This window comes from Taudactylus pleione, unplaced genomic scaffold (assembly GCF_031769625.1).
Source record: "Taudactylus pleione unplaced genomic scaffold, aTauple2 ptg000638l, whole genome shotgun sequence".
Taxonomy (NCBI): domain Eukaryota; kingdom Metazoa; phylum Chordata; class Amphibia; order Anura; family Myobatrachidae; genus Taudactylus; species Taudactylus pleione.
Window position 1 is genome coordinate 2,400,382 of NW_028285040.1, and position 288,358 is coordinate 2,688,739.

Below are 288,358 nucleotides of genomic sequence, written 5' to 3' on the forward strand. Positions count from 1 at the left end.
CATGGATGCCTATGTGGACCGAAGGGGACATGATCAACACATAGGAGAGATGAGAATCGATTTTTTTTTCAGGTACCCGTTCGTGATTGGCTACAGAGATACTAGGGGAGTAAGTGAGTGTGTGTGTGTGCCTGTATGTTTAAATAAATTGTACTGACACGGTGTCTTTTTAAAAAAAAAATATTTATTTTGCAGAACTACAGGTACCAGCGGGCCCGTAATGCCCCGCATGCTTGTACTTGTGGCTCTCCATGTACCAGCATGCGGAGGAGGCTTGCTGGGACCTGTAGTTCTATTGCAAGAGACAATATTTACACTTCTATCTTTTACACCACATTTACACTATCAACCCGGCACCCACCAGCCAGGGGTGCCGGGGATAGCCGCGGACTATCAGCCTAGGCCTGGGGTGCCCTGGAGAGGGGGACCCCAGAGATCCCTGGCCTGGGCTGACTAGAGGTCAGGTGTAATGCTTTGGCCGTGGGACCCGGTGAAAGGGTCACCGTGGCTGTGGCCCGCCTTCCCCGCTAGAAAGAATCCTGTGCTGGTTAAGGTAACTACAGGGGAACCCTACTCGTTTTGTCCCCTGTATTTCCACAACCAGGACCAGATCTGAAAAGCCCTGTGCTAGTACTTAAAATATAGGGGCTCCCTACGCATTTTGTCCCCTGTATTTTTAGAACCAGGACAGGCTGTACAGAGTCCTGGGCTGGTTATGCTTCTGGGGAGAGGGTGCACGTCTTTTTTTTTTTCATATGTACACACTGAAAGATGCGCATATCTCATGGATATGTGCATGTTTCTGTGTTACTCTGACCTGCTCAGGATAAACTCGCTATCCTGAAGCTGGTCTATTGTTTTTGCGATTTCTCAGGCAGTGATATGTGCGAGTGAAGCACTCGCACTTGCCCGAGTTCTATCTAGAGAATAGGAACACATCTGGATGTGAGATGCTTTTTTGCGAGTAATAGTAAAGCCCGAAATATGCGAGTTTTACTATAGTCGCACCTTATTACATTTGCGGGTGAGTAAAAAATGCGAGTTTAGCAACCTATTACATTTGGCCCCAAGTCTGAATCAGGTGCTAGATCTCCAATTATATTAAAATTGTAAAACATTGCACAATATACATTGCTCATTTAAAAGCTACTTCTAATTTTGGACCAGCCAAACTATATAGTATAGTACAACTAAAGTTATGGGAAAGTTTGTCCATGGGCTTGAGTTGTTTTTTTTTTAATCAGTCATCCTGGGAACTTATTACGTTTGAGAATCATTAAAGTTGGCCTGGCAGCATTCATTTAGTGACCAGAAGCAGTATGCCACCCATCAAATCTCTAGGAACCAAAGACAGTGATACACTGCCTCATAAATAAATTTTTCCCTATAGATTGTAAGCTTGCAAGCAGGGCCCTCTTACCTCTATGTCTGTCTGTTATTACCCTGTTTTGTTCTATCAATGTTTCCAATTGTAAAGCGCAACGGAATATGCTGCGCTATATAAGAAACTGTTAATAAATAAATAAATAAATAGTAATAAGGTACTGGTTCCTAGTAAGTGGCCACATTCGCATGAATATTACTTGAGCTAAAAAAAATCACGGCTTGTGGTGTAGATGATGAGCACACGTTACATCACTGCAGGAGGACAATGTAGGATCTTAGGTGGTTGCAATTTCACAAAATAGCTTTCCTGGCATAAAATAGAAACACTCGGGAGGTACGATTCCCGTCAGCGGCAGCCCGACATGAGCAGAGTTCGAAGCAGCGGAAGCCCGACAGCGCTGGAAATCCCGATCGTGGATAGGTTAGTATCTACTAACCTAACCCTCCCGGGGGGGGTGCCTAACCCTAAGTCCCCCCTGGAGCCCTAAACCTAACCCTCCCCCCCCGCGGCTGTCCGCTCGCGGCGCCCGGCATCTCTACGATCGGGATGCCGGGCGCCAGTCTCCCGGCGTCGGGGAAATGCGGGCGTCTACATCTAGACGCCCGGCATTTCACCCTTGCCAGGAAATGACAGTCGGGAAGCCGGCTGCCGGTATGGCAGTCGGCTTACCGATTGCATACCCTCAGGAGGACGTGCCTCTGCTTTCCATTACTGGTGGGTGCAGGTTGCTGGAGTTTTGGTAACTGCCGCCGTTCTCTGCCTCTGGCAGGTTACATTCTGCCCAACTCGTTAGCATCTTCTTATTGACAAGTGCTGAAGAGATTAATATGCATTTCCATGTGTTAGGCCTTGAGCCGCTTCTTGATCATGTTGCTCTACCAGGACATCCACTACATCCTCTGCTGGGTAACACGACTCTCCCAAACTGGTCTTTGGACAGCCGCCTGTGATTATCCCATTTGTGTCCAGGTGATCTATGATGAGATGAGCTTGCTCTGTAGCCACTCTGATGGAGGCGATTTACAGATTAGTTTTGAGGTTCCTCTTGCCGTTATTGTCCACTCCTACATGTGCTACTCGCCCCTCTGACACTGTGGTCAGCTGCTCACCACAGCAGTACCACCACTTGTAGAATACTTGTCTCCAACATCAAGTACCTTCACCAGAGCATGGAATCACTTCCTTATAGGTGCGTGTGTAGCTGCTGCAACCCCAAGAAGCCAGGAAGGGCTTCCATTATAGCAGAGGAAGTGGCTTCTCATTGGAAGCTCTTTCTGCCCATTGCAGTCCCAGGGAGAGAAAACACTTTAGCAGGGAGCACATCCCATGGGTAGTCACTGCCTCTGCTCGGCAGTCCCTGCGTGTGGTGGATATTACTGGGGGGGGGGGGGGGCTGCAGCATAGGTAATATTTACGACTGGACGGGATACAAGAGATTAAGAATAGTGTTTATTGCACATTAAAATCTTTAAAAAGTACCATTATACACACTCAAATTTAGAAGGTAGTTGATGTACACCAGTGGTCTGAATGTCGACATGTCAACATCCACAATGTCAACATTGACCTAATGTCGGCACTGTCAAAATGTTTACAGCCAGAATAACGACACATGATTTTAGGGTTAGGCTTAGAGTTAGGTTACCTTAAAATCCCAATGTCGACATTATGGCAGTGCTGACATTGTGAATGTCGATAAACATGTTGAGATTCTGAATGTGGACACAGTATACCACACCCGATGTAAACTTACTTTTTCTCCCCTTTTAATTGTTGTCTTGCACATGTAATCAAACCCTGTGTGTCTCTGACCAGTACATATGGATTTGTTTATAGTGCACATTAATCAGTCTGGGTCTTATTAATATTTGTAACTATGTAAACTGGCAGGAATGTCTTTTACTATACACTAAATTGGGGGCGGACGAGCCCCCTCTACACCCAGGAGCCACTAAGTCTTGGCGAATTATTTTTTGGCTCTTTCCAAACCCAAGTCTAGGGATGGTAGCCAGGGTCATCTGTCATCCTGCGCCGCTACTGAACCCTTCCAGGCTCTAGTGTAATGCTTTGCCTCCAGGAACGCTAAAGGTGCATACACAAAAGGACGATGTGCTGTATGAACGATATTGGTGAAAGATTTCCCTTGAACTTTCTGTAGTGCAGGACAAATGATATGGGGTGTACACACTGAAATGGAATCGGTATGAAATACCGCCGGCGGTTCGATTCCCGGCTGCGCCTGGCCGACATCAGCAGAGTTCCCGGCAGCGGAATCCCGATCGTGGATAGGTAAGTATTCTCTAACCTAACCCTCCTTAGGGGTGCCTAACCCTAATGCCCCCCTTCCCCGCTGCCTAAACCTAAGTCCCCCCCCAGGCGTGCCTAACCCTCCCTCCCCCTAGCCTAACCCTCCCGGGGGGGTGCCTGACCCTAAGTCCCCCCCCCCGGGTGGCTTAAACCTAACCCCCCCCCCGCGGCGCCCAGCATCTCTTCGGTCGGGAAGCCGGCTGCTGGTATTAAGGCGGGCAGCTTCCCGATTGTATACCACTGAAAGATAGGTTTTAAAGATATCTTTCAGTGAAGTCATCCTGCCACATCTCAACAGGCAATTTCTTGACGATATTGTCAGATTGGCCTGTATGTACGGACGACAAAAGATATCGTTAGCGCCCAGCGGGAGCGAGCATCGTTGGTCATTCACTGCATACAGACTGTACGATAAATTGTTTATCGATATCATTATCGTCCATAAAAATCGTCCTGTGTGTGTGCACCCTGAGGAAGCAATTGCAAGTTCTGGATTCAGTTGAACTCAGGAGGCACCACAATAAGCCCCCATTGCCGCTGGTCGGCTGCTTCCAGCTGGGGCAGAAGTGCAGCAGCTACATGCCCCAGTACCCAGAGTCAGTAGCAAAAACACTGGATCACCAGGGTGAGCTTTAATCTGTCTCAAACATTTACAGAAAACACATTATATAGGCATGCTGTGCCAACGCCACTATACATAAAACATTCACTGCAACATGTATGTGGGACAGGACATTATACACCATTCAGCATATAGCACATTTTACATTACTATATTACATACACTAAAAGCATGTATTGCAGTACAGGAGGGTTGAGGGGACCCCAGCTGTCTTTATCTAACTTACATCACACTGTGAAGACAATAGATTCTTTATGACTGAGCAGCTCCTGTATCTTCAGTTTTGACAGCAACTTCCCATTGCACATTACAGAGGAGAAGCTATCAGACCACTGCCTACAACCAATGGGAGTTTCTCTCAGGCCAGAGGGGGTCATTCAGACCCACTCGCGAGCGGCAGTACGCTCGCAAGTGGGTCGATGTTCCCCACTGCGCATGCACACGACAGAGGGAGCTCCGTCGTGCGCATGTGCGAGACCCGGAGAGCGATGGGCTTCCCATCGCTCCGGGTCTCGCACCAAAGGGGGCGTGCTGTCGATGTTGATTGACAGCACGCCCCCTTTGATGGGCGTGCCTGCCAGACGGAGGCGTTCCCATGGGAACGCCTACCGTCTGAAGCCGGCCCCACTGACATCACTAGTGATGTCAGTGGGAGTGAGCCAAAATCACTCCAGGGCTTGTGGCAGGGAGACCCTACCGCAGGGTCTCCATCGCAAGTCTGATGGTCGCGATGGTCAAGACCATCGCGACCATCTTTTTGGCCGCTCGCATATGCTGTGGGTGGTCACCCACAGCTATGTGAGCGGCCAGGAGGCCGCTCCATTTTCATGGAGGAGGGCCCTGATTCAGAGCAAGCGCTCTGGTCAGAGCGTCCGGCTCTGAATCAGGCCCAGAGTCTCTTAACATGAAATTATTTTAGGTGGTTTTTAATTCTCGTCAATGCATGGCTGTGTAATCCAGATGCTTAGTGGGATGGAAGGTCAGCCTTTTGGAGAGTGCCTTATGTTCTTCCTTGTTTACACTGTAAGAGGATAGGTCACCATGTCATTGTGTTATCATTATTTGTTAGTTTTTAAATTAATCAGTTATTGGAGTTTCTTGTTGATCATGGAAGTTTGTTTAGTCTGTTATGACAAGAATTAAAGTTGTGTTTCTAATATGGCATTTTATACTATGCAACATCCAGCTATACCAGGCCTTCCATCATTTGTGTGGCAGAACAGAAAACAGGGCCATTACGTGATGCGGCTTCAGTTCAGCTTTTAAACCTTGTCTGCATAAGAGGCAATGGCATTCCAAAAGCTTTCAATATCATTGGACTATACACTCAGTTGGCACTTTATTACATGCACCTGCTCACTAACGCCAATCTCTTAATCATGTGTCAGCATCCTGAAGTCTTGATGATGAAATGCATAAGGACGTGGCCTGACAACTACGATTCCTGTGTGAGACACCTGGTGTTCTTGCCGGTGGTATTTGTATATACCTGTATACTTGCGGTGGTTTATGACTGCCACCCTTGGTAAGAATGCCATATTCTGTTTTTATTCTGATTGCTTAATAAATATTCCAACAGTTTGTGCACTATGTGGCACCTCCTTTTTCTGCTCTGCTTTTAGAACATATATATTTTTATGTCTTATAAGTCATGAGGTTCAGTTATCGTTCAGACAACTCTAGCGGGCGGCAGTCGGGATGCCGACGGTCTAAATGCTGACCGTCGGCATCCCGACTGTCTAATGCCGGCAGGGCTCTAACGACAGGCGTCGAAATCCCGACACCCGTCATTTTTCCTATGCCGGGAGCCCGGCATACCGATTGAAGGTAAGCCGGACGGCAGGCACGGACAGCTGCAAGAGAGGGTTAGGTTAGGGGCTCCAGGGGGGACTTAGGGTTAGGCACCCCCCTGGGAGGGTTAAGGAGGGGGGGGGTTAGGCACCCCAAGGGGGAGATTAGGGTTAGGCACCCCCCTAGTACTTACCTTTAAAGCTGTCGGGATCTTGACTGGTGCCTGTCTTCTGACGTCGGGATCTCAAAGTTTACTACAGTATGCAAATTACAGGGTGAGGTTTTGGCAGAGACAAAAATTTACTCTAAATGTCAACAGTTCAGGCTGCTGGTGGTGTAATGTTTGTGGCACAAATTAGCCTCCTTATTACCAACTGGGCTTTGTTTAATTGCCACAGCCCATCTGAGTATTGTAGTAGATCATGTGTATTCCTGCATGGTCACAGTCTACCCATCTCCTAAAGGCTACTTCCAGCAGGATAACATGTCATGTCACAAAGCACAGGTCATCTCAAACTGGTTCCCCAACCATGACGATAAGTTCTGCATACTCCAGTGGTATCCGCAGTCACCATAGGACGCCTTTGGGGTGTAGTGTGACAGGAGATTTACAGTGCGATTGTTCAGCTGCCAATTCCACAGTAACGGCATGATGCCATCGTGTGGGCATTGGCCAGAATCCCTAAGGGACATTTCCAGCGCCTTGTTGAATACATGAGAATTCAGGTTGTTTTGGGGGCAAAAGGAGGTATTGCCCAGATGTAGACAGGAGCACCAAATAAAGTGGCCATTGGCTGTAGTTACACAAGTGGAAAGATTACTGGCAGTGGAGTTAGCCATCTTTAAGTGATATACAAGTATTTGGGTCCATCAATGACGTATTGATACAATGCTAGTATACTGCGCAGCACTTTAGAATTGTCTACAAGATTACAATCTATAGGGGAATAGGAATTTCATAAATGAAGAGCATTGGAAGCATTGTGTGTCTTCCAGTTGCACTTTAGCAGAAAGAATGAATTTCTTGGTGCACTTTGCAGAGTGTACGTCACATTTGTAATCCCAGAGTGCCACGTGTAATTAATACAGTCCTGATCTCCATCTGCATACAGTATGTGAAGCTAAACAGTATTTTAAGAGAAGAGCTGAATCCATTAAAATCGTAGGTATAACAGAGAGAGGGGGTCAGATGTGAGCTCTACACTTCTGTACACTGTGCATCTTCAGATTTCCCACCCCCCTATGCTCAGACACGGCTGGTGAAGGTGGGCCTCGCGAGTGGCAACTCTGGTGCACAACCAAAGCGTTTTGCAGTGTGCATGGAGGGCGATTCCAGACTAATGACCTTCAACTGCGTCAAGGTGACAAGTCCATTTTGACCCAGTTACTCTCAAGTTTATTAATCTCTTCTGTGCTAAAGATGTGTCCCACTCATCCCACCAGATATTATCACACCGCATTGCAGAAATACTAGGAGAGCCACGGGATGGGGGTGGGTCACTAAAAGTGCCTGATGTCCCCCATTATATCGCTTCACATAAACAAACACAAGGTATATTCTGAACACTCAGTCTTCCGGAAAAAACAGGTATAATGTGTGTGGTTACTGCATACAATTTTTTTTTTTACGGATATCAATGTTGAAATACGATCAGTACAAAAAGTGGCAAAATAGGTGCAGTGCAGGGGTGAGAGAAGCTCCAACATCGAATTGGTTACAAATACTGTATACAACCACAGGACTGTGGGCCTGATTCAGAGCCACTCGCTGCTGGCGAGCGCTCGCTCGCTCTGAATCAGGGCGTTTCTTTTTTTCTTTCTTCATCAGGCCGCTTGTTAAGCTGTGGGTGACCACAGCTTTTGCGAGCGGCCTGGAGCCCGTCGCGACCATCGGGCTTGCGAGGAGACCCTGTGGTAGGGTCTCAGCTCTCGCAAGCCCGAGTGGACTCACTGCTCTAATAGAGCAGGAAGTCCACTACTGACATCACTAGTGATGTCAGTAGGGCCGCCCACAAACGCCAGGCATTCCTAAGGGAACGCCTGCGTTTGTGCAGCCACCACCCATCCCCGCCTACAATACGGGGCGAGCTGTCAATCAACATCGACAGCCGCCCTATCTTGTAGCGAGACCCGTAGCAACGGAGCAGCCGTCACTGGACGGGTCTCGCGCATGCCGGAGGTGGCACATGCGCAATGGGAGACCATCGACCCGCTTGCGAGCGGGTCAGAATCAGGCCCTAAGTCCATGATGAGGCTACCGCAGTGCCACAATAAAGTGCGTTGGGACTTCTGTCTGCACTTTATTGGACTGATGTTTTAGGACTTATTATAAATGATATGTGCAATTCCTATGTAGGATTGCCTGAAAGGGCAGATGTTGCCGGTTCAGCTGTCTGGAAGCACTACTATGGAGATACGCTTTATTGATTCATATTATTGGTATGGGACAATGACTTTAAATGGAATCATTTTTTTTTTTCTCATTTGATGGATGATGTACGTTATTTTGCACTAGGGGGCGGTCTGTTGATTTTGTTTTTTCAGTTTTACTGATCACAGTGTGGCCCTAATTCAAGTTTGGTTGCAGTTTCATGCTCAGGGAATGCCATTGGGTGTCATAAATTCATCTTTTTTGTTAAGGTTAGACATCCAATGTTCATGATTTTTGGGACATTTTGGTCTTATTGGTGGTTTGGGGGGGGGGGGGGGGGGGGTGTGTGTGTGTGTGTGTGTGTGTGTGTGTGTGTGTGTGTGTGTGTATATATATGTGTATATATACACACACACACACACATACATACATACATATATATATACACACACACATACATACAAAACACTTAGGCGGCACTCCGGAAACTCTCCAAGTGTTCATATATACTGCAAATAAACACGGTTGACCTTTTTGAGAGTCTCCGGAGTGCCACCTGTTTCCTGTGTATCGTTGCACTACATGGAGGGCACCGGGGGCAAGGTATTGGCCTGCTGTGGTCAGGGGGGGGGAGAGAAGAGAGAGAGAGAGAGAATGAATATATGGGTATCATCGGCAGAGAGGTGGTAGCTCTGGCCAAGGGGACCTACAAGATCACCGAGGGAATATGAGTAGAGATGTACATATATGACTTGTATCAATTCTTAGCCATATAGGTCTGCACAGGTTAAACATTTAAATTAATAGCAGAAGCAGCAGCGTACTTCACCGACATTAAATGTGAAACGCAGTCATGACAACACCTTATTAGCCTGCTGGTAATATACTAGTAGTCTCGAATGCATAGTTATCTGTAAAAATACACACACTAGTCAAAATCCAGGCTGGGCAATAATGGTCACACATGATACAGGTCAACGTGCTGGTGCGGAAATAAAGACAACGAACAGAGGAAAAACATCCGCTGCCTGGACTACGGCGACCATCCTGGACGCAGATGCTGACAAAGCTGGCCGTAGTGTACAGTTGTTTGCCTTCAGATTTTTGCTTTGTTTAAACATTGTATAAAAGTGCGGTCCCCCAATGCCAAATTTGTCACTCAATAGCAATCTGTACATCATGGCATGGCACTGTGCGGAAAGCTACCAGTTGGAAAGAGAAAGTAACGGAGGTTTGGATGATTCCCTAGAAGGCCTGGAAAACCTCCCTGGCGCTGGCCTGGCTGTTCTCTGTCAAACTGGAGCTGTATTCAATTAGAGGCAAAAAGCCGTGATTGGCAAAAAGTTTTCGCCAATGCGTGGTTTTTCTACTTTCTGAAGTATCGCCCAATTCAATTCCAGGAGGTTTTTCGCATTTGCGAAAACTCCATAGGCAAAAACAGACGAAACAGTTTCTCCACCCAAAGGCAGGAGAAAAGATGTGCAAAATCTCTCTTCAGACCGCTTTGTGTATCTCCCCCTAATGATTAATTAGGTTAAAAAAAAAAAAAAAAACGTAATTCACCCCAAAAAGGACACATTTTTGTGGTGAAAATTTAAAAAGTGTGTGAAAATGGGGCTAAAGTACTGGGATGGGTATTTTATGGTGCTGTACGGATGTGTCAGGTTTTTAGGACTGCAGGAGGCTGCAAAGGGGTGTTTTTAATAAAATTTAAATCTGCACTTTACAGAACACAAAAATATACTACTACCCATTTACATGTACCCCCAACTTAAATACAGCAATTATATTTCACAAAAGACATTGCTTAATATCATTTTCCACACTTATACAAATATGCACATAACAGCCCTTTGACTCAATATAAGATCCCTAATAAGTTTTATTAGGGCTATTAATACTCTTCTATACAGATTCCCCAGGGCAGTTAGGCTTTTAGGGGGTACAGACTGATTTCCCCCAAATATGCTGTGCTTATTGCCAATCGCGGCTTTTCGCCTCTAATTGAATCTGGCCCTAGGAGAGCTTCAGCCAAAATTTTTACAAGGTCATTAAGCGCCCCATGGAGCACATCATCATATCTGCGGCCGTTTGCGCATGACACTACATTCTTTTCAGCTCCAACTCGATCTGCTCTCCTGTAAGCTGTGATCCTGAGACCTACCAGGAGTTAGTCATTGTAATTCCTGTAGAGGCATACGGGCTTTCTGCTGCCCTTCCCAGGTATCCTACAGATATCGATAGCATTCTTGTTGCTTGTCCTTACCTGTGGGGGAAGTAGTTCATATCCCGGTAGTCGGTATGCTGGCATCAGAATCCCGGTGCCAGCATCCCGACGGTAAATATTGGGGTTTAGGGGGAGGGTTAGTGTTAGATTGCGGGGGTTAGGTATAGACTGTGGGGTTTAGAGTTAGATTTAGGCTGCGGGGAGTGAAATTTAGGGGTACTGTTAGGATGCTTACCTGCAGGTGTCTGTATCCAAACCCAGTCGGCATGCCAGCGACAGGATTCTGATCGCCGAGAACCTGAGCGCTGGCATCCCATACCCAACCCATCTGTGACACCCAAGTCCTGACAGACATCTCTGCCTGGTAACCCCTGCCATATGAATAGAAGGCCTTCCTTGAACAATCTTGTGACCTACCACCTCCTTTACATCTCTGTGAGCTCTGGACTATTTTACACTGTTAGCGCAGTTACCTTGAAGTAAAGAAGGACATCTTTGCATTTCTCGATCTCTACCAGTACACTTCATAATTAAACAGATTCAAATCTCCTGCTGACAGCACTTTTTGTTTTAGCCACTAGAGGGCACCAAAACAACTTCTACAGTATAACTGTTGTATTCCTATAATCAGCAGTTATTGTGGGGGTACTTTTTTATCCATGCCTTATTCATTTACCCATTATGCCACCAAAAACACGCAACTCCTCCACTGCAGAACCCTCATCATTTTTGGACAACCTTAAAAAGGCAAAGAACGCTCTACTGTAAAAATAAAGAGCTACATTACAGACAGAACACAGAGCGGCAGCCCAGGAGCTGAAATCAGAGAGGTTGCACCTATAGTCACACAATAAACTGACGAGCTCTGCAAATATCACAAAACTGTGGAAGGAGAAATCAAGGCACAAGACCGTATATGGACCTTTCCTATGCAGCCATGTAGAAGACCTAGAGAACCGATCTCAACGCAATAATCTCCAGATCAGAGATATAACTGAGCTGGCAGAACCGCCTGCGCTATTCCACCATCTAGTAGGCCTTTTCATGCAACTAGCCCCAGAGGAGAGTCTAGACCAGACACTATACCTCATACCACCTTGGGACGCAGCACATTAGCTCCATTATCAGAATATAAAACTGCGAACCCTGGCAGCATGTAATAATGTTCCAGTCATCCCTTTCAAGGGGGCTAAACCGAATTTTTGAGGACCTTAGGGGTCTATGTACTAAGCTTTGGCGATAAAGTGGAGAGAGATAAAGTACCAACCAATCAGCTCCTTGTGTCATTTTTCAAACACGGTTTAGTACATCTACCCCTATAAATCCAAGTACGCATGAAAAAAAATTGGGGATTGCTAAGATAGGGGGTGATTCAATTCAGCGCGTTGTTTAGTCCGACTAATGATTTCTTCTCGCACCCTCCTGAGGGTGATGTGAAATCCAAAGAAAGTGCCGGCTGCGAAGTTGCTTTCCAGCTTAGCGCGTCGCTAACGGCCTCGCGGCCAGCACTTTGGTCAGAGAATGTCGATTCTCACGACTAAACACCCAGGTTAAGTTGCGAGAACCGGCATTTCTCTGACTTAACTGCTACAATTGGTGTAAACATCGCAGTGAATAGAATAGCTCCGGGAGCTCCCTCCTGCTGAAATGAATCGCACTCATAGCTCTTTATGCTGCTGTGATACCAGGTTTCAATAGCACAAATGAAACAAACGTTGCGCATTCAGAATGTGAACTGTACATTTTTGTGTTATTGTTAGAGTAGTTTAGGGTAAGGATAAAATATGTAAAAACCTGTATCTCACCATTCTGGTGTCGGCATGTTAAATATCAACATTATGAACATGTTTTTCATACTATGCACCGGATTAAATTAGCAGCAAAATCAGCCGATTTTCGCCAGAAAAAAAAAAAAAAAAGTTGAAAATGGCTGATTTTTGCTGAAAAGTTTTCTATACCTCAGACTAGGAGGAAAAAAAATGCAAGATCCCTATTTTTGACTAAAATGTAGAGATTTTTTTCAGAACACTTTGGACATCCCCCTATGGCGATAAATTGCCCTAATTTTTTTTTAAGTTACAAAATTTGCAAAAAAACTACTGTTTGGAGAGAGAGAGAGAGAAAAAAAAACGATGAAAATGGGTATTGGGTCTGGTATTTTGGGGGGACGATATGGATGCGTCAAGTGTTTTTAAAATCGCACGTGGTTGCAACAGGCGCTTTAATGGTTTTTAAAAGTGAGCTTTTACGATACGAAAATATACTAGCACCCATTTTAACGTACTTCAAAATTTACGTGGAACAGTAATTTCCTGAAAAAAATTGCTTTCCATAATTTTTTTACGTTTTTTCTTGTATGCAAATTACAGCCAACCGACGCAATAAATATACTTTTATTACAGGCAATAATACAATTCTAAATTATTTTCCGACATACGTCAGCCATTTTTTGGGGGTACAGACGCAATTTCCTGAGTTTTTCGCATGTCCCGTTTTTTACCTGTTTTTTGGGGGCAAAAATCGGCTGATTTTGCCTCTAACTGAATCCGGCCCTACACCTGAAACAATCAGACTTTAGCATTAATCAGTCCAGTATTATTTGGAAAGATTTTATTCAGGTAGCAAATTTGTTATTGTAGAGTGCATAAATGACAATGTCCAAGCAGTGGGTATGTGCCCATACTAATGGGCCACTATTCTACAGCAACAACATGCAGATAGGCTGAGCTTTGCACCTCTATATGAGCACGCCGTCCCTATCCACTGTCATTACCATTGCCCAACAGCACCGGCCCGATCCTTGCTGCAAGAGGTCTGTCTGAAAATGGATGAATCTCTCTGCACGCAAAACTCAGAATAACCGGCAGTTTCCTCACCATGCCCCCGACATGTCCTCAGTACACATTAACCTATGTGCAAATGCCCCGTAGCCACCAGGTTATGCCCCGACAGCCGCAAGCGGTGATGCGACTATATATACACACAACACAATGTATTATAAATGGCTAGTATACACATTCATTAAAGTAGTCATTTGAATTATACATCTTAAAAAAGTTCATAAAATACAGAGAAATTTAAAAATATATGTACTGTAGCTTCTTAATAGGATGATGAATGCTTAAAAACCTCTCAAAAGGTGTGTTAAAAAGCATGAAGTAAAAGCAGATTATAAATCATTTTCTATAGTATGTGTGGAACATGTCAGCATCTATGGCTCAGAAAGTCCTTTCTGTGGAGGGTGAATGTCTACCTGGGACTCCAGATTTTCTACAATAGTCTTTAGAAGGTTTTCATTCTGAAAAAAGTACACATAAAGAAGTTTCCCCATCCGATCACATTTGCTAGACTGCAACATCTTACGCTTGAAGGCCAAATCCTCCAGAACCTCCAGTAAAATCTGGTTTAATTTGTCCAGGTGAGAATTTAAATGCTGGAAATTATCGGAAAGCTCCTGGAAGCAGAAACAAAAATATTATCCATTATATAATATTTCTATAAACACTAGATCCCAACACATTGGACTATCAGCCACTATTTCAACTGATCTAACTACACTCAGTTTTATCAGTCAGAAACTTGTTCATTACACTCCCAAAAAGTGCTATGCCGCAGACAACTGTCCCTTTTCCTTGTATATTACAGGATATTGTTATAGTAGACCCAACTGTGAATATATAATACAGGCTTGTAGTAGACCCTTGAGAAAGGTGAGTTTTGTACACCGAATCGGCTGGGGCTCATTATCGTGCCTTGTTGGATTTCAAAACTGCTTAACGGTGCGCTGGCTTGTTAAATTTTATAATTACATATGCTCCGGCATCCCGAAGGTAAGTATCGGGGTGTTAGGGTGAAGTTAGGTAGCGGCATTAGGGTTAGGCACCGGGTAGGGAGCGTTAGGATTAGGGTTCGGGAAGAGGGAGGTTAGGTTTAGGCATTAGGGGGGGAGGTTAGGGTTAAAAAACTACTCACCGTCACTTCCTATGGGTGTCGGGATTCTGGCTGTCAGGACGCCGCTGTCGGTATTCTGACCAGCGGCATCCCGGCGGCCGGGATTTCATACCCAACTATATAGCACAACACAAGTCAGCACACCCTTGTTGGAATAAGCAATTTTGAAATTCAATGAACACAACCTTTGTCTAAGGCATAACTTATTAAAAATATTGTATAAGATTACCTTCAGGCTGTGTGTATAGGGTGTATATGAAACAAATTAATTTCATGTATGTACACAAACTTTGTTTGAGCTACAAAATTATTGAAAATATTGTATAAAAATGACCTGCAGGCTGTGTGTTTAAGGTGTATATAGCACATAAATGCATTCTGTGTGTATATTTGGGTCCCATTCACAAGATATTTCATTATGGTATGCAATTATTCCAAAATACGGAATATTCAGTTATCCAAAATGCTGCCAACTCCATCACTGCTCTACCCCCTGACGTCCTGTACTGCTCCCTCTGTCCCTTGCTTGGCTCCCTCCCCTGCTCTATACCGCCCCATCTCTGCCTGCACAGTGTGGCGCCTCGCTGTGCAGTGCTCTGTACAGCTCCGTCCCCATCCTCACGGTGGGTCCTCCTCGTCTACTGCTAGGGTCTGTCTCATCTCCCTAGCAGTAGACACCATTGGCGGGCACCCCAGCTCCCAGTGACCATAGGAGACAGGACAGACCTTAGCGGATATATAAGGAAAATAATAAAAGAAAATGATGATGACTGACCAAAGCTTTGGCCTGGACCATTGTGCTAGGAACTCATTTTTCAGTGTTTAGAACCTACCGGTGGTTGTAACATGAGCTCATTCCCATCAAGGTACATAACATTCTGTAACGCCTTCAGGTCAGCTTCCAGCTTTGATATAAAAAGGGATTGTTCTTGCTGGGAAACTGCCAGCTGGTCTTTCAGAGAAGTGATGTCCTGGGATAATTTCTGAGCCATGGACTCTAAGCCATTGTATGTTCTAAATAGTTTCTGCATGTTATCTCCATCCAGAATCTGGAATAATCTGCAACATATAAAGATCACAATCCGGTACGATGCAAAAATGCACTTTACTAATCATAAACTATAACATATAAAAGATACATAACATTGCGCATGCCAATGATTTACCCCCTAATTATAATTTCATACGTCAAAGCGTAGCTAAACTCTAAGGGCCTAGTTGTCCATTAATCTCTGAACGCCACTAGTCCGAAGTCTGGCATATGTCAACAACCAGGAGTACATTCAGTGAATTAACTAGGCCTGGACATATTTACATGAAAGTGAAAAGCCATAAAAAAAAAAGAAATAAATCATCATCAAAAAGTTATGGAAATACAATTGGTGATTAGCTTTTTTTTTTTTTAGTGGCGGGTCAGTGGTAGGTCACAGTGCACCAAAATGATCAATGACCAGCCAGAAATTGCTGAAGTTATTATACCCCCAACTTGTGCTCAACAGGTTATAAATCACACAGACAACCAGCCTGTGCTCCCTTAAACCTTCCAAAAGACCAACAAAAATATGAGATATGGTAAGAACTTACCTTTGTGATCTCTATTTCTACGAAGTCCATAGGGTTCCACAGGATACCTTGGGGTATAGGTGTGACGTCAGTCATCGGGCACCATAGAGTTAAGCTTTCAGCCTCCCAGGATGCACTAGGGTCCCCCTCCTATACCCCGCCCCCGAGCCAAGGCACCTCAGTTAGTTACCAAGCCATAGGCCGGAGGAGGAGAAGGAAGAGAGAGAAAGAAGATCTGGATACACAAGAATCACACTCTCACCAGAGGGAGACGGGAAAACCGGTGACCAGACCAAAGCCCATCTGCAGCACAGGTGCGACAGGGCGGGAGTCCTGTGGAACCCTATGGACTTCGTAGAAATAGAGATAACAAAGGTAAGTTCTTACCATATCTCATATTTTCTACTTCAGGGTCCATAGGGTATCCATAGGATACCTTGGGGATGTCCCAAAGCAGTATCCTTTAAGGGTGGGGGCGCTCTAGTGCTGAAAGGAGAATCCGCCGCCCGAAGGAAGCATCCTGAGAGGCGAAGGTGTCAAACCTGTAATACCTCACGAAGGTATGGACAGAGGACCACGTAGCAGCCTTGCAGATCTGGACTGCAGAGGCACCATGTCGAGCTGCCCACGAAGGACCCACAGACCTAGTGGAATGAGCCTTCACAGAACGAGGAACCGGCAGGCCTTCATGAAGATAAGCTTCTGAAATCGCCATACGCATCCAGGCTGCCAAAGTTTGCTTTGAAGCAGGCCAACCCTTTTTACGGAAGCCATAGAGGACAAACAAGGCGTCCGACTTCCTAAACGAAGAAGTGCGGTCAACATAAGTCCTTAAGGCCCGCACAACATCCAAAGTGGCCTCACCCACTGAAAGACCAGGTGAGTTAAAGGCCGGAACAACTATTTCCTCGTTAACATGAAACTGGGAAACAACTTTGGGAAGAAATTCAGGCCTAGTGCGGAGCACTGCCCTGTTCCCATGAAAAATCAAGAAAGGGGGTCTACAAGAGAGAGCCCCTAAATCAGAAACACGTCTGGCCGAAGCAATGGCCAGAAGGAAAACAGTCTTAGCTGTTAGCCATTTAAGATCCACTGAGCCCAGTGGTTCAAACGGCGGTCCCTGGAGAGCCCTCAGGACCACAGCCAAATCCCAAGGCGCCACAGGTGGAACAAAGGGCGGCTGAATGTGGAGAACACCTTGCATAAAGGTGCGCACATCCGGGATTGTAGCAATCCTACGGTGAAACCAGACAGACAGGGCCGAACCTTCAAAGAAGCAAGGCGAAGCCCATGATCTAGTCCCGCTTGTAGGAAGGCAAGTATCCTAGACAGACGAAACTCCCGCGGTGCATAACCTCTCGGTCGACACCATTGGAAGAACGTATGCCACATGCGATGGTATATCCTCGCGGACGACGGTTTCCGAGCTCGCAACATGGTACGCACCACAGAGCTGGAAAACCCCCTGGACCTCAACATGGCTGTCTCAACAGCCACGCCGTCAAAGACAGCCGAGCCAGGTCCGGGTGAAGACAAGGACCCTGCGACAGAAGGTCCGGTCGTAGCGGCAACCGCAGAGGACTATCCACGGACAGACCCTGAAGGTCTGAGAACTAGTGCCGTCTGGGCCACGCAGGAGCTATCAACAGGAGCGTCCCTCCTTCCTGTTTGAATTTCTGGATTACCCGTGGAAGAAGGGAAACCGGAGGAAACAGGTATGCAAACTGGAACGGTCACCGGATGGACAGAGCATCCACCAGAGACGCCTCTTCGTCTCTTGTGCGAGACCCGTACACCGGCAACTTGTTGTGCCGGGACGCCATGAGGTCGATCTCTGGAAGACCCCACCTGTCCACCAGCAGTTGAAAAACGTCCGGGTGCAGGGACATTCCCCCGGATGAACGTCCTGGCGACTTAGAAAGTCCGCCTCCCAATTTAGCACTCCCGGGATGAAGATCGCTGATATGGCCGGAAGATTGCGCTCCGCCCATACCAGGATCCGAGACACCTCTACGAGAGCCGCCCGACTTCGGGTTCCTCCTTGCCCGTTTATGTAGGCCACGGTGGTAGCGTTGTCCGACTGGACCTGCACCGGGCGACCCTGGAGAACTCGATGTGCCTGCTGGAGAGCATTGAAGACCGCACGGAGTTCCAAGATATTTATTGGAAGCTCCGCTTCTGTCGGCGTCCACCTGCCCTGGAACAAGTGTGGACCCGAAACTGCTCCCCAGCGCCGAAGACTGGCGTCCGTTGTCAACAGGACCCAATTTGGAACCCAGAACGGACGTCCCTTGCTGAGATGGGTCGTCTGCAACCACCAGGCAAGGGACAGGCGAACCTCCGGGGTGAGCACTATCGTCTGGGATTTTAGAGACTGAGGCAGCCCGTTCCACTTGGACAGGATCAGGTGCTGCAGAGGTCTGGAGTGAAACTGGGCATATTCCACCATGTCGAACACCGACACCATGGAGCCCAGTAACCTCATCGCCGAGTGTAGAGACACCCGGCGGCTGTGCAGACAACTGCGCACCCTCGACTGTAAAGCAGAGATCTTTTCCTCCGTCACAAAGATCCTTTGCTGTCCCGAGTCCAATAAGGCTCCGAGGTGCAGAATCCGCCGAGACGGGATTAGAGTGGACTTCTGCCAGTTGATTAACCAGCCGTGCCGTTGCAGCAGCGCAATGGTCAGGTCCAAGTGGCGTAGAAGGAGCTCTGGAGATCCTGCCACTAATAACAGGTCGTCCAAGTACAGCAACATGCGGACTCCCTGCAGCCGCAGAGAAGCCGCCATGACCGCCATCACCTTGGTGAACACACGCGGTGCTGTGCCAGGCCAAAAGGTAACGCCCGAAACTGAAAGTGGTCGCTGCGGATTGCAAACCTGAGGAACTGTTGATGGCGCAAAAGAATAGGGACATGCAGGTAAGCGTCCTGTATGTCCAATGACACCATGTAGTCCCCAGGTTCCAGCACCAGAATGATGGACCGTAGGGTCTCCATCCGAAACTTCGGCACCCGCAAAGACCTGTTGAGAGCTTTGAGGTTGAGAATCGGACGATACGACCCATTGGGTTTCTGCACCAAAAAAAGATTTGAATAGAAACCCTGGCCCCTCTGGGAGAATGGAACAGGCACTATAACTCCAGCCTGGAGCATAGTGTGCAAGACCTTCCGCAGCTCCGTGGCCTTGTTCCGGTCTGATGGTAGACCCGTGGTGAAGAATCGAGCCGGGGGTCTGTGCCGGAAAGAGAGGGCGTACCCGTGGGAGACCACCTCGAGAACCCAAGTGTCTGTCCTTGGTGACGGACCAACACCGGGCGAACTGCAGCAGACGGCCTCCCACTTTGGGATCCCCCAACGGGAGGCCCGGACCGTCAGGCCGCAGGCTTGTCATCAGGCTTAGGAGCCGGACGTCTGGTACTCCATGCCTGCTTCCGGGGCTTGGCCGATTTTTTGGGAGCAGCCTGTCGGGGGAAAAGACTGTGGTTTGAGCCTGCCCTGGGCCCTATAAGACCGAAAGGACGATGGTCCTGAACCAGAAGGAGCCGCGGCCGACGGGAGACATGCCAATTTGGCTGCCGCCAGCGTGGCCACAATCTTGTCCAGATCTGGACCGAAGAGAACTTCTCCGTTAAAGGGCAACGCCTCCAAACCCTTTTTGGAGTCAGCGTCCGCCTTCCAGGATCGCAACCACAAGGTGCGACGAGCAGCCACCGCTGCTGAAGAAATTCGAGACACCAGAGTACTAATGTCTAAGGCCGCCTCGTTGATATAAGTGGCCGAATCACGGAGATTACCAATCAACTCCGTTTGTTCGGCCGGACAGTCGGAATCAAAGGACGCCTCCAATGAATCCGCCCAGCGCTCCATCGCTCTGGCAACCCAGCAAATGGCCATAGCCGGCCGCGCTGCCCCCCCCGCAAGGGAATAAGCGGACTTCAGGCAGATCTCCACCTTGCGGTCCGTAGCATCCTTAAGGGAGGACATGGATGGCATCGGCAATGTGGCACTACGGACAAGACGTGTCACATGAGAATCCACCTGTGGAGGGGATTTCCACTTAGCAAAATAATTATCCGCGAACGGATAAGCCACCGCCAGACGCCTCTGCGGCTGGTATCGCTTGCCAGGCTGTTTCCACGCCTCCTCTAAATGGTCCATTAACTGACCCAAAAGAGGAAAGACTGTGGCGTCACCCTTCACATCCTTAAAAAAGGCATACTTGGATTTCGCAGCTGGGGGAACTTCGTCCTCAATCACCAAGGCTGTGAGGACTGCCCGAATAAGTCCAGGAATATATACCTTGGACCTAGCGTCAGCGTCCTTAGTATGGAGAGGTTCCTGATCGTAAGGATCCAGAATCTCCCCATCATCAGACGTCCCTTCGTCATCCTCATAAGGAGCCGACAGAGACGCCACCGGCCGTTTATGTGGCCGCATCAGCGCCGCCCCCTGCAACACATCCGACAAGTGCTGTACAGAACTCGCCAGGGAGTTAACCCACGCCGGCTCCTGAGAAACCGGGAGAGGGGAAATAGGGAGACTGCGGGGTACCACCAATTGTCTTGGGAAACCCTGCATGGGTCAAACCCATCTGTGTAAACGCGGGCTGCGGAGCTAACTGGCCCACTAAGGTTGTAAGTGCCTGAGCGAAACAAGCCCAGGGCGGCTCCTGTACCAGTGCTGTAACCGTAATAGGCCACGCCATTGACAAACACTGCCGGCAGAGGCCCATCCGCGCTACCCTCCCCCTCCGCTAAAGGTACTTTACACGTAGTACACTATAGCCGGAGAGGAAAATCACTTTCAGACATGATGGTACTAAGTATGTGACCCCTCTCACCAATTGTATTTTAAAGAGGTGAGAGACCACCCTGCAGCACTGCACCACAAGGGCTTAGCAGAAAGAACAGGGACAGTAATAAAGCTGACAGTCAGAATAGAAGATACAGGCAGCAGTGCTAGCACAGTCACATACAATGCAAAGAAAATCAATTCCTGCACTAACCAGCGCTGATCACTCAACTACGCAGACACAGGGTCTGGTAGGACACAGCACTGCATACACAGACCTGACCACAGCGGAGGAGAGGTATGCGGGGGGACCCAGACCAAGATGCTTCCTTAAAGGCTTCCAGCAGCGTTCACCATGCGTTCAGGAAGATGGCCGCCGAGGAGCAGAGAGGAGGCTGGCCTGGGGGAGGAGCGCTGCCACAGGGCCAGTCGGCAGAGTGCAGAGAGGGCTGTGTGCAGCGGGGGAGGCGCCGGCTGTGAGACAGGGAAGGCGCGCTCCCCTGGCATGCATTTAACCCCTGGGACGCCACAGCGCTACCGCTCTGCTGCGGTCCGCTGTCCCAGGGGGGTAGTGGAAGAGCAGGTTCTTACCTGGCTCCACGCTGCAGCCAGTCCCCAGGGAGCCCCCTGCCTGGGGACTCTGGACCATGTAACAGCGGCCATGGTCCGGAACATCTGGGGTCACCGCTAGCTGTGACCCCAGATGCTCACCAGCATCCTCGGATCGGTACCGGCGTTCTGGTACCGGCGGGGGTGTAGAGAAGACAGCATGGACGTCAGGACTGACTGTCCATGCTGTATATCCAGATGTGCAGCCACAGCTGCATGCAGAAAAGCTTCAGGGGCTCTTCTTAGCCCCCACTCCAACAGGTGCACCAAACTAAACTGAGGTGCCTTGGCTCGGGGGCGGGGTATAGGAGGGGGACCCTAGTGCATCCTGGGAGGCTGAAAGCTTAACTCTATGGTGCCCGATGACTGACGTCACACCTATACTCCAAGGTATCCTGTGGATACCCTATGGACCCTGAAGTATAAATAATAATTTAACCCCTTGGCTGTTATTAACGGGGAGAATTTTCAAACCTTCTAAAGAGGACAGTGGAGGTGATGCCCATAACACTAATCAGATTCTAACTATGATTTTATATAATGTACTAGGTAGCCTAAATGATAGCTCTTAGTCTTCATACATCTCTCCCATAAACACTACAGGGACTGGCGTGCCCAGCTGTCTAGCCAAAGATGGACCCCTGTCACTGTGGGATATCAGGAGGAGACAGAGGTAGATTTATGTGAACATAAGAGGGTTATATAACATATTTTGGGGGATTTATGGGTCCTTTAAAAATTAGTGTCACTCCTTTCCCTCTACTTCATCTGCTGGGACCAAGAAGAAACGTTCCCATGGATTTAGCTATTGCAGACACAAGGTCCTACGTAGCAGGTGATCCGGCAACAAATGAGCATTACATAGAGGAGTGTTAGTTTTCTGGTGCATACACAGTATTACTTACAGGCTGTAAAATAAAGGGTTAGACTTACCCATGAGTAGCTTTATCCTTGGAATCAATATTAGTCCTTGGATTGGTTGAGGATAATAGAGTGACATCAGACATCATCGTCAGCCTAGTTTCCAGGCTCTCCGCACTGTGTCTCAGTTCTCCAGTTAACAGTTCCAGCTGGCGGTTCACATTTCTGTGTTTCATCAGTTCCAGCTCGTAGCCCAGCTGCAAGAGCTCGAAGGAGGCCTTCTGCTTCATCAGGTGGTCGCACACTATGTCCTGCCTGGACGTGTATAAATTGTAGCGCGCTATCTGCAGATCATAGTCTCCTTTCACTATCGGCATGTTCAACAGCTGGGCGCTCTCCCGAACCAGCTCTGGAAGAGTCTCTCCCCTTATGGCGTCTATGTGACTTTCAATCTGCAAAGTCTCATCTTTTAAACTGGAGATTCTGACCTTCAGCTTATCTGTGCGAGAGGCCTTCACAATACAAAGAATAAAGGATTTTCAGCATGTTTTTCCCAATTTCTAAGCACATCATATTAAAAATAATTAATTATATTATGTGTTTCATATCCTTGCACTTATACCATGATTGTAAGCACACAGTTTATATTTTATTCTACACTTGCCCCATTAAAGCAGGGATGGGGAACCTCCTGCCCGCGGGCCGTACAAGGCCCTCGGAATCATTTGGTCTGGCCCTCAGAGCTTTTTTCTGTTAGCCTCATCTGACTACCAGGGTGCCTAGAATGACACACTGCAGCCAGATTCTATGCAGCAGTGCCGCCTGGGGCGTTCTTAAGGCAAACATCCACTAGACTATTAAATTGAACGATAACGTTCAATAGTTTGAAAATCGCTCAGAAAAATGTCTAAAATGACCAGCGATGCACGCTCTGCTGGTTGTTTAGACATCTATCATGGTACAAATATGTTGTTATCGTCAGGTTATACGTCAGGTTGAGCATGTTTGCAGATGATTGATGACCCTGCATTGAACGGCTGCTCGTTCAGTGTAGGCACATCAGACTGACCAACGACTGCACGATTACAATGTCGTAATTGTGCAGTTGTTTTGATGTCTTTTAGTGACTGTGTGCCTTTAGGGTGCTTCAGACAGTCACACCGCTGCCCTTACAGCTCCCGAAGCATCCTCAGGATTCTTTGGGCATTGCTGTACTCACTGGTGATTGCGGTCCCGTCCCCGTGTGACGTCAAGTGAAAGGGGGCGTGGCCGGCACCAGGCCCACAAATAGTGTTATATATACACAGTATCAAAATGGCCCTAGGCAGAAAAATGGTTCTCCACCCTTTCATCAGAGGCTTACCCCTTCATCACTATATAAGAGTGAGAGGTGGGAGGACGTGGTCTGCTCCCCTTCCTATGCTGGTAATTGACAGCTCAGGGCAGCTTGCTGATTGGTCAGAGCGCATCCCGAGTAACCTGGTGCCGGCATCCCCAGTGTTAATTGCCCAATAATATACACTATATAGAGCACAGGTTCTCAAACTTGGTCCTCAGGACCCCAAACAGTGCAGGTCTCCTCACAGAATCGCAAGTTAAATAATTAGCTCCACATGTGGGTCTTTTAAAATGTGTCAGTGAGTAATGAATACACCTGTGCACCTGCTGGGTGACCTGGAAAACGTGACCTGTGCGGGGTCCTGAGGACAGAGTTTGAGAACAACTGATATAGAGCATAAGCATGACCTCTGAGGGCTTTCCAGCAAGGTGGAGATTTCCCTCCATGCACCCACACAATGCACTGCCTGGCACCCCTCAAGTGTTTAGGAGGGGCGAGCGGATTAACCCCCCCCCCCTCCCCCGGTTCGATGCCCCTGCTAGGGGGTATATTTAATAAACCGCGGGTTTATAGAAGTGGAGGTGATGCCCAGCAGGCAGGTTTGTTTTGGTTCTCCACGCACATTATGCCAGAGCAATTGCCTGTAATTGCTGATGAATATACAATGTTTGCAGACAGCTTTAAAATACACTTTGATCATAACTTATTACCCCTCATTTATAGAAGCAGGAAGAAGAGGGAGGGGTCTTCACCTATGGGTTAGGACAGAGGTTCCCAAACGTGGTCCTCAAGGCACCCCAACAGTATAGGTTTTAGAGATATCCATGGTTCAGCACAAGTGGTTAAATCCAGTTGACTATTGGTGAACCTTGAGAACTGCATTTGGGAACCTTTGTGTTAGGATTTAAATGATTAGATGCAACTCCATTTAGGGTGGGTCTCTGAATTATTAATGTAATTTTAAAAAGATTTATCTTAATTTTGTATTCATTTGCTTCACTGGGCTCCATTTCACCCTCCCTCCATGTTGCCCAAAGCAGCTGCCAGACTGCAGTATGTAACAGCAATAGGAGCAGATGCTAAATGACACATTGTGATGCTGAGGGCAGGGGAGGACATTTAAATCTGCCAGGGCGGGAGATGTACAGCTAATCAGGCACCATCCAATCAGATCGCCCCTTCCCCAATTAAGGCAACTGTGCTCAAGCATGGCTATCCTTAAAACCTGGACTGTAAGGACAGAGTTTGGGAACCTCTGTACTTCACACTCCTCATATAACTTAATCTGGTCACTTGTCCAGACAGCTGAGCGGCTGGATGTCGGACATTTGACTGTAAACACGTTGCAGTGTTCATGATCTGTTCCATCCTACCTGACAGACCCTAATCAGATGTTGATTGGAATTAGGAGTCTCTTTAGACCGGCCTCTCTCAACCAGGGTTCCGTGGACACACTTCCAGCTCAAGACTGGCTGAGCTGAGCTTATTGTACAGACTACGAAACTGGATACACTGCATCGTGGCCAACTCCTAAAGCATTCACTGTCCCCGCTGCCCAAGACCTATACATTCTCCTCCTGGAAACAGGACCTCGGTTTCCAAACCCTCAGTATAACGTGCTCATCTCTATACTTTGACTCACAATGAAACTGTTTTTCTCTGGCACTTTCTAATTTTGGGGCTACATAAGCCTTGTCAACAAGCAGTATGTGCAACCCGGAACACCGGAGCATCAACAAGTGTGGGTGCACAGGCACCAGCAGTACAACTGTAAACAAAGATTAATCAACATATTTACAATTGTAGTGGTGATGCACACAAAATGCTTTAAAGAGCATTTCAAATTTGCCCATCTCCTCACATCGGCGTTCTGAGGTCGAACTATGCCTTATCGACAAGACCCTTTGATACACTAATGTAAATCTACATTTCGGGTATTAATTGTTGGCTCAGCAAATACTATAAATACAAAACTTTGCTACTGTAAACAATTTGAGAAATAAATATAAACAGGGCAAGTAATGTAATATAATACCATTTATGAAAATCAATTATAATAATTTTGTGCTGGGGTTCCTTGAGACATTAAAAATACTTTTTCAAATATGTCAAATTACTACATCTAAGGTAAAAAGGTTGAGAAAGCTGCTTCTTTATATAGATACAGGCTGCAATCTGCAGTGAAAAGGTCTAAAATGACCTAATTCACCATAACAAATTAAAGTATGGGCACCTATATAGAATGTCTGCCAATGTGTAATAAATTGTATTAGAACTGGAGATATTTTCATGTTTGTAATAGATAGATACAGATCTCAAAAATATATTAAATCCTATGGCCACAAAACACTCAGTTATAGAGGTGATCCTTTGTATACATAACTCACTATACTCTTACCTTGCTCTGCATTTCACTAGCATTACTGTCTACCCATTTTAGACCGGCCTTTAAGCTGGAGTGTTTTGCCTTTGCCTGAACCAGCTTGTGTTTTGCGCTGATATAAGCCAGCTGGAGCCTCTTCATCTCTTTGCACTTGTCCTCCAGGGCCGTATCATCGCAGGTGTTTCCATCCAGTTGAACAAGCTTGAAGTCATTATCTGAACCCGTAATACATTTAGAGAAGCCCTCAAAAAAATGTTCTTTCGTAAACAGAGTTAGGGCAGCAGTGCTTTGTTCTTCAGATGACATATACTTATCTAGGAGTACCTGAAAAGGGAAAATTGGTGAGGATAACGTAGAGCCCTTCTCATGGGGGGCATAGAATGCCATTAATTTCCGAATGCCATCGACAATAGCTTGGAGCTCATGATTCAGCTTGTTACTGGTCACCTGCAGGATACTTAGGGTCTCTTTCAATGATTTTGATTCCTCATCTTCTGTAGCTTTGAGTTTCAGGCACGAGTGTACGTTGGCAGAAGCCATCATCTGGAGCTTATTGCGCCTCTGTAAGTGGAGACCTCGTAATGCCTTCAGTGCATGAAGCTCTTCCTCTAGCTTCTCTACGGCCATTTCCTCCATAGCATCCTTTGAGCTGGATGGTTTACAAGTTTTCATGACCTCCTCTAAAGCCTTTTCATCCAGAACGGCTTTTGCGGATTCCTTCAAGTCATTAAAGGCCTGTAATTTCTCCTCCGAAATGACATTTTGCTCGGTGACGCTGACACAGAACCAGTCTAGGAAGGATTTCACATGTGTGGTTTCAAACAGCCAGTCAAAGTCTTCTCCTTCGAGCTTGGAGGCTTTAGGATAGGCTACCTTCCCTAATGTCTGCACAAACCGGTCCCCACAACTCATGATAGTCACTTTAGGAACCCTACAGAAAAAAATAATTTGAAAAGATAGTTGAGAAGACATTTTTCTATTAATTACAGCCATACTAAATTTGTTAGCATGGAAACATTAGATACAAATTAGCTGTATTGGATTAAAAGTGAAATAGCCAAATGATTCTTAGAAGAGCTGGTGGGTGAGGACTCAAAAAAATAAAAAGCAATACATAGATAATACGATATACTTTATTGTATACTGTACTGAGTGCTATTGTCTCCAATCTTTTCTTTGTGGACAATGGTAACCCACGTAAACCCAAATTTTGGGAGTGCTATATAGATTTCCAAAACGACATTGTACAAGGAGCAATGGTCTCCATTCATGCTGGATTTTGTGTGTGTGAACCACCTACAACAAAACACATGGGAATTATCCCCAAGCATTACGTATCCTGGTATATCTGTGGCCAGTACAGGGGTCTAAGACTATAGATGGACATCAAAAGGGAAGTATCGAATGGTGCCTGCATTTCCGCCATTGCATAAATCCTATCAATGGTATGTAAATGAGCAGAAGAGACCCATAGTCAGTGTAGGATGATTTATTGCTGAGCTGTGCCTTCATGTCTCTGACTCTGTAATACCATGTGCCAACGCACTGGTTAAGCAGCCTCTCAGAGCAAGGAAAACGAAACACACCGGCGGTTTTTCATAATGCCGATATCAAATGGAATTTCAAAACCACCGATTGTTTGTATAAATGGCACTCCCTAGGTAAGGCAACCCAGTTTCTAACTCGGACCCTACTCTAACAGAGATATTTGACAGCTAGGAAGATGTACTTAGAAAAAAAATGCATTGCTTATTTTTTGTTGCTATTCTAGCATTATTTTATTAATATCTCTCTCATATATATATATATATATATATATATATATATATATATATATATATATATATATATATATATATATATATATATATATATATATATATACACACACACCTATCAGCCATAACATTAAAACCACTGACAGGTGAAGTGAATAACATTGATAATCTTGATACAATTGCACTTGTGGGATATATTGGGCAACAAAGGAACAGTCAGCTCTTGAAGCTGATGTGTTGGAAGCAGGAACAATGGGCAAGTGTAAGGATCTGAGTAGCTTTGACAAGGACCATATACCGATGGCTAGACCACAGGTTCTCAAACTCGGTCCTCAGGACCCCAAACAGTGCATGTTTTGCAGGTCTCCTAACAGAATCACAATTGAAATAATTAGCTTCACCTGTGGATCTTTTAAAATGTGTCAGTGAGTAATGACTACACCTGTGCAGCTGCTGGGTGACCTGCAAAACATGAACTGTGTGGGGTCCTGAGGACAGAGTTTGAGAACCACTGGGCTAGACGACTGGGTCAGAGCATTTCCAAAATGGCAGATCTTGTGGGGTGTGATCCCAGTATGCAGTGGATAACACACATATATATATATATATACACACACACACACACACATTATATATACATACACTGAAGTGCCAAAAGTCATGAGAATATCGTGTAGGACCCCCTCTAGCTTGGTGAAGTGCAAGACCTTTGGATAGATGTTGGCCCATGCCATCTGGATAACTTCCTACAACTCCCAGAGTTTTGTAGGTGCAGGATCTTGGGTGCGAAAGGACCTCTCCACCACGTCCCATAAATGCTCGATCGGGTTCGTATCGGGCGAATGTGTGGCCACACCATTCATCTGAGCTCTCCAGAATGCTACACGAACCAATTCTGGACAACTTGGGACCGATGATACGGTGTATTATCCTACTGGGATATTCCATCATTGTGGGAGTACATGAAAGTCTACAAATGGTCATCAAGCAATACAATATAGTGGTTACTGTTCAATTATGTGTTCAGATGGTCCAATGCACCCAACTCATGTCACGTGAGCACACCCGACATCATTATGGAACCACCACCAGGGTACAGTGCCTTGTTGACAACTGGGGTCCATGGGGTTTGCGCCACATCGAACCCCATCATCAGCCCGAAAACAACTGGAACCATGACTCATCGGACCATGCCACATGTTGCCAGTATTCCAGGGTATAACGACATCACGAGCCCAGGTGAGGCGCTGTGTCCGGTGTTGTAGTCTTAAACAGGGGCACCTTGGTGGATCTTCTGTTCTCATATCCCATGGAAGCTAAAGAACGCTGCACTGACCTGCTGAATATGAGTCTGGTACCTTCTGCATTGCATGTGGATGTGACTTGAGCCAGTGTTGCTTGTCTGTTACCACAGACAATTCTGGCCAGTTGCCGCTGGTAACGATCATTATCTAGTCGTGGTCGGCCACTGCACTGTCCATGGTGGGTGATAATGCCTTCCATGAGGTATTCCCAGTACACAAATGACAACATCGATCGAGGAATGTTGAATGTCTGCACAACTTTGGAAATGGAATGTCCCATCCTTCGGGCATCTACTATCATGCCCCATTTGAACTCTCATAATTCACATTGCCTTGCCATGGGCAGCCTAGCCTGTGTTCAAACTGACTCACTGGGGTAAATTTACTAAGTTGGGAGTTCTATTAAGAAGTGATGTTGCCCATAGCAACCAGATTCCAGGTATAATCTTCTAGAAGGTGCTATATAAATGAGAAGTAGAATCAGATTGGTTGCTATGGGCAACATCACTTCTTAATAGAACTCCCATCTTAGTAAATTTAACCCACTATGTCAGATTACAACAGAAGCATGTCTGTGCATCTCCAAGACGTCAGTGCGGTGATGCTATTGCATGACTTTTGGCACTTTAGTGTGTATATACAAGGGTGAGTCAAAAATTATCCGCACTCCACTTATATTAAAACTTCTGTTGACCGCACTGTCTTATCAATGCTTTCCGTACTAGGTCGCTGTCTCCCCAGTCTCTGATGTACAGGTTTGAACGTGTTACGTCAGTTCATTTGTGACTGCAGTGCAAGAAAAAAATGGCTTCCCCAATTGTGATTTGCACGAAAGAGCAGCGTGCATTGGATTTGCATGACAATGTACGTCCGCACACCGCTGTTCATATTGTCGACACTCCAAAAACTTTGTTTTGGAGGTGTTAAAGCATCCATCTTATTGTCCTGATCTTGCCCCATCACCTGTTTGGTCCCCGGAAAGAAGCCCTAAGAGCTCGAAGATTCACGTCTGATGAGGTGAAGACAGCGGTGCATTCGTGGCTCACAGCTCAGCCTAAAACATTTTTTTTAATAAGGGAATACTAAAGCTTATTGACAGATGGACATGGTGTATTGAAAAGCAGGGAGATTATGTAAAAAAATAATGTATGTCTTTTCTGAAAGTGCACTAAAATAAATTCTACAGCCAGAGTGCAGACATACATAGTTATCCTCTTCAATTTGAGTTAGCACCTTTCTGGTTTGATAACATTTCTAGTTTACGGTGTCATTTACTTCATTACAATAAAAAAAATGTATATTAGCTTAGATGTTGATACAAATAGGTGCAATGTAGAGCACACATCAGCCTCACATACGGTTGCTCCAAAATCCCTTATTTTAATACACACCCCTATGGGGCCACAATTAGGTGAAATGTAGATCACACATCAGCCTCACATACGTTGCCCCAAAAGCCCTTATTTTAATACATACCCCTATGGTGCTGCAAACTAGAATGCCTGGTTTATGGGCGATATAAGGAGCCCCTTACCAGCGTTCCAATGCCATCGCAGCGGCTCAACACCAGCATGTTGTCCCTAATAAAATTAGACCCGTCAGTACAGATTAGTAGTTCTCCAAACATTTACAGCGAATTACACGGGCACAAAGGGTCTGATTCACATGTGGAAGGTATTGCACAGCCGCTTCCTGGGATACCGTCCAACTAAAAAACAAATGCAGCAGGAGGTGCCTGTCGCCAGGCTTGCTGCCCTCAGTCAGGCTGCGTAAGCCGGAGCTTGCGAGGCCAGGAAATCTGCGTCCTAACGACACAGGCTCTGTACGCTTTACGTACTAGGTCGCTGTCTCAGTCTCTGCTGTACAGGTTTTGAACGTGTTACGTCAGTTGATTTGTGACTGCAGTGCAAGAAAAAAATGGCTTCCCCAATTGTGGTTTGCACGAAAGGGCAGCAGAGACGGTGTAATGGTTATCGTTACTGCCTCACAGCAACGAGGTCATGGGTTCAATTCTCACCATGGCCCTGTGTGGAGTTTGTATATTCTCCCTGTGCTTGCGTGGGTTTCCTCCCACACCAAAAATATACTGGTAGGTTAATTGGTTCCCAACAAAATATAACCTGCGTGTGTGTATGTGTGTGAGCATGTGATAAGGAATATAGATTGTAGGCTCCACTAGGGCAGGGACTGATGTGAATGGCCAAATATTCTCTATGTAAAAGTGTTGCGGGTTATGTGTACGCTATATATATAACTGGTAATAATAATATCTGAATCAGGCCCAGCCTATAGTAGTTGGGTGATGTGGGCTTCCTATGTCTGTATGTAATAAGCAGCAGCAGCAGCAGGCTCTCTCTCTCTACAGTCACCCTGTAGCAGAGCATCTGCTCCCTGCCTGTGTGTGTGCGTGGTAACGGTCAGCCTGAAGGCGGAATGATCCAGGGAACGCTGCCGGGTATAGATACGTGTATAAGTCAGAAGAACAGGAGATACGTACTGTAGTGTATCCGTGACAGCTGAGCTGCTTTGCTTTTCCCGCTGCAGGTTCCGTAAAACGCCCTCCGAGTGACGTCGGCAAACTTACAACTACGGAGACGCGCAGAGGTCACATACAACCTCAGAGGGAGAAATTCGAGTGATTCCTTCCGCTTTCCCTCAGGACACGCAGGCGCAAGCAGCAGCTTCAGGCAACATTCATGTCACGTGGTGGGACGCACAACCACACCCACATTACAAACACCCACCCACCCACCCACATCCCCCGCGCGCGTGCCGTCCGTTGGTCTGTTCACTGGTGACGTCAGCTGACTGTTTCCCGCCCGCGCAGCCTCGTCGGCTCTGTCTCGACGCTGTACTATATTTAGCGGTCAGTCAGCGCTGCTGTGAGCCTGTGGCGCACACACAGTGTGAGATACAGGGGACATGCAGGTGTTGGTTGTCTTATACTAGGAAAGCTGAGGTTGGTTGCCACAGGATTACCTGGTTAATATGGCTGTGGTATTACAGGGATTATTAATATGTATAGACTAAGGGGCGATGTATTACGCCTTGGAGAGCAATCATGTGGAGACTTTGGGCCTGATTCAGCAAGGATCACAGTTGCTTATATGCGCGCAATCTGCTGATGCGCACTGTGTGTGTGAACCAATGGGGACTGCGAATGCAACGGCTATGCAGACCCATCGCAGAGTGATTGACAGGAACTGCCATTTGTGGGTAGTAACGGAGGGGGTGGTCGGGGAAACGCAGGCGTGCCAGTGTGTTCGCATGCCGTTGCAGGGGCGTGCATAAATTAGCCACTACGATGCCCTACGCAGTCTTGAGGTCTCATAGTGTGCGCTGAAGTAGGCAATTCCCGAGTGAGGTCTGACCTGCCTTAACTGCGTATAGGTCCGATGTTATTTTTTATTTCGCAGTGTTGCCAAAATATACGGATGCGAGTTAGGGGAAGTGGGCGTTAGGGATGGCAATCGGTGATGTAACCATCGATGGCAAAATAGCAAGTTCCCATTGATGGTTACAAACTATTCACTTGATGACCATCAATGGTTTCACCTACAGATGGTCATCCCTGTCTTTTGACTGACTGGCCCGTAGGCCAATCAGAACATGGGGGTGGGGCTTTGCTCAGTGTCCTGTCATTTGGTAAAAAAAGAAAAAACAAATTATGCTTTTGGAGGGAAACTATCTAGTTCTCCCCCATCACTGTTAAAAAAATTTTTTACATCGCCCATAAACCATCGATGGTTTTGAATAATCTGTGGCCGATGGGCGTCCTTATGTTAGGCTGCGATCACAATGCGAATGCAGACATATGCATATACCCGCTGATATTAGCAACTGCGTTGCGTGCGTATAAGCAGAATAGTGATCCTTGCTGAATCTGTTTCATTGTCCAAAGCAACCAACCAGTTACTATCATTTATCTCACACAGTCTTTGAAATTACAGTTGGATGCTGATTGGTTAGCAACGTCTCCACTTTATCACTTTCCAAGGCTTGATTCCTCTCCCCCCAATATAGGTGGCACTATTTACGGCTGAGTGTGGGTTTACTGATGAAGAAAATTATGAATTACATGTAAGGTTGGGGCTGCAGTGGGGATGGACTTCGGAAGCCCAGCATTGAATGGTTGCTGCGGGCTTCCGACATCAAATCGTGATGGCCAACACATTGCAACCATGTTATAGTATAACTATCGCAATGGTTATATTTGCATATGAAAAGTGGTCGGAGCCTGTGGAAAAGGGACAGAGCCTCACTGTTCCCACGTCCACGTCACTGGGGAAGTGCCCAGCACTCTCTGAGATGCTGGGCTGCCCCCAGGCTCCCCCTACACTATGGGCTCGATCCAATTAGGTGCGAATTGTAAGTAGCGAGTTTCTTTAAACACACCGCCACGAAGTGCGCTCCTGAGAATTCTCCAATCCAATTAAAAATGCCTATTTGCACTACTCGCAGCGGAGGGGTGCAAATTGACTGCCAAATGAGATTTGCGAGAAATACATGAAAATGTGGGGAGACCATCCTGGAACTCCCAAAATGGATAATTTTGTTAGCAGGACTGTATAGACGGCTGTTTGTGGCCATTAGGAAGTTACTGTAGGTGTTGAAATGGTGTCAAATGGCTGATTTGTGCTTTTTTTTTTTTAAAGCAAAAAAATTATAAAAAACAAACTTTTTTCATTTAATCTCAAACGAATGAAACGAAAAATGCAAAAAAAAAGTAGGAAAAAGGGTAATTTTGGGGTACTTTGAGGGCACCTTGAAAAATGGCAAAAAAATGATAAAAACAATTATTTTTCAACTAAAAAATTGTAATTAACTTTGGGGTGCCTAAACTAATGAAAAAGTTGATTAAGGGGTAGTTTGAGGAAAAGAATTACATGTAATTATTGGACTAAATAAGCTAATTAGAAACTTCCAATTGCCTAATTGGTCATTAGGGGGGGGGTGTCCAAGGGGTTCAGCACAGTGGGACTGATTCAGACCCGGTTGCAAGCGCTGTACGCCTTCGTGGGGGCGTGCTGTCAATGTTGAGTGACAGCACGCCCCCTTTGGTGGGCGAGTCGGGGGGGTGGCTGCTCAGACGGAGGCGCTCCCATGAGAACGCCTACCGTTTGGGGGCGGCGGGAGAGCTTTCGGCTCTGTTTGAGCCGAAAGCTCTCGCAAGCCCGATGGTCTTGACCATCGCGACCATCATCCTGGCCAATCGCATTGGCTGTGGGTGGCCAGGAGGCCGCTTCATAAAAAACAAAAGACGCCTGTTAGAGCGTTCGGCTCTGAATCAGGGCCAGTGTCCCCACATTTTAACCTTTAAAGTAAAGATTTTCCTTTCCATTTCTCACCCTCAGGGAGGTGCGAGTGGAAAGTTGCGAATTCAGGGACTGAGTCAGAGGCGCTCGCAAAAAGCAAGCACTCGCTCTGAAACCGGGCGGGCGCGAGCTATTGCGAGCGGCCAGGATGATGGTCGCGATGGTCAAGACCATCGGGCTTGCGACGAGACCCTTGTGGTAGGGTCTCGTGGCCGCAAGCCCCAGAGAGCTTCTGGCTCTAATAGAGCCGGAAGCTCTCCCACTGACATCACTGGTGATGCCAGTGGGGCCGCCCACAAACAGCAGGCGTTCGCTTGGGAACGCCTCCGTTTGTGAAGCCACTCCCGGCCACGCCTACAAATCGTGGCGAGCTGTCGATCAACATCGACAGCCGTCCCTTTTGTAGTGAGTCCCGGAGCGAGTGCTTTTTGCGCTCGCTCCAGGGCGAGCGCACACGCAGTGCGCATTGGGCCACCATCGACCAGCTGGCGAGCGGGTCTGAATCAGGCCCTCAGTCTGACTGTTCTGTGTGAGTTGCTAATTGGATTGCAAAATGAATTCGCTATGCAAATTCAAAGTGAAAATCGCAACTCACATCCCGCAATTCTCAACTAATTGGATTGACCCCTGAGAATAGATGTTGTGCGCACGTGCACCCTATCCTTCTGCTCACTCTCCCCCCCCCCCCCCCACAGCCATGGGCATTGGAAAGCTGCATACGATGGCTGGTAACCATCAAATGCCCGGTAAAGTACTTCCATCAAACTGGTAACAGCGATGGTTGCTAGCCATCAGTTTCTGATTTCCTTCCCTAGACTGCAGTGCCTTTGTGTCGTGGAACATAAAGGTTATTATTTTACACGTGGCAAAGGTCCGGGGCTGGTTATGCTTTTAGGTGGAGACCCCACACTTTTACATATTTTAGTAACCATTTAATTACTAATGTACACACTAAAGCCTGCACAGATCAGTATGTGCTTTGGACAAACCCACCACTCACAGGCAGTTTTATTTATCTTGTGTATTGTGCTGTGATTTTGAATGATTCAACAAACACGATTCTTAGTACATCTGTTAACTGTATTTGTCTCCATGTAAGGGATACAATGGGGTCAATCCAATTAGGTGCGAATGGCGATGTGCGAGTTGCTATTTTCACTTCGAATTCGCAAAGCGAATTCATTTTGCAAATTCTATTAGCAACTCGCACGGAATCAGTCAGACTGAGGGCCTGATTCAGAGCCGGACGCTCTGACCAGAGCGCTCGCTCTGAATCAGGGCCTTCCTACATGAAAATGGAGCCGTCTCTTGGACGCTCGCATAGCTGTGGGTGACCACCCACAGCTATAGCAAGCGTCCATGATGATGGTCTTGACCATCGGGCTTGCGACGGAGACCCTGCGGTAGGGTCTCGCTGTCGCAAGCCCTGGCTTCTATCAGAGCCAAAATCACTCCCACTGACATCACTACTGATGTCAGTGGGGCCGGCTTCAGACGGTAAGCGTAGCTGCCGTCTGGCAGCCATGCCCCCGGCACGCCCACCAAAGGGGGCGTGCTGTCAATCAACATCGACAGCACGCCCCCTTTGGTGCAAGACCCGGAGCGACGGCTATCACGTCGCTAGCCGGGTCTCGCGCATGCGCACAACGGAGCTCCCTCTGTCGTGCGCATGCGCAGTAGGGCACCATCGACCCGCTTGCGAGCGTCTTGCGCTCACGAGCGGGTCTGAATGACCCCCTGAATTCGGAACTTTCCACTCGCACCTCCCTGAGGGTGAGAGATGGAAAGGAAAATGTTTATTGTAAGGTTAAAATGTGGGGACACCGTGCTGAACCCCTTGTATACTGCCTCCTAATGTTTAATTAGGCATTTGGAAGTTTCCAATTAATTACATGTCATTTTTGGGGTTAAAAAAAAGTCCCAAAGTTAATTACAATAATTTTTCAAGGTGCCCTCAAAGTATCCCAAAATCACCCTTTCCTACTTTTTTTTTGCATTTTTCGTTTGAGATTAAACAAAATCATTTTCTTGCATTACAAAAATCTCCACAATTCAGCCATTTGACACCATTTAAAAACCTACAGTACCTTCCTAATGCCCACAAACAGCCTTCTATATGGTCCTGCTAACGAAATTATCCATTTTGGGGGGTCCAGGATGGTCTACAAACATTTTCATGCATTTCTTGCAAATCTCATTTGGCAGTCAATTCTCACCTCTCCGCTGCGAATGGCCATTTTTAATTGGATCGTAGAATTCTCTGGGGCACGCTTTACTGTGAAGTGTGTGAATTCCAAGAAACAAACTCGCTACTCCTAGATTGTTATCTCCTAGGAGCAGGGTCCTGCTCCCCACTGTCTCACAGCCTTCTTCTCTAGCACTTCTATGACAGCCTTCACCTTCCCACTGTATTGTGTATGGAGAATTGTGTTGCTAATTGCTACTTGTGCTCTGTTTATAATTTGGTTACTGTATTGTAATGTAATGCTCTGTGTACCCTTTACTGTATGTACGGCGCTGCGGACCACTTGTGGCGCCCTATAAATAAAATGTAATAATAATAATACTCGCCATTCGCACCTAATTGGATTGACCCCAATGTTTGGTCCGATGGTGTATTGGAGTGTTAAGTCGTGTTTCACCTGAAATTTGTCTTTGATTTGGGCTTTAGTAAATCTTTCATGTGCAAAATCATGGGGATAGTCGCATAAAACACCTTTAGAAGATTTCCCCCTAAGTAGCAGTTTTGAAATTAGCGTTTACTGATCCAGAATGTGAATATGTGGTTTTGGGAGATAAGCAGTCATAGGTGGCGATTCAATTCAGAGCGAGGTGAATAGCATCCGGAAGTTGGTCACTTCACTTCACCTCACAGTTTAGTTTGACTATAACAACTTAAGTCGGAGAATGCCGATTCTCACAACTTAACTTGGGTGTTTAGTCGCTAGAACCACATTCTCCGACCAGAGTGCCAGCTGCGAGGCTGGGTGTCATGGTCACGCTCCTCCCAAATTTTTTTTAAAATACTATGCATACTGCTGTGAAGCATTGGTGCAGGCTGCAAAGGGGAGCAGTTGTCTCCTTCAATAGCTGGCCCAGGCCCCCGCTGGGACCCTTGAACAAGAGGTAACAGTACTCAACAGCCATGTTTGCATCTGACATGATATATATAAATTTTTATGTCATTTTATGCAGATGTAGAATCCAAATATACCATCAGTATCCTGAAGGATTTTGAGATCTTTTGAAAATGTTTTAATTAAAAAATAAAAGCATTCACAGTAAGTGCTCGGCAAGACTCCATTTTGTCTGCACTATGGGGTACGCATCCTGCCCTCATTGTCTATGTCATCAGAACTCCCCTCAACTTCATCTCCATGTGCTGGTCCTGGGGTAGAAATCTCCTCTTGCAAGGTGGATTCACAAAGTACTTCTGTTTTCTGTGTTTGTGGGACAGCAGATACACTAAAAATCACGATATGACAAAGAAGTGGCCAGGGAGAGAAACTTATGTTGCTGGAGAGGAGAGATAAATGTCAGTTACGCTCCATTGGTTGAGCCATATAGAATCATTTTACCTCCGCTTCACATTAAGGCCCTCATTCAGAGCCGTACGCTCTGAGCAGAGCGCACGCTCTGAATGAGGGCCGCCCTCCATAATTATGGAGCGTCCTCCTGGACGCTCGTATAGCTGTGGGTCACCACCCACAGCCTATACGAGCGTGCAGTTTGATGGTCGTGACCATCGCCACTGCGAGCCGGAGCCTGCGGTTGAGGTTTTCAACCGCAAGGCCCGGAGTGATTTTGGCTCTATCAGAGCCAAAATCACTCCCACTGACATCACTAGTGATGTCAGTGGGCCGGCTTCTGACGGTAGGCGTTCCCTTGGGAACGCCCCCGTCAGGGAGGCACGCCCACCAAAGGGGGCGTGCTGTCAATCAACATCAACAGCACGCCCCCTTTGATCAGACACAACGAGCGAAGGAAAGTCCTTCGCTCGTCGCGTCTGGCGCATGCGCACGACGGAGCTCCCTCCGTCGTGCGCATGCTCAGTGCAGACCATCGACCCACTTGCGAGCGGACAGCCGCTCGCGAGTTGGTCTGAATCAGGTCCTAAGTTGGGCCTAATGAAGAATTTCATGAAATTTCTGGATAAAGTAGACCAGGCTTTAAATTATCTGAAGGAAAACGTTCCAAGGTTAAGTGAGGCCGAGCTAAAAGAAGGCATATTTCTTGGAAACTGCTTATGGATTAAATATTTAATGCTAAATTGGTGGAAATTGAGGCCCTGATTCAGAGCCGGACGCTCTGACAGAGCACTCGCTCTGAATCAGGGCCGTCACTCTTACTTTTTGGTCTGGCCACTCGCATAGCTGTGGGTGACCACCCACCGCTATAGCGACCGGCCAAAATGATGGTCGCGATGGTCAAGACCATCGCGACCATCGGGCTTACGACGAGACCCTTGCGGTAGGGTCTCGCTGCCGCAAGCCCTGGAGTGCTTTTGGCTCTATCAGAGCCAAAAGCACTCCCACTGACATCACTGGTGATGTCAGTGGGGCCGGCCCCAGACGATAGGCGTTCCTATGGGAACGCCTCCGTCTGGGCAGCCACGCCCCCGGCACACCCACCAAAGGGGGCATGCTGTCAATCACCATCGACAGCACGTCCCCTTTGGTGCGAGACCCATAACGACGGCTTGGCCGTCGTTATTCGGGTCTCGTGCATGCGCACGACGGAGCCGCCTCCGTCGTGCGCATGCGCACTTGGGCAACATCGACCCGCTTGCCAGCACTCGCGAGCGGGTCTGAATCAGGCCCTGAGTCTGCTGCCTGGTTCTCCTTCTATACTGCTGTGCATGGATTATTAGGGAACAGAAAAGAGGCCAACTACATGTCTATCATGAATTAACTATTGAGCAAATACTGAAATATGGGTTGTAGAATGTCACTTAAAATTCACTTTTTACATTCTCATCTACACTTTTTCCTTGAGAACCTGGGTAGTGTAAGTGATGAACAGGGAGAACGTTTTCACGAAGACGTTCTGACAATAGAGCATCGCTGAGACGCTGCAATGGACGCTGGAACCCTGCAATGATGGAGGACTACTGCTGGTTCCTTTTTAGAGGGACCAATGAGACACCGTACAAACGGAAAGCACCAACATTCTTTCCCTAAAGCAAAGTGACTTTACAGTAGATTTTATCTTTTATTAACTATTACATTACGGCTAATTTGGATTAAGAGTTTATGAAGTTAAGTTTCTACAGTTTATGCATATCTATAGTTTATTAGAATTTATAAATGAATACAATGAGAATATTAAAATTTTATAGAGATTAATTGAAATTTTACTTATCTTACTTTTTTCAGAATTAGCAATTACTGCTTTTATTTGTGTGCATCTAATAAATTTGAAAACACATATTCACAGAAATCTGATTTTTCCACTTAATTCAGCATTCCTGTATTAGGCGAAAACACATATTCACATGCCAGATGCAGAAATTATTTTTATAGTTTTGATGAGTAGCAGTACCAGTGGCAAATGCAGGATTTTTAGTGGGATTTTTATAAAAAGCACCCTGCCCTCCAGGAGGAGGGCAAAAAGCGCCCTGCCCTCACAGCCTGCGGGTGCCGTTGTCACCCGCGGGACGCAGTGTCCCGCGGGTGGAGAAACATGCGGTGTCCCAGTTACCGCCGGCGAATAGACGCTGGGCGCATGCGCCCGGCATCTATTCTCCCTTTCTGCAGCGCTTGGGGGCTGCCCGGCATGTCCGTAAGCGCCAGGCACGCCCCCAAGTATGACAAAAAGGAGACGCGTCTTATAGACACGCCCCCTTTTCTGGCGCGTGCATAAGGTTGCCCTCTCTAGCTCCGGCGCCCTGCCTGCCGCCGGAGCTACAGTGAACACTGTATATATATTTATATATATATGTGTGTGTGTGTGACAGGGTCAGCATAATTCCACATTAAATAAATGTGGAATATCTAGATCTCCCATGTTTGGCAGAGCAAAGGCATTAGGAATGTGTAATGTCCAGTTCAGGTGTTGCCTCAATAAGAGTCTGGAAAGGCAACTGACTATAGACATCTGTGTGAGGCTGGTTTAAGAACTGCAGCGACACTGGGGAAACAGCCTGATGGTGAGATAGTCGCCCAGGTTATAGGCGACTAGTGTTAGGGGTCCTGGACCTGCGAGTTCACTGAAGAAATTGCTGTTTGGAAGACTTTGTGTAACATCTTGCCTGTGAAACTGCCATATCCTGTATACCTGCCTGTGGTGAGCAATAAAGCTGCTGATGGATTTTACCTGGTCTATGTGATTCTTGTCACATTTGGCACCTAAACAGGGACCTGCTGGAAATTACTACACAGCAAGCTCCCGTATACAGTGACCAGATCCACCCACATTGACAGTGAGACGCATTGCAGGATGCTACCCGCTGCGCATCGGCTTGTTGAATCGCTTTACTGGCAGCTGGGTAGATGAGTGTGGCAGGCCAGCCATAAAGTGGCAGTTGTTCACAGTGATAATTTGTGTATATATAAATTGTGCACAATATAAAAAATGCTTAATTCCTATGTATGTGGTTGAGTACCCTGGGAATTTAGGGCCTGATTCAGAGCCTTACGCTATTTGCGCTTGCTCGTTCAGAAAAAGGGGCCGGCTATTTAAATTGAGCGCTCGCTCTTTGCGGTCTGTTGACGCCTCTATGTCTGAGCGAGTGAGCGAACAAAACATGCGCTCGCTATTTTGTAAAGACGCCCCTTTGCCGTTCGCATCATACGTCATCTCCGCTATTAGATTAATCGAGTACATCGAAAGGTGTCTGAACTGCTCGCAGTACTTGTGGTTGGATTTTCCTACCGCAATCATGTGAACAGTTCAGGCTAAGAGACAACCAAGTGACGTGGCCGATGACGCTGCTTTGTTAATTATGCACACCCTTAAAACGCCAACCGTTTGGCACGCCTGCATTCGGATCACCACTCCCCGTTTTCAAGCACCTTCCCCTGTTACCACCCACAAGCGCCTCATCCTGTCACTCAAATTAGCAGGCACTCGCTATTTTGCGAACACACGATTTCCGACCGCACTGACTGGTTGGCGCATGCGCATTACGACCCATACGCATGCGCAGATGTGCGAACATCTCTCGGAGCGAACGAGCGGCCTCTTACGAGCGGCTCTGAATCAGGCCCTTAGTGCAGTTTTAAAGCCAGCTGTTATAGCTTGCTGGCTAAGTTTGTCCATAAAGGGATAAAGCAGTGTAATATGGAGGAATTGATTAAACTGTTTGCTGAATTGGCTGTAGGGCAGTAGGGTTTGGCTGATGGGCAACAAACTGAAATTCAGCTATTACATGCAGAGTTAACTGAAATGAGGAAAGGTGGGCAGGAGCGAGAGGTGTTTCAGAAGCTTAGTCCATTTGATGACATTGACGCTTTTCTGTGCACCTTTGAGCGTACTGCTGCACGTTTAAAATGGCCTGAGGAGGAGTGGGCTGCCAGACTTGCTCTCTGTCTCATGGGAACCTCAGAGAGGTCATATTAAGCAGAGTTGGAGTTACTGAACCTAGAAAAGCTCAGGAGTTTCAGGAATGGCGGCTAAACCTGTCTGAAGCTCCAAGGGTCCAGCTGGCCAAATTAGCTAGGCTGAGTAAGGCGTGGTTGCAACCGGATATGAACTCTGCTCAGCGTATAGTAGAGATGGTGGCTTTGGACCATGCTGTGTGGGTACTAGATCGTGTGGTGCAACTGTGGGCTCTACAGGCTGATCCTCAAACGTTTGAGGAGTTTGCGGTGGTGATTGAACGGTAACTGACTCTTGGGAAGTTAAACAGGGATTCCAACCAGCACCCAAGCCTAGAACCCAGGTCCCAATTGTTAAAGCCAACAACCCACCTCCAGTTGTGTGTTTTCACTGCGGCGAGCACGGTCATTTGCGATGGCACTGCCCAAAGCAGGGCGAGCCAATGGACTGTAGTGCTGGAAAAAAGCTCGACCAGTGGTCAGCATGGCTGCTGGAAGCACTTCACCGGCACAAACCACCTTGTTTCTTTTGATGGCGCGAGTGAAAGGCCGGGAGTTCTGTGCCTTAGTGGATACTGGCAGCAAATTAACCATCATCCCTGGTTCCACCTGGGGTTGATCAGGTGCTACCCCTGCTAAATTTTATATGTGTACATGGGGATGTAGAAGAATGCCCCCGAGGGCACTTTCCAATAGTGATCAAAGGGCGATCCCTGTAGGCGATAGCTGCAGTAGCTGCCAGGCCACCTTATCCATTGATCCTAGGTCGGGACTTTCCATTGTTACAAGAGGTGGTTACGTGGCATGATGACAGCAGAAGGTCCACATCAGAGGTATCCCAGGAGCCAAGCTCTGTTTTTTCCCAACGTTTGGTGGCTGTAATGCCCTCCTTGGCCAGTGAGCAACCGGAGGCACAGTGGGTTCCCATTGGCAAGGAAGTATCCTTGCAGGACTTTGGCCAGGATCAACAGAATGATGGGAACTTGATAAATGTTTGAAAATGTCGTAGAGATAAATGGTAGAGTAATCACGGCTTTACCAGCAGAAGGTGTACCATACTTTGCATTGAAAAATGTTTTTTTATGTTGTGTATTTGCAGGGTAAGAGTGTAGACCAATTGTCGGTTCCCCGGAAACACGAGCAGTTGGTGTTAAGGGCGGCTCATACACACCTGTGGGGTGGCCATTTGGGAGAGGAGAAAACTCTCCAGCATATTCAGTTAAGATTCTTCTGGCCCGGCATTCATGCAGCAGTAAAAGAGTATTATCGGGAATGTCCAGTGTGTCAGAAGACAGCATCCCAGCCAGGGTTTCGGGCATCCTTGGTTCCCCTCCCTGTCATTTCTGTACCTTTTGAGAGAATTGGTATGGATCTGATAGGGCCGGTGGAAAAATCTGCTCGTGGGCCTCAATACATATTAGTGGTGGTAGATTATGCCACAAGGTACCCGGAGGCCATCCCACTACATAACATGAAATCTAACACTATTGCCTGGGAATTGTTGATGCTATATACCCACTTGGGAATACCAAAGGAGGTCTTAACAGATCAAGGTACCCCTTTTGTCTCTAAACTAATTAAAGATATGTGCCGACTGTTAAAGGCGGATAGGATTACTACCTCAGTTTACCACCTGCAAACAGATGGGCTTGTTGAACGCTTTAACCAGACCCTTAAACAAATGATAAAAAGGGCGGTGTCTAAGGAAAAGCGAGATTGGGACTTACCCCTACCCTATTTAATGCTTGCAGTGCAAGAGGTACCCTAATCCTCTATGGGATTTAGGGCCTGATTCAGAGCCGCTCGTAAGCTCCGAGCAATGTTCGCACAACTGCGCATGCGTATGGGTTGTAATACGCATGCGCGAACCAGTCATTGCGGTCGGAAATTGTGTGCTCGCAAAATAGCGAATGCCTGCTAATTTGAGTGACAGAATGAGGCGTTTGTGGGTGGTAACAGGGGAAGGTGCTTGAAAACGGGGAGTGGAGATCCGAACGCAGGCGTGCCAAAAGGTCAAAACGGGCGTTTTAAGGGTGTGCATAATTAACAAAGCAGTGTCATCGACCACGTCACTTGGTTGTTTCTTAGCCTGAACTGGTCGCATGATTGCGGTAGGAAAATCCAACCACAAGCACTGCGAGCAGTTCAGATGCCTTTCGATGTACTCGATTAATCAAATAAATAGTGGAGATGACGTAGGATGCGAGCGGCCAGGGGGCGTCTTTACAAAATAGCGAGCGCATATTTCGTTCGCTCGCTCAGACATAGAGGTGTCAACAGACCGCAAAGAGTGAGCGCTCAATTTAAATAGCCGGTCCCTTTTTCTAAACGAGTGAGCGCAAATAGCGTCCGGCTCTGAATCAGGCCCTTAGTCCCTTTGAACTCCTCTATGGGAGGCAAAATAGAGGGATTTTAAATCTGTTGAAAGAAGGGTGGGAACAACAGTCATGCCAAGAGCCTAACATCGTTCAGTTTGTGACCCAATTGTATGGCCGTTTAAGTTAAATTGCACCACTCGTGAACGAGCACATGGATAGGGCACAACGGCAAAAATGTCAATAGGACGTGACCGCTGGTAATCGGTCTTTTAAACAGAGCCAAGGTACTGGTTCTGGTACCCACCACTGAAAGCAAAATGTATACCCAGTGGCGAGGCCCTTATGAAGTTATAGAGGCAGTGGGACCTGTTAATTATAAGGTTCGACAGGAGGGTAGTAGGAAAGAACTGCAAATCTACCATGTAAACCTGTTAAAACCCTGGAAAGAGAGCACTGGTCAGCCCTCTTGGTTGCCAAGAAAACCTTAGAATGTCAGGTACCCATTGAAGTTACTCTTAAACCCCGCCAGAAACAGGAGGCGGTGAGTTTAGTAGCACGGCACCAAGATGTGTTCTCTGCCATTCTGGGAAAAACCCAAATTATCCAGCATGATATAGTTACTCCTCTCGGGGTGGTAATAAAACAGACCATACCGTATACACAAGGCAAAGCGGGCAGCGGTTAAACAAGAAGTAGAGGAGATGCTGCGTCTAGGGGTCATAGAGGAATCATGTAGCGAATGGAATAATCCCATAGTTTTAGTGCCTAAGCCTTCAGGTGCTTTAAGATTCTGCAATGATTTTCGCAAATTAAATAAAGTGTCACAATTCGATTCCTATCCTATGCCCTGGGTGGATGAGTAGGGGGAGAATTTCGCAAACAGCCAGTATCTCACCACCCTAGATTTGACAAAAGGGTATTGGCAGATTCCTTTAACTAAGACTGCTAAGGCCAAAACAGCTTTCTATACCCCAGAAGGTTTGCTTCAGTATAAAATGCTGCCGTTTGGTTTTAATGGGGCTCCGGCAACCTTCCAGAGGGCTATGAACAGTTTGCTGCGACCTCACAAAGAATATGCAGCTGCAAATCTAGGTGATATAGTCATCTTTATCCACGACTTGGAGTCACACCTTCCAAGAGTAGAAGCAGTGTTGCAATCTTTACGGGCACATGGGTTTACTGCTAATACTGAGAAGTGTAACATCTTGCCTGTGAAGCTGCCATGTCCTGTATACCTGCCTGTCATGAGCAATAAAGCATTAGAATGGTGGAGGCAAAATATTTGGGATATACTGTAGGCAGAGGGCAGGTAAAACCTCTATGCCCTGTAAGGTGGAGGCGGTCCTCACATGGCCTAAACCCAAATGTAAATCCCAGCTCAGAATATTCCTTGGCCTAGTGGGTTACTACCACAGATTCATTCATGATTTGCCACTAGGGCAGCACCATTAACTGAGTGTCTTAAAAAACAGTCCCCAGACAAGATACTATGGTCTAGAGCAGCAGAAGCTGCATGGCAGGATTTAAGACGTACCTTGTGTGTAGAACCTGTTTTACAGGTGCCTAACTTTAAAAAGCAGTTTATATTGCAGACAGATGCCTCTGGTGCGGGATTGGGGGCAGTCCTTTCCCAGGTGGTAGAAGGGGAAGAGAAACCCATCCTCTACCTTAGCCAGGAATTTCTGCCCAGGGAGCGCAAGTACTCAACAGTGGAGCAAGAGTGCTTGGCAATTAAGTGGGCAGTAGACTCGTTAAAATATTATTTATGGGGCGGGAGGTTTTGTTGGTTACAGATCATGCCCCTTTACAGTGGATGCACACGAACAAGGAAGTGAATGCTCGTGTAACTCGCTGGTTTTTGTCTTTGCAGCAATTTAAGTTTGAGGTGCAGCATTGTCCGGGGAAACAGCACCTCAATTCTGATGCCCTTTCCAGAAGTTTTGTTGGGCCCGATCCTCCATAGCAACCCTGTGGTGAAGCTAGAGGAGGAGGAGGAATAGGGTGAGGATGGCGAACTGTCAAAAATGGTAGAAAGCTGTGTACCAGGACGTATGTCACAAATAGATGTGGGCGAGGCAGATAGCTCGCCTGAAAGTGTTTGTAGCTTCATCAGGTTGGTTGAAGCTAAGGGGGGATGAGTGTGACAGGGTCAGCATAATTCCACATGAAGTAAATGTGGAATATCCAGATCTCCCAGGTTTGGCAGAGCAAAGGCATTAGGAATGTGTAATGTCCAGTTCAGGTGTTGCCTCAATCAGTGCCTGGAAAGGCAGCTTATTACAGAAACCTGTGTGAGGCTGGTTTAAGAACTGCAGAGACACTGGGGAAACTGAGCCTGATGGTGAGATAGTCGCCCAGTTTATAGGCCCGGGGTGTTAGGGATCTTGGACCTGCAAGTCCACTGAAAAAATTGATGTTTGGAAGACTTTGTGTAACATCTTGCCTGTGAAACTGCCATGTCCTGTATATCTGCCTGTCATGAGCAATAAAGCTACTGATGGATTTTACATGGTCTATGTGATTCTTGTCACAATATATATATATATATATATATATATATATATATAGTGGCAGTATCACCAGAGGTGGTGCTGGTGAGCAGCAGATTCTGTGTGTGGCAGGACAGATTCGCCCACACAGAGTAGAGAGGCATTGTGGGAAGTTGCCTAATGGCTGCCATAAGACCAGAGCCCAGGTGAGGCTGCTGGTGGACACAGTCAGACAGTCTAGGTGGGGCTGCAGTGTGAGTGAAGCAGACCAGGTCAGGACCATACCTGCAAGGAGGCAGGGAGATACCTATACCTCTGACACTGTCTCATTGCCCCTGTAAGGACAATTTATTTTGTAATTTATGAGTACATAGTAAAGTTTTTTTGTTAAATATGCATAGTTGGTTTCTAATTTTCTCCTTTAAATGTCTACTGCTTTTTCTAAATACCATGGAAATAATTGCTTGTAATTTTACTATGAAAAGCAATAAGTTAATTTACTCATTTACTCAGTAGCTAGTGATGTGCCAATTGCTACATGACATTATTTTTGTTTTGTTTTTCGTGATGCTGTTCTTTTCTTACTTAACTTCCATTTCACCTCAAACCTAATATGGTGTGTAATGTATGCATAATTGATTTTAAAAAGTTTTGACATTTGCAAATCCTTTTCCCTTACACATATGGTGTAATATTTCCTCCCTTAACTAATCTCTAACAATGTATGTTTACCCTTACACTGAACCTCCAATTTTCATATAGTAATTAATGCTCCTCACTGTTCACTAACAAATATGACTCTTTTTTTTCTCTCTCACTAACTCAATAATTTGGCCTCCTAGGCTCCACATTAACTATATGTATTTGGTCCATCAGCTCCCGTATCCAACTATCAGGTAAGAATACTAAGTGGAAGGTAAAGATTAGTGTTAAGGGGCCTATCCATTAGCAGATGTTTTTCTGAATGATGAACGACAAAAGATGTCTATTGAAAATTCCGGTGGCTGTGCTGAAAGATATCTGTCATGTACATGACAGATTTTTGCGAAAGATGAACGATATTGCATGACATCATTCAGGGAGTGGCTTTTTTTCTCTCCAGTGCTTTTCTAATATCTGGCAGCGATATGCGATAATTGACCATCATGTTGGAGAGACGAAAGATAAAATTTATCGGCCGCGGAGTGCGCATCTGTCATCATTCAGGGCCTATCCATTAGCAGATAAATTGAACGATATATCGTTAAGTCGTTCAATTTACCTGCTAATGGATAGGCCCCTTTTGGATGTCTGAATGGAGAATATCAGGGTTAGAAACTATTACAGGGCTAGGAAAAGTTCACAAAAATAGTGCCCCCCCAACACTCATTGCAGCATTATACTTATCCCATTGCATCATCACTTAATTGCTCTCACTCTGACAGAATACCATTGTTCCCCACTGCCACTAAGGATGTCTCATTTCTCTCCATATACTCGTGTAATCTGAGAATATTCTGTATTTTTTTTTATATTGCACATCTTAAATGGCAGATTTCCATGCAGAGTTGCCAATTTTATATTAATCCTTTTATATTGAAGGTGAAACATGGAAAAATATAGCCAGGATTTGGGATTTTACTGTAGGAAAGAGTCTCTCTCGCTTGTTGCTGGAAAGATACTGACAGCTCTGCAATGCAGTCATGCAGGTAGTATGTTACTCTGGATATAGGTTGCCTTGTATCCTTATTTATTACAGTAGTGCCCTACATACAGTATGTGTGAAATTTGTATGCACTTCCCATGTTTGCGTGGGTTTCTTATTGGATAGGCTTAATATGGAGTCCCTAAGATCTAAGAAAGCATCACAGACTAATCACACTTCATGGTGTATGAATTACACTTCATGTGACTTATTAAGATCAGGTATCACTGTGGCTCCTAACATGAATTATCTCCTCATGGCAGAATCTATTTGTTATCTTTAAGATCATATGTGCATGAAGTCTCAGTTGTTGGATTGTCATGGTTGGATATTAAATGATCAAACATCGGATGGCTAAATGTAATAGGTTCCGTTCTCCAGCCGCTGTGGGAATTTTGCCTTTAAAATGATTGCCACTTTAAAAATACGGGGAGACTTGCATAAATTCCAGCAGCGGCTGAAGATCGGAACCTATTACATTTAGACCCCAGTCTGATTCCAGGTCAGGGCTCGGTCTTCCTGTGCCTATTATTCGACACAAAAATGCTCAATTACTTTTTGTTGAAGTAGAAGATCATTGCTGTTAAAATTTCGAATGTATAACACCATAGTAGCAGTGACCCCAAAAGTTTGTTGTGTCAGTGTACCATTACACTGATTTAAAAATACAGTTAAGCATTGCTAATTTTGCATATGGCTATGACTACTTGAAATAAATGATTTATAATTTGTTCACATATGACTGCAAAGGCAAACTGGCATTTCTAATGTTCAGTTCTGGGTGGCCAAAGCAGCTTTCTCAAGAAACTTGTCAGTGTACTGTTGCCTTGAGAAATTAAGGCTGATTTATGTATCAGCATGAATAGAAACTGAAGACTTCATACTAAGGTATCCAATGCTGTCTTTCGAAAAAAGGGCAAATTTTAACCATGATAGAAAAAGAAACGGAAGCTCCATATACACAATGGAATAAGAGGATAAGTGTACCAGAGTCTACAGTTTAAGAAGCAGATGCCTTACAGGTTCTGAGCTGGCGGTTTCATAAAATAATGTACGCCAAAGTCTAGTGATATCTGCCACATTAAAAAGACAACTTTGGGAGTTGCTAAGAAAAACTCCTATTTGAAACTGGCAAATAGGAAAACAAAGATTAAAAATTGACAAAAAAACACAGACTTGGCTGTGGATTACAGGAAAAAAGTATGATGGATTAATGCGTCTAGGGCGGAGGTTCCCAATACGTCAGGCTCAACATGTTCGGGGATGATTGATGAGCCTACACTGAACAACTGAAAGTTCAGTGTAGGCACATCAACAGACTGTGAAACGACTGCACGATTACAATGTCGTAATCGTGCCCTTGTTTCTATGTCTGTGATTTATGTAGTAGGTGTACCAGTTTGCCTATATCAGTGTTTCCCAACCTCAGTCCTCAAGGCACACTGTCAGCCCAGTGGTATTTACTAATGGTTGATTTTAGCTTTTTGGTGCATTTATATGAGATTTTCTGTGTGATTTGCAAAAACTGGTATTTACTAAAGGCAGAATCGGCTATAAAATCTACATACTATAAACCAAATCCTGACCAATCAGGCCCTGAGTTTGCTGTCAAGGTGCATGGGTTTGCAGAGCAAGATGTTGGCATATGTATACAAGCAGCAGCTTCCACAGGTTGAGGGAATGAGTTTAGCAGAGTGGGGGCATAACTAGCAAAGTTTGTAGTAGGTGCAGTGATTGGAAACCTCAAAGAGGATTGGATCGGAACAAAGCACTTTGCCCAACTTTGGCCTTCTGGGTCACAGTCTGAGCCATGCATCCAGAAAGTCGTAGATTTGACAGAATTATAAGGGGTCTATTCATCATTACTTAATTTCTACAGAAGAAGGTGAAAATTAACAGAAGTTTTGGGGTCATTCATCATAAAGGTAACGCAGGAGATATCAAGGATGTTTCCTGCTTACAGTTCACTCCCGATGTGGTTTGTGTCCTAATACACTAATATGGGGACCTAAAATCATCAAGCTCCAAAAATAAAATATTTTCAGAGCTTAAATGCAGGAGCATGTGCCATCTTCAGATGGTGTTTCCTCTTGCACAGTCGCAGGAGTCCTGGGTTGCGATGCGGGATTCCTTCGGATGCCTTCACCCGTCCAGCTCCTTCCGCCAGGGCTTTGTGCGGCTGCATGAACTCTAGTGCACGCAGGCGCATTACCACTGTCAAGTCAGTCTTGGCAGTGCTAAGTTTCACTACTACGAAGGGAGCAGTGAAAACATTCAGGGAGACAGCTGATTTGCAAATCAGTTGTCTCCTCGCCGGAGCAATGATGAATTGCTCTGGTGCGAGTTAGAATGCTGGATTGTGTAACATAATTAGAAATTATTTAGCAATATTCCAGTTTATCAAATTGATTTTAAATATATTTTTCCTTTGTACATAATTGTATATCTGTAAATAAATTTAAAGGTGGGTATCCACTTAGCGATTAAACAGGCCGATTGAACGATAACGACTTCGTTATCATTCAATCACTTGTTAATCGTTAGCAAATCGGGCATGTAAATGTCGAAAATGACCAGCGATGCGCACGCGTACCCGCTGGTCGTTTTTGACATCTATCATCGGCAATGGTGCAGCTTGGGAGCTGGGAAAATAACTCCATAAACAGAAACTGTGAAACTAGGAAGACCGGCTAGGACCTCTAAGAAATGAACAACAAACACAGCATGTCAGACAATGATAATGACACAGTATAACCGGCACTGAGATCAGGGCTGGCTGTGTACTTATGAGATGCAGGATCCAATCCGAGACCATTCCTGGAGAGTGATTCCTAATCAAAGGCATGTGTGTATCTTCTCTGCAGAGAGACAAGTAGCTAGTTAATTACTGAACACATGAAACAACACACACACACACACACACAGACAGACATGAATGACAGGCTATGAATTGACACAGACAAGACAGGATTTTCAGCTTCCTGCAAAAAGCCAGAAAAAGGACAGGACATGATGCAGTATCCCAGTAACAACTATGACTGGGAGCTGCCACCAAGATGATTTGCTAACCGCAAATCCTAACAGTTTTGAGCTGAATTGGAATGACAAATCGTCTACATCGTTCATTGTGTACGCACTATCGTGCGCTCCCATTCGTCATTCATCGCATCTTTAGATCTGCCTGCAGTGCAGGCAGATTTGAAGATATCGTTATTGATTTTGTTGAAATCGTCTAATGTGTATGCCCTGCCGGACGATTAGGTGATATGTTAACGTTATATATATAGTTAACGATGAAATGACCAAATGATGCAAGATATATCGTTTGGTCGTTTGAAGGATTGCAAGGTGTGTACGCACTATATCGTTTGTTCTGGGATTCAGTGGATATTGGCATGCCCATAGCGTCGTTTGCACATCGGATTGAAAGAATAGTTTAAATTTTACAACCATAAAACGGGAGGTGTAGAAATTACCAGTGAATGAACGCACAATTCTAGCAAATGAACTGGTAAGTCCGTAAATGAATAATATGACATACCTCAATAAAATATAGTCAATAGATCTAATCTAAGATTCTATGCACTAAAATGTAAGATTACTGTATTAAACCTGAAAATGTTCGTTCACTGGTAGGTTCATTCACTGGCTGATTCACGCTATGTACTGATTGTCATGTTTTTTGGGTTTTTTTTAACCACGTGTTTTTGAATAATATTGTTTTTTTTATATTTCAATTTGTTGCTTAGTGCTGTGTTTTATCAATTCTTTGTTTCAGCGAACATTTCAGAAATACATGGCAAGAATACATTCTCCGTAGGAGATTATGTAAGGGATGATAAGGCAAGTCTCAAGAAAATAATATAAAATCATTATAAGGAAAATAATATGCTAAAAACAGTATACAATAAAAAGATGGTGATCTACCTATAAATCCACTCTTGCACCATGCTCGGCATAGTCGTTGCACAAAGGTGCATTATGATGTAATTCTGTGAGAGGTTACCATCTTTACTAGTGCTTGAAGTTTCCCCTCTGTATATACTGTAGAATGGCAACTAAAGGCTCTGGAAGCGCCTGCATCACCTGCAAAGCCCTTAGCTCTGCTGTCATGAGTATGCGCATTTGGTGACGAATGTACAGTGCAGCCCAAACCAGGGTTTCTGTGCCAGACCATTATGTTCTCAGAAGGGCATAAAGGGACTTCCAAATAATTAATCTGGGGCTTGATGATAGACATGTTGCTAGACAAAAACAAAAAAACTTTATACAATAGTAAATATTTGCTTACTGAATAAAACAGCCATTCCTATGTTTAAATGATGCTTATCTCAGACATCATAGTAAGTATTCTACCAAATTGCATGATAATTTGCCCACTAAGGGCACTACTCTATTAGAGTCTGTTCAGGGAAATTAAATAACTGGCGATGTGCCACCTTATATCACCATGATGCTCAGCTGCGCACATATCAGCAAGTTACTGCACACCTAAACATCGCAAGTTCTCCTGAGTACCACCATGGGGTAAAAAACTTGCGATGTTGGAAGCGATGTGCTGTTCTGGAACACAGCATCGCATCCATCCCATATAATTGAATCCCCCCAACAATATGACTAAAATTTAATGATCACTACTTATGGATATATACAAGATATTTTTTTTTGTCAAGAATGGATTAAAAATATTTTATTGAATATTTATAAGAAAATAAAGCGGCCTAATGATGCCACGGCACCGAAGATCTATTGCTGAAATGTTTATTAATAGGTTAGAGATAATAACAGTCTATACACAGTAATCCCTATTTGAAATGCAGGAGTGTAATGGAACTGATGCTAAAATTAGCATAATTAGAGGTGGGAAACCAGCCAGGGTCAAAGATGCCCCAGCTGGCAAGACTATTGGGAATCTGGGCTTGACCTTCAGTTGACCTCCAATTATAGCAAACATGGGGCCTGATTCAGACCCACTCGCGAGCGGCTGTCCGCTCGCAAGTGGGTCGATGTTATGGACTGAGCATGCGCACGACGGAGGGAGCTCCGTCGTGCGCATGCGCCAGACGCGACGAGCGAAGGAAAGTCCTTCGCTCGTTGTGTCCGATCAAAGGGGGCGTGCTGTCAATGTTGATTGACAGCACGCCCCCTTTGGTGGGCGTGCCGGGGGCGTGCCTCCCTGACGGGGGCGTTCCCACGGGAACGCCTCCCGTCAGAAGCCGGCCCACTGACATCACTAGTGATGTCAGTGGGAGTGATTTTGGCTCTGATAGAGCCAAAATCACTCCGGAGCTTGCGGTTGAAAACCTCAACCGCATGCTCCGGCTCGCAAATTCGATGGTCGCGATGGTCTCGACCATCGCGACCATCACAATGCACGCTCGTATAGCCTGTGGGTGGTGACCCACAGCTATACGAGCGTCCAGGAGGACGCTCCATGAAAATGGAGCCCGGCCCTCATTCAGAGCGTACGGCTCTGAATGAGGGCCATGGTTTTTAATTGAAAATGATCGTGACGATGTCTAGCTATTATAATTAGGGGATACATTTACTAAATGGTACTTTGCAAAACTACCAGGTTTTCTTTGGTTTTGCATTTCACTGATTTACTAATCTCAAAACTGGTGCCAAACCCCCATTTAAATAGTTATGCGCCGTCCCAATTTTTTTTACATTAAAAGAATATAAACTGCCAGGTTTACTGAGGCGCTTTTGGAAAAACATCCCAAAAAATAAGTTGCCTTTGACAGGAAGAGCCTAGTGCAAAACAGGGCAGGCCCAATCAGCACAGTGCTCCACTCCCTCGAAGGTTTGGGTTCATAAAAAGAAAAAAATCCCCTCAGGAGAAACCAGGCCCATTCTGATTTTACTAGGGCTCATTCCACAGCTGTGAAGCAGTGGGTGTGACATGGTAATATGTTGATTATTAGAAAAATATATATTTTCTTTACCGGTGCACTACAGGTCCCAGCAAGCCATGTCATGCCCAATTTTAATGGCTGCCAGAGCATGCTGGCACTTGGAGAACCAGAAGTACCAGTGTGCTCTGGCATCTGCAGTGTGCCTGTAGAACACAAACAAAAAAAAAATTAAAATACACACTCCGAATAAGTATTTAATTGAAAAAATTCCCCCTATGCTATCCTATTTTACCTATTTATTACTCCTCTATTTACAGTGCGATAGTCCTTTTTGATCCATGTAGTATCCACGTCCTGGCTAGGCAAAAAAAATAACCACATAAAATGATGCATAACTTCTTCCCAAAGATGTTTTGCGCAGGTCGACCAACGGGAATCCACGATGTGTTCAGTTTAAAAGATCAAAACAACCGTATTATTTTCATTGATTTGGAGCTGAATCTTACCCCCAGTCCATGGCAGATGGCAGTGGCTTGAAAGCGCTGGCATGGCTGACATGTAATAAACTTTACCCCCCTGGTCAATATGTATATATAGTTCTCTGCGCTAATAGTGTATGTGTAGCAGCTCATTTGTATAAAGATAGTTTTAATGTATATTAACAAACGTTAAAATATGAAAGCATAACATTCTATCAAAATTTGTAGAATTATATAATTAATGTTTATACTCCTTTGGCAAGGGAGTGTTGGAAACAGGGTATGGCAGATAATTGCACCGCACTTTAGGCCTGATGGAATGAATGCCACTGCATTGGACACCACTGGCCCTATCTATGCCTAGCTTACAGCCGATGACAGTTCCGTCCTCAACAGTTAGCACTGGTGCAGTTGGTCCGCTGTTGTCTGTGGCGTTCTCCGACTATGTTCCTGCACATGTGGTGAAGGTGCCGCTCCATAATGACGTAGGACGCTGCCTGGACTTTGCTTTATGGACCCGGATATTATCATTCGATCACTGTGGATAGTGTTACTCCTCCACTCCTGGAGGTCAGTTTCGATGACTGAGACGAAACTGCACAGAGAACAGAGTCTTCAAAAAACAGAGTCAAAATCTAAAAAGAAGTTCATCCAAAAAGGTTATAAAGAAAAATCTCTACAACTAGAAATTGATAAAGTCCAAAGACTAGATAGAAAGGAATTGACAAAATATAAGGCCAAAAATTCAACTCATAACACAGTTTAACGGAAACCACAGAGATATTGAAGAAATCATCAATCGCCATTGGCATATACAGTACTTATGCTTGATGATGATGTGAAGAAAATATTACCAGCCAAGCCAAAAGTAATTTACAAAAGAGTGAAGAATCTTAAACAGCATTTGACACAGAGTTTTTTTACCTGCTGTAGAACAACAATGAGTTTACGAAAGCAAAAAAGGCTTCCCTTACTGTACTAACTGCACAGAATGTAGAAACCAAGCAACAAATGCAAGGTCAAATCAACTAATTCAGAAAATAATTTCCCATCTAGGAAGAAATATCCTGTGAGATCAAGGGAGCTATCTACTTGTTAGAATGCACTTGTGGAATTCAATACATTGGGCAAACTAAAAGGTAAATTAAAACCCACGTGTCAGGACACATCCATAATATTGAAAAAGGCCTATCAACTTTATCAGCATATTTTTTTTAAATACCATGACCAGAACCCAAAAGGACTGAGATTTATTGGCATCCAGAAACTTAGACAAAATTGGAGAGGTGATGATATAACAGAGACATTGAAAAAAATAGAAACCCGGTGGATATATTTACTAAACACTCTGGAATCCTATGGGTTAAATATCGATATTGAACTAAAGCACAGATTCTCAAACTCTGTCCTCAGGACCCCAAACAGTGCTTGTTTTCCAGGTCTTCTCACAGAATCACAAGTGAGTGAATTAGCTCCACTTCTGGATCTTTTAAAATGTGTCAGTGAGTAATGAATACACCTGTGCAGCTGCGAGGTGACCTAGAAAACATGACCTATGTGGGGTCCTGAGGATCGCGTTTGAGAACCACTGAGCTAAAGGTATTTTTATAATTACTTTTAACACTTATCTGCACATAATTTATTTTTCCCTTTTTTTATCTTTATTAAATATTGTTTTACACTTATACTTACCATATGTGAAAGCATAACAACTTCAACATCCTTGAAAAATCACCTATAAGGTGTGAAATGTGTTGGAGAAACAAGTGGAGGAGTTAACACTATCCACAGTGATCGAGCGATAATATACTGTACGGGGTCCGCAAAGCCAAGTCCGGGCAGCGTCCTACGTCATCATCAGGCGGTAATTAATATACAGTCAGGTCCATAAATATTGGGACATTGACAGAATTTTCATATTTTTGCCTCTATTCACCACCACAATGGCTTTGAAATGAACAAACAAGATGTGCTTTAACTGCATGCTTTCAGATTTAATTTGAGGGTAATTACATCCAAATCAGGTAAACGGTGTAAGAATTACAACAGTTTCTATATGTGCCTCCCACTTTTTTAATACTTTGTTGCAAATCCTTTGCAGGCAATTACAGCCTGAAGTCTGGAACGCATAGATATCACCAGACGCTGGGTTTCATCCCTGGTGATGCTCTGCCAGGCCTCTACTGCAAATGTCTTCAGTTCCTGCTTGTTCTTTTGGCATTTTCCCTTCAGTTTTGTCTTCATCAAGTGAAATGCATGCTCAATGAGATTCAGGTCAGGGGATTGACTTGGCCATTGCATAACATTCCACTTTTTAGCCTTAAAAAACTCTTTGGTTGCTTTTGCAGTATGCTTCGGGTCATTGTCCATCTGCACTGTGAAGCGCCGTCCAATGAGTTCTGAAGCATTTGACTGAAACACTTCAGAATTCATTCTGCTGCTTTTGTCAGTAGTCACATGATCAATAAATACAAGGGAACCAGTTCCATTGGCAGGCATACATGCCCACACCATGACACTACCACCACCATGCATCACTGATTAGGTGGTATGTTTTGGATCATGAGCAGTTCCTTTCCTTCTCCATACTCTTCTCTTCCCATCACTCTGGTACAAGTTGATCTTTGTCTCATCTGTCCATAGGATGTGGTTCCAGAACCGTAATGGCTTTTTTAGATGTTGTTTGGCAAACTCTAATCTGGTCTTCCTGTTTTTGTGGCTCACCAATGGTTTACATCTTGTGGTGAACCCTCTATATTCACTCTTGTGAAGTCTTCTCTTGATTGTTGACTTTGACACATATACACCTACCTCCTGGAGAGTGTTCTTGATTTGGCCAACTGTTGTGAAGGGGTTTTTCTTCACCAGGGAAATAATTCTTCTGTTATCCACCACAGTTGTTTTCCGTGGTCTTCCGGGTCTTTTGGTGTTGCTGAGCTCTCCGGTGCATTCTTTCTTTTTAAGAATGTTCCAAACAGTTGATTTGGCCACACCTAATGTTTCTGCTATCTCTCTGATGGGTTTGTTTTGATTTTTCAGCCTAATGATGGCTTGCTTCACTGATAGTGACAGCTCTTTGGATCTCATATTGAGAGTCGACAGCAACTGATTCTAAATGCAAATGTCAAACCTAGAATCAACTCCAGACCTTTTACGTGCTTAATTGATAAGGGAATAGCCCACACCTGTCCATGAAATAGCTTTTGAGTTGATAGTCCCATTACTTTTGGCCCCTTAAAAAGTGGGAGGCACATATAGAAACCATTGTAATTCCTACACCGTTCACCTGATTTGGATGTAATTACCCTCAAATTAAATCTGAAAGTCTGCAGTTATAGCACATCTTGTTTGTTTCATTTCAAAGCCATTGTGGTGGTGAATAGAGGCTAAAATATGAAAATTATGTCAATGTCCCAATATTTATGGACCTGACTGTACATTAAATTTACCCCCCAGGTGTAAGATAGTGTTCTCTGTTCTTGGCAAAAAGGCCTTTGCTCTTTCCTCATCACAAAAAAAAGTTAGTCCGAACTGTCCTTATATTGGCTAATACTCTGACAACAAACTTTTTTCAGAACTTGAGACTTCAAAGGATTTTCCACTTTAAATAACCCATGTACAAAACTCCACTCCCTTCCCAATAATAGTACTTTGGTGGTGTGTTCTCTGGGATTGCAACATTTACTCTGTTCTACCAGCATACTGCTGCATAGGCATAATAATAGCAATTGCAACATTTACTTTATACAACAGGATCCTGGTAGAACATGCATAATAATAGAGTCTTTGAATATTTATAGAATGGTACCAGTGGGGGGAGAGAGAGTTAAGGCTGGAAAAAGCATCGGAGACAGTGTTGAACTGACTTGTGAGGAGATTAGGTCATCTGAACAGGTAATAGAGGGCAAGGAAAAGGATAGAGTAGATAATCCATCTTAATTTCTATGGCCAAATGAACATTAACTGCCAAACTGACTACACATTAATGCTAATAGTCGGCTGTTTGTATTTAAAATTTATTTTACAGTCTGATGTAACTGCATTGCCAGAGAAGCATGAAATTTCCACATCACCAATGACCACAAATGTCTTTACTGACAGTGTAATGGATCAAAATCATTTCCAACTGTTGGCTGCCCCTCCAGTTACACAGGTTGAACCAATTCAGAAACAGAGAAGTACACTTTCAGTACTGGATGACATTAACTATGAAAATAAAGAAGGATCTTCATGTGCTACACTTAGACTAAAATCTTTTTTGTCTCCAAAACCCAAGTCGTGTTTTTCAGAAAATGAAGTGACAAGAAAATTGCTAGGGAAGCAGCATAAGATTTTTAAAAGTGATGAGATACAGTTTTGGTCCATGAGTTCAGAGCAGCAGTGCACATTACTTGAAGATACCAATCAAACTAAAGCCGTTATTCTTACAATGGTGTTTCAGAATGGTTCTTCCCAGCTGTGCCCATCCAAGGTCAGTATTCTTTACTTTACTTTTTTTTTTCTTTAACTGGAATAAGTAAAATGATCTTAGATAATTTACACCTTGCATTATTCAAACAGAATAGATATACTAGGAAACCAAATGGTAAAAGTATTCATGTTTCTAATTGTCACGATCCAGCTAGACACTATGCAGAGGTTATGTGCTTTTGAAATATGTAACTGCTCAAGTGGTGTCTACCCTGTTATCTGTTTCCACGGGTTTCATTCTGACCCCTGGATTTCAAAAGTTCCAGACAACATTGACCTACAGCGGCATCCTGAAAGTCATAATCCCGACCCAATTCAGTAACTGTCCTAACCCTCCCCCCAACCCACCTTTCCCGCAGCCTAACCCTCCCCTCCATGTAACCTATCTCCCCCTAGTGCCTAACCCTTAACCTAACCCTTCGTCTAACCTTAATTATCGTCAAGATTCTGGAGCCTGGATTCCGGCTGCTGCCAGGATTCTAGCGCCGCTATTCTGAGCGCCGACATCCCGACCACCGGGATGGTAACTACAGACTCAATATTTAGTGGGCAGTTCTTGGAATGAAACCCTCTTTCTACTTTTAGCCAGTGGTAGAAAGAATATACCATAAACACGTGTCCACCAGTGGTAGGAAGAATATACCATAAACACGTGTCCACCAGTGGTAGGAAGAATATACCATAAAAACATGTCCACCAGTGGTAGGAAGAATATACCATAAAACATGTCCACCAGTGGTAGGAAGAATATACCATAAAAAGAATAAACCAAACATATCTATAGTTTTACACTAGACTTAAAAATAGCCATTGTTACATTAATACTTCATACACATAGAAATAATGTTGACCCATTTTAGAATTTTTATTAAATTATTGTATGCTGCAAACTGGCATGGGGCAATGTAATGATATTATGTTAGGTATTCTTGAAGGATAACACTATCACTGTGTATGTATTCATTCACTTTCACCTTTTAACAAGCAGCATGTATGATGTGAAATTATGATATTGTCATTTTTTTTTGTGTGACATTAAATGCCTTTGAAGCCAAGTTAATCATTAATTGTTACTATGGAAACCTTTGCACCAATGACTTTATAGACAGTTTATCATGAGATTAAGGCTTTCATTGATACTTCATATGATGTATTTCTATTTATGGTTCCTGCTCCCCAATGCCTGAAACTTAATTAGCAATTTTCTGAGGTCTACTGCACATGGTTATCGCGAATTAGAACTGGAATTGTAATATAGTATCATGTACATAAATATGTAGCAATATTTGGTGAAATATGTAGTTGAATATGTAGGTAATATAAAAATTTGTAACCTCAAATAAACATAAGATTTCAAATCAATTATTTCCTGATTACATTGTAATATGGAACAGCTCTGAGACAGAAGACAGGATTATAATTAATAAACAAAAAAAGCCAGCAGAAATAAATGTATTGACATAAATAGCCCAGCTGTAATCATATCATATATCAACGGTCATTGATAAATTCATGAATATATAATGAATGCATTTATGTCAACTGTTCAATTGCTGAACTCAAATAAGAAATTGATTTTAATAGTTCATACATTTTTTCTGGCAGGATTCAAATGCGTCTTTAAGTGGAATTCTTATATTATTCAAAAGGCAGGGTAAACATGAAACACTTAATCCAAGTGAGTCTGACATTTATGATCAAGAAGATCTATATATTTTCATGGATATAACAGACACTGCTTTGTTGAGAAAAGACCATGCACAATATAACTTTTTAAGGTAAACTTGAATTTTAATTTCATAACAAACCAAATGGGAATATTTAACCAGTTACTACTGTTTTTGTTAATTATTGCTTCACTCTAAGGGGCCGAGTCAGTTAGACGTGAGGTGCCTGCTAGTTATGTTAGGCTGACCTCTCTTCGCATCTCCATAGTTTGCAAGCAGAAATCTTATGGAAACCACAGTCAATTGCATCGGACCCTAATGGTGCATACACACAGTCAGATTTTTTTCAGGTCTGAACGATAACGATTGTTCAATCGTTCAATCGTTCATATCTGAAGGAAAATCTGACATGTGTGCAACGATGAACGATGCGCATTCCCCGTCTGTCAGATAACGATATCTGATGTGTTTGCAGTCAGTTTTGGACGATTTCCATTCATTTTAATACAGTAAAAAAACGTTCAATCGTTTACAAATCGTTCATCTGACATACTGTATCTGACCGTGTGTATGCACCATTAGTCTTCAGTCAGGCGATCCTATGTCCATAAAAAGTACACAATGTGTGATTATCCAATATATTAGCAGAGAGATATTCTGCATAGATAACACAGATACTATTAACAACCAAGTTAAGTTAAATAAAAGATGAGCTTGGATAGTAACCAAATAGATCAATACTCAAGAAGCTGATATGGAGAGCCATCTCAAAGCACAAATGGGCTAAATGTGTTTAAGTAATAAAAAAGTAGGTACTCTTCTATACTAGGTACAATACCCTCCACATGGCAATGCCTCCAGTCCAAACCATTTTATGTCACCATCTTGTATTCTGGGTACTATGCCCTCCACATGGCAATGCCTTCAAACCATTTAATTTGTACCTCTTTGAAACTACAATTACCTCAACACCAAAATGCAAGTCACCCATGCAGATAACTGCTTGGTAAGAAAGTTACTTCATGTCTTTTCTCTGATTCAAGTCCATCTGAAGTTCTATTTTTCTCTACATTTGTCCTAGAATCAAGGTCTCTACCTAAAGTACTTTAAAGTCTAGAAGAGACCTCTTTAACCACTAATAAAGGACTGCACTTATAGCAGCCACCTTCTCCTTAAGTCTCTAAATGTTTAACCAATACACACATGCCCCCAGGAGAAGAAACTGACTGAGGCAAGACTGTCGCACGAGGTTTGGAATTAATGAATCTCCCTCTCTCAATAGCTCGTTCTTTGAAACGTAAGTCCACCTTGGTGCACAGAGAGCTTAAATCCTCTAACTTGTCTGGGAGATCACGATTAATTAGAAAATCTTTAATGTTGTCGGATAAGCCGTGCCAAAAGGCTGCATAGAATGCTTCATAATTTCAAGAGAGTTCTGATGCCAGCATTTGAAACTACACCAGATACTGGCCTAAAGAATTTGAACCCTATGCAGATGTAGAAGATCTGAAGATGTAGATGACACTCTCCCAGGCTCGTCGAAGATTCAGCGGAGTGCCTTGACAAATTCCTTGTAAGATGTTAGATGGGATCCGATATGTATTTCACATTGTTTTAAGAAACCCCTGCAATTTTTGGGGTTCCCATCAAATTTTGAATTGAATATTATCCATCCGCTTAGTCAGTTCTTGGTGAAACTGTACTACCTGACCTTGTACCACCTCTTGGTGTCCTAGGTGAGCAACAAGATCAGGTGTAAGCCCAGTAGCCTGTGCCTGATTCTTAGCTGGTTCCATGGTACCAGTACCAACTGTCATGCCTGAGGGTTGGTTTGAGTTGGAACAGGCATGGGAGGCTGAAGAGGAGAATTCAGAGGTGTGAAGGAACTTAGGTGGCTTGAGCCAGGACTTCCTCATGCATTGATGTGAGGAGGTAGAGATACGGCAGTGGATGATGGGCCGAAGGCGAGGACAGGAATAGAATGGTTTTATTGAACAGCAGGTTGAAATGGGACTGGATATATAATACTGAAGGAATGGGCAGAATCGGATTGGGACCGATGATGCTGGATGGAGAGCTGGATCGGTTTGAGACCGATGCTGATGAACTTGATCGATTGGGACCGATGTTGATAAATTGAAGAACTTAATACAAATGAGTCCAATGTTGATGAATTGATTAACTTGATCGGTTGGGTCCGATGTTGATGACTCGATGAACTTGATCAGTTGCAGTTGGGACTGATGTTGATGAATTGAAGAACTTAATTGATAAGAGTCCATTGTTGGAGGCATCAGATGGAACTGTTTGGAGGTATCGGCTGGAACCGATGGAGGCAGTAAGAACAAGTCTCAGTGGTAAAACCAGACTAGTGTGCAAGATGGTATAGGAGACTTGTTTACCAGATTTAGGAACTGGATATAATGAACTGGAAGCATTCAGATACATAGTACCTGGGACCTCAACACAGAGCTGTAACTTCAGCAAGTAGGGACGTTGTACTGGCAACAGAGGCCAGTCAGGAAATTAAATTTACAAGTGAGGATCCCCAGGGATTGGATGCTGCGATTAGCAAGTCTGGGAGCAGTGCTCTGAGTGGAGGAAGAACGTCAGGTGACAGTCCAAAATGGCTGCGCCCATATTGTGGTTTAGGAGGGAACTCTGATGTGCAGCTTGTATGTCATCATGCTGGGAAGATATGCAGTGAGCAAGGAGTTGCAAAGCGCCATCTCCATGCTCAGTGACAGAATACTTAGCGGACGGGGCAGAAGCAGCACAGATAGGCCTCAGTACCAACCGGGTGCGGACCTCTGTGCTATCTGGTAGTGATGCACAGCACGAGCGGACCTCAGCACTAGACTGATCAGGCACTGGAGAGGTAAGAAAGTGTTTTTTAAGGGCCAGAGCGTGACAGCACCCCCCCTCACGGGTGGCCCCAGGACACCTCTTAGGCTTACGCGGAAACTTGGAATGGAATGCTCATATCAACTGAGAAACATGGACATCAGAGGCCAGAGGTTCTTTTAGGCCATAGCCCTTCCAGTCGAACAGGTATTGAAGACGTCAATTATGGATTCTAGAGTCCAGAATCTTTGCCACTTCGTATTTGACTCCACGATGAGTCTGGACCTTGGGTGCCTTTGAAAATTCTGAATGAAACTGTTGGAGTATTAGTGGTTTCAATAAAGAAATATGGAAGGAATTTGATATCCTCAGGAATGAAGGTAGCTTGACTTTGAATCGTGTTGATAACACACTCAAAGGTGAATATCCCAATTTAACGAGCTGCAAATTTTATGGATCGAACTCTTAACCGAAGGTTTTGTGTAGAGAGCCAAAATCTATCTCCTTGCTTGAGACTGGGGACTGCTATTTTCCTGCCAGCGAACTTCTTGTACCGCTCAGAAGCTTTCACAAGGGAGGAGAGGATCCCTTTCCAGATCTTGGAAAAGTGATGCAAGATGTCAGCAGCTGGAACCTGTAAGGCAGGAAGAGGCTGAAATTCAGGAGCTCCAAGGTGGAGGCCATCAGTGGCCAAAAAAGGGCATGGAACCAGATGAAGAATGGCACTGATTGTTTTGACAAAATTCCACCCAAGGAAGTAGTTCAGCCCAGTTTTCCTGAGGGGAGGATACGTATAAATAAAGTAAAGACTCCAGATGTTGGTTGACTCTTTCCGTCTGGCCATTAGGGGGTGGTAGGCAGTGGAGAAATTGAGCTTGACTTGAAGTGAAGAACACAAGGAATGCCAAAACTAGGAGACAAACTGAATTCCCTTGTCAGAGATCATTTCCAGATGTAGTCCATGGAGTCTGAAGATTTCTTGTATGAATAATTGAGCCAACTTGGGAGCTGATGGAAGACAGGTGAGAGGAATGAAGTGAGCCATCTTGGTAAACTTGTCAACTACCACCCAGCTGGTGTTGAATTTGTTTGAAATCGGGAGGTCGGTAATGAAGTCCATCGACAGATGTGACCATGATTGATGTGGAACAGAGAGAGGAAGTAACTGCCCAGCTGGAGACTTTATTCTGGGCGCATTTGTTACAAGAGGCAATGAAGTCTTGGATGTCTTTTCTGAGAGATGGCCACCAGACCTGAAAATGAACTCGAAGGTCTAATGTATGCTTGCATCATGACCTGTGAAGCGGGAAGTATGAGCCCAATGTGGCAGTTTCTTGTGTAATGTGGGTTTGACAAGTTTTCCCATCAGGTGGTGAGTATTCTACTCTGACTGCAGAGAATGCCACTGGATCAATGATGAGATGCTTTTCTGCGGATGTAGTCTCATTTTCTTTCTCCATGGAGCGAGAGAGGGCATCAGCCTCTCGGTTCTGGACCCATAGACGAAAAGACAATTTGAAGTTAAATAGTGAGAAGAGAGCCAATCTGGCTTGCCTCTCATTCAGACAATGGGCTGTCTTAATATATAAGAGGTATTGTGGTCTGTGAGAATGGAAATGGGATGCACAGCTCCTTCCAACAGATAGCGCCACTCCTCCAAGGCTAACTTAATATTGAGAAGTTCTTGATCCCCAATAGAGTAGTTGCACTCAGCTGGAGTGAATTTTCTGGAGAAAAATGAACAGGGGTAGAGATGTCCATCAGCACAGCTCCGACTCCTACGGGGAGAAGTGTCAAATTCCAAGATGAATGGTTGTGGGACATCAGTTTGACGAAGAACAGGAGCGGAAATTAACTTCTGTTTGATTTTTTGGAAGGCTTCCTCTGACCATCGGGGTGGTTTAGCACTTTTCCGGATGAGAGCAGTAATAAGTGCAATGATGGTGGAAAAGTTCTTTATGAATTTGCAATACTAGTTTGGAAACCCAAGGAAGCACTGAACAGTCCTAAAAGTATTAGGAAGCGGCCATTCCTGAATTGCTTGGAGCCTTTCTGGGTCCATTTTCAGACAAGAACCTGAAATTATATATCCCAGGAAGGGAATACAGTTGACCTCGAAGACACACTTCTCCAATTTGCAGTAAAGATGATTGGAACGGAGATGTGTCAGTACCTCCTTTACTTGCCAGCTATGTTCTTCCAGATCATTGGCGAATATGAGAATCAACATAGACAACAACATGATTGTAAAACAGATCGCAAAATATCTCATTAACATGTTGGAATACTGCAGGAGCATTGCTGAGACTGAAGGGCATACTGAGATACTCGTAGCAACCATCGCGGGTGTTCTATTGCAGTCTTCCACTCTTCTCCTTCCTGAATTCGTATGAGATTATATGCTCCTCGCAAGTCCAATTTGGAGAAGATGGTGGCTCCACTGACTCGGTCAAAAAGCTCTGTAATCAGAGGGAGAATATAGCAGTTTTTAATGGTGATGTCATTCAACCCCCTGTAGTCTATGCAGGGGCGCATAGAAGCCCACACCAGCTGGAGAGGTGGAAGAGAGGATGAACCCTTTTTCCAAATTCTCTTGGACGTAGTCAGTCATGGCCTTGGTTTCTAAGAGCGATAGCAGATAAATTCGCCCTATGGGAGGAGATATCCCAGGGATTAATTCAATTGCACAATCCCATTCACGGTGAAGAGGAACAATATCAGCACCAGCTTTACTGAAAACATTAGTGAATTCTTGATAAGGAGGAGAGGAGTATCCGGATGAGACGGTACTGCAGAGCATACTGGAAGAATTTTTTGGAGGCAAGAGCTGAAGCAGGAAGATCCCCAAGCGGTGATTTGTGAGTTTCTCCAGTCAGTATGAGAATTATGCAGATAGAGCCAGGGCAAGCCCAGAACTATAGAATGCGAAGCCCTTGATATGACAAGAAAACTTAAAAGTTCAGACTGCAGAGCACCAATCTGGACTCACAGAGGTCGAGTCTTAAGTGTAATTGTACCCCCTAGGATGCGACTTCCATCAGCCACTTAAAGTAGATAGGATGAAGCAGACTCTCGGTTGGTAATGTCCATCGCTGGACCAATTCAGATGTGACAAAGTTACCAGCTGCGCCTGAATCCAACAGCTCAACGACTTGCCTGAAGCAGTTGACCACTTGAAGAGATACTGAGAGAATGCAATTGGTTTTCTTTGGCAAGGAATGAACTACTCCTAACTTAGCCTCTCCTTGCGAGTTAGGACGCTTGGGACAATTGTTGATCTGATGAGAAGCAGCAGCACAGTATAGACAGAGATTCTTAGACTGTCACATTCGGCGTTCTTCCTGTGATATGCAAGAACGGTTGGAATGAATAAATGAATGAATCTTAAACGTAAGTCCACCTTGGTGCACAGAGAGATTAATAGGGGAATTCAATAGGGTGCGAAAACTCAGTTTTTGCGTTAATATCGCACCTATGACGTCATTATCGCAGGTTTTAGTTTTACACTGTATTCAATTTCAAAGACTTTTCGCAGGTTCGAAAAGTCTTTGATAAAAACCGGGGATAACTTTTCACCATTGAATAGGTGTCGAAAAAAAGTGCAGAATTGGGGTTTAGGGGTGCAGGCTTATAAAAAATAGCCTGCACCCCTGGGAATGACATTTAAAAAATAACTGTGTCAAAAAAAGTAAAAAAAAAAAATAGGGACACCACAAAAAATCTAAAAATTGGGGTGAAAAAAAAAAAAAAGGGAAAAAATTGTTTAAAACTAGGGAAATAGGTTCAGGGCTATTCCTCAAGTATGCGGCAGGTGTTTTCTAGAATAGATTTATAGCGGCAGGTGCAAAATTGCAGAATTTTAAAAACGTACTTTAGGGACAACAAAATATGCTAGTACCCATTTTCATGTACCCCAAATTTGATGGGACCACTTAAAAAAAACGAAAAAAAAAACCTAAGTGCTCTTCTGCATCACTTCTTCAATGTCGGAAAAAAAGCACCTGCCGCAGCTGTTTAAATCCCCGTCTTTCATTTGCAGGCTAAAACGGGGGGGGGGGCCCATAGTTATCCCCCATGTTTTTACAACTTTAGAGGGGTCCTACAATTTTTTTAAGGAAAATTTCGTAACTTTATGCAAATCCCACTTCGCAGGCTCCCGTTTTCGTTAGTTTCATATTGAATATGGGGATAAACGGGCGCGCGCCCGATATTTTATCCCAGGTAAAAGCTCCGATATGAAACGTAAACTTCGACAGCGAAGTTTACATTTCATATTGAATACCCCTCTAAGTACTCTAGCTTGTCCGTTAGATCACGTGTAACAAGAACATCTTTAATGTTGTTGGATAAGCCATTCCAAAAGGCTACATAGAATGCTCCATCATTCCAGGGGAGTTCTGATGCCAGTATTTAAAACTGCAGCAGATACTGGCCTACAGAATTTGAACCCTGCGCAGACGTAGAAGATCTGATGACACTCTCCCAGGGTTGTCAAAGATTCAGCAGAATGCCGTGATTAATTCCTTTTAAGATTTTAGGATGGGACCCATAAGGGAGAAGCCCAGTCTAAGGTGGATCCAGATAATAGGTAGATGATATATGCCACACGGGTATGGTCTGTAGGAAAAATGCTGGGTTAGAGCTCAAACTATATTTCACATTGATTTAGGAAACCCCTACAATTTTTGGGGTTCCCATCAAATTTTGCCGCAGTAGGTATGTGCAGATGAGGTGCCGTTGAGGAAACTGGAACCAGAGAAATCGGAATGGATGAAGCAGTAGCTCCTGAACCTCTAAGAGTGGATTGAATGTTATCCAGCCGGTTAGTCAGTTCTTGGAGAAACTGTACTACATGACCTTGTGCCACCTCTTTGTGTTCTAGGCCAGCAACAAGATCAGGTGTAAACCCTGTCTGCCCTCTTCGTTCAACAAATGCACGCCACCTCTCATGCCAATTAATTACTTCCTCTCACTCCCGCCCCCAAGATTTTGCCCTCTTTCATCCATGTTGGGGGGATACTGCTGTACCTTGGGGTAGAGAGGGCGCTAGTGCTGGAGCAGGTGTTCAACTGAACCACAGGTTACAGCACTGCCGTTCACAGCTCTACATCAATGGGCTCCCAGCAGCTTAGGTCACCCGGCCCATGAAGTGAACTGGGACTGGGGACAGGACCTGGCCACATGTTTCATGTTCCCAGAGCCATGGCAGAGACTGAGTTTATCCTCAGCTGTCCCAGTCACCCCTCATATTTGGCAGGGATAGGCCTTGAAAGCGGTCTTCTCTGAGCAGATGGCATTTTCCTCTGGAAAGTGGAGACTCCGTATTGATAAGATAACCTCCATTAATACTGAATGAATGCTACTGTTCCTAAGATAGGTGCGATCAGTACAAGACACACTTGTCAGGCCAGTTGCACACCAATGCCAATGGGCATGGGCCTTACAGACTGTCCATGCTAAGCATTAATGGAGAGACCCTCTGAGAGATTAGTGAAAGAGTTATTGTCTGTCACCTTGGGACAGCTAGACCTCGACTTGATGGTCTCTCCGCTAAACCGCTAACTGCAATGTACAAAGACATGTTGGCATCATTAACAAATTCCATGACAGTCCCGATCCGACATAAGGACTGGGAGCTGGGGGGTTAGGGTGGCTAGGAACCAACTGATGGGATGACAGTAATAATGTCCTCTTTAATGGTCAAACCCAGGTTTTGGCTAGACCTAACCAGAGGTACGGAATCTAACCCACTTGGTGGTCTTCACCAGTGACACCTCCTATTGGGATTTGGGTATTGCCACACCAAGTGATCAGGTCGCGGCTCTCTGGTCAGGTACCTGGGAGTGACAATGAAAATACTGTGGGTATGTGCACTGGTCTGTACTAAAGGGAACTTGTAATGTGAGAACACTGGGAGTCCCAGCATGAGCTGCACTAGGGAGTATCTCTGGAGATCCAGACACAGGATTGACACAGAAGAATGACACTAGGAGTCAGTACACGAATGCTGTACTAAGTATACACGCTGGTGATCCAGACGCAGGGTAGTGCTAAAGTCTTATAACTGGAGATTAGCACACAGACAAGTACTGAAGAAATCACTGGAGAAGTCATACGCTGATTAGTGCTGAAATTGTTTAACTGGAGTTTCAGCACACAGACAGGTGCTGAACTAATCACTGGAGAACCAGACGCTGATTAGTGCTGAAGTCTTATAACTGGAGTTTAGCACACAGACAAGTACTGAAGAAATCACTGGAGAAGTCAGACACTGGAGTTTCAGTACACAAACAAGTGCTGAAGACTATAACTGGAGAAGTCAGACACTGATTAGTACTGGAAGGAGTCACAGGAAATAAATAGCATAAAGCCTGGAGCGATGTAACAGAATCACAGTCACTGGAAAAGTGAAGTTGAACAGCAGCTTCCTGTTCCTGGAGTCAGATGAAATACCCTTAGGTAGTTGGTCATTGGTTCAAAAGATCAGCTCAGTGACCGCAGGACTACCATTGGGAGAGACTAGTCAGGTGATACAGACTAACATGGCTGCGCCCATGACCGCCACCGCAGGAACCAAGACACATGCATGGAAGCCTTAGTAGACCCCGGGGATAATACACAAATAAATGTTGGGACAGAGCACAGAACCTCTGGCATACCTCTACCAATTAATGATCATGCACTTGAAGAGGTTTAAATTAGAGATGAGCGGATCGGTTTTTAATGCGATATTCCCGCTAAGTTTGGATCTTAGAACAAGGCAAAATGTCATCTTTGACGGACAGTACGTTATCTGTGTCCGTGAAAGATGACGCTTTGCCTCGTTCTGATATCCGAACTCGGCAGGAAGATCCATGCCGAAACTGAACCGCTCATCTCTTGTATAAATAACATAATTTGGCCTATAGACATGACCATTTTCAGGGGAGTTTTCCTATAAACCTTAATAATGGGTTAAATAGTGCGGGGCATGTATGTGGAGGTGTAAATAATTTTGGGGCTTTAGAACTTGCAGATGGGAGCTAAAAGTGTTTTTTTCCCAACTTTTACAAACTTGTATAAAAATAATGTAAAATCACTTTACAGTACTTTGAGGTAAGAAAAAAAATGTCTGAGGACTAATTTGCTAAAAAAAAATGTGTTGCCTATCATTTTATGTCATTAATAATATAATTGACACTTTTTAAAGGGTTGTGTACAAGATGCCAGTACTCGGGATCCTGGAGATCAGAATCCTGACGCCGACATCCCGACAGGGTTAGGATACCGACACATGTTGGTCGCTATCCTAACCCTCACCCTCTCCCTACCCCTAACCCTCCCTTCCTGGTGCCTAATCCTAACCTCCCCCCCTACTGCCTAAACTTAATCTCCCCCTTAGTGCCTAACCCTCCCCCTAGTATTTAACCCTAATGATAACCCTCCCCCTAACCCTGATACTTACTTTCGGGATGCTGGCACCAAGATTCTGACAGGTGTTGGGATTCCGGCACCTGCATTGTGAGCGTCGGAATCCCTGCGGTTGGTATTATGACCGCATCCCTTTTTAAGAACCTCTAGTACAGTACTTTCCTTATGGCCACTAACAGCCTTTTATATGGCCCTGCTTTCAGTTTTGTGGCGTCCAGGATCATTTCCACACCTTTTCATGCTCTCTGCCAGGTCACTTATTGTAGAAGAGTTGTGGAACCTCGCCGGGAGTCCTGCCATTTCTAATTGAGGGGCCTATTCATTAAACCTAAAAATTCTCTGGAGATAATTAGCTTTAGAACTCTCATGGAGTTCTAGCTAATTATGGGTGGAATTCATCATTCCACCTCTCCATAAGTATCTATTCCGAAAAGCTGTCATATTTGTGATGACAACTTTTCGGGAAATAGATACTTTTCCCTCTCTACACTACCTTATCGCATCTGGAAACAGTGCTGCGAATGTGCTGTTACATCTGTAAAACCAGCGCATGCGCAGCACTGCCTACAGATGCGTTAAGTTTGTGTACCGCCCCGCAACCCCCCCACTCCCCTACCCCCTCCGCTCACCTCCCCCCCCCGACTTACCTGTCCGCGCAGCAGCCTCCGGCTCCGTCCTGCTGGTCTGTCATGTGGTTTCCCAGCAGACCACATGACAGATTAGAAAAAAAACAAAAAAACTTTTTTTTTTTTTTGTCTAAACTTTCTTGTGCTCTGCTGGGGAGCACACATGTCCGACCAGCCTCCGGAGCCTGAGGACGGAGCAGAGCGCCGGAGGGACTCGTCAGGTAAGTCGATTCTGCTATTCGCCACCTCACAGTGGCGAATAGTAACTGCATCAAATTCCGAAAATTGATAATTTTCGGAATTTGATGAATACCATAATTTCCACATCCCCATACTAATGTATGGGGAGTGTGGAAATTAACGCAGGGGAACTTAGCAAGGAGATATCTGTGATATCTCCTGTGCTAAGTGGCTACATGAATACCAAAATAACATTATTTAAGGAAAATGTCCTTAAAAACTTTATTTTAGTGTTGATGAATAGGCCCCTTGTGTGTGTGCGCATTGCTACGATGTATGCGAGTTTTGTGATGAGAGTTTGCTTTTGCAAACTTTCACCTAATTGAATTAACACCATAAGATATGTGAAACTGGGGAATTGCAGAAACATTACTATAATTTCATTAGATTTTTTTGTTTTCTTTAAATTTTAACTCAATGAGCTTTTTTTTTTTACATCTACGTAATTAATAGCACTGGTGTGTGAGCATGGAGCTAATTTTAATAGGCATTGTACAACTCAGTACAGTAACTATCAGAATAAACGCTACACACACCAGGTGCAGTTAATCATTTTCACACAAAGGGGCCTATTCATCAACACTAAAATAACTTTTTTAAGGACATTTTCCTTAAATAACGTTATTTTGGTATTCATGAACAGATTTAACACAGAAGATATCACAGATATCTCCTTGCTAAGTTCCCCTGCGTTAATTTCCACACTCCCCATACATTAGTATTAGTACATTATTATTATTATTATTATTATTATCCTTTATTTATATGGCGCCACAAGGGTTCCGCAGCGCCTGACAAAGTACAGAAACAAATGAGCACACAAGACAACAGCTATTAACAGTACAGACAATGCAGTGCAAGTACATGATTTATATACATTGCTGCATAACACCTAAATAAGCAGCAGGGTGTCAGTAATCAGTTTTAGGTGCCATTGTGAATGAAAGTAAAAGTAAGGCAAGAAGAAGCACGTGAGGAAAGAGGGCCCTGCTCGCGAGAGCTTACATTCTGAGGGGAGGGTCAGACAAACAGGGGTGACACAGATGGGCTAGATAGTGAGGAAGGAGCATAGAGTAGTGGGTTAGGATGAGCGCTGGAAAGCATTGAGGAAGAAATGGGTCTTGATTAGTATGGGGATGTGGAAATTATAGTATTCATCAAATTCCGAAAATTATCAATTTTCGGAATTTGATGCAGTTACTATTCGCCACTGTGAGGTGGCGAATAGCAGAATCCACTTACCTGTATCAGCGTGTGCAGGTCCCCCGACGAGTCCCTCCGGCGCTCTGCTCCGTCCTCAGGCTCCGGAGGCTGGTCTGTCATGTGTGCTCCCCAGCAGAGCACAAGAAAGTTTAGAAAAAGAAAAAAAAAATTTTTTTTTTCTAATCTGTCATGTGGTCTGCTGGGAAACCACATGACAGACCAGCAGGACGGAGCTGGAGGCTGCTGCGCGGACAGGTAAGTCGGGGGGGGGGGTACGAAACTTACCGCACCTGTAGGCAGTGCTGCGCATGCGCTGTTTTTACAGATGTAACAGCGCATGCGCAGCACTGTTTCCAGACGCGATAAGGTAGTGTAGGCAGGGAAAAGTATCTATTTCCCGAAAAGCTGTCATCGCAAAAATGACAGATTTTCGGAATAGATAGTGATGGAGAGGAGGAATGATGAATTCCACCTATAATTAGCTAGAACTCCATGAGAGTTCTAAAGCTAATTATCTCCATTGAATTTTTACGTTTAATGAATAGGCCCCAAAACCTCTTAATCGGAAGTTCCCATCTACAGTATGAACTTAAAGGTCTCTAGGATTCGCCCGGAAATTGTGCAATACTGTATATAAAAAATTAGGCCATTTGCCAGCATGGCAAGTGTCTAACAACATGTAAATGTATATTGAAGAAATTAATAGTATTCTTATGCCTTATAATAGGATTGATATAAAATGTGTGTAAATCTGTTTTATTTAACAGAAAAATACTTCCACTAATATTGCATAGAAAGACTCCAGTGATTTGCTTCAATGCAAAAGAATTTCTTCGAACAATTGTGCACATTTATGGGAAGGTTGTGAACTGGAAAAATGGTAGGATGAGTTTGGAAGACTTATTGTTTGCTCAAATCCACCTATTAAGCACATTCTGTATTTATAGTATGGTACCCTGGGCCCTGTCATATGTGACGGTGGTCAACTTATGGTGCATACACACGATCAGATTTTTCCTTCAGATATGAACGATAATAACGATTTAAAAATCGTTCAGTCGTTCATATCTGAAGGAAAATCGTTCATATCTGACATGCCTGAACGATCAACGATGCGCGTTCCCGTTTGTCAGATAACGATATCTGACATCTGATGGGTTTGCAGTCAGACTTGGACGATTCCATTCATTTTAATGCAGTCAAAAATCGTTCAATCGTTCAAATCGTTCAAAACTTTGGTAAAATCATTCAAATCGTTCAATCGTTCAGTCGTTCATCTGACAAATCTGACAAGTCTGACAAATCTGACCGTGTGTACGCTCCATTAGAGTGAATGCAGGTAATACGCATTGGGCAATCATTTACCCTAGACAACGTTAAAAGGTACTACCGAAAGTATACTAGATTATTGGAACAAATGCACAGTAGATATAGTTAGAAACAAAAACAAAATATTGGGTACAGGGCTGCATGGCACAAGGTATAGTAGCCTGACAGATTATTTTGGTTATCCCTATAATTATCACATATGTCAGTCAGTGAAACAACCATTTTTATGGCAACCTTTATGATGCATAGTAAACTATGGTGATTAGAGGCCATTTTATTAAGCACAAATCTGCCTATTTGTCCACTGAGCTGTTACATAGGTGCATGCTCACATTTAGCCTTTGGGAACAGCTTCGTTAAGATCACTCTGGGCCTGATGCAATATCTCAGGCATAAAATGTGTTCTCTAAAAGAGCCACAATTGTGTGAATGTGCCAAGCTGCAACTATTGTAAGATGTGTGCACGCAGGGCTGCTGACAGCTCTACCAGGCCTCAGTACTGGGAGGGGACGTGGCCAACCTGGGGAGGTGTGGCCAGACCTGCCCCTTACAAAAAAGAAAAAATCCAATAAGTTTTTGTTGCCGCACTTGCAGCATAGGGGGGCACCGGTGTCCGGGGAGCTTGATCGCTCTCCCTGAGCATAACGGAGAGAGAGAGAAGACTGACTGGTGCTGCAGCAACCTCTCTCCTACACTTACGGTCATATTTAAAGGAATTTTGGTTAATTAAATTGCATTAAAACTTAAATAAAAACTAATGCAGCAGGTACAACCTTCTATCCTGTATTGCAAACAGAAATCCAGTTTTTAAAACATGCATACCAAGCCTTAATATATCTATGACTATTGTCATATATTTATTTCCCTCAACCAAATGCAAATAATACGACTTCTTAAGCATCTATGTGTCACTGTGCCTGTTTGTAAATAGTCAGAATTCAGTGTACATGCTCTTACTAATGTCCCTTCAAGCAGTCCACCGTTCTGCCTCGCCAGGTGTAAATGTTTGACCCATGCAAGTTTGTATAGGTACATATGCATGCTCCTAATATTTGTGCATGCGCATTCTATTTATGGGAAAGCAGGTCCAGCTGGAAATGCATATGGTGGATAGTGTAAAGACATCAACATCTCAACTACCTCCTTCATCAATTTAAACCATTTTGCAGAGGACCCGCTAGTACCAGGGCTCGCCTGAAGCCTTGGTGGGGGATGTAGTCCTTATGTAGACACCACAATGATGTTGATATTGAACTTGCAGAATGTTGACCTGTTCACAATGTTGACTTGTGAAATGCCGACATGTGAAATGTTGACAATCTGCAGGGACATGACGGTTAGGGTTAGGCTGTGGCAGCGGAGGGTTACAGTTAGGCTACTAGAGGGGAGGTTAGGCTTAGACACTATGGAGATGGTTAGGGTCAGCGATACTCACCGCTGGACCCAGAAGACACCTCTGAAGCCACTGGACACGCCGTACCAGTTAAGTCACCATAGACACTGCCGCCAAGGAGTGTGGTATACTTTTTCGACATTTATCATGTCGTCACGAGAATGTTGAGAAAATATTTACTGATTTACTACCTTATGCTAATGTATGATTCCATAGGACTATTGCGGGGCATGTGCAAGTGGAAACCCGTTCCAACCATAGATTTTGCGCACACCGCCACAACCATCATCACTAGTATCGGCACTCACACCAGCCCCATGCTCGTTTCAAGAGATCCATCAGAAACGGGCCTCCCTGCCCCGAACGCACGACTTTGAATCGCAGGGATATTTAGCTACACGCCCACAACTCTCCCATAATACTCCCACAAGTAGGATGGCTCGGTGCACAATCATTTACAGGTAGAGGTTTATTATCATACATATATTCTTATCTTATATAAAATATATAATGCACAGCCTTCATTTTTTCTATATTAAAAATTGCTAAGAAAGGGTTAACTATGTGGCTTCATCTGATTAATGGACTCCACCACTTTCTGCCACACTATGATACATATGACAGAACCTCCTTTCCTTGATGGACTTGTGACAACAAAAGTGGAGCAGTAGTTTAGGTTTTAAGGCAGCTGCTATAGTCATATTTGTGTGATATAGGTTTCTGATTCAGAGTTGTACATTGTTAGAATCGCCGCTGCTTCTTTGAACACAGCGGCAAAGCTAACATACTGTATGCTAATGCCGCAGTAGTCGTCTGAGGACAAAAGATGCTCCCTGATGGCATTGCAAAACTGAATGCTGCATCGTAAGACACAGCATCAGATAACCATTGTGACCAACGGCACGGCATTGGCCATCTGAGTGAGCCTTTGGCTACTCTGGCCGCCACAGAGCCATAGCCGAGGCCAGTAAATCTGCGTTGGAAGATACAGTCACTGGACTCGCCAACAGTGGTGGTTCTAAGGGCGGGCAATCAGGGCTATTGCATTCACCCCACTGGCACCCATCCACCACCAATGTAATTATAGTGGTGGCGCCCGCTGCCACCGCTATATTTACAAACTGCTGTTCCCAGTCTCCCAGAATGCTGGTGCTGAGTATGGCTGCGGTATTGCGTTGCATTCTGGGAGTGGCCACGGTAAGAAGGCAAACAGTGCCCCCCTAACAAACAAACTCCCTCTACAAATGGTGCACCACCAACCTTCTGTAGTGTGTGAGGACGCTTTGCCGCTCTGTAGTTAGTATTCTCTTTATGCCTTTTTTTTTGCAGCCATTGCCATGCCCTACCGATCACAGGGCACAGGGCACCAAAGGAAGCTTTCGCCCTGAGCTCCACAAAGTCTTGAACCGGCCCTGCTTGGCATTCCCAGAAAATGGGGGCGAAAATCATTAAGATTAACAAGCTACTTCAGATTAACTTCTTGCATAGTACTGTGCCTCATACATTAGAGTGGTTGCTGTTATTGGTAAATTTTGGACTGACAGTACACCAAGTATCCAAGTGCCGTCCCCTAGCAAGTGGCACTCCTAGGCACATGCCTCATGGGAAATTCACCACTGCTAAGACCTCATGCATTTAAGTAGTTTAAATTATAATAAATTGTTTTATTATTTAATTTTTAAATTTTCAGTTTCACAGTGTGTTATATTAGACCCAAGAATAGCAGCATGGCTTTTAAACCCAGCTGATTGTAACCCATCATTTGAAGATTTAGTGAAGATACATTGTGAAAGGGTGGAGAAGACTACAGACAATTCTCCACGCACTCAAGTAAGTATAGCAAGTAGCTTTGTTATATTTATATGTGTATATGTACAACTCTAGACCTGTTCATAAAATGCTCATACTCAACATTGCCATAAAATAGAAATACTAATGAACAGCACAATATAAATAATACAGATGTTAAGACTGAAAGACTTCTGATTAAGGTAGTGTATCCAATGTTATATATCCTAAACTATTATATGAATGGGAGATAAAATCGACAAAAGTTGAGAATTACACCACAGAGAAAACTTACATACTAAAAAATGTTTGAAAAGGAAATATACAGTGCATCCGAAAAGTATTCACAGTGCTTCACTTTTTCCACATTTTGTTATGTTACAGCCTTATTCAAAAATGGAATAAATTCATTTTTGTCCTCAAAATTCTATACACAATACCCCATAATGACAACGTGTAAAAAGTTTTTTTGAGATTTTTGCAAATTTAATTAAAAAAAAACAACTAAGAAATCACATGTACATAAGTATTCACAGCCAGGGTACCGATGGTGTCGGCAGAGCAGGGGTGCCAGTGGTGTCCTCAGTGCAGGTTTGCTGACTGTGTCGGCAGTGCAGGGGTGTCAGCGGTGTCGGCAGCATGGGGGAGCCAGTGGTGTCAGCAGCGGGGCTGCCGGCGGTGTCAGCAGTGGGGGTGCTGACAGCTGGTGTGTCGGTAGCAGGTGTGTTGGCAGCGGGGGGTGCCGGCCGCAGGTGTGTCGGCAACGGGAACCAGCGCCATCTTCTTGTAGTTCTTTTTTCCCTGCATTCAATGAGTTTAACGCTGATTGGCTGAGAGCCGTGACAGACTGCTCTGTCAATAAAACAGCGCTTTGCCCATTGAAAGCAAAGGGATTTTTAAAATGGACGCTCGAGGCAAAACCTTGAGATCCGACAGAGGATCGCGAGGTTTTGCCTCGATTAGGGATCCGGGGCAGGAGGAGATATCCGAGGGGCGCCTCAGTTCGCCCCAGATCCCCGAAGTTCGGGCAGGTCCGGTTCTCAGGGAACCGGACCCGCTCATCTCTATACAAAACTATCCATTAACATAAATTACAAGGGAACACTGATGAAAAACAATAAGAAGCTAAAACTATGTTAAAAAATAAATTTAAATTCATTATCTCAACAACAAGATGCCACCACTTGGAAGAATGAATACCAGAAATCAAAAAAGCTCTCACCATAGGTAGTCAAAAAGAGCTGCCTGGTTGTCCAAGTTAAAGCACATTGAATAGAAACATGTAAACCCACATCATAACACAGCAAACGTGATAGTAGGAATACTCATATTAAACTATCAGATCTAGTATATAGATAAATGAAGCCAAAAGTTAAAATACACCCTATGAACCACCAGGGATATGGCCAGTCAACTTACAACATCTTGCCCAGCTGATGTGTTATGTCACAGGGCAGCCCTATTAACTAGAAAAATAACATTAGAGCAGTAGGATTTAATTAAGTCAGCCAATTGGAGGTAACAATCACTTCACAAATTTTCCTCAGCATAATCCTGGACACCTCTATAATACAAAATCTCCACCAAGAATCCAAGCATGCATATAATAATCAGCATGTTTAGGTGACTATCTTAAAGGACAACTGAACCCAAAAATGTAAATGTTTAGTGCATAGGGGCCTATTCATCATAACTAAAGATTCCCAGGAGGTAATTAGGTTTTGAACTCGCATGGAGTTCTACCTAATTACCGGACGAATTCATCATTCCTCCTCCCTATAACTATCTATTCCGAAAAGCTGTCATTTTTGCGATGACAGCTTTTCAGGAAATAGATAGTTATCCCTCTCTACTCTACCTTACCGCAGCTGTAATCAGTGCTGCGCATGTGCTGTTACATCTGTAAAATCAGCGCATGCACAGCACTGCCTACAGATGCGGTAAGTTTGTGTCCCCCCCTCCGCTCACCTGCCCCCCTCCCGCTCACCTCCCTCCCGTCCAGCACTTACCTGCCCGCGCAACAGCCTCTGGCTCCGTCTGCTATGCTGTCATGTGGTCTCCCAGCAGCACACAGTAGTGTTTAGAGAAAAAATTGTGTTCTGCTGGGGAGACCACATGACAGCATAGCAGACGGAGCCAGAGGAGAGACCAGAGCACCGGAGGGAGACGCCGGGGGACCTGCCCACGCTGACACAGGTAAGTGTTACCTGCTATTCGCCACCTCACAGTGGCGAATAGTAACTCCATCAAATTCCGAAAATACATAATTTTTGGAATTTGATGAATACCATAATTTCCATATCCCCATACTAATGTATGGGGAGTGGGGAAATTACGCAGGGGGACTTAGCAAGGAGATATCAGTGTTATCTCCTGTGCTAAGTATCTTCATGAATACTAAAATAACGTTATTTAAGGAAAATGTCATTAAAAACGTTATTTTATTGTTGATGAATAGGCCACATAGTCTTTGCGACATGTAAAATCTTTTGAGGAAAGTAGGGATGACTTCGCACAGAAAATAATTGTACTATAGCATCTGTATTAAACCAACATTGAATATCATTCAGAATAAATGTAATTGGTTACTCAGTTGGCGGTGCTCCCTAGAGCCAAAACATATTGTATACAAACAGGAGAGAAAGAGGGCTCTTTTTCCTGGGGCACTCTTATATAAGTATACGATAAAATATAACTTTTATTATTATCATTAAAAATTGTATCACTAGAAAGTATTTCGGATGATAGGTACACGTTTCCTAGGACTATCAAAAAGCACATATAATGCACATAGACATTGACAAAACACACACAAAACATACATAAGAAAAATTTGGCGAAAATATTGTGTACCAATAAATAGAGAACAATAGTTCTCATGCAGGGTTTACCTCACATGAAACAAGTATCAATACATTGATACTCTGAACTAACAATATAAAGTATTGAGGTCCTTGTGTGTTTGTCTGCGAAGTGTGCATGCAGGTAAACACAAAATGTGTATCAAGGGTATAAATAGTTATCTAATGGTGGCCAATAGGTTGTCATCTGAGATCACAGACATATACCTATATCATTCAATTGGCAAAACAGTCCGAGTGTATGACCTCGGAAGGATATGGTAACATGCACCACTATTTCCGCGTGTCTAGTAGAGGCCAAATTTTGATGTAGATATAACCAGAATTTTTGCCAGGTAGTAGCTTGGTCACCCACAGCACCACAAAGTATGTGTAAATCAAACTTACAAAGAAAATTAAGATGACACCATATAGATGTACGCAATATATCTGTGGTGACTGCTACCAAAAACCAGGGAATTGCATCCCTTCTCATTAGATCCAAAATGGACTGTTTGTTAAGGTATAGAGATTGCTTTGTCCCAGAACACCGTTTTAACAGTGCTATATGGCCATAATCACTAAGCTACCATATTCATTAGTACAGTGTGATAGTTTTAAACAGCCAACAAATATGCCAATCATCTGATAAATCATCTAGGGTCACAGACACCTGTAATTACCAAGAATTGCCATTTCTTGTTACAACCAAAGTTATTGCTGTGTTGTCATATTTATCTATACAGAATAATGGCACACAACATAGTGAAACGTTATACAAGCAAAATAAGAACCCCCACAAAGATGATACTTTTACCCTTATAATACAAGCATTGAGGGAGAGGTGGTCGGCATGTGCACCCGCCTGACCAGGTCCATCTGTCATCACTGCTGCGCCGCTCGAGACGCGCGTTTCGTCTCTGGGGTTTGCTCACCCACGCACAAGGACCTCAATACTTTATATTGTTAGATCAGAGTATCAATGTATGGATACTCGTTTCATGTGAGGTAAACCCTGCATGAGAACTATTGTTCTCTATTTATTGGTAAACAATATTTTCGCCTAATTTTTCTTATATATGTTTTGTGTGTGTTTTGTCAATGTCTATGTGAATTATATGTGCTTTTTGATGGTCCTAGGAAACGTGTACCTATCATCCGAAATACTTTCTAGTGACATGTAAAATCTGTCAACGAGCATTCTATTTCTCTCTGATTTACTAGAGTGATAAAATAGTGAAGCAAATATACTAATAGTGTTCACTCTAGCTCCGGCGCGAAGCAGGGCGCCGGAGCTAGAGAGGGCACGTTCGTGCGCGCGCCTCGACCGAGAAGGGTCGTGGTCATCGAAAAGGGGGCGTGCCTATAAGACGTGTCCCCTTTTCGTCACTCTTGGGGGCGTGCCCGGCACTTACGGACACGCCGGGCAGCCCCCAAGCCCTGCAGACAGGGAGAATAGATGCCGGGCGCATGCGTCCGGCGTCTATTTTCTGGCGGTGACTGGGTCACCGCACATTTCTTCACCCGCGGGACACTGCGACCCGTGGGTAAAGACGGCTCCCGCAGGCTGTTAGGGCAGGGCGCTTTTTGCCCTCCTTCTGGAGGGCAGGGCACTTTTTGCCTTCCAGAAGGAGGGCAGGGCGCCGCGCCCCGCTAAAACAGCCTAGCGGAAACACTATACTAATGCCCATTTAGTATTAACATCATTATACTCTTGCTCCAATATCACGAGAGGCATGATATTCATATTATTAAAGACTTGTAATAAATATTGCATGCAGATTTATAGGGGTATTCAATATGGGTGCGATAACATTGTTTATTGCGTTAATATCACTGGTTTTAGTTTTACACCGTATTCAATTTCAAAGACTTATCGCAGTTTTGAAAAGTCTTTGATAAAAAACGGTGATAACTTTTCACCATTGAATAGGTGTCAAAAAAAGTGCAGAATTGGGGTTTAGGGATGCAGGCTTACAAAAAAAGCCTGCACCCCTGAGATTGACATTTAAAAAAGAACTGTGTCAAAAAAAGTTTAAAAAAAAAATAGGGACACCCCAAAAAAATAATAAAAAAATTGGGGTGCAAAAAAAAAAATGGGAAAAAATTGTTAAACAATAGGGAAATAGGTTCAGGGCTATTCTGCAAGTATGCGGCAGGTGTTTCCTAGAATAGAATAATAGCGGCAGGTGCACAAATGCAGAATTTTTAAAAACTGACTTTAGGGACTTAAAAATATGCTAGTACCCATTTTCATGTACCCCAAATTTGATGGGACCACTTAAAAAAAACGAAAAAAATAACCTAAGTGCTCTTCTGCATCACTTCTTCAATGTCGGAAAAAAAACACCTGCTGCGGCTATTTAAATCCCCGACTTTCAATTAAAGGCTAAAACGGGGGTACCCATAGTGTTCCCCATGTTTTTACAACTTTAGGGGGGTCTTACAATTATTTTAAGCAAAAATTCGTAACTTTACGCAAATCCAACTTTGGAGTTTCCCATTTTCGTTAATTTTATTTTGAATACGGGGATAAGCGGGAGCGCGCACCATACCTTTACGCAGAGAAGAACTCCGATATGAAACGTTAACTTCGCCAGGGAAGTTAACCTTTCATATTGAATACCCCTCTTAGTTTGATTTAAAGTATTTTGTAATCTCATTAACAAGCTGAACAATGATAATAAGGTAACTGAGAGGCCTATTCATCATCAGGGGCCGTAGGGCAACCGATGATGAAGTATTCACCTCGCCGCGAGGGATACTTAACACCGGAACAATTCATCATTGCTTAGGTGCGAGGACAGATGCTTTTCAGAGAAGTAGCTGCGTTACTAACCTGTCCCCACAGCCGGCTTCTGCGCATGTGTGGCCTAAGGACACGCATGTGCAAAGCTGCCGGGGAGTCAGTGAGGAGGCGGTGGAGCATTCCTGAAACTCCTTCCCATAGGAAGGAGCAGGGCTACGAGAACAAGCGCCATATGAAGATGGCGTTTGTTCTCGCATGCAAACTTCGAAAACTTTCAGCTTTTGGAGTTTGCTGAATATCAGGTGGTCCTATTCAGACCCCTGATGATGAATGGCCCGGTAACTTAATTATAAGGAAACTAACGTTTCCACATGGTTACCGGGCCATTTAACGTATGATGAACAGGCCCCAGAGAGAGTACAAAACACATGGTCATTCAATTTGTATATGCTTTGTTACTGGGCGTTTATATGTTATGCCAATTTATTGTGTGAGAATATCTCATTCTGCCATCTAATTTACAGTATATGTCTGTGTAGCTCAGCATGTGGGTTATTTGTTCACCCTAATGCCTATTTATGTGTGTGTGTCCCACTGTGTCAAGAAAAGAGGTAGGGATATGTGAGCCTCATACTCCATCTAGTCATAGTATTAACTATACCATATGATGCTACACTTCATCAAGCTAGCTGCAGCTGACAAAAAAAATGACCTGTATGTGTGTATGTTTTGATTGTGAGCCCAAATGGGATCAGGACAATTGTGAATTATTCAATATTTTCTATGTGGTGCTGCTGCTGCATAAATTATGCTAAAAAAAAAAATGACAGAAAACACATGGTTGCACCTTAATCTTGTTTTTTGTTAAATAAATTTTCAGCAAAAGAGGCACACATTTAATGTGTTCAATTAGGTACAGGTTGAGTCTCCCATATCCGAAATACTCGGGACCAGGAGCATTTCGGTTTTCAGAATACCTGAGGCCGGGATCCGATGGGTGCTGTGGGAGTGTCACGGGAGGCCCAGCGGGAGTCGCGGATGGGGGGTCCGGCGGTGCCGCAGCGGATCCGGCCTGTGCCGCAGGTGTAACAGGAGCCTGGACGTATTGTGCATGGGGTCTGGCAGGTGTCAGAGGGATTTCCGGCAGGTGCTGTGCAAAGGGGTCCGGCGTTTGCTGCGGATGTAACAGGAGGCTGCAGGGGATCCAGCGGTTGTCACTGGGATTTCCGGTGAGTGCATTGGGTCCGGCGGGTGCTTCGGGTGTCACCGGTGGTCGGGCGTGTGCTGCGAGGATGTCCGTCGGATGTCGCGGGGGTCCAGTGAGTGATGTGGTGTCTGGAGTGTGCCGTGGGGGAGATCCGGCATGTGGAGGAGAAGAAGAATAATCATCTTTTCCGGTGAGAGAATGCCTCTGAAGCCACACCCACCTTCTAGTCATTAGCCATTGACACTAGTGACGCCATGACGTCGGGTCACATCATGACGTCACGGCTGCCCCGAAATATTCTGGTTTTTGGAATATTTTGGTTTTTAGAATATACGGTTATGGGAGACTCAACCTGTAGTTAATTACTAGTCCCCTCAAGTAAAGATTTTTTTTCCCAAAAGACTGGGATGACTAACTTATCTGCATTGATTAGTTGTATGAGTAACAAAAGAATTAGGTATGAATTAATGTCAAAGCCCGAAAGCCTTCCAGCCAGACATTCTATTTCCTTCCCAAATGGCTGTACTTTGGAGCAATTCCATGAGATATGCAAAACAATACCCCAATCTGTCCCAATTCTCCAGCAGGTGTTAGAATGGCTTGTTTTATACATGGCAGTTGATGTAATCAATGTGGGTTCTCTGAGCACTGGACCCACCTGAACTTCCAGATCCGAGATGAGAACCGAGCTACTGTAGGCTCGGGTTTTCCCGCGAGATTTGGATCTCAAAATGAAGCAAAACATCATCCTCCCACTGTCAGATTATCGCTGGGTTTGGATTATATAAAGGTCCCCGCGATCGGTGCCATTTTCACCCCGGCTGTGGAGAGAGAAGCTAGCAGATGTAATCAGTCACTGTCAGTCACTCAGTGTGTGTGTCCAGTCAGGGTCTTGGCCTGAAGGCTGCTGCTGTGTTGTCCATAAAGGGGCTTAGGCTGCAGTATATAAAAGGGGGCTTCCTTCAGTGGGTGCTGCAGCTGCTGTGTCACTTGTCCTGTCAATTGACTGTGGCTGATGCTTTTTTTTGTCCTGTCCATCAGGCTAGGGCTGCAGTCCATAAAGGGATGCTGTGTTGTCCAGGGGAGGGGGTGCTCTGTCAATTAGGGGTGCTCTTCCCCAGTTTAAAAGAAAAGTGCTTTTTTGTGTGTGTATGCGTTAGCAACCTAGCTGCGCTATTGTACGGTGTCACTGCCGCAGTTTATCATCGTATTTGTGACTCTGCAGGCGGTCTCGGCAGGGGTGCTTTGTTTTCCATCAAGGGGTGCCGTCTGTGTTGTTTATCAAGGGGCTGCTGCCTCATTCAGGGGTGCTCTTCCCCAGTGTGAAAAAAACAAAAGTGAAATAAAATTAATTTCTACTTCAGGGTCCATAGGGTATCCACAGGATACCTTGGGGTATAGGTGTGACGTCAGTCGCAGGGCACCAAAGAGTTAAGCTTTCAGCCTCCCAGGATGCACTAGGTCCCCCTCCTATACCCCGCCCCCGGGCCAAGGCACCTCAGTTTAGTTTGGTGCCCGGCCGGAGTCGGGTGCACCTGTTGGAGTGGGGGCTAGAAGAGCCCCTGAAGCTTTTTCTTCATGCAGCTGTGGCTGCACATCTGGATGAACAGCATGGACAGTCAGTCCTGACGTCCATGCTGTCTTCCCTACACCCCGCCGGTACCAGAACGCCGGTACTGATCCGGGGATGCTGGTGGGCGTCTGGGGTCACAGCTAGCGGTGACCCCAGATGCTCCGGACCATGGCCGGATTCAAGGGGGACAGGTAAGCAGCGGGGTCCCGCGGTGGGTCCCCGCTGATCACATGGTCCAGAGTCCCCAGGCAGGGGGCTCCCTGGGGACTGGCTGCAGCGTGGAGCCAGGCGACCAACCTGCGCTTCCACTACCCCCTGGGACAGCGGACCGCAGCAGAGCGGTAGCGCTGCGGCGTCCCAGGGGTTAAATGCATGCCAGGGGAGCGCGCCTTCCCTGTCTCACAGCCGGCGCCTCCCCCGCTGCACACAGCCCTCTCTGCATGCTGCCGACTGGTCCTGTGGCAGCGCTCCTCCCCCAGGCCAGCCTCCTCTCTGCTCCTCGGCGGCCATCTTCTCCAGAATGCATGGTGAACGCTGCTGGAAGCGCTGGACGGAAGCATCGTGGTCTGGGTCCCCCCGCATACCTCTCCTCCGCTGTGGTCAGGTCTGTGTATGCAGCGCTGTGTCCTACCAGGCCCTGTGTCTGTGTAGTTGAGTGATCAGCGCTGTTAGTGCAGGAATTGTTATTTCTCTGCATTGTATGTGACTGTGCTAGCGCTGCTGCCTGTAACTTTTCTTCTCTAAACTGTCAGCTTTATTACTGTCCCTGTTCTTCTGCTAAAGCCCTTGCGGTGCGGTGCTGCAGGGTGGTCTCTCGCCTATTTAATACTTAATTGGTGAGAGAGGTCACATACGTGGTGCCATCATGTCTGAAAGTGATTTTCCCCTCCGGCTACAGTGTACCACGTGCAAAGTACCGTTAGCGGAGGGGGAGGGTAGCGCGGAGGGCCTTTGCCGGCAGTGTTTGTCCATGGCGCGGCCTATTACGGTTACAGCACCGGTACAGGAGCCGCCCTGGGCTTGTTTCGCTCAGGCGTTAACAGCTTTAGTGGGCCAGTTAGCTCCGCAGCCCGCGTTTACTCCGATGGGTTTGTCCCAGCAGTCTGTGGTGTCGTCACCCGTGCAGGGGTTCCCACGACAATTGGTGGTACCCCACAGTCTCCCTATTTCCCCGCTCCCGGGTTCTCAGGAGCCAGCGTGGGTTAACTCCCTGACGAGTTCTGTACAGCACTTGTCGGATGTGTTGCAAGGGGAGTCTGTGATGCGGCCTCATAAAAGGCCGGTGGCGTCTCTGTCCGCTCCTTATGAGGATGACGAAGGGACGTCTGATGATGGGGAGATTCTGGATCCTTACGATCAGGAACCTCTCCATACTAAGGACGCTGATGCTAAGTCCAAAGTATATATTCCTGGACTTATTCGGGCGGTCCGCACAGCCTTGGTGATTGAAGACGAAGTTCCCCCAGCGGCTAAATCTAAGTATGCCTTTTTCAAAGATGTGAAGGGCGATGCCACAGTCTTTCCTCTTTCGGGTCAGTTGGTGGACCATTTAGAGGAGGCGTGGAAACAACCTGGCAAAAGATACCAGCCGCAGAGACGCCTGGCGGTGGCTTATCCGTTCGCGGATAATTATTTTGCTAAGTGGGAATCCCCTCCACAGGTGGATTCTCACGTGACCCGTCTTGTCCGTAGTGCCACATTGCCGATGCCATCCATGTCCTCCCTTAAGGATGCTACGGACCGCAAGGTAGAAATCTGCCTGAAGTCCGCTTATTCCCTTGCAGGGGGGGCAGCACGGCCGGCTATGGCCATTTGCTGGGTTGCCAGAGCGATGGAGCGCTGGGCGGATTCATTAGAGGCTTCTTTTGAATCCGACTGTCCGGCCGAACAGGCGGAGTTGATTGGCAATCTCCGTGATTCGGCCACCTACATCAACGAGGCGGCTCTAGACATTAGTACTCTGGTGTCTAGAATTTCTTCAGCAGCGGTAGCTGCTCGTCGCACCTTGTGGCTGCGATCCTGGAAGGCGGACGCAGATTCCAAGAAAGGTCTGGAAGCGTTGCCGTTTACCGGAGAAGTTCTCTTCGGTCCGGATCTGGATAAGATTGTGGCCACGCTGGCGGCAGCCAAATCTGCTTGTCTCCCGTCGGCCGCTGCTCCTTCTGGTTCGGGACCATCGTCCTTTCGGTCATCTAGGGCCCAGGGCAGGCCCAAACCACAGTTGTTTCCTCGACAGGCTGGCCCTAAGAAATCGGTCAAGCCCCGGAAGCAGGCATGGAGTACCAGACGTCCGGCCCCCAAGCCAGATGACAAGCCTGCGGCCTGACGGTCCGGGCCTCCCTTTGGGGGATCCCAGGGTGGGAGGCCGCCTGCTACAGTTCGCCCAGTGTTGGTCGACCACTACGACAGACACTTGGGTTCTGGAGGTGGTTTCCCACGGATACGCCCTCCTTCCGGCACAGACCCCCGGCTCGCTTCTTCACCACGGGTCTCCCATCAGACCGGAACAAGGCTACGGAGCTGCGGAAGGTATTGCACACTATGCTCCAGGCTGGAGTTATAGTGCCTGTTCCATTCTCCCAGAGGGGCCAGGGTTTATATTCAAATCTATTTTTGGTACAGAAACCCAATGGGTCATATCGTCCGATTCTCAACCTCAAAGCACTCAACAAGTCTTTGCGGGTCCCGAAGTTTCGGATGGAGACCCTACGGTCCATCATTCTGGCGCTGGAACCTGGGGACTACTTGGTGTCATTGGACATACAGGACGCTTACCTGCATGTCCCTATTTTGCGCCATCAACAGTTCCTCAGGTTTGCAATCCGCAACGACCACTTCCAGTTTCGGGCGTTACCTTTTGGCCTGGCAACAGCACCACGTGTTTTCACCAAGGTGATGGCGGTCATGGCGGCTTCTCTGCGGCTGCAGGGAGTCCGCATGTTACCGTATTTGGACGACCTGTTATTGGTGGCAGGATCTCCAGAGCTCCTGTTACGCCACTTGGACCTGACCATTGCACTGCTGCAACGGCACGGCTAGCTAATCAACTGGCAGAAGTCCACTCTAATCCCGTCTCGGAGGATTCTGCATCTTGGAGCCTTATTGGACTCGGGACAGCAAAGGATCTTCGTGACGGAGGACAAGATCTCTGCTTTACAGTCAAGGGTGCGCAGTTGCCTGCACAGCCGCCGGGTGTCCTTACACTCGGCGATGAGGTTACTGGGCTCCATGGTGTCGGTGTTCGACATGGTGGAATACGCCCAGTTTCACTCCAGACCTCTGCAGCACCTGATCCTGTCCAAGTGAAACGGGCTGACTCAGTCTCTGAAGTCCCAGACGATTGTGCTCACCCAGGAGGTTCGCCTGTCCCTTGCGTGGTGGTTACAGACGACCCACCTCAACAAGGGACGTCCGTTCTGGGTTCCAAATTGGGTCCTGTTGACAACGGACGCCAGTCTTCGGGGCTGGTGAGCAGTTTCGGGTCCACACTTGTTCCAGGGCAGGTGGACGCCGACAGAAGTGGAGCTTCCAATAAATATCTTGGAACTCCGTGCGGTCTTCAATGCTCTCCAGCATGCACAGCGGTTTCTCCAGGGTCGCCCGGTGCAGGTCCAGTCAGACAACGCTACCACCGTGGCCTACATAAACAGGCAAGGAGGAACTCGCAGTCGGGCGGCTCTCGTAGAGGTCTCTCGGATCCTGGTTTGGGCGGAGCGCAATCTTCCGGCCATATCAGCGGTCTTCATCCCGGGAGTGCTAAATTGGGAGGCGGACTTTCTAAGTCACCAGGACGTTCATCCGGGGGAATGGTCCCTGCACCCGGACGTTTTTCAACTACTGGTGGACAGGTGGGGTCTTCCAGAAATCGACCTCATGGCGTCCCGGCACAACAACAAGTTGCCGGTGTACGGGTCTCGCACAAGAGACGAAGGGGCGTCTCTGGTGGATGCTCTGTCCGTCCGGTGGACGTTCCGGTTCGCATACCTGTTCCCTCCGGTCTCCCTTCTTCCACGGGTAATCCGGAAATTCAAACAGGAAGGAGGGACGCTCCTGTTGATAGCTCCCGCGTGGCCCAGACGGCACTGGTTCTCAGACCTTCAGGGTCTGTCCGCGGACAGTCCTCTGCGGTTGCCGCTACGACCGGACCTTCTGTCTCAGGGTCCTTGCCTTCACCCGGACCTGACTCGGCTGTCTTTGACGGCGTGGCTGTTGAGACGGCCATGCTGAGGTCCCGGGGGTTTTCCAGCTCTGTGGTGCGTACCATGTTACGAGCTCGGAAACCGTCTTCCGCGAGGATATACCATCGCGTGTGGCATACGTTCTTCCAGTGGTGTCGACCGAGAGGTTATGCACCGCGGGAGTTTCGTCTGTCTCGGACTCTCGCCTTCCTGCAAGCGGGACTAGATCATGGGCTTCGCCTTGCTTCTTTGAAGGTACAGGTTTCGGCCCTATCTGTCTGGTTTCACCGTAGGATTGCTACAATCCCGGATGTGCGCACCTTTATGCAGGGTGTTCTCCGCATTCAGCCGCCCTTTGTTCCACCTGTGGCGCCTTGGGATTTGGCTGTGGTCCTGAGGGCTCTCCAAGGACCGCCGTTTGAACCACTGGGCTCAGTGGATCTTAAATGGCTAACAGCTAAGACTGTTTTCCTTCTGGCCATTGCTTCGGCCAGACGTGTTTCTGAGTTAGGGGCTCTTTCTTGTAGACCCCCTTTCTTGGTTTTTTATGGGAACAGGGCAGTACTCCGCACTCGGCCCGAGTTTCTTCCCAAAGTTGTTTCCCAGTTTCATGTTAACGAGGAAATAGTTGTTCCGGCCTTTAACTCACCGGGTCTTTCCGTGGGTGAGGCCTCTTTGGATGTTGTGCGGGCCTTAAGGACTTATGTTGACCGCACTTCTTCGTTTAGGAAGTCGGACGCTTTGTTTGTCCTCTATGGCTTCCGTAAAAAGGGTTGGCCTGCTTCAAAGCAAACTTTGGCAGCCTGGATCCGTATGGCTATTTCTGAAGCTTATCTTCATGAAGGCCTACCGGTCCCTCCTTCTCTGAAGGCTCATTCCACTAGGTCTGTGGGTCCTTCGTGGGCAGCTCGACGTGGTGCCTCGGCAGTTCAGATCTGCAAGGCTGCTACGTTGTCTTCTGTCCATACCTTCGTGAGGTACTACAGGTTTGACACCTTCGCCTCTCAGGATGCTTCCTTCGGGCGGCGGATTCTCCTTTCTGCACAGGAGCGTCCCCACCCTTAAAGGATACTGCTTTGGGACATCCCCAAGGTATCCTGTGGATACCCTATGGACCCTGAAGTAGAAAATATGAGATATGGTAAGAACTTACCCTTGTTATCTCTATTTCTACGAAGTCCATAGGGTTCCACAGGACTCCCGCCCTGTCGCACCTGTGCTGCAGATGGGCTTTGCTCTGGTCACCGGTTTTCCGTCTCCCTCTGGTGAGAATGTGATTCTTGTATGTGTCCAGATCTTTGTTCTCTCTCTTCCTTCTCCTCCTCCGGCCTATGGCTTGGTAACTAACTGAGGTGCCTTGGCCCGGGGGCGGGGTATAGGAGGGGGACCTAGTGCATCCTGGGAGGCTGAAAGCTTAACTCTTTGGTGCCCTGCGACTGACGTCACACCTATACCCCAAGGTATCCTGTGGAACCCTATGGACTTCGTAGAAATAGAGATAACAAGGGTAAGTTCTTACCATATCTCATATTATTATCAATCCACAAAAAATAAAAATTATAATTTGTGTGTGCGTTAGCAACTTAGCTGCGCTATTATTGTTTGTTGACACTGCCGGCCAGACCACAATTTATCGTCTTCGTATTTGTGACTCTGCAGGTGGTCTGTTTGCGCTCGGCAGGGTTGCTTTGTTGTACATATCGAAGGGGTGCTGTCTGTGTTGTTCATTAAGGGGCTGCTGCCTCATTCAGGGGTGCTCTTCTCCAGTGGTAAAAAAATAAAAGTGAAATAAACTTAATATTATCAATCCACAAGAAAATGAAAAAAAAATATATATTTTTTTTTGTGTGTGTGAGTTAGCAACTTAGCTGTGCTATTATTGTTTGGTGACACTGCCGCCCAGACCGCAGTTTATCGTCCACATATTTGTGACTCTGCAGGTGGTCTGTCCGCTCGGCAGGGGTGCTTTGTTGTCCATAAAAAAGGGGTGCTGTCTCTGTTGTTCATCAAGGGGCTGCTGCCTCATTCAGGGGTGCTTTTCCCCAGTGTAAAAAAAATATTGTTCAGTGACACTGTCGGTCAGACCGCAGTGTAAGTTTGTTGATTTGGAGGACGATCAAATGAGAGCAGAGCAGGAACCACATACCAGTCTTGCAATTGCTGCCAGCAGTCTCGATGATAATGCAAGGCCGTCAACATCATCTACAAAGGCCGATGCCAAGGATTTAAGTCAGGGCATTTAAAATCAAACAAGCAATGTTTTACAGTGTTAAAGAGAAAAAAAAGTAAAAGCTAAGTTAGCTGCAGAGAAATAAAAAATTGGCAAATCGCTAAGACACATGAACCAACTGTGTGCTCAGAAAAGTCACAGATCCCCGAGGAGAGTCCAAGTGTGTCTGCAGTTGCCACGTGTGAGCCTGACCTTTCTAATACTGTACTTGAAGAAGATCCTCCTTCCACCATTTGTGTGCCCTCTGCAATTGTGGGGAGGAGCAGCACAAGTCAACATGCTGACGTAGAAATCGAGGATGCTTCTGTGGAATTGCACCAGGAGGATGAGGAGGATATTTACGTAGTTGGCAATAACAAGGATGATGAGGATGTTGATAATGAGGATATTGATGCCAAGGAGGTTGTTTGTGTAAATCAGATAACAGTTGTTACCCATGGTATGAAAAAGCCCTTTGTTATGCCGGAGAAAAACAAAAAAAACACTTCTCATGTGTGGAATTATTTCCACCCAAATCTGGACAACAGTTGTCAAGCCATCTGTAACATTTGCCAAGCAAGAGTGAGTAGAGGTAAGGACCTTAACCATCTAGGAACCTCCTCCCTGTTACGTCATTTGCAGTGCATTCATCAAATTCCAAAGTGTTTGCAAAATTCTGAAACTTTGGCTAAAAACGTAACAATCAGTCCAGCGTCACCTAGCTGCTCCCTTCTCTCTGTTAGATCCAAGCGTCTGCAATCACCACCAACACTGCATCATCAACTTTCTCATTCATGATCGGAAGTAGTCCTGCTGCATCCAATTTCATAAGCATGACTAACTCCTCTCCTATCTGTGATTCCTCAGAAGGATCCTTGAGTGCTATGCCTGTTGCTGCTGCTGCTGGGGGTGGATCTTCATCCCAGAAAGGGACAAAGAAGACTACTACTAGTAGCAATGTAAAAAAACAATTGACTAGAATTCTTTCGACTTCGAATTCTTCGCCTCGCTGAGTTTGAATATCAGTAGTTTTGGGGAGAACTTTCTGGAATCTGTTTAAAATCAATGGCTTTAACAGGGAGATGTGAAAGGAATTTGGAACACAAAGAAATGGTGTCAGCTTCAATTTGAAGACAACTGGATTCAGAGCTCTGATAATTGGAAATGGACCAATGAAATGGGGAGCAAGTTTCATGGAGGGAACCCGGAGTCTAAGATTACGAGTGGAGAGCCAAACCATATCTCCAGCTTGAAAACTTGGAACAACCCGTCTCCTGCGATCAGCGAATCTCTTATATCGAACTGAGGCTTTGGTCATGGAAGAATGCACTTTCCTCCATATGTCAGAGAATTGTTGGAGAGATACCTTGGCAGTGGGCACATCCAGAATTGGGAGTAGAGAGAATTCTGGAACTTGAGGATGATGACCGAACATCGTGAGAAAAGGAGTAGATTTAGTAGAAGTTGATAATGATTGCTATGGACGAACTCGGCCCACGGGAGTAGCTCTGTCCAGTCATCTTGGGAGGAGGAGATGAAGGTGCGAAGAAATTGTTCCAGGTCCTGGTTGACCCTCTCAGTTTGCCCATTGGTTTGAGGGTGATATGTGGTGGAGTACTTTAATTTCACCCGTAGAGCCGAGCAGAGAGACCTCCAAAACTTCGCCACGGATTGCACCCCTCTGTGAGAAAAAATTTCTCGGGGAAGACCGTGTAATCTGAAAATTTCTTTTATGAAGGATTGAGCAAGTAACGGTGCAGATGGTAGACCAACAAGAGGTACAAAGTGGGCCATTTTAGAGACTCTGTCCACGATGACCCAGATTGTGTTGTGACCTCGAGATGGAGGTAGGTCAGTGATGAAGTCTATAGATAGGTGTATCCATGGCTGCAATGGAATGGATAGTGGCCAGAGTTGACCTGGTGGAGCTTGTCGAGACACTTTGTGTTGAGCATACTTGATACATGATGAGACATAGGACCGTACGTCCACTTTCATTGAGGGCCACCAATAAGAACGCTGGACGAACTCAAGAGTTTTGTCCATTCCTAAGTGTCCAGAGAAATACAAAGCAAGAGCCCACTGTAGTAATTTCTTGCGGAGATTAGGAGCAACGAAAGTTTTCCCGACTGGAGGCATTGAAGACAAATTGGTAGAAGCAAAGGTAGTTGGATCCAAAATTGGATGAGACTGGTCCATGAGTAGATCAGTATCACTGGCATGGAGCGAGAGTGCATCGGCTTTGCAGTTTTGTGATCCGGGACGATAAGAGAGTTTAAAGTTGAACCTAGTGAAGAACATCACCCATCTAGCTTGCCGAGGGTTTAATCAATTTGCAGACTTGAGGTATAGCAGATTCTTGTATTCTGTATAGATGGTAATGGGGTATTGGGCCCCCTCTACAAGATATTGCCATTCCTCGAGCTTCAGTATTATGGCGAGCAGCCCTTGGTCACTGATGGAATAGTTCCTCTCTGCCGGCAAGAACTTCTGGGAAAAGAATCCACAGGGATGAAGTTTTTCATCCTCAAGAGTTTGAGAGAGAACTGCTCCGACACCTTCAGAGGAGGCATCCACTTGCAGGATGAATGGTCGAGTTGAATCTGGTTGCTTTAAGACAGGGGCAGAGATGAACGCTTGTTTAAGGAGTTGAAATGCAGAAATATCTTTGATGGATCATTTAGTTGGATCTGCACCTTTGCAGGTGAGGGCTGTGATAGGTGCTACCAACGTTGAGAACCCCTTCACAAACTTGCGGTAATAGTTGGTGAAGCCTAAGAACCGCTGTATGGATTTCAAAGATGAAGGGAAAGACCAATCAAGAATGGCTTGTAGCTTCAAGGGATCTATTTGAAGACCTGTTCCGGAGATGATGTACCCCAAGCATGGTACACTTGAGACTTCATATAGACATTTCTCCAGTTTGCAGAAAAGTTGGTTGGAGCGTAATCTCAGAAGGACTTCCTTTACCTGATCCCGATGGCTCTTCAGGTCTTGAGAAAAAATCAAAATATCGTCCAGGTAAACGACCACACATTTCTATAGGAGATCGCGGAAAATTTCATTGCCAAAGAATTGGAAGACAGCTGGGGCATTGCAGAGGCCAAAGGGCATAACGAGATACTCGTAATGCCCATCCCTGGTGTTGAAAGCTGTTTTCCATTCGTTCCAGGTGCGAATACGGATCAAATTATAGGCTCTTCTAAAGTCAAGCTTGGTAAAAACTGTGGCTCCCTTGACCCTGTCGAACATTCGGTCATGCGCAGAAGAGGGTAGCGATTCTTAATGGTTATGTCGTTCAGGCCTCGATAATCGATACATGCACGTAGACCAACATCTTTCTTCTTTGCAAAGAAAAACCTGGCCCCAGCTGGCAATGAAGAAGATCGAATGAAGCCTTTACTTAAGTTTTCCTTAATATACTCTGACATGGCTTGAGTCTGGGGTAGAGATAGTGGATATATTCGTCCTCGAGGCGGATTTTTCCCAGGAATCAGATCAATGGGACAATCGCAATGGGGAGGTAGTAATTCTGCTTTCTGTTTACTGAAGACATCTTGAAAATCCAAATAGGACTTGGGCAGACCCGCAAGACCCTGTAGCGTAGAGCATCGAGCAGTTAGTACTTGATAGTTCTTGAAACAAGCAGAACTCCAGGAGGTTATCTGCATAGATGACCAGTCAATTTGCGGAGAATGTTTCTGTAGCCAGAGTAGACCGAGAACTAGGGAATGAGAGACTTTGGGAATCACTAGGAAGGACAATTTTTCGGAATGGAGCACCCTAATAGTGAGTTTCAGTGGCATAGTTTGATGGGTGATGGTACCACTTGTAATACAACTACCATCAATGGCAGTTAACGTGATACCTCGAGGCAATGCTTCGATGGGAATTTGATGTTTGAGAACAAAGTCCGAAGTCACAAAATTCCCTGCAGCTCCAGCATCCAATAGGGCTAGAACGACTTTGGATTCCTTGGAGAACTCCAACTGGACTTGGATGGATGAATTAGACTTCCTGAGTGAGTTGATGGTTACTTCTAACTTAACCTCTCTGTCGTAAGTTAGGAGGAGACGTTTCCCGGACGGATGGGACAAGATTTGACTAGATGTCGAGCCGAACCACAGTACATGCAAAGATTCTCTTTCTGTCTTTTTTGCTACTCTTCGGGCGACAAATGAAAACGATTGACCTGCATGGGCTCTTCACCCACGGGAGGAGAAGGTAAACAAGGAACTGGACGTGGTCTTCCACGGCCGAATCTGCCCCTTTCCAGTGCCCGCTCTCTATTGTCGTAGATCCACCTTATTGCAGAGAGAAATCAAGTCATCCAACTTTGGTGGAAGGTCACGGGAAGCCAAATAGTCTTTGAGCCTCTCAGAAAGCCCACTTCAGAAGGCGGCAATGAGCGCGTCCTCATTCCATAAAAGTAAATGAAAATAAAATCTAGTGAGAGCGCTGCCTTTAAAAATAATAATAAACCATACTGGTAATAGCAATGATGTGAAAAACCTCTAAACATTGAATGTTATGATATCTATGTAGTGATGTCAGGTATCTTAAAGCATGAACTTCCAATCGTTCAAATATACACTATTTATTCAACATATGACATATAGATAAAACACATAAAACATGTAAAAAATTCAGCCTGGTGACTATGGTGTCAGATGGCCGTATTACCAGAAGGCTGAAAATAATGGACAAAGATGTCAGCAACAGAGATCCGGATCCCTCAGATCTGTGTGTCCATTCCCGTCAGCTAACTGGTTCTGCAGCAAATGATCTGCCCTCCTGCCAACGCGTTGCGGAACCCTTTGTTCCTTTATCAAGGCATGGAGGTGTAGGTGAAGTGAGTCTCCTTAAATATCCTTACTAGCGCCGACTTCCGGTTCTGGTCACTCGCGGACCGGAAGTCATCGTGCATCATCAATATTCATCCTCTCTCGGATGTTTCATCATCTTCTCAGGGTCAATGTACCTCCGCGCTTGGGCTCTGTCGCCCTGGAGCCTCCCATGAGTCACACAATGGAGATGCAGACTTGTTGCGAAAAAACGGAAGTCAGACCCCGTCCAACCGGAAGTGACATCCCGCGATGTTCCAGGGAAACATGGTCCATCTCATCTGGTTCCATATCTTATTCTTTCTAAAGGGCTGAGCTCTGAAATAAATTATGATGCAAATGAGTAGCATTTGTGAGACTTTTACTGAAGAATAAGAATTAGTGTTCAATCAGGAAACACATCTGATATACTGTAAATGTTGCATATGAATCAAAATCCATAGCAACCAACATATGAATATTTTTTAAAATCTGATATGAAATTCTATATAAATATATCGATTCTTAAAAAATGACAGAACATAATAAATATGATACTTGATATGTCCACAATCAAAATTAAAATAAAAACATTGGATATAAACCCAAAAACAATGAAGAATCAATAGCAAAAGTCACTACTAATGCTAGGCTATTATTAAAGGAACCATTTTAGTTCAAAATCATGGTTCAAGCCTAATGGAGTTAGAGTCTTCAATTTATAGACTTTGAAGGCCCTTTTTTATATTCCTCAAATGTTCTGCAATGCGGATTTTTAGAGATCTTGAGGTTCTGCCAATATAAGCCAATCCGCACTTACATTCTACTAAGTATAGAACGTTTGCTGTATGATATGTTATGAAGTCTTCTATTTTAAATGTTATGCCATTAACTTGAATATCCGTGTACAGTATTTAGACGATTCCACTTTGACATGCTTGCATCCTAAACACAAACCACACCTGTCCTCATTCCAGTTGAGCTCCGAAGCCAAGGTTCGAATTTGAATGACATACTGTCCGACAGTTTTGCTGCCTTGTCGGAGACGTAGAATATCTGTCGAATCGGAGGTGGTTCTTCCAGGTTCATCGAAGATCCTGCGAAACTTGGATAGATGAATTCGGGGTAATTGGAAAGTAGTGGATCCGACTTTTCCCAGAGAGGCGAGGCCCAATCAAGTGCTTGCCCAGAGAGTAGGTAAATTATGTAGGCAACTCGGGCTCTGGCTGTCGGAAACTTGGCTGGCTGCAGCTCAAAGTGGATCTCACACTGGTTTAAAAAAAACCTGCATAGCTTGGGATTGCCATCGAACTTGCTTGGAAGAGCGAGTTGGAGTCGAGCAGAAGGTGAAGGTGAAGCAGACTCAGAGGAGGGAATTGCAGCTTGAGCATTAACTGGAGCAGGGTTTGACAAAAGAGCCTGAATGCTGTAAAAACGAGACGACATATCCTGAATAAACTGTAAGAGTTGTATTTGGAAAGCTTCTTGTCTTTCCAGATGGGTTAGAACATCCTGAGAGGAATCTGCACCAGATCCCTGACCACTTGCAGAGTCCATTGGGCCAGTGCAAGCTGTCACAGTCGAAGGGTTTTGAGGCTGTGTTCCCAGACTGGGTCTTGGACCTGTCTTCTTAGACTCGGATGCTCACTGGAGGAGACTCGGTTTAATGAGGTTTCTGCGCATGTAGGATTATATTGGCAGAAGGAGCCTAGAAGTGGTTATGGAGGCTCAGCTAATTACAGGTAGGACCGGAAGGTAACTGGACTCCAGGTTAATGGAGGACTGCTGGACTGTCACTGGTTAGGACCGGGAGAGGACTGGACTCCAGATAATTGGAGGACGGTTGGTTTCACTGGTTAGGACCGAGAGATGACTGAACTCCAGATAATTGGAGGGCGGCTTTTTCACCGGTTAGCACCGGGAGAGGACTGGACTCCAGATAATTGGAGGGTGGCTGGTTCACTGGTTAGGACCAGGAGAGGACTGGACTCCAGATAATTGGAGGATGGCTGGTTCACCGCTTAGGACCAGGAGAGGACTGGACTCCAGATAATTGGAGGACGGTTATACAGTAACGTAGAATATATATAACTCAGAGAGAGCGCAGTGAGGAGGCTTACTTAGACAAGCTAAGGGACTTGTTGCACTGGCACTTTGCTAGTGGGACAGGGGGTCCCTTTATACAGGCTGCTGGATGCTGACTGGCTAGATTCAGAGGGAGAGCTGCTCCATTGGTGGAGACAGCAGCACGTGTCCTGGACCAAGATGACTGCGCCCATCTACACTGGAAGTGCAGCTGGAGAACTTGTGGACGCCAGCCCTGCTGAGGGAGACGGAGTGCAGGCGGGGAGCAGAGAGGACAGTGGCCGCACAGGAGCAGGTGCAAGGACGGCAGCAGCAGCAGACTGCTGGGGAGTCGGAACGCCGCGGGACAGCGCCCGAACAGGTAAGCAGCGGGGTCTGATTCTGAGGTCTCGGTAGCATATGAAAGGATATTGATGATGAGGATGTTGTTTGCGTAAATCAGCCACCAGTGGCAGCAGTTCATGCTCGTGATAAAAAGAAAGAAAAATCATGTCTTGGGTGTGGAATTATTTTAATCTAAATTCTGACAACAGTTGTGAAGGCATCTGTTCCATTTGTAAAGCCAAAGTTAGCAGAAGAAGGGACGTTAACCATCTAGGCACCTCCTCCCTGTTATGTAATTTGCAGCAAGTTCATACAATTTGTTTAACAAAATTATAATAATTTGTAAATTAATAACAAGCAGTCCAGTATCAGCTACCAGCAGTTTGGACCAGCACATGCAATCTCCACCACCAACATCCTCATCATCAACCTCCTCCTTAATAATTTAAGGTAGTCCTTCCAAAATATGTTTTGTGGGGGCCCAAACAAACCAAGGACTTCAGCCACAAAAGTGTCAGTCCTTGTCGCTAAAGTGCTTGGTTTGTTAAACTGCCATCCTTTCTGCCACTGCTGTGTGGCAATGTTTCATAGATGTCCTATATTTTTTAAAACTGCCGTGTGTTTGTGCCACTGCTCTGTCGCTTACTTTAACCAGCCAGCTCGCTGCAGCCTTTGGCCTATATTGGTGAAAAATAGTGAAATCAGTATTGTGAGCTGTGAGGTGGTTAAAAATGCCTGAAAATGATTGTTATTAAGTTGATAATACTGTAGGAACAAAACAGGCCCAAATGTGGTTTTAGCTGTTTATATCATTTTTTGGAAAAAAAATACAGATCCAAAACCAAAACACACAAGGGTGGTTTTGTAAAACCAAATCTAGATCCAAAACCAAAACACGGGGGTCGGCGCACATCCCTAGTTTTAATATATAAGAGGAGTTACAATGATTCAAAGAAAGTAAACGCTTAATCTGACAATCTGGCTGTTAGGATCTGCGGTTAGCAGATCATCTTACTTGCAGTTCCCAGTCTTAGCTGCTATTAGAACTTTACATTTAATCCTCTGTCTGTGTGCTGATCACGTGTTCAGTAATTAACTGTCTGCTGGTGTGCAGTATCAGCTGCACACTAATTGTCCTGTCAGTGTGCACAGGCCAGCTGCACACTGGTCTGTCATTAGGGAGGCTTGCAGGGCTTCCTCTGACTGGACCCCGTATCTGTTAAATTACAGCCAGCCCTTCACTGCATGCCGGTGATAGAGTATTCGCGTTTCCGGTTCTGGCTTAGTCTCCTGTCACCCAGTCGAGCTCCAGTTCTCCTGTCTATTGTATTGTGTTATTCTGATGTTTGTGTCATCCAGGCGGCACGGTTCGCTTATCATCTACCTGCCGTTAGTGCCATCTTGGCGGCACAGTTCGCATACCTGTCCTCTGCCGTTCGTGTCACCCAGGCGGCACGGACAGTACTCTGTGTCCAGAGTACGCAGCCAAGCGCGCGCTGCTTGTGTCAACCCGGCGGCACAGGCCGCACTACAGCATCAGCTGCTTATGTCAACCTGGCGACACAGGCCACACTCCAGCGTGTTCAGTGCGCCATCTTGCGTACCAACGCCAGTGACTTTATTATTGCACAGATCTTCATCTGCCACATCTTGCCAAGCTTATTCAGCCCTCAAGGCTGCTGCATGGCCCAAAGGCTGCACCATATCCTATGGCCTACCGGCCACAGCTAGCCAAGATATACCAGCCCTCAAGGCTGCTGCACGGCCCAAAGGCTGCACCATATCCTACGGCCCACCGACCACAGCTAGCCAAGATATACCAGCCCTCAAGGCTGCTACACGGCCCAAAGGCCGCTTCATACAGCCCATCGGCCACAGCTAGCCAAGATACACCAGCCCTCAAGGCTGCTGCACGGCCCAAAGGGCGCTTCATATCCTACAGCCCACCGGCCACAGCTAGCCAAGAAATTCCAGCCCCCAAGGCTGTAGTGGAACTGTACCCTAAATGGTCACGTACGTGGCACAACACTGGCAATCTGATCCTTAAATATTTGAGGTTCAATGTGTCCCATTTAAATGGTAAATTCCCAGCAAGCTGCTTTACAATAGATTATGGTTTTGAAATAATGATTTTTTAACTACATAACTTACAATAGACATAAAAAGCTTTTATTAGCATTGGACAGGAAGTCATAGGGATGCCATTGCAGTTATGACACAGCATTTCTTCTGGGTTGAGAAAGCAGCACATGGAAAAAATCGCTATTTTTAAAGCTGACCTGTCACCAGATACGTTAGTTATTGGCATCGGGGAGTGCTAGCGAGTGTTCTACTTTGGTTGCATTGTGTTTTTGTTTTTAAACCCAGTTGACTAACTATATATTTTCTGAAGTGTGTTGGTTTATATTTACCTTCAATTTGCTTTTCCCAACAGGACACATATACGAATTATAACAATATTATAACAATATAACAACATTATAACAATACAATTTCACATATATCATTTATTAATTTATTATACAGGAGATATGGGTAATATTTATTAAGCTAAAGGGGTCACTTCTCCTTTTCTTACCTTGATACTTCCCAGCCAGAGGTGCTGCTTAGCATTGGCCCATTTATACCTAAGTGCATGGGCCTGAACGTATAGTGACCAAAATTCTGCGATAAGGGTGTCGGGCCGAATGAGAGCCTCTTTTGACCTTTCTTCTTTCCGTGACAATGTGGTCTTCATGCTTACACAACTCTCTAAAATAAAAATGACGAGCAGTGTCTGTACTTTCCGCAGAATGTTCACACTATTTTCTGTTGTGCCGTTCTAATATAGCACAAAGCTGGCAACTAAAGTATCAAGTAAATATGAGATAAAAAGAGGTTAAAGCTACATTTTTAAAATGTGAACAGCCAGAAAAAACATGTCTTTATGTATGTTACAGCATCGGAACACTTGCAAGAGATTGAATATATTGTATAATCTGATGGTGAAACTACAGCATAAACTTCAGGTGAGTAAAGTGTAATGTGATAGGTGTTGGTAATATGTTATTAAAATAATGCTCCCTCCCTCTTACCCAACTCTTGTTTACAAATTTTCTTAAACTGCTAACTCTAATTCCAATGTTTTCCCTTAAGTAGTCTACATGGATCCTCCACCCACATCATAATTCAAAGGGGGAAAAAGATGCCTACATAGTATTGATCTGAATAGAGCCAGACAAACTTTCAGTTATCTACCAAAATGTAGTGTTATATTAAGCTTATGACGGTTCTTTGCTCCGGATACATCCTTACTCCATTGTGAATTACACAATCTAGTATTGTAAGTTATTTATTACGTGAGTGTATTATTATATTGCGCATATGGTGCTTCTTTGCTACGGACTTGTCATACGCTTATACGCAATACAGTTTTGTAAAGTATTACAGTATGTTATCTACCTGAGTGTAGTGTTATACAACTGAATCCTATAGCTAAAGGAAATTGTACTGAATGTAGCAATGCACATTCTAACATTGGATCTTTTCTTTGCCCAGATGAAACTAGCTATTTGGAACTGTAGTTCTCTAAAAAGAAGTAGTAGAGACAAGGCTACAGATTCATTCTTGACAATCCATCCATGAGGTGAAATGACTAGTTAAATCGGCTTTTGAAGGTCTCGATTATGGAAATTGTCCACAAAAAAACCTATACAATAAAATGTTTAAAATCCTCATTTAACAGTTAGATTGGGTGAAAATATGAATGCAAGTTGGGATCTTTGTCTAGTTTGTGAAAAACAATTCACTTGGCAGCAACTTTTTGTAGAAATAGAATGGAAGTGCGCTTCTTCAAGCAATTGTTTAAAACTAGCTGCTAATGTAAGTGCCAGAAGACAATGAATTTCTTATAATACTGAGCTCCTATCCTTTTCGTATCATGAGAGTTGTAGGTGCCAGATCAGCATTACGCTGTAGATTCTCTCCTTGGAATAGGTAATTATTGCAGATGACCACCATTATTCACTCTTTGACCATATAATAAAGATGAGGAAAAATAGTCCAAGAGTCTTATGTGCTCTATTGAGATTTGGTTCCTGATAGAATCTGCTGAAACAGGGACTCCAGATATGCATCAACTGATTCTAGTTTTTAAACTCCTTCCATATATGACCCCGGCCACGAGAACTCACAATCCACAACATAATTGAAGCGGTGTTCTCCATCCAGCTTAGCCTATAGAGTGCTTGTCCTGCTTCCCTAGAATGTCCGTCATCCCCACCTGCAGATCAAATTCAAAAGTTGTCATCATGATCTGCAGAGCGAGAGAGAGAAAGAGAGAGAGGTCTTCTGCATCAGACTCCATACTGGAGGAGCAGATTGGCGTGGATAAGCAAGATGTTGGTGCAAAATCTTGCCATTCTGTCAAAAACTATTGCAAAGGTTCAGCCTGGGCTAGGCTTTTTCTAGTGTTATGCCAGGTAAGGCAAAAGTGTGATAGAACCAGAGGGCTGCAAGAGGATCCTCAGTGGCACCAAAGTTGGGGAGGATGGGGAAGAAATCTGTGAGCCTTTGGTCAGAGTAGCTACTGTATATACTGTATATTGTAACTGAAAGTGATTCGAATGCCCAATATATTTTCCTGTGTACTTTAGCCCGAAATGGGGTCAAAGATGACCCCAAGATAAAATGAGTTACTCTGCATTGAAAAGTATGGTGAGCCTACCTACTATATTCAATAATATGCAACATCAATAATCTAATTAATGAAATTTAATGCAAATGAAATACAATTCACACATTTCACAGACAATTAAATCAAAATTTACTTGTAATAGTTTGTAAGTGAGCGTGGTTTACAATGAACTAAATTCACTTGTTGCAGTCACGATATCGCTTATGAATCTCTATTTTATATGGTCCTTACAGAAAAAGAAGTCACATTCCTCACATCTGTCGGAATTTTTTCTGTCGTTCTCCCTTGGGTCCTCGTTTCACATCATGTCTATGTTGAGATACTTTACTAACATCTTCGACATTGATGACAGTTTTTATAGCAAGTTGAATACTTTTCTGGACCCAGTAATTCCTTTCTCAACACGTCGCTGCACCAGAAGACGGATCAACTGAAGACCCAGTTCTTTCAGGAATAATCATCTTGAGCATATTTTCTTCTGCTGATAATCGGGATTCTTGATGCAATATAAAATATAAGCATTTATTGCTCCAATGTCAAAGCAATTCATGAAAATCACGAAGGCCATCTTCCACATTTTCTTCTTTTTCCTCCAACTCTTTTTGGGTAAAAAATCTCAACATTACGCAAGGAACTTTGAAATAAACATGTGAAATCAATGATTTATTAGACACTCCACAAGTTTATGTGATGCATTGGCACGTGTCACCACTGACCATTACAATGTGGTGCAGGCTGCAAAAAAGGGAAGGAGGTAACCCCGCCTTTTACATGCTGCGCTAACTGAAAGACCTAGAGAAAGAAATAATATTCGCACCGATGCAAGTCATGACACAGCATCCCAAAATGGGCTCAGATTTGACCCAACTACACAAATTAATTTTTACAATTAATTGGGTTATTATTTTTTTAGATCTAAATTCACAATAGCATTACTAATTGACTAAAAGTAAAATAGAAAAATTATCAATGATTATCTAAAATATTATTCAGTATTCATATAAAAATCTATGTTTGGGGTCATCTTTGACCCCATTTTGGGTATCCGAAGGTTAATGTGATTAACCAGAGACCACTTTAGGCTTTAACCATGTCTGAGTAAAAGAGGCAAAGGAGGGATCAGTAGAATCTATGAAAAGAGAGAGAACTGGGAGAAGGAGCGATTCCCTGGGCTTCCAAATCTCACAGCAAAGCAGCTGAAAATTATACATGAGGCCTCTGCACTGGCATGTTCAATTATTCAAGGTCTGCCAAGGTTTGCTGGTAATTGTAATTCACAACAGTACTTAGTTTATATATGTTGTACAAGACAAGCCTCCCGACTGCCGCCGCCCCCTGCGAATACCTGTTAAACCCCCACAGGGGGCGGTAATGCGATTCACGCTGAATCGCGTTATGTTGGCCCCGCCCCCTGCTTCACAATGCCAGTTTTATTGGCACTGTGTAGCGGGGGTGGGGCCAAAATGATGCCCCCATCACACCCGCAAATGACATCTGCCCTACCGGCCATGCCGCCTTTTTTGCCGGCCATGCCCCCTGCCCTGCCATTCTGGCTGCTCCCTCCCGGAAGAAGCAGCCAGATAGTCGGCAAGTATGTGTACTATACACTTTTATCTTGTTAGAACCCATGGCAGGATGAGAGGCTTGCACATTTTTTGCAAAGGTGGGAGACTTGTCCACCTTTCCAGGTGGCCAGGAGCCTCCTGACCATTACAGGAGGGTAGGCAAGTATGCCACTCTACAGTTCTCCCTTTTACAGTATGACCAGCCCAGTCCGGCAAACCTGGTGCTAGTTGCTGCTATTGCAGGGGGTCCCCTGCCTTAGCAGTTACCAATCCAGGCTACAGCACTGGTGCTGGTTGTTCATCTAGATAAGAAATCTGTCCATTTTTTTTTCATGGAGTTTCATTGCGTATCAATGGGAAATCCACCACTACAATATAATATATATAAAAAGGTAATTAAGATGGGAAACCTTGGTGATTCTAAACCAGCCATGGAAGAACCGGAGGACTTTTATAGCTCTCTTTTGGATTTATATCACCTAGTAAACAAAAGCACTAGTAATTCTAGAGTCCTATAAGCATTCACAGTTTGCAAACATTCCTCTCAAGCAATTGAAATGCCTGGCACAGGAGAGGAAGCTTTTAAATCTTAAACATAAAACAATAAAGCTTAATTACATTTTCAAAAACTACAAACCTAGGTTTGATGCTACTGTATTTCCATCATAACTTTATCAGCAGAAGTTTAGATTGTAGTTGAGCAGTTAGGTAACAACACAGTACAGTATCGTGACTTTGATGAACACAAATTTGCAGCTTTTAAAAAATGTTATAAAGAAGAAGCATGTAATCGGGGGTCGGGGAGGATAAAAAGCCACATTTGGGCAATTGTATTTTGCTGAAGCTTTTTGTTAGCATTCAGTTATTGTTTAATTCTACATCATTTTGAGCATCTTGCAAACAATCTATACTTGTCACAAGTTAGGTCTTTATTTGCAGGCAGAAGAACTGTGGGATTTGTTTTGCACCATAGAGCTCCCACTTACCACTATCCTGGCTGGTAAGGGAATTGTCATTACTCTTTGTGGACATTTTTACTTTTAATTATTAAAACAAGCTTTGGCTGAGACAAAGCAGCATTTTTCTTTAGCTGAAGCTAGCATGCCTAAATAATATGGCAAAATATAACTAAAATGACAAATGTGGTGCTTTTGGGTTCAGATCTGGCCCAACTTATTTTTCTTGAATGCTCCTTCACAAAAATAAAAATAATGATCTGCTGTGGGTTGTCCATACCATTGCAAACTTCGGGGTATATTTACCAATGGTCGATTTTAATTGATTTTGATCGATTTAAAATTGATAAAAATCTATCAACATTGATGTAGTGTTTCTGGGGCTCAATCACACAATTACGAACAGACAATTTTAGATTTTTTTTTTTTTTTTAGTATAAGTAAATGTGTGATTTAGGCCCAGAAACACAACAATGATGTTGATCGATTTTGTTTGATTTTAAATGGATTAATATCGACTCTTTCTAAATATATCCCTAAGTTTTATAATGTGATGGTGGGAACAAGGTCATAAAAAAACAATTCAACCTTTGAATTGTTCAGATGTAGAAGACAAATAGATGCCAGCCACTTGATAGAATACATTTTGTTGAGAATACAAAATGTATCAAGCATATATCAAACTTGCTTGATACATTTACATTCTTTTTTAGAATGTGGCATAACCTAGTGTTATGCATTAATGCATGCTAACAGGAATGTAATTTGTTCTAGTAAAGGGACCCTTCATATCCCGGGTACCACAGTCTTTCCCCTTGCTCCGTCCCTTTCCTGCTCCCTCTCTAATCATTGTTCTGCACCCTCTTTGCTGCAATGTCCCACCTCCCTGCCTCCAGCTCCGATCTGCCACACACACACACACACACACCTTCCCAGACTGGATGTAGTTCATATCCCGGCTGTCGGATTGCCAGTGCTCAGAGTGCCAGCGCCGGAATTCCGACACTAGTCAGAATCCCAGCGCCGGCAACCCGACGGTAAGTATTGACACATTTTAAAAGATCCACAGATGGTTATCATTTTTTCACTTTTGATTCTGTGAAGACACCTGGAAAACATGCACTGTGTGGGCTCCTGAGGACCAAGTTTAAGAACCTGTGCACTAGACGATGGGTGTACCGACCTCGTAAGTGACGGGACCCGCCGGGGTAACGACTTTGGCAAGTGCATACACACACTTGCCAATGCCGACAGCAACGGCGGGGGTGTCCTACTACTAATGATGTCGCTGACGAAAGTGAGGGAGTGCGCATCAACAGCGAAATTGAGGGAACACAATAGACGATGTGCCCAATATGTTGTCCTATGCGTCCGGATTCGACGACATGTCGTCTAGTGTGTACCTGGCATCCGGGTTAGAGATTAGAGTTAGGCACTAGGGGAGGGTTAGGTTTAGGCTGCGGGGAGGGAGGGTTAGGTTTAGGCTGCGGGGAGGGAGGGTTAGGTTTAGGCTGCGGGGAGGGAGGGTTAGGTTTAGGCTGCGGGGGGGGGGTAGATTTAGGCAGTGGGAAGAAAGGGTTAGGGTACTTGCCTGCAGGTATTAGTATCCTAACCATGTTGGGATGCAGCCGTCAGGATTCTGACTGCCAGGATCTTAAGCTCTGGCATACTCCCCCTTGGAATATCTTGTTTTATTTCGTCAAATAATAGAAACCCAGAACATTACAGTTGTATAATTTAACATATAACATGTGTACTTATTTAATTTCTAGTAATGGAAAACAATACAATTCAAGTAAATGAAGATGAGCTAAAGAAGACATCGGTACTACTAGGGGTAATTAATAATGAAAAACAAATGAAAATTATGATAGCATGCCTAATCTGTACTTACATTTTAATAAATAAATATAAAACATTTTTTATTGGACAATAAAGGTGATACATTTACATATTATATACTTTAAATAAGATTTAAAATTCTCTGCACAAATAACTGTTTACACCATGAACCCTATGGAAACTGGATGGTGATGATGGTGTTTTCCAGTGAATGGACTGGCGTTTTGTCTCAGGATCGTACTGGAAGGTCCATGTTTCATCACTGGCAATAACTTTATCTAAAAAATGTGAATCCGCTTGAATTTGTTCCAAAATGTCTGTACAAATTTGCTTTCGATTTTCTTTCTGCTTGGCAGTGAGAAGCCTTGGAACCATCTTGGCACAAACTTTTGTCATGTTACTATCTTGATGCAAAACTTGCCAAACAGTTTCGTTGGCGATGTTTACCATTTCTGATATCATTCGGATGCTGAGTCGACGGTCAATTCGAACAATTTTCACAATTTGTTCCACATTTTCTTTTGTTTTTGATGTGTAAGGCCTTCCAGGATGTTCATCATCATCGGCATCCTCACGACCATCACTAAATCTTTTTTGCCACTCAAACCCACCTTTTACGTGACTTACAATCTGCCCCGTAAGTCTCGGTTAGCATACAAAAAGATTCGGTGGGCATATTGTTCAATTTAACACGTTGCTCTACTTTTGAACTAAGTATCTTTATGACGTACATGAAAAACACAACTTCTTTTGAACGCTGTGTGACAGCAAACTATCTGTGCGAGGGGTGAAATTTGCAAAACCGTTTTGGGATAGTCTAAGGTCAATGGTTTCCCATTCCCTTTTAACTCATGCAGTATGGTTTATTTATTACAGTACAGTCTTGTTATTTAATAGCCACACCTCGTGCTTGCACCACTTGGAAGTAAAGACCAGAAGAATGTGAAGTGTGGCAGGTTGGGGCCCAAATAATGTATATTCATCTTTTAACATAATCCAAGAAGGATGCAGGATTAAGTAGAGGTAGATTATAAATTTAGAAATGGATGGCATTGATACTGTGTAACTATAAGGACAATGGGTCTGATTCAGTAAGGATCGCTAATGCAATCACAGCTGCAATTTCAAATGGAAGGTAGCAGCGAAAATATGCTAATGCCTGCCAAAGCCCAGCCAGCATAAAGACGCCCCTTGCTGCCTTCTCACATGCGTATGACATCGCTTACCTGCATAAACATCAGTACCATAGAGGCACATCGGCCAGTCACACAGCATTTACAGCAGGTCTGACCAGTCGCAGAAACTGCAGATCTCGTTGCATTCAGCAAGTACTCCAGATGCTTATGCAGTCGCAGTGGCTAATCTATGTACGCCCATGGAAAGGCGTTCAAACGGAAAGGCACACCTGCGTTTTCATGACCACTCCCCCGTTACCACCCCCAAACGCTCCCAGCCTGTCACTCACTCTGCGATGGCTTCCTCTGTGCGTTAGTAATCGCAGTGCGATCACAGCGCCTGCCCATTGTGGCTTATATGCATGCGCAATGGCTAACAATCGCTCAATCTGCGTACGTAGTTGCATTAGCGATCCTTACTTAATCAGGCCCAATGTGAACAATATGCTGTAAGAGTAAACTTGATACCTGTTAGATTTAATAGCGGCATAGTGTAATAGTTGTAGCATTGTGTGCACTGTGATTATAGCTGTCAGTAGGAGGGGCTAGTAAGCTAAAGGTGTATTCCTGGCCAATATATTCCTTTCTCTTATCTTTATTACATAATATATTTTTACTGTTTCTTAATTATTATTTTTTTAAATGGTTCTAAATCACAGGTTCTCAAACTCGGTCCTCAGGTCCCCAAACAGTGCAGGTTTTCCAGGTCTCCTCACAGAATCACAAGTTAAATAATTAGCTCCACCTGTGGTTTTTTTCAATGTGTCAGTTAGTAATGACTACACCTGTGCCTCTTCTGGTTGACCTGGAAAACCTGACCTGTGTGGGGTCCTGAGAACCGAGTTTGAGAACCACTGTATTATTTTACAGGAGTTGGTTTACAAAGTGAAGGGACTGGGCTGAGAGAGCTGTATTACAACATTTACTGAATAAGAATATAGAGGGCGAGGGTTTCTGGGCATCTGTGGCTACAGCAAAGCTAGAACGATTGCATCACTTATATTACAGATTCATCTTAAAGAACTGGAACGAGAGGCGCACCATGCTGCAGGGGAAAAGTTCAGATTAACAAGCAGTAATGAGCTTAGACAGGTTTGTACTCATATCTATTTAAACAATTCAATTTAACATAAGTAAACATAGCTGAATCAATCTTTGATATCTCATGATGAGAGTTGATTTATCACTACAAAGTGAGTTAAGGTTTACCTATTGCTGTAACACGGGTTATCAACATTTCTCATTCTGATGCCCCCAAATATGCAAAACTAAACATATATAAAATCCAATACTCGCCTGTTTGCTAGTTATGAGCTTTAATGCATTTGTTTATCCCCAAAACATAATTTGGGGGATAAATCATAGATAGATAAATAAATAGAATTTTTTTAGCTAAACATTCACCCAGTCAACTTGCCTATCATTTCCTGTTCCATTCTAGAGTATGTCCCCATTATTTGCTTTCTATTACCTTTACTGCATGTAATTCTCCAATGTACGCTGGAAGACCTGTAGTTAATCAGTAATGGAGCATACTTCAGAATGCCATCGCCATAAGAATATTATCATCTGCAGGTTGGCAGCCACCTTGCGACCTCTGCTTCAAATCTGTGGCTCACACGGAGCCACGGGTGGCAACAGAAATCTCGGGGCCTGGTACAGTAATATCTCTGGGGGCCCCCACCTTCTCACCACCACCCCGATCCCGCACATCCCTCCCCTGCATGTGTGATATGTGAAGCATGAGAATGTTAACTGGAGGATATGCCAGCCTTTAAATAAAGTAAAAATTCACTATGACTTACCACACCGTCTCTCTGTCACTGATAATGCAGGCTGTAGTTCTTGTCTGCTGTCTCTTGCAAGGTCTTCTTGATGACAGTTCTGTGGATTCCTCAGGTGTAGGAGAGATGGTGTCTGCATCCAGCCATTCTCAATCCCTCATCACCTTCCTCAAATTCAGCCTCTCATCACCATCCTCAGCCCAGAAGCCCCCATCACCTTTCTCTGCCCCCAGCCCATCACCTTCCTGTCCTCAGCCCCATCACCTTCCTCTGTCCCAGACCATGTCACCTTTTGCCCCCAGCCCCCTTCACCTTCCTTTGCCCCAGCCCATGTCGCCTTCTGCCTCCAGCCCATGTCACCTTCGGCCCCCAGTCCCCATCACCTTCCTCTGCACCTTCATCTTCCTCTATCCCCAGCCCCCATCACCTACTTCTGCCCCAGCCAATGTCACCTTCTGCCCCCAGCCCCCCTCACCTTCCTCTACCCCCAGCCCATGTCACCTTCTACCTCCAGCCCCCATCACCTCCTCTGCCCCCAGTCCCTATCAGCTTCCTATGCCCTCTTCACCTTCCATATCCACTTCCCACTCCCATCATCTTCCCCTTCCGCAGCCACCTATTTTTCTACCATCCCCTCCACACCGCAGCTTTTGCCTGACGTGCGGCGATGTGACCTATGACGTCACGCTGACGCATTTCTTAAAGGTCAGGCCCGGGCCGCAGCTGAGCCACCTGTAACAGCCCAGCGCTGCCCGGGCCAGACTTCAAGGGACTTGGGGCTGGGTGGCTGCTATGGGGCCAACAGCCTGGAACAGCGTCCGCGGCCCCATATTGTGCCTGTCTGGTCCTCCGGATCCCTCTGTTCTTCGGGGCCCGGTACGGGTGTCCCCTTAGTCCCCTCCTGTTGTTGGGCCTGCACGGAGCTCGCAGATTGAGAACTGCACTAATGTAAATGTTAGGTAATAAAGGATAACTGTCAGCATCATCAACAGAATTCATGAATTCAGGCACCGCACTGCAGGAACAATGAAAGCTGTTTTTAATATGTTTGCTTAGATAATTTTGTAAAATATCCATTTTGTTTCTTGTCCCTAGTGTGGATTCTGAAGATATCACTGTACTCGCATAAAAAACAGGCAGACTGATCAATGATCTCTCTTTAGTTTAGCCCCCTGACCTGCGGTGTTACACAGTGACATATAGCACCTCTCTGACCTATGTTTGTGATTTCCAGTCCCAGCACAAGACTCTCCCAATTCACCCTAAGCCAGAGTTTCCCAAACTTGGTCCTCAAGGCACCCTAACAGTCCAGGTTTTAAGTATATCCATTGTTGTGCCCAGATGGTATAATCAAACAGACTGTGGTACTAATTAAGTGACCTGTGGTTAAACATGGATATCCTTAAGACCTGAACTTTTAGGGTACCTTGAGGATTGAGTTTGGGAACCACTGCTCTAAGCTATTAATGCCATTAACCCCCCAGCAACATCTGCACCAGGGTCAAGTGTTTACCATATTCTACAGTATATGAAGGCCATTTTACAGTCTTCCCAATTTTGGGCACATGTGTGTAAGTTGCAACATGTATGTACTAATGCTACCTTTAGCTGTACATTTTGGAGTTTTCTATTCTGGTTCTTGGCATTTATTTGGTATATTCACTAAAATAATATGTGTTTTATAGCAAATTATTTTATTAGAAAATAGCAGATTATTACAGAAAGAGAACCATTTCAAAATCGATATTTCAAAGTGACCTTGCAAAAATTAGGCCTCGATCAGATCCAAAAAAAAACAAAAACCATAACATTTCCTAATCAAAATATAAAAAACCTTTATAATCAAAATAATAAAAAAGCAAAACAAAAACAACATCAAACAGTTAGGGAAGAGACAAAATAATGAGGGGTGGAGAGGGGAAAGAGAGAGAATTGCTGCATAATTAGAATATAGATCAAAAACAAAGCCACGGGAAATTTAATATTAATATATACTAATATATATATAAATATATATAGCAGCTCCACTGGGTCACAATGGGTCCAGGCAGGGAAATAGGTATACCTTACACGAGTGTAGATCGGCTAGAGAGAATGGTTTTATAAGATACAGAATCCTTAAAACTCATCCAGCGAGACCAGGTATCCCTAAAGGATTCATAATCGCCATCTGCGGAAGTCATCAAGTCGTCCATCTCCATATATAAATCTATTCTCGTGAACCAGTCAGTCACCACAGGAGGAGAGGAGGAGCGCCATCTCACTGGGATAACAGCCTTTGCTGCGTTATTCAAATTACATAATAAAGACCTTTTATACCTCGAGAGGGTCCCGGACGACAGATGGAATAACCAAAACGGGATCCGTGGGAACCGGCTCACCCAGAATTATGGTTGAAAGGCGAATAACTTCTGACCAATAGGGCTGAAGGAGTGGGCATTGCCACCAGATATGAAAAGGGTTACCCGGGGCATTTAAGCAGCGCCAACATACATTGGGCACCCCAATCCCCATTTTAGAAAGAGTATCTGGGCATCTGTACCATCTCGAGATGAGCTTATACTGGGTCTCAACAACAGAGGTACTCTTGGAGCAAGCGTGTGCTAGTGCAAATATCTTTCTCCATTGAATTTCATCCAGACTGGAACCAAGGTCACGGTTCCACCGCTCAGTAAAGCTAGGGAGAGAGATGCCAGCATCTGTAGAAAGAGAGCTATAGAGCAATTGAATAGTATGAGTGGGGGGAGAGGGACTTACGCATAGCTGTTCAAAAGGAGTATAAATCCTATTCAAATTCTGGGGTGTCCCCAAGGAGCGTAAAAAATGACGAACCTGGTAATAACGCCAATACTCACTAGCCCGCAACCTCCATCTCTCACACACCCCCTCAAAAGATAGCACACCATCATCACTAACCAACTGCCCAACCCTGAAAAGACCTGCCCGCAACCAAGACTGGAAGTTAATATGGTCCGTCCCTGGAGGGAAACTATCATTAAAGAGGAACGCTGTCAGAGGGGAATTAGGAGCGGACACCGATGGGGATCTCCTCATGAACCTCCAACAGGACAACGTGGGGCCAATAGTGGGGTGCGCGAGATTGGGGAGAGCGGGAAGCCACGGAACTATCGACAAGGGGATCTCAAGTGCTTGTTGCTCTATGTATATCCATTGTTTAGGGGAGTCAGATCTAGTCCATTCTAAAATGCGGTGTAAGAGGCATGCTTGATGGTATCTTTTAATATTTGGAAGGGAAATACCGCCTCTATTCTTGTGCCAGGACATAAGATCCAACCTCAAACGGGGTCTATTTCCCTTCCAAATGAAGTCTCTAATTAGAGTTTGGACATCTAATAACCACTTAGGTGACAATTTGATTGGGAGAGTCTGTAGGAGATATAGGATCCTAGGTAAGAAGTTCATCTTTAACACGCCTAATCTTCCAAACCACGAAAAGGATTTAGTCTTCCACAGCTGCAAATCAGAGCGGAGTTTGGCCAATAGAGGGACAAAATTTGATTCAAATAGGTGGGTAAGGTTTCTAGTTAAAGTAACCCCAAGATATTTTAAATGGGTGGTATGCCAAGCGAAGGGGAATGATGATTTGAGACCAGCTACCATCTGGGAGGGAGCAGTGATATTTAATGCAACAGACTTTGAGTAGTTGATTTTAAAGTTAGAAAGGTCCCCAAAGGACTTAAACTCTTCTACTAAATTCGGAAGTGAAATTATAGGGTTCGTGATTGTGGCCAATAAGTCGTCGGCAAATAAAGCTAGTTTATATTCCTCCTTACCCACTTTGAAACCCGATATGTCAGGGTTTAGGCGAATGGAACGTGCCAGGGCCTCCATACAAAGAACAAAAATCATAGGAGATAATGGGCAGCCCTGTCTCGTTCCATTTGTTATGGGGAAAGAATTTGAAAGGGAGCCGTTAATTCTAATTCTCGCAGATGGAGACCTATATAAGGCAAGGATACGTTGAAGACAAACAGGTCCCAGTCCCAATTGTCTCAAAACTCCTGTCATAAAGTCCCAATCGACGCGATCGAACGCCTTCTCGGCGTCGGTAGATAATAAAATGGCTGGGGTATCAGTCGAGGAAATATGGTGGATAAGAGCTATAAGCTTGTAGGTGTTATCTCTGGCCTCACGTCCCGGGACAAACCCCACCTGATCGCTATGAATGAGGGAAGGCAGGGAGTGTTTTAGTCTGTTTGCGAGAAGCTTTGCGAATAGTTTGACATCGACGTTCAGAAGGGAAATTGGACGATAACTGGGACAGAGAGAAGGGTCCTTACCCTCTTTAGGGATTACTGTGATATGGGCTTCCATGGATTGTTTAGAGAAGGGTGAGGTATCGGAGATATTGTTAAAAGCTTTCAGGAGGATGGGGGCTAGTTTGTCCCGGAAGGCCTTATAGTAATTAATGGTAAAGCCATCAGGGCCAGGGCTCTTACCAGAAGGGGTAGACTTGATGACTTCTTCCAATTCCTGTAAGGAGAAGGGTGTTTCTAATTCATCTCTGACCAAGGTGTCAAGTTTGGGAAAACTAACTCTGGAGAGATAAGTGTCGATAGCTCGGTGTTTCCCGCCCACATTGGGGAAAGCCGCGGAAACTGGTAAGTTATAAAGCGAAGAATAATACGAACAGAAGGCTTCCGCAATTGAAGTGGTGTCATGAAGGGTCTGCCCCCCTCTATCTTTAATCGAGGAGATAAAAGAGCGCACCCTTTGGGTTCTGAGAGCACGCGCCAACATTTTCCCGGGTTTATTACCCCAGTGAAAATATTGACTCCTACATTTCCGAAAGGAGTATCTAACTTTTTCCAATAAAAGTTTGTTTAGGGCAGAGCGAGTTTGAGTTAATTCTATTAGAACATCAGGGGATAGAGAGGATTTATGAAGAGATTCCAATTTATGAATTTTCTGTAAAAGGGAATCTATTTGGCCGAGACGTTGTTTCTTTAAAAAAGAGCCTAGTTGGATGCATTTTCCCCTAAGGACACATTTATGCGCCTCCCATATGGTAAGATTTGAGGTATCAGGGTTATCATTACAGTCGATATAGGCATCTAGAGTCTCTAAAAGCTGCGTTCTACAATAATCGTCAGTTAGCAATGATTCATTGAAACGCCATGTTCTAAAGAGAGGAATAGAGGGGGCGAGAGAAAGATCAACAGTAATAGGGGCATGATCTGACCATGTAGTTACGCCTATCGAGGAATCCTGTACGAGATGGAGGTGACGGTGGCCAATGAATATATAATCAATTCTAGAGTAGGATCGGTGGCAGCTAGAATAATGAGAGTAGTCCCTGTCAGAAGGGTGAAACAAACTCCAGATATCAGACAACTGGTGAGCATGTAGCAAGCGCCTTACCTTTCTCAACGATCGGTGCGGGACGGAGGAGGAGCCCGTCGAGGTATCTTGAGAGGGATCAAGGGTCCAGTTGAAGTCACTCCCGACTATCAGAGTTCCCTGCTGAAGCTCATCCACCCTGTCCAGAACCCTCTCGAGGAAGGAAGGCTGACTATGATTAGGGGCGTAAATATTGACAAAAGTAAAGAGATGATTGAAAATGGAACATTTGACCAATAAACCCCTCCCCTCCTCGAGGCAGTGTACCTCCTGGTCCACAATTGTCAGATGTCTTGCAAACAAAATGGCGACACCTTTAGACTTAGATAAGGAGAAATTTGAGTAAAATGCTGTAGGGTACCAGTAATTACTTAGCTTCATAGGAGTAGAAGAGTGGCGAAAGTGGGTCTCCTGTACGAGAACCACATCCGCACCCTCAGAATGGAAGGATCGTAAGGCTTGGGCTCGTTTCTCGGGTACATTCAACCCTCTTGCGTTAATGGATACTATACGGAATGGGGCAGCCATGAGGGAGGAAGACTAGGGCGCAAATTGAGCATCAGAAGGGACTTGGTTAGAAGCAGCAATAACAATAATAGCAGCAAAAAATGAAAATTAAAAAAACAAAAAAGAAAAGAAACATAAAAAGAAGGGGGGGAAAAACAATAATAGATTTGTAGATCAATCACATACATACACAATATGGCAAGAAACAGTGTCAAAAAACCGCTACCGGACAAAAGAGGGACCACCGGGGTTCCCATGTCACGGGAAAAAAATTTAGCGTCAGGGGACACACAGGGGAGGGTAGTGACACAAAACATCCTAAATGCATTAAATTAGAGTCTTAAGTGATACATAACATTCCGACAATATATAAAAATAAAAAACATTCAGTGTAAATTTCCAGTAAAGGGAAAAATATAGGGAGGGAAAACCAATTCCTAATATCTTTCATGGAAGGAGAAACAATGAAACTCGAGTATACAGATAGTCAACATTAGAAATACAAGAGTAAACGGTTAGAGCATAATAGTTTAATTGTCCAACTTCAGGTGGGATCAGTGTTGGTTGTAGAATTATTGCCTTTGGCTTTCTTCTGTTGTTTCTGCACTGTACGCCATTGATCTCGTTTTGGCTGACCTTGAGTAGTCGGAGATGGTGACAGAAAGGCTTGCCAATCCGGGAGAGCAACAGGATCTATACCCAAAGAAGAGCAGAAATCCGGTAAATCTAAAGGCGTTTGGAGAGACACAGACTTGCCAGCATGAGATACTTGGAGAGAGAAAGGAAAGCCCCATCTGTATTTAAGATCATGTTTACGAAGAGATTCTGTCAAGGGCTTCACCAATCGACGTTGTTGGAGAGTGCGCCAAGAAAGGTCTGGAAATATCTGCAGGGTCGTACCATTGAACTCCACTCCTTCTAGGGTACGGACTTTGCGAAGTATATCCTCTTTCTGTGAAAAATAATGAAGTCTACATATAACATCTCTCGGATAGTCGGACGCCAGACCCCTAGGACGCAGTGCTCTATGTGCCCGGTCAAACTCAATAGATTCACTAGGGTCCAGGTTAAGTAATTCACCAAAGATTTTGTTCAAGGCATCGAGCAGGCCAGATGGTGGAACATCTTCTGGAAGACCCCTGATCCGTATATTATTTCTGCGCCCTCTGTTGTCAAGGTCATCGAGTTTAGATTGGAGAAGTTGCATGGACGAGGACTGTTGGGAGATCAAGGTATGAAGATGTGAAAGTTGGTCATTAACAGCATCTTTCTCCTCTTCGAGGATCACTACTCGAGATCCTAGTTGTTTGACATCTTCCTGTACTACGGCAATTTGGGTTTGGAATGAATCCTGAATTCTGGACTCTAGCGCCTGAATGTCCTGTTTGGAGGGGAGTGACCTGACATGAGTCAGGACTTCTGTAATTTCACCTCGTAATTGTGACATCTGAAATTGGAAGTCACTGGCTGGGGGTGATTGAGCCATCGTGTACAGGGTTGTTGGGATCTGTTCCAAAGGCAATGTAGAAGAGTCGGCAGACTGGGATATAGAAAGATATGAGCGGAGATTTGTTTGGGAGGGTTTAGGACGTGGCGTCCTGGGATCTTTTTTCTGTGTATCTTTTTTTGGTTTTCCCATTAGGAATAGACGGAATTAATATATCATCATGAATAAGTGGATGGTAAGGGTCACAGTCCCCTGAGGGTATGGTTACATAGCAAGCATGGAGCAGGAGGCAGAAGTTAGCATTTTACATAGTGAAATTCTTCTTTTCAGCCACCAGGGGGAGCCAGATCCTCAGGAATGAAAATACAAGCCTTATAATTAGAAAATCAGGTATGGTACCAGGTATGAGTAATGGTATTTAGGTTAGAGTAAGATAAGATTTAAAAAGCTGAAAGCAAAGTCACTCACTGTGTATTAGGAGAACCTGGCAGCAGATACGACACAGGCCACCAGATCATGAGGATCTTATCTCAGGGGTCCACAATCCGGCAAAGGATCCTCCTTATGGATGAAGATGACCTCCACCTGATTCCCCCTCCAGATATTTATGTGATGCAGGAGGTCAGGGCCATGGTGACCCGCTGTATGGGAGCGGCAACGTCTGACTCCTCGGCAGCTGGCAGACTCAAGCAGTGTTGAGGTGTGAGGAGGAACAGAGCAGCAGCCGACCTTCAGGTCTGTGCGGCAGCGGGAGGGAGAGGCTACCTCCGTCACCCACTACCAGGCGGACGGGCGCCGCAGGAGGATCAGGTGCCGACGGGCAGGCTCGTTACCAGTGCCGCGAAAATGAGTCCAGCAGCAGCCGCCGGTAAGGTCAGTGTGGCAGTGCAGGGGAAGCATCCGGCTCCACCAAAAAAAAAAAAGCAGGGCGGGCGGGTGCCGCGGGTGGGTTCAGAGTCGGCGGGCAGGACCCAGCTGTAAGCGGCAGAAAGGACCCCAACGGCAGCCCCCAGTAGGATCCGTGCAGCAGTGGGGGGAAGCGGCTAACTCCTCCTGAATCTGCAAGGCGGGCGGGCGCCGCAATCACTGGATTCCCCGGCTTGAAGGTGGTGTCCAGGCCGCAGCTTGCCGGGCAGGCAATTATGCGCCTCCTCAGCTCTAAAATCCCCTCTCTCCGCCAACAAAGAGCTTAGCAAGGACGGGTGTGCAAAAAGAGGCAGTAAAATCCCAACAAGGGGGCAAAAGGCGGGTGTTTTTATAAGTGGATGCAGGAGAGCTGTACAAAAGATGTCTGCTCCGGTTGCTTGCCAGGCCACGCCCCCATAATATGTGTTTTGTTTTTTTCCCACAAAATACAAATTTGGCCCAAAACTGAGCAATATAGTTTGAATTATAAAAATGTTAGCATCATATTTGAACTGTCTAGAGCAGTGATTCCCAACCTCTGTCCTCAAGGCACACTAACAGTCCTGGTTTTAGTGATATTCATGCTAAAGCACAGATGGGTAAATCAAAATAACTGAGGTACTAATTAATGCACCTGTGCTCAAGTATGGCTATCCTTAAAACCTGGACTGTTAGTGTGTCTTGAGGACCGTGGTTGGGAACCCCTGGTCTAGAGCTTTAACAGGTAACAGGTGGTCCATGGGCATCCCACAGCCCAGCAAGCTTTTCCCTTTGGCTCTGTGCACCCTCAGGGTTTATACCCTTCTCTAACTGCTATTCAATAAGTCAGACCCGTTTGTGAACTTGTATGTAAAAGGAGACCTGTTCGGAGGAAGCCACTTATGCATCAGCGGAGTAGAAATCGGATTGCAGATCACAAGAATACACTGCATACTCTTCTTTTCTCAACGTCATGGATAATCCGAATAAAACTGAATGATAAAATTATGGGGATGGTATGCATATGCTATGATAGAATCATTGGGAAGCTTACATATGGTCTGTATGTGTGTCCCATCCATATATCTTATGCTTTCTAATCTCCAGGTAAATTGGATAATGTACAGGCTTGGCTCTAGTTAGAGATGATTTAAGAGTAGAGATCGAGCGTGAGCTCCATTCCTGAAGGCCAGTTTTCCCACCCAGCCAGACATTAGGCTGATTAGCAGCTGCAAAACGTCTTTAGTTGGATACATTCACAATCGCTATGTACTGTATAGTTGAAAATTTCTAATATGTGTAAATGTAATAGGGTGTGAGTTTAGAAAATGTGAGAGAAAACTCTCACACTTTTTAAACTCAGCCAATGTATTAGAGTCCGAGAACAATCAAACTCACATGTTTTTCAGACTCAAAAAAACTCACGATTTAAACTCTCATTCTGATGTTTTCCCATTTTGAAAATACAACCTGACCAATGTAATAGTGTGAGAGGTTACTGCTGAACTAACATATTTTCTAGACTCTCACCCTATTACATTTGGTCGAAAATTATTTTTTTTGCATTATATATAAAAGTAGCCACAAATCCCATTTGTACTGTACAAGGTGCATTTTTACTTTCTGATTCATTAATTTTCAGTTCTCCTTTAGAGAAGCACTTGTTCTCTTAGCATGGCAACCTGTCAAAGAGGGCATGGTGGACATATTAAACATTCCAGTTTATTTCAAATATATCATTCAGCTCAGTAAACAAAGTTCTCATACATATTACACCAATCATAAGTGTCTAAATAGTGCTGCTGATAGTCATCATCATCATTTTATATCATTACACATGCCCTCCAGTTCCTGCAATGGATACGCCTCCTTCAATTATTACTCCGCTTCCACTAGCTGGGCCAAGACGGGAAGCTAGTCAATGACACACAAAAATCTAGATGCAGATTTATGCACACAAATATTTGGTACACATGATCAGTACCGAAATTCGTATCTTCTGCACATGAAATTAGTATACCTATTTACCTAAATGATCCTCAATATTGCTTAAATAAATGATTTTGAAACATGAACCGTTTGTCAAAAATAAAAAATACTGCAATACTCAACGTATTCATCTACTATAACATTACTACAACTGACCAAAAATGAATTTGTACACCAGAGTTTTTAGGATAAAGAAAGAGATCATGCTGGTACTTTTGTGCAAAGGAATGTCATAAAATAAATTACAACTGCACTTACAGTACCTCTTAGCAGATATAATTCTAAAAGGGATTTCTGGTGAAGCACTGGACCATTCTTTGCTGTAAATGAACAAGCTTTGTGTACTGTACATTATTAAACTACGGTAATATTTTAGTGTAAAATAAATGACACAGAATTACAGTATATCTTTTTTCTGTTCATCCAATGCATTGTCTTTGGTATATACAGCAGTTGTATGTTGTTCCAGTTTGACTGATAACGCAAGAAAACAAATGGTTGTACAATAATTCCTGCTAAATCTACAGTGTAAATAATGTTACTATTTGAGTATTGTACGTGAGAAACCAGAAATAATGAAGTTTTCTCTCAGTCTATACTCAAAACTAAAATCATGTTGGTACTTTTACATCATTGTAGCTTCTTCAATGGCTGTGTGTATTGTTTAGGTGCTTTTTGAAAAGTTGCACTTACACCAGCGATGTAAAACCAAGCTTCCTCGAACAAACTTGTGCCATTTACCATCCACGGCTGAGCCCACGGTAAAGATAATAATGTTTTATTTGGTGCATAACTGTCTGTGAGCATTTACAAAAAATATGCAAGTACAAATGATTGAGGATCTAGGTAGACTAGAGAAATGGGCAAGAACATGGCAACTACAGTTTAATGCCAAAAAATGCAAAATCATGCACTTGGGTTTCCAAAACCCAAAGGCTAATTATAATATAAACTGCACTATAATGGAATTTACTGAGGAGGAAAGGGATCTAGGAGTCACTATGGTGACTCAAAGCCTGGTAAGCAATGTAACAAAGCAATGAAAAAGGCAAGTCAGATGCTTGGTTGCATAGATAGAGGAATCGGCAGAAGGAAAGAAGTAATAATGCCACTGTATAGGTCATTGGTACGGCCTCATCTATAATGCTGTGTTCAGTTCTGGAGGCCATATCTCCAGAAAGATATAAATACATTAGAGACTGTACAAAGAAGGACAACTAAAATGCTGCATAACCTACATCACCAAACGTACCCGGAAAGACTAAAAGGTCTTAAAATGTATAGTTTGGAGCAGAGAAGGGAAAGGGGGGCATGATAGAAACTTTTAAATATATCAAGGCTTTTAACAGGTCCGGGAGGGAGACATTCTTCAAAGGAAGGGGAGTATTTTAGAATACACATGAAACTGGAGGGAGGTACAGTAGGTTCAAAGCAAATTTGAGGAAAAATTACATCACGGAAAGAGTAGTGGATAAGTGGAATAGCCTCCCATTGGAGGTGGTTAAGACTAAAGACCTGATTCAGACCTGCTCGCTAGCAAGCGGTCGCTCATTGCTGGCGATGTTTGCAAATGTGCACATTTGTATAGTGCGCGTGCGCAAACTAGTATGAGCGATCAGGATACGCTCGCTCGCCCTGCAAAGACAGCTCAGAGGAATAAGTGACAAAAGAGGTCGTTTGTGGGTGGTAATGGGCAGGGCAGTAATAACGGGGAGTGGAGTTGCAAACGCAGGCGTGCCTAAGTTTTTAAACGCCATTTCAGAGGCGTGCATAATTAACAGCCAGCATCATAGGACATGGCACTTGCTAGAAATATACACTGAAGTGCTCGCAGTGCTTGCTTCAGGCTATAGTCAACCTCAAGCGCTGCGATCACAACCGATGGTGCTCAATGTACCAATGGTTTCTTGAACTTCCTGGAGATGACGTACGCAAGTGGGCATCTTTAGACAGGTTGGTGGGCGTCTACAAACAAAAAGTGATCGCTCGCCAAAACAAAGTGTGAGCGCTTATGACTTGCCCTGCGAGCGGCTGCTTTGACGTCACTTAGCCGAATTTCCATACGCTCGGAGCAAGCGATCACATCTAGCGAGTAGGTCTGAACGAGCTCCTAAGACAGTAGAGCAATTTAAACATGATTGTGATAGGCATAAGAATATCCTTACAAAGAACTGAGGATCAAATAGTGTTGAGGTTACCAAAAGGTAAAGAAGGGACAGACTAGATGGGCCAAGTGGTTCTTTTCTGCCGTCAAATTTTATGTTTCTATGCTGTTATTATTATTATCCATTATTAAGTGGCAACACAGGCTGCATGATTTTCTAAATTCACACCCACCTCTGCCAGAAGCACTGACACAAGGGCCATTCTAGTCATAAACACTATCAGTTTATATTTGGATTATACAGTAAAAGGAAACATGAGCAACCTCTTTAGTCACTTATTTTTTATAGAATTTTCTTTACTGTAAATAGTTGGTTTTGACATATATAGAATTCTATAAACTACACATTTGGTTCACAATTTAATATAGTGTGAATTATTGTATATGAATGAAACATGATTACTGGATATTAGTCAGTGTAAGTTACAGTTTAACTTCTCATAGAAAACTTTTATTTTAACAAGGGATGTAGCGTGGGCCTTAGTACTTTGGGGACAGGGACGACACCAGAACATAGGTGCCTGCACACTAGTAACAGATGGGGCACAGATCTCCCTAACTACATGCTGCACTCCCTGATGTCATCTCTGCCACTCCCCCTCACCTCTCTTCCCCCTCCTCCATAAGTGCACTGCTCTTTTTCTGTGTTTACTCTGCAGCTGCTCCTCCCTCTCACCTCTCCTTCCCCTCCTCCACAAGTGCACTGCTCTTTTCCTGTGTTTACTCTGCAGCTGCTCCTCCCTTTCACCTCTCCTTCCCCTCCACAAGTGCACTGCTCTTTTCCTGTGTTTACTCTGCAGCTGCTCCTCCCTCTCACCTCTCCTTCCCCTCCTCCACAAGTGCACTGCTCTTTTCCTGTGTTTACTCTGCAGCTGCTCCTCCCTTTTTGCTATCTCTCTCTGATGGGTTTGTTTTGATTTCTCAGCCTAATGATGGCTTGCTTCACTGATAGTGACAACTCTTTGGATCTCATATTGAGAGTCGACAGCAACTGATTCCAAATGCAAATGTCACACCTAGAATCAACTCCAGACCTTTTACCTGCTTAATTGATAATGAAATAACGAGGGAATAGCCCACACCTGTCCATGAAATAGCTTTTGAGTTGATAGTCCCATTACTTTTGGCCCCTTAAAAAGTGAGAGGTACATATAGAAACCGTTGTAATTCCTACACCGTTCACCTGATTTGGATGTAATTACCCTCAAATTAAATCTGAAAGTCTGCAGTTAAAGCACATCTTGTTTGTTTCATTTCAAAGCCATTGTGGTGGTGAATAGAGGCCAAAATATGAAAATTCTGTCAATGTCCCAATATTTATGCACCTGACTGTATATCTATCCCTCACCACACACTTTCCCCCCATACTCCTAACAACTATTTTTTTTCTCTTACCCTCCTCACACCACCCACACCTTCTTCCACTTTTTCCTTCTTTATTCATATTTTTCCTCCTCCTTTTCTGTTGAAGTCATTGGCTTCCCAGAGGCTTCCGAGTGCCAAAAATCTGATTTTAAGATTCTTTGCCTTATAGCGCCAGCAAATTTGATCACCACGCAATAATATTTGGCAGCTTTCATCAGTGAAGGCATCCTCCTGTATAAGGGGTACTGGATAGGGGGGGATCACTACTAGGGGTCTGCATAAGGGGGGACCACTACTGGGGGCACTGGATAGGGGGGATCACTATTGGGGTCCTACATTAGGGGGATCACTACTGGGGGCACTGTATAGTGGGCACTGCATAGGGGGAACCACTACATGGGGTACTGCATAAGGGGGATTACTATGGGTGGCCTGCATAAGGGAGACCACTACTAGGGGCACTACTGGAGGCCTGCATAAGGGGGACCACTACTGGGGGCACTGAATAGGGAGGACCACTACATGGGGCACTGCATATGGGGGACCACTACTGGGGGCACTGTATAAGGGGAACTAACGGTGGGCTGCATAAGGGGGGCACTACTGAGGACCTGCATAAGAGGGATCATTACTGGGGACATTGCATACTGTGGGTACTGTATATGGGGCACTGCATTAAGGTGCATATGGAATGGAAAGGAATGTTCAGAGTGACGAGATAGGGGTGTGTGTCATGATGATACGCCCATTTTTAAGTGACCACGCCTCTTGCGACCACACCCATTTTTTGGTGCACACATAGGGAGGGGGGGCTCCATTTTTAAATTTGCCCTGGGCTCCATATACCCTAGTTACATAATTGGCAGACACGCCTGCATTTTTCCAACCACTCCCCCATCACCACTCCCAAACGCTCACAGCCTGTCACTCACATTGCGATGGATTCCTCAGTGCGTCTGTAATCGCAGTGCGGTGCATGCGCAGTGGTTAACAATCACCCGATCTGCATACGTAATTGCAATTGAGTACGCTGCTGAATCAGCCCCACTGTCCTTCATTTCTGCAAATATTTTGTCAATTTGACCATTTATATTTTTAGTTGCATCAACTTGAAGATCTGCATCCACTGCCCAGAATTATTTTACAATTCAGACAAGTAAGTTTATCAAATGGCTTTTTGGTAAGGAATTATTCTTCACTTTGTTAAATGTCAAATGTATACAGTTATACAACAACAACAACAACAACAACAACAAAACATCAGTTTTGAACAATATAATTTAATGACAAACTAAAATAAATAATATGTATTGTATCCAAATGCAGCATTCAGGATCAGTCATTTTGATCTTTTTCCCATTGTTCTTTTCCTTTAATCTTCTGTGAACTAAAGTCTCTAATTCCATGTCCAAGAACTAATATATAATTTTAAATTATAATTCTTATAATTAGTCAATCTTCATATGGCATTAGTTGTGTATGTTTCTGCTGTTATTTTGAGCTGATATAAACATTTTATTCTCAGTGCTGTTTTTCACATAATTGTGAAAGTCTTAATGCTATCTATCTTAGGTACAAAAAATAAAATCTACATTTGTCGATGGACTTTGGTCATGTATCACCAAGGTAGACAAGGATAATTGAATGTATTACAGTGAATTATGGTGGATTTTGTGGATTAAATAAATCCAGTATTGGCCTTTTGCCCTTTGATAAAATGAAAAATAAATATAGCATTTTTTGAATTTTTTTTATTTTATTTATGTAGCTAAGCAATCAGTTAAGAAAACAGTAATTAATATTTTCAAACATGCGACAGGGCCTTATGCAATTTATTGTAGTTTTTTAATTGAAATACATTAAACTTTGGACATTTAAAACTATTGACAATACTTGCAACAAGATTTTTAATGTGTTATCTATATACTCCTAATAATGGGGCTGATGGGGAGCCAGACAGATCTCTGTGCACAGAAGCAAAAAGAGAGTTTTTGCAAACAGCGCATGGGCAGATACAAATGTACACATTTTTGCATATCTCCATCCTACTCTGCACCGTGCGGAACTCGGTCAGATCTGTCATATCCGTGATTTCATTAAAATTGGGTATTTTGGGAACAAGGCAACAATTCAAGCGTACGGAACTGCCATAACTTGTGTGATTACCATGGGAGTTTCATACATACGGGGAAGGGAGGCCTGTTTCTGATGGCTCTCTTGCACCTACAGTAGTATGGGTATGCTGCAAGTGCCGATATTATTGATGACTGTTTTGGGGACCGGCTCAAAGTCAATGGGTTTTCATTTGCAGAGGCACGAATCCCCTACATTACCCCTATGGATTCTCACATAAGGTAGTAGACCAGGCTTCTGCGACTGTCCACAACTACAACAACCAGGACCAGATTAACAATGTGGCGCATGGAGCTACAGCTCCAGGCCTCCACATAAAAATAAGCCCATCTTCATGGCAGGATGATGATGGCCAGCTGCCTAGCTGGCCACACAGTTGCCATAAATCATAAGTATTAAACAATTATTTCTGGGCTACTCTCAAAATTATTATTTTTCTGTATTTAGGGAGACAGTGGGGCTGCACACACCCACAGAGCATTGGTCACAGCTACCCTGCTTCTTATAATAGGCCCTTGAACATGTTCAGCTCCAGGCCCATGTGGCCCTTAATCCACCCTTGACAACAACTTTGTGTGCGACTCAGAATGAGCCCCTATAGTTGGAAGAAATTTTAAAAAAATCTGCATGTAAATTAATATACATACTGTACCATAATCACATTTCTGCTACAGTGCATCAATCAGGCTGCTGAAAATACATTAATTTACACATTTGCTAGATCTTGTGGTTAAAGTTGCTAAGAATCAGAACATTCCACTGTATTTATATTGCTCATCTCCATTGTAAATATATTTAATTGAAGACAAATCCACTTACAATTACAATAACCAAACATTAATGTCTGTTAGGGTTGTGTGTCTCCCACATGGAACCAGACTGGTACTGTAAGTGGCAGGCTTTCAGCAAAGCATCCTGTAAGTGAATGGTGTATATAATAAAATAAAAAACTATAATTCTGCTGTTGTTGGAGGGGAGGTGGGTGACTGATGCCATTTTCTGTTATTAAGTCGTAGGGTAGTAGGGCATAATGAAGTCTCATCTATAGTGCGGTTTCTCTACAGTGGCAGTTCTTCTAGACCCCAGATATTGGGCAATTGGGTCATCACCATTCAAAAATTAAGAGAATGTAACCCAATTTTTTAGCATAAGCATTTGGAAGGTTATGGGGTTTATGCAATCATGCAAAATGTATTAATGTTACACAGAATGAATAATACACTGCCTTTCATTTCTACTTACAACTTGTCAGCTTGCCACGGCAGATCTTTTAAGTAGGTCTTTCTCCTCCACAAAACTAGTTAAACTCTGGCACAATAACTTTTTATAGGATTCGCTTTGTTAACCAAGGTAACTGCCCCGGAATGCCAGCTGTGACCCTATATGGTCTATGGATAGAGCAGACATGAAGGAGAGTGACAAAAAACAAGGTTCATATTACAGAAAGGCTACAGAAAGACAGACAGCCTGTAGGAAAGAGGGTCTTAGATAATATTATGTACTGGGGCCCTGAGACAATTAGCTATGTACCAGCTCTGTCACATTTGTTAGGCAGTAGTGTTTAACAGCTATTAACAGATTATACTATAAATGACTGATTTTATTTAATATTTATATATTTATATTTCATGATGGTCTCCAACATTTCTGCAGCTCTGTACAATGAACATAACAGAGAGTACAAATCCATAGCAGCCCTTTAACTAAACCTATTATTTTATTTCATAGACAGGCTGAAATGATAATCAGTTACACAATATTGTTGGAAATCTTCTTTAATCAGTTTAATGGAGCATACACACAGTCAGATTTGTCAGACTTGTCAGATTTGTCAGATGAACGACTGAACGATTGAACGATTTTACCAAAGTTTTGAACGATTTGAACGATTGAACGATTTTTGACTGCATTAAAATGAATGGAATCGTCCAAGTCTGACTGCAAACCCATCAGATGTCAGATATTGTTATCTGACAAACGGGAACGCGCATCGTTGATCGTCCATCGTTCAGGCATGTCAGATATGAACGATTTTCCTTCAGATATGAACGACTGAACGATTTTTAAATCGTTATCGTTCATATCTGAAGGAAAAATCTGATCGTGTGTATGCACCATAAATGTGATTAATACATTTTGTGTTTTAGAACATCCAAGGTGTTTCAAAGCTTCCTATTCAGTTTGAAATGAAACAATATGTACAAGGTGAAATAACACTTTTTAACTTAATGCTATTGCTGAATTATGGAAAAATATGTGAATCAATTTTGACAAGGATTTTCAATTTAGTTTTTTGCTTTGTTTTAGTCAAGATTTATTCAGTGGGCCTCAGTTTTCATTTTAGTATAATTTTAGTCAATGTTTTAGTCATCATTTTTGCAAACAGTTTTGATACTGTAATGGATTTTACTGAGTCCGCATATCTTTAACTATGTGTTTAGTAATCTAGGCTCAGTAGGCTGAGTGAGAATGTGTTACATACAGATTTACCATAATACTCCCATATATCATATACAAATTAATGCCTTAAGTTTGTTAGAACAAGTGCAATACACAATCATATTTCCTTCACATAGCCCATCATTATTTTCTAGCACACATACTTGTTCTTTAAAAATTTTAAATAACCCTACTTCAATAATAGAAATGAGTGTATGTAGTATCAGTGTTAATTTTGACAAGGATTTAAAATTTTGTTTTAATCTTAGTCACTTATTTAAAAGTGAACACAGATTTTGTTGTAATTTTCGTTATTAAAATGTTTATATTTGTTATCGTTACAATTTAGATCTCATGTAAATGTCGTCGACCATTACTTTTAGTCAAAATTTCCATCAACAAAATTAGCACTGATGAATGTATAACATAATACACATGATGTAGATGTGGTATTACATAGTAAATGCTAAATTATGTGGAACATATTAATTAGCATATAATGATATACAGCAAATATTTGTCCCTAGAATGTTAGGCTGACTCACAAAATTAGAATAAATTTATAAAACTGCACACCTTTTGTTTTTTCCTGTCATGCACATGTTGTTCAGGGCCGTAGCTAGGGTAGGGTGGCCAGTGCCATCGCACAGGGCACCACAGGTCAGGGGGCGCTGTTTGGGCCTGTCAGATTTCTGTTTATTACCATTCTCACTTGTAGCTTCCTCTTATTTCATCCCCGGCATCTCCTGTCCTCTCCTATCTCTTCCCTGGCCCTTCCCCATGAGTACATTCCCTATTTTTGGGTGCATTATGTTCCTTTGAAAAATGAGGGGGGCGCCAATGCTCTTTCTGGCACAGGGCACCAAAAAGTCTAGCTACGGCTCTGATGTCAGTAACCACTGATGCATCAACTTCATGGACTCCCTACATTATTTTTGTAGAGTGACATAATGAATGATGTGCATACTAGTCAAAAAGTTGTTTCAAATGGACATAGCTGTGAACAGGAAACTCTGGAAATGGCATAGCAAAGAAAAAACAATCCAGAAACGGTATAAAAAAGAAAATACTTCAATCCTTGTTGGGTTTTTTTAATAAAAAAAAAAAAAAAATCTTCCACAATGCTGTACAGAGCAAATGTATTTTTATAAGTTTGGAGCCTAATCTAAATTAGATCATCATGTACATTTGCGTGATGACCTAATGGCAGCAGTGGCGCATTCATGTCACACTGCGCATGCCATTAGGTGTGACGTGCACGCACGCGATGGGAAAGAAGAAGACCAGGAATGGAGGAGGAGATTAGGGATAGAGAAAGGCGGAGAGTGGGAGGGAGAGGGCGGAGAGCAAGATGGAATGGGTGGAAAGTGGGTGTAGAGTGGGAGCGAGGGGGAGGACAGCGGGTCCATAACTACTAATAATAATTAGAGGGCATTACAATTGACATAATAGATGAGGAATGAGAATTGTACAAAACATTTTTATAGTAAAACATAGGAATAAAAACAAGACACTCCTCACAAAGGGGGAAATGTATCAAGCATTGGAGAGATATAAAGTGGAGGCGTTGCTCAAAGCAACTAATCAGCTTCTAACCATCATTTATGTGGCACAGACTATGAAATGACGGAAGCTGATTGGTTGCTTTGGGCAACTTGTCCACTTTATCTCTTTACAAGGCTTCATACATCTCCCCTATTGTCCAATAAGTATTTACAGATTTTATTATCACACATCCAAATTCCTTGTCTTTGCAACACTTTTCTTTTATGATAATCACTTAAGGGATAAATCTTCCTCCACCATGTGTGGAAACTCAAAATGTTTGCTAATGTGTACGTTTTTCTTCTCATCCTTTTTATTTGGGTAATTTATCAAATAATTCTCTTCCCAGTAGATGCCCCTTTCTTAGCTAAGGTCATTAAGACACAGAACTTATGAGGACACTTGTCCAGCATAGGAAAGACCAAAGAGGTTCTTGAAAAATTATATTTGCATTATAACAAGTCCAGTTTATTGGCACTTTAAATCCTTTGCTAATCACAACTATTTTAATTAACACAATTAAGGCATGGGAAAGTTCTCACTGTAGCTTTAGAAATAGATGCTTGGACTCCTTTTTCTTTAAACCTTTATCTGGTCTTGTTTGAGGCGGACTCTTGGCATCACATTGAACAAACATCTGGTGTGGCCCGATGCATCTGTAGTAACTACAAGGAGGGGAGGTCACAGTCTACCATGAAAAAGCCACTATGAGAAAACCAGTTTTAAAATAATTATTTAGAATTTCTGAGCTGAATGCTAAAAAAGCATCTGGGATTTCCTGTAGTTTATAGCTTTCTACATTTTTTATTATATTATTTTTCAAATTCTATATTAACCAAGAATAAGCATAAAACACTTGATTTTATACAAGCATATTATCTATGAATCAGATGCATATTTTTTTCTGGATTGCTTTCCAACTTCCAGAGATCCATGCAAGCATTTAATTGAAACAAGTTTGGTACTTTATATAGTATTTGGCAAATAAAGCTTCTTTAATAATTGAATAGTTATCATCTGACCATTGAAGGGATTTATGAATATGTCTTTATGCATGCACATAACTTATGCTATGTGGTGTTTGGTTATATTATATTAGAGGTTGGACTCATCATCACGTCATTTTAGGTGACATCGCCCTTGTAAGTTCCCGACTGTGAAATATTATGCATCTTGCTACTCTATGATAAATATATGAGGCTTTCCTGGACTATACAGGTGCAGCTTCACTTCGCTTTGTTGAACAAGACATCAGAGGATAACTTTCTACTGCAGGGTCCATAGGGTATCCACAGGATACCTTGGGGTATAGGTGATGACGTCAGTCTTCAGGCACCACAGAGTTAAAGTTTTCAGCCTCCCAGGATGCATCTGGGTCCCTCTCCTATACCCCGCCCCCGGGCCAAGGCATCTCAGTTTCGTCGGTGTCTGGCTCGGAGTCGGAGGCACTATGCAGAGGGGGACTATGAAGAGCCCTTGAAGTTTGTTTTAAAGGCAGCGCTGGCTGCACATCTGGGAGTACAGCATGGACAGTCAGTACTGACGTCCATGCTGTCTCCCCTACACCCCGCCGGTACCAGAACACCGGTACTGATCCGGGGATGCTGGTAGACATCTGGGGTCACGGCTAGTGGTGCCCCCAGATGTCTTGGACCATGGCCGGATCCCAGGGGATAGCAGGTAAGCAGCGGGGTCCCGCGGTGGGTCCCCGCTGGTCACATGGTCCTGAGTCCCCAGGCAGGGGGCTCCCTGGGGACTGTCTGCAGCGTGGAGCCAGGCGACCAACCTGCGCTTCCACTACCCCCTGGGACAGCGGGCCGCTGCTGAGCGGCATGATATTAAGGGAGAGGCTACGGTGTTCCCTCTTTGTGATCAATTAGGATAATTTAGAGGAGGCGTGGAAAAATCCAGGTAAACGGTTTCAGCCCCAGAGGCGCTTAGCCGTGGCTTATCCGTTTGCGGTCAATTATTTTTCTAAGTAGGAATCCCCTACGCAAGTGGATTCACATGTCACATGCCTAGTCAAAAGTGCCACGTTGCCTATGCCTTCGATGTAATCTTGAAGGATGTCACTGACCGTAAGGTGGAGATCTGCCTCAGATCCATTTATTCCCTTGCAGGGAAGCATCCAGACCGGCTATGGCCATGTGTTGGGTAGCCAGAGCTATGGAGCGCTGGGCGGATAATTTGGAGGCGTCTTTGGACTCTGACTGTTCGGCTGAACAGACCGAGTTGGTGGGCAATCTCCGAGACTCGGCCACTTACATTAATGAAGCGGCCTTAGATATTTGTATGCTCACCTCTAGGATCTCCTCTGCAGCTGTGGCTGCTCATCGCACCTTATGGTTACGTTCTTGGAAAGCGGACGCGGATTCCAAAAAGGGATTAGAAGGTTTGCCTTTCAATGGACAGGTACTATTTGGTCCAGATCTGGACAAAATAGTAGCTACGTTGGCAGCAGCAAAATCTGCATGTCTTCCATCTGCTACGATTCCTAGTGCTGGTGGGTCGTCCTTTCGGCCTCACAGTGCCCAAGGTAGGCCTAAAGCACAGTCCTTTCCATGGCAGGCTGGGACCACGAAATTGTCCAAGCCCAAGAAACAGGTCTGGAGTACCAGACGTCCGGCTCCTAGGTCAGATAACAAACCTGCGGCCTGACGGTCCGGGCCTCCCTATGGGGGATCCCAAAGTGGGGGGCCGCCTGCTTCAGTTCGCCCAGTGCTGGTCGAGGACTACGACAGACACTTGGGTTCAGGAGGTGGTCTCTCACGGGTATGCCCTCTCCTTTCGGTACAGGCCTCCATCCCGGTTCTTTACCACAGGCCTTCCGCTAGACCGGAGCAAAGCCTCTGAACTGCGGAAGGTTTTGCACACTATGCTCCAGACCGGAGTTTTAGTGCATGTTCCAATTTCCCAGAGGGGCCTCGGTTTCTATTCCAATCTATTTTTGGTGCAGGAACCCAATGGGTCTTGCCGTCCGATACTAAACCTAGAGGCCCTCAACAAGTCCTTGAGGGTGCCTCTGTTTCGGATGGAGACCCTGCGGTCCATTATTCTGGCACTGGAACCTGGGGACTACATGGTGTCATTGGACATCCAGGACACTTACCTGCATGTTCCTATTCGTTTGCGCCATCAGCAGTTCCTCAGATTGGCAATCTGCAACAAACATTTCCAGTTCCGGGCGCTGCCTTTTTGGCCTGGTGACTGCTCCACGGGTATTCACCAAGGTCATGGTGGCTCTCCTGCGGACGCAGGGAGTCCGACTGTTGCCTTATCTGGACGACCTCCTGTTGATAGCGGGGTCTCCAGAGCTTCTTTTACACCATCTGGATCTGATGATTGTGGTACTGCAACGTCACAGCTGGTTGATAAACTGGCAGAGGTCCACTCTCACCCCGTCTCAGAGGATCCTGCACCTCGGGGCCTTATTGGACTCCTGGCAGCAGTGGATCTTTGTGACGGAGGAAAAGATCCTTACTTTGTAGTTGAGGGTGCGCAGTTGTCTGCAGTGTCGTTGAGTGTCGCTACACTCGGCAATGAGGTTATTGGGCTCAATGGTGTTGGTATTCGATATGGTGGAATATGCCCAATTTCACTCCAGACCTCTGCTGCTATTGATCCTGTCCAGATGGATTGGGTTGCCTCAGTGTCTCAAGTCCCAGACGATGGGGCTCACTCCTGACGTTCGCCTGTCTCTAACCTGGTGGTTGCAGACGACCCACCTCAACAAGGGTCGCCCGTTCTGGGTGGCGAACTGGGTCCTGTTAACAACGGACGCCAGTCTCCGGGGCTGGGGAGCTGTCGCGGGTCCACACTTGTTTCAGGGCAGGTGGACTCGGGCGGAAGCGGAGCTTCCAATAAACATTTTGGAGCTCCATGCGGTGTTAAGTGCTCTCCAGCTGGCACAGCCGGTTCTCCAGGGTGACCCTGTGCATGTCCAGTCGGACAACGCCACCACGGTGGCCTATTTAAACCAGCAAGAAGGAACCCGCAGTCGGGCAGCACTCGCAGAAGTGTCCCGTATTCTGGTCTGGGCGGAGCACAATCTCCCAGCAATATCAGCAGTGTTCATCCCGGGAGTCCTCAACTGGGATGCGGATTTTCTCAGCAGGCAGGACGTGCATCCGGGAGAGTGATCTTTACACCAGGACGTCTTTCAGAGTCTGGTGGACAAGTGGGGTCTTCCAGAGATAGACCTCATAGCGTCCCGGCACAACAACAAGTTGCCGGTGTACGGGTCTCGAACAAGAGACAAAAAGGCGTCTCTGGTGTATGCCCTGTCCGTCCAGTAGACGTTCCAGTTTGCCTACCTTTTCCCTCCATTTTACCTTCTTCCGCGGGTAATACGGAAATTCAAAACAAGAAGGAGGTACGCTACTGTTGATAGCTCCCGAGTGGCCCAGACAGCACTGGTTCTCCGACCTCCAGAGTCTGTCAGTAGACGTTCCTCTGAGGTTACCATTACGACCAGATCTGCTGTCACAGGGTCCTTGTCTTCACCCGGACCTGACTCGGTGTGGCTGTTGAAACGGTCATGCTAAGGTCCAGGGGGTTTTCTGACTCCGTGGTGCAAACCATGCTAAGAGTTCGTAAACCTTCCTCGGCAAGAATCTACCATCGTGTGTGGCATACTTTCTTCCGGTGGTGTAGACCTAGAGGGTATTCCTCTAGGGAGTTCCGCCTGTCTAGGGTGTTGGCTTTCCTACAGGATGGACTGGATCATGGGCTTCGCCTGGCTTCTCTGAAAGTGCAGGTGTCTGCCCTGTCAGTCTGGTTTCATCGTGGGATTGCTGCGCTCTCTGATGTGCACACCTTTATGCGAGGTGTTCTTCGCATTCAGCCACCTTTTGTTCCACCGGTGGGGCATTGGAATTGGGCTGTGGTCCTGAGAGTTCTCCAGGGACCGCCGTTTAAACCACTGGACTCAGTGGACTTTAAATGGCTTACAGCTAAAACCATATTCCTTCTGGCCATTGCCTCGGCCAGAAGGGTTTCGGATTTAGGGGTTCTCTCTTGTAGACCCCCTTTTCTGAATTTTCATAGGAATAGGGCGGTGCTTCGCACTCGTCCGGGATTCCTTCCCAAAGTGGTATCCAGTTTTCACATCAATGAAGAAATTGTTGTGCCGGCTTTCAATTCACCTGGACTTTCAGTGGGTGAAGCCACTTTGGATGTTGTGCGGGCCTTAAAGATTTATGTGGACCGCACTTCTTCGTTTAGGAAGTCGGACGCCTTGTTTCTCCTCTATGGCTTCCGTAAAAAAGGTTGGCCTGCTTCAAAGCAGACTTTGGCAGGCTGGATTCGTATGGCAATTTCAGAAGCTTATCTTCATGAAGGTCTTTCAGTTCCCTCCTCTGTGAGGGCTCATTCCACTAGGTCTGTGGGTCCTTCGTGGGCAGCTAGACGTGGTGCCTCTGCAGTTCAGATCTTCAAGGCTGCTACGTGGTCTTCTGTCCATACCTTTGTGAGGTATTACGCTTTTGACACCTTTGCCTCTCAGGATGCTTCCTTCGGGCGGCGGATTCTCCTCTCAGCACAGGAGCGTCCCCACCCTTGAAGGATACTGCTTTGGACATCCCCAAGGTATCCTGTGGATACCCTATGGACCCTGCAGTAGAAAATAAGAGATATGGTAAGAACTTACCTTTGTTATCTCTATTTCTACGAAGTCCATAAGGTTCCACAGGACTCCCGCCCTGTCGCACCTGTACTGCAGATGGGCTTTATTCTGGTCACCGGTTTTTCCGTCTCCCTATGGTGAGAATGTGATTTTCGTGAGTGTACAGATCTTTCTTCTCTCTCTTTCTTCTCCTCCTCCGGCCTATGGCTTGTGACGTAACTGAGATGCCTTGGCCCGGGGGCGGGGTATAGGAGAGGGACCCAGATGCATCCTGGGAGGCTGAAAACTTTAACTCTGTGGTGCCTGAAGACTGACGTCATCACCTATACCCCAAGGTATCCTGTGGAACTCTATGGACTTCGTAGAAATAGAGATAACAAAGGTAAGTTCTTACCATATCTCTTATTATTTAGCTGTAACTAAATATTTCCTTAGAAATGTTGCTATGGGGCCCCCATAGATCTAGCGGTGCCCCTGGTGAGAATATCTATATGATGAGCACAATGAGGAAACTCTTTTACTGCTGCATATTTCTATACATTCTGTATAACAGGAAAAGCCAAAGAAATTGTGACAATTAATCCAAGATCCATGTTTATATCTGCCAAAGGCCATACTTTCCTTGCAGCAGGTAAGTTATGCATAATTTTACCATGACATTTTATTCTCTGGGGGGAAATTCGGTTAGGTGCGATTATCTCGCACCTGCTTGCACGGTGGGGCAAGTTGCCATTGCAACGGCGTGTAAACACTGTCATATAGCATGTAATCGCACCTAATTGAATTCCCCTTTCTGTCTCTGTTTTTGGTTATTTTTTTTCTCTGAGGGCTGCTTAATTGTCAAATATACCAGATTCTTCTGACGTTGTTATCCATTGTAGCCTATGGGCTATTTCACACACAACGGATTTGTCCATCCGGCAAAAAAAACCTGATGTTTTTTTTTCCGTTGTTTAATATCAGTGGAAGTTACAAATACATTAGGGCTTTCACACTGCTCGAACACTGCCGTGTTACAGCCGGGAAAATCACTGACTAGGATGGCTGCTGCCCACGGTCTTTAGTTTGACAGATTGAAAAGAGATTCAACACACTGCAATAACATTACACATGGCATAAAACCGTTGCATGTGAAAGGGACTGATCCACAGGAAAAAAAATGATGTTTTTTTCTGCCCAGGCTTTAGTGGCCCAGTTCTGGTTGTGCAAAATACTGGGGACAAACAACGTATGGGTCCTCCGTATTTTGCGCAACCAGCATTGGGCTCTGATCCAATCCTGGTTCTGAAATTACAGGGGAAAAAGATTAGTAGGGTCCCCCTGTATTTACCAGAACCAGCACCGAACTTATTCTAGCGGGGGGCTAATGCCACAGCCAGGGGAACCCTATCCCCCGGGCCGAAGCATTAACCCCGATCGTTAGTCAGCCAGGCCGGGGTCCCCCTCTCCAGGGCACCCCAGGCCTAGGCTGATAGCCTGGGGCTATCCCCGGCATCTCTTGGCGGTGAGTGCCGGGTTGATTATGTAGTGCAGTGCATTTGTAAGTGTTGAAATATCGTCCTTTGCTATTGAACTGCAGGTCCCAGCAAGCCTCCCCGCATGCTGGTACTTGGAGAACCACAAGTACCAGCATGCGGGGCATTACGGGCCCGTGGGTACCTGTAGTTAAAACAGCAAAAGCAATATTAAAATAAACACAGGACACACACACCGTACAAAGTAAAAGTTTATTAAACATACATGCACACTATCTCACATACTCACTTATGTATCCCTGTAGCCATCACGTCACCTTGTCCAGTAGAATCCATAGGGTACCTGTAAAATAGAATATCCATACTCACCGTCTCCTATGCGAAGTTCAGGTCCTCTTCATTCTGCAGGCAATCCATGCGGTCTTGGCAAAACAAAAAACAACGCAAATACGCGAGCCACCAGGGATGGTACTTCCCGAATGAGAGCTTAGCGGTGGGGTATCACAATGGAAACCCCAGTGCTGAGCGTTCATTGGCTGCAAAGGTAACTTAAGGTTACTTTTGCGGTTATCACCATTAACTTCACTGGTGGGAACTGCTCATTGGCTGAGAGGTGGAAGGCTCGCCTCTTTCAGCAAATGAGCGCACAGCAACGGGGACCTGCTCACCTGGAGAGTGAGACTTAAGCTGGGAACACACCTTTGTGATCACTCTTTCGATGTGATGGTTTGATCGTCTTCACTCCTGATCGTAAGTCCCAACCACACTGCCGATATGCACCTACACACCTATACAATCATACTTGCTACCTTCAATCCCCGATGCTAAAATATCGATAGAAAATTATTGTACCACCTACAGAGGCAACACTGCTGCTTGTGTAGAATCGCAAGAACGGTCGAAGGTGCGTACACATTGCACTCTTGGTCCGATCTCGTCTGGTCGAATGGGATGAATATTAAGCTTCATATAAGATGCGATCCTTCGATTTGACTAGTTTTATTCCGATAACACATGATCGAAGGTGCATACACGCTCTTGGGATATCGCATGAACGGGTTGAAATCGAAAGAACGGGCCGACGATTGTATAGGTGTGTACCCAGCTTTACTCCCAACAGTCCCGACAATCATAACAACAGTCCTTACTCTGGGGACAGGGAGACCAATCCCTATCATTGACACTGTCCCCCTAATATGGCACAGTTGGAAGGTATGCGTCTACACTTGGTAATATGTCCAGATTCACTTTCTTCATACTGCAGCTCTCATTCTGAAACAAATGTGACAACAACATTGTAGACGGGTGAACTAAATAGGCTAATACTTACACATTTGCGCATAGTATGTTAAACTAATACATAGAACATTGAAATATTTTCAAATAAACACAACTACAGTACTTGTATGAGTTTCTGCAACCAATTTGGTTTTCTATTGATATATCTAACATACTCATATAGTAGCGCAATGCAGAGAATAAGAACTAAAAATCAGATAAGTCGACGTATGCACAATGGCTCTGTTCTTCAGTGTAATATATATCTGCCCACAAGAGGGAGACTTCTGCCTGTACATTCTAATTTGCTACATTCATCTTATCATGAGTACACCCTACTGAGTTTACTTTGGTGTTATTTATACTTTTGTATACTGTATGTTCCATATTCTTGTCCATGTTCCTCTAATTATAGCCTTCTAATTTCTAAAGAAAACATTACGTTAAGTCAGTGGTTCCCAAACTTTTTGAATCTCACGACACCCAATGTGTATCAACATATTTTACATGGCACCACTAGGCAAAAAAGTTTCTTATTGAAAAATTCAGCAAAAATTATTATATGAAGTAAATTGTACTTAACTGTCTTCCTTCGGTCAGTTATGTGGTGGCGGACAGGGTTGCACTTCTGTTTGTCCACATATATTATGATTAGCAGTCTGGTTTTGCCTATTACATAGACCATAAAAAAATTTGATTGACTAGACCACCAACCCACCTAGTATGGGAACCACTGCATTAATGTATTAATTTTTTTTAACAATATTGTTTGTTTTCCATGTTTATTGATATTCTGGAGGAATGACCACTAGTTCTGGGTTCTTTACATTACATCATATTCCGTTTAGTCATTTAGTGATAGGCGGACATGTTGTTTCATAACCAAGAAATTAGGCACTTGGGGGCGTATTTATCAAAGCTTGGAGAGAGATAAAATTGTGAGAGATACAGTACTAACCAATCAGCTTCCAATCTACATTTTACAGGCTGTGTTTATAAAATGATAGTTAGGAGCTGATTGGTTGGTAATTCAATTTTTTACAATTTTATCACTCTCCCAGCTTTGATAAATACCCCCCTTGGTACCAATGTACTTTAAACAACATCTATGGGCAGTATCCAATTAGCCCCAAACATAGTTTGGGTGCTAATGGATCTCCCAAGGCTATCCAGTTAGCCCCGAAATCCGCCCGATGCCGCCACTTACTGGGGCTTTTTTTTTTCCGGACCTGATGTGCCGACCACGAAATGGTGAAAACACATAGGTCCGTGAACTTATCACGGATCCTATGTGTTTTCACCCGAAATATCCTATTATTTCGGGTGAAATAATAGGATAGGGAGAAAAAAAACATAGTTGAAAAACGGGAATGATCGCAAAGCATTCCCGTTTTTCTGCGTTCACCGCTAATTGGATAACCCCCTGAATCTGCTAACTTGATTTAAGTTGATATTTTGTTGCCAATTTATGGCAAAAATAAACTAAGAATACAATTTCCAGAGTGTACATATATGTGACTAGCAATTTGTGTTGAATTTGTAGTATTTTTGTCTATATTTGTCAGTTGCATTTTATAATGACACTCTCACTGCGGGGAAGCGAAGTGTACAAAAATAACAAGCTATCTTACACCTCATCATTTGCAAAGAGGTATGTGATGTTCAGTCTAGGCCAGGTAATACCTTACATGCACTTCACTTATTGTGGTATTAGAACATTTATATTATACAAAGCTTTTCTCCTTCTAGATTTCTCACAAATAGAACTACGTTTACTTGCTCACTTTTCCTCCGATCCTGAGCTTTTACTATTGTTTAATGAAATGAAAGCAACTGATATCTTTACAAGTCTGGCTTCTCAGTGGTAGGTAAATCATTTCAATACAGTTTTTTAAAAGCTGCTAATAAATAAAGTAGTACAAGCTCCTCAAATAAATACTCACTCATAGTTACCAACTCTTCCAGAAAGGTCGATAGACTCCTGAATTACATCACAGACTCTTTAGAGAGGCTGCAATTCTCCTGAAAGGGCATGCACCTGCCTGCAAGTTGGGCAGGATTGTACAATGAGTATGTTCCCCTAAAGGGCTGAGATGAGTCAATTAGCACCAACATACCGGCTTTCCCCTCTCACTTAATGATGCGAATGGTGTCATCAAACGAACCACACCCAACACTTATTTTCATAGGTTCCCTTCATGTTCAGAAGGGAAGGTATGAAAAGTAGGCGTGAATACGCCTAGGGCATCTGCCATAAATGAATAAAGAAAGTCTCTAAATTATGGGTGAGCGGGTTCGGAGTTCTGAAATCCGAACCCCCCCGATCCGAGGCAGATCCGAGTCAGGCTCGACTTTTCCCGCCTGACTCGGATCTGAAATCGAGGCAAAACGTCATCCCGCCTTCCGAGTCTCGCAGGTTTTGGATCCTATATAAGGTACCCGCGTCGGCGCCATTTTCTCACTCGGCTGTGGACAGTGAAGAGGGAGGGTGGGAGTTAGGGCTGGCTGGGCTGTGTAGTGTAGTGTAGTGCAGAGTAGTGTTGTGCTGTGCTGTGCTGCGCTGTGCTGCTGTTGTCCACTACTTCAAAGTCCATAGGGGCTGGCTGTGTTGTGCTGTGCTGCTGTTGTTAATAGGGGCTGTGTCCACTACTTCAAAGTCCATAGGGCTGGCTTGACTGTGTTGTGCAGTCAGTTCTCCATAGGGGCTGTGTCCACTCCAAAGTCCTGTGCAGTGTCCCAGTCCTAAAGGGGTGCTGTAGTGTTGTCCAGGGGGTGCTCTGTCCATCAGGGGTGCTCCCCCCAAGTGCTAAAAAAATAATATTTTTTGTGTGTTTGTGAATTGTGTGCGCAGTAGCCGCACGTGCATCAACAAAGTAGTGCCAAGCGTGCGCCTGTGTCATAAGTAAAGGGCCGGCTGGCTTGACCGTTAAAGGGTGCTGTAACCCCCAAAGTACACTCCAAACCAAAAAAATAATATTTTCTGTGTTTGTGAATTGTGTGCGCAGTAGCCGCACGTGCATCAACAAAGTAGTGCCAAGCGTGCGCCTGTGTCATAAGTAAAGGGCCGGCTGGCTTGACCGTTAAAGGGTGCTGTAACCCCCAAAGTACACTCCAGTCCAAACCAAAAAAAAAAATATTTTCTGTGTTTGTGAATTGTGTGCGCAGTAGCCGCACGTGCATCAACAAAGTAGTGCCAAGCGTGCGCCTGTGTCATAAGTAAAGGGCCGGCTGGCTTGACCGTTAAAGGGTGCTGTAACCCCCAAAGTACACTCCAGTCCAAACCAAAAAAAAAATTATTTTCTGTGTTTGTGAATTGTGTACGCTGTGGCTGCACGTGCATCAACAAAGGAGCAGCGCCAAGCGTGCACCTATGTCCCATAAGTAAAGAGCCGGCTGGCTCATTTCTTAAAGGGTGGTGTAACCCACAAAGTGCACTACTCTCCAGCAAAAATAAAAAAATATTTTCTGTGTTTGTGTGCGCTTTAGCCGCACATATATATCAATATAACCTAAGTGGAGGACCAAACTTTCTCCGATAAAAATAAAATAGGGAAAGATCAAGAACCACTTCCTCCTAGTGCTGTTGCTGCTGCTGGGAGTTGTTCATCATCCCAGAGAGGAAGTAGGAACATCACTACTTTTACTAAACAATTGACCCTCCAACAGTCCCTAGCGATGAGGATGAAGTACGACAGCAGTCATCCTGAAGCAAAACGTATAACTGAGGCCTTGACTGCTATGTTGGTGTTAGACGTGCGTCCGGTATCCGCCATTAGTGCAGTGGGATTTAGACAATTGATGGAGGTAGTGTGTCCCCGGTTCCAAATTCCGTCTAGATTCCACCTGCATCCTCAAAGCAGCAGCGACAAGCGTGCGTCTGTCTGTTAAAGGATGGTGTATTCCTCAAAGTGCGCTCCACAAACAATAAAAATATTCTTCTTTTTTCTGTCTTTGTGAATTGTGTGGGCTGTAGCCGCACTTGCATCCTCAAAGCAGCAGCGACAAGCGTGCGTCTGTCTGTTAAAGGGAGGTGTAACCCTCAAAGTGCGCTCCACAAACAATAAAAATATTCTTCTTTTTTTTTCTGTCTTTGTGAAATGTGTGGGCTGTAGCCGCACCTGCATCCTTAAAGCAGCAGCGACAAGCGTGCGTCTGTCTGTTAAAGGGCGGTGACACCCTCAAAGTGTGCTACACAAACAATAAAAATATTGTTCTTTTTTTTTCTGTCTTTGTGAATTGTGTGGGCTGTAGCCGCACTTGCATCCTCAAAGCAGCAGCGACAAGCATGCGTCTGTCTGTTAAAGGGTGGTGTAACCCTCAAAGTGCTCCAAAAAATAAACGTACAGAGGGACCTGTGGTTGTGGATTCCAGCGGGGACGAATTAATACTCTGTGAGGATGAGGATGTACACAACACTGAAGAGGGTGAGGAATCGGTGGATGAGGAGGATGAGGACGACATCTTGCCTCCGTAGAGCCAGTTTGTGCAGGGACAGATTAATTGCCAGCTTGTTTTGTGGGGGCCCAAACGAACCAATCATTTCAGCCACAGTCGTGTGGCAGACCCTAGCGCTGAAATGTTTGGTTTGTTAAAGTGTGCATGTCCTGTTTATACAACATAAGGGTGGGTGGGAGGGCCCAAGGACAATTCCATCTTGCACCTCTTTTTTTTCTTTGCATTATGTATAGTTTGGGGCCTAGTTTTTCAAACTGCCATCCTGTCTGCCACTGCAGTGCCACTCCTAGATGGACCACGTGTTTGTGCCGCCCACTCGTATCTCTTAGCATAGTCATCCAGCTACCTCGGTGCAACCTTTTGGACATAAAAACACTATTGTGAGGTGTGAGGTGTTCAGAATAGACTGGAAATGAGTGGAAATTAAGGTTATTGAGGTTAATAATAGCATAGGAGCAGAAAAACCCACAAATTCTGTGATTTTAGCTGTTTTTATGCTTTTTTTCCAAAAAATACAGATCCAAAACACAAAACCCAGAACCCAAAACACGGAAGGGTGGTTTTGGCAAAACCAATCCAGATCCAAAACACGAAGAAAGATCCAGATCCAAAACCAAAACACAAAACACGAAAAGTGGCCGGTGCACACCCCTACTCTAAATATAATCATAGATTGCGCTAGCTTGGCGTATGATATAGAAAATCAATTCAAAAGTACCGTGAAAACATACTCGCCTACATTATCTCCATCCTCTCTGGGATAGCCTGTAGGAGAGGCCCATGTCAGAATGGCAGGGGTATATAATGACACAATTTCCCACAAATCATGTCATCAGTGAATGTAAGCTCTCACAGTCAGGGCCCTGGGTATGCAGTCGGGAAGCCGGCGGACCTAATCCCGTCAGCCGGCTTCCCGACTGCTTTATCCGGGCGAGGGTTAAGTGACAAGCGTCTAAATCTAGACACCTATCATTTTACCGACGCCGAGAGACCGCCGTCTGGCATCCCGAACGAAGGGATGCCGAGCGCGGACAGATGTGGGAGGGGGAGGCGGTTAGGTTTAGGGCTCCCGGGGGGGGACTTAGGGATAGGCACCCCCATGGGAGGTTAGGGTTAGGCTAGGGGGAGGGAGGATAAGTGGTTAGGCACTCCCCCGGGGGACAGGGCCTCATTCAGAGCCGGACGCTCTGACCAGAGCGCTCGCTCTGAATCAGGGCCCTCCTACCTAAAAATGGAGCGGCCTCATGGACGCTCGCATAGCTGTGGGTTACCACCCACAGCTATAGCGAGCGTCCATGATGATGGTCGCGATGGTCAAGACCATCGTGACCATCGGGCTTGCGATGAGACCTTGGGTTAGGGTCTCGCTGCCGCAAGCCCAAGAGTGATTTTGGCTCTATCAGAGGAACGCCTCCGTCTGGCAGCCACGCCCCCGGCACGCCCACCAAAGGGGGCGTGCTGTCAGTCACCATCGACAGCACGCCCCCTTTGGTGCGAGACCCATAACGATGGCTTTGCCGTCGTTATTCGGGTCTCGTGCATGCGCACGACGGAGCTCCCTCCGTTGTGCGCATGTGCATTAGGGCACCATCGACCCGCTTGCGAGCATCCTACGCTTGCGAGCGGGTCTGAATCAGGCCCCTAGGTTTAGGCTGCGGGGAAGGGGGGGGGGGGTTAGGTTTAGGCACTCAGAGGGGGATTAAGGTTAGGCACTGGGGAGGAAGGTTGGGGTTAGGCACCCCTAAGGAGGGTTAGGGGGGGGGAAGTAGGTTAGTCTATACTTACCTTAGGGACGATCAGGATTTTCACTCATGTCGGGCAGCCGCTGTCGGGATTCCAACTGTCGGACTTGCGTCCGGCGTTAAATCATACCAATCCCGGGCCCCGTAACCTATGTCTCTTGTCTATCCACACTCATTTTGTCCCATCATGTCTTATGGTGCATACACACGATCAGATTTTTCCTTCAGATATGAACGATAACGATTTAAAAATCGTTCAGTCGTTCATATCTGAAGGAAAATCGTTCATATCTGACATGCCTGAACGATGGACGATCAACGATGCGCGTTCCCGTTTGTCAGATAACGATATCTGACATCTGATGGGTTTGCAGTCAGACTTGGACGATTCCATTCATTTTAATGCAGTCAAAAATCGTTCAAATCGTTCAAAACATTGGTAAAATCGTTCAAAACGGTCAAATCGTTCAGTCGTTCATCTGACAAATCTGACAAGTCTGACAAATCTGACCGTGTGTACGCTCCATTATGCTGATTTAGTTTTTTCTATATTCTATGCAATTTGTTATTTTGCTTACCTGCACACAGTTACCACTGTTATACCGTTTTCATTTCTGTATGGTTATGTCAGACGCTACGGAATCTGTGGTGTCATAAATAAATGATTATAATGATGAATTATGGTCAGCCTAGAAAAAAAAGTGTACAGAAATAAATCCAAAAAGCTATTCCAGCCACTTATGTGTGGGGTATGCTTTTACATTTGTGAAGTGGAGTGACAGCGAGAAGCCCAATCAGAGGTCATAATCACAGACATTGCGACTTCTATCTCCTGTTTCACAAACAGCTTTGCGTCTGGCAACGTAGTCACTTGCATTGACTCACCCACGACATTCCCTTAACACGCCCACTGAACGGATCCTATTTGCACTACTAGCCATCTTTTCCGCAATATGTCTGATACAGTCTGTCCCGATGAGCAACAGCACCTGTGTGCAATGCCTGCACCGTAGGGATCTTCAGAAATTTTCGCACAGGCGTAGTTGCAAAAAACAATGCTCAGTTACGTGAAAGTTGGCATTGCAGAATCAGTCCCTGTATCTATAGAAATTCACATTATTTTCACTCATGTCTTGTCTAATTCATTGATAGATTTATTTTTCAAACCAGCACAAAACTATATGTAATCCTTGTCAGGAATGACTTTTGTGTTCTGTTAATGTTTATGATATTATTATTGTGTTCAAACAATTTGCAGTTTTTTATCTGTAAGCTGATGAATGAGCAGACATGTATTGATTGACCAAAACATAGCAACTTTCTGGCTAACAAATCACTTATATTCACTAATGCCAGAACATTTTTCATCCACTACCATATTGCATTACAAGTGTCTGGCTCCCTTTTTTATTCTTCCTCTGAATTGTACCCAAGTGATCTGTTGGCAAATGTCTACCAGGCTGCCAGATTTAAAAAATACTGTCTGAATGTACAGCGACTGCTTTGTTGTAAATCAGGCTCGGCTTGGTTACATAAAAGGGGCAAAATTGATTGTACAGATGGGTCCACATACATCTAGCCTCCTTGCACGTTAAACAGCCCTCGTAGTCGCGCCATGCTGTGGCGTGACTTGGTAGCACAGAGAGTCTTTTAGTGCGTCTTTTTACCTTGTTAAATGCATCTTATTCGCACAACGATGCGAATGGATAGCACAAACAGCTTCTGCTGATTAAAATGATATGCAGCATGCCTATGTTCTGTGAGCGAGTACGGGTGTATCTGCATGCGAAATGCTACGTTACAGTGTCAGCGGCTGTAACACTGTAATGTAGTGTTTACCATGCAGATACACACGCAGTCACACACAGAACATAGGCATGCTGCATATCATTGTAATCAGCAGAAGCTGCTTGTGCTATCTAGTCACATCGTTGTGTGAATAAGATGCATTTAAAGTTAAAAGTCGAACAAAAGTCGCTCGGCTACCGAGTCACACTGAGCTCCCGTGTTACAGTATGTGTGGCGCGACTTGTAGCGCACGGAGGATAGATGTATGTGAGCACATATGTACGCCTATTTGCGAAGTGTATCTTGCGTGAATTGCTCGGCAGATGCTCCAGAACTAAGCGTATGCTTTGGGGTGTCAAGTCCCAGTTCGGAATTACTTTGGGGTTCTGAGTCCTGACCAAGGTCTTCTCGCAATTCGGAACTCTGATTTAAAAAATGGATCTTGTGTGTTTTGAATTGCATTTAAGTCCTTCCATCGTGATTTCAGGTGCTGTGAGGAAAATGTACTGGAAATTAATGTTATTGATAATAATAGTATAGGAAGTAAAACAGGTCTAAGTTTTATTATTTTAGATGTTTTTCTTCTTCAGGGTCCATAGGGCTCCATAGGGAGACAATGGGGTGTAGGTGGTGGATAGGAGGACCGGACACCAACAGTTAAAGCTTTTGCTATCCCAGGATGCTTCGGTTCTTCCCCCCTATACCCCGCCTGAGGCAATCTGTTTGTCTTGGTTTCCGGCAGGAGCTGGATCACCATTAGAACAGTGGGGCAGCTTCAAGCAGCCCAAGCTTTATTTTATGTTTTATTTTATTTCTTTTTACTTCAAGACAGAGCCTGTCTGGACGTCTGTGCTGCTGCTCCATCACCCCTCCGTGGTATCGCAACTCCAGCCATAGGCTTGGTACTTATGGTGGGGCACCGGGGAGCCTTGCTAGCGGGCTCCACGGTAGCACCCCAGACTGCAGCTGGGACTTCAGGGGACAGGTAAGGTGGGTTCCCATTCGCGGGAATCCGCATCATTGTGCAGTCTTACCTTCGGTCTCTGGAGACAGACCGGAGGTGCTGATGTGAACACTGGTCAAACCTTCTGCCTGATGGGGCGGGCCTCCCCATGGGGGATCCCAGGGTGGGAGGCCAACTTCTTCAGTTCACCCAGTTCTGGCATCAGATCACAACAGACGCCTGGGTACAAAAAGTGGTCTCTCATGGGTACGCCCTCTCATTCCTGAGATGGCACCCCTAGCAGTTCAGAGAATCTACTTGACAGCAGACAAAATCTCTGCACTGCAGTACCGAGTGTGCAGGTTACTCCACAGTTGCCGAGTGTCAATTCACTCAGCAATGCAGACTTTGGTGTCCATGGTATCCACCTTCGACATGGTGGAGTGCGCTCAGTTCCACTCCAGGCCCCTACAACACCTATTCCTCTCCAGGTGGAATGGGCTGCCCCATCTAATCAGATCCCAGATGATGGTCCTCTCTCCAGAAGTTCGTCTGTCCCTCTCCTGATGGTTACAGACATCCCACTTAAACAAGGGTCATCCCTTTTGGATCACAGATTGGGTACTCCTCACCACGGACGCAAGCCTCAGCGGGTGGGGCACAGTGCCCGGCCAGCACTCCTTCCAGGGACACTGGACTCCCGCCAAGGGGATCTTACCAATCAACATCCTAGAAATCTGAGCCATCTACAGAGCCCTCACTTTAGCTCAGGACATTCTTCAGGGCAGGCCAGTACAAGTACAGTCTGACAGCGCCACGACTGTTGCCTACCTCAATCACCAGTGAGGCACTTGTAGTCGGTCAGCAATGGCAGAAGTGTCACGCATTCTCACATGGGCCGAGCGTCATCTCCCGGCCATCTCCGTGGTGCTCATCCCGGGAATTCTCAATTGGGAAGCGGATTTCCTCAGCCGTCACAACGTGCACGTCGGGGAGTAATCTCTACACCCAGAGGTCTTTCACTCCTTGTGGACAACTGGGGCCTACCAGACGTGGACCTCATGACACAACCACAAGCTTCTGGATACAGGACAAGGGATCCCGAAGCAGCCTTCGTAGGTGCCTTGTCAGTGAAGTGGACCTTCCATCTGGTGTACCTCTTCCCTCCAGTCTCCCTTCTTCCTCGGGTCCTTCGGAAATTCAAGCAAGATGGGGGCACTGTCCTGTTTGTAGCTCCAGCTTGGCCCAGATGCCATTGGTGCTCCGGTCCTCAGAGTCTCTCCATATACGCTCCTTTCCCATTTCCTCAATGACCGGACCTTTTGTCTCCGGACCTGGCCCATCTGTCCTTGACGGCGTGACTCTTGAGACATCCCTCCTAAGGTCCAAAGGGTTTTCTCACTCGGAAGTTCAGGCCATGCTCAGAGCGCGTAAGCCGGCCTCTGCCCGGATCTATCACTGGGTGTGGCATACATACTTCCAGTGGTGTGCTACCAGAAGCTTTGACCCTCATGTTTTTCGGGTTCCTAGAATCCTTGCCTTTCTTCCAGCTGGAATGGATCCTGGACTACGCCTGGCCTCTCTGAAAGTGCACGTCTCTGCTCTGTGCATCTGGATCCAGCACAGAATTGCTCCACTACTGGATGTTCACACCTTCCTGCAGGGTGTTTTCCATATTCAACCCCCCTTTGCATCCAGTAGCTCTGTGGGAATTGTCAGTGGCGCTTCAGGGCCCTCCGTTTGAACCCCTGGAATCAGAAGACATCAAATGGCTGTTCATCAGCAACATTACCATTGCCCTTTGGTCTGTCCGCAGCCCCTCAGGTGTTTACCAAGATAATGGCGGTCATAACTGCTCATTTCAGAAGGATACTGCCATACTTGGATGACCTCCTGATATTGACAGTCTACGGAGGTTTTACAATATCATCTCCAGCTTACAGTAGATATAAAAAAAAAACAAGGCGCTAATACCGATAGGATACCAGAAATATGCATCTAAATAATAGTATTAGTAATTGTGATCCGTCTCTTAACAAATATATATATGCTTGGAATAAATCCACCTAATTGACAGCCAGCCCACCACAAATGGGGAAAACTGGATGATCTCCAAAAAAGATAAATGCAAATAAAAAGGTAGGGTGCTAGTCAAATTAAAGTTGTAATTTAATAAAGTGTCACATATTTATAACACATAATAAGCAATGAAAAAAATTAAATAAAAAGAAAAGATAAAAAGTAATAAATTGAAAAAATAAAAAATAATGAAAAACATAAATCAATAATATAAATATACAATAAAATCAGCATGCACCACTACAGTGGTATGGTGCTACATATACAAAATAGTTAAACTCCTAAAAATCACCAAGCAATGCTGCTTAGCAACACAACATCAAAAGAGGAGTCTGGTTTAAAATGTTTGTAGCATTAGATCATAGAGTTATAACTCCATTTGGAAAGAATAATTTGTATCCTTTAGAGAAACATATTCATTTGAAACAAAGTTCCCAGGAAAAAAACAGTGTATTCAGTATACTGTTTTTTGCTATATGTAGCAATCCCAATCAGGGGTATAAGCTGTAAATAAATCCAGCTGAAACACTTGTAATTAGTGAGCCTGTGGAATTCTGAATATGGGTTGCCGATAAAGGTTTGACTTATTTGACTAGCGCCCTACGTACCTTCTTATTTGCATCTCCAGCTTACCACTGCCTGTCTACAGGAGCAGGGCTGGATAATCAATTGGAAAAGGTCTTCCCTTTCTCCAACAAGATGGTACAGCTGGGGGCGCTACAGGAATCCCTGGCACAAAGGATCTTTCTACCAGTGGAGAGGTTTTCGGCTCTACAGTTGCAGATGCGCAAATTGCACCGAAATCAGAGGGTATCCATTCATTTAGCAATACAGGTCCTGGGTCCATGGTATCCACCTTCAACATGGTGAAATATGCCCAGTTACATTCCAGTCCTCTACAAAGGTTGATTCTCTCCAGGAGGAACAGACAGCATCATCTTATAAGGTCTCAGAGGACCCTTCTCACTCCCAAGGTTCGTCACTCCCTCCTGTGGTGGCTGAGAAAGGATCATCTAAACAAAGGGCACCCATTCTGGGGAAGGCCATTAATATGAATTACACCAACATACATCTCTTCACTCATCTCAAAATATCTCCCAACCCGACCTCTCCGCTCAGCACAAGATCTGCGTCTCTCATCCCCGCGCATTACTTGCTCCCATTTACGGTTACAGGACTTTCTTCGGGCTGCACCCACTCTATGGAATGCCTTACCACGCACAATAAGACTTACCTCTAGTCTTCAATCCTTCAAGCGTTCCCTGAAAACTCACCTCTTCAGACAAGCTTATCAGATTCCAGAACTGACCACATAACCTTTATAGCTCTCATGACTTATTACATACCCTCTCACAGACCACACATAAGCTCACATATTGTCTTTCTTTCACATACTCCTGACATTTGGCCGACATTCCTATGTGACTGGATCATGCAGCCCACAAAGAAACTCTGCATTCTGCCCAGGCCAAATTGCAATATATAGCACCTATCCTTGTGTATCAATGCCTAATTCCCTATAGATTGTAAGCTTGCAAGCAGGGCCCTCTTACCTCTATGTCTGTCTGTTATTACCCTGTTTTGTTCTATAAATGTTTGCAATTGTAAAGCGCAACAGAATATGCTGCGCTATATAAGAAACTGTTAATAAATAAAATAAATAAGATGGACAAATCAAGAAAGTCATCTGCCAATAAACATTCTGGAACTGCGAGCAGTATACAGATCACTGATCAAGGCACAGGACCTGCTCCAGGGCAGGCTGGTCCAGATGCAGTCCAACAATGCGACTACAATGGCCTACCTCAATCATCAGGGAGGCACAAGAAGTTATGCAGACATGGAAGAAGTGACAAAGGTTCTGATTTGGGCAGAACGTCATCTTCCGGCCATCTAGGCAATATTCATACCGGGAGTGCTAAATTGGGAAGCAGACTTCCTAAGTTGCCAGGACATACACACCGGAGAGTGGTCTCTCCATCCGGGAGTGTTTCAGCTCCTGGTAAACAACTGGGGTCTACCAGTGATAGATAGATCTCATGGCGTCACGCCACAACCACAAGGTCCCCAGGTACGGGGCCGGGTCCATATCTTTTCCTCTGTGGCAGGATCCCTGCCGACATCCGGACTTGCCCCGTCTGAATTTGACGGCATGGCTCTTGTATCTTCCATTTTTTTTAAAGCGAAGGGATTTTCCAGTTCTGTAAACAAAACAATGCTTAGAGCATGGAAGCCTGCTTCTACCTGCATCTATTACAGACTTTGGCATTCTTTTGGTCAATGGTGTTCTCATAAGGAATATGATCCTAAGGTGTTCAGGATTTCCAGAATACTGCCTTTTCTGCAGCCAGGGTTAGACAATGGTCTCTGCCTGGCCACTTTGAGAGTGCAGAAAGTTTCTGCACTGTCATTTTGATTCCAGAAGAAGATTGCTTCATTACCAGATGTTAGAATTCTTCTCCAAGGAGTTCTGAGAGTTCAGCCTCCTTTTGTTCCACAGGTAACACCGCAGGATTTGTCTTTGTGTCACAAGCTGCAGCCGTAGATGCTAGACAAAGGTGGAGATCTGGCGGTCATGTAGCAGCCTTGAGGGCTGGAGGTGCTAGGCAAGATGGTGACTTGATGCACAAACTACATCCAGGGAGGCTTCACCTACAGAAAGGTCTGGAGCCTGAAAAGCTGGATCAACAATTTCTTAATTTACATGAAAACGGGACACTGCCTTAGGAAGGTAACCCTCCCTTGTACGAAGAACAGCTTTATATTGGTGAAAAATCAAAACTGGGAAACGACAAGAGAGCGCTGCCAAATCAGAGACTGTGCGCGCAGAAGAGATAGCAAGAAAAAAAAAGTGTCTTTGCTGTCAACCACTTCAAATCTACAGAGTCTAAAGGTTCAAATGGGGAAGCTTTTAACTCCTTTAGAACCAAAGTGTAATGAATCCCAGGGAGATTCTCTTCAGAAAGATAGTGCAGGGGAACTGCTTTAGGACATCCCCATGGTATCCCTGTGGATCCCTATGGACCCCGAAGAAGAAATATAGAGTTATGGTAGACTTACCTAGATAACTCCTTTTCTTCGAGGTCCACAGGGCACCCACCCTGACCCACCTGGCTTCATTGGGTGATTTTCTGTCGGTCACAGATTCCTTCATCTTCTGTAAGAGTGTTTTTGGTGTACGATTGTTCTTCCTTCTCCTCTTTCCTTCTCCTGCCTTTAGGGTTGTTAACTAAACTGAAGTCCTATGGCTAGGGGCAGGTTATATATGGAGGACGACCCAGGGCATTCTGGGAGCCAAAGCTTTAACTGTTTGGTACCTGGTCTTCCAACCATAATATCCTCATGGTATCCCTGTGGACCCTATGGACCTCGAAGAAAAGGTGTTATCTAGGTAAGGCTACCATAACTCTATATTTTTCTATTTAAAGTAATAGTCATATATTTGCCATTGATAGATAAGCACAATACAATGTAAGCTGAATAAGTGGTTGAGTGCAGCCGCCATAATTACATGGATAGGACAAATGAGTACATCTAATAAACTGGACACTAATTATGTAATTTTGTAATTATAGTATTTATAGGAAGATGGTATTGACAGAAAACTAAAAATACAAATAAAAGCAGATCCCCCCCCTCCCCAACCAAACTAACTAACAAAAAAAAAATCCATTCTCTCATTATTTGCTACTTCTGTGAAATTGTTGTTTCATAAGTAATAATGGACCACCGTATGATTTAGGGTTTGGAAAAAGCACTTACACTATAAAGGCGCAATTATCACTTTGTATGACTGGAACATTTGTAACATTTCCGTTGCTAAGGGACTAATAACCCCACACTTTCTATCAGCAGGACAGGTAGATTGAAGAGTGCTTGAGAAACAGAAGTTTAAAAGTTGCTCTTTACTTTGTACTCTTGTATATGCTGAGATATAAAAAAAATATATGCTGCTTATTCTGGGTTGGTACGGCTTTCTAGCCCATGTTCTCAAATAGTACTGGGGGATAAGAGGACTGTGGGTAAAAAAAAAAATGTTCTTCATGGGGTCAAAATTAAACATTGCTGTTACTGTTAGTTGAAAGCCATTTTCCCATTGTAATAAGGGGCCTATTTATCAAACTATATTTGCGGGATAATCACCAAAAAACATTGTAACCTATAGACTACACCAGGGCCGCATCTGGGGAGGGGGGGGGGCTGGAGGTGCACGTGCACCATGTGCACCGCTGCACCCGCCGCCAGTGTCCTCCAGCTCAGTACTGCAGGGGGACTCCAAGCTGCATGCCCAAGGGCGCCTGGCTCCTTCTCTGCGGCACAGCGATAGCAGGAGGCTGGAGTTCTCTCCTTAACTCCAGCTTCTAGCTCTCCCCATGGGCACTATGGGAGAGACGTTATGACTTCTCTTTCCCATAGTTTTGAGGAGCAGCCGGGCAAACCGGGCGGCGGTTGATGGCGGATCGGGGTTTAGGGTAAGTAATGTTTTTTTTTCTGTAAGCGGCACTACAGGACATTACTATGGGGGCATTACCATATGGGCACTACAACAGGGGCATTTCCATATGGGCACTACTACAGGGGCATTACAATATAGGCACTACTACAGGGGTATTACTATATGGGCACTACTACAGGGGCATTACTATATGGGTACTACTACAGAGGCATTACCATATGGGCACTACTACAGGGGCATTACTATATGGGCACTACTACAGGGGCATTACCTCAGGGGGCATTACTATAGGTGCACTGCTGAAGGGGGAATTACTATATGGGCACTGCTGCAGGGGGCATTACTATGGAGGAATTACCAGGGTGTCACGACTCTGTCTAGTTGTCACCTTTTTGCCTTGAGACTTACCCTGTCAGCTGTCCCATGGATCTGTGTGTGTAATTTGCCTGGAGGATTTGCTCTGATTATTGCACCTGGCCTCTCCTCTGTCTGTGAGCACTGCTAGCCCTGATTGGAATCACAGGTGTGGTTCTGATTCTCACAGCTGTAGAGATGAATACTCCCTCTGCATGTTGTGCCTTCCACCACTCAGAATGCTACTGCCAGACCACATGTCCGTATCCACCAATTGCTGCCAAACCCAGGGTATATATTTCCTCCCCTGATAGCATTCTGGGCCTGAACATCTCGTCTTCCCGTGGTGTATGGTTCATGCTGTTTCTGCGTTCTAGTGTATCCCTGAAACCTGCTACAGCAACCCCTGGTGTTCTCCAGAAAACCTGTTACAGCTATACCTGGCAATCCAGTAAACCTGCTGGCAGCAACCCCCAGTGCATCCTGAAAACCTGCTACTGCTATACCTGGCAATCCAGTAAACCTGCTGACAGCAACCCCTGGTGCATCCCGAAAACCTACCACAGCAATGCCTGGCATCCAGACATCCTGTTACAGCAATACCTGGCCTGTGCTCTGCTGCTAGCCCTACTCCTGGTTGGTCCCTGGCACTCTGTAAACCTGCATTGTGTCACCCTGCCTTGCTTCCTGCTGTGGATCAACTCCTGCTCCTTTTACCTACCTATTCCCTCCCTGAACATAAAATTCCCAGACCTGCCCTTTCCTTCCTGAACCTGTTATTCCCTATTACTCATCCAGCCTGCACCTGTGTTCCAGCCTTTGTCACAGAAATTCCAGATTACCCTGTTTACCCCGCGTCTCAGCATTACCTGACTTCCCTACAGCCATTGTCACATTATTCCAGTCCAGAGTCAAGTTCCAAGCTCATCAGTTCTATCCACGTTGTTCCAGTCCAGAGTCAAGTTCCAAGTTCATCAGTTCAGTCCATGTTGTTCCAGTCCAGAGTCAAGTTCTTAGTTCATCAGTTCAATTCAACAAGTCTTCCTGCCAGTCCCAGTCCGGTTCCTCCAGTTCCTGTCATTTATCATCAAGGGCAGGTTTCACTGCTACACAAGTCTTGTAAATAGAGCTATCTACATCACCCATGGTTCCGGTCCTGCCGGCCTCCAGAGAATCCAGTTCATCACCTGAGACAGGTAACTCACAAGCACCAATCATGACACAGGGGGCGCACCAAATTACTGTCTTGCCCCGGGTGACAAATATCCTAGTGTCGGCCCTGACTACACATTCTGTAACTACATTTACTGGTAGAGTAATCCATAGGATCCCTTCCCAACAATGTCTGCTTGTGTAAGCGTGGTCTGCTGACCATGAGTGCACAGTACCAAAGTGGGGTCCTGAAGTAGAAGTGATAACATTACAGATCACTTAACTTTTAACACGTTGCAGGGATGCCCCTGTCCCTGAATGTGCATTTTAATAAGTTTGGGCATTATTTAATGGTCAGGTTGCGGCCTAGGATCGGCCTTTACTCACCTCAGCGCCGGCTTCCCCTGACCTCCCGAGCGGTCAGACGCCAGACGTGGAGCAGGTGACAAGCTGAGGATTATACCTGAGGTCTGCTGAAACATCCATGTGCTCGCTTCGTGATGTGGTTTCTGCGGTTACCGTCATGGACGCAGCCATGATAGTCTATATCCTGATTAGCCCCTTTACCCAGTCAGACTACCGTGGGCTGAATCAAATCACCGTGAAAAATAGATATCCTTTGCCTCTCATCTTGGAGCTTTTTGTCAAGGTTCATGGAGCGTCCATTTTCACTAAACTGGATCTCCAAGGAGCCTACAATTTAATCCGTATCAGGAGTGGAAAACCGCTTAATATGCGAGATGGCCATTATGAGTACTTGGTGATGCATCTTGGCTTGTGTAATGCACTAGCAGTTTTTCAGAGTTATGTCAATGGAATCTTCCGAAATGTCCTTTACAAATTTGTTGTAGTGTATCTGGACGACATTTACATTTTTTCAGAGAACCTGCAATACCATTGTCTTCATGTCAGAGACGTTTTGTTCTGTCTTCGAAATTATCATCTGTACGGGAAAATTTCGAAATGCCTTTTTGAACAGTCCTCTGTGACATTTTTGGGGCACATCATATCTGGAAATTCCTTTCAAATGGATTCAGACAAGCTAAAAGCCATCCAAGACTGACCCCAACCGTAGTCCTTGAAAGCCATCTAACGGTTTCTTGGCTTCTCTAATTATTATATAAGATTAATTGTAAACTTTTCTACAATTGTCGCCCCCATCACGGCTCTCACTAAGAAGGGTGCTAACCCGTCTCATTGGCCTCCGGCAGCGGTGGCTGCGTTCCAAGCCCTCAAAACAGGTTTTTCCACAGCTCCAATTCTTTGTCAACCACAACTTGAAAAACCCTTCATGTTAGAAGTCGATGCCTCTTCAGTAAGAGTGGGAGCTGTTCTATCTCAAGTGGCTGAAGATGGAAAGAATCATCCTTGTGGTTTCTTTACTTGTAAATTTTCTCCAGCTGAGAAGAACTATGTCATAGGGGATCAAGATTTGTTGGCTATGAGATTGGCACTAGAGTAATGGAGACACCTTTTGGAAGGCACTAAAAATTTTTTCACTATCATCACTGATCATAACAATTTTCTTTATCTCAAGACAGCTCATCATTTGAATACCAGACAAGCTCACTGGTCTCTTTTTTTTTTTTCCAGGTTTGATTTTAAAGTCCAATTTCGTCCTGGCATACAAAATAAAAAGACTGATGCACTCTCTTGGTCCTTTCTGCTTTCATAACAACAACCTCAAGTTCATCCTTGAGGTGGTTTTTATCTCTGAATTACCACCCTCCAAGGGACATAATACTATCTTGGTGGTAGTAGACTGATTTTCAAAAATGGCCCATTTTATTCCCTTGGCGGGACTTCCTTCTGCTCCACAGTTGGCCAAAATGTTTACTCATCTTCCGTCTTCATGGACTACCCAAGGAGATAGTGTCGGATCGAAGTGTGCAATTTGTGGCCAAATTCTGGAGGGCTTTATGTGCCTATGGAATTAAACTGAAGTTTTCCTCCGCCTATCGCCCGCAGACAAATGGCTAAACTGATAGGGTGAATCAGGAATCGGAAACATTTCTTAGACTTTTTGTTTCTTCTTCTCAAGATGACTGGGTCGATTTATTGCCATGGGCAGAGTTTGCCCACAATATTAGGTACCACTCTTCTTCGAATTCTACTCCATTTTTTGCAGTACCGTATATGGAAGACATCCGCGTGTTCCAGATTTCCAAGATTTACCTCCTATGGAAGTACCTGCCGTCACTAACCTTGTGGAATCATTGTCTGATACATGGAAAAATATTCACTCATTGAAAAGGTTCTAGTAATTACAAAAAATTTGCGGATCAAAAATGTCTTGCCATTCCTCTTCTGAAGATAGGGTGTGGCTATCAACTAAGAACATTCAACTGAAGGTTCCAAGCATGACATTTACTCCACACTTCATTGGACCATATTATGTTCTTAAAATTATCAATCCGGTGGTGTATTAATTGGAGCTACCTCCTCAGTTGATGATTTCCAACACATTTCACGTTTCGATTCTACAACCATTAATCCTTAATCAATTCCAGTGTTCTCCACCCAAGACTCCTCAAGTTCAGAATCAACTGGGAGTCGAATTTGAAATTGAGAAGATCCTTGACTTCCGACACTGATTGAATCATCTTCAGTATCTCATTGACTCGAAGGGTTATGGACCTCAAGAACGAGCATGGATCAAGGCATCTGATGTCCATGCTTCACAGCTTGGGGGGAGTACTGTCAGGTTGTGGCCAAGGATCAGCCATTACTCACCTCAGCGCCGGCTTCTCACCTCCCGAGCTGTCAGACACCATGTGTGGCGGCGGGTGACGTGCTGAGAATTATACCTGAGGTCTGCTTGGACAGCCATGTGCTCCCTCTGTGATGTGGTTTCTGCAGTTACTGTCATGGACGCAGCCATGACAGTCTATATCCTGATTAGTCCTTTACCCAATGGTAGCATTGGTTGCTGTCAGCTGACACGATCCTCCAATGGCCTGCTACCTTAGGGTATTTAACCGGGCTCTGGACAACAGGAGGTTGCCTGTACAACGTTGTTTCTTCCAGTGAAGATTTGCTATTGCAGCCTTCCAGCTCCCAAATTCTGTTGCTTCTAGTAACTTGTTCCTATTGTTTATCCACGGTGTGTGTACTCAGTACGTCTACTGAGTACAATCTCCTAGAGTCATCTCCTGTGCCAGTTCTGTGTCTGAAGCCATAGTGTGTGTACTTAGTACGTCAACCAAAGACCCTCTCATTATACCATTCTCCTGTGTCAGTTCTGCGTCTGAAACGTCAGTGAGTGTACTTAGGGCCTGATTCAGACTCGCAAGTGGATCGATGGTCCCTCACTGTGCATGCGCACGCCGGCTCCGGTGTGCGCATGTGCGAGACCCGGCCAGCGACGGGCGCTCCGTTGCTACGGGTCTCACACCAAAAGGGGACGGCTGTTGATTTTGATTGACAGCTCACCCTGTTTTGGAGGCAGGCAGGGGGGGTGGCTACACAAACGGAGGCGTTCCCGAAGGAACGCCTGCCGTTTGAGGGAGGCACCACTGACATCACCAGTGATGTCAGTGGAGAGCTTCCTGCTCTGTTAGAAAAACAAGAAAAACAAAAAAACGCCCTGATTCAGAGCGAGCGCTCTTAAAGAGCGTCCGGCTCTGAATCTGGCCCTTAGTACGTTATCCTAATACCATCTCATCATACCAGTCTCCTGTGCCAGTTCTGCGTCTGAAGCCACAGTGTCTGTACTTGGTACGTCATCCAAAAAGACCATCTCATAATATCATTCTCCTGTGTCAGTTCTGTGTCTAAAGCCGCAGCGTATGTACTTAATACGTCATCCAAGTACAACCTCTAGTGCCATTTTCGTGTGTCAGCCTTGCGTCTGGATCAACAGAGTGTGTACTAATTACATTACCTCAGTACAAACTTACAGTATCTTTTCCTTCACTTTCCCTGTGATAAGTGTTCTTTTATTTCCCACCTGTACTGGATACCTGACCAAAGGGCTGCAACCTGCTTGCTGGGTGCAGCTTAAGCCCAAATCCCGCTTGGAGGGGATCACTGTTGAACACCTCCCAGTAAGTTAGACTGCGCGCCTTTTGGTCAGGTCTCGCCAACATCCGGTACTAGTGGATGAGGAAGGCATATATCCAGACCCCTCTCCTCCTGTTCCTTCCCCAATCTGGGTCCACGTCTTCCAATACCTTGGCAGAGGGTCAGCATAGCCTTAACGTGACATTCATTTCTTATTGGTGTGAAGAGAGACGGTAAGAAATTAGAATTATCGGATCTAAAACTCATTAATACCCCTTTCACACCACTATCCTGGGTCACACCCGAGATTTTGTGTACGGCTCTATCCCAGGTGAGACCCCATTCAGACTGGCGGCCTGACTCGGCTAATTGCCAGGTCGATGACGTCACCTCACGTGCCGTCACCTCACATGCCGAGCCGGTGCTTGCAGATGAAATCATCTCTAAGTGCCAGCTCTTCCTATGCTGACAACGGGACCCGGGTCGCATCAACCCAGGTTACGCGTTCACAATGCACCCCGAGCTGGGCTGAACACGCGTTCAACCCTGCTCATTACTCAGGTTGCTCAACTGGGCCCTTTCACACTGCACAATAACCTGGGTTATTGCTGCCAGTGGGAAAGGGGTATAATTAATAAATATGCCCTAAAATGTCTTCAAAATCGAATATATTACCCTTGTCAGAATGCTACTTCTGCCTCAGCAAAGCATACAAAAGAATAAGACATTTACACAGCTGAGGGGGCAAAGGAGAAAGTCATGTGATCCCGGTGACTCATCAATGGTACATCTGGGCGAATAAAGATTTATTATTGCGGCGATAAGGAATCTTTATTTTCAGGTGCTAGCCGCAAATGATAATAAACAGAGCCTAAAAGTTTTATTTTAACAAATAGTGCACTACCTTAAAACAACTCCTGCTCTCCTTTCTTTCATTATATAATACACAGCAGCAGATGCTGTAGCTCACTGTATACACACTGTGATGTGCCCCACACATTCAAGGACTTTTTGGCTCAAGTCCCTGGATGGGGGACCACCAAGGAGACTTATCAGTAGAGATGAGTAGTTCGGTTTTGCTCGGTTATGTTCGGATCTCATTCGGAAGCTATCTGTGACAGCTGTCACCGGGGAGGGAGAGATTACAGTCTCCCCATATTGTCCGAACCGTTATGGTTTTTACCCCATCCCCACTTCATACGAGAAGGCTGTCATCTCTCCCTCCCTGGTGACAGCTGTCACAAACAGCTTCCGAAGGACTCCCTCTCCCCTGGAAAGACCCACTCCCCTGATCGTCAGTCTGCTCCGGTCTGGCGTCCAGGGGAGAAATGGAGTTTCCGGCGGATTTTTGGTGGAAAAGGGGTATTATCTATTCTGGGTCTGTAGTGTCCATAGAGCCTAGATGTGTTGCAGGTGTTTTCTGTCATTATTAATCATTATCTGCACTTGTGCTTTATTGGATGGAACAATTCTTTCCCTGTAGCCCTCATCCAACAAAAGAACAAATATGAAAATAATTAATTGGCTGCATGTTGCAGTTACACAGGTATATATATAAAATTCTATACCGTAAAACACACTTAGCATAAAAATACATAGCATGAAAAGAGCATAACATGGGATATATTTACGCAAATAAACAGAAACAATGTTGAAAAAGTGTCTCAAAACCTGAACAAGGTTCATAATCCAGATGGAATGAGGAATACACTACACATTAAAGTCAGAGTTTTGATACAGCCCAAGTCGGCATTTTGAATGATAGGCTGATGTACAGTACAATGTAAATTACACTGAGCAGCTAGGTACAGCTGAAAGGTGTTTCCTTTGTAAGTTTCGGAAAGTTGCCTGTATATAGGCTTGAAAAATATACTGAATATTGTATTTATATAAACTGTGAATCTACTTACTGCTCCCAAATAAACTTACCCACAGTAGTGGCTTGTGAGTGCCTTTCTCACAATATACAGTGAACCACAACGGTCCGGTGCTTGTCTCACCCCACTTGGTCACCGTAGAGTCAGCCATATAGAAGCTGTTTCTCAGTTGGATGTATTCCTCATGACCAGGTATATAGGTTGAATATCGGCCGTGCTCAAAGATCTAGAGCTAATTTCAGGGCTCAATCCCTGACAAGCTTGAAGCTGCAGCTGGGAAAAAATCTCATGATACTGACAGCCGGGCAGGTGGAAATAGTGGCTCGATGCTGTAGTTAAACTTTATCTCTCTAATTAGCAGTACATAGGGGGAGATTAATAAAGCTTGGAGAGAGATAAAATTGGAGATAAATAGTACCAACCAATCAGCTCCTAAATTAAATTTTTCAAAGCCTGTAAAGTGACAGTTAAGAGCTGATTGGTTGGTGCTATTTATCTGCAATTTGATCTCTCTCCAAGCTTTATTAAATCTCCTCCATAGCTGGCTCAACGCGTTTCCATGCATTCAAGCACCTTCGTAAGGAGCAACAGAACAAATATGAAACTGAGAATAATTCATCGTTAATTACAGTATTGAACATTCTGCCATCCATGCATCCTGCTTCTTTTAGCCTGGTTTATGGTTTGTAAATCTGGGCTTGTGTAACACCTGCAGTTTTATTAAGCTGGGTACACACATAAAGATTTTCTGTCCAACCATCCAACTAGTTGATTGGTTGGAATGAAAATCTGGTAACATATGGGAGTAACTGATGATCAGCAATTTGCTCCTAAATGCCAGAAAACAGGTGAAAATGGACGTTCAGACAAGACTGTTAAATCTTTGATCTAAACAATTTGTTCAAACAACAGTTTTTGTCCATTTTCCGGCATTTGGGAGCAAATTGCTGATTGTAATTTGCTTTCATACCGTACCAGATTTTCATTCCAGCCAATCAACTAGTTGGATGGTTGGACAGAAAATCTTTACGTGTGTACCCAGCCTTAGTTAGTCTTTTGTTCTCAGATTCACTGCTGCTGGCTGAATGCTGTCATAATAGCCACATTTGTTCCAAGTGTTACTTACTGTATGTGCCCCAGTGACCACCTTGGTGGTGGAGTAGGCTTCCTATAATCTCATGGTTGCTCCTTCAGCATCATCCTCTCTAAACCCTTTATCTGTTTCCCATCCTTCGACGTTAATGCCAAACATCTGTTCTCTCCACTTCTGGTTGCTGCCATCTATCATCTCTGACTCCCTGCCTTTGATAACTATGACATCTGTCAAGCCTTTCGGAGTAGTGATTGGAGTGCGCATGCGTCGACCTACAGGTCACGCATGCGCACAAGAGGTTAGGCGGAAGGATCCGAAATGATCCCTTTTCGCGACCCGCAACTCCTTCCCATAGGAAGGAGTGGGTATTGGGAGCATTCACCATCTGCAGATGGCGAATGCTTCCGCACTCAAGCTTGATGAATTCTTTCCCCATACTAGTGTATGGGGACAGCGGCCCATTCCGCCAGAGGAAGGTAAGCAGGAGATGTCTGTGATCCTAGTGTTTGGGGACAGCGGCCCATTCCGCCAGAGGAAGGTAAGTAGGAGATATCTGTGATACTAGTGTATGGGAACAGCGGGCCATTCCACCAGAGGAAGGTAAGCAGGAGATATCTGTGATACTAGTGTATGGGGACAGCGGGCCATTCTGCCAGAGGAAGGTAAGTAGGAGATATCTGTAAAACTAGTGTATGGGGACAGCGGGCCATTCTGCCAGAGGAAGGTAAGTAGGAGATATCTATGAAACTAGTGTATGGGGACAGCGGGCCATTCCACCAGAGGAAGGTAAGCAGGCGATATCTGTGATACTAGTGTATGGGGACAGAGGGCCATTCCGCCAGAGGAAGGTAAGCAGGAGATATCTGTGATACTAGTGTATGAGGACAGCGGGCCATTCCGCCAGAGGAAGGTAAGTAGGAGATATCTGTGATACTAGTGTACGAGGCAGCGGGCCATTCCGCCAGAGGAAGGTAAGCAGGAGATATCTGTGATATCTCCTGCTTTACCTACTTAATGAATGGCCCGATAACTTAATGTTTACAGTTGCAGGTGAAAATGTGCATTTTCACCTGCTTTTGTAAAATTTAAGTGATGATGAATAGGCCCCTAAATGTACTTACAAATACTAACAATAAATGAAGCAGGAACATAACTAAGGTGCCTATGTATCAAGCTTATTTTTACATAAAATTACACTATGTAGAGACTGCAGTTTCTGCATAATTGTATGCATTATAGCTATGTACTAATGGCACAGTGCAAGAGATTTCACAGAAATCTTCGGCAAAGTGCTAATTAGCACTTCAGATTGCAGTCCTCATTATTATCAATGGGGACTAAGGGCATCATTCAGTTTGGTACTCATGTCTGCATACGCACGCACCCGACCGATGCAAATGAATATGATTGCACTGCAGTCGCAGCACTCTACAAAAACGCCCACCAGTCTATAAAGCCGCCCACTTCCCATTACATAATCCGCAAGTCAGCAAAAACATTGGTCGAGTAACATCGCCCATATGCACACTTGTGGTTGAGCTTGACCTGACTCACAAACTACGAAACTTTCTGTTGCCATCCAGACCTCTGGCTGCGTATGCTGTCGCAGAGGCTTAATTATGCACGACCCTGTAACGGCTTTCAAATGCACAGGCACGCCTGCGTTCCTTCGACCACCCCCCCTCTCCTCCCCCAAACGGCACATGCTGTTTATCCCTTCCTCTGTTTCCTTCCTTCCACCTCCGTATTACTCCATTCTGTACTTACTGTATGCTGCCTGCCCTTTTATCCTAGATAAAATTCTGATGTTACACATGAGCCTCATGCCCTGACTTTGGCCACTTTTCACCATTCTTCTGTTAGTCATCACATTGAGGGGCCTATTCATCATAAAATAATTAGCAATAGTGATAATTATGTTTTGAGCTCGCTGCATGTTTAAAGACTCTTTCGGAGGCAATCGTCATGCCTCATTACCTAAAGTATCACTTCCGAAAAAGCTGCTCTATCTGTGGAGTCAGGTTTTTGGAAGTGAGAGACTTTTCTCCTGCTGTTCCGATCTTTGTAGACTCTTTACAGCCTGAGTTCTAGCTGCTCGGAGCAGCAGGAGAATAGTGTCCCATCAGAGAGAAGACAGGGGGCAGCGTTACCAGAGGTACAAGCCAGAGTGCTGAGAATGTGCAGACATCCACCACCAGATAGATGTGAGACCCCCAGAATGAAGACTACTCTCATACAGGTATCGGGGCGGTGGTGGAGCTGGCAGCCGCAGGCAAGCAGAGAATGAAAAGATCAGTGTAAGTGGCAGCTTGCAAACACTTTTGGGGGCTGTACACCATCTCAGGATGGTGTACAGCTAACTACCAGGTTCCGATAAAAATGCTTTTTTGGAACTTTATGAATTACATAATTTCTACATCCCCATACATTAGGGTCTACGGAAATTATCAGGGGAGAACTGTAACCTTGTTACACAGTTAATGAATGGCCCTGAAACTTAATTTCTACAAAAATTGGTGAAAATGTTAATTTTCACCTATTTTTGTTGAAATTAAGGGGTGATGAATAGACCCCTGAGTCTCCTAATAAGTCTGGCCTTGGGGCTGCAAACTGTGCGTTTCCTGCAGGCGTCACGTCACTCACTTGTGGAGCTCCCTGGAGAGCACTGTGTTTCCCATCAGACTGTACGTCCCGACTTTTTCCAGCATCAATTGTTTGTAATGTAATGGATTGACAGCTTGACATCTTAGAGAGAAGATTTGTGTAAGAATACCAGGGTGTGAAATGAAATAGAAGTGCTTCTAAATAAGTGTTTATACAAACATTAGTGGAAGGATGAGATGCTGTCTTCAAATATTCAAAATAAAATGATAGGTAATGTGATCTCCGCAATCATCAAGGAAGTAGGTAACAATCTGAAAAAGATAGAATAATATTGTGCCAGCTGGACACAAGGAACAAACAGATGGCAGGTTCTCAAGTAAAGGGCTGTCTCATGTGGTGTCCATCTCTTTAACAATATGTGAGTTTACACACAAGGAAATTGCATTAGGACTCCTGGGCTTTATCTTGGTAATAGCACAATATCATAGTATCATAGTTTTGCAGCACTGTTTTGGAAAGTGCGGGGACGCTTTCTCCCTTTGTATTTCTCTACTGCAAGTCAACAATTCAGCATAGTTCAAAGATTCTAGCAGAATCTACTAGTAAACACAGTGTGGTATGTCAAGCAGGAAATTGTTGATAACTACACAAGTAATAAATCAGAGAAAATAGACAAAGAAATGTCAAACTGTGAAATATAATGAAGTCATCTCTGGCAGCGTTTGGCTCCTAGAGTGTGGTGAATTGTAGCCTTCTTCATCATGCGATTATAGGACAGCAAGCAAAACTATTAAATTCACATTCCCATGTTATTAGTGAAAGCTCTTTCCATGCTATATAAATATACAATATTGTATATTATAATAAGACCATGCAATCTTTGCGCAGAAAACTATACAAATGTGTGCTTTTTGCCGGTCTTGCGTTATACAACTATATGCTAATACTGCAACAAGTAGGGCCACCGAGAGGGGGGCTGGCGCCGGCACTAATTTGCCCGGCCCGGCAGGGGCCTGGGACCGACAACGCCCCCTCCTCTCTTACCTGTCAGCAGCTGCAGCCTCTATTCCCAACCCAGCACATGCTGGGCTGCAGGGGAGGGGGCGATCACATTAATCGCCGACCCCCACCCTGGATTTGACCCTGGCTGAGGGTCTCACAGCCTCCCCCCTCCCCCTGTTCAGTGCCCAGGGTTGCTTCGTAGCACGGCAAATACTTTTTTAAGCTACGACTCCGACAAGTACCCGGGCCCGGCCAAGCTTTCTATGGCCCTGGCTGCAAACCCTTCCCTTGTGTACAGTCGTGCATCTGAATGTGCAAGGACTGAGACCCCCACTTTGTGCATCTTTAGACACTGAAATACCAAACAATTGCAAACAATTCCGCCACATCTCAGCAACACGCCCATAACACGGAACATTTTCTTGTGACTGAATAGCCTCCTCCCAGTAACAGCCCAGCAATGCCCAATACATGTCCAATACACTTCGGATACCGTGCATCTCAATCGGTATCGTGACTCTGTGCATACACTCCATGGGACACGTGCACAGTGCGACTTTTTACCAAATTAGACGCATGCGCAGTAGTAAAAAAAATCACTTAACTGCAATAACATCGGCCTTGCTTCCTACTCAGAGTCAGGCCCAAAATGAGCAGATCTTTTACATTTCGGAATAAATGCAAGTACATCATGGTCTATACTGTATCTGTGAACATATCTGTGATTGTGCTCTTGTAACTCTAAGGGGTAAATTTACTAAAGGGAGAGTTTTTAGAAGTGAGTTTTAGAAGAGATGTTGCCCATAGCAACCAATCAGATTCTACTTAACATTTAACTAGCACCTTCTAGAAGATAATAGCCAGAATGTGATTGGTTGCTAGGGGCAACATCTCTTCTAAAACTCACTTCTAAAAATTCTTACTTTAGTAAATTTACCCCCTAGTGTTATTTATGATAATTAAAGTATCCCCTTTGCTGATCGCTTTGTATTGTGTATGGCCAATAGACAGGGTTGGCAACAGAAATCATGGGGCCCGTTACAAGGATATCTGTGGGGGCCCCCCTCGACCCCTCCTCCACACATCCCTCCTACATGTAATTATATCTAGATGCATGTAATCAACGTGTATATCTATATATATACATATATATAGATATATATATATATATATCAGCAGTATACACAAACAACAGCACTCAGAGTCTTGTAATGAAAATAAGTGGTATATTCACCTGTTGTAAAAATAACAGTACCAACTTTTCGGGGCACAACCGCCCCTTTGTCAAGGTTAGACCTTGACAAATGCCCAGAAACGTTGGTACTGTTTTTTTACCACATGTGAATATACCACTTATTTTCATTATGAGACTCTGAGCTGTTTGTGTATACTGCTGATTTAAAGTTTGAGTCCAGAGGGCACCAGAGCAAAATGAATATAGATAGGAGAGTGACAGGGGTGTGTGTGTGTGTGTGTGTGTGTCTATATATATATATATATATATATATATATATAAAAACTTTCCACTTATGCACATATTGAACATATTTAGCTGGAAGCTGGACCTATGTGTAATATGTGTGATATATGTATATATATATATATATATATATATTAGGGGTGTGCACCGGCCACTTTTCGTGTTTTGTGTTTTGGTTTTGGATCTGGATCTTTCTTCGTGTTTTGGATCTGGATTGGTTTTGCCAAAACCACCCTTCCGTGTTTTGGGTTCTGGGTTTTGTGTTTTGGATCTGTATTTTTTTTAAAAAAAGCATAAAAACAGCTAAAATCACAGAATTTGTTGGTTTCTCTGCTCCTATGCTATTATTAACCTCAATAACCTTAATTTCCACTCATTTCCATTCTATTCTGAACACCTCACACCTCACAATAGTGTTTTCATGTCCAAAAGGTTGCACCGAGGTAGCTGGATGACTATGCTAAGCGACACGAGTGGGCGGCACAAACACGTGACCCATCTAGGAGTGACACTGCAGTGGCAGACAGGATGGCAGTTAGAAAAACTAGGCCCCAAACTGTACATAATGCAAAGAAAAAAAAGAAGTGCAAGATGGAATTGTCCTTGGGCCCTCCCACCCACCCTTATGTTGTATAAACAGGACATGCACACTTTAACAAATCAATCATTTCAGCACCAGGGTCTGCCACACAACTGTGGCTGAAATGATTGGTTCGTTTGGGCCCCCACAAAACAAGCTGGCAATTAATGTGTCCCTGCACAAACTGGCTCTACGGAGGCAAGATGTCATCCTCATCCTCCTCATCCACCGATTCCTCACCCTCTTCAGTGTGTACATCCTCATCCTCACAGAGTATTAATTCGTCCCTGCTGGAACCACAGGTCACTCTGTACGTTCTGGAGGCTGGTCTCCCTGGAAGAGTTGATAATTCATTTTATGAACATCATCTTCTCCACATTTTGTGGAAGCAACCTCCTACGCCTTTCGCTGACAAGGTTCCCGGCTGCACTAAACACTCTTTCGGAGTACACACTGGAGGGGGGGCAACTCAGGTAAAATAGAGCCAGTTTGTACAGGGACCTCCAAATTGCTTCTTTTTCCTGCCAGTACAGGTACGGACTGTCTGACATGCCTACTTGGATGCTGTCACCGATGTAATCCTTTAACAGACAGACGCACGCTTGTCGCTGCTGCTTTGAGGATTCAAGTGCGGCTACAGCCCACACAATTCACAAAGACAGAAAAAAAAAAAGAATATTTTTATTGTTTGTGGAGCACACTTTGAGGGTTACACCACCCTTTAACAGACAGACGCACGCTTGTCGCTGCTGCTTTGAGGATGCAAGTGCGGCTACAGCCCACACAATTCACAAAGACAGAAAAAAGAAGAAGAATATTTTAATTGTTTGTGTAGAACACTTTGAGGTGTCACCACCCTTTAACAGACAGACGCACGCTTGTCGCTGCTGCTTTAAGGATGCAGGTGCGGCTACAGCCCACACATTTCACAAAGACCGAAAAAAAAAAGAACAATATTTTAATTGTTTGTGTAGAACACTTTGAGGTGTCATCACCCTTTAACTGACAGACGCACGCTTGTCGCTGCTGCTTTAAGGATGCAGGTGCGGCTACAGCCCACACAATTCACATAGACAGAAAAAAAAGAACAATATTTTAATTGTTTCTGTAGCACACTTTGAGGGTGTCACCACCCTTTAACAGACAGACGCACGCTTGTCGCTGCTGCTTTGAGGATGCAAGTGTGGCTACATCGCACACAAGTCACAAACACATTAAAAAAATAGTTTTTTATTTTTTGGAACACTTTGAGAGTTACACCACCCTTTAACAGACAGACGCACGCTTGTCACTGCTGCTTTAAGGATGCAGGTGCGGCTACAGCCCACACATTTCACAAAGACCGAAAAAAAAAGAACAATATTTTAATTGCTTGTGTAGAACACTTTGAGGGTGTCACCACCCTTTAACAGACAGACGCACGCTTGTCGCTGCTGCTTTAAGGATGCAGGTGCGGCTACAGCCCACACATTTCACAAAGACCAAAAAAAAAAGAACAATATTTTAATTGTTTGTGTAGCACACTTTGAGGGTGTCACCACCCTTTAACAGACAGACGCACGCTTGTCGCTGCTGCTTTAAGGATGCAGGTGCGGCTACAGCCCACACAATTCACAAAGACAGAAAAAAGAACAATATTTTAATTGTTTGTGTAGCACACTTTGAGGGTGTCACCACCCTTTAACAGACAGACGCACGCTTGTCGCTGCTGCTTTAAGGATGCAGGTGCGGCTACATCGCACACAAGTCACAAACACATTAAAAAAATAGTTTTTTATTTTTTGGAACACTTTGAGAGTTACACCACCCTTTAACAGACAGACGCACGCTTGTCGCTGCTGCTTTAAGGATGCAGGTGAGGCTACAGCCCACACATTTCACAAAGACCGAAAAAAAAAGAACAATATTTTAATTGTTTGTGTAGAACACTTTGAGGGTGTCACCACCCTTTAACAGACAGACGCACGCTTGTCGCTGCTGCTTTGAGGATGCAGGTGGAATCTAGACGGGATTTGGAACCGAGGACACACTACCTCCATCAATTGTCTAAATCCCACTGCACTAATGTCGGATACCGGACGCACGTCTAACACCAACATAGCAGTCAAGGCCTCAGTTATACGTTTTGCTTCAGGATGACTGCTGTCGTACTTCATCCTCATCGCTAGGGACTGTTGGAGGGTCAATTGTTTAGTAAAAGTAGTGATGTTCCTACTTCCTCTCTGGGATGATGAACAACTCCCAGCAGCAGCAACAGCACTAGGAGGAAGAGGTTCTTGATCTTTCCCTATTTTATTTTTATCGGAGAAAGTTTGGTCCTCCATTTATGTTATATTGATATATATACGTGCGGCTAAAGCGCACACAAACACAGAAAATATTATTTTATTTTTGCTGGAGAGTAGTGCACTTTGTGGGTTACACCACCCTTTAAGAAATGAGCCAGCCGGCTCTTTACTTATGGGACACAGGCGCACGCTTGGCGCTGCTCCTTTGTTGATGCACGTGCAGCCACAGTGCACACAATTCACAAACACAGAAAATAATTTTTTTTTTGGTTTGGACTGGAGTGTACTTTCGGGGGTTACAGCACCCTTAACGGTCAAGCCAGCCGGCCCTTTACTTATGACACAGGCGCACGCTTGGCACTACTTTGTTGATGCACGTGCGGCTACTGCGCACACAATTCACAAACACAGAAAATAATTTTTTTTTAGGTTTGGACTGGAGTGTACTTTCGGGGGTTACAGCACCCTTTAACGGTCAAGCCAGCCGGCCCTTTACTTATGACACAGGCGCACGCTTGGCACTACTTTGTTGATGCACGTGCGGCTACTGCGCACACAATTCACAAACACAGAAAATAATTTTTTTTTTGGTTTGGACTGGAGTGTACTTTCGGGGGTTACAGCACCCTTAACGGTCAAGCCAGCCGGCCCTTTACTTATGACACAGGCGCACGCTTGGCACTACTTTGTTGATGCACGTGCGGCTACTGCGCACACAATTCACAAACACAGAAAATATATTATTTTTTTAGCACTTGGGGGGAGCACCCCTGATGGACAGAGCACCCCCTGGACAACACTACAGCACTCCTTTAGGACTGGGACACTGCACAGGACTTTGGAGTGGACACAGCCCCTATGGAGAACTGACTGCACAACACAGTCCAGCCAGCCCCTATGGACTTTGAAGTAGTGGACACAGCCCCTATTAACAACAGCAGCACAGCACAACACAGCCAGCCCCTATGGACTTTGAAGTAGTGGACAACAGCAGCACTACACTACACTACACTACACTACACAGCCCTAACTCCCACCCTCCCTCTTCACTGTCCACAGCCGAGTGAGAAAATGGCGCCGACGCGGGTACCTTATATAGGATCCAAAACCCGCGAGACTCGGAAGGCGGGATGATGACGTTTTGCCTCGATTTCAGATCCGAGTCAGGCGGGAAAAGTCGAGCCTGATTCGGATCGGACTCGGATCGGGGGGGCTCGGGGGGGTTCGGATTTCAGAAATCCGAACCCGCTCACCCCTAATATATATATATATATATATATATATATGTAGCCAAAATCCGCCACTCACGAGATCGAATGATATAAGGACGCCGGGTGCCATCCACAGTCTGCATGATATACATACACACCAAATATATCCTCCACCAGGCGGCACTCCATAGTAAAGAAGAAACATCAGCCGTGCTTTCAACTGGCAACGTTTCAGAGCTTTATTGCGCTTTCATCAAGCATAACATACAAATAACATACAACTTACCACAAATATATAGTATGTGGACACAACAGCTCCATGTGGGACGCCACTGACCACCTCCCAGACCGGAAGTCACAGAGGTCGGAAGTGACGTCACCGCCCCTTAGCAACGGTAACCCCAGTAACCACAATGAACAAATAGTCACATACAACAAAAACACTACACATACGGAATCACATGCAATAAATACATTATAAAAGGCCGGCGTCTACACACATCATATGTGGTAAACAACACTAAATATTAATCAGCGTCCGTCTAAGACAAAGATAAACAGATGCACATCTGTTACAGTAATAGGTAACCACCGCGTTATAAACCCTTATTGTATATGAATAAAGGTTCACAATAGGTAAACAGACATCAACATAGCGTACATTATAAACGCAACAAAACCCTTTCATAAGCATCAATGTACTACTTCAAGTGAAACACTGGAGACCCAGTGATTAATTTAATCCTTTAGGAGCAAGTGAATATAACCTAATAATCCACTTGGACTCACACTGCAATAATCTACGCTGGTGATTGCCTCCTCGAACCAATGGAGGAACGTGACCAATTATTCTATAGCGTAAAGATGCCAGGTTGTGTTGTAAGCAACAAAATGCCTTGCTACAGGCTGCTCACTAGTACCAGTTGTAAGGGCAGCCTGGATGGCGGAACGATGTTGCGCCATCCGTTCCCTCAATGTACATTCTGTTTTACCTACATATAGTTTAGAACACGGACAAGTAATAACATACACTATAAATTTTGTAGTGCAAGTTACATAGTGTCTGATGTCAAATTTCACTCCCGTGTAGGGATGATAAAATACCAGGGGCAGAACTATGGGAGACAACGGAGGCGCCTGCCGCCGGGCGTCAGCCATGAAAGGGTACCTCCTCCATTGCCCACAATATATTCACCCCTCTTAGGGCTATAAATATGTACCCAGAGTGTGCCGTCACGGCCGCCCAATGCATGGCACCTCTTTCCGGCATAGATGGATAGATAGATATGAGATACATAGATAGATAGATAGACATGCACCATATTTATTTTCCTTTGGGGGGGGGCACCAAATTATAACTTGCCTCCGGGCTCCTGGGATGAACTTACGCCACTGTAAAATACCGAACCTGTTTGTAGGGAGCGGCATGTTATACAATTAGGGCAACGAAAACAACCTAATTTGGCATTTCCTAGAAATGTAGATTTAACAGGTTTACCTAACCTTGATATATCGCTGTGTACCAGGTAATCCCTCAAGTTTTTTCCCCTCTGATAACAGGGCATTTGTATGTTATGCTTGACGAAAGCGCAATAAAGCGCTGAAACATTGCTAGTTCAAAGCACGGCTGATGTTTCTTCTTTACTACGGAGTGCCGCCTGGTGGACTATATATATATATATATATATATATACATACACACACAATGTATATATGTATATATATATATACATACACAAAGTGTATAAATATATATATATATATATATACACACAATGTATACAGTCAGGTGCATAAATATTGGGACATTGACAGAATTTTCATATTTTGGCCTCTATTCACCACCACAATGGCTTTGAAATGAAACAAACAAGATGTGCTTTAACTGCAGACTTTCAGATTTAACTTGAGGGTAATTACAATTACATCCAAATCAGGTGAATGGTGTAGGAATTACAACGGTTTCTATATGTGCCTCCCACTTTTTAAGGGGCCACAAGTAATGGGACTATCAACTCAAAAGCTATTTCATGGCCAGGTGTGGGCTATTCCCTCTTTATTTCATTATCAATTTAGCAGGTAAAAGGTCTGGAGTTGATTCTAGGTATGACATTTGCATTTGGAATCAGTTGCTGTCGACTCTCAACATGAGATCCAAAGAGCTGTCACTATCAGTGAAGCAAGCCATCATTAGGCTGAAAAATCAAAACAAACCCATCAGAGAGATAGCAAAAACATTAGGTGTGGCCAAATCAACTGTTTGGAACATTCTTAAAAATAAAGAATGCACCGGAGAGCTCAGCAACACCAAAAGACCCGGAAGACCACGGAAAGCAACTGTGGTGGATGACAGAAGAATTATTTCCCTGGTGAAGAAAAACCCCTTCACAACAGTTGGCCAAATCAAGAACACTCTCCAGGAGGTAGGTGCATATCTGTCAAAGTCAACAATCAAGAGAAGACTTCACAAGAGTGAATATAGAGTGTTCACCACAAGATGTAAACCATTGGTGAGCCTCAATAACAGGAAGAGTTTGCCAAACAACATCTAAAAAAGCCATTACGGTTCTGGAACAACATCCTATGGACAGATGAGACAAAGATCAACTTGTACCAGAGTGATGGGAAGAGAAGAGTATGGAGAAGGAAAGGAACTGCTCATGATCCAAAACATACCACCTCATCAGTGAAGCATGGTGGTGGTAGTGTCATGGCGTGGGCATGTATGGCTGCCAATGGAACTGGATCCCTTGTATTTATTGATGATGTGACTGCTGACAAAAGCAGCAGAATGAATTCTGAAGTGTTTCGGGCAATATTAAATGCTCATATTCAGTCAAATGCTTCAGAATTCATTGGACGGTGCTTCACAGTGCAGATGGACAATGACCCGAAGCATACTGCAAAAGCAACCAAAGAATTTTTTAAGGCTAAAAAGTGGAATGTTATTCAATGGCCAAGTCAATCCCCTGACCTGAATCCGATTGAGCATGCATTTCACTTGATGAAGACAAAACTGAAGGGAAAATGCCCCAAGAACAAGCAAGAACTGAAGACATTTGCAGTAGAGGCCTGGCAGAGCATCCCCAGGGATGAAACCCAGCGTCTGGTGATGTATATGCTTTCCAGACTTCAGGCTGTAATTGCCTGCAAAGGATTTGCAACAAAGTATTAAAAAGTGAAAGTTAGATTTAGAATTGTTTAGTTTGTCCCATTACTTTTGGCCCCTTAAAAAGTGGGAGGCACATATAGAAACCGTTGTAATTCCTACACCGTTCACCTGATTTGGATGTAATTACCCTCAAATTAAATCTGAAAGTCTGCAGTTAAATCACATCTTGTTTGTTTCATTTCAAAACCATTGTGGTGGTGAATAGAGGCCAAAATCTGAAAATTCTGTCAATGTCCCAATATTTATGCACCTGACTGTATATATATATATATATATATATATATATATATATATATAGTCCAAAGAAAGTCTGCACTCACATCTACATAATTGTCAACTTTATGGGGTGCTCCCCCTGAATAAAAAAAAATTAATTCTTTGGTCCAGAATAATACAATCCAAAAAATGAAAGGGGCACTCACCAGAGCGTTTCCAATAGAAAAAACAGCTTTTTATTTCTTACATATATCAGTCCGATCGACGTTTCGGTCATTCCTGACCTTTATCAAGACCAACAGCATAATAACAACGGTGCAGCAGACAGCATATGTCACCAAACAGCATCCAAATAAATATATATATATATTACATACAGGGCCAGCCTCCAGCTAATATGTGCATAAGTGAGGAGTTATATATATATATATATATATAATATATAATATAGATAGAAGCTGGAGCTATATACAATATCAATTCTAAATAAAGTGAAGTCACCCTGTCATGGATGTTACACTTACCCCCACAAGTAGCCATTAAGTATATGTGTGCTGTCTTTGTGCCCGGCGTTGATGGCTGCTGCTCCTCGGTGCATGGAGCTCACGCAGCGCAGTCCAGGGACAGAGGGAAGGGGAGGCGCAGCATCACGCGCTAGCTATAGACCCTGTGACGGGGCCGCCGGATTTAACTTTGGGGGCGGAGCTTACATGCAAAACATGCCTGGCGCGGCCGATGGGGGAAGAGCGGTCAATTTATTTTTACTTATAGCCGGGCATTTTTACTTATAGCCGGGGACGGTCCCCGGCAATAAGTAAAAATAAATTGACCACTCTTCTCCCGTCGGCCGCGTCTGGCATGTTTTGTATGTAAGCCAGTGACAGGTGTACCGTTTGTGCCCCTGAGCGCTCTGTATCATGGGGCCCCTCGAGAACTCGTACCGGGTGTACCCGTAGTCCCCCCTGTCGCCGGGCCTGCAAATAGACCTCTGGCTATCGCAGCTATAAGCTTGCTTGCACAAATCAATCAGCAATCTGATAATTTCCCTTTGAACAATGGGGCTTATTCAGACCCGCTCGCAAGCGCTATGCGCTCCCAATCGGGTTGATGTTTGCCCCCTGTGCATGCGCCGCCTCCGGCATGCGCATGCACGAGACCCGGCCAGCGACGGGTGCTCCATCGCTACGGGGCTTGCACCAAAACGGGACGGCTGTCGATTGTGATTGACAGCTCGTCCCATTTTGGAGGCAGGCAGGGGGGTGGCTACACAACCGGAGGCGTTCCCGAGGGAATGCCTGCCGTTTGTGGGAGGCACCACTGACATCACCAGTGATGTCAGTGGTGAGCCTCTTGCTCTATTTAGAGCAGGAAGCTCACTGGGGCTTGCGGGAATGAGACCCTACCATAAGCGTCTCGTCGCAAGCTCGATGGTCGCGACCATCGCTACCATCACCTGGCCGTTAGCAAAAGCTGTGGGTGGTCACCCTACAGCTATGCGAGCGGCCAGGAGGCCAAAACAAACAAAAAAAGCGCCCTGATTCAGAGCAAGCACTCTGATAGAGCGTCCGGCTCTGAATCAGGGCCAATATCTTGGTTAGACTATAAGACATCAGCTTGGACATACACATGATGGGCAATTTGATCTGTAACTTTAGCAATGAGGTCATCTACATCTGGTAAATCAAAAGTCCAGGCTCCAGGATATGCAGTTGTAGTGAGAATATCTGACTTATTTGATCATTATTGGTTGTTCTCTGCTAACCTAGTAAGCAGTATGCAGCTAATTATTTGAAATGTGAATTTACAAACTCTTGCCGCATGTGTTGCTAAATTCAATTCAATTCAAATTGCTGAAATCATGGGGAAGCCATGCGTCAAATAGCCACTAGCCAGCGTCAAATCCTCTGTCAACTCCAAAATCTGTCATCAAAATTAGACATAATATCACCAAAATTATCAACTATAAGGAGTACATGTAATAGCCTGCGGGATGCCGGCATCAGCATGTTTTCGGCAAGCCTGCCCAAGGTTTTAAAGCCTCAGGCAGGCTTGCTGGGATCTTCCTGATTCCTGCCTATATTATGTGCAGCACAGAAGCTGATGACTTCTCCCACCTAATTCTGGTTCCAGTACTGCCTGAAGGCACCAACCTACCATGTCTTATTGACAATCCTGCTCTGTATGTGCTAAGCCTATAGACTTGGATAGGGGCATTTAAAAGAGGAGGCTATTTTCTTCTTACTTCCTGTACATTGAACCACCTCATACACAAGAACTAGACTGAGAACCAAATTTGCATGCATATATTCATATATCTATAGAGTGCCATTGTCTACTCAGAACTGTACAAGTGACAATACAGGGAAATATTGTATAGTATAATAAATGAAAAACAGACTCAAATTATAAGAGATCCTCTGCTCTAGGGAGTTTACATTCTAACATCAGAGAGCATTAATAACAGTTTGGAACATAAAATACAGTACTACACAGACAATATTTACTTGGATGGTGAGTTGGGTTACCTTTGTTTATAATGAAATGGATGGATGTTTTTTAGAAGTGAGTTTTAGTAAGAGATGTTGCCCATAGCAACCAATCAGATTCTACTTAACACTTAAAAAGCACCTTCTAGAAGATAATAGCCTGAATCTGATTGATTGGTTGCTGGTTGATGGTGAGTTGGGTTACCTTTGTTTATAATGAAATGGATGGAGGTTTTAGTACATTTGTATGCAATCTGTGATGCAGCGTTTTACATGGTTTGGGTGATACACTGTTTGCATGTTGTAAATTTCCAAAATACCTCTTTGTAGCAATAATTAAGAAGCATAATTATTTTTTTCTAAATATATTCGTATATCTTAATGGGTAACATAAATATCTAAACCATGGACCACATTTCTCCACAAGAAATCTTGTATTTCAGCAAGGTAGGTGCAGATTCTTTTAGAATATGTAAACATTAGCTCCTCCTACTGGTGCTGTCAGCTTCATGTGCTAATCATTTCAGCTCACAAATAGGCAGGCGCATTTATGCAAATATAGACACAGTAACGTCACAAAATACCATTTGCTTTGTGGGTACCTATATATACACTTTCCTGAATCACCTTTTCTGATTATTAGCAATTTAGCACTTGCTTATAGATAAACTTTAGCCTAAAATGCTTCTGATTTATATTTGCTTTAATGTTGTTTTGTTTTTCATTTGCACATGAGTTTTGTTCTCCTACATACAGGAAAAATGTAGAATATAAAAATATATCCCAAGCTGATCGAGAGCAAGCTAAACGGGTAGTCTACTCAGTGATCTATGGAGTAGGTAAGGAGTTCTTCAACTTCATGGGGGTTCTTTGAATAACTGGAAATTAAACTGTCTAAAATTCTCTGGTGCTCTCTGTGGACCTGATTTAGAGTAGGATATAAAAAACTGCACACGTACAGAAAAATTTCGAATTTCAAGCAACTTGCAGATGCAGCCCCTGGAAAGTCATGTTGGGGGTGGGCAAGTGCAAACTGAGGGCCTGAATCAGAGATGTATGCCAACCCGATGGTTAGTGCACACCTTCCATTGTTAGAGGACTGGACATGGGAAGGATGTGGACTGTGCATGTGCAGCCCTCCATCTGCTAGTCCACGTGCAGTGCCTCCCAGCCACAGCCTGATTGACCGGCCATGGCATTCGGGAGGTGGAGCGGGGGCATTCCTGAGCAGCATTGCCAGAAACGGGGCCTTGTCCCCCCCTGTTTACCAGGAGAGACGAGGCCAGGTCTGCTTCGGTGGATGCAGATTTCCTGGCCTCACAAGCTGCCAGGACCTAGTCAGGCTGCAGTAGGCTTCAGCTACCGCAGCCTGGCCAAAGGGGCAACCATCGCGACCTATGATCCCAGGCTGCGACCTCAGTTGCAGCGTTGGGATCGCAGATCTAGCATGTAAAATAAGAATAAATAAATGTTCAAACACAATGACATTCCACACAAAATATATGACCAGCCAGAGTTGGTAATCTGTAAATCAGGTATGTAATAGCCTGGTCTAGTTACATCAAAATTAGGGAGGGTAACAAGCCCTGGTAAAAGCAGTCAGTAGCACCAGGCTGGCTTGGTCACATGAGAAGCAGGGAAACTCACTATTGGGGCCCATTTATTAATGATTGCTTTTGGTAAATCGCATCCCCCATAGAAACCTATAGGGATGCATGCAGCTGCCAGCGGTAATGGAGGGATCACAGAAGGTATCGGAGATCCCTTATGAAGTCCCTCCTTCATACATCCGGGGGAAACTTAATATTTGAGGTGAACCCTCGAAAACTGGTGTTTTTGGGGATTTTAACTCAAATATACAATGATAAATAGACCCCCCTGTGAGGTATTCCTGTAAAAATGTGAAACCAGTCCCAGTCCAGGCAGCGCAAAACTTTAATCTGTAGAGAAACCGGACCTACAAAAAATGTGCCCCACCGAGAGACAGACAGTCCTGTTCAGAATAGGTCTTGGGCTCACCATGCCATTCCATGCTCCTCCCCCTCTTTTACTAGTAGCCAGCACAAGCTACAGCACTTGTGCTGGTTATTTAAGTAGGGGGAGGAGCCGTTATATTCAGGGTCAGATTAAGGGCCACACGGGTTGATTCCTGCTGGGTGTTGGTATAGGTGGTGTTCTGCGTGTATAACGGCTAAGACCGGTGGGTAGCACGGCCCGCTGTGGGTACGGGTGTTCGCGCTAGCTGTGGTGTAGTGTAGCACTTGGTATGGAGATGTGGATGCAACTCCAATGAGTTTCTGCCCAGCTCGGGTCTTCCTCAGGAAGTATGAGTCCTGAGCCAATATCAACGCAGAGCACCACCTGTACCAACACTCAGCAGGAATCATCCTACAAAACCCCGGGATTGGGGAATCGTGCCTCATCACACCGTGCCAGCAACATACCTGGATGTAACAGACAAGAAGGATCGATACACCATGATCAGTCTACATTTGAACTGCCGGAGGAAGCATCTCCTGAAGGTCCCCATTGTGCGAGATCGACATAACACGGTTAACCACACCAGGCCACCCGTGCCCACGTCTCTCTGCTACACATCTACAAGTATCCAGGCACCAACCACGCATGACCAGGACGACCAGACAAGTAAGCGGGATGCCGCCCCTAGCTCTGAAAAGTCCACAACACTAGGTGGAAATTAGACTCTGCTCAAAAACGTATTGGACTCTCTGAATATCGGAATAGACCATCCCGGGTACTGATAATACCCTCTACCACCTTCCACTTTAAGGCAAACACTTGCCGCACTAACATTGTTGCTGGACATTGCCACATTGACTTGTTTTGTTTTGCTGCATCCTGCATGTCCAAGATTGCCCCACTTGTGTCATTTTGCACATTACAATATTTGTTCATATTAACCAACCAACATCTATGATTGCTACATTTCTCTGTACAAGCGCCAATATTCTGTTTACTGCTGCTGTCTATTGAGACCAGTACACTATTATCTTGCAACATTTTGGATCCATTATTCTTTACACATCACCCAATCATTTGAAACAAAAGCACTTAGCAATAGGTCTGAGTGCTACACAACCCAATTTTCCTGTTTCCAAAAAGCTGTCTCCCAAAAGGAGCAGATTTTCGGAGGTGATAATTAAGTATAGGAGGCATGATGAATGCCTCCAATACCCGGGTTAGATAATTATAGAACATTTTCTAGTTTCAGGGCAACTATTTTTTGTGACTTGATGGCATAACTTGTACTGCATAGTCACAAATTGGCATCACCAGTGCTTAATGAAGAGGAATACATAACCTTTGCCCCTTTTAGGGTCACCTTTATCATTGTATATTATGAGGTATAATCTCTGAAAACATTCATTTTCGGGGGTTTGCCTAAAAAATTAAGTATCCCTCTGATGTATTAAGGAGGGACCGCAGCAAGTATCTCCGATACCTGCTGTGATCCCTCCATTACCGCTGGCATCCGCATCCGCCATAGGTTTCTATGGGGGATGCGATTCTGCCAGACTTACCAACATCCGGTATGCGATGCATTCCCGATATTGGCCCCCTCAGCTAACGCCATCTGAAGATGGCGTTAGCTGCTGTAGCCTGTGGGCTACCTCCGCATAATTAGCTGGGAGAGGGTCAGCTTGACTGCACATGCACAGCAGCCCTGGCCGGCAGCTCTCTGGGGACATCGCAGGGACGGGCTCTTTTCAGAGTTCGTGTCCCTGCATATCCCGGATAATACATCCGGGCGCTATAATCGCATTTTGCAATGCGATCATGGGCAGTACTGAAATGCCCTGATCACATTGCAAATGTGATCATTAATAAATGGGGGCCTTAGTCCAAGATAATACTCTTCTGTCTCTAGATACAGTACCATAGATTGGTAGGTATTTTACAATACACTATAATCATGGATTGACTCAATATAGCCTAATGTTTCTGTTAATAATAGTAATGAAAGGTGATCAGGGGTGCAACTTGAGTCTACTGTCAGTGCCACACATTGCCACCACCTCCCCGAGGATGTTTTATTGATTGTATACACTTAGGTCTGTAACTCTGTATATATATATATATATATATATATATATATTGTTTATTTATTTATTCTTTTACATATGCTACAGGAAAAGAACGTCTTTCACAATCTCTGGGAATAACACGAGCTGAAGCTAATACACTTATGGAACATTTTCTGCAAAAATACAGAGTGTCAGACTTTACACAGAAGGTTATAGAACAGTGCCACAGTAAAGGTAAACTTGTCATCATAACAATTTTGTCTTATCATTGTCAGCATTGATAGTTCGAAAATGAGAAACCAAAGTCCTGTTGTGTTAGAATGTTTAATGCTGGGCATCAACTGTCATAATGCTCTTTACCTAAGAGCCAGACATCGTGGCCATACTGTACACAGTGTGAGATATGTCACAATGTATATGGCCACATGATTTCTGGCTTCCTCTCCTGGAGAGGCAACATTTCCCCATTTCTAACCTGTGAAGGAACAGGGGAAATGTTCGTCAGTCGCGGCAGCGCGTACTAATAAATGGATTTATTGGACACGCTGGACAAATTAGTGTCCGATTGATCAATTCGTTGTGCAAATACACTGTACAGTTATGTGACTGATCTGCCAATATCTGTCGGATCGACCATATAATTAATTATATACTGTATGCCCAGCACATTAAGCAAAGTAAATATTTACATTTTAACTGAGACAGTACTTATAGTATTAGTTAGGTATACGTTTGTGTTTAGATGTGACTTAGCACAGAGCTGAGAGATGTAGATGTTGATACTGTACAGCTCATATGTTATACAGATATGTAACCACAGATATCATCACTATTGTATTATCTGCTTACTGTTAAATAACTGGAAAATGAAGATGTGAACTTTTTGTCGGCATAGTGGTGCCGGGATACTGCTACTGACAGTGGCAATGCCATCATAATGACTGTGTCCCACAAGCACTTCTTCACCTTTAGAATGTAAGCTCTCACGAGCAGGGACCTCTTCCCTCATGTCCTTCTCTTTACATTTTCTTCTACTCCTTACTGCCCATAAGGGCACCTAACACTCGACTGCCAACTCCCTGCTGCGTATTGTGAGTTGTGAAATCCTACTTTAAATCTCTCTACGGCTGTTGACGCTACGTGGACGCACCTTGCGTATGGCGATATGCAAATGTGAATGCACGGTGTACGCAACGTGTGATGCATACGCAATACCTTCCTATCCTGCAACACTAACAGTATGCATAATAATTGCTAATCTTCATATCAATATACAATGTGAATTACAGTGCAATATATATCACAGTATAATAACCTTATTTGAAAGCAAGTGAACACACACACAGTTTCTGTGGTCCAACGCACAAAAGTAAATATTGTATTGAAAGTATATATATATATATATATATATATATATATATAAAACATTATTATCACAGTGGTACAATATAGTTCAAGAACAGAGATCAGAGTTACAAATCAGTATACATACATTCGCATGCGCATCCCTGGATCCAGAGTACAGTCGTCACCAGATGACTGGTAGAATACAGCTACTGCTCTCTGGATCCGGGGAGCCTATTATATACAGTTAAATTATGGGTGTGTATAATAGCAGGCTGTGTCTTCTTCCATTGGTCCAGGGGTGGGACGTTTCCAGTTCACTGGGGATCATTGGTTGGTTCAAACAGTGGGCGATGCCTAGGCTCAGGTTGCTGTTACAGGAATTTCCCTCTGGGGTCCCTCCAAAAAGCTAGCTCAAATCAATGTGCGATAATCTATGTGCAATCACCGGATTACTGCTAACACAATTCTGTACATTTTGACCCCATACATGATGTATGCTGTTTCATCCCTGGGCTATAATGTATGGTGTGAGCCACGAACGCTGGGATATATATAATACATTGGACATGTAATATAAATTTCTAATTCTTCCTATATACATATATACTGAAATTACTAAAGAGTAATATAAAATAGAGATTGGTTTGGTTTGGACAAATTCCTCAAAGAAGACTAATGTGTGGCCAATCATACCAATCTCTCACGGGCACAAGGGGGAGCTTTGTTACTGCAGCTAGCTGGTATATCACTTGCAAAATCAAATATCTCTCGAGGAATATGAGGTTGAGAGACATCGCCAGAAACAAAACATCACCAATTGTCATCTTAGATATACTGTGTGTGTGTATATATATATATATATATATATATTTCAAAGATAGAAATATATTAAATAGGTACAGATATATATGTTAAATGTTTATATATAATTCATGCAAATGCATTTGTTCCAATGTGTGACCATGGCTTAACTAATATGTAAGAAACAGGTTTTCCTGTCTATGTCACAAAACAATGGACTGGGCACTTCTATGCACAGGTGTGTGTAGGCGATACATATAATTAAGATCAAAATCTCAGTGCAGCAGACCTGGGGTGGTCATAAACCAGTTCATCCATTGTCCAGTGAGAATCAGAAGAGGGGCCATAATACCAGCATGATAAGGAGTCATTTATATATATTGGTGCCAATGGACCTCAGGCACCACATGCTTATTTGTACATCAAACACAGGGAATGTTGGTGAATAGTAATTCCACATTTTATGACACCATTGTTGTTTGGTCAGAAATATCCACCTGTGCCAATAAACATGATTCACAACTCCTAGGAGTTTTAACTGATTAACTTATAATTATATTACACTTGGAATCTGTGAGACTATGCCAGTTAATGCATAAGATTTGGGATATGAGTTATTTTGTAGTGTATTTAAATATTTTCTGACTTCGACAGAGTGCTTTAATCGCTATTGCAGCAATGTATATAAGTTGTGTCCTTGTCCTACACTGTAATGTACTGTAAGTTACTTGTTTCTTGTTCACTTACTAGTTTTATGTACTATGTAAGGCGCTGCGGAACACTTGTGGCACCATATAAATAAAGGATAATAATAATAATTATTATTTAGGCAGGAGTGAAGTGACAGCAGCAATAATTAGGACAGTGGATAGGAATCACACTTTGTTGTCTTTGGGGGGAATGCAATTGAATGGGATGGATGCCAATTGTCGCTCTGGAACAGCACATTGTTGCACCCTCCAGCGTTGCAAGTTTTACATTACACCCCATAGAGGTGCAAGTGAAAACTTGCAATGTTGGCACTATCATATATGGACGATATGTGCACAAGCCGGCATCGTGGTGATATCTGGTGGCCAGGGCCAGACTGGGACTAAAAATAGGCCCTGGCATTTACAGCACACAGGCCCACCTCGCGTCAGCACCTGGCTCCTGGCATAGATTCCTCCCCTTACTATGCCTGACTTCTCCCACTTCTTAGTATATACAGTACAAATATAGTATTATAACAACAAATAAGTTTACATCATTCTCTGTATTAAAATATACACACTACAGAGCTCATCCTGCAGTGGATTGATACATGTGCCATAGTCAGACATTTGGTATTTAGTTGGTTCTGTTAGGTAAAGCTGACACTTCATTGGTCGAGGTCACACACAAAGAAAAGGGAAAGCATTTTTCCAATTGACCAAGCCCTGGCTTAGCAGTTGTAGAGGATTAGATAGTGTTCACTGCAGGATTTTTTTAGGGTAGGGGTGTTGAACGCAGAGGATGACACATCCGTGCTCACCACAGCAGAGCCGTTACTACACATTGTTGTCCCCTGTATACATAAAGAGCATTGGTGCCCCCATCCACAACCGAAGCAGGGATAGCCGAAAAAAGCATGTGTGGTCTCACTGGGAAGGGGCATGACTACACAATAGTACCCCAAATGCAAATTATGCCACACAGTAGTAATGACCCTAATTCACATTATACAATGCAGGAATAACCCCAAAAAGACATCATGCCACACAGTAATGTCCCAGGAGACATCGTGCCACACAGTAATGCCCACCAGAAGACATCATGCCACACAGTAATGTCCACCCAGAAGATGACATGCCACATAGTAATGCCCCCCAGAAGACATCATGCCACACAGCAATGCCCACCCAGAAGACATCATGCCACACAGTAATGCCCCCCCAGAAGACATCATACCACACAGCAATGCCCCCCTAGAAGACATCATGCCTCCCATTACATTGCCATTCAGTAATGACCCCCAGTGCTGCTGGGAAGCCCTGCACGCCAGCTCACAGGAGCTGTCAGAATGGCTTCCATGATTACCCCCGCCACTCTTCTCACAACATGAAGCAACGGCGTAATTACGTCAGGACGCAATGACATGGCCGCACATAAGTCTCCAATCTGAGCGTAGTGACATCCGGGAGGCGGTGCTGCCAGACAGACCTGCACTCCAGCTTAAAGGAGCTGTCAGAATGGCATCCGGCCGCCCGCCCAGATTCCACCAACTGCACTTCTCATACACAGCTGCATTGTGACATCGTGGTGTAACCGCGTCATGACATCACAACGCAATGACGCGGCCGCACATCAAATCACCTGCTGAGCAAGGCGCTGCCCAGGAGGTGCTGCTACTGGGTGAGTCTGCACTTGGCCAGATCGGCCCATCTGGCCATCAGCCCTTCTGGCATTTGCCAGAAGTGCCAGATAGCTAGTCCTGACCTGGTGCCAGGATCCTGCCTATTTATTTCACCCGCGTGTTATACATTTTATTCACAATGTGGAGCATTGCAGTAAAGTCTGTGATGCTGGGGGAAGGGCAGAAGAACCTAGCATCAGTCCTGGACATGCATGTACACATTAGTCTCCTTATACACTGGATAGTGCTTGTAGAGTAATATCAATAATTAGCACTATAGATGTTCTATAGCAGTGTTTCCCAAACTAAAGGCCCTCATAACTAGGTGACATATTGTCCGATCCTGCGATGGGATCAGAGACGCTGATCCGCCGGTGGAAATACTGACCACTGGCCATCGATGCTTTGCAATCCGACAGAGGATCAGTGAAATTATATATGTTAAGTTTCACCGATTTGCAAATCGCGATCATAGTTTGATCGTGATTGGCAAATCCATGAAATTCAAAATGTTGGATTTCACCGATCCGGCATTGCAGGAACGCACCATCGCGGCAATCCGTCGTTGTATGGGGGCCATTAGTCCTCAGGGACACCTAACAGTGCCTGTTTTCCAGATTTCCTAATTGGTTCACAGGTGTATTCTTTAGTGGCTGACATTTTAAAAGATCCACAGGTGGTGATTCAATTGTGATACTGAGGAGATCTGTAAAACATGCACTGAAGACCAGGTTTGGAAACACTGTACTATAGTATTGGCTGCATGGGATAGTCTAAAAAAAAATACTTCTGTATCAAACATATTTAGCACATACAAATAACATGTGGTCAAGAAAAGGTTAAACATCCCATAATAAATATACATACATAATGTAACCAGTAGGAGGCAGACCTGAGCTTTCTAAGCACACATTCTCACAACTTTTCTTGCTGGCAGCTGCTCTCTGATCTGCTGTGGTGATTGGGGTGTGGTGCGAAATGTCGACATTCAGGCTGTGTTGACATTATGAATGTAGACATTTTGTCTACATACTGCTGATTGAGTGCTTAGAGCCACACACGCAGCAGTCTTGGAGGGGGAGAATCTGCTGCCACTGGGCATGCTCAGCTGCTCTGTTCTGTCACTTATACTGAACCCTTATTGTACGAATTGTGGCCGCAGATCTAGTAAAATTGTATCATACACTGCCGCTATTTTGGTTATAATTTGAGCTACTGGCTGGTTGGAGTTGTGACCGGGCAACTGAAAACCCCTGCGTTTGCCTATGGGTGGTCATAGAAAATTAATGGGTATCTTTAAACATGGAGTTTTCCAAATGAGAAATGGGGGGTTATGTAATAGGTTCTGATTTTACGAAACAAGTAGGATATCTGTGAGATTGCCACTAAATTTAAAGCGGTAATCAGTTATAAGGCTGGTTCGGCCTTTTAACTGATTGACGCTTTACATTTAGCGGCAATCCCACAGATATTCAGCCGGTTCCGTAAAATTGGAAGCTATTTCATAACCACGTGTTCTTGAAAAGGAACTTAAATGCATGTGCTTTTTATGTCAATAACTTTTCCTCACTTACAGTATCACCTCTCTCATCTGATAGTGGTGCTGTTGCAGTCTATCAGGAATCAGTATATTTGTATTCTTTTACGGTATAAACCTCTTTTTTTTTTCTTACCCTTGCATGCAGGATTTGTGGTTACACTCATGGGACGCAAAAGACCTCTTCCACTTATTAATTCAAAAAACTACAGCTTAAGAGCCCAGGCAGAAAGGCAGGCTGTAAATTTTGTCATCCAAGGTAAATAAATGTATTCATAAATTATAGGAAATTGTAAAGTGGAACGTAATATGCTGCGCTATATAAGAAACTGTTAATAAATAAATAAATAAATAATGGTGGTGGGAGAGAAGGATTGCATATGTCCTGGGCCGGCTGCCTCTCTATATATCTTGCGCTGGCTTCCTCCATACAGCTTCTGGGCTGGCTTCTTTCATACACTTCCTTGGCCGGCATCATCCATACAACTCCTGGGCCAGCTTCCTCCATACAGCTCCTGGGCCGGCTTCCTCCATACAGCTCCTGGGCCGGCTTCCTCCATACAGCTCCTGGGCCGGCTCGATCCATACAACTCCTGGGCCGGCTTCCTCCAAACAACTCCTGGGCCGGCTTCCTCCATACAGCTCCTGGGCCGGCTTCCTCCATACAGCTCCTGGGCCGGCTTCCTCCATACAGCTCCTGGGCCGGCTTCCTCCATACAGCTCCTGGGCCGGCTTCCTCCATACAGCTCCTGGGCCAGCTCCCTCCATACACCTCCTGGACGGCTTCCTCCAAACAACTCCTGGGCCGGCTTCCTCCATACAGCTCCTGGGCCGGCTTCCTCCATACAGCTCCTGGGCCGGCTCCCTCCATACAACTCCTGGGCTGGCTTCCTCCATACAACTCCTGGACGGCTTCCTCCAAACAACTCCTGGGCCGGCTTCCTCCATACAGCTCCTGGGCCGGCTTCCTCCTTACAACTCCTGGGCTGGCTTCCTCCATACAGCTCCTTGGCTGGCTTCCTCCATACAGCTCCTGGGTTGGCTTCCTCCATACAACTCCTGGGCTGACTTCCTCCATACAACTCCTGGGTCGGCTTCCTTCATACAGCTCCTGGGCTGACTTCCTCCATACAACTCCTGGGCTGACTTCCTCCATACAACTCCTGGGCTGGCTTCCTTCATACAGCTGCTTCTTACTGCTCCCCTGTATGTTCTTCCCGTGTTTGTGTGGGTTTCCTCTTGTCACTACAGTTTTCAATGCAAAAGCTCACTGGTAGGTTAATTGTCTTCTGACGAAAAAAAACGTAAACCCTAGAGTGTGTATGTGTACATGTAGCAGGGAATATAGATTGTAAGCTCACAGGGCAGAGACCGGTGATGACTAAATATCATCTGTAAAGTACTGCATACTATGGACCTCATTCAGAGCCGCTAGCTGCTAGCGAGTGCTCGCTCTGAATGTGGGCGTTTTTTTTTTCTCCGGCCGCTCGCAAAGCTGTGGGGCACCACCCACAGCTTGTGCGAGCGGCCAGGAGACCGTCGCGATTATCGCGACCATCGAGCTTGCGATGAGACCCTGGGGTAGGGTCTAGCTGCCGCAAGCCCGAGTGGACTTCCTGCTCTAATAGAGCAGGAAGTCCACTACTAGACATCAGTAATGATGTCAGTAACCCCTCCCAACAAACGCCAGGCATTACTAAGGGAACGCCTGCATTTGTCCGGCTACCCCCCCTACCCTCCCACAAAACGGGGCGAGCTGTCAATCACCATCGACAGCCACCCCGTCTTGTTGCGAGCCCCGTAGCGACTGAACTTCAGTCGCTCAGCGGGGCTCGCGCATGCACAGGGCTTTAATATCGAGCTGCTTGCGTTCGTACTGCTCTTGCGAGCGGCTCTGAATCGGGGCCTGTGTGTGCACTATACAAATAACTTGATAATTATAATTAAATAGCAAAAAGAGCCCACATAAAAGTGAAAATTACCTGGTTCTCTTTGAGCCACCCAGTGTAGTTTTAACTCACTACTGCTTAATAATGGCTTTCCTAGTATGCTTACTAATGGCTATTATTAATAGATCATTATGTTATTAAAGCTTTATTCTAATAAAATGTATGATTGAAAAAAAAAAATCTACAGTGTATTACATAATAAATATTGCTCTAATTAAAGCCCCTGGTTAGAAAACAGTCAATTTCCAGTGTCCTGGCATAGGCATAGCATGTAAATTGTAATTTAGGGTAACATATAGATGCAGTACATTTTATGATATATACATTCTGAGGGGGAAACGTTTCAGTTTTGGCAAATATAATAATAAATATAATAGTATTTCACATTATAATAATACTCTAAAATATGCACATAACCAGTATTATTACCGAAAATGAGAATATTAAAACCTGGCTGTTTTTTTTAAATACTTTCTTTAACTGAATCAATATTTTTTAATATATTAAAGCTGGACTACAACCTTCTACCTCTTAAAATAACAGGAAATGTATTGAAAGATTCTTGAAGTATTTATTTTATAAATATTAGTTGTATGTACAATCTTTCAAGTCTATATTGTATCATGGTACATATTAAATTTTTTATGTCCTGTGAGATCGCTCTTTTTCTTTTGAAATATCAAGAAATATATTTAACAAAAAATAAAAAGTAACAGGAAATGTGAGGCTCATACATTCCAGGTAACAAGTAATATTCCCATAGCGATAAGTATGAGGCAATCGGTTTCTGATAATCTTTTGCAGTTGCTATTGGCTAATATTTGTCTGTAATAGCATATGCCCTTGTATTATGGAAGGGTTCTAGGCATGGAGACAGCATAGAAAAATCACAAATCTATTTCTTGCATGTAGTAAAATGTAATTTATTCTTTTCTGGCGAATCATTCAGACTACTTTAAGCATGCACATTTATTCCAGGGTCTGCTGCTGACCTATGCAAACTGGCAATGATTACAATTTCATCATCCATCACATCTTCTTTAAGCTTAACATCCAGGTTAGTAACATTTATGGAAATACAATTGATTGTTCCAAACTGTACATAATAATCATTTTCTCAAAATATAATAGAACAGATACATTAAGTACTTTCAGTAGTGAAAATTTGTAGGTAAAATATGGACAGTTTATAGGTGATCAGTAAAACAGTTTGGGCAAAATTTACTAAGCGGCGGTTTGACGGCGGTTTCTATTCTATTCTAAACCCCGGCGGTTTGGTGGCAGGTTCTATTCTGTTCTAAACCCCGGGGGTTTGGTGGCGGTTTTGCAGCGGTTTCTAAATGACAGCCCTGTTCTATTCTATTCTAAAATGTGTTTTGATGGCAGTTTTGCAGCGGTTTTGGCCTTAGTAAATCTGCAGATAGCAAAACCGCCGTCAAACCACAGTCAAAACACATTTTAGAATAGAATAGAACAGTTTCCAAAGTTAACATAGTTAACAAACAATACTGCTGTCCCCATAGATCTTTATGGTGACATTAATATTGCCCAATTACCCAAGCTCTGAAAAACTTCCAGTAAGGAACAACATTTAATCTACCAATAGGGAACCTGCATTTTAACGCTCCTCCTTCGGCACAGACTTCTCAGTGAGAACCTCAATGAGGAAGCAATTACCAGGCTGTGGGATTAATCCAGCTCAATCCATCAGATGGTGTGAAGGCTGGATCAGCCACACACCGGAGATTTGACCGTCTGTATCTAGTGGTGAGACACTGGAGCATGCTGTTACTATTATTATTACTCATGTGCCTATACATGCATAGTATCTAACTTAATGTTGCAATTCAGTATTGCTCCGGTGCTGGGACAGCTACTTTTCAGAGCAAAGCCCTACCACTGTCACTAGCGGGAAAGTTTACATTGCTGGGCAGTGTTGCTGTGCATACATGACCTTAGGACATGCATGCACACAGCGAGTGCAGGGGGAGGGGTCCAAACGGATCCCTATTTATTTATATTCAGGACCTATAGGCAGGAGCGGGGCTCAGTGGCTAAAGCCATCTGAAGATGGCATCAGTTCCCACAGTGCAGATCTGAAAACTTTCAGTTTTCAGAGCTTGATGAATTCACTCTAGCATGTGTATGGATGATGTTCAACAAATGGGAATGTGCTGTGCATATGAGATATCAGTCAATGATAAACATGCGGAAACTACTGTTTCTACATGTATAACGGACCCATTCACCTTGATGAATAGGCACCGAAGACACATTACAATAACTAATTATTCACACATACAGCACTAGACTCGAAAGGAGACCTGGATTATGTACAAATAAGAGAACACTTTACAGCTGACAGTTTATTATAATAATACTCTTTATCGATGCAACTGTGATTTCTGAAATTGCTTTTTCGAGCTGACAGCTTATAACAGTACTGAGTGTTTTTATTGATGCATCTGTGATTTATTATATGTTTTTATATACATTGTGATATGAGTATTATTAAAATTGTTATGAAATATTTTATTAAAATTTCTAGTAGCAATGTTTTTATTTAAGCTCAGTCTCTGTTGTCCTTGTTCTTGCACAAATTCGTATTGCATATTTGCAGATATCTGTCAGGAACCGTGCTTACCTTCCGGGTCGTGCAGCTCTGTCTTGGCCGGGGTCCCAGCCTGGGGGCTCTCAGAGTACGCTGTCAACGGTCAAAAGCGTGGTGGTGGTCTCAGGGGCCTGGCGTTCCCTCCGGCTCCAGACACTGGGCGCCGCCATAGCGGTTCCCGACCAGCTGGGTTCGTTGCTTATGGGTTCCCAGTGTGGTGGTGGTCTCAGGGGGCTCGGGGTTCTAGTGGCGTTCCCAGTGGCTCCGGACACTGGACGCCGCCATATTGGTCCCGGTCAGCTGACCGCTACGTCTCCAGTGATAGCCAGGCCTGTGTCCACCTGACCGCATCAGCCAATCTCTGTGAGTCACAGGGTATATATTCCTGGTCCTGACAGCATTCTGTGCCTGAGCTTCGTCGCTGATACATGTCCTAGGTTCCAGCTCCCCTGCTAGTTGTCTTAGACGCTTTGACGAATCCGACTCCAGTGTGAACTCCAAGTCCGGTCCCATTCTGGCACCAGTCTATGCTCCAAGTCCAGTCACATTCCGGCTCCAGTGTGATTTCCAAGTCCGGTCCCATTCTAGCACTAGTTTATGCTCCAAGTCCAGTCACATTCCGGCTCCAGTGTGAACTCCAAGTCCAGGCCCAAATCTGGCTCCAGTCCATGCTCCAAATCCGGTTCTATTCCAGATTCCACATAAACTCCAAGTCCGGTCTCATTTCGGCTCCAGTCTATGCTCCAAGTCCTGTTACACTCTGGCTCCAGTCTATGCTCAAAGTCCGGTCCCACTCTGGCTCCAGTCCATACTTGAAGTCCGGTTCCACTCCGGCTCCATTGTATACTCCAAGTCCGGTCCCAGGCCGGCTCCAGTGTCTGTTACAGTGCTAACCGCATTATTTACTTTTGACATATCTTCCTGCCAATACTGTCTTGCTGCATTTTCCGATTTGTTTTAACATCTACGAGGAAGGGTTATATATGTTCATCTGTACTCCAAACAGCTTTAACCACCAGTGAGCAGGAATCTAGCTCTCTCCCGGGCAACCCAGAGTCTCCAGCCCTGACCATATCCTTTAGACTGCTGATTTTTTGTAATTTGAATTACTTTGTGTGTGTTTGTATATACGCACACACACACTTGCATATATAACTGTTAGCCAGTTCTTTGAAATGCCCTAACTGCTATTTCTTTGTTCATTTTTGTGGTTTTCGATTAAAAAAAGTGCAGTTTTTTTTTAAAACACACTCCGATCACATGCAAATCACAGTTACTGCATTTTGTGGATTTTCAAAGTGCGCCCAATGTATGATGGGTTTGAAAACAACATGTTAAAACCTGGCTAATAAGATTAGAAAAAAAAACCAGCAAAATTATAAAGTCTATTAATATGGCTAAGAATTACATTTAATGTGCGTGTAGTGATATCTAACTTATGAACAATAGACAAATACAACTCTTTAAAAGAGGACTCAAATAATTGTGCCAATGTGCCACCTAGGGTTAGGTGAAGGGGAGAGTCCAAGGTAGGTGGAATCTGTAGGCTAACGCGTTTCATTGAATATATTCAGCTTCTTCAGAGGCAGGATAAGTTATATTGCCTCTGAAGAAGATGAATATATTCAATGAAATACATTAGGCTACAAATTGCACCCACCTTGGGCTATCCCAATGGGCTCCAATTAGAGCTTGCCCTGGCGAAGAGCTGGAACACTGGTTCCTGGTTCGGGTCCTCTGCTTACATTAAGCATGCGTGGTCGTTGGCCAGCACATGCGTCACACAAAATAGTAGCCCATGGCCTACTATAGGATAATACCATTTGGGAGCATGGTAAATCCAGCAACACACAGTCCCCAAAGAAACCTACGGGGGCTGCATTTGTAGCTGAAAATGAATTGACAGCGGCAGATTTCTGCTGCGTCCCCTCCATAGTACATTTGGAAGATGCTTAATATTTGCTGGACCCAGGGGAGTAGCGAGGGTGGTTCCAGTGGAGCATGAGCTCCAGGCGCCAAAATGGACAGAGGGGGCCATTCAGGTTTCCAGAATTCATGGGGCGCTGCACAGTAAGATGGCCACCTGTTAGTTTTACCTTGGTTTGTTTGCTCTATATCCTAAATAAGTTCCGGATCTGAGATCCGTTTCTACATTTCATGCTCCCTCAAGATGCCCAGATTGCCTCCTATCCGGCCCTCCCTCCTCTGTGATCATCTTCTGTCACTTCCCCTTTCCTGTCAGATTGATTAATTCCCTCCCCTCTCTACCATGGGATCGGCTCTTTGCCCCTGTCCACTCCTTTCTTTTTTGCTTCTGTCACCACCCATCTCCTCTCCTTATTGGCAGTTATGAGTTTAAAAAAAAAACTGCTTTACTATTTAAAGTAATGAGGTGTTCCTAGGCATGACCAAGTGTTATTTGAAAGGCCTTTTAATAAATACTGTATTAGGAGACCTGAAATAATGGTGGTAGACAAAACATGATTAGTAGTACTCACATTAGTATACTGTAGGTGCAATCTATATTTGTGAAGTAGGAGCATAGCTGAGAAGGGAGCTTCCCATAGGTTTTCCCACTCCAGTGAAAACTGCTTGGGGCAGTAATGCACTTTCTCCAGGCACCATGATTCCACGCTACTCCTCTGCGGGTACCCCCTGAAAACAGCTGATTTCAGAGCATATCCCACAAATATTTAACGATAAATAGGCCCCTTTATGAGCAACCGTGCTTGCAGCAGCCATCTCCACAGTTTTCTATGGTGAAGTCTACTTTACAAGCTCTCAAAAGCTTAGTTTTGTGGAGCTTGCCTGCAGTGGCTAAGAATTGGGTATGAGAGACCGGCATTCAGGATGCCAGCTGTCCATTCACTGACAGCGGTATTCCGATGTTAAGAATCCCAATGGGCTAGGTAAGTATGCTAACCCTCCTCTCTTCTCACCGTAACCCTTCCTTCCTGCATCCTAACCCGCTCTACTCCGCACCCTAACCCTCCCCATTAGTGCCTAAACCTAACCCTCCCCCCTTAGTGCCTAACCCCCCCCTGGTACTGCCTAACCCTAACCCCCCCTCCCACAGCCTAAGCCTACTGCCTCCCCCCCGGGGCACCTAAATCTAACCCTCACCCCCACCCCTGCTACTAACAGCTCACCCGGCCTACTATATTTACGGTCGGAATGCAAGCTGTTGGGATTCTGCCATTGGCATCTCAACTGATGTCGGGATTCCGGCGCTAGTGCTCTGGCCGCGGATCGGGATTCTGGCGCTGGGTTTTCGACCACCGGCATCCCTATCGTAGGTAAATTCACTACATCCCATGGCTAAAGGTATCTTCAGCTGGTGTTAGCACACTGTTCCATATGGAGGAAAACCAGCCAGTTCAGGATCTTATGATCTCTCTCTAATTGGCTGGAGTGACAGCCCATCGCAAGATTTTTGCTCTGCACATGGATGGCAGCGCAAGCGCTGTTTCTTGTTTGGGTCAGACGAACCCCAAAGTACATTGATAACGCAAGCCATAACTTTGGGCCTGATTCAGACCCGTTCGCTATTTGCGGTCGTTCGTTCAAAAACAAGGGGTGGCTATTCAAATGATCCGTTCGCAAATTGCAGTCTGTTCACACCTCTAAGTCTGAACGAGCGAGCAAAACATACGCTCGTTTATTTGTTAAAAACGCCCCCTGGCCGCTCGCACCATACGTCATGTCCGCTATTTATTAGATTAATCGAGTACATCGACCAGCGTATGAACTGCTCGCTATTCTTGTGGTTGGTTTTTTCAACCAGTATTTTGCGAGCAGTTCTGAGTTAAAAAAAACCAAGTGACGTGGTCAATGACGCTGCTGGATTAATTATGCACTCCCTTAAAACGCCCGTTTTGACCTTTAAGCACGCCTGCGTTCGGATCTCCACTCCCCATTTTCAAGCACCTTCCCCTGTTACCACCCACATACGCCTCATTCTGTCACTCAAAATAGCAGGCATTCGCTATATTGCGAGCACATGAATTTCGGCCGCACTGACTGGTTCGCGCATGCGTATAACGATCCGTACGCATGCGCAGATGTGCGAACATCGCTCGGAACGAGCGTACTGCCGCTAGCGAGTGGCTCTGAATGAGGACCTTTATTTCTTACTGATCGTTAGTATCTGCTTTCATCGGAGCCTGTGTCCTGGTGACTTCACATTGTTGAAAAATACCCCTGAAAAAATATTCATTATTTCTGCTATATGTAGTGATATGGAATGTAAATTTTTGATTTTTTTTTTAACATTTTGGTTTTTTTTTTAAACCAAATGTTTTATTTTTAGTTATTTATTTTTTTAATAAAAAAACACTCTTTTTTTGTTATTACGCTGTGACTACAGGCACGGTGCTGTCACTTCTTGAGCCTACTATAAGGGAATCTCTCTGGTATTATTCCACATTCTTGTTGCTTGTGATCTTCTTTTGAGTGAGCTGAACCAATACAGTTAATTCACACACAACAGAGACATGGGGGGGTTGACCAGATCAGAGAGGTACTAAATCAGCCTAGCATCAGCTCCACAAACTCCTCCCCTAACAATCCTATAGGACAGGAGAAAACCACAACTAATTTTCTCAATCTTAAAGGGTATACAGCTCCAACACATGACAGTGGCGATACACAGAGATTTTTCTTAAAATATGCTACTTTACTCTGCTACTTTATACAAATTATTTTGCTGCCATCCAGTCGATACTCGTGGTGGAGCGTCTTAGCCGTGCTGAGCATCTCGTGCCATGAAGCAAAAAAGGAAAGATGTAAGAGGACACATCTGTGGTTGATCAAGGTTTCTAATACATAGCAATGTTTCACAGTATTAATATAATAAGCAGGATTCAATGTTTTTTTTCCATTAAAACATTAATGCAAAAAAAAATTGTTTTAAAAAAATTAAATAAAAAAACCCCGTTTTTAATATATAGGCCCCCTAATGTGACTACTCATGTGTTGGGTACCAAAAATTAAGCATAAAATACTACTACCAATGTTGTGTTGTTTTAGAGGGGATGCAGTCAGGAAACTGATGGTCGAAATGCCGACCGTCGGCTTCCCGACTGTCTAATCCCGGCAGGGGTTTAATGACAGGCATTGAGATCCAGATGCCTGTCATTTTACCTATGCTGGGAGCCCGACGCCCGGGCGCGGACAGCCGCGGGGGCTGGAGGGTTAGGTTAGGTGCTCCTGGGGGGGGGATTTGGGATTAGGCACCTCCCAGGAGGGTTAGGGTTAGGCTAGGGAAAGGGGGGGTTAGGGTTAGGCACCCCCCCCCGGGAGACTTAGGTTTAGGCTGCGTGGAAGGGGAGGTTAGGTTTAGGCACTTACAGGAGGGGTTAGGGTTAGGCACTTGTGGGGGATAGGGTTAGGCACCCCTAAGGGAGGGTTAGGGTTCGGGGGGGAGGGTTAGGTTAGTAATAGTAGAAATACTTACCTGTTGGGATCTTCACTGCCGGTCGGGATTTGAACCGCGTCCGGCTGTATTTCATACCGATCCCTTTTAGAGGACACTAATGCATGTGCCTAGCAGAGAATTGCTGCATGAAGACTGAAGACTATAGACTGAATATTTTCAAAAGCTCCCCTGATAAACCCCACAAATACCCTGAAAATTGGTTTGAGCTGTTTATTACAGCATTTTTATTTCTACAGTATCACTCTTTTAACAAAATTAAGAATTAACATCTTTGGCCATTCTATACTTTAAAATATTCAGTTCTGAAGTCCCTTACATAATAACAAACTAACTGTTATTTTATTTAGAACGCTACCCAGCGATTATGAGTAGCAGTTTGTGCAGGTAGCGGGGAGCTGGGCGTTGTGAGGGGGACAACAATCAGCATTGTGCAGTGCAGAAACCAGATGTCCTTTTGTGTAGCGCTAGTATTGAAATGATATTTGTGAAGCGCTATTATCGAAATGAGTTAGAGTGGCGAGAGCGCGTTTCAGTGTTTCAAGCACACAATATCACCAGATACCATATCACAGTAACCGCATCCTTTCACTCCCATGGTTCATTTTAGTGAAATTCAACTGAGCATATTTTAGGGGTAAAAATTAATTATTTGTATATATTGAAAGGGGGAGCCTTGTGCGCTGCCATCCTGGGAATTTTTCTCACCTCTCATCATTGCTAGGAGCACTTCCAACCTTACCTGGGTATTCCCTGAGAGCTGAGGTTAGCTGTGCACATTAATATCTGCTGGGTTGATCAGCCAGTTGCAACGCTGCAAAACCATGAAAATGAACACATCTAATTTGTTCTGCTGGTGCCTATGCACTACCTTGATACCTGCAGAGGAAATAGTTATTATAGGTTGAATATAGCAATTGCAAGGAATGACCAGAGACATGTGGTGACAAAATATTGGTTCAGTAGATGATGTTGGCCTACATGGATTGCTCTGCTTTACCACTAGATGGAGCAGCAGCCTGATTTTAATTTTGACATAATGGTGGAATTTGAAGTGAATGAAAGTAAAGCTGGGTACACAGTTAACAGATATATTTGCAGATGATGGTTGTTACACACGCTGAACAACCATCTTCTGGTCCCGCTGGCTGGGACGGGGGGCGTGTTGCACCCCCTCTCCACCTTGTGGCCTCTACAGCAATACCGACCGCCATTTACACACAGCACGATGCCCCAGTATATCTGCAGATATATTGGGCATCGGATGTGCAACAGAGTCAACGCGATATGTCTGTGAATAACGTTGTTAACAGACATATCGCTGGTACACACTGGCCGACATGCACCCGATATATTGGCCGATCAATTGATCAGCCAATACATTTGCCAGTGTGTACCCAGCATTAGGCAACACGATCCATCACTCTTCCATTCACTTGTCAATGGCACACTAAACCCATCCTTTTCAGTTTTCCTATATGATTTATCTAATGGAGCTACTGTATAAAGAAACATTTATATAAAAGATGTAACGAAAGCTTTTCTGGACCTTTTTGACAGTGTCTGCTAAAGTCATTATTATTATTATTATTATTATTATTAATAATAATACTAATAACAGTTACTTGTATAGCGCAGCATATTCTGATGCATTTTACAATTGGGAACTAGCAGTAATAAAAAAAAAAACTGGATAATTACAGACAGACATAGAGGTAAGAGGGCCCTGCTCGCAAACTGACAATCTATAGGGACGTACAGCTAAATATCCCATTTGAAACATCAACACCTATTTCTCAAGTGTGTACAAGATATTGTTATTGTTATTATTTTTATTTCTTAGGCAGCACAAGAGTTCCTTAGCGCTGTACATAGGCAAACACCTATGCTGGATTACATGGTTATACAGTGAACAATATAGACCGATACAGAACTTAAACATACTGACATATTGTAGATGTATAATTACAACCTGCAAAATGCACAATTATGTAACAAAACATAAGGAGAAAGAGCCCTGCATGCAAGAGCTTCCACTCTAAAGGAAAATTTTTGGGTGCAAAATTTGGGGAGTTAGGAGAAGTTGTGATAGGCTTCATAAAAAGTTATTTTTCTTTGGGGCATGTGTAAAAGTTTTAAGGCTAGTTGAAAGTCCTTGTAACTCAGTGGATGGAAGCAGAATGGAGCAAGTCCTGAAGGTGGAAATGAAAAAAATGTGATCAGCAGGTAGAGAGGAAACGGTCATTGGTTGAGTGAGCAGGGGAGTGTGAGTGGAGATGTGGGTGGAGATGTAGGGGGTGAAGTAATTGAGGGCCTTGTAAGTTAGTGAGATTAGTTTGAATCTGATCTGGTGTAGTATAGGGAGCCAGTGGAGAATCTGAAAGAGTGGGTGAGCAGAGGTGAGGTGGCAAGTGAGGAAAATGCAGTGGGCAGAGGAGATGAGGATGGACTGTTGAGTGGAAAGATGAGAGAGGGGTAGATCAGAGAAGCGATGATTACAGTAATCATGTTGGAAATTGATAAGGGCATGAATGATAGGTGGCTTCCAGGGTGAGAAAGTTCTGAATCCTGGAAATGTTATGTTCCCGGTGGAACGAAATAAGGTTCTTGGATACAAAAGGTTAATTAAGCCACACAAACCAGCATCTTGAAAAAAGATACAATTTATTACAACAAATAACAAGATATAAAAGAATAATAGTTACTTAGCTTCGGAATATAAAATGGTTACACGATCCAGGAGCCTCTATCTATGGACGAACAATTTCCTGGCCACCAGCTGCAGTCTGGTCCAGGCATAGGGCAGCCCACTGGAATCTTCTTTGTCTCCTGTTTATATAGCATCCTTCTTGTCATACCCAGCTAACTCTTACTAATATGGGTATAAACCTACTTCAAACTACTCTATTGGTCAACTACTGATAAGGACTTTCTAAAACTTAACACAGGCGTACATCGCAGTAGACAACGCCTAAAAGATTTATGGCTTGTCTGCTTTCCACATTCCTGTACCACTTCATGTCTGATACACACATAAGAACCATGTAGGGAAATGGCTGTCAGTAGCCATTTTGCTATCCCAATACAGTCCACCCTTGGGCTTATGGTGTGGAAGACATGTATATCATGCCTAATCGACATCAATTTAGCAAAATCCAGTGTGTTATAACATTTCCCTGCACAAAGAAATAATACATTGATCCCAAGATACAAACATATTATGGTCATGATTCCATAGATGAGCATGTGCAATAAACCAGTGAACCAACCCCCTATTCCTGAACAGGGTTGAACCACCGTAACCAACTTTTCTCATGATGCTGTTTAGCAAAATTATCTTTTACAATTTGGACCTGAGTTAATTAATCTTCTATAGCCTCATCAATAGCATAAATCTGATTTATATAATTGCAGCAGGCAGTGCCCACTACCATACACATACCTCCTTCTTTTGCAGTGAGGTAATCGAGAACCAAACGATAAACCTGTAATTCCCACTTTAACATTTGCATCTCTTTGAGCATTAAGTGAATCAATTATAAATGAAAATGCTTTCTTAATGCAACATCTGTTCACCTAAGGCACATCAAATAAAGGCCGCACTGCTCTCTTGTTTAACAAATGTTGTGGAATCTGTTTGGTATTAACTTGATTCCCATCCGTAAAGAATGTGGTGAGTATCAAACGTCCCAATGTACAATTACCAAATTCCCCATAGGGCAACCATTTGTAAGCTTTTCTCCCACAAAGGTAATACACATCATCCGGAAAAATATATGGAATATTAGCCACCACAGTGTATACATTGGCCAAAAGATCTCTGCTCTTATCAGGATCAGGTGTTAATTGCATCATGTCTGGGGTATCACTACAATTACGTGTAATGTTTAACAGAGCCCGCCATTCCCTGGCAATATTAACCAATTGAGCTCCTACATCCCGTATTTGAAATATCTTCCTACCCACCATGCACTCAGACATAAACAATCCCCTTTTATATGTGAATACTCTAATAAAACAGTGAATAATACATATAATGATACAAATATATCAGTTACTTATAAGATAATTAATATCAGTAAAGTAAAGTTCAAGTCAGTGAAATCTTGAAAATGTCTTGAGAATATTGGTGAGTGTGGATCCAACCAAAATAAGGCACAAGTTCAGTCTTGCACAATACACGTAGATGTATGTAATGGTTGTGCCATCAGATCTTATAACTCTGCTGTCCTCCTGGACTCACTCCTGTATAAGAAATCACTCTCTGGTCATCGTCATCTCTGGCCCATCTCCAGCAATGTTCTCTCACCTCCTGCTCCAACCATCAACCTGTTGGTTTAAACAAATAAACAGTGTGAAATAAACCAAAACAACAAAACAAAATAAGCATTAACTTATCCTGCTGCAAATGTCTCTTACACTTGTCTCTATTCTCTTCCTACTAAACATTTCTTCACAACAACCTTATCATAAATGTTTGTGTCTGTGCACCAGATATCTTACTTTAAAACTTCCACCTTTTACCACCCTCCGGTTAACAAAATATATATATACATCCTGCTCTAAAAACCCCAACATTGTGTGTATATAGATAAACATTCCTGTTTCCTAAACAACACATCCATTCATTCAATCATACTGATGTCAGTTTTTTGAGTGGTATGAAGCATAGAAAACCCAATATACTCCATGTTTCTATAAACTGGGTGTCTTTGTCTGTTTGAATCCTCTCGGACATCTCATAATATCAACAAATCACTCTGTGTCACATGTTCAGGATAGTCTCTTATCTTGTATCACTTTGCTTGAGACAACTTCACTCCTGAATGACAGTGTTTTGCAGCTGTTCAGTACAACACTCGTCCTCCATCTTCTTGGTGGCAAACGATGAATTCAAACTGCCAGACTTGTGCAGTTATTTCACAGTATATGAGGCCTTCAGTAGCAAGCAAGGTAGGTCACATTTCCAGCTGTTGTAAAACGTAACAAGTTTTTGCAATGTCTCTGACCACGGTTTGGATGTAAGGAATCCCTTTGATTTGAGCTTGCTCGAATGCAGCTTCAGCTCCGTCATGGCTTAACAGTTCTCCTAGCACCATCAGTGCTGTCTTTGCAGTGAATTTCACACCATGGCCCTCATTCAGAGGCGCTCGCACAATGCGAGCGGTCACTCTGAATGTGGGCGGCCGCTTGGGTTTTGAAGTGTGGCCTCCTGGTTGCTAGCTAAGCTGTGGGTTACCACCCATAGCTTTAGCGACCGACCAGGTTGATGGTCGCGATGGTCAAGACCATCGCGACCATCGGGGCTTGCAACGAGACCTTAAGGTTGGGTCTCGGCAACCGCAAGCCACAGGGAGCTTCCTGCTCTGATCGAGCAGCAAGCTCCCCACTGACATCACTGCTGATGTCAGTGCGGCCGCCCACAAAATGGCAGGCATTCCTTAAGGAACGCCTCCGTTTGTGAAACCACACCCCCGCCACACCTACAAAATGGGGCAAGCTGTCGATCAACATCGATAGCTGCCCCTCTTGTAGTGTGCTCCGGAGCAAGAGAATTTTTCTCTCACTCCGGGGTTTGCGCATGCGCAGTGCGGCCTCTGCGCATGCGCAGGGCCTAAACATCGACCCGATTGCGAGCGCTCAGCGCTTGCGAGCGGGTCTGAATGAGGTCCCATGTACTGTGCTCAATTCACTTGTGCACACACTATTGAAGCTGTAGGTGTGTGTATCAGCATGTTCAACGTCGTTCTTCCAGCTTTGTACAGCAACGCATATAGACTTTGTGTCAAATGTCCATTTCTCAGTGTGAAGACTTACAGGGTCTTTTGTCTTGTTAGTGACTTGGAAAACAATCATAGATGCAACAAGTTCGCTAGCCCCTTCTTCTGTCGATTGGCTGTCAGCTTGTAAAGATAGCTGCTTTGCTTCAACAATGGTCCACAACAGTCCTGTGTGGGTGCAGGTAGCACCATAGTCCATGAACCAATAATGCTTTCTGTCTTGGAAATCTTCCCACCACCGTGGAGCTGTGATCATAAAGAAATCCAATATGGACAGTTCAAACATTGGTTTAAATTTCACACGGCCAGCAAGTAGCACTTTAATCTCCTCAATCAGCATGACCGTTTCTGCCGTTGTCATTAGCAACTGTGTGTCTTTCAGCTGCTTCAAAACCTTTGGCTGGTAAGGCTTTGTAAGGAAATACACTGGGATGCCAATTTCTTTACCAAACACAAAATCTGCACCTTTGTCACAAAATATTCCCACAATCAGTGTGTCTGTAATGCATGTAAGCCCCTTGTGGTCAGTCAGTGTGTACCCACCAACCCCTCCTTCATAATTAGCAAGTAAACCATGAACATCATTGGCAATGGATGTTTCATCAGAAAGCACATCTTGACTTTTTGCATATTTAACCTCAACAATGATCATGCCATGTAAAAGTAATGTTCTCGTGGGGACAGTCTTCAGTCTCAGGAGCATGGTCTACAACTGCAATCCTGTCTAACTCCCATCCCTTTGCTAACTCCCATGTCTCATTGGGCAAAGTAAAAGGCTACGGGTACGCAAACACTTCCTGCTTTTCATTCATTTCACAATGCATGGCAAGCGGGACAGTGACTGGTAATTCAGGCATACCATCATTCACTTCAGGATTACAACAAACCAATGGCATGTTATCAGAAAACTCATTTGCATTCAATTTTGACCCTGATTTCTGGACATATTCCCTGAATTCATGGATTTCAACATTTTGTTCACATGTTTTCAAATCATCAGACATTTTTATAACACAACCACTTCTCTGGTCAAACACATTTTCTGTAGTGTGAATATATTGCTCAATCTCTGTCTGAAATTCTATCTGTGTAACTTCACACACTTTTCTGTGTATCTCAAGTGCACTCATTTCTGCACTATCTGCTGTATATAAATCACCAGCTGACATTGCAACTTCTGAAAACTCACTCCCCCTCCCTTGGGAATTCATGGGACAATGTGAATTCAAGCTTACTCTCTCTGTCTGTGAGAGAGGCTTTATCACTGCATTCTTCTTAACAGATTTTACACTTCTTTCAACATATATTGGTCTACGCAAAATTTCACTATTTTTACTCTTATCAATACCAGGCAGTGAAAAACCAACATTATGTTTTTTCAGGAAATCACCCAGCTGAAATTCCAATTCATTTTTAAACATATTTACATATTTCTTACTCTTAAAATTAGAGGTGAGCGGGTTCGGTTTCGAGAGATCCGAACCCACCCGAATTTAGCAGAACCGAGTCGGATCCAAACAGGCTCGGATGTTCCCGCCTTTCTCGGATCTCTCAAATCGAGGCAAAACCATAGAGATGAAATCTAATGGTTCGCGAGCTTTCGTCTCTATGATCAATGTAGTATATAAGGGACCACGCGATGAATGCAATTTCACTCCGGGTGTGGAGACTGAACAGGGAGGGTGGGTAGTGTAGGGCTGGGAGAGGTGCTGTCTGCTGTGTCCTGGGCTGGTGACTGCTGATCCATTCTGGGCTGGTGCCTGTAACAGCTGTCATTGTGCTGTCTGCTGTGTCCATCTGGGCTGTTGCTGATCCATCTGGGTTGTCTGTGTTGTCCTGGGCTGGTGTTTTTCATGTCTGCTGTGTCCATCTGGGCTGGTGCAGAACTGTAGATACATCTGGGCTGGTGCTGTGTGCATCTGGGCCCAAGTTCTGCGTGTTAGGCTTAACCGCAGTACCGCACAAGATCCAGCCAGCAACGCAAGTTGCAAGCTAGTGCTGCCCGACTCCAGTCGTGCTAAAAAAAATCAAAGTGTCTTTTATATTTTCTGTGTGTGTGCGTGTGTGTTAGGTTTAACCGTAGTACCGCACAAGATCCAGCCAGCAGCGCAAGTTGCAAGCTAGTGCTGCCCGACTCCAGTCGTGATCAATCTGTGCTCTTGACCCAAGTTCTGGAGCTGAAAAATAAAAAAAAATCAATTGTCTTTTTTTTCTAATAATTGTCTGTGTGTCTGTGTGTGTTAGGCTTAGCCGCACAAGATCTAGCAAGTCGGCAATGCAACCTAGTGCTGCCCGACTCCAGTCGTCATCAATCTGTGCTCTGGGCCAAAGTTCTGGACCCCAAACCACCCCCCCAAAAAATTGTGTCTTTTGTCTATTTATTTTCTGTGTGTGTGTAAGGCTTAGCCACACAAGATATAGCAACGCAACCTAGTGCTGCCCGACTCCAGTCGTCACCAATCTGTGCTCTGGGCCCAAGTTCTGGATCCAAAAAAAAAAAATTGTGTCTTTTGTATATTTTTTTCTGTGTGCGCATGACTGCACATGTGTCAATTTTGTAACCGCACCTTGGCTACACTATTGGTGCTTGTGACACTGCTTCAAGACCGCAGAAAATATGGAGGGCTGTCACATGACAGGAGAGCAAGGCCAAGAACCACACATTGTAGCTGCCGCCAGTCATCATGATAATGCAAGGCCGTCAACTTCCTAGTCCTCTATGAAGGCCCATGCCTTCAATCTTCAAGGGTATTCCAACCATCATCTTTGCACAGTCCTCAACTCTTTTAATAATTATATCAATCAGTTTTGAGCCAGCAAGCTGGATGCAACCTTTTGGCCCTATAACTAGATGAAAAAAAACAATATTGTGAGCTGTGAGGTAACTAAAATTGACTGGAAATGAGTGGAAATAAATTTTATTGAGGTTATTAATACTATAGGAACAAAAAAAGGCACATTTTATGCAATTTTTTTTTTTTTTTTTAAGAAAAAAATCCAGATCCAAAACCAAAACATGAAAACAAAACACCAAGGAAAAAAAATCCAAAACCAGATTCAGATCCAAAACCAGGGGAGATCCAGATCCAAAACCAAAACACGAGGGTCGGCGCACATCTCTACTTAAAATGCATTATTTTTCTTTGTTTCAACAATACAAACACAAAGACAGTAAACAGACAACATACAGATATACTGTGATGTACAGTATACACTCTGTGACTGATCAGTGTCATGATTGGTGTCTGCGAGTTACCTTTCTCAGGTGGTGATCGGGTTTCAACGGAGGCCGGCATGACTGGAATCACAGATAATGTAAATAGCTCTATTTACAAGACTTGGGTAGCAGTGAAAACTGCCTTTGATGATAAATGACAGGAACTGGAGGGACCGGACTGGGACCGGCAGGAAGACTTGTTGAATTGAACTGATGAACTGAGAACTTGACTCTGGACTGGAACAACGTGGACTGAACTGATGAGCTTGGAACTTGACTCTGGACTGGAGCAACGTGGACTGAACTGATGAGCTTGGAACTTGACTCTGGACTGGAACAACGTGGACTGAACTGATGAGCTTGGAACTTGACTCAGGACTGGAATGTGACAATGGCTGAAGGGAAGTCAGGTAATGCTGAGACGAGGGCTAAACAGGGTAATCTGGAATTACTATGACAAAGGCTAGAACTCAGGTGCAGGCTGGATTGGATAATAGGGAATAACAGGTTTCAGGAAGGAATGGGTAGGTTTGGGGATTAGCAGGCTGGACAGGATAATTGGAAATAACAGGTTTCAGGAAGGAATGGGTAGGTTTGGGAATTTGCAGACTGGACAGGATAATTGGAAATAACAGGTTTCAGGAAGGAATGGGTAGGTTTGGGAATTTTAGGTTCAGGGAGGGAGTAGGTAGGTAAAAGGGGCAGGAGTTGATCCACAGCAGGAAGCAAAGCAGGGTGACACGATGCAGATTTACAGAGTGCCAGGGACCAACCAGGAGTAGGACTAGCAGCAGAGCACAGGCCAGGTATTGCTGTAACAGGACGTCTGGATGCCAGGTATTACTGTAGCAGGTTTTCGGGATGCACCAGGGGTTACTGTCAGCAGGCTTACTGGATTGCCAGGTTTGGCTGTAACAGGTTTTCTGGAAGCATCCGGGGTTGCTGCCAGCAGATTTACTGGATTGCCAGGTACAGCTGAAACAGGTTTTCTGGATAGCGCCAGGGATTGCTGTAGCAGGTTTCAGGGACAGACTTGAATGCAGAAACAGCATGAACCATACACCACGGGAAGACGAGATGTTCAGGCCCAGAATGCTATCAGGGAAGGATATATATACCATGGGTCTGGCAGCAATTGGTGGATATGGACAGGTGGTCTGGTAGTAGCATTCTGAGTGGTGGAAGGCACAACATGCAGAGGGAGTATTCATCTCTGCAGCTTTGAGAATCAGAACCATACATCAGAACCACACCTGTGATTCCAATCAGGGCTAGCAGTGCTCACAGACAGAGGAGAGGCCATGTGCAATAATCAGAGCAAATCCTCCAGGCAAATTACACACACAGATCCATGGGGAAGCTGACAGGGGTAAGTCCCAAGGCAAAAAGGTGAGAACTAGAAAGGGTCGTGACAGTACCCCCCTCTTTATGGGTGGACTCCGGACACCAAAACAAAAACTTTCTTCAGACATCTTCCCAATTCTCAATTTCTTGGGATACTTGGAGTGGAAAGTCTACAAAGGAGATAGTTCAAGACCTTCGCCGATTCTTCTTCTTGCTGCGAGAACGTTTTGTGCAAACCAACGGACCAGGAATCTTTGGTAACTCCTGTGGAAATATGTGGCTGGGAAGGACAGGATCAGAGTTTTGGGAGGAACAGTAGCAAAAAGGGGACAAGGAGGTGTGTGCACAAGTCATGTTCTGGGTTACAGATTCAAAAATACTGCTCTCTTGGGATGCCTGGAATTCGGCACGCTGGCCCTTGAAAACTTGACCTTGTTCAGATTTCAGAGGAGTGGAGGACGAATTCTTGGTAGCACAAACAGAGTGCTTGGACAATATTTTGGAACTGAGAACTTCGCTAGAATTTTGGTTTACAGGGTAAGGACCAAATTCTTTGACAACAGCTTCACTGAAAGTCTTTATATTTTGAAGCATTGGATCTTTGGAGTTGTAATAGGGGCAACCCAGTCCCAAGCTTTACCTTGAAAAGATGAGATAACAAACTCTACAATATTAGTAGACTTGACTCTACATGGCAGGGAAGAATTCATCATACCGAAGAATTGTTTCAATAAAGCATAGTATTGAGTTAAGTCCCCATCAAAATAAATGCATGGTGAAGTATCTGACGAATCCTGTGTGTTCAAGGATTGTGGAGCACTTTCAGGTGCCTGGCAGGAGGAAATTTGAGGATGCTCCAATTGATGAGGAGTCGAAATAACTGAAGCTGACTGATGTTCGGAATTCAGACCAATTGATGGAACTGGAAGGAGTCCTGGGGAGCTAGAGACAGTAGCATCAACAATCAAAGCTGAGAACAGACTACAGAGATTGTCATCTTCTGGAAGAATATATGCAGGAGACGGTGAACAGGAACCATAATCAGATTTTGTAGCACAAGACACTTCTCCCTGATAACAGGAACTTGAGACACCTTCCTGAGGCATGAGACTTGAGACCCCCTCCTGTGAATCCAAGCAGATGACCAGGTTACGGAAAGCATCTAGTCCCTTAATAGGTGCTTGATCCGCCACCATCGTTGGGCCTGAACATTCTGTCATGATTGGTGTCTGCGAGTTACCTTTCTCAGGTGGTGATCGGGTTTCAACGGAGGCCGGCATGACTGGAATCACAGATAATGTAAATAGCTCTATTTACAAGACTTGGGTAGCAGTGAAAACTGCCTTTGATGATAAATGACAGGAACTGGAGGGACCGGCAGGAAGACTTGTTGAATTGAACTGATGAACTGAGTACTTGACTCTGGACTGGAACAACTTGGACTGAACTGATGAGCTTGGAACTTGACTCTGGACTGGAGCAACGTGGACTGAACTGATGAGCTTGGAACTTGACTCTGGACTGGAACAACGTGGACTGAACTGATGAGCTTGGAACTTGACTCAGGACTGGAATGTGACAATGGCTGAAGGGAAGTCAGGTAATGCTGAGACGAGGGCTAAACAGGGTAATCTGGAATTACTATGACAAAGGCTAGAACTCAGGTGCAGGCTGGATTGGATAATAGGGAATAACAGGTTTCAGGAAGGAATGGGTAGGTTTGGGGATTTGCAGGCTGGACAGGATAATTGGAAATAACAGGTTTCAGGAAGGAATGGGTAGGTTTGGGAATTTTAGGTTCAGGGAGGGAGTAGGTAGGTAAAAGGGGCAGGAGTTAATCCACAGCAGGAAGCAAAGCAGGGTGACACGATGCAGATTTACAGAGTGCCAGGGACCAACCAGGAGTAGGACTAGCAGCAGAGCACAGGCCAGGTATTGCTGTAACAGGACGTCTGGATGCCAGGTATTACTGTAGCAGGTTTTCGGGATGCACCAGGGGTTACTGTCAGCAGGCTTACTGGATTGCCAGGTTTGGCTGTAACAGGTTTTCTGGAAGCACCGGGGGTTGCTGCCAGCAGATTTACTGGATTGCCAGGTACAGCTGAAACAGGTTTTCTGGATAGCGCCAGGGATTGCTGTAGCAGGTTTCAGGGACAGACTTGAATGCAGAAACAGCATGAACCATACACCACGGGAAGACGAGATGTTCAGGCCCAGAATGCTATCAGGGGAGGATATATATACCATGGGTCTTGCAGCAATTGGTGGATGCGGACAGGTGGTCTGGTAGTAGCATTCTGAGTGGTGGAAGGCACAACATGCAGAGGGAGTATTCATCTCTGCAGCTCTGAGAATCAGAACCACACATCAGAACCACACCTGTGATTCCAATCAGGGCTAGCAGTGCTCACAGACAGAGGAGAGGCCATGTGCAATAATCAGAGCAAATCCTCCAGGCAAATTACACACACAGATCCATGGGGAAGCTGACAGGGGTAAGTCCCAAGGCAAAAAGGTGAGAACTAGACAGGGTCGTGACAGTACCCCTCTCTTTATGGGTGGACTCCGGACACCAAAACAAAAACTTTCTTCAGACATCTTCCCAATTCTCAATTTCTTGGGATACTTGGAGTGGAAAGTCTACAAAGGAGATATTATTATTATCCTTTATTTATATGGCGCCACAAGTGTTCCGCAGCGCCTTACATAGTACATAGAACTAATAAGTGAACAAGAAACAAGTAACTTACAGTACATTATAGTGCAGGACAGGGACACAACTTATATACATTGCTGAAATAGTGATTAAAGCACTCACAATAAGCTGCCGGGAGTTGGCGGTCCCGTGTTAGGTGCCCTAATGGGGAGTAGAGAGTAGAAGAAAATATAAAGAGAAGCACATGAGGGAAGAGGTCCCTGCTCATGAGAGCTTACATTCTAAGGGGAGGGGCAGACAGACAGGCGTGACACAGAAGGGGAAGATAGGAAGGAAAGAGCATGAGGTGGGTTAGGAGGAGTGCTGGAAGGCCTTGATGAAGTAGTGGGTCTTGAGAGCCCGTTTGAAGAGATAGTTCAAGACCTTCGCCGATTCTTCTTCTTGCTGCGAGAACGTTTTGTGCAAACCAACGGACCAGGAATCTTTGGTAACTCCTGTGGTAATATGTGGCTGGGAAGGACAGGATCAGAATTTTGGGAGGAACAGTAGCAAAAAGGGGACAAGGAGGTGTGTGCACAAGTCATGTTCTGGGTTACAGATTCAAAAGTACTGCTCTCTTGGGATGCCTGGAATTCGGCACGCTGGCCCTTGAAAACTTGACCTTGTTCAGATTTCAGAGGAGTGGAGGACGAATTCTTGGTAGCACAAACAGAGTGCTTGGACAATATTTTGGAACTGAGAACTTCGCTAGAATTTTGGTTTACAGGGTAAGGACCAAATTCTTTGACAACAGCTTCACTGAAAGTCTTTATATTTTGAAGCATTGGATCTTTGGAGTTGTAAATAGGGGCAACCCAGTCCCAAGCTTTACCTTGAAAAGATGAGATAACAAACTCTACAATATTAGTAGACTTGACTCCACATGGCAGGGAAGAATTCATCATACCAAAGAATTGTTTCAATAAAGCATAGTATTGAGTTAAGTCCCCATCAAAATAAATGCATGGTGAAGTATCTGACGAATCCTGTGTGTTCAAGGATTGTGGAGCACTTTCAGGTGCCTGGCAGGAGGAAATTTGAGGATGCTCCAATTGATGAGGAGTCGAAATAACTGAAGCTGACTGATGTTCGGAATTCAGACCAATTGATTGAACTGGAAGGAGTCCTGGGGAGCTAGAGACAGTAGCATCAACAATCAAAGCTGAGAACAGACTACAGAGATTGTCATCTTCTGGAACAATATATGCAGGAGACGGTGAACAGGAACCATAATCAGGTTTTGTAGCACAAGACACTTCTCCCTGATAACAGGAACTTGAGACACCTTCCTGAGGCATGAGACTTGAGACCCCCTCCTGTGAATCCAAGCGGGTGACCAGGTTACGGAAAGCATCTAGTCCCTTAATAGGTGCTTGATCCTCCACCATCGTTGGGCCTGAACATTCTGTCATGATTGGTGTCTGCGAGTTACCTTTCTCAGGTGGTGATCGGGTTTCAACGGAGGCCGGCATGACTGGAATCACAGATAATGTAAATAGCTCTATTTACAAGACTTGGGTAGCAGTGAAAACTGCCTTTGATGATAAATGACAGGAACTGGAGGGACCGGACTGGGACCGGCAGGAAGACTTGTTGAATTGAACTGATGAACTGAGAACTTGACTCTGGACTGGAACAACGTGGACTGAACTGATGAGCTTGGAACTTGACTCTGGACTGGAGCAACGTGGACTGAACTGATGAGCTTGGAACTTGACTCTGGACTGGAACAACGTGGACTGAACTGATGAGCTTGGAACTAGACTCAGGACTGGAATGTGACAATGGCTGAAGGGAAGTCAGGTAATGCTGAGACGAGGGCTAAACAGGGTAATCTGGAATTACTATGACAAAGGCTGGAACTCAGGTGCAGGCTGGATTGGATAATAGGGAATAACAGGTTTCAGGAAGGAATGGGTAGGTTTGGGGATTTGCAGGCTGGACAGGATAATTGGAAATAACAGGTTTCAGGAAGGAATGGGTAGGTTTGGGAATTTTAGGTTCAGGGAGGGAGTAGGTAGGTAAAAGGGGCAGGAGTTAATCCACAGCAGGAAGCAAAGCAGGGTGACACGATGCAGATTTACAGAGTGCCAGGGACCAACCAGGAGTAGGACTAGCAGCAGAGCACAGGCCAGGTATTGCTGTAACAGGACGTCTGGATGCCAGGTATTACTGTAGCAGGTTTTCGGGATGCACCAGGGGTTACTGTCAGCAGGCTTACTGGATTGCCAGGTTTGGCTGTAACAGGTTTTCTGGAAGCACCGGGGGTTGCTGCCAGCAGATTTACTGGATTGCCAGGTACAGCTGAAACAGGTTTTCTGGATAGCGCCAGGGATTGCTGTAGCAGGTTTCAGGGACAGACTTGAATGCAGAAACAGCATGAACCATACACCACGGGAAGACGAGATGTTCAGGCCCAGAATGCTATCAGGGGAGGATATATATACCATGGGTCTTGCAGCAATTGGTGGATGCGGACAGGTGGTCTGGTAGTAGCATTCTGAGTGGTGGAAGGCACAACATGCAGAGGGAGTATTCATCTCTGCAGCTCTGAGAATCAGAACCACACATCAGAACCACACCTGTGATTCCAATCAGGGCTAGCAGTGCTCACAGACAGAGGAGAGGCCATGTGCAATAATCAGAGCAAATCCTCCAGGCAAATTACACACACAGATCCATGGGGAAGCTGACAGGGGTAAGTCCCAAGGCAAAAAGGTGAGAACTAGACAGGGTCGTGACAGTACCCCTCTCTTTATGGGTGGACTCCGGACACCAAAACAAAAACTTTCTTCAGACATCTTCCCAATTCTCAATTTCTTGGGATACTTGGAGTGGAAAGTCTACAAAGGAGATATTATTATTATCCTTTATTTATATGGCGCCACAAGTGTTCCGCAGCGCCTTACATAGTACATAGAACTAATAAGTGAACAAGAAACAAGTAACTTACAGTACATTACAGTGCAGGACAGGGACACAACTTATATACATTGCTGAAATAGTGATTAAAGCACTCACAATAAGCTGCCGGGAGTTGGCGGTCCCGTGTTAGGTGCCCTAATGGGGAGTAGAGAGTAGAAGAAAATATAAAGAGAAGCACATGAGGGAAGAGGTCCCTGCTCATGAGAGCTTACATTCTAAGGGGAGGGGCAGACAGACAGGCGTGACACAGAAGGGGAAGATAGGAAGGAAAGAGCATGAGGTGGGTTAGGAGGAGTGCTGGAAGGCCTTGATGAAGTAGTGGGTCTTGAGAGCCCGTTTGAAGAGATAGTTCAAGACCTTCGCCGATTCTTCTTCTTGCTGCGAGAACGTTTTGTGCAAACCAACGGACCAGGAATCTTTGGTAACTCCTGTGGTAATATGTGGCTGGGAAGGACAGGATCAGAATTTTGGGAGGAACAGTAGCAAAAAGGGGACAAGGAGGTGTGTGCACAAGTCATGTTCTGGGTTACAGATTCAAAAGTACTGCTCTCTTGGGATGCCTGGAATTCGGCACGCTGGCCCTTGAAAACTTGACCTTGTTCAGATTTCAGAGGAGTGGAGGACGAATTCTTGGTAGCACAAACAGAGTGCTTGGACAATATTTTGGAACTGAGAACTTCGCTAGAATTTTGGTTTACAGGGTAAGGACCAAATTCTTTGACAACAGCTTCACTGAAAGTCTTTATATTTTGAAGCATTGGATCTTTGGAGTTGTAAATAGGGGCAACCCAGTCCCAAGCTTTACCTTGAAAAGATGAGATAACAAACTCTACAATATTAGTAGACTTGACTCCACATGGCAGGGAAGAATTCATCATACCAAAGAATTGTTTCAATAAAGCATAGTATTGAGTTAAGTCCCCATCAAAATAAATGCATGGTGAAGTATCTGACGAATCCTGTGTGTTCAAGGATTGTGGAGCACTTTCAGGTGCCTGGCAGGAGGAAATTTGAGGATGCTCCAATTGATGAGGAGTCGAAATAACTGAAGCTGACTGATGTTCGGAATTCAGACCAATTGATTGAACTGGAAGGAGTCCTGGGGAGCTAGAGACAGTAGCATCAACAATCAAAGCTGAGAACAGACTACAGAGATTGTCATCTTCTGGAACAATATATGCAGGAGACGGTGAACAGGAACCATAATCAGGTTTTGTAGCACAAGACACTTCTCCCTGATAACAGGAACTTGAGACACCTTCCTGAGGCATGAGACTTGAGACCCCCTCCTGTGAATCCAAGCGGGTGACCAGGTTACAGAAAGCATCTAGTCCCTTAATAGGTGCTTGATCCTCCACCATCGTTGGGCCTGAACATTCTGTCATGATTGGTGTCTGCGAGTTACCTTTCTCAGGTGGTGATCGGGTTTCAACGGAGGCCGGCATGACTGGAATCACAGATAATGTAAATAGCTCTATTTACAAGACTTGGGTAGCAGTGAAAACTGCCTTTGATGATAAATGACAGGAACTGGAGGGACCGGACTGGGACCGGCAGGAAGACTTGTTGAATTGAACTGATGAACTGAGAACTTGACTCTGGACTGGAACAACGTGGACTGAACTGATGAGCTTGGAACTTGACTCTGGACTGGAGCAACGTGGACTGAACTGATGAGCTTGGAACTTGACTCTGGACTGGAACAACGTGGACTGAACTGATGAGCTTGGAACTAGACTCAGGACTGGAATGTGACAATGGCTGAAGGGAAGTCAGGTAATGCTGAGACGAGGGCTAAACAGGGTAATCTGGAATTACTATGACAAAGGCTGGAACTCAGGTGCAGGCTGGATTGGATAATAGGGAATAACAGGTTTCAGGAAGGAATGGGTAGGTTTGGGGATTTGCAGGCTGGACAGGATAATTGGAAATAACAGGTTTCAGGAAGGAATGGGTAGGTTTGGGAATTTTAGGTTCAGGGAGGGAGTAGGTAGGTAAAAGGGGCAGGAGTTGATCCACAGCAGGAAGCAAAGCAGGGTGACACGATGCAGATTTACAGAGTGCCAGGGACCAACCAGGAGTAGGACTAGCAGCAGAGCACAGGCCAGGTATTGCTGTAACAGGACGTCTGGATGCCAGGTATTACTGTAGCAGGTTTTCGGGATGCACCAGGGGTTACTGTCAGCAGGCTTACTGGATTGCCAGGTTTGGCTGTAACAGGTTTTCTGGAAGCATCCGGGGTTGCTGCCAGCAGATTTACTGGATTGCCAGGTACAGCTGAAACAGGTTTTCTGGATAGCGCCAGGGATTGCTGTAGCAGGTTTCAGGGACAGACTTGAATGCAGAAACAGCATGAACCATACACCACGGGAAGACGAGATGTTCAGGCCCAGAATGCTATCAGGGAAGGATATATATACCATGGGTCTGGCAGCAATTGGTGGATATGGACAGGTGGTCTGGTAGTAGCATTCTGAGTGGTGGAAGGCACAACATGCAGAGGGAGTATTCATCTCTGCAGCTTTGAGAATCAGAACCATACATCAGAACCACACCTGTGATTCCAATCAGGGCTAGCAGTGCTCACAGACAGAGGAGAGGCCATGTGCAATAATCAGAGCAAATCCTCCAGGCAAATTACACACACAGATCCATGGGGAAGCTGACAGGGGTAAGTCCCAAGGCAAAAAGGTGAGAACTAGAAAGGGTCGTGACAGTACCCCCCTCTTTATGGGTGGACTCCGGACACCAAAACAAAAACTTTCTTCAGACATCTTCCCAATTCTCAATTTCTTGGGATACTTGGAGTGGAAAGTCTACAAAGGAGATAGTTCAAGACCTTCGCCGATTCTTCTTCTTGCTGCGAGAACGTTTTGTGCAAACCAACGGACCAGGAATCTTTGGTAACTCCTGTGGAAATATGTGGCTGGGAAGGACAGGATCAGAGTTTTGGGAGGAACAGTAGCAAAAAGGGGACAAGGAGGTGTGTGCACAAGTCATGTTCTGGGTTACAGATTCAAAAATACTGCTCTCTTGGGATGCCTGGAATTCGGCACGCTGGCCCTTGAAAACTTGACCTTGTTCAGATTTCAGAGGAGTGGAGGACGAATTCTTGGTAGCACAAACAGAGTGCTTGGACAATATTTTGGAACTGAGAACTTCGCTAGAATTTTGGTTTACAGGGTAAGGACCAAATTCTTTGACAACAGCTTCACTGAAAGTCTTTATATTTTGAAGCATTGGATCTTTGGAGTTGTAATAGGGGCAACCCAGTCCCAAGCTTTACCTTGAAAAGATGAGATAACAAACTCTACAATATTAGTAGACTTGACTCCACATGGCAGGGAAGAATTCATCATACCGAAGAATTGTTTCAATAAAGCATAGTATTGAGTTAAGTCCCCATCAAAATAAATGCATGGTGAAGTATCTGACGAATCCTGTGTGTTCAAGGATTGTGGAGCACTTTCAGGTGCCTGGCAGGAGGAAATTTGAGGATGCTCCAATTGATGAGGAGTCGAAATAACTGAAGCTGACTGATGTTCGGAATTCAGACCAATTGATGGAACTGGAAGGAGTCCTGGGGAGCTAGAGACAGTAGCATCAACAATCAAAGCTGAGAACAGACTACAGAGATTGTCATCTTCTGGAAGAATATATGCAGGAGACGGTGAACAGGAACCATAATCAGATTTTGTAGCACAAGACACTTCTCCCTGATAACAGGAACTTGAGACACCTTCCTGAGGCATGAGACTTGAGACCCCCTCCTGTGAATCCAAGCAGATGACCAGGTTACGGAAAGCATCTAGTCCCTTAATAGGTGCTTGATCCGCCACCATCGTTGGGCCTGAACATTCTGTCATGATTGGTGTCTGCGAGTTACCTTTCTCAGGTGGTGATCGGGTTTCAACGGAGGCCGGCATGACTGGAATCACAGATAATGTAAATAGCTCTATTTACAAGACTTGGGTAGCAGTGAAAACTGCCTTTGATGATAAATGACAGGAACTGGAGGGACCGGCAGGAAGACTTGTTGAATTGAACTGATGAACTGAGTACTTGACTCTGGACTGGAACAACTTGGACTGAACTGATGAGCTTGGAACTTGACTCTGGACTGGAGCAACGTGGACTGAACTGATGAGCTTGGAACTTGACTCTGGACTGGAACAACGTGGACTGAACTGATGAGCTTGGAACTTGACTCAGGACTGGAATGTGACAATGGCTGAAGGGAAGTCAGGTAATGCTGAGACGAGGGCTAAACAGGGTAATCTGGAATTACTATGACAAAGGCTAGAACTCAGGTGCAGGCTGGATTGGATAATAGGGAATAACAGGTTTCAGGAAGGAATGGGTAGGTTTGGGGATTTGCAGGCTGGACAGGATAATTGGAAATAACAGGTTTCAGGAAGGAATGGGTAGGTTTGGGAATTTTAGGTTCAGGGAGGGAGTAGGTAGGTAAAAGGGGCAGGAGTTAATCCACAGCAGGAAGCAAAGCAGGGTGACACGATGCAGATTTACAGAGTGCCAGGGACCAACCAGGAGTAGGACTAGCAGCAGAGCACAGGCCAGGTATTGCTGTAACAGGACGTCTGGATGCCAGGTATTACTGTAGCAGGTTTTCGGGATGCACCAGGGGTTACTGTCAGCAGGCTTACTGGATTGCCAGGTTTGGCTGTAACAGGTTTTCTGGAAGCACCGGGGGTTGCTGCCAGCAGATTTACTGGATTGCCAGGTACAGCTGAAACAGGTTTTCTGGATAGCGCCAGGGATTGCTGTAGCAGGTTTCAGGGACAGACTTGAATGCAGAAACAGCATGAACCATACACCACGGGAAGACGAGATGTTCAGGCCCAGAATGCTATCAGGGGAGGATATATATACCATGGGTCTTGCAGCAATTGGTGGATGCGGACAGGTGGTCTGGTAGTAGCATTCTGAGTGGTGGAAGGCACAACATGCAGAGGGAGTATTCATCTCTGCAGCTCTGAGAATCAGAACCACACATCAGAACCACACCTGTGATTCCAATCAGGGCTAGCAGTGCTCACAGACAGAGGAGAGGCCATGTGCAATAATCAGAGCAAATCCTCCAGGCAAATTACACACACAGATCCATGGGGAAGCTGACAGGGGTAAGTCCCAAGGCAAAAAGGTGAGAACTAGACAGGGTCGTGACAGTACCCCTCTCTTTATGGGTGGACTCCGGACACCAAAACAAAAACTTTCTTCAGACATCTTCCCAATTCTCAATTTCTTGGGATACTTGGAGTGGAAAGTCTACAAAGGAGATATTATTATTATCCTTTATTTATATGGCGCCACAAGTGTTCCGCAGCGCCTTACATAGTACATAGAACTAATAAGTGAACAAGAAACAAGTAACTTACAGTACATTACAGTGCAGGACAGGGACACAACTTATATACATTGCTGAAATAGTGATTAAAGCACTCACAATAAGCTGCCGGGAGTTGGCGGTCCCGTGTTAGGTGCCCTAATGGGGAGTAGAGAGTAGAAGAAAATATAAAGAGAAGCACATGAGGGAAGAGGTCCCTGCTCATGAGAGCTTACATTCTAAGGGGAGGGGCAGACAGACAGGCGTGACACAGAAGGGGAAGATAGGAAGGAAAGAGCATGAGGTGGGTTAGGAGGAGTGCTGGAAGGCCTTGATGAAGTAGTGGGTCTTGAGAGCCCGTTTGAAGAGATAGTTCAAGACCTTCGCCGATTCTTCTTCTTGCTGCGAGAACGTTTTGTGCAAACCAACGGACCAGGAATCTTTGGTAACTCCTGTGGTAATATGTGGCTGGGAAGGACAGGATCAGAATTTTGGGAGGAACAGTAGCAAAAAGGGGACAAGGAGGTGTGTGCACAAGTCATGTTCTGGGTTACAGATTCAAAAGTACTGCTCTCTTGGGATGCCTGGAATTCGGCACGCTGGCCCTTGAAAACTTGACCTTGTTCAGATTTCAGAGGAGTGGAGGACGAATTCTTGGTAGCACAAACAGAGTGCTTGGACAATATTTTGGAACTGAGAACTTCGCTAGAATTTTGGTTTACAGGGTAAGGACCAAATTCTTTGACAACAGCTTCACTGAAAGTCTTTATATTTTGAAGCATTGGATCTTTGGAGTTGTAAATAGGGGCAACCCAGTCCCAAGCTTTACCTTGAAAAGATGAGATAACAAACTCTACAATATTAGTAGACTTGACTCCACATGGCAGGGAAGAATTCATCATACCAAAGAATTGTTTCAATAAAGCATAGTATTGAGTTAAGTCCCCATCAAAATAAATGCATGGTGAAGTATCTGACGAATCCTGTGTGTTCAAGGATTGTGGAGCACTTTCAGGTGCCTGGCAGGAGGAAATTTGAGGATGCTCCAATTGATGAGGAGTCGAAATAACTGAAGCTGACTGATGTTCGGAATTCAGACCAATTGATTGAACTGGAAGGAGTCCTGGGGAGCTAGAGACAGTAGCATCAACAATCAAAGCTGAGAACAGACTACAGAGATTGTCATCTTCTGGAACAATATATGCAGGAGACGGTGAACAGGAACCATAATCAGGTTTTGTAGCACAAGACACTTCTCCCTGATAACAGGAACTTGAGACACCTTCCTGAGGCATGAGACTTGAGACCCCCTCCTGTGAATCCAAGCGGGTGACCAGGTTACGGAAAGCATCTAGTCCCTTAATAGGTGCTTGATCCTCCACCATCGTTGGGCCTGAACATTCTGTCATGATTGGTGTCTGCGAGTTACCTTTCTCAGGTGGTGATCGGGTTTCAACGGAGGCCGGCATGACTGGAATCACAGATAATGTAAATAGCTCTATTTACAAGACTTGGGTAGCAGTGAAAACTGCCTTTGATGATAAATGACAGGAACTGGAGGGACCGGACTGGGACCGGCAGGAAGACTTGTTGAATTGAACTGATGAACTGAGAACTTGACTCTGGACTGGAACAACGTGGACTGAACTGATGAGCTTGGAACTTGACTCTGGACTGGAGCAACGTGGACTGAACTGATGAGCTTGGAACTTGACTCTGGACTGGAACAACGTGGACTGAACTGATGAGCTTGGAACTAGACTCAGGACTGGAATGTGACAATGGCTGAAGGGAAGTCAGGTAATGCTGAGACGAGGGCTAAACAGGGTAATCTGGAATTACTATGACAAAGGCTGGAACTCAGGTGCAGGCTGGATTGGATAATAGGGAATAACAGGTTTCAGGAAGGAATGGGTAGGTTTGGGGATTTGCAGGCTGGACAGGATAATTGGAAATAACAGGTTTCAGGAAGGAATGGGTAGGTTTGGGAATTTTAGGTTCAGGGAGGGAGTAGGTAGGTAAAAGGGGCAGGAGTTAATCCACAGCAGGAAGCAAAGCAGGGTGACACGATGCAGATTTACAGAGTGCCAGGGACCAACCAGGAGTAGGACTAGCAGCAGAGCACAGGCCAGGTATTGCTGTAACAGGACGTCTGGATGCCAGGTATTACTGTAGCAGGTTTTCGGGATGCACCAGGGGTTACTGTCAGCAGGCTTACTGGATTGCCAGGTTTGGCTGTAACAGGTTTTCTGGAAGCACCGGGGGTTGCTGCCAGCAGATTTACTGGATTGCCAGGTACAGCTGAAACAGGTTTTCTGGATAGCGCCAGGGATTGCTGTAGCAGGTTTCAGGGACAGACTTGAATGCAGAAACAGCATGAACCATACACCACGGGAAGACGAGATGTTCAGGCCCAGAATGCTATCAGGGGAGGATATATATACCATGGGTCTTGCAGCAATTGGTGGATGCGGACAGGTGGTCTGGTAGTAGCATTCTGAGTGGTGGAAGGCACAACATGCAGAGGGAGTATTCATCTCTGCAGCTCTGAGAATCAGAACCACACATCAGAACCACACCTGTGATTCCAATCAGGGCTAGCAGTGCTCACAGACAGAGGAGAGGCCATGTGCAATAATCAGAGCAAATCCTCCAGGCAAATTACACACACAGATCCATGGGGAAGCTGACAGGGGTAAGTCCCAAGGCAAAAAGGTGAGAACTAGACAGGGTCGTGACAGTACCCCTCTCTTTATGGGTGGACTCCGGACACCAAAACAAAAACTTTCTTCAGACATCTTCCCAATTCTCAATTTCTTGGGATACTTGGAGTGGAAAGTCTACAAAGGAGATATTATTATTATCCTTTATTTATATGGCGCCACAAGTGTTCCGCAGCGCCTTACATAGTACATAGAACTAATAAGTGAACAAGAAACAAGTAACTTACAGTACATTACAGTGCAGGACAGGGACACAACTTATATACATTGCTGAAATAGTGATTAAAGCACTCACAATAAGCTGCCGGGAGTTGGCGGTCCCGTGTTAGGTGCCCTAATGGGGAGTAGAGAGTAGAAGAAAATATAAAGAGAAGCACATGAGGGAAGAGGTCCCTGCTCATGAGAGCTTACATTCTAAGGGGAGGGGCAGACAGACAGGCGTGACACAGAAGGGGAAGATAGGAAGGAAAGAGCATGAGGTGGGTTAGGAGGAGTGCTGGAAGGCCTTGATGAAGTAGTGGGTCTTGAGAGCCCGTTTGAAGAGATAGTTCAAGACCTTCGCCGATTCTTCTTCTTGCTGCGAGAACGTTTTGTGCAAACCAACGGACCAGGAATCTTTGGTAACTCCTGTGGTAATATGTGGCTGGGAAGGACAGGATCAGAATTTTGGGAGGAACAGTAGCAAAAAGGGGACAAGGAGGTGTGTGCACAAGTCATGTTCTGGGTTACAGATTCAAAAGTACTGCTCTCTTGGGATGCCTGGAATTCGGCACGCTGGCCCTTGAAAACTTGACCTTGTTCAGATTTCAGAGGAGTGGAGGACGAATTCTTGGTAGCACAAACAGAGTGCTTGGACAATATTTTGGAACTGAGAACTTCGCTAGAATTTTGGTTTACAGGGTAAGGACCAAATTCTTTGACAACAGCTTCACTGAAAGTCTTTATATTTTGAAGCATTGGATCTTTGGAGTTGTAAATAGGGGCAACCCAGTCCCAAGCTTTACCTTGAAAAGATGAGATAACAAACTCTACAATATTAGTAGACTTGACTCCACATGGCAGGGAAGAATTCATCATACCAAAGAATTGTTTCAATAAAGCATAGTATTGAGTTAAGTCCCCATCAAAATAAATGCATGGTGAAGTATCTGACGAATCCTGTGTGTTCAAGGATTGTGGAGCACTTTCAGGTGCCTGGCAGGAGGAAATTTGAGGATGCTCCAATTGATGAGGAGTCGAAATAACTGAAGCTGACTGATGTTCGGAATTCAGACCAATTGATTGAACTGGAAGGAGTCCTGGGGAGCTAGAGACAGTAGCATCAACAATCAAAGCTGAGAACAGACTACAGAGATTGTCATCTTCTGGAACAATATATGCAGGAGACGGTGAACAGGAACCATAATCAGGTTTTGTAGCACAAGACACTTCTCCCTGATAACAGGAACTTGAGACACCTTCCTGAGGCATGAGACTTGAGACCCCCTCCTGTGAATCCAAGCGGGTGACCAGGTTACGGAAAGCATCTAGTCCCTTAATAGGTGCTTGATCCTCCACCATCGTTGGGCCTGAACATTCTGTCATGATTGGTGTCTGCGAGTTACCTTTCTCAGGTGGTGATCGGGTTTCAACGGAGGCCGGCATGACTGGAATCACAGATAATGTAAATAGCTCTATTTACAAGACTTGGGTAGCAGTGAAAACTGCCTTTGATGATAAATGACAGGAACTGGAGGGACCGGACTGGGACCGGCAGGAAGACTTGTTGAATTGAACTGATGAACTGAGAACTTGACTCTGGACTGGAACAACGTGGACTGAACTGATGAGCTTGGAACTTGACTCTGGACTGGAGCAACGTGGACTGAACTGATGAGCTTGGAACTTGACTCTGGACTGGAACAACGTGGACTGAACTGATGAGCTTGGAACTAGACTCAGGACTGGAATGTGACAATGGCTGAAGGGAAGTCAGGTAATGCTGAGACGAGGGCTAAACAGGGTAATCTGGAATTACTATGACAAAGGCTGGAACTCAGGTGCAGGCTGGATTGGATAATAGGGAATAACAGGTTTCAGGAAGGAATGGGTAGGTTTGGGGATTTGCAGGCTGGACAGGATAATTGGAAATAACAGGTTTCAGGAAGGAATGGGTAGGTTTGGGAATTTGCAGGCTGGACAGGATAATTGGAAATAACAGGTTTCAGGAAGGAATGGGTAGGTTTGGGAATTTTAGGTTCAGGGAGGGAGTAGGTAGGTAAAAGGGGCAGGAGTTGATCCACAGCAGGAAGCAAAGCAGGGTGACATGATGCAGATTTACAGAGTGCCAGGGACCAACCAGGAGTAGGACTAGCAGCAGAGCACAGGCCAGGTATTGCTGTAACAGGACGTCTGGATGCCAGGTATTACTGTAGCAGGTTTTCGGGATGCACCAGGGGTTACTGTCAGCAGGCTTACTGGATTGCCAGGTTTGGCTGTAACAGGTTTTCTGGAAGCACCGGGGGTTGCTGCCAGCAGATTTACTGGATTGCCAGGTACAGCTGAAACAGGTTTTCTGGATAGCGCCAGGGATTGCTGTAGCAGGTTTCAGGGACAGACTTGAATGCAGAAACAGCATGAACCATACACCACGGGAAGACGAGATGTTCAGGCCCAGAATGCTATCAGGGGAGGATATATATACCATGGGTCTGGCAGCAATTGGTGGATGCGGACAGGTGGTCTGGTAGTAGCATTCTGAGTGGTGGAAGGCACAACATGCAGAGGGAGTATTCATCTCTGCAGCTCTGAGAATCAGAACCACACATCAGAACCACACCTGTGATTCCAATCAGGGCTAGCAGTGCTCACAGACAGAGGAGAGGCCATGTGCAATAATCAGAGCAAATCCTCCAGGCAAATTACACACACAGATCCATGGGGAAGCTGACAGGGGTAAGTCCCAAGGCAAAAAGGTGAGGACTAGACAGGGTCGTGAAATCAGGTCACACCTCCCTCATTCACTTATGAGACAGAGGATTTTTTTCAAGGGTTTGCACAACCCGCATTTGCACAACACTAAAACCATCGGCTACACATTGTTTATGACTATTAACTCTCTGTATCCCACTTCTGACACCACTTTAATGTTCCCGGTGGAACAAAATATGGTTCTTGGATACAAAAGGTTCATTAAGCCACACAAACCAGTATCTTGAAAAAAGATACAATTTATTACAACAAATAACAAGATATAAAAGAATAATAGTTACTTCGCTTCAGAATATAAAATGATTACACGATCCAGGAGCCTCTATCTCTGGACGAACGATTTCCTGGCCACCAGCTGCAGTCTGGTTTAGGCATAGGGCAGCCCACTGGAATCTCCTTTGTCTCCTGTTTATATAGTATCCTTCTTGTCATACCCAGCTAACTCTTACTAATATGGGTATAAACCTACTTCAAACTACTCTATTGGTTAATTACTGATAAGGACTTTCTAAAACTTAACGCAGGCGTACATCGCAGTGGACAACGCCTAAAAGATTTATGGCTTGTCTGCTTTCCACATTCCTGTACCACTTCATGTCTGATACACACATAAGAACCATGAAGGGAAATGGCTGTCAGTAGCCATTTTGCTATCCCAATACATGTTATGTAGCTGAAAGTGGCAGGATTGGGTGCAGAACTGATTGTGAGGTTGAATGAGAGAACAGAGTCAAGGATGATACCCAGACAGTAGACCTTTATGGTATCAGAGGCTGAAAGGTGCTGATGAGCACACAGAGGGAACAGGTATAGAAATAAAAGAGAAGGGGACAAAGGACAGAACCTTCAGTAACTCTAACAGGGAGGGGGATAGGAGATAAGGTGTAGGTGGACATGGGGACAGTAAATGTGAGATTGGACAGATATTAGGTGAACCAGGAGATTGCGGTGTCTTAGATGCTGATGGAATGGAGTGGCGGATAATGTTGAAAGCAGAAGTGATGTAGAGATGTATAGAGTGGAGGTCCTTGGATTCAGCAAAGGAGAACAATTGGGTTAAGAGGGTAGTTGGAGGGTGGAGAGGACTAATGGAGGGCATGAACTTTGATCCCTGTGACAAGGAGTAAGGGCAAGGTTGGTAGTAGGCCAAGTGGAGGGGGGGGGGCGCATTGGAGGCAGATTGGATGAGATGTCATGATGAGCAGGTTAAATTTCGGAGGTAAAGTGGGAGACAACTTCAGTAGCTGTGAAGGAAGCGGAGATGGGGAAAGGATGGTGTTGAAGGTGGCATGTGTTTTAGGACAGGGTGGAATAGGACTGTTTACTTAAGGAAATTGCAGAGCTCTAGGAGGGGGGGGGGGATGAATTTAAAATGTACAAAGCCAGTAAGAGAGTGTGACTACCCCTACAGGTGCTCAACTGAAAGAACATTTTTGGAGATAACATGTTAGAGAGAAATGCCAAGGTTGGGGGGGATCAATGTAAGCTAATGATAACAGCTGGAGCAGCGGAGTCAAGGGCAGAGGTAAGAGCACATTACTAGAGTGTGACCACTTCGCTCGGGCTGGAAAGGGCTCTGAAGGGAGAGCGAAGAGAGTTTAATGAGGAGGAGAAGCTGGAGGGATCAAGGGATTTCAGGTTACAGCTGTAATTTGAAGAGGGGGAGGAGCAGAGGGAAGAGAGATATTAAAAGAGAGATGGTGATTTTCAGAAAGAGAAAACTTATTAAAATCAGAGTCAGTACAGAGATGGGATCAAATCAAATCCACCAATGTGGGAGTGGGAATGAGAGAGGTTAGACAAGGTAGTCTATATAGTCATATACTGTATTTGCAAATGTATGCAACTAAAACCTCTGAATTTCTATTATCATGTAGGATTCAGGTATTTTTGCCAATATTGCTGCAGTGTACTGGAGGGAATATCCCTTTTTTTCTCTGGTTCAGTGTAACCCCGCCCTTTACAAGCACCTGGGCAATATCATTAAGCTGATTTGAGCGACCACCATATTTTCTATTTGTAGTCCTGAGAGGCATGAAGGGAGCCAGCATTGGGAGGATGTGCTGGTCCTTATAGTGCCATTTGGAGGTTTCTGGGGTACCTCCTAAGTGAGTCAGCTCTCGGCTTATATTTATTTGTGCTGTTATTATGCAGTACATTAAATTTAATCATATGACCCAGAGTGGGTGCTACTATTTGGTAGCAATAATTATTTTGGGGTGAGTGTTTGGGCGTGGGGCCCCCGGGGTTACTCTGGCTAGGCCTTTTTTAGGGCATCATCATTTAATTCACATAAATACTTTTTCATCACTTTTGTATTTGTTTATTATTTATGTAATTTTAATTCTTATTATATTAGCACTTATTGATTATCTTTTACACATCTATACTTTACACTTCACTATCACCTTTTTTCCATTTTTCGTGTGATGCCCTGGGAATGGTCCTTGACTGGATTCTTTTGGGGTGCCTTGCGCCTCGGACGTGAACACCTTAATGTTAGGGACGCTGGTATAGAGGAGCCTTGACGTTGGCCCGGCGCTTAATCATATATCTGCAAATGTATTCAACTAATACCTCTGAATTTCTATTATCATGTAGGATTCAGGTATTTTTGCAAATATTGCTACAGTGTGCTGGAGGGAATCTCCCTTTATTTTCTCTGGTTCAGTGTAAACCCCGCCCTTTACAAGCACCTGGGCAATATCATTAAGCTGATTAGAGCGACCACCATACTTTCTATTGGTATTTAGTTCCTACTAAACTTCATGCTATCTGTGTTGGAGACTGTGGACAGGAAGGCATATTCTTCCATATATGGTGGACTTGTCCCACTATTCACCTTTTTTGGATTGATGTTTGTCAAGTGATTAATCAGGCCCTTGGTTCTAGCTTTACCCTGGAGCCAGCGACAGCCTTATTGAACGCCCGCTCACTGGGGTTTCTAAAACCCAAGTTAAATTGATCATCCATACTTGTAATGCTGCTAAAACTTTTTTTTACTAGTGCTGCATGGGCTACTCAGTATCACAAATTAAATAATTAGAACCACCTGTGGATCTTTTAACATGTCAGCCAGTAATAAATAAACCTATGCACCAACTAGAAAATATGGAAAACATGTACTGTTAGGGGTGCACTGCTATAGAACATCAATAGGGTTAATTATTAATACTGTATAGTAATACACTATCCAGTGCATAAGGAGACCAATAAGTACATATATATTTCCAGGGCAGTGCTAGGTTCTTCTGCCGCACCCCCAGACTCCCGACCTTGCTGAGTCGTGGCTACACGTGAAATAAAAACATTCAGCTCAGGCAGGACGGCCCTACTGCCGCATTGAATGGCTTACTGTGATCACTGGTCCTGCTTGGGGGATCAGAATTACAAAACAATGAACATGTGCGGAATCTTGGTGTTGTCCTGGATAGTGGCTTGACACTTAAACATCAGGTATCAGCCACAATCAAATCCTCATTCTTTCATCTGAGGAACATAGCCAGAATCAAGCACTTAATTCCCTCAGGAGATCTGCCTAAAGTCATACATGCATTTATATCATCACGCCTAGACTACTGCAACGCCCTCTACTTTGGACTCCCAACAAAAGAATTGCACCGCTTGCAGATGGTAGAAAACGCAGCTGCCAGGCTATTAACCAACCAGCCCAGTTCCAGCCACATAACACCCATTCTCTACTCCCTACACTGGCTGCCTGTTAGATGGCAAATTGTTTTCAAGATTGGATTACTAACTTACAAAGCACTACATGACCATGGCCGAAGGTACCTAAAGCAGCTTCTGATTCCTTACCGTCCCACACGATTACTGCGATCCGTTGATGAAGGTCTATTAACAGTACCTAGAATCTCCCGGAATTAGTCTGGGGGGTCGAGCTTTCAGTTTTATGGCTCCAACCTTATGGAACTCACTTCCCCTCACAGTTTGAGAGGCCTCCACTCTAGAATCCTTCAAAAATAGACTCAAGACTTACCTCTTCACCCAAGCATTTCACTAATGTCCCTTGTTTAAGTTTATTTTGTGTTTTGTACTGTAAAGGCAAATGTAAAGCACTTTGAGTCCTTCAGGAGAAAAGCGCTATATAAATAAAATTATTATTATTAAAATGATGATTATATATGCTGGAATTATGACACACAATACACTTTGTATGACACATATTAAAGCTGGTTAAGTGCTAATTATGCCCTCTACATGGATTGCCCACACTTGCTCTAAAATCAAGCATTTGGAAACCCCTCTCTAGAAATCCTGTGTTTGCCACTGCACTTAATCACCCTAAAATATTTATATCCTGTTACTGAAGACAAGGTCTTCAAACTCTTCTCTTCAACGTATCCCTTTGATTCCATTTCTAACCCTCCACCAAATGCTTTCATATACCTAGCTCACCTATTTAACTTCTCCGACTCTATTGGCACTTTCCTCTATCTTCAAACATGCAGCCATCTCTCCAATACTTAAGAAATCATGGGGTAAATTTATGAAAGTTCAATTTTGCTTTTGATTTTTTATGTTCAATTTAAATCACCTGATTATCCCACATTTACTAAACTTCGATTTTGAATTTGATTTCAGAATCGAATTCTATGTTGTTCAGTTTTGACTAGTGATTTCTTCTTCAGTTTTGGATGTCCATTTCAAAAGCGAACATAAATTCACCTATAAAATCAAAGACAAAAGCCCCAAAATAATGGACCTGCTTCATGCTGTTGATTTTAACAGGCTTCTTGTATGTTATTACTAGATATACAAAACTTCTTGTGTGATATGTGTTTGAAAGTGTTAAAAAAAAAGAAAACAAATGACGTGGTGTTGTCACTCCAAAAGCGTATCCAGCACTGGGCTGTGTGGTTGTGAAAATATGGTGAAAAAGACATAGGGATCCCGTATTTTCAACAACAAGCACCAGGCTCATGAGATGGTTCCGGTTGTGAAAATATAGGGGGGGGGATAGGGATCCCCAGTATTTTGAACAACCAGCACAGAGCTATTACTAGTGGGGGAGTAATGCCACAGCAGGGGGACACCACGGGGCTACAGCATTCATCACCCCACACTAGTCAGTCGAGGCTGGGGATTCCTGAGGAAGTAAGGACCCCCCCAATAAAGGGGTCCCTTCTCTCCAGGTAACTCCAGGCCTGTTGATGAAAATACAGGGGACCCCTACGTCTTTTTCCCCCTCTATATTCACAACCAGGACAGGCTCGCAGAGCCTGGTGCTGGTTAAGCTGGGGGGGGCACGTCATTTGTTTTCTCTTTTTTTAACACTTTCATACGCATAACACAAGAAACTTGCTAAAATTGATAGCATGAAGCCGGTCTATTACTTTGGGGATTTTGTGTTAGATTTTCAAATAGGATATTAGTAAATCAGGGGATCCTATGTCCGTCTATGTAAAAGTGCAGATGTTTTAATGATATTTGATTTTGAAGGGGATTCAGTTTTATATTCCATTTTACATTTTAAATCTCTGATGTTAAAAATCTAATGAAAATCGAATGCAGAATCAGTGTAAATCCGAAATTTAACAAAACTGAACTTTTGTAAATATACTTCCTGTCCATCTTCCTCTCAATTTTTCTTCTCCCCTTTGCTTCCGAAGTAAGAGGGAGACTTATGTACAACTGCCTACTCATTTTCTCTCTGCTCTCTGTTTTCTCTGCTCTGTAATTGGACTTTAACCCTCTATACTCCACTGAGATTGCCATCACAATAATCAATGATTTGTTCAGGGCTAGGTGAAATGGTCACTTCTATCTACTCAATCTCTTTGAACTCTCTACCACTTTCAATAACATCGAACCATTGTCTTCTCCTTGACACCCTTTCACCTCCTACTTTTCTGACTGCTCCTTCGGTGACTCTACAACCAAGACATCGTTCCACTTCCTCTATCTTTAGCAGTTTCACAAGATTCTGTCATCTGCCCTCTGATGTTCTTTTTTTTTTTTTTTTTTACACCTTCTCTCTCTGAATATGTTCCTTGGGCCTCCATTATCACCTCTACTCAGATGTCAGGCAAATATACAGTACATGATTACTTGGATATGTCAATACTACTTAAAGCTCAACATGTCCAAACTGAAGCTCAATCCTCCTCGGGTTATTACTCCTACTCTCGTCTCCATCACAGGTGACAACATCACTCTCTCCCCTGTTCCCCAAGCTAGGGCCGTAGCTAGGGTAGTGCGGCTGGTGCCATCGCAAAGGGCACCACAGGGCAGGGGGCGCTGTGTGGGCCTGTCAAATGTCTGTTTATTATCATTCTTGTTTGTAGCTTCCTCTTATTTCATCCCCAGCATCTCCTGGCCTCTCCTATCTCTTCCCTGGCCCTTCCCCATGAAGCCATGGCCCTTTTTTGGGTACATTATGTCCCTTGATGATAGGGGCGCCAATGCTCTTTCTAGCACAGGGCACCAAAAAGTCTAGTTACGGCTCTGCCCCAAGCCTATCACCTTGATGTCTTCCTTGACTCCACCCTCAGGTTCACTCCACACATCCAGTCCCATGGGTTGTCTTGACACCTCCTCATTTGAAATGTTGCCTAAATACGTCTCTTTCTCACTGAAAACATTACTTAAAACTTATCCATTCCATTATGTCCTGCCTCCTGCTATCTGACCTTCCTCTCACCTTCCTTTTCCCTCTACTGTCTACCCCGAATGTCGCTGTGAGGCTAACCTTTCTCTCCTGCCACTCCTCATACACAGCACTACTCATTCCCCTCTGCAGTCCATACTACATAGAAAAAGGGGGGGGAATTAATCCCCTATTGTTCCTCAGCACACTGAATTATACCTGCAACAATATATGAAGACTATATGGTAATAGAGATTCAGAGATATTAGTTGCATGCATTTGCAAATACATGGGAAGCTGCTAGGCCATGTCACGGCTTCTTTGTCATTAGCAGTCCCTAACACTAAGGGGTTCACATCCGGAGCGCAGGGCACCCCAAAAAAACGTCCAGCCCAGGACAGCCCCAGGGCATCACACGAAAAATGGAAATAGGGTGACAGTGAAGTGTAAAGTATAGATGTGTGCGAGTAGTTAATAAATGTTTTTGTTTGCAGTCCAAACTACATGCCTGATTTCCTGTCTCACTCCTCCATATCCACTGCACTACTCTGTAAATCTCACTCTCACCTTCAAAACTTTTATCAATTCCTCCCTTAGTACATCTCTGACCTCATTGAAAGTCACACTTTCACTCGCTCCTCTTTTATCTGATTCTGGCTTATGCCTCTCTTTCTCTCTAGCAACCACCGCTCTTGCCCCCACTCCCGAGTCTTCTTCCACACTGCTCTCCACATTTGGAACTCCCTAGTCCCTGACTAGACTGTACCTAACCATCAAACTTTCAAGCACTCTCTCAAAGCGTGATACCACTCCCTCTGCATATTCTACCAGCAACAGTTCCATGTCCTTCCATGTTCCACTATCTCCTGAATTATTTTACTCATTTTAATTAAGTAAAAAAAAAAATAGGGATTTGAAGACTTTTCTTTAAAATTTGATTAATGATGATTATATAGAGTGGGAGTAAATAATAGGTTTTTAAAGTGGGGAATATGGAAAGTCACTCATGTCATGTTGACCCATGTTTTCGGTATCTACTGTACAGATATGCCCAGCTACATCCTTGCCGGTAGTTCAGCGAATTGCACCATGCATGGTGCGAGACGGACTCCTGCGATCAGAGACGCGCATTCGCATCTCCACAGGATTGAATGGAGACGCAGTCTCGCAATCAGGGGTGTTCCATAGCGTATTGTGGTGCATAGCGCGATGCGCGCCCACGTTTGTGGCGCGATCAGCCACAATGAACCTGGGTGCCTCTGTATATGTTAAGAAACCAGAGAGATACAAGAAAGTGTGTCTTAGAATTGACACTGTGGCTGAGGATTCATGAGTTGAGAACATGAGAGGAAACAGGTGTGTAGCCTGGTAAAGGCAGATGCACAGGATTGTTGTATAGGAGCAGCGAGGGGATAGCAGAGTTAGCAGTGGAGAGTTGGGATGGTATGAGGCATTACCAATGAGATAAGCTGGTGGTAACACCCGGAAATCAAGCTCATAAACATTTCCTATGAAAGTCTATAAGTAATCGCAAAATTCAGTGAAATGGGGAAATAAAGTTGAAAATTCAGAGATGGAGGAAGATGAAGAATAAACAAATATTCTATTTCCCTTGTCTGCACCTCCATCCTCTACCTCATGTCTACCTGTTATGTTCTATGGGCCTGATTCAGAGACGCTCGTAAGCGGCCGCTTGTTCGTTCCGACCGATGTTCGCACAACTGCGCATGCGTGCGGATTTTAATACGCATGCGCGAACCAGTCAGTGCGGCTGAAAATCGCGTGCTCGCTAAATAGCGAATGCCTGCTATTTTGAGTGACAGAATGAGGCGTATGTGGGTGGTAACAGGGGAAGGTGCTTGAAAACGGGGAGTGGAGATCAGAACGCAGGCGTGCCTAAAGGTCAAAACGGGCGTTTTAAGGGTGTGCATAATTACTAAAGCACCGTCATCGACCACGTCACTTGGTTGTTTTATAGTTAGAACTGCTCGCATGATTGTGGTAGGAAAAACCAACCACAAGAATAGCGAGCAGTTCATACGCCGTCCGATGTACTCGATTAATCTAATATATAGCGGACATGACGTATGATGCGAGCGGCCAGGGGGCGTTTTTTTCAAAATTACGTTCGCATGTTTTGTTCACTCGTTCAGACATAGAGGCGTCAACAGACCGCAAAGAGGTTAATTTAAGAACGGTTAATTTAAATAGCCACCCCTTTTTCTGGACGAGCGAGCGCAAATAGCGTCCGGCTCTGAATCAGGCCCTATGTTCACTTGTATCTCTGTGAATGTTATGTTATGACATTTGTACTTTTACATTCACTACTTGTCCTTACACTTATGATGTGTTGTTGCAGTATTTTGATGTTCAATCTGCATTGACTTGATAGTACATTGCCCGGCACTGCATAACGTGATGATGATAATCATTAAACATGATCAAATGCTTTCAGGATTATCGCACAAATTCATGATGAACTGTTATTTGAAGTTGAGGACTCTCAGCTCCAGGAATTTGCAGGTTGGTGCAGTCTGACAACACTATGTACAAACACAAATGTGTCATAAATCACAATATGAGGCTCAAAATGCAAATAAAGCCCTTACTTTACGAAATGCCATTAATGCCTCTAAACACCTAAATAGTTGGTCCCTATATTTTAAAAAGGTCATATCCAGATACTAGTCAGCTATTATAGACTTTACCTGTTTGAAAACAATATGGAGAGTGTGACCTTAGAGCAGGGTTCCCGACCACGGTCCTCAAGGCACACTAACAGTCCAGGTTTTAAGGATAGCCAAGGTTGAGCACAGGTGACTTAATTAGTACCTTAGTTTTTTTGATTTACCCATCCGTGCTTAAGCATGGATATCACTAAAACCAAGACTGTTAGTGTGCCTTGAGGACCGAGGTTGGGAATCACTGCTTTAGAGGGTAATTGGATTCTTTGAAAGAAGTATGGGAAAACATAGAGCCGGGCATTCTATAGGGAACTGATAAAAGTGGTAAAGCTTAGGTAGTGTTTGATACAGCAAGACTGTGAGGTCAATTCATCAGGTGCTGATGGGAGAAGGTTTTGTGGCTTAAATGAGTTACAGTAAAGCACATTAAATCTAAGGTCATGAAGATATCATTAATGCTAGTGAGAATGTCATAGAGTTTGGAAATGAATATGAGGGACAGGAGATGCTGAGTTAAAGTGCAAAGCAGTAATGGTGACAAACATTTTGGGCCTGATTCTGCCGTGCGCACGGCTCCACAAGGGTCTGCATCTAGCGAGTTGCCAACATTAGTTGCTTTGTGCTTAAGTTTTTTTAGTTGTTTTTGCTCTAAAATAAAAATAACTATGAGACAGCAAAGAACTATCACTGTGAGGCCTTTATCTGGGGCACTTTGTCCAAATAACTAATTGACTCTGCTCTCTCCATGTTTCTTTTCAAATACATTTCTATTTTTAAACAAGTGGCTGAAATGAAATCTGTCAGGCTCAATCACACATATTTCTTAATGCATAATGTATAATGTTACATCAGAACTTTAGAACAGGACTGTCCCACTGTACCGCCTTCCATTGCTTTATTATGGCTGCACCATTCCTTACAAAGACTCTGCCATATGACATCATAGTTATTATAACTTATAATGTTAGCCCTCTTTTTCTTAGTACTCAGACAGTACTGGTTTAGGAGCTTTAGCACAACTTGACCTGAGTAACAGACAGTAGTGTGCAGCCCTAAAAGTGTCTGGCCTTCCTCCACCCACTCTGGACTTGTCATTTTCTCTCTGTTAGCGGTAGTTATTGCCGTAGCAGCGCGTAGAGGCACTCTGGTCCCCTGCCTCACCCTTCAGTGCACATGGCATCATATTGTCACTGAACAAGCATTGGAGGAAGCAGGGAACCAGAGACTATGGAAGGAGGTGGGAGTCGAGCATGTGTTTCACCTTCCAGGCATAAAAAAAACCCCAATCATTTTTAATTAATAATGAAAATAACAACTTAAATGTAATTTTATCTTTAGAAATAGGTTTAGTGATAAATGTAAAACTTTAGATATGCGGATCCAATCTTCTTCTTACATTGTTTTAGAGCATTACTACAACTCAAGTTTCATTATATTTTTAGAAAGAGGTTTAGTAATATACAGTATTTAAGACTTTATACTATATGCAGAATCCATCTTAAAATGTTTTTTTTGCGCTGTATAACAATTCAAGATTCCCTATGGGCCTGATCCAGATATGGACCCAATGCCGTTTATTACGCAGTTGAGCTATTATCGGTGGTCTATGCACCATTTTCAGGGGGGGCCCTGCCTGCAATGGAATTGGTTTGAATTACCGCCGGACGCAACCTAACCCTAACCCTCCTTAGGGGTGCCTAACTCTAATCCCCCCTCTAAGTGCCTAAACCTAACCCCCCCTTCCACGCCGCCTAAACCTAAGTCCCCCAGAGGGGTGCCTAACCCTAAGTCCCCCCCGGGGGTGCGTAACCCTCCCTTCCCCTAGCCTAACCATAAACTCACAGGGGGTGGCTAACCCTAAGTCCCCCCACCCCCGGGAGCCCTAGACCTAACCCTCCTTCCCCCCCACGGCTGTCCGCGCTCGGCGCCCAGCATTACTTCGATCGGGATGCCGGGCGACGGTCTCCTAGCGTCAGTAAAATGACAGGCGTCTAGATTTAGACGCCTGTCGTTTAACCGCCGCCGGGATAAAGCAGTCGGGAAGCCGGCTGTCGGGATTACGTCCACCGGCTTCCCGACTGCATACCCTTGCAACTGTGCTCCTGCATCTCTGTTCCGGCAGCCAATCTGCAGGAACATAAGGTTACTCAGAAGTCCCATAATTGACTTATCTGTGGCCGAGCTGCCCCTCTTTGTACGCGTCTCAGTACAAATCCTGGCGACTGACATTTGCCTATTTTTTCACAGCTGTTGGGTACAAATTTGCAGCTGCCCTTAGCGTACATCTCTGAAACTGGCCCTACGTCTTTAAAAAGAGTGTGAAGAATAAGTGTATTGGTTTGTTTTTCTTTTCAAGTTTAAAATACAGTAGCTTTAACTTCTGTATGGAAATGACTGTATGTATGGTAGCAATATAGCTTATTACATTTCCTTTATTCTCACCTTCAGTGGAAAATATCATACTGTGCTTTTCATTACTCTCCATGAAATGTTTGGAATAGAACATTTGCTGTAACTGATAAGATGTCATTACACTAGTTACTCTGTACAATACCAGCTTTATTTACCACTCATTTGTTTTGTCTGCAGACTAGATTAGCTCACTGGATAAAACTATTCAGTATATGATCAGTAATGTGCTCAGACATGTAATGTTATCTCTGAAAGTGGAAATATTCATTTTTACTTCTCTTCTAATGACAATTAAGCACATTGTATTTGTTTGTCTAAAGTGTTTTAAAATGTATCATTTTCAAAATAATGTTCTTTGTGTGCATAATACATCTTTAATCATGCATATTTCACTTAGTTATATTCCATTATATGCACTCATATGTAATGAATGTACTTTTTCTATTATAGCACTTGTTAAACACATCATGGAATCTTTACAACACGCTGATGGAGTTGGAATAAAGGTACAAATATTCCCTGTGACAATGGTTATACAAATACAGTACAGTAGTTTGGGAAATAGTGCTGGCGTCTGCTTATTATTATAAAATAATTGTCATAATTATTGTTTCAAACAGATCTCTTGATGAAAAATAGTTGCCTACAGTAATTTATAATAGTTTTCTTATTTATTATTTATTACCAGTTATTTATATAGCGCACACATATTCTGCAGCGCTTTACAGAGAATATTTGGCCACTCACATCAGTCCCTGCCCCAGTGGAGCTTACAATCTATATTCCCTACCACATGCTCACACATACACACTAGGGTTAATTTTTGTTGGGAGCCAATTGACCTACCAGTATATTTTTGGAGTGTGGGAGGAAACCGGAGGAAACCCACGCAAGCACAGGGAGAATGTACAAACTCCACACAGTTAGGGCCGTGGTGGGAATCGAACCCACAACCTCAGTGCTGTGAGGCAGTAATGCTAACCATTACACCGCCTGTGCTTATTCTTCAAACTCCAACGACAGAGTGGAACAAGTCCTCTCACATGTGTTATGTTTTTCCCGCCAGGCCAGAGCGGGTAGACCGCTGCTTCCCCTCACAGCCATTAGACTGCACCTCATATCAGTCATACCATCCCAACATCAGGTGTAAGATGGCAGGGCTGGCTGAAACAGGGTCAGACAATGAGGTGCGTAGTGTGATCAGATTTATGTATCTAAAGGGCACATCAGCAGCTGTAATTCATTGGCATCTTGTCGTGGTGTACGGTGATAATGCCATGTCACAGAAACAGGTTTGGTGCACTGCCTTTGATAACTACAGGATTTGTTTCGGCGCTACCATTGGGAGGTACTGGACCATGCTCCATACAGCCCTGACCTGGCACCGAGTGAGTTCCATCTCTTTGGACCATGCTCGAAGAAGCACCTGAGTGGAAGGCGATTTGCAACTGACGGTGAAGTTCAGCAAGCCGCCATGTCCTGGCTTCAGGAGCTTGATACTGAATTTCTACTATGGCAGGATAGAGGCCTTGGTGTACTGTTGGAACAAATGCTTAGACAAGTATGGGGACAGTGTGAAAAAATAATCTGTACCAAAGCCATACTATTGATTATGATCTTCTAAAATGGACTAAATAAATGATAAGTAGAATCTGATTGGTTGCTATGGGCAACATCTCCACTTCTATAAATCCGCACTTTAGTAAATATATACTTTAGTAAATATACCCTTTAGTAAATATATATATATATTTATTGGTTCCTGAGTGTCTGTCACGTTATGCAATCGGGAAGCCGGCGGATGTAAGCCCGACAGCCGGCTTCCCGACTGCTTTATCCCGGCGAGGGTTAAATGACAGGTGTCTAATTCTAGACGCCTGTCATTTTACCGACTCCGGGAGACCGGCGCCCGGCATCCCGATCGAAGAGATGCCGTGCGCCGCTGCCGACCGCCGCGGGGGGGAGAGATTAGGGTTAGGCTAGGGGGAGGGAGGGTTACGGTTAGGCACCCCCAGGGGGGACTTAGGGTTAGGCTAGGGGGAGGGAGGGTTAGGCACCCCCCCGGGGGACTTAGGTTTAGGCTGCGGGGAAGGGGGGGGGGTTAGGTTTAGGCACTTAGAGGGGGGATTAGCGTTAGGCACTGGGGGGAAGGTTAGGGGAGTTAGGTTAGATGATATTTACCTGGGGACAATCGGGATTTTCAGCCGTGTCGGCCTGCCGCTATTGGAATTTGAACCGCTGGACCTGTGTCCGGCGGTAATTCGTATGTATTCCTCCGTCGCACCTTTGCTTCTCTCTCTCCTGTTGTTAAGCTTTGAAACGCATCAAAACAAAGCTTCTTATAACTTTCTATTGAATAACTTCTAAACATGTTACAATGTGCTTTGAATATGCCCACCATTTCATTTAGGTTTACACAACTGAGACTGAAAAGAGTAACAATTGAAATAATTTTAAATAATCCAGTGACATGTGTGATATTTAAAGGATGTAGATCTTTGTAACAACCAGTGGTCCGTGTATTTGTAGGTCCCTTTGAAAGTGACTTTATCCTGTGGAAAATCCTGGGGATGCATGACTGAGCTTGAAGTGAAGTAGAACAACACCCTACAGGACTGTTATTTAGTAACCACATACCACCCCCCCCTCCCCCTTTCTCTTACCACCCGATCCGCACTGATTCTTTTGTGAATTGCTAAGCAACCGCTCGGCTGCATCTTTCATCAGCACCTAATACCCAACATGTAAATTTATCTTACATCATTCTGTCTGTAGCCCTAGGCAACCGCAGTGGGACAAGACTGGTTCATACCAGCTCATTGTAGTGAGTTTAGCCCAGAAGAGAGCTAAAGGTTCTCGTTTATTCCACGTAATGCTTAATCTATATTGTGTTTTCTCACTGATATACTTTATCACAGTCATCACAGGTACAACTGCACTATGCACAAATACAGCTCCGCGGAGATGTCATTTCCCTCTGTCTGAATGAAATACCTAGTACTTTTTTTTCCATTGCTTGCCTTATATGTTTCAATTAAAATGGTTAAGAGTTGGATTTCTCCATTTACATTGTTACTGCTATGCTTTAATGTACGGTGCATCCTAATATTTAATGCAATATATAATACTATTTGTTATCAATTCACCTGCATCTTTGATTCTTTTGTTTTCTCCTACTGATGACCATGTATATTGATTGGAATGTATTTCAGAAGACTGTCTGCTTATAATTCATAAAATATACATAAAAAGGTCATACAGTAGTCAGTATCGTGCAGTACACATTGGTATGGGTGAGATTTGGGACATTGTTCAATGGTTGAGATAGATAGATAGATAGATAGATAGATAGATAGATAGATAGATAGATAGATAGATAGATAGATAGATATTGTAGATAGATAGATAGATAGATAGATAGATAGATAGATAGATAGATAGATAGATAGATAGATAGATAGATAGATAGATAGATAGATAGATATGATAGATAGATCATTTTTACTTTATATTGATTCTCAGTAGCTAGGAGCAAAAGAATAACAGCACTGTATGTTTTATTTTACGTACTGTGTGTAAGTGCATCTGCCGGTTTACTGGTCTTTGAATTAGGCAAAAGGGGAGAACAATAGATTTAATTTTTGCCTGTCAACGTTCTGTATTTTGTTATTAAACATTTATTCTTACTAGTTCAAACATAATGCAATATTTGTAGTGTCAATACAGCTCTTTACAATGTTGTTATTCTATTTATGTTGCAATGTGGTGACATTATATTAGTTCCTATTGCTACTCTTGTTTTCGTCCCGGCACTCACTGAGTTTTCCAGAACAACATTTCCATCCTCCGACAAGATATGATAATGTTTATCACCCGTGTTGAAGCACAGCATCTCCTTACACTAACATAGTAGTTCTTGGATAAAGAAGAATTTGATTTAGATTTAGGTTCTAAATGTTTGCTTTATGTGTCCTGCACTCACTAGCACGTCCTTATTGGCAGTTCTTACAACAACCTATATTCATTTGTGCTTATTGCATGTGTGTAAAATAAACGTTTATATTCGCGCGTTACAAATTAGTGTAACAATTCCTAGTGTTGCCTGTTATCTATTTGTGTCAGATAAAAGCTTTTGTGGAACATTTGTCAAAATATTTCTCTTCACTACTCTATAAGTTAATAGGTGGTTTCAGATATGTGTCACTGATGAGTGCTAAGACTTATTCCAATAAGTATATTTTTGTCACCTCAACACATTTATACAGACTCAGGGCCTGATTCAGTGATGTACGCTAATGCAATCGCAGCTGCAATTTCGTACGCAACGTGGCTGTGAAAATATGCCAATGGTTCCAAAGATCAATGGACCCTTGTGGTAGGGTCTCGTCTGCCGCAAGCCCCAGTGAGCTTTCGGCTCTGTCAGTGGGGCCGCCCCCCAAACGGCAGCCAGCCACCCCCCTGACCCGCCTACCAAACGGGGGGAGCTGTCGATAAACATCAACAGCCACCCCATTTGGATGCGAGCACCGGAGCAAGTTATTTCTCGCTCGCTCCGGGGCTCGCGTGCGCACTGCCCGGCCATTGACCCACTGCTGTAATCTCATCCGCATATGACGTCGCTTATGTAAATATCGGTAACATCAACACACATCGTGCAGCTATCTTGCTCTTGCAGCAGGTCTGACCAGCCGCAAACACTGCAGAGGGCTCTCGTGCTGCGTAGGAGATCGCAAGGGCTAATTTATGCATGTCCGTGTTTAAACGCTAAGGTACGTCTGCGTTTTTATGACCACCCCTTTACCTCCCCTAAATGCTGACTACCTGTCTCTCACTGTGCGATGACTTCCTCTGTGTGTGCGTAATCGCAAAACAATCGCTGTGTGCGCAGTGCGGCTTATACGCATATGCTCGATCTGCGTAAAAAGCGCCATTGCGTCCGTCTCTGCATCAGGCCCCGCTTAGTTGCTTTTTCCAGGACTTTACTTACACATGAGCAATCAGCCCGTTCTTATGCATACAGTCATGCAAGGTAGCCTCAAGTATGATGAGGAGATTTAGGTGCTAATGCATTCAGTATGTACCCCAATATATAGTAGAAATGAAGTGTTGTCAATGGAAATATACCCTGTACACTGCAGTCTTACATACACTACCTATTTTACCCAGGCTCTACATTGATGCAAACCATCATGTAACAGGTTATGCTACTTTAGCCATCTCTTTACAGAGAACAACAGAGTTTATTATGGCTATATGTAGATGTGGGTAGAAAGAAGAGATGTGGCAGAGAGTATGGCTATTTGGAAATATTTATAGGCCTAGAGTAGCCAACATCCAGAATATATTAGTGATGGTTTCTGCTCCACTGCAAACAGCCAGCTCCATGACCTGAAATCCCGGCTCCGTAGCTCAGCTTCTGTGGATCCTAATCCTGCTGGTAGTTTAAAATTTTGAAATGAGATGCAATATTAGACTGACACTGGCCCCGATTCAGACCCGCTCGCTGTCAGAGGCAGCTCGCAGGTTTGCAGTCCGGCCTCCTGGCCGCTTGCTAAGCTGTGGGTGACCACCCACAGCTTTAGCGAGCGGCCAGGTGATGGTCGAGACCATCGGGGCTTGCGACGAGACCCTTGTGGTAGGGTCTCGTCTGCCGCAAGCCCCAGTGAGCTTTCGGCTCTGTCAGTGGGGCCGCCCCCCAAACGGCAGCCAGCCACCCCCCTGACCCGCCTACCAAACGGGGGGAGCTGTCGATAAACATCGACAGCCACCCCATTTGGATGCGAGCACCGGAGCAAGTGATTTCTCGCTCGCTCCGGGGCTCGCGTGCGCACTGCCCGGCCATTGACCCGCTTGCGAGCGGGTCTGAATCAGGCCTGCTATTCAGACAATAGTATAAAATCCAGAGCTGGTGCAGGGTCACTGGAGCAGCATGGAGTTTAAAAACTAGGAGGTGGTCCTTGGCCAGTGTTTCTTAAATCCAGTCCTCAGGACCCACTATCAGTGCATGTTTTCCAGGACTCTTCACAGAATCAAAAGTGAAATAATTAAAACCACCTGTGGATCTTTTAAAATGTCGTACAAAAAAAGGGGGTTAACGATCCCACACCAGTAATATAATTATTTTTGACTCATATTTTATTGTATAATGCTGACCAGAGGCGGGCTGGGCCGGGGGGCAGGGTGCCATCTACCCCCCAGGCTGGTACAATTTTAGTTTTCTAGGGCTGCCAGGCTGCGGCAGGCAAAGGATGCTTCTGCTCCCCGGCCACTGCTCTGCAAGAGAGAGATCCGAGTAGCTATAGCAGAGTCTATAAGAAAATGGCTACCCTCATATCAGGCTACACAAAGATGGCCGCTGTCGACCAAAGGGGAGCCAGGTTTCCCTACCCAGAAACCCTGGCTGGAGAAGGGAAAAGGGGGCATGGCTTGTTGGGGGAATTGGAAGAGGAGCTGAAAAAATAAATTGGTACTGCACCCATGGAGGAGAGAGTCAGAGAGGGCAGAGATGAGGAGTACCACAGACTGGGGGAGATCCTGCTACCTGTCTTCTCCACCCATACCAGGTAAGTGGAGGATAGATTGGATGGAGATATATATATATATATATATATATATATATATATATATCACAATTGCACAAACTTTGCAGGGAGAAGATGTTTAATTATTTAAAATATGTGTGTGCTAAGTGTGCCTGTATGTTGTATGTATGTACAGTATGCATGCATGTGTGTGTGTGTGTGTGTGTATATATATATCTATATATATATATATATACATACACACACACACTGTATACAGGATTGGGTATGGAATCCCTGCAGTTGGGAATGCCGGCTGTCAAAAGACCGACAGCGGCATCCCCATCCCGATGCTGAGGCTCCCAACAGGGGAAAAGTATGCTATCCCTGCCCCTTTTACACCCTAACAATAACCATCCTTTTCTTTACCCTAAACCTCACTACCCTGCATCCTAACCCTCCCTACCCCACACCCTAATCCTCCCTACCCCATATTCTAACCCTAAGTGCCTAAACCTAACCATCCCCCCCTTAGTGCCTAACCCTAACCTCCCTTCCCGGGGGAGGCCTAAACCTAATCCTCCCCTCCCCCTGCGGCTTACAGCTAAGGCGCCTGCTGTACTTATGATCGGGATGCCGTCTGTTAGGATCCCAGTGTCAGGATCTCCACTCATGTCGGGATTCCGGTGCCGGTCCTCTGTCCGCAGTTCGGAATTCTAGCCTCGGGATTTAATTAGTCGGCATCCCGATCATAGTTTTTTTACTACATCATATATATATATATATATATATAAAATCAGTCAGGTGCATAAATATTGGGACATTGACAGAATTATCATATTTTGTCCTCTATTCACCACCACAATAGCTTTGAAATTAAACAAACAAGAGGTGCTTTAACTGCAGACTTTCAGATTTAATTTGAGGGTAATTACATCCATATCAGGTGAATGGTGTAGGAATTACAACGGTTTCTATATGTGCATCCCACTTTTTAAGGGGCCAAAAGTAATGGGACTATCAACTCAAAAGCTATTTCATGGACAGGTGTGGGCTATTCCCTCATTATTTCATTATCAATTAAGCAGGTAAAAGGTCTGGAGTTGATTCTAGGTGTAACATTTGCATTTGGAATCAATTGCTGTCAACTCTCAATATGAGATCCAAAGAGCTGTCACTATCAGTGAAGCAAGCCATCATTAGGCTGAAAAATCAAAACAAACCCATCAGAGAGATAGCAAAAACATTATGTGTGGCCAATCAACTGTTTGGAACATTCTTAAAAAGAAAGAACGCACCGGAGAGCTCAGCAACACCAAAAGACCCTGAAGACCACGGAAAACAACTGTGGTGGATGACAGAAGAATTATTTTCCCGGTGAAGAAAAACCCCTTCACAACAGTTGGCCAAATCAAGAACACTCTCCAGGAGGTAGGTGTATATGTGTCAAAGTCAACAATCAAGAGAAGACTTAACAAGAGTGAATATAGAGGGTGCACCACAAGATGTAAACCATTGGTGAGCCTCAAAAACAGGAAGGCCAAATTAGAGTTTGCCAAACAACATCTACAAAAGCCATTACAGTTCTGGAACAACATCCTATGGACAGATGAGACAAAGATCATATTGTACCAGAGTGATGGGAAGAGAAGAGTATGGAGAAGGAAAGGAACTGCTCATGATCCAAAACATACCACCTCATCAGTGAGGCATGGTGGTGGTAGTGTCATGGCGTGGGCATGTATGGCTGCCAATGGAACTGGTTCCCTTGTATTTATTGATGATGTGACTGCTGGCAAAAGCAGCAGAATGAATTTTGAAGTGTTTCGGGCAATATTATATGCTCATATTCAGTCAAATGCTTCAGAACTCATTGGACGGCGCTTCACAGTGCAGATGAACAATGACCCGAAGCATACTGCAAAAGCAACCAAAGAGTTTTTTATTGCTAAAAAGTGGAATGTTATGCAATGGCCAAGTCAATCCCCTGACCTGAATCTGATTGAGCATGCATTTCACTTGATGAAGACAAAACTGAAGGGAAAATGCCCCAAGAACAAGCAGGAACTGAAGACATTTGCAGTAGAGGCCTGGCAGAGCATCACCAGGGATGAAACCCAGCGTATGGTGATGTCTATGCGTTCCAGACTTCAGGCTGTAATTGCCTGCAAAGGATTTGCAACAAAGTATTAAAAAGTGAAAGTTAGATTTAGGATTGTTTAGTTTGTCCCATTACTTCTGGCCCCTTAAAAAGTGGGAGGCACATATAGAAACCATTGTAACTCCTACACCATTCACCCGAGTTGGATGTAATTACCCTCAAATTAAATCTGAAAGTCTGCAGTTAAAGCACATCTTGTTTGTTTCATTTCAAAGCCATTGTGGTGGTGAATAGAGGCCAAAATATGAAAATTCTGTCAATGTCCCAATATTTATGCACCTGACTGTGTATATATATATATATATATATATATATATATATATTTTCAGGGCGAACGCTCCAGAATGGCGTTCCTGGATGTCTTCTGAAAGATTGTCATCATGAATGGTTTTTCGGAACCTCCCGTCTGTGCAGCTTGAAGTGCTGTTACTCTGTGGGCTAGCCCACAACACATGAAGCACAGTGGGGATGGTGATGACAGGTAAAAGAAGATCCTGTCATCATAACCAGAGACCAGGGGGGAGAGTGTCCACTGCTTGTGCACACACTTCCAGGGCCATAACGACAGTGCGACCATGAGACGGTCACCTGGGGCTCAAGACCCCGCCACACACTATAGCCCGGTAGCAGCTGTACCTGGCTGCCGGAAGACAGAAACTTTGTATCCCCGCTGAGGCAGTGCACTGACACTCATTACTGTTCACGGACACGGCACCTAAATCAGCAAAGTCGCGAATGTGATGTCATGACACTGCAATGTTGTCTGTAAGCCTACCAGGATCTAAGTGCTGGCTACTGCTACCTGTCACAGTCAGAGCCTTGAGACAGGACAGGGATCCGGCGGCTGCAGTGGGTGAGATTGGACTGGAGGAGGAGCTGAGCTGCCGAGAGGAGAAAGACAATCGAGTAGGTAAGTTAACCATTGGGGGAGGGAGCAGACGACAACATTTACTAGGGGGTGGGGACCACATAATAATGCAGATATATACTAGGAGAAGGAGAAGAGGGTGACACAATAATGCATATATGTGTGGGCGCCCTCACAATCTCAGTGCCCCCTGCTGTGGCCCTGCATTTTCATATAACAGGTGCTGCAAAACTGTGAGCCCTTGCATCCAACACACTGAAGGGGGGGTCAATCATAACCTAGGCAGCATTGCCCCTCCATTCCTAATGCCCTCAACTGGCATCATAAGAGAAGTGGATCTTGTTTATCTTGCCCCTTTATTAGGGAACTTAGCACTGCTACCTGACTCTCCTCCTTTATTCTCCTCTTATACCTGCTTACACAGTAATAGAGGCACACAGTACCTTCCCATGTGTACCCATACCTACATTACACAAACCACACCCCCAACATTGTCACGCCCAGTTTAAAAATTGCATTTGCTGTTCGAAAACCTGGGCCACTTGCTCCTGTTTGCCCCCCCCGGCTGAAAGTTGCCAGCCAGCCCCTGATGCTGACACAGTAAAGGGATTCTTTATAATGGGATATACAATCCTATCCACAGCTTCTCACTGGATTTATTCTATTCCAATAGATCCTTATTCCTGATGTGCTACCACAGACTCTATACAGTATATACATACTTCAAGGAACAAAAGAAAAAAGTAGAGTTCTTATTGTGGTGCACCATATTGTCAGTCAATATACCATGACATTATTTTGCAGTTAAAACATATTTATTTGTATTAATTTGTTGTTTAAAATTATGTCATATAGGGGTTACCACAACTGGTGAAATATTTTAAAATACAATTAAAGTTCAAGCAAGAATTGAAAGATGTGCATAGAAAAAGAAATTGGTGTGTATATACCGCTGGTTATATATCTTTCTATATATGGATTTATATTATTCTCCTAATATCACTGATACAATATTGGCTCATATAAATTATTAATTTATCCTTTGTCAGTGATATTTATCTGAACGGAGATGTTTGTCTGTTAGAACTGTAGTGTAACAATATATGTTACATTTAGATCACACTGTATCGGTACCAGAAAGACAGTCCCAGAGTAGTTACTGGATAGAGGGGGATCCTGTTTGGCACTCAGGGCCTGATTCAGAGGCGCTCGTAAGCGGCCGCTCATTCGCTCCGAGCGATGTTTGCACAACTGCGCATGCGTATGGGTTGTAATAATACGCATGCGCGAACCAGTCATTGCGGTCGGAAATTGTGTACTCACAAAATAGCGAATGCCTGCTAATTTGAGTGACAGAGTGAGGCGTTTGTGGGTGGTAACAGGGGAAGGTGCTTGAAAACGGGTAGTGGAGATCCGAACGCAGGCGTGCCAAACGGTCAAAACGGGCGTTTTAAGTGTGTGCATAATTAACAAAGCAGCGTCATCAACCACGTCACTTGGTTGTCTTTTAGCCTGAACTGCTCGCATGATTGTGGTAGGAAAATGCTACCACAAGCACTGCGAGCAGTTCATACGCCTTTCGATGTACTCGATTAATCTAATAAATAGCGGAGATGACATAGGATGCGAGCGGCCAGGGGGCGTTTTTTTAAAAAAGCGAGCGCATGTTTTGTTTGCTCGTTCAGACATAGAGGCGTCAACAGACCGCAAAGAGCGAGCACTCTATTTAAATATCCGGCCCCTTTTTCTGAACGAGCGAGCGCAAATAGCGTCCGGCTCTGAATCAGGCCCTCAGCCCGATATCATTGTGAGGAACATCCCTGTAACAAGGCTGTGGTGAATCCCGGGTTTTACAACTATCCATCAGCTTATTACAGGCTGTGTTGCGACCAGATTCTGGTATGAGGCCAACTTCACTAATGTTGGTGTTGTATATGTATGTTTTATGATCTTTTTTGAGCCCAAATTATATACTAGGGCTGTATGTTGTCTATATGTATTAAAACGTTAAACATAAATAATTTTTTGGTCTATGTATGATGTGAAGTTCTCCTTATAAAAGGGTACTTTAGTCTATCATATGAGATTGGGTTAACTTCATCATTGTGGAAGTGTCTGCACTAGATTGTCCTTTTCTTTCTCCCCTTACATGTGTTTGGAGTGTACCTTTGGTATCAATTTATGGATATTCTTTAAGAAGACTATGTGCACCTGACTAGGAAAGATAAGTAAACTTTTTTGCTTATATACCACAGTCTAGATAGTAGGCGCGCTCAGGTATAACTACTTCCATATTTGCTTTAATATAGAGATTGACAATTACAGATTTATTTGATAAACAAAAACAAAGGAAACTACATGTAAGTATGTATGTTGCATATAGGCAAAGAAATGCACATTTCAAATATACTGAATGTTGATTGTAATGATTATTGCATATTCATTAAATAAAAAAATAAATAATGTCTGATGAAAACTTTGGCAGAACTGCATTGGGAGGACCAGATGACAAATTTATAATGTGACTTACACACTAAAAACTAGTTTTTTTTTTCTGGTCCTACACAAAAGTCTATTTTTAGAATTAATTATGTACATGCTTGTGATGGAACATATCAAATACTTTTTTTTTTCTCCAGAATAGCGGTTAGAAAAGTCAGCACTATTAATTGATTTTCTCACCCTGACACTGCTTTTCAAGCAATGTCATCTTTCAGCATTGAGCTCTTAACACTTTCGATCCATGGAAAATCAAACACATTATTGGTGAGACATTCTTGTGAACTGATGTGTGGGATTGCTTTCAAAATGTCTTCAAGGAAAACACAGGCACAACCAAGGGACAGACAAGCAGCTTCGCTGCCTCCATCCATTAGTGAAAGCCGGCGGTCTCTAGGACCCCGTGCAGCTCTGTCAGGAGGCCTGACCTCCGATATTCACTACTGTGTGCGGCTTCTCCGTACGTATTTCTCCTCGGCATCCATGAAAGATAGCCGTGCCCTGAGACTCTTCCCAAACACACTACCATAACCGCTTGTCTAGTGGAGCATAGTGCTCCGATTCCACTTGTCGCACTACAACGCCCAGCATAGCCAGTCGCTGCAGACTGCATATACTACCCAGTTATATTTTTCCTGCTTTATCCCTGTGCCTACAGCCAGCTGTATGTCTGCCTAGTTAATAAACTTAAGAGCTGTTTAGGCTGTTTTACGTGTGAAGTAACCACCACCAGCACCTTTGCCAGTCCAGCACACACCATCAAATGCCATCAGTACTCCCAGGACTCAGAGTACTGTTAAGACCCCCAAGTCTGCTAATACTCTGCTGATAGGTTACGGACCCAGTGACCTAACCCGTCACGCTGCTAATATTATTCATCTTGGATCAGAGTGGCCCTGGCAATGCCATAACTAGACTTGTTGGTGCCCTGTGCCAGAAAGACCATTAGCGACCCCCATTTTTCAAAGAGGGGCATTAGATGCACACCCAAAAAAGGGGTGTGGCTTCATGGGGAAGGGGTACTGATCTTGTAGTACCACTGTTATCCAGATGTCACTGCTAAACACAGTGCGAATCCAATGGTTGCAGTAATGACACAATAATTATGCAGTATAACTAACCAGCTCTGGCAAAGGTACTCGAAGTGTGCTGGTAACACCTGGGTCTGGAATCGGTGGCCGTTTTCAGTGCTGCCATCAGAAATTGTGGGGCAGATAACTCCATGTGTAAGGTGTCTGACTGTCATGTGAGAAGTGATAGGTTTGAGTCCGGGTTTGATAGTATTTTGAAATGTGTGTGTTAAATTTAAAAAAAAAAGAGAATGTGACTGAAGGTGCTTGGGGAGTTGGAGGGGGGTGGCCAGGAGATGCCGGGGATAAAAGAAAAGGAAGCTACAAGTGAGAATGATTATAAACAGAAAATGAACAGGCCCGAGCAGTGCCCCCTGCTCTGTGGTACCTCATGTCACACCACCCTAGTTACGGCCCTGGGCACGGGTCTTCACTTTTCTTTAGTGGGTTAGTTTAGCTGTATGCTAGAGTAGAGATGTAAATCAGCCTACTCTCCTCATCCCTAGTCATTTGAATTATAGTATTAGGCAAAGGCAGAACAGTGCATCGCAGGGACCCATAGCAAATTTAGGGTAGGTGTAGGTTCTAATAATCATTATAGTAACTGGTGCAGAGTTTCCCAAACTGCAATTGCAGTCCAGGTTTTAAGGATATCCATGCTTGAGTCCAGATGGTTAGATCAAATTGACTGAGGTACTAATTAAGTCACCTGTGCTCAAACATGGATATCCATAAAACCTGGACTACAATGGCGAAGATTGGAAAACTCTGAAACTAGTGTAATCACAGACTCATACCTTTTGGGCAGGTTTTGTCAAGATGAGAGTGTCGACGTGGCGACTGCATCTTTTCAAAATAATTTAGCACAGGCTGGGAGAATTCTCTGGCAGGGGTCATGTCCATTTTATTATTAACTTTAATATGTGCTTTATTTCCAGCAGAAGGCTGCAGAGGGGAAAAAAATGATTTGCAAATCATTTGAAATATGATTTATGAAATATGAATAAAAATGGGTGGTATTGCCGTTTTGGGGCATCTTCTAGAATCTTACATTATCTGAATAAGTGGTGGTATGAATCACCATAATCCACTTTAAGTGCTATTTTCTCGCTATCCTTTTTTGCATCAATAGTCACCGTAATACAGCACCGTAACCAACAGACCAACCCTTAATCAAAAACGCTGAATAAATACTGCAATTCCTGGAAATGTATACGAGTCAGAGGATTTCTCTGTCAGTCAACCATAATAGAATATAAAAAGACATTAGACATAATTAAGATTGATTGATTTATTGAAACATTATTTACATCAGCAGAATACATCTCCTACTATAAATTTTATTTTAAAAATCAATGACAAAAAATGATGCAGCAAATGAATTATCTCAGCTCTTCAGAATTTTTTCAGTAAAATTGGCCATCCGGGTACCGCATTACCCCTTTGCAGCCAGAGATGATGAAAGGGTTTAGTACAGTACCTGCTGACCATTTATTCTCTCTGAAATGAGTGAAGGCAACCTAGTTATCTATCACATTCAGACAAATCCACGTCAGAACGCGTAGAGGCGCATTTATCACCGATCGCATTTGCAATGCAATCTGGGCGCGATAGTAGCCCACAATCGGATTGCAGGATGAGATCATAGCGTCCCAATGTACTAAAGAGCACATGCAGGGACAGAGGCTCCGAAAAGGAGCCTGTCCCTGCGATGTGCCGGGAGTAAAGTGACCGCATCACACCTGTGCCGCGGATCCTGTCCATGCACAGGCTCAAGACCACACATACGCGTCTGCAATTGCCGGGGGAGGAACCCTCTCCCTGCCAGTTATGCGATATGTAGCCCGCAGGCTACAACAGCTTATGCCATCTTCAGATGGCGGTAGCTGCGGGGACCAAGTTCCAGAACTTAGTAAATCGGACACCATCACAACCCACCATAGAAACCTATGTTGGTTGCAGTACTGACGGAAGTGGAGGGACAGCATCAGCTATCAGAGATACTTGCTGCAATCCCTCCATAATGGGGTACTTAATATTTGCGGTTATCCCCAGAAAACAGGTGTTTTAGGGGAATATACCACATATATTGAATGATAAATGGGCTCCCATAGAGACAAAGCAGACTTGTGCTGGAGGGAAAATAACCAATTTTTATGTTTTTTCTATGTTCAACAAGTGTTAGTAATAGACCCAGTTTTCCACATGTTTAGTTATAATCATCAATACACAGTCTATAAAAACAATAATCTTCATCAAAAGATAGTGAAAATAGCTTCTTTTTTTATATAAAATAGTGAATGTAGGGATGACAGAACATCATGACACTGGATTAACAGTAATGCCATAAAATAAAACACAGTCTAAAACATACTAATATATTGTTAAAGTCTGCCCAAGGCCTAAACACAATAGCTGAACCAGACATTTTGTGGGATGAACCTCCCAACGGTCCCTGTTTTGAAGGAATTGCCCAGTTTCGCTGTCCCAGAAATCAGTGAGCCTGCTGTCAATGTGGGTGTGGTTTGTTGAATATGGGTGTGGTTTAGGGCCCGATTCAGACCCGCTGGCCGTCAGCTGCCAAAGTATGCAAATCCCGCGATCGCACGGCAAGGCATTAGCACGCCCACTATGTCTTGGTGTGCGATCGTGGTATGTATTTAGATGCCCACTTTCCCTTAGTAACACAGGTCATCTCCAAGAAGTGTATTCAACAATCGGTAACATCGGACCCATACGCAGCACTTGTGGCTGACCATACCCTACCACAAGCACTGCGAGTGCTGCAGTGTGTAATTCAGCTATGTCACGTGTATTATGACGCTGCGTCTTAATTATGTACGCCTCTGAAACGGCATTAAGACGCACAGACACGCCTGCGTTCGCACCACCACACCCGTTTCCTTCGACCCCCACAATCGGCTCGTCCTGTCACTCATTCTAGCGAGGGTCCTGTGCACAAGGGGCGATCGCTTCGCGATTGCAGTGACTGGTTCACACACGCGCACTGCGTCTTATATGCATGCGCAGATTACAAATATCGTCAGGCTGCGCGTGAAACTCATCCTAGCGAGCGGGTCTGAATCGGGCCCTTAGTGCGATCTGGTTGGATCATGATAAAAGCTTATTTCTGTCCCGATTTAGCTTTATAAAGAGTTGGGAGATGTGGATGAATTAATATTTAGGAGCATACAAGCCTGTCAATTCTCAATTAACTAGTGACATTACTAGGACTTGAGGCACTCAGCAGCTAATGCCTTATTCCTCACAGATGTCACTGGTTCAAAGAGAACATGTAAGCCACCACCCACATACTATTGGTTCAGCCAACAAAATGGCTGTCGTCACTATGTACAAGCAATTGGTGCATTTTACATAGGGGTGTCTGCAATAGATTACTGGGAGTGAGAATCAATAGAACAGCTCACAGTCACTACGTGGGCCATGCCGATTCCCAGTAATGATGTTTCTGACCGATGTAATGCACCATAATAACAGGCTACGTACAAAGATCATGGCAGAGGCTTCTGCGTGCCACTACCTACCATCCTCTAACCATAACCAGAGCCTATGGCTGATACTCTTCTTTACATTGGCCAATCAAGTAAGAGGTCAGCTCACACACATTGTAATAAATGCAAGCAATATTATAACTTTGCTACTAAATACCCTACTTTCTTTCTGAACAAAAGAGCCCAGTAAATAAGTCCTCTCTCTTCTTTTTTTTATTCTTCCAATTAGCTGGATATGTAATTTGGATGTTGGCGCCTTGGCGGTGATACTTCCTGCAGAATTATTGCTTACCTATTTATTATAGAGACAGTGAGGTCTAACTTGCATATTTGATGGATATTAAAAAGTAATAAACGATGATATGATAAAAAAATACGGATATTATTAGAAAACGGAGATACAATAATAAAATTGCCAGATAGTTACTAATAGCATGGAAGTTACACTAAGCCAAGAAGTGCATGGCACAGTACGGTCAGGTTTAGAGCACTACACAGGGTGCATGGCGACCACTACACAGGGTGCATGGCGACCACTACACAGGGTGCATGGCGACCACTACACAGGGTGCATGACGACCACTACACAGGGTGCATGGCGACCACTACACAGGATGCATGGCGACCATTACACAGGGTGCATGGCGACCATTACACAGGGTGCAGGGCGACCAGTACACAGGGTGCAGGGCGACCACTACACAGGGTGCACGGCGACCACTACACAGGATGCACGGCGACCACTACACAGGGTGCACGGCGACCACTACACAGGGTGCACGGCGACCATTACACAGGGTGCACGGCGACCACTACACAGGGTGCACGGCGACCACTACACAGGGTGCACGGCGACCACTACACAGGGTGCACGGCGACCACTACACAGGGTGCACGGCGACCACTACACAGGATGCACGGCGACCACTACACAGGGTGCACGGCGACCATTACACAGGGTGCACGGCGACCATTACACAGGGTGCACGGCGACCACTACACAGGGTGCACGGCGACCATTACACAGGGTGCACGGCGACCACTACACAGGGTGCACGGCGACCACTACACAGGGTGCACGGCGACCACTACACAGGGTGCACGGCGACCATTACACAGGGTGCACGGCGACCACTACACAGGGTGCACGGCGACCACTACACAGGGTGCACGGCGACCACTACACAGGGTGCATGGCGACCACTACACAGGGTGCATGGCGACCATTACACAGGGTGCAGTGCGACCATTACACAGGGTGCATGGCGACCATTACACAGGGTGCAGTGCGACCATTACACAGGGTGCATGGCGACCATTACACAGGGTGCATGGCGACCATTACACAGGGTGCAGTGCGACCATTACACAGGGTGCATGGCGACCATTACACAGAGTGCATGGCGACCATTACACAGGGTGCATGGCGACCATTACACAGGGTGCATGGCGACCATTACACAGTGTACTGCAGTGTATGTGCTGAACCAAACTGCAGCCACTAGTTCCCATTAAATTGCTTTCAGCAAACAAGTAATTAGAAGATGAAAATAGCTGGCGGAGGAAAAACAAAAAGTGGATTCTATTTTAAAATAGTTGTAGATAGATCAGACAGTTTTCCGGCTTGCAGGACAGGTTCTTATTGCTGTGTACACACACTTCTTTTTACAGATTAATGGAGCATACACACGGTCAGATTTGTCAGACTTGTCAGATTTGTCAGATGAACGACTGAACGATTGAACGATTTGAACGATTTGAACGACTGAACGATTTTTGACTGCATTAAAATGAATGGGATCGTCCAAGTCTGACTGCAAACACATCAGATGTCAGAAATCGTTATCTGACCATCGGGAACGCGCATCGTTGATCGTCCATCGTTCAGGCATGTCAGATATGAGCGATTTTTCTTCAGATATGAACGACTGAACGATTTTTAAATCGTTATCGTTCATATCTGAAGGAAAAATCTGATCGTGTGTATGCACCATTAGAATATGCCTGAAAGGATTCACTCTATACTGTATATTATATCACCATGAATAACACTTCTGTAATAGCAGAGAAACTGTGAGCACTTACGGTTCAAGGCTGATAAAAATGCAGATTGTGGCCAGGAATAATAATAATTATTATTATTACTATTATTATTTAGAAGCTAACATATGCTCCCTACTGTATTTTCATTTATCTCTAATGGAGCGTACACACGGTCAGATTTGTCAGACTTGTCAGATTTGTCAGATGAACGATTGAACGATTAAACGATTTGAACGATTTGAACGATTTTACCAAAGTTTTGAACGATTTGAACGATTTGAACGATTGAACGATTTTTGACTACATTAAAATTAATGGAATCGTCCAAGTCTGACTGCAAACCCATCAGATGTCAGATATCGTTATCTGACAAACGGGAACGCGCATCGTTGATCGTCCATCGTTCAGGCATGTCAGATATGAACGATTTTCCTTCAGATATGAACGACTGAACGATTTTTAAATCGTTATCGTTCATATCTGAAGGAAAAATCTGATCGTGTGTATGCACCATTACTCCCCACTAGGGCAACTAACACTTGGCTGCTTTGTGGGTGTAAAGGTCACTAATATATAGCGGTGTTTATTATCCATGTCCGTGTCCTGCATTGTATTGTAAGTCGCTGGTTACTTATTTGTTTATGTACTTTGTAAGGTGCTGCGGAACACTTGTGGCGCCATATAAATATTATTAATAATAATAATATACCTGTATACCTGCAATTAACACCAAGCAGGGAAACACTGCAAAACCAATGCACTATATTATTACAAATGAACTTGCATTTTACTTAACCTAAATGTCCAGAAAGTGTTCTACACATATAACTATATATATTAGCAGCGCAATCTCTAACAACATAAAAGAAAATATATCCCTAACAGGTATATTCCATGTCCTATCCAGACTTGGGGGTAAATTTACTAAAGTGAGAGTTTTTAGAAGTGAGTTTTAAAAGTGATGTTGCCCATAGCAACCAATCAGATTCTAGCTATTATCTTCTAGAAGGTGCTAGTTAAATGTTAAGTAGAATCTGATTGGTTGCTATGGGCAACATCACTTTTAAAACTCACTTCTAAAAACTCTCACTTTAGTAAATTTACCCCTTGGTGTTTCTTCCCGGGAGCCATTTGGCAAAAACATACTTTTAAACTGTATATTTAAAAAGCTTCTTACGTTCTGTAATGTTTCTAAATAGTGAACTGTATTTTCATTCTTATGAAATCTTTGTTAATTAAACTTTAACTCACTATTTATTATTCTTGCTTTTGGTGAACTCGGGTTTGTGGTTGTGGTAGGCACAAGTCAGAATTATTCAGCGTGAAGGCCGTTAATTGGTAATTGGTCAGCTCTTCAGGGTACTTTCCATGGTAGCACAGGGATTATAATGGTCACGGCCATAAATAATGCGGTGTGCTTCAACTAAATTACACTTATGATTATGACGCAAGTGTGTGACAATACCTAGAGCAGCCAACGGGACTGCAATAGGGCCCCTCTGTACGTACAATCTAAGCACTAATTGCATTAAACTCCATCTGCCTCACTAGTGACTCCAGTCAGCTAGAACCCTTGTCTATCTCTTATGGCTATAGGTGATTTTCGCTTTCCATGGTTTATTAAATTTCTCAATTTGTTACGCATAGATTAGAGAGATACAATTTTAATTTAGAGAAGTTTCTGTTGCAGTTTAACAATTAGGGGCCCATGTATTATTAATCGCATTTGCATATGCGATATTACCGTCCATGATTGCATTGCAGAATGCAATTACATCGGCAGGATGTATTATAGAGCACCTGCAAGGAGAGGGGCTCAGAAAAAGAGCCAATCTCTGAGATGTGCTCCAAGTGCTGCTACGTATTCATGATCCCGCTTACCTCACATGCACCGCGCCCATTTCCGGAGAGGATTCGGGGAGGGAACCCTCTGCCGGCTGAATCCCGATGTGTCGCCCATAGGCTACAATGGGCTACCGCGATCTTCAAATGCTGCTAGCTGCGGGGGCCAATCTCCAGAAAGTTGGTAAATATGGCAGCATCTCATCCCCGGCAGAAATGGAGGGATCACAGCAGGTATCGGCGATATCTGCTGCTGTCCCTCTGTGATTAGTGACATCACAGAAGCCCAGCACACGCTTCTGTGTGCTGGGCTGCACTGGGAGACTGCTCACGGCAGCTGCTGCTGTCTCCTATGCCTGTGGGGTGAGCAATCACACTGATCGCGCCCCCCCCACTGACTATGTGCCAGACTAAGGGGCTCACCGCGCCCCCTCCCCAGTGCACAAAGTCTTTTTTTTCCCCCTAAGGGGCGTGGCCACACCTCCCATGGTAAGGCCACACCCCCTTCACCCGGGCTCGGCGCGACTGTCTGTGATACATCTGGGGGAAACTTCATATTTGCGGTTAACCTCCGAAAAAAGGGTGTTTTTGGGGATTAAGCCGCAAATATACAATTATAAATGGGCCCCTTAGGCTCTTAAATGTCACTGTGGCCGTATGCAATTTACAAACATATATAATGACAGCAATGTCAGACTGGGGTATGGAAAGGCCACCAGCAAATCATCTTATGAGAGTTCACTGTACAGCAAAGCAAGTAATACATTGTATGTAACACATTTCATAGCATAAATGCACAATAGGCTGAGATATGGATGTAGCCGTTTTATCACTTGGCAATAAGGTCATTTAATCTTGCTTTTCTCACACATACATATCGCACCATGGCCACGTCCAGCCAGTTACACTTTAAGTTTCATATGAATTTTATTAACATTGCACAGAGTCAGTTGTTTCCATTTACATACAAGGGAGCACATGGAACTGAACACCTGTTGACTTTGTACACTGTATACAATCAGTAGACAATGAATTCAAAGCAATTTCATTTCACAATGTACATACAACTGGTTTATGCATACAGCTTTGATACCAACAAAAAGGCATAGTATGAATCTGTGAGGTAGCACACTGCTTCTCCCAACACTGACATACAGTATATTGAAGAACTACTGTACATGTCTGTAAAATATTCAGAATACAAGTTTTTTTTTCTTATAAAATTTTAATTGGGCACTTAAAATGTATTGCTCATCTAAATGCTGATTTGTCACTACAATTAAACGCTTTCACTGAGTAATTACGGACATCTTTTAGAAGCTAACAAAATGGTGGCTTGTTAATGTTAATTCTGGTCTCAAATGTATAAGATATTTTGGTTTTAAAATTAAAGTGGAGAGATGAGCAAAATTAAAAAGTGGAGAGATGAGCAAAATTAAATCATGATATTTTCATTTAGAAATCTGTAAACAGCGGTCAGAAAATGTAATCCATGATCAAGTTTATACCTTTTTAACACACTAAAATTGCAATTTGTACTGTGGGTATTTGTTTCAGCGATCAAGGATTCCCTTAGGAGAAAGGTGGGGTTGGGGTGTGTGGGGGGTGTCCTGCTGCCCAGAACACCTCTCCCCATGCGAATCCAGGTTCTGAAATTATTTTAGACCTCCATTTTCATGCAAGGCACTGCAGGAGGCTGCCAGCAGAGAGGAGGGGACTATTTCATAAAAATAGACCAATCGTGTGCTCATTGTCTCCACTATGAGCCGTAGTCACTATGAGCCGAGATACTTTTTCGCGGCCTGGACTTTCCGCCTACTTCGCCTGTTTTGTAGGCGGAAAAGTATCGTGCGCGTGCACGCTTTACCCTGTATTCAATATGAAAGTACGCGAAAACGGCACCCGCCGAAGCTGAAACAGGCGGAAAGTGCTGTCAGATTTGGGGAAATCAGTCTGACACCCCCCAAAAGATGCTCTGACATGGGGGTTCACTATGGTACCCCCGATTTGGCTTGCTGAAGGTATTTGGGGTTTTTAAGACGGGCTCAATAGCTGCTAAATAGCGTTTTTCAATAAGTGGTGCAGAATAGTATTCTGGAGTATTTTTTTCTGAAAATAACTTATCCCAGCAAAATTAGGGTATTTGAAAATGGGGGTCTGCATATTTAAAAGTTGCTAAAGTGTAGTTGTAAAAATCGCGAAAAATCCACCTGCCGCAGGCACGTGCAATCAAAAAAACACTTGGGGCATACTTGGGGACCCCCCCCCAGAGTAAAGTTTGCTAGTTTTTAACTTTGTACCCCAACTTTTTTTTTTTTTGCCCCCTTTTTCAAAGTAATTTTTTGGGGGATCCTTAAGTGTTTTTTTTTTTTTAAATGACAGTTTACCTTTGGGGGACTGTCTGAAGGCCGTAGGGGGGTTCCGGCAAGTTGCACCCCAAAACCCCAATTCTGCACTTTTGTCCGCCTGCTATTCATAGGTGAAACTTTTTCTACTGGTACATTGCATTGACTTTCCACCTAGGCGGAAAGTCCTTCAAATTGAATACGGTGTAAAACCCAAACAGGCGAAAATGACGTCACCCGCAAAAAAGTTTTGTCAAAAACACGCGAAAACGGCTTTTTGCTCCAAATTGAATATGGGCCTATGTCGTCAAGTGGTGCTCAGCACACAGTGTTCTGACAGGGTTCTCCACTCAGGAGAGTCTGTACATGCCTATGTTCTATCACAGTCAGTGTGACTCTCCCTCAGTACTGCTTGTATCTCTGCCTCACAGTGTGTCTGTATCTCTTACCTGTGAGCCTGTCTTCTAGCACGGTCAGTATATCTGTCCCTCAGTCCTGCTTGTGAAAATTCGGATGGACTGTTCTGTAATTTCTTAATTGACGGCATTACTTTTATATTACAGAATAACCATTTTAATTTCGACGGAAATTTCTATAAACAACTGGTCGGTACCGCCACTGGCACCAGGTTTGCGCCCAGCTATGCCAATTTGTTTATAACCAGGTGGGAGGAGTCCCACGTGTGGTCTGGACATGGCTGGAGGTGCGATGATGGCCATATATAGATGACTTCTGCCTATACCTTAACAATAATCATCTGAGTATACTCCTCACCTTTACTATAAGTAAAGAATCTGTACACTTTCTTGATTTATGTATCAATATAATAGATGGACAAATATAAACGAGCAATTTCACCAAACCTACAGATTGCAACAAATATATATTGATATAATAAAGTAATCATCTCCCAATTTGGCTTGACAATGTCCTTAAGGGACAATTGTTGAGATTAAGGTGGAATTTTTCCAAGGAATCAACGTATAAAATTCAGGCAGAGGAGATGGTTAACAATTTTATCAAGAAAGGATATAGTCCCTCTAGGTTACAAAGGAATATGGAAGAAGTGGAAATGGTAGATAGAATTTCCCTACTGGAAGACTCTAAGAATAAACTTCAAGATAATGCCAATTTTAAAGAATCTTTCAATACACAGTTTAATATAAAATATATATGTATTGAGGGTATCATCAGAAAAATACTGGGGTATCCTCTTGAAGGATGATATACTTAAAAAGATATTACCTACAAAACCCATCATCATATATAGAATAGCACCTAACATTAGGGAGATAGTGTAGTGTCCAGTGCACTCCCTATGGACCGTAGACGTCTACTACCAAGGAATAAGGGGTTCTTTAGGTGTGGGGATTGAAAGATGTGTAAGGTATGTAGAATCCCACAATCTAAAATCACTGAACTCATCATTAATGGTAAAAAAGTTGAAATGATGGATTTTGTTACGTGCCAAACCAGTTATGTAATCTAACTGTATGCTATTACATGTACATGTGATCTAGTATATATTTGCAAAACCAAACGTCAGGCAAAAATTAGATACGCAGAGCACATACGCAACATTATAAAAGGTTGCGAAAATCATCCATTTTTCCTGCATTTCAAGGAGAAACATAAGAGCTCCGTTAAGAGGTTAAAAAATTGTTGTGGTATCGCATGGGTGAAAGATATCTGGCGTATGAAAGAGAGACATCAGACTCGCCAGAACAGAAATGCGGTATATAGAGGATTTACACACATTAAAACCTGCAGGCTTTTTAAACTGTGATTTTGAGATCAGGTTTTTTTTTTTTTTATAAATGTGTAGTATATGAAAAAAATGTATTATCATGTTTGTATGAATATTGCTTATAGGTTATTATTTGTATGAGTATGTACAAGATTGAAACCACATATATTGCCATAGATACTTTTGGGCTACCCGGAGGGCATGGCTTAAAATTAGTCATGTGACTATCGCTGTGCTGTACAGAAGGTATTTCCTTGTGACGCGTGCAGATGAGTCACAGCCTATAGCCACACACCCTTGTACGCTCGGATGTTATATCACTGCCTGATCTGCATTTGCAGCGCTTCCCGAATGACGCGCATGGCTTAGTCGTCAGCCATGTGACAGCACTGAGGTCCCATAAGGGTATAAATAGCAGTGAAGGACCATGGGAATTGTTGTTCTTAACAAGATGGCGGCTGTGTAAACGTGGCTCCGTTTATTGGCAAGTATTAGAGTTTTTTTGTATTATGCGTATTATTTATTGTACCATCTGTACACAGCATGTATTTATTTTAGCTTTAATAGACACTCATCTTGTAAAAAGAAGCCGCAGTGCGTCGAAACACGTCAACAGTGTCTTTTTACTTCTGAACCTTGCTTGCCTATTGTGACCCACATTGCCACTATAGTGATGTACCCGGGATCCATCTTCCACAGTGGATTTTGTTGGTGCTTATATAGGGTATGCATGTGTTCATTTTTATTACTTTTTAATAAATATACACCTATAGCTATTATTGTAATCCCCTAATTTTTCATTGGATTTTATTGACTACATGTATACCGGTTTGGAGGATCCAACACTTGATATGTACCAGATGAGGACTTAAAAGAAATTGCTACGTGTCTATACCACATTTGTGCCAAGTAGGCATACATGTAAGCACACTACATTGAGTGATGTTTTTACCACGACTGGGGTGCTTCTGATGGGAGTTGGATACTTTAAAGATTTTTCTGGAATTGGATTCATTCACCGTATTCTGTGATTACCCACACAAGGGGTGTGAAGTTTGTTTTTGAACAATATTACACCATTGTTTCTCCATTTGATGTTTCTTTTTATGTATGGACCATTGAAAACATGGGGAGACCCTAACATTGTTGAAACAACCCATAGCGCTTAGTTGTAAGACAGTTTCTTTTATGTGTATTTTTGTAGATCTAAGTGGGTGACTTGTTGTACGTTTTTTTCTGCTGCCTTGGGGCGCAGGGCCAAGGGCTAGAGTAATTTATATATTCTCCTGCTTGAGTTTCTGTCTATCCTGACAGCGAGTCTGTGTCTTAGTCCAGCCTGTGTGCCTTTCAGTACGGTTAGCAGCCCCTGCTCAGGCTAGGTTGTTTTTAGGATTCAGAGCCAGTTCACCACCAAGTATGGGTAATATTGGCTGTTTTTGTATATTTGTTTATAGTAAAGATCCTAAGGGCTGAAACACACTAGGTAACCATGAAAACGATAAGCTTTTAGTTGCAGTCCAGTCAGCAGCATTGACAAGATGGGTGCAGAAAGAACTACTATATCTATGGTCTATGGTATATCTTGCTGCATACTACCGCAGTGCTGAACCTACCAGAAACACACACACTGTACTGTATGTAGCTTACTTCACTGCAGGTAAAATATTATTTTATAGCATAATAAGATAAAACATTTTACCCTTTAATATATACTATTAATCTCACTAGATAAGACTGTGTGAATAAGCAACTTTGGGACTCAATCATATGTATGGGACACAATTCAACAACAACAAAAAAAAAAAGGTGTCTGAATTAGGATTATTGCAGCAGTTTTTTTTTTACTTTGTTCCTAAATCAAACATTTGGAAACCCCTCTGTAGAAACCTGGGTGATTACCCCTGGCGATGAACTATGACAAAGATTATGCTGCCTTGTGGTATGTAGCAAAGCACAACCAATGAGTGAAATTGTTACATTTTAATTGCTTGTGTTATTTAAACAATACTGGGATGAATGAGGATGGTGTTTATGCTGCCCGACTGCTATATGAAGCATAGCACAGTTCGGGAATGAGTGAGCAATGTCTACTTTCTTTGTTCTAATAACTGCTCGACTTAGGGCACTATGTATCAAGCTAATTTTATGTATCGTTCCTATGTACTAATAGCACAATGCACAAGATTTCACAGAAATCTCCGGCAGAGTGCTAATTAGCGCTGCAGATCGCAGTCCCCATTATTATCAATGAGGACTATGATCTCAGCCCTATGTATTAAACTCCAAAAAGCAAAGCTGTTTGGAGTTTAGCCCCGGTAGTTTACACCATCTCCAGATGCTGTAAACTGCTGTAAGCCTATGGAGGCTTCAGATTCTTTCGATCTCTCTCTCGCAACCTCCGGCCAGCTCCGGAAACTGACACTGCGTGCATGCTCAGTGCTAGCTTCACCTGGAGAAGTCTTTCACTTCGTGAAAGACTTCTCCTAAATGCCGGGGATATAACTCGAAGAGACGGCAGTTTCCGCAACCGCTGTCCCTGAGAGTTCACCTTTGTACATAATGGGGATATTTTCATTAAAAATTGAAATATCCCCTGCGAGTTGGATAAATAATAATCGCAGCAGTACCGCGTTTATTAGTACATAGTCCCCTATAACTCTTTCCCTTTAAATTTGCAGAATCAACTGTCAGTGAGGTTTCGTGTCCTTTTTCACACGTGATTTGTAAACTAAAGGCCAGAAGGTTTACTCCTCTACCGAGAGGCAGCTTGACAAGGCACAAAAGATTACATTCATTATTCAAAATGCACAGTAAGGCAACCAATAACAAATATCAGAATGTGACTACTGCCATTTTGTAACTCATTCCTGTCACTTATAATTCGCTTTCAAGGACCAGCATGCTCTGAATACATTACATGAATGACCCATGTTGCCGTCAGCGGCCATTTTCTGGAAATGAATCAGATACACACTTATGGAGTAGGGCTCCCGTTTTATCCAGGACCAATATCAAAGTGTGCTTAATGCAAACAGGTGGGCATTCTGTCGCTAACTCTATTAAGGTAAGTGCACCATGGTACTGAATTTGGGGAAAAATAAGCATTATGAACATTTTAAGTTGCAATATACGGGACTTCTAAGCATTATTGAGACTTCAATTTCCAATACATGGGAACGACCTGAATAAAAAAAAAAAAATCAGGAAGGAAGAGAGCCCTACCTGCTCTCCCAGAAAATGGCTGCCATTTTGTTCACAGCTTAATTTGATATTGCAGTCACTCCTACAGAACCGTGCTTAGTAACATTTTGGGCATACTTTAAGGTTGTATCAGAGCAAAACATATCAATATTTAACAAACACCCCACATAGCCCCGATACAAAATAAACAAATACCTGTATGTGACAGGTGCAAGTACTTCTGTTATCCGACATGTAACCAGTAACATACGCTGGCAGTGATCGGGTGCTGAGAGCATGCCGCCAATATGAAGAAGGAAAAAAGGCACAAACTGTTTCCCCACCTGTCTATTTATCCAACTCTGTGACTGAAAGCAACAAGAAAATCCGTTGCCAATTTCTATACACTGTACAAAATCCTTACATTGCAGGACCATCTGTACATCGATAGACTGTAATGTGGTGATGTGTATATACCTTGCAATGACATACTCAATAAAAGGCAGACATTTGTGTGCATGCAGAGATAGCAAATATTACTGCAACATTATTCCCTTATACTTGTGCAGTAATCTACCACCAGCTATGCCGCTTGCGTTTATAAAGTATATGATATGCCAAGTAAATCGGAAAACATGAGCTGGCACATGCTACTGTGTGTGCGTAGAGCACATTTATATACAGCGTAGTAAGCTTAAACAATTACTGTATTAGAAATATGTAAACCAGCAGCAGAATACATATATCATTTGTACATTAATTTGACAAGGCAAAAAAAAAAAAATATTTTGATGATTTAAATAAATCAGAATTCATGCGATGCTGGTCACTGGGCGTAGGATTTAAAATTCATTGAGAAAGCAAGTTCTGTAAGTGGCATCATTTAAAGGACTTCAACAATCTGCCCAATAAATAATACATTATTCTTTTGTTTATGTTCACATTTAATTTATCACATTGTAGAACACAGCAGCGGACGCGGTCTAGCTATACTAAACAGGAACCTTTGCATTTTGTGCAATGCCATTTTTTCTAACCTGCTCAAATCATCCCAAATAGTTTGATAATGAAATGCCAATATATATTAATGTTATGGAAGGAGATTACTCTTGGATTTCAGGTAGCCACCCTTGTTCTGCCCAGCTAGTTTGTGGTCCTACTCCATATTTATGAGAGTGCAGTCTATTAAGACACTAGAAACCAGGTTAGTTCCTCAGTGATATCTCTGGTCCCTAGAAAATGGATGTGTTGTGTTCTTAGGAACATCGGTTTAGCAGATAATGTGCTGTCCCACTTGTGTGTTCAGCTTGTGGGGACATTTTTCATTCCAGTTTGACCTATAATAAATACTGTAGAGTAAAATTTGCATATTTGTAAAAAAAAAAGATATTTAAAGATGTTTAACTTCTGGATAGTTTACCTACTGTAGCACCATTCCTGATTGGACAAAATAGACCATACACCTGATTTTGTCCAGTCAGGCCATGTTATTTGTACTGCTTATTGCATCTGCTACAGTATTACTCATTATTCTATAGGATTAAGGTTATTTTTTGCAGCTCTTATATGAAGACTTATCTGAAATGTACTTTAGGACATGCAGAGATGTTTTGGGTTAAGGCAGCAACAAATTAGACCCTTAACTCTATAGTTCATTAGGTGTAGTTCCCTTCAGGATTGTTTACAAATGGTAAAATGATTGATCTTTGCCATGTCTGTATCAGACCAGTTTACAAAACGGTTTCCTTGGTAAGTTGCAGGTGAAGTGGTCTTTATGTCCTGCCATGGGAAACTGTATGATAGCGATCGCTACACGGTACTGATTGGAGATTTAGGCGAGCTGGGTACACACTAGGTCGACGGGTTTGGTTTGGGGCAGATCTTAAGCTGGCCACACATCTAAAGATTATCTGTCCAACCAGCCAACTAGTTGATTGGTTGGAATGAAAATCTTGTAAGGAATACAATCAGCAATTTGCTCCCAAACGCTGGAAAATGGACCAAAACTGTTTGAACAAATAGTTTAGATCAAACATTTAACAAACTTGTCTGAACGACCATTTTCATCTGTTTTCTGGCATTTAGGAGCAAATTGCTGATCATCATTTACTCCCATACGTCACCAGATATTCATTCCAACCAATCAACTAGTTGGCTGGTTGGATGCAAGTTGGTGTAGTGTGTGGCCAGCTTTAGTTGGTGCTGGAATAAGGAGGTGGTGGTGAGTAAAGGTTGGAGAGGTGGGGATGACCCTCACAACTTTGCTATTGAGTCTGGTCATTGCTAGTTACACCGCTGCGATCTCACATAGGGGAACTTTGCAAGCTTCATGTGAAATCAGTCATACTGTACAATGCTGTACTTGGCTAAAATCCTAGCTTCCTGCAGATTAATATATACTTTGTAACAGTAACTATGCGCAGCTGTATTTTAAGTATGATTCACTATATAATATTTCATAATTATATGATGTTCATATATCCAAATCTTTTGTTGTCATTTGATGTAATACACAAAACAAAAAACTGTGGAACGATCAACCTCCTGACATCATATTGTTCTGTAACGGAAATGTTGATTCACGTCACAGCAAAGCCACTAAAATAAGACTGAGATGTAGGCACAGAATGATTGATGCATCACAACCACACTTATTTATATAGAACTTCTCCTGAAGTACTCAGGCTTTAACTTCAATTATTACCATCATGTGAGGGTGATTAATCCTCTAAACATGATCTTTTGGGGAAACCTAAAGACCAGAGATGAGAACCTCTGACACTGGGTTATAAGACAAGCAGTCTGCCTTCAATCTCATATGCTGCACTATTACACCAGCAGGCTGGGAACCAGGTCTATGATGGGAAATCACATTATAAGCTGCCTTCTCATTCTAGACCCTGTTTTTGTTGGACCATCAATTGATTCTTGCAAATCAAATACTTGCAGTGAATGTTCCTTCCAATTTAGTAAAGAAATACAGTAGTTCAAAATGTACTCAACCCAAAGAGGCTGAACAAGCAATTTGCAAGTTACATGTTTTTACACTGTTTTCCATATACATTAGCTTTGATAGAACAGTATTTCCACTCACTGCTTGGCATTTGGGAATATCAGAAGCAGTGTGACTATCGTATCCCTCCAACGGCTTTGCCAGAGGTTGATAGGGGGCCCTGTTGATGGCTATTCTGGCTCCTGGTTTCACCCCAGACAGAAATCTACCAACTATTATCAGCAAAGAACAAGGAGCGGGAATTGTGACCTTCCCTCTTTAAGAAGTCACACAGGTCTGGGTGGTAGGCCTGGATTCCAGGAGCCCATCTCTCACATCTCTGGGCTCATCCCTTGAAGCACTGAGTGTCTTATATGATATCCAGATAGTTACTTCTGCTGAGAAACTTTGTTCACTCAAACATGAACCATGACAAAATACAGAGCAGAATTTCATCACTGTCATTGATGACAGCTGGAATAACCCTGCATTATCCAGATAATTCTTTCTGGGACTTTCAGAACAGAGGTTTATATTATGCAACTTTATTAAAGACTGATGATTAGAGGAAAAGAACAAGGCTAGCTCTTGTGTCTCCCACAAACCTCAGTCATATTCCATATTGCCCTCAGGTTAAACCTATGTAGATTGGGGCCTCTTGGTTAAAGCCTCAGGAGAAACCACACTCCAGCCCCATTGGCCCATGTTTATATCATAGTGAGAAAGCCTATGTGGTTAGAAACTTTCCAAAGAAGCAAAGATTCTTCAAGAAAGCCCCAAAATGACCATCTAGTTGAGCAGGTATGTTTTTCTGCAGTTAAATAAAAAAATATTGTTACCTCTTCAGGATTTGTAAAGATACTGACAGATCAAATTTTGTTTTCGTGGATTGTGGTGCCCCTAGAAACTTTCTGGCTTTTTTCCTGTAGGCCTACTCTTTGTCCCCTTACATTATCTAGTAAAGATGTATTCTATTGCATTAGATACATTATTTATTTTTTAGAATATAGAATTTTACCCATGTTGTGGTTGGTATCCATTATTTTTTTTTACTACTTTTGACTATCCATGTTTCTTGACTACTGTTTCTGTTTCAGTCCTCTTTTACCCGTCTATGTATTTAGTATTCTCTCAGTTTGTCTTTATCTCCTTACTTCTACTGACAGGAATGAGACGTTTTGGAAACACTTAGGACTGTGCGAAAATCCTGGGGGCCACAAGGTACCTGTAAGCGTCAAAAAGGTGAGACAGACAAATAGGCTGGTTTTAAAGATTTACGGTAAGGTTCAAGTTGCCAGGCATTACCCCTGGGCATTATCAAAAAGTGTGATTATTTTGATGAACTACTTTATACTGTAATTAAGGAGGCAGTGATCAAAGACAATGGTTGCATGGTGTTATTTTCCGACATAATTGAACATATTTCAGTTTTGTAGTATTACAAAAATAAGGTGCCAAAGTCAGGATAGTAGAGTTAGAAAACAAAAAATAGGCAATAACATTATTTTGTAATAAAAAAATACCATAAAGAACTCTTCCCAAAACGTATAATAGATAAACTTGTTATTATATCTAAACATAGTGAACAACACCCAAAGCTAAATGTTAAGTTTTGGTTTATTTTATTCTTTAACTATATATCCAACTGTCTAAAGTAATTTTTTTAAGACCACTATTGTCAAAATTACAAGAGCAATCTTAAATCTGAAGTTAACAGTAGTCACTCCCTCTGAAATTATCTGTATGTGTTAAAGCAGCAATCCCAAATACAAGGTTTATTATTATTATTATTATTATTATTTGTAAATAGCAAGTTAAAGTACCTTTTAAGTATCTTATATAGTAATTTTCTTCAAATCATTATCTCCTTTTCAAAATCTCTCTAGGGGCAGACAAAAATGGCAGTCAGTCATACACAGGCTCTCAGCATGTCATGTGAAAGCAGAGGGGGGAGAAGTTTGGAGGATTTACAGTACACAGAGCACAGGGAAGCGTTCCAAAGCTTACTATATCATGAGCATGTGACTGTGGGCCTGATTCAGAAATGGACACCAATGCAATCGTAGACGCGATTTCATATGCATCGCAGCAGCAAAAATATGCTGTTAGCAAAGACCACCCGAGCATACAGACGCCCACTGCTGCCTTCTTGCATGCATGCGACGACGCATACCCACGTAAATATCGGTAACATCAACGGACATCAGCGGCCATCTTACCCTTGTGGAATGTCTGACCTGCCGCAGCCTAGGGAGCTCTTCTGACATGCAGAGATGCATATGTAATTGCAGTGGCTAATTTATGCACGCCCATGTAATTGGGTTTAAATGGACAGGCACACCTGCTTTTTGCAGCCCCCCCATCAACACCCCAAACACTCACTTCCTGTCAATCACTCTGTGATGGGTCTCCATGGCCTGCGTGATCGCAGTGCGCTCGTAGAGCTGCCTTCGCGCACTGCGATGCATGCGCAATGGCAAACAATCGCTCGATCTGCGTGAAATTGCATTACCGTCCATCTCTGTATTTGCCATGGTAGTCCATGCAGAATTATAAATGATTAATAGCAGCATGATTAAACAAACTACATATTTACCAAGATTCAGTTAATGTTCTGCCACGGTCAGTTATGTAAAAGAAAAACAAAAAAAACAACCTTTGTTTTCCCATGAGATTGCTGCTTTTAGGAGATAGATTTTTTGAATGTTAATTTCATATAATTAGTACTAGCTGTTTTTTTTTCAATTACATAGTTTATGTGGCATATATGACGTTTCAGATCATATTTTAGTATATAATCCTATGGCCTCTTTTTATACATTTGAATACAAGATTCCTGGTACATAGAACATATTTATCATTGGCAAACAATTCAAGCCCTGTAAATGGTATACATTCAGTGCATGTCTTAAAGCCTTTGGGGGACATTTATGAAAGTGGAGTAACAAAAATGTGAGTTATTGGAGAATACCATGATCCATTCTAGCATTGGCTGTTACTCTAATTTCTCTTATAGGCTGTTTTTTTTTTATAAATGTCCCTTTTATTGGTTGCCTGGCAAATGTCACTACTATACCTACATCTGTATAAAGGTTGATGATTATTTGCAGTAAGAAATAAAATGCAGTAACTAGCCTACTATAGTATAGAAATGCATTCTCTAAAAATATGAATACTAAATCTAAATTAATAACATTGCACATTTTTTTTTGCATTTTTTCCTTTTAAAATTAAAAAGCTACCCGGTGACCCCTATACATACTCCATGCAAAATTCTATTCCCAAACAGGTTAGAAAAATCTATACATTTCAAGACAGGAGATGCCACTGACTTGGATTAAGTGTTTTGGCAGACACTGTACATACATACCAAGTACAGACACATGCCAAATCTGCTTTGCATTGCTCTTTGCATTAGACAAGTCAGAATTCAGATAACATATTTAAAGCAGTTACAATTACAAGGGTATCCGCAAAGTAGTTTTTTGTTATATACATCACATGAATAAGGAGCTGACTGGTGTCTATACATTCCTCCCCTAAAAAATATATCTATATTTTTCTCTTTTACTCGACTGTGCAAATGCATTGCCATGGTAATGTAACCTTAGTTTCTCTTGTGCTTCAATGACATCATCAGTATGAGCCAGAGAATGGGAGTGAACTTACAGAACCCCTCAATGCACATTTGGACTCCGGGTCCCGATTGCAAGTAGCGCCATGACCTTAGGAATGGTAGATTCGTTTATAATCTACAGAATATCAATATACAAATGGGCTCAGTTTGGATGTAACAGGTTGTCTGCTGGCTGGCTTTAAAAAAAAAAAAAAAACAGTATGACATCTGGGGAAGGTCACAGAAACTGGATGCACTGATGTCCATTCAGAGATTTGGCAACATTATCCAGCGCATCCAAATAAGTGCAACCTCATTGCCTCATTGGCGGTGTTGTGTCAGTACGTGCAGACACTTCCCGTTCATGCATTGTACCAAGCATCAGTATTCACACTGTCTTGCAAACAGATTAACTAATTAGCACACTTCACTGGTGTAATACATTGCTTTCCGGTTAATTTGATATTCCTACCTGAATGGCGATTCATTGTCATTAAAAAAAAAAAATTTTTTTTTTAACTATACAGTAGTATTTACACCAGGCCAGTACTCCGGTTCATGTGCTTATGTAGTTGCAACACCCAGGTAAGCTCCATGTAACCGATAGGACACCCACCCTAACCGGACAGTTAATACTGCAGGAGTGAGGACGAGGCTAACACTGCTTCCATCTCACAGCGAGGGACTGTGGTACATTCTGTAATCAGGATTAAAATTAACTACAAGAAGGGGACATTGACTCGTAAAGAAAAATATTTGCTATCATTGCAGCGATGGGTTACACGTGAATGAAAGGAGAGGGAAGGGGCAGGCAGAGTTCCTTTTATTCTTCACGTAGCTGGAGACAGTAGCGATGGTAGCGGAGTTGGAAAAACATTCTCTCCAGCAATGAGTGCGTCATCCCGGGAACAGTGTGATGCTCCACGACACCCACGTGCTTGAACCCCAAGGACTCGTACAACTTGTGAGCTGCAATTTTCACAGCTGTCGTTCCGAGCACAACGGAGGAGTAGTGGTTTAACATTGCAAACTCCAGGACCTTACGGCCTAAGGCTTTGGCAATGCCCTTCCCACGGTAGTTCGAATCTACAGACATCCGGCGTAGTTCAACTACATTGTCTTCTTCGTTGCCTCTTGCTGCCACTATTCCGACCACGTTGCCGTCCAGGACTGCTACCCAGAAGCTGGAGCCTGCAAAACACAAGCACAAGAGTAAGGGAAAGGAAAGGAAGGCGCCTTCTTAGGGGATGTGTACTGAAACTTTATATTAAAACGGTTTAGTAATACTTGGCTGATATTGTTTGCTGACTAAACTGAAGTGAAATGAATAGACTGCACTGTTCTCATAATTACTGGCTCCGCCTACAAAATGGCTGCCTCCACTGGGTGCCAGTGATAGGTGCAGTTCAGTCAGTCATTCTTTTCAGGTTAAGTTGCATTTCTGCAGTAGTACGTGGTGGACATGTAGATTTTAAAGGAGTTTGTGATTCATCTCAGTGGAAAAAGATTTTTTTGTTACCTTTTACATAGGTAAATTCCTAAGTTTAGCTGATCTGCAATAAAGCACTGCTTGGTTTTGCACAGGTGCACCGAAATGGTCTGCCCATTATGAGCCTACTCTACGCTCTTGGGAGCTGTCTGTGCACAGTAAAAGTGTGCAATGATGTCCAGAGAGCCGGGGGAAATCTTTACAGGTGCAGATAATTACAGATGACACTATTTTTGTGCGCATTATACATTTTATTATGTTGCTGGTGTGTGTCAGCAAATGCATTATTCCTTTCTCCCAAAGTGCAACATAGAGGACCAAAACTGGTCCCATTAAATGTACAGGATGAGACCCGATCTCAGGCAGTTCAGAGCTGGTGCACAAGTCAGCTGCTTTTGCCGAATGGAAATGAGCATGTGCTGTATGTCACATGGCAAGAAATCTACCTATAAATGTACTGTATCCATCTCATTTCACTAATCTCACCAATTGCAGGGCATGCGGTGCACTCTGCCCCATGGGTCAAGGGGGGCAAATGCCACACACCCTGCACTCAGAGCAGAATATCCACTATGCCATGCAGTGCCTTCACACCCTCCATACCCTGCGGATGGCGCCATCTTTCCGGCGATGTCTTTGGGAAGATGGTGCCAGAACAAGAGATAGCAAAGACTACATTTTTTCATGCACATCCTATTTTGCTAGTTAAGAAGAATCCTAATAAAGTTTTAAAAAAAATTGCAAATAAATTAATAAAGTTAATAAAGATTACTGTACTGGTCCTAAATACACTACATAGTTAGAACTCAGTTTGCTCTTTTGTTTTATTGTATGACTTGGGGCATATTACATTTTGGGCGGGGTTTACCATGCAGGGAAAAGCTCCGGGTTTCATGCCCAGTACTATTCAATTATTCAGCATTTCCCAGCCCGGTAAACCCTGGAGTAACGTGTAGTAATAACCCATAGATTCCGCATAAATTGCTGGTATCTCCCGCGCATGAAACCCCAGAGGCTGCACTAAATGCTGATTTTTCCCTCGCAGCCTCAGGAGGAAAAAAAAAAAAAATCAGCATTACATACAGGAATACAGGACCTTTGAACTGAATGGTCCGGGCTGATAATTAACCCTGCAGCTAAATGGTTATGCCCCTTTATGAATTCTGTAAGAGGACCCCAACAATATGTTTCTCAATAGCAGTTATACAGTGTACAATTAATAAAAGTTTAGTAATTGGGACTTTTAGTGGGTAATATTAAATATATATATCTTTTGGTTTTGTGGTTACATTAAAAATGTAGGTCCACCAGCACAAATCGAGGCGCCCAGTGGGGCCTAAGCTCTGCATTGCACATGACCATCAGTGACAGCTACAGATTGTAGAAAGCTATATGCTCATATAATACAGAAGAGGATAAATATAACAACAAAAGTTATTACAATACTAATATTTTTTGTAATACGTTAAAAATAGGCTGAGGCAGCTGCTGCGGCACCACAAGTCACAGCATGCGGGGGTCTTGTATTTCCACAACGCCAAGAGCGCAGTTTAGTTCTACATAACACATACATACATTTGTATATGACTTAGGAGTCTATTTACTAAGCAGTGTTAGGAGACAGAGTGAAAAGTGATAAGGTGCCAGCCAATCAGCTCCTAACTGCCGTCTCACAGGCTGTGTTTGAAAAATGACAGTTGGGAGCTGATTGGCTGGCACCTTATCACTTTTCACTCTGTCTCCTAACACTGCTTAGTAAATAGACCTGTATGTCTTGCATGCAGTGCCTTGCAATTCTCATACTGTACACCGATGTCACTGACCCTAATTAGCTAGGAGAAATGAGCAAAATAACGTTCAATCTGTGGCAAGAACAAAACTAAATAAAATAGTGTCATGTAAAACTTGTTGATATTGTGATCATATGAAACTTAGAATTGCTTTACCAAAAATACATTGTTGCATATAAGCCAGCGGTTCCCAAACTTTGTAGAATCACGGCGCCCTGGAGTATCAGCATTTTGTTTCCACAGCACCCCTGGGGCAAAAGTTTCTTATTGAGAAATTCAGCAAAACTTAAATGAAGTCAATTGTGCTTAGAAGTCACCCTTAGGCTCAGTCACGTGGTGGTGGACAGGGAGCCACTTTTTTTTTGTCCACATATTTTGTAATTGGCAGCAGCCAGCACTGGTTTTGCCTATCACACTGACTAAAAATTATTTTATTTGTTCTGGACCTCCAACCCAAGGCACCCCATGCAAGTAACCCCAAGGCACCCATTGGTGCCACAGCACCCAGATTGGGAACCACTGATATAATCAGTATAACTATAAACCCAAATATAAATACAGGAGACAGTGTGTTATATATTATTGAAAACAAGCAATGAAGCACGACTCGCATGACAAAAATGTGAAAGGAACAATCTGATATTTTATAATGTACCAAACACAAGGGCTGTAATATTATTTTATATGTATCAGGGACTGAGCCAGCAGAGGACATAATTGCAAAGCCGCACACAAGCAGCTGTGCAATTCCGTCCTTGTAAATATGCAAATGCAGCAGGAGGTGTCCGACAACCCCCTGCTCTATTTGCCATCCCGGCACTGCAACCAACGTGGGATCATGGGATGGTGGACGGCGCCGGCCAGCTGAGTAAGACTCCGCTTACGCGGACTGGCCAGCTTGTGAGGCCAGGAAACTGCGTCCGTGGACGCAAAACCTGGCCTTGCCACTCCCAGAAAACGGGGGCCACATTCTGAACATGTGCAGAACGGCTCCTGCGCAGATTCCCGGTAATCGGGGAATATGCATTCAGCTTTGTACTTGCGTGCAATGCTGAATCAGGCCGTCAGAGCTACGTGATCTGCGTGACGTGGGTCTACCTAGCCTGTACCATCCATACAAAAGTAATGTAAAATACAGCTTTGAACAATGTTTTTCTTTAGCTCTAAAGCAATGATATTGGGATGTGGACCATTGTGTATACATGAGTGCATCAGATAGGAGTAAAGTGAATGTTGGCTTTTGACCGGTAAAATTATTTCTTAGATCCCCAGGGATGCCGACAATATTACCATTACCTTTAAGGGGAGCTGAGCAGAGATCAGTAATTATTATCACGCCTCTATAAATAACAAGCATTTTCTCTTCACTCCAGTAACCTCCAAGGAAAACAGCTACAAAGAAGATCAATCATCTTAAATATTGATTATTTTTTAATGCAGTATCAGGGAAACACTAAAGTGGTGCAAAGTTTAAAGTGACACAAAGCTGAAAAAGAGTAATCCTACCAAAGACAAGTGGCAGTATATACGTATATACCTTGATATTAGCAGTGTGTGGCGCTTTAATTATTTCAGTAGTCAGAGACTTAGGGTCTATTTAGCAATAATCACGCTATTGGCCTCAGTATTTTCGGACAATATTATTGCAATTATCATAAATTTTTCCTTACTTTTTTCTGCTATGCAGGAAAAATCAAGTAAGGGACAGTGGTGGTCAGGGCCGTAGCTAGGGTAGTGCGGCCGGTGCCGTCGCACAGGGTACCACAGGTCAGGGGGCGCTGTTTGGGCATGTCAAATTTCTGTTTATTATCATTCTTGCTTGTAGCTTCCTCTTATTTCATCCCCAGCATCTCCTGGCCTCTCCTATCTCTTTCCTGGCCCTTCCCCATGAAGTCCTGGCCCTTTTTTGGGTGCATCATGTCCCTTTGAAAAATGAGGGAGGCGCCAATGAACTTTCTGGCACAGGGCAACAATAAGTCTAGTTACGGCTCTGGTGGTTGTGTAACCACGCTGTCCCTGCAATGTCCACACAAGCAGTTTTTTGGTTGTCCTGCTCTGTCTGGTATTGCATATGCCCCATCTTGGGGGAGGGAGCAGTATAAATTCAAGCCAAACAAGCGCCAGAAGAGATATATATATATATATATTAGGGGTGAGCGGGTTCGGATTTCTGAAATCCGAACCCCCCCGATCCGAGTCCGATCCGAGCCTGACTCGGATCTGAAATCGAGGCAAAACGTCATCATCCCGCCTTCCGAGTCTCGCGGGTTTTGGATCCTATATAAGGTACCCGCGTCGGCGCCATTTTCTCACTCGGCTGTGGACAGTGAAGAGGGAGGGTGGGAGTTAGGGCTGGCTGGGCTGTGTAGTGTAGTGTAGTGCTGCTGTTGTTCACTACTTCAAAGTCCATAGGGGCTGGCTGTGTTGTGCTGTGCTGCTGTTGTTAATAGGGGCTGTGTCCACTACTTCAAAGTCCATAGGGGCTGGCTGGACTGTGTTGTGCAGTCAGTTCTCCATAGGGGCTGTGTCCACTCCAAAGTCCTGTGCAGTGTCCCAGTCCTAAAGGGGTGCTGTACTGTTGTCCAGGGGGTGCTCTGTCCATCAGGGGTGCTCCCCCCAAGTGCTAAAAAAATAATATATTTTCTGTGTTTGTGAATTGTGTGCGCAGTAGCCGCACGTGCATCAACAAAGTAGTGCCAAGCGTGCGCCTGTGTCATAAGTAAAGGGCCGGCTGGCTTGACCGTTAAAGGGTGCTGTAACCCCCAAAGTACACTCCAGTCCAAACCAAAAAAAAAATTATTTTCTGTGTTTGTGAATTGTGTGCGCAGTAGCCGCACGTGCATCAACAAAGTAGTGCCAAGCGTGCGCCTGTGTCATAAGTAAAGGGCCGGCTGGCTTGACCGTTAAAGGGTGCTGTAACCCCCAAAGTACACTCCAGTCCAAACCAAAAAAAAAATTATTTTCTGTGTTTGTGAATTGTGTGCGCAGTAGCCGCACGTGCATCAACAAAGTAGTGCCAAGCGTGCGCCTGTGTCATAAGTAAAGGGCCGGCTGGCTTGACCGTTAAGGGTGCTGTAGCCCCCGAAAGAACACTCCAGTCCAAACCAAAAAAAAAATTATTTTCTGTGTTTGTGAATTGTGTGCGCAGTAGCCGCACGTGCATCAACAAAGTAGTGCCAAGCGTGCGCCTGTGTCATAAGTAAAGGGCCGGCTGGCTTGACCGTTAAAGGGTGCTGTAACCCCCAAAGTATACTCCAGTCCAAACCAAAAAAATAATTATTTTCTGTGTTTGTGAATTGTGTGCGCAGTAGCCGCACGTGCATCAACAAAGTAGTGCCAAGCGTGCGCCTGTGTCATAAGTAAAGGGCCAGCTGGCTTGACCGTTAAAGGGTTCTGTAGCCCCCAAAGTACACTCCAAAACCAAAAAATATATATTTTCTGTGTTTGTGACTTGTGTGCACTGTGGCTGCACGTGCATCAACAAAGGAGCAGCGCCAAGCGTGCGCCTGTGTCCCATAAGTAAAGAGCCGGCTGGCTCATTTCTTAAAGGGTGGTGTAACCCACAAAGTGCACTACTCTCCAGCAAAAATAAAAAAATATTTTCTGTGTTTGTATGCGCTTTAGCCGCACGTATATATCAATATAACATAAATGGAGGACCAAACTTTCTCCGATAAAAATAAAATAGGGAAAGATCAAGAACCACTTCCTCCTAGTGCTGTTGCTGCTGCTGGGAGTTGTTCATCATCCCAGAGAGGAAGTAGGAACATCACTACTTTTACTAAACAATTGACCCTCCAACAGTCCCTAGCGATGAGGATGAAGTACGACAGCAGTCATCCTGAAGCAAAACGTATAACTGAGGCCTTGACTGCTATGTTGGTGTTAGACGTGCGTCCGGTATCCGCCATTAGTGCAGTGGGATTTAGACAATTGATGGAGGTAGTGTGTCCTCGGTTCCAAATCCCGTCTAGATTCCACCTGCATCCTCAAAGCAGCAGCGACAAGTGTGCGTCTGTCTGTTAAAGGGTGGTGACACCCTCAAAGTGTGCTACACAAACAATTAAAATATTGTTCTTTTTTTTTCTGTCTTTGTGAATTGTGTGGGCTGTAGCCGCACTTGCATCCTCAAAGCAGCAGCGACAAGCGTGCGTCGGTCTGTTAAAGGGTGTTGTAACTCTCAAAGTGCTCCAAAAAATATATATATTTTTTTAATGTGTTTGTGACTTGTGTGCGATGTAGCCGCACTTGCATCCTCAAAGCAGCAGCGACAAGCGTGCGTCTGTCTGTTAAAGGGTGGTGACACCCTCAAAGTGTGCTACACAAACAATAAAAATATTCTTCTTCTTTTTTCTGTCTTTGTGAATTGTGTAGGCTGTAGCCGCACCTGCATCCTTAAAGCAGCAGCGATAAGCGTGCGTCTGTCTGTTAAAGGGTGGTGTAACTCTCAAAGTGCTCCAAAAAATAAAAAACTATTTTTGTTATGTGTTTGTGACTTGTGTGCGATGTAGCCGCACTTGCATCCTCAAAGCAGCAGCGACAAGCGTGCGTCTGTCTGTTAAAGGGTGGTGACACCCTCAAAGTGTGCTACACAAACAATAAAAATATTCTTCTTTTTTCTGTCTTTGTGAATTGTGTGGGCTGTAGCCGCACCTGCATCCTTAAAGCAGCAGCGACAAGCGTGCGTCTGTCTGTTAAAGGGTGGTGACACCCTCAAAGTGTGCTACACAAACAATTAAAATATTGTTCTTTTTTTTTCGGTCTTTGTGAAATGTGTGGGCTGTAGCCGCACCTGCATCCTTAAAGCAGCAGTGACAAGCGTGCGTCTGTCTGTTAAAGGGTGGTGTAACTCTCAAAGTGCTCCAAAAAATAAAAAACTATTTTTTTTATGTGTTTGTGACTTGTGTGCGATGTAGCCGCACTTGCATCCTCAAAGCAGCAGCGACAAGCGTGCGTCTGTCTGTTAAAGGGTGGTGACACCCTCAAAGTGTGCTACACAAACAATAAAAATATTCTTCTTTTTTCTGTCTTTGTGAATTGTGTGGGCTGTAGCCACACCTGCATCCTTAAAGCAGCAGCGACAAGCGTGCGTCTGTCTGTTAAAGGGTGGTGACACCCTCAAAGTGTGCTACACAAACAATTAAAATATTGTTCTTTTTTTTTCGGTCTTTGTGAAATGTGTGGGCTGTAGCCGCACGTGCATCCTTAAAGCAGCAGCGACAAGCGTGCGTCTGTCTGTTAAAGGATCACATCGGTGACAGCATCCAAGTAGGCATGTCAGACAGTCCGTACCTGTACTGGCAGGAAAAAGAAGCAATTTGGAGGTCCCTGTACAAACTGGCTCTATTTTACCTGAGTTGCCCCCCCTCCAGTGTGTACTCCGAAAGAGTGTTTAGTGCAGCCGGGAACCTTGTCAGCGAAAGGCGTAGGAGGTTGCTTCCACAAAATGTGGAGAAGATGATGTTCATAAAATGAATTATCAACTCTTCCAGGGAGACCAGCCTCCAGAACGTACAGAGGGACCTGTGGTTCCAGCAGGGACGAATTAATACTTTGTGAGGATGAGGATGTACACACTGAAGAGGGTGAGGAATCGGTGGATGAGGAGGATGAGGATGACATCTTGCCTCCGTAGAGCCAGTTTGTGCAGGGACAGATTAATTGCCAGCTTGTTTTGTGGGGGCCCAAACGAACCAATCATTTCAGCCACAGTTGTGTGGCAGACCCTGGCGCTGAAATGATTGGTTTGTTAAAGTGTGCATGTCCTGTTTATACAACATAAGGGTGGGTGGGAGGGCCCAAGGACAATTCCATCTTGCACCTCTTTTTTTTCTTTGCATTATGTACAGTTTGGGGCCTAGTTTTTCAAACTGCCATCCTGTCTGCCACTGCAGTTTCACGCCTAGATGTTTCATGTGTTTGTGCCGCCCACTCGTGTCGCTTAGCATAGTCATCCAGCTACCTCGGTGCAACCTTTTGGACATAAAAACACTATTGTGAGGTGTGAGGTGTTCAGAATAGACTGGAAATGAGTGGAAATTAAGGTTATTGAGGTTAATAATAGCATAGGAGCAGAAAAACCTACAAATTCTGTGATTTTAGCTGTTTTTATGCTTTTTTTCAAAAAAATACAGATCCAAAACACAAAACCCAGAACCCAAAACACGGAAGGGTGGTTTTGGCAAAACCAATCCAGATCCAAAACACGAAGAAAGATCCAGATCCAAAACCAAAACACAAAACACGAAAAGTGGCCGGTGCACACCCCTAATATATACACACACACACACATAATATAGCGTACATATAGTAGAGAGAATTATATATCTCAAATACAGATGTCCTACATTTGCGCTACATTTGACAATACTTACACAATAAAAGAATATACACAATAGAGATTAGCAGCTTCTTAGGATTGGTAATTGTTGGTCAAAAGAACCCGTATGTCCGAAAACAAATTTGGGAGCACTTAAATAAATATTGTTCAGTGGTACTCACCACTTTTTCAAAAAGGCAGTTATAGCTCCTTTCATAAGGTGTAGAACCCTCGCACCAAGATCACCCAATAAATACACAGTGGAGTCACATTATTATGACCACCAGCTAATAGCCAGAGTAACAGGCGTGTGCAGCAAGGCCAGCAGCTAGACAGGCTGGGAGTGACTCAATAAGGTGCTGGTAGGTTGGCACAGGTATCTGGAGCCATGCTGACTGCAGTGCATCTCACAACTGCTGGAGGGTGCAGGTGGAGCCATAGAGCAAACACAACGATTGAGATGAACCCAAATGAGAACCTGTGGGACCAAGTCCGGGGAATTAGGGGGCCAGGGAAGTACTTGGAAGTCTTAGTCGTGCTCGTACAACCACTGTCTGATATTTCTAGCCGTGTGACATGTCGGGTTGTCATTCTAGAACAGTGGTTCTCAAACTCGGTCCTCAGGACCCCACACAGGTCACGTTTTGCAGGTCACCCAGCAGGTGCACAGGTGTATTCATTACTCACTGACACATTTTAAAAGATCTACAGGTGCAGCTAACTATTTCACTAGTAATTATGTGAGGAGACCTGCAAAACATGCACTGTTTGGGGTCCTGAGGACCGAGTTTCAGAAACTGTGTTCTAGAAGATCCCATTCGCCTCAGGGAAGACAATCATCATGTATGGGTGTACATGCTCTGCGAGGATGGATCCATAACCAAATCGGTTGAGGGTGCCTTCCACATGGATGAGTGTGCCCTGAATGCCATGAAAACATTCTCCAGACCATAATGCTGCCACCACCAGCTTGTGTTCTTCCAGCAATGGTTGCAGGGTGTTTGTTCTCCAATGTTTCTTGTCTGACACGCCAATGTTTATCCCTTCGATGAAACAAAAAACGAGACTCATCGGAGAAGGCAACTCTTCACCAATCAGCAGAGGTCCAATTCCAATACAGGCGTAAAAATGTAAGCCTTTTCCACCGATGCACTTTTGTTAGCATAGGTGCAGTGACCATCCGTTTGCTGTGGAGCCCCATACGCAGCAGGGTTCGCTGAACTGTAATTTTAGACACACGTCTGGTCGCCCCCAGGTTCATTTTGATGGGGAGCTGCTCCAGTATAGTGTGTCGGTCGGCACTCACGCACCTTCGTAGCCGACGTTCACCTCTCACATTAATGGCATGTGGTGCTCCACAGTTTCCACTTCGGTTATCTTCAATGGTGCCATTTGTCCAGTCACGATACACCTTCACCACAGCAGCACGTGAACAGTTCACAAACTGCGCTGTGTCAGAAATACGCCTCCCTTCGCCCGAAAGACAATAATCTTCCCTTTTTGCAACTCTGATAAATCGCCCCTTTTACCCATGACAGCAACGAGTGATGTGTGCAAACAGCCTATGGCACTCCTTATATACCCACCAAGCCAGCGCATGGCATGTGACATGCCAGTGCGCTGCCCGACTTCATGGGCTACGCACTGCCGTCGTCAAATGTAGGAGGTGGTCATAATAATGTGACTCGACTGTGTAGTAATCAGCTTTTCTTTGTAAAACCGATACATTGTATTTATAAAAAAGGTTTAAAACTGTTCTTAAATTAATAGTAATACAGCTTTCTGCTGAAAATCACTTCTAATTTCAAAAAACCCAAATCGTTTTGGCAATATTTTGACTTCATCAGGGGTAGTTTTACGATCCTGAAATCTCCAGGTTTTTTCAGCAGCCTCAGAGGATGTATGGCTCATGTATCTAAAATACTGCTTTTATTATCCTGATAAATCACCATTTTTCAGAAGCCACAGATACTGTAGGGTTCTATTTCAGAAGACCTAACCATCTTTCTTACCCAGAAACTACACCTTATGTAAGGAGATATAACTGCCTTTGAAAAAGTGGGGAGTACCACTGGACAATTGTCAGGGTTCAGCCTGGGATTGGCTGTTACTCATCGCGGCGCTGGCTTCCCCTGACTAGCAGTGCTGTCAGACGCCTGGGGCAGCGATGGGTGACATGCAGAGTATTCTCCCAGGAGTCCAGGTGACTTCCACGCAATCTTCCTCATCAGAGTTCCTGCGGCGACTGTCAAGGGCGCAGCCATGTTGGTTGTATCACCTGAACAGTCTCTCATCCAATGGTAGCCTTGGCAGCTCAGCTGACTCTCTCCTCCAATGGACAGCTACCTAAAGGTATATAGCTGGACTCCAAGAACAGGAAGTTGCCTGAACAACTTTGCTACTTCCAGTGACAGTTTGCTGTGGCATCATTCCAGGCTCCACACTGCATCTACCAGTGCTTGTTCCCAGCGATATTCACTAGTGTTTACTCCCGTGTCTTTTCCTAATTAGTTTATCTAGTGTTACTCTGATGCTATCCTGCGTCTGGATACGTCAGCTGCACCTTAGTGCATATTCAGTGTGCCAGTCTCCAATAGTAGACTCCGGTACTTACTCTGCATCTGGATACTTCAACTACACCTCAGTACACAGTCTGTGTGCCATTCTCCAGTACTTACTCTGCGTCTGGATACTTCAGCTGCACAGTCTGTGTACCAGTCTCCAGTCAGGGCCAGATTAAGGTCTGTGGGGGCCCCTGGGCAACAAACATGTGGGGGTCCCTATTACGTGCCCTTTATGCAGTGCACCCAGTAGTAGTGCCCCCAGGAGTGTTGCCCCTTATGCAGTGCCCCCTGTACTTATACCCCCAGTAGTAGTGTTCCCAATAGTAATGCCCCCTGTATAAATACCCCCAGCAGTAATACCCCTGTAGTTGTGCCCCCAGTAGTCATGCCCCCTGTGTGTGCCCAATAATAATGCCCTCAGTAGTAATACCCCTGTAGTTGTACCCCCTGTGGTAGTGGCACCAGTAGTAATGCCCCCTGTGGTAGTGGCACCAGTAGTAATGTCCCCCCCCCCCCCCGAGTAATGTCCCCTGTAGGAATACCCCCCCGAGTAATGTCCCCTGTAGTAATGTCCCCCACGAGTAATTCCCCAGTAGTAATGCCCCCAGTAGTAATGTCCCCCCCAGCAGTGGAAAAGCCGCTTGCACTAAAGAGAAATAAATAAATAAATAAATCATACTTCCCTTAAGCCCCGCTCCCGCTGCCTTCTGATCCGCTCGGCTGGCGCTGCTCCTCTACACTATGGGAGAGACGCATGACGTCTCTCCCATAGTTCACTGAATGAGCCGGAAGCTGGAGCTCACGAGTGAGCTCTAGTCTCCGACTCTGGCTGCCGCTGTGGGAAGGGAGCCGGGCGGGCGACTGGTGTCTCCGTGCGGCACCGGGGTTAGGTGTACGGAGGAGGCGGAACTGGTTCAGTCTCCTCCGGTTCACTTTAACCCTGATGGCTGGGCATGGGGGCCCTTCAGGTGTGGGGGCCCAGGGACGATCACCCCTGTCGCCCCCCCTTTAATCCGGTCCTGTCTCCTTTACACCCTGCATCTCTATACTTCCGAGCATACTCAGTCTTCTTGCTAGTTCCAGATACCTGACCAAGGGGCCATGACCTGCTTACTGGGTGCAGCAGAAGCCCAAATCCCAATTGGAGGGGTCACTGGTGAAGACCTCCCTGTAAGCTAGACTCCACGCCGTTGGTCAGGTCTTGCCAACATCTGGCTCTGGCTTATGAAGTCTTACATACAGCCCACTCAATTACTGCTCACTCCACATCCTAGTTCCCTGACTTCCAGCTTTTCGGCAGAAGACCCAGGGTCCGTTCCTGACAATATTTATAATAAGCACTCCCAGGGACCTGGACTAATAATAATAATATTACAGCAATTTGTGGCTACGTTTTAGAATTTTTAACTGTCAACCTTGTTTGGGAATCAGAGCCCTGGTGGCTTTAGGTGTCAGAAGTAGCACTCACTAAAATCAACCATCTATAAATGTAATAGCAATAACCTGTAAAGGAAGTTTAAAACCTTTTCAAAAAGTACCAGTGAGCACAACTTGTCTACATTCTATATATCCGAAAAACTGCTGCAGATGCATTAATGTGCAACAACAATTTGCAGGAGTGATGCTGGGTACACACTGTACAATATATGGTTTGTACAGCCGACGAACGATATACTGTCCAGACGATAGGCCGGTAAGCACACACGATATATCTGTGAACCACGTCATTCACAGAGATATCAAATTGACCATGGAGCGTGCACATCTGCCTGTTTGTACGGGTGACGGACCGACCTATATGCTTACACAGCCGCATACTTACCAAATCGGGCACCCGATCCTTCGGCAGAGTGTGTTCCCCACATTAGGAAAAAGGGGTAACTGGATAATGTGACAATATTAATATCTGACTGCATTGTAGTACATACATACCTAAGCCACTCCACACAAGTTTCTTTAGCTGCTTCTGAACACTCCAAGTTCTGATTTGCAATTTCCTCTTTCCTGGCAGATAATATCTGTATGCAGGTGCTCAGCTGGAATTAACGGCCTTAATAAACATACTTTCTGGATGTTTGGATTGGTTTCTCTGTCATTAGAAAGCTTAATCTTCTTTCATTTCTATTCATTTTTGCAGTGTCTAACCCCAGGGAGTTATTACACGGCTGCTGTCCCTGAGGAAATTAAGAGCTGGTTCTGCAGTCATTAAGCGTTTAACTGAGAAAGGACTAAAATTATCTCCTAAGTTTTGCCGTCTCTCTCTAGTAACAGAAAAATGGATAACAATTTAATTATCACTATATTTATTATTCTACATTTTATAAATTATTAACAGATATTTATATAGCGCACGCATATTACGCAGAGAATATTTCAGTCATTCCCACCAGTCCCTGCCCCAGTGGATCTTACACTCTATGGACCTCATTCAGACCCGCTCGCTAGATGCGTTCGCTCTCTCAATGTGTATGCAAATTTGGGAAGGCAGGCGATCACACGGCAAGGCATTAGCACGTCCACTATGTCTTGGCGTGCGATTGCATTGTGTATGCAGACGCCCACCAGCCTGTCTTAAGGCGCCCATGTCATCTCCATCGGTAACCATCGGATGCGATTGCAGCGCTTATGGTAGACCATACCCTACCGCAAGCACTTCAGTGTAAAATCCAGCCTGGTGACGTGTACTCTGAAATGGCGTTGAGAGCGCTCAGGCACGCCTGCATTCGCACCTCCACTCCCGTTTTTAATGGCCAGCCCCGTCACCACCCACAAGGCTTCTCCTGTCACTCACTCTGCTGGACAGTCTATGCGCAGCGAGCAAACGCACCCGATCTCTCGCACTGCGATGCGTACGCATGAGCACAATGCAAAAATCAGCTGGCTACGAGCGAATGCCTCCTAGCGAGCGGGTCTGAATCAGGTCCTATATTCCCTACCACATGGACACATATATACATACTAGGCTTCATTATTTTTTGTCAGAAGCCAATTAACCTACCAGTGTATTTTTGGAGTGTGGAAGGAAAACTGGAGCACCCAGGAGGAAACCCATAATGGCACGGGGAGTACATACAAACTACACAGAGAGAGCACTGGAAATGCCTCACAATAATGTCTGAGTGCCAGTCCTGTTATTACTACAGAATCCTTTCTGCTAGCTGGGGAATTTAAAATATCTCATATGTATTTCAGGGGATACGTTCTCCCGACACAGGGGATGCGGCGTCGGCATCCTGAAGGTAAGTAGCGGGGTTGGGGGGAGAGTTAGGTAGTAGCGGGGTTGGGTGAAGGGTTAGGTTTAAACACTAGGAGGGGTGGGGAGGTTAGGTTTAGACACTAGGGGGGGAGGTTAGGTTCAGGCACTGGGGAGGGAGGGTTAGGATACCTACCAACAAGTGTCGGTATCCTAACCCTGTCGTGGTGCTGGCGTCGGGATTTTGACCGCCGGCATCCTGTACCCATCCCGTTTCAGACTCTCTTTTCCACTCCAAGGGACAACACTAAGCTCCCATTATTCAAGCTAGGGCCCAATCTGTGTGGGGTTTGTTTGTACTCCCAGGGCCGGTTCTAGACCATACGGAGCTCAGGGCAAAAGTTCCCAGTTGCACCCCCCGGAAAAAAAAAAAAAACTTTTCTTAGATGGCGTTCTTCTGTGCGCATGCTTCCGGAATGGGGGCGTGTCCTTGCGGAATGCCCCCAATTAAATCACACTGTGGGGCATGCCCAGCACTTACTAAGGTGCTGGGCTTCCCCCAAGCTCTCACCTCGTGGCGAATAATTACCATGTGCAGTAATGCGCCTTACACAGTATGTCTTACACAGTAATGCCCTTTATAACACATTATGCTACATGCAGTAATGCCCTGTATAACACATTATGCCACAC

The 288,358-nt window shown here is 44.3% G+C and overlaps 3 protein-coding genes across 3 annotated transcripts in view; 1 reads left to right on the forward strand and 2 right to left on the reverse strand.

Annotated features, from left to right (window-relative positions):
• Positions 1 to 13,300: 13,300 nt before the first annotated feature.
• On the reverse strand, positions 13,301 to 31,964 carry HAUS3 (HAUS augmin like complex subunit 3). The gene is made up of 5 exons (XM_088454975.1): positions 31,785 to 31,964; positions 26,221 to 27,136; positions 22,556 to 22,995; positions 15,490 to 15,715; positions 13,301 to 14,159 (listed from the first exon to the last, which is right to left on the reverse strand). Exons 2-5 carry the CDS (start codon positions 27,115 to 27,117, stop codon positions 13,917 to 13,919), a joined length of 1,806 nt encoding a protein of 601 aa, XP_088311101.1. The 5' UTR covers positions 27,118 to 27,136; positions 31,785 to 31,964; the 3' UTR covers positions 13,301 to 13,916.
• A 256-nt stretch (positions 31,965 to 32,220) lies between these two features.
• Positions 32,221 to 240,512, forward strand: POLN (DNA polymerase nu). The gene is made up of 27 exons (XM_088454950.1): positions 32,221 to 32,246; positions 47,790 to 47,843; positions 48,529 to 48,635; positions 52,410 to 52,474; positions 53,452 to 53,508; positions 58,996 to 59,439; positions 61,044 to 61,216; positions 74,196 to 74,308; positions 77,841 to 77,980; positions 102,866 to 102,934; positions 107,106 to 107,166; positions 108,895 to 108,959; positions 111,148 to 111,231; positions 122,781 to 122,873; positions 126,741 to 126,797; positions 127,214 to 127,267; positions 128,626 to 128,691; positions 129,922 to 129,979; positions 137,935 to 138,012; positions 141,884 to 141,998; positions 179,871 to 179,953; positions 183,266 to 183,394; positions 189,368 to 189,478; positions 192,147 to 192,225; positions 235,274 to 235,341; positions 238,365 to 238,420; positions 240,444 to 240,512. The coding sequence occupies exons 3-27, from the start codon at positions 48,536 to 48,538 to the stop codon at positions 240,510 to 240,512; spliced, it is 2,487 nt and encodes an 828-aa protein (XP_088311076.1). The 5' UTR covers positions 32,221 to 32,246; positions 47,790 to 47,843; positions 48,529 to 48,535.
• A 30,038-nt stretch (positions 240,513 to 270,550) lies between these two features.
• ASPNAT (aspartate N-acetyltransferase) overlaps positions 270,551 to 288,358 on the reverse strand; it is a 55,009-nt gene continuing 37,201 nt past the window's right edge. Inside the window, exon 3 of the mRNA XM_088454976.1 lies at positions 270,551 to 273,501. Coding sequence (XP_088311102.1) covers positions 273,134 to 273,501 — 368 coding nt within the window. The 3' untranslated portion in view covers positions 270,551 to 273,133. The remainder of the gene's footprint in view (positions 273,502 to 288,358) is intronic.

Coding starts and splice junctions, on each gene's coding strand:
- POLN (XM_088454950.1), top strand. CDS start 48,536: ATGGAAAAATATAGCCAGGATTTGGGATTTTACTGTAGGAAAGAGTCT. Junction 52,475..53,451: donor ATTATGTAAGGGATGATAAG/GCAAGTCTCAAG, acceptor TTTGAAATGCAG/GAGTGTAATGGAACTGATGC. Junction 238,421..240,443: donor CTGATGGAGTTGGAATAAAG/GTACAAATATTC, acceptor GTGTATTTGTAG/GTCCCTTTGAAAGTGACTTT.
- HAUS3 (XM_088454975.1), bottom strand. CDS start 27,117: ATGAGTTGTGGGGACCGGTTTGTGCAGACATTAGGGAAGGTAGCCTAT. Junction 15,716..22,555: donor AAGGATAAAGCTACTCATGG/GTAAGTCTAACC, acceptor TATATGTTGCAG/ATTATTCCAGATTCTGGATG. Junction 14,160..15,489: donor AGCTCATGTTACAACCACCG/GTAGGTTCTAAA, acceptor TTCTGCTTCCAG/GAGCTTTCCGATAATTTCCA.